The sequence below is a fragment of the Triticum urartu genome, chromosome 7, assembly GCF_003073215.2.
Source record: "Triticum urartu cultivar G1812 chromosome 7, Tu2.1, whole genome shotgun sequence".
Taxonomy (NCBI): domain Eukaryota; kingdom Viridiplantae; phylum Streptophyta; class Magnoliopsida; order Poales; family Poaceae; genus Triticum; species Triticum urartu.
In genome coordinates, this window is record NC_053028.1 from 345,703,473 (window position 1) to 345,991,830 (window position 288,358).

A 288,358-nucleotide genomic window follows, 5' to 3' on the forward strand; every position below is an offset into this window, starting at 1 on the left:
AAAGTGCCTTCTCCCTCTATCATCGACCACTGGCATGTCAAATAGCCTGGGTCATGGCATTAGTATCTGTAAAATGGCAACTGACGCGTCAATCAGGTTCCAGTGAACATAATCCGTATTCGGTATTCACTTTTTTCTAAAAGAACTGCATTTTGCTTCTTCGGTTGTTTCACACATGCACCTCGACACAAATCGCCAGGGTCTCAATACGGGAACAAATAAATTTCCGGCAAGTCCGAACAGCTTTATATCACACTATGGCGTCACGAGTTCAGCCTTATATGCATCAGCTCCGAATCATGTCTTTGGTCAATAGTTGGGTTGCCCGGCTCCTGTGCTTGCTACCTTATGTTCCGCTCTATTGGCTAGGGTAGTAAAGGGAGAACTACTATGATCGTGTCCTGGTTTACCCAGATGAGCACCTCAGTAGAGAAAGCCGAAAGGTGAATGTCATGATGCGGCGAGAGCTGGTCAACCACTCGACGACTTATCAAAATCTTTTGTGATTCCTTCCGTATTACACGAAGGACCGTTCTTCCGGTCACCTATGTAACGCACCGTATTCGGATAGCCGTGTACATCCCAGGGGCTATATCATAGACCCATCGTCAAACTCCTATGGCTAAGTGAAAGTGTTAAAGCCCTATAGTCCGATTGCCTAGTTCACCGCATTGACACCTCCTTCACTGACCAAGACATTGGGTCAAGAGTGATCAAGTGCTTTTTCGAACACCCTCGTATTTTATGCGAGGGGGCTGAAGCCGACGACTTGAAAACATTCAGATTATACAAAAATGGCTGCACAGGAGGAGCCAAAACTTTTAAGCATAGCCTTTAAGTATCATAATATTGTTTTTACAAATTTGGTACATTCACTCAAACACTATATCCTTTGAGCATTGAACCTCTATCAAGCAGGCACCCTCTAGCACGTCCTCAAAATAATGCTCCGGCGGGTGTTTGTCCTTACCCTCTGGCGGACTCTTCACTGCAACATCGGCGGCATTCATCTTCGGCCAATATGTTTTGACACGGGCAAAGGCCATCCATGCACCTTCAATGCACGCTAATCGCTTCACGGCATTGACACGCGGCACCACATCCATAAGTCGTTGCACCAAACCGAAATAACCCTTCGGAATTGGCTCAGTCGGCCACCACCGGACCACGACGTCCTTCATGGCAGAGCCGGATATCTTCTGGAGTTTGGCCCACTGGGACATCTGTTCGTTCAGCAACACCGGGAGCTTTGGCATGCCGAATTGCGCCTAGAAAAGCCTCTCCGTCGCATACCCTTCTTGCGCTTGGTAAAATTGCACTGCATCGGAGGCACTCTTCGGCAAGTCCAAGAATGCGTCTAGAGAACTCGACATTCGATTAAGCGGGGCATACTTCGGATCGCCGAATTTAGTTTGTAATAAGAAAGGCTTACCAGCTGCTATCTCCCCAGCTTGCAGGATCTCCTCTCGAGCCGCCGTAGACTCGAATCGTGGTTCCCTCACCTCTTGTACGGCATTATTTAGAACGGCCATTTTGGCTTGGTTATCCCTCTCAAGGAATTCGCACCGGACATTGGCTTCCTTTAGCTCGCGCGCCATGATAGACATTCTCTCCTCGCACTGGCGCCGAGCATCTTGTTCGGCTTTTAACTCATCAGCTGCCTTTTTGGCAGCCACATTACTCATCCGGGCATGCTCCTTGGCTCGGACAATACACTTCTCCATATATAATAATTCGCATCGTGCTCATATAATTATACATACGTACACTTACAGCCTCAAAACATACCTTGTGCCTAATCGAGCCACCTGTTAATAAGCATGATGTCGTCATCCGCAACACTAACCTTCTACTCCAGATCTGCAACCTCTGCAGCGCGGGCAGTCGTCGCGGATGTAACAACCTGTGTGCCAATTAATTCGATTATTTCCGGAGCATATCTTTTTCGATCCTCTGATTGCCTTCCTTTGAACGACAACCAGACCCTCAGGGGCTACTATCCACACACAGGTGCATTTTGCGTATAGAGCACAATAAAAAAACATTACATCACGTACCTTGAAGCCTCTTAGCAGGCCCGTGAAAGCTTCATTCAATCCGCTTTTCGCGGACACAATCCTCTCAACCATCGTACCCATCAAGGTATGGTGTTCCTCCGAGACGGACGAATATCGCAACATGTCCATCAGTGTATCCGGTGCCTCCAGATCCCAGGAAGCAGTTGTGGGAGTCTAGACTCCCTTTGAAGGGATGTGTTTGTCCGACCTTAGAGTCGTCTCGGGCTGTAAGCCGGATAGTCCGGGGCCCTTATTGTTCGTCTCCACACACCCCAGACCCTGGGCGACCGATGTTTCACCTGGGGCGTTGTCTTCATTATCCTTTGCACCGTTTGTTGATCGGGAGAGATCCTCTGGGACGACACCTCGAAGTCGTCTGCCCTATCGGGCGAGGAATCCCGTGGAGGCATTTTGCTTTCCATCATCTCCGGAAGAAGACCCTCGAAGAGGATTGTTGAGGAAGACTGTGTACCGGACTGCAAAACATATTCAAATATTACCCTTGTGACAGGAAAAGGAACGGGATATGTTTAAGACACCCTTGTACACTTACGATTGGGCTAAGGGCTCGTCCTTATGGAGGAACTGCGCGGCAACGTCGTCTTCCAAACACGAACCGCCTGATAGGAGCGTCTTGCCCCGTTTAGGAGTCTTTACCTCCCGACCTTCGGGGGGGGGGGGCTTTTCTCACCATGGGGAGGAAGGATGTCAGCTTCTCCTTCTCTTCTATCTTCGGAAGAGGGAACCTTAACCTCTCCGGACATAGTGCTTGGTGTACCTTCGGGATGGAGGCCACCTTCGGCCTTCCTGCTCTCCTCATTGTCCTCTTTCATCGGCACCTGGAATGGTGCCAGGACTAGCATCCTTGTTAGCACAGGACTAGCTAAGTCTTCGGGAAGAGGGGCCGAACACCTAATTCGCTCCGCCTTCTTCGTCCAGCCTTGGAAAAAGATGGCTTTCTTAGTACCTTATCATTGGATATTTAATTAAGCTGTGTTCGGAAGTTGAGTGCTTACCGAGGTATCCGGATGGTTGCAGTCAAGGTCGATGTCCTCAGTAGAGTCCGGCCACTGTTTTCGTGTCCTGAAAAATAACTTCCACATTCCTTTATGCGTCATGCCAAAGAAGTGTTGAAGGGTTCATGGTCCTTCTGGATTGATATCCCGCATGCGAAGGGGCCGTCGCTGGCACGGGAGGACCCGGCGGACTAACATTACTTGAATCACGTCGATGTGAGATCAGGGTCCTTCTCAAGGAAACTTCAGATGCGGCTCTATAGAGTCTGCACTTCGTCGATTGATCCCCAGTCCAACCCCTTGTTGACCCATGATACGAGCTAAATTGGAGGGCCGATCAGAATGCAGGTATAGCTACCCACTTGGTACCATGGGGTTCAGTGATATAAAGCCACTCCCGCCGCCATAAGTTGGAAGATTCTGTGAAGGATCCTTTTAACCAAAGAGCATTGGTGAGCTTGCTCACCATGGCGCCACCACACTCCGCTTGTTTCCCTTCGATCACCTTTGGCTTCACATTAAAGGTCTTAAGCCACAAGCCGAACTATGGGTGTCGGATCATGGGTTCCGGCAAAACCCTTAAGGTTCGAACACTGGGGTGCGCGCAAAGACCTCCCCCCTATCGATCCGTGTCCTAACTTAGCCTAGATCTCACGAACTAACTTGACGAACTCCCAACACAAAGGACACAAGATTTATACTGGTTCGGGCCACCGTTGTGGTGTAATACCCTACTCTAGTGTGGTGGTGGTGGATTGCCTCTTGGGCTGAGGATGAACAGTACAAGGGGAAGAACAGCCTCCTCAGGGTTAGGTGTTCTTTGTGCTTGGTGCACTTGTGTGGCTGGGGATGATCTTCGATTCTCTCTTGCCTATGGTGGTGGCTAGTCCTATTTATAAAGGCCCTGGTCCTCTCCCCAAATATTGAGCGGGAAGGGAGCCAACAACGGCCAATTTGAAAAGGGACAACTAGTACAAGCTATCCTGACAAAATATGGTCTTTGCCTGCCAAAGGTTCTGGCGTTGATGCCGTCCTGGGCTCCACGATGACCTCCGTCTTGCCGTCCTTCTGGTCTTGGTCTCGTTGCACCAATATAGAAACATTTGCTTGATGCCTCGGTACTCCGTGCCTGCGCTTGCCCCCTTAGCACTAAAGAGGAAACAAGGACGTTGCACGCACTAGAGCCCGCCTGGCCTCGATCATCATGGCTCACGTCATGAGAATCTCACGAGGTTTGCTCGACCTTGAATTCTCCGCCCCACACGAGCCGGCCTGATGAGGCTGCTCCTGAGGAGGTCTTGTGTCGTCCGCCTCGTGAGGCTTGGACCCTCGTGAGGGTCTTGATTCCTTGTTGATGAAGATGGGCCGTACAGGCCTGCCAGCAAAGCCACGCCATGGGCCGCAGGCAGGCAAGTCTGGGGACCCCCGTTCCCAGAACGCTGACAGTAGCCCGCGGGCCCAAGGCGCGCTCGGGCTTGGCTTCAAGGCGAAGCCAAGGGTCAAGTGCGGAGCACCGTGGGCCCTAATAGCCTGCGGCCTCGATCGACACGTGGCGGTTGATTGGATGTGGGCGTCTGCGCTTCCCCACGCTGCCTCGACAACTGCCCGATGTGACAAGTCCCTGCGACATGCAAGGAAAACCATCATTACCCATGATCGTGGGGGTGCTGGTTGGACTCCTCCTGGTATAAATGGGAGGGGGGCGGAGGCCCCGTCGCCCATCTTTCCTCTGCCTCTCCTGCTTCTTCTTCTTCCTTGTTCCACTTCTTGCTTGTGTAGACATGGCGCCGATCCGGAGGTTTTCGGCCACAGAGAAAGGCATGGCTCCCCTCAACCTGCCCGAGCTGCTCCCGCCGAAGAAAAGGAGGTCTCATCGTTGCGAGGTGGTCGTGAGGCTGGTGGTGTTGAGGCCTTGGTATGAGAGGCCGCCTCCTGGGTACCCACTGCCGTTGTACGCTCGAGCTGACGATTTCGGAGGGAGGAGCAGTGAGCGGCACCGCCCGCGCCAGGGCCATGGTCGCCGTGGCGTGGAGGCGCACGCCGTCGCCCTAGGGGTCCATGCTGCGGAGTCTTCACGCGAGTTCGTGCTATGGGCGGCGATGCCCCCGAGCACCTGGATATGCCTCCCGCTGTTCTTCGTCGCCGAGATGCCGCTGTGGGGCCTTCATGAACTTTGGCTGCAGCATGCCGACTGCAACGCCCCAGCGACTAGGGCGGAGATTGGAACTGCTGCCTCCGGGAAGATCTTCATGACCCAAGGCTGGGGTGAGATTGCCCGAGTCTGCCATGCGGAGGGCGCCGTCGCGATCCACTTCGACTACGACGCCGCCTCCGTGCTGTTCTTCAAGGTCTTCGACGAGGAAGGCCGCCGCCTGGAGTGCCGCCCTAAAGGAGGTCGCCAGGACGATGTTGCGGCGGGCGCGGGGCCCGCCACTGCTCTTGGTTGCAGCTCCTCCAGCGACAATGGTGACTCCTGGTGGTCCGGCGACTCTCCTGAGCTCTTGGAGTCTCCGGAGAGGAGCGACGACAGTTACGTGCCCCCGAGCTCCCGCCGAGCCCGGAGCAGGGCCGTGACATTCAGCCGCCGTCGCCGCTGATCTAGATGGGGTTGGCGCCATCCTCACGTGGCCCACTGTTGATGATGACGTCGGCGACACATGGTGCGTGTAGATAGAACCCCTAGGAATTCCTTCCCTTTCTTCCCTACGAGGAATCAAGAAACGGGCCCCGTGGGGGTATGTAAAGCGTCTGTAATGCGTTTTGTCAATATAGCCGCCGTTATGAAGATTTGTGTGCGCATATCCTGCCGAGGCTCGCCCCCCCGCTTTCCAATCCTGCGGCAGGTTGGTGCTCTACGCTAACAGGTCCCGGTCCCCAGGCAGGCTGCAGCCGTCGCTGGTATGCTAGGTTGCGTGCCGTGGTCAAGTCCAGGACGTGAGTGGCCCGAGGTCCAGTAAGAGCTCCTGAGGCGCGATGCTCTAGAGGTCCCCCTTAGCGCGCAAGCAGCTGTCTTAGAATGGGAAAGGAAGAAAACGTTGCCGCAGCAGGGCAGTGAAGGGAGTGAGCGAGGGTCTCGTGCCACCAGCGGCTGGTGGATCCAGAGCGAGAACTTATCTTTGGCTGTCTGGGATCTCCTTCTTGGGTCGTGCCGGACTCGCTCGCTGGTCGCTGTAGTGTGGCTAGGTATGGCCTGTGCAGGCCTCCCCCTCCCCTCCATGTCCTTCTCGGTGCTCTGCGTCCTCAGGTCCCGGCCCTCGAGCGAGCTCAGCCGCCACTGGTATGCCAGGTCGCGTGCCGTGGTCAAGGCCAGGGGGTGAGGGCTGGAGAGCCAGTAAGAGCTCCTGAGGCACGATGCTCAGGAGCCCCCCTTTTAACGCGCAAGCGAATCGCATGAGGAGAGAGAGAGTCTGTGGTACCGCCTGCTGTGGCCCTCATGAAGTTCCTGCAAGCTAGCACAAGGAAGGGCACCGGTCGCCGTGGTGATTACTGGTTTGCTTCTGGTGCGTGAGTGGGGCCTCCCTACTGCGGAGAGCCCTCGGGGCGTGTACAGCCCCGCCCTAACACATGGCTTGCATGGTAGGGCTAGACGAGGTGTATCTGGGCGCTCTTGAGCCAGCACGGGACTCACGAGGCCCTACCTCAAGGCGGGTTGCACCCGGTCTTGGTTCTTATTTGCTGACCTGGTCCTACGTAATGGTTAGACAACGCGAAGGGTACTGAAGAAAGTCGGCTGGCGTGCGGCTCCCACGGTGGGTGACAATCAAGCAGGCGATAGTCATAGATAGATTAAGCATGGAAAGCAACCTAGCTCAGGTAAGTGCAGGGACGATGCATGCCACCGGGTCCGGCCCGAGCGGCTTGGGGATGATGCAGCCTAAGGGGCGCCCCCAACAGGGTAAGCTAAAGACATAAAAGGAAAGATACATGCCACAGGGACGGACCCACGCGGCCCAGGAATGATGCAGCCCTGGGGGCGCTCCCAGCTCACTGAACCTTGGAAAATGTCACGTGGCCCCATCGATGAAGGAGAGTTGGGGTTACTGAAGGTGTGCGGCGAAGGGCTGCCCCTCATGAGCCACTAGGGCCCTGAGGCTCGGGAGGCCCTGGGGGCCCAGGGGGTTCCTCGAGGACCGTCTTCATCTCCGTCAGCACCGCGTGGTGCCTGGCCTCCTGAGCCACCAGGATGCCCCGCAGGTTGTGATGATAGGCGGCCGCCACGCTTGGCAGACCGAAGGGCACGCGAACGTAACTGTGAGGTGGGCACTCGCAGCGTCCCACGCGCGAAGGCCTGAGAATCTCCTGAGAGGCGGCCCGATTGAGCCCTGGAATGTTGATGTAGACGCGCAGCCTGACATCGTCTCCTGGATGGGGAGCTGCACCTAGTGAGCGGTGGCTGCCGCGCATGGCCCTCACGTCTTGCAGTTACTAAGTGGTCTTGGTGATGAACTCCTGAGCGGTGGGCACTCCTTGCCCTGTGTCCTCCTGGCGAAGACCTCCCCCCTATCGATCCGCGTCCTAACTTAGCCTAGATCTCACGAACTAACTCGACGAACTCGCAACACAAAGGACACAAGATTTATACTAGTTCGGGCGACCATTGTGGTGTAATACCCTACTCTAGTGTGGTGGTGGTGGATTACCTCTTGGGCTGAGGATGAACAGTACAAGGGGAAGAACAGCCTCCTTAGGTTGAGGTGTTCTTGTGCTTGGTGCACTTGTGTGGCTGGGGATGATATTTGATTCTCTCTTGCCTATGGTGGTGGCTAGTCCTATTTATAGAGGCCCTAGTCCTCTCCCCAAATATAGAGCGGGAAGGGAGCCAACAATGGCCAATTTGAAAGGGTACAGCTAGTACAAGCTATCCTGACAAAAGGGGGTCTTCACCTGCCAAAGGTTCTGGCGGTGATGCCATCCTGGGCTCCACGGTGACCTCCGTCTTGTCGTCCTTCTAGTATAGGTCTCGTTGCACCAACATGGAAACCTTTGCTTGATGCCTCGGTACTCCGTGCCTGCGCTTGCCCCCTTAGGACTAAAGTGGAAACAAGGACGCTGCACGCACTAGCGCCCGCCTGGCCTCGATCATCATGGCTCACGTCATGTGAATCTCACGAGGTTTGCTCGACCTTGAATTCTCCGCCCCACACGAGCCGGCCTGATGAGGCTGCTCCTGAGGAGGTCTTGTGTCGTCCGCCTCACGAGGCTTGGCCCCTCGCGAGGGTCTTGATTCCTTGTTGATGAAGATGGGCCGTACAGGCCTTCCAGCAAAGCCACGCCATGGGCCGCAGGCAGGCAAGTCTGGGGACCCCCGTTCCTAGAACGCCGACAGTGGGGGAATACGGAGAAAAGCCTCACACATGACGATGAACTCTGAGATGAGAAGAAAAGAGTCCGGGGCTAGGTCGTGAAAATCTAGCACGTAATAGAACATGAGCCCTTGAACAAAGGGGCAAAGAGCGAACCCTAGCCCTTGGAGGAAGTGGGAGATGAATACAACCCTCTCGCCGGATCTGGGAGTAGGAACAACCTGCCCTTGAGCAGGAAGCCTATGGGGGATTTCCGTGGTCAGGTATCTTGCCGCCCGGAGCTTCGCAATATCCTCCTCTGTGACGGAGGATGCCACCCATCGGCCTTGAGGGCTAGGGCCGGACATGACTAAGGAAGCTCAAGGAAATTGGGTAGAAGCTTGGGTGCTGGAACTCGAGGTCAAAGAGGTTGAGGAAAGGGCCGACGTAAATAATAAAGCCGGGTCGTACCCATTTATAAAGATGATGAATATCGAACGTCTCCTCCTAGGCGTTAAAACCTACCTATTCCTAAGGAATCATACCGGCAGAATAGTTGGGATACCCACACCCGTATTGATGAGAACCCCGTGATAAGGGGACATGATCTCTGCTTCAACAAGACGTGCCAATAAAACCGCGTCTCGAAATGTGAAGCGACAGGTGAAAAGAACAAGAAAACGGTTCGAAATAATAACGGAACAGGGACATGATGGCACGTTGCAAAAAGTTGATAGCAGATTGGACTCGCAAAATATTATACTCTCTGCGGTGTTGTGTGGTACTTATTTTGCAGATCTAGACATGTTCGTTGTGTTTGAAGACATTGTTGGAGTATTTGGTGGAGGAACCCGCCTTGCAATGCCGAAGACAATCTGTGCGCCGGATACCTCTTCATTGAAGCCTGGTTCAGGGGCTACTGAGGGAGTCCTGTACTAAGGGGTCCTCGGGCGTCTGGCCTGCTGGACATGGGCCGGACTGATGGGCTATGAAGATACAAGATACAAGACCGAAGACTCTCACTCTTGTCCGGATGGGACTCTCCTTGGCGTGGATGGCAAGCTTGGCGTTCGTATATGAAGATTCCTTTCTATGTAACCGACTTTGTACAACCCTAGTTCCCTCCTGTGTCTATATAAACCGGAGGGTTTAGTCTGTGGAGGCAATCATAATTACATAGGCTAGACTTCTAGGGTTTTAGCCATTATGATCTCATGGTAGATCAACTCTTGTAACCCCCAATACTCATCAATATTAATCAAGCAGGATGTAGGGTTTTACCTCCATCAAGAGGGCCCGAACCTGGGTAAACATTGTGTCCCCTGTCTCCTGTTACCATCAACCTTAGATGCATAGTTCAGGACCCCCTACCCGAGATCCGCCGGTTTTGACACCGACACCTTTATCGCGTTGGTTGCAAGGTTCTTGATTGTTTGTGCAGGTACTAGGCGACTTGTGCGTTGTCTCCTACTGGAATGATACCTTGGTTCTCAAAAAATGAGGGAAATACTTACGCTACTTTGTTGCATCACCCTTTCCTCTTCAAGGGAAAACCAATGCATGCTCAAGAGGTAGCATGGGCCATTGAGCTCTTACCATTTGAAATAACATACAAGCCGCGCCGAGCAATTAAATCTCAGGTGCTGGCCGATTTCGTTGCTGAGTGGACGGAAGCCGAGCTCCCTAAAGAGTACTGTTCATACTCCAACTGGATCATGTACTTCGAAGGCTCTAAAATGCTAGCAGGACTAGGGACTGGTGTCATCTTGACATCCCCTACGGGGGACATAGTCCGCTACGTGTTGCAAATCATGTATGCGGACTCCAATAACACAGCCGAGTATGAGGCACTTCTGCATGGTCTCCGAATGGCTGTCTCAATGGGCATACAATGCCTAGAGGTGCGCGGTGATTTAAACCTCGCAATATCCCAGATAAATGGAGAGTTCGATGCAAAAGATCCAAAAATGGTGGCATATCGAAACATTGTATTAAAAATATTGGCTCGATTCAAGGGGCTTGAGTTTCATCATATTGCTCGGGACAGTAACCAAGCAGCAGACATCCTTGCTCGAATGGGCACCAAGAGCGACCCCATCCCGCCCAATACCTCTATGGAAAGGCTCTTCAAGCCATTCGTGGTGTGTCAGGACGAGATGACACTACAAAAAAAAGACACATCCGTGAGATTTTGGGCCGAACGAATTTTTTTCCTGTCATACTTATGACACTTCTATGATGATAATTGTGACAAAACCCGGCATCATCATAGATGTGGTGGGCCCCTACTTCTATGAAAAAAAATCATGATAGAAAATGGGCTTTACGTCCTGGGCGGGCCGGAGACGCAGCTGCATGACATTCTTTGTGCCGTCCATAACGGAAAAACCCGTGGTAGAAGCGAGGGCGAGGAACATATCGGGGTGTTCCCGATTACGGTGGGTGGCCGGGGCCAAGCGATGCGCATTTCTCTCGTACACGCACGCGTGTGGGTGTGAGGCGTTGAGCTCTAACTAAACCCGAGCGAGGTGTTCGCCTACTGAACCCGAGCGATTGCACTGCAGGCTACGCATTACTGAACCCGAGCGATCGATGGCTGTTAACTGAACCCGATCGAGCGATTCCTTCGCTACTACTGCTAACTGAAGCTGATAGATGTGCCTCTAGATGAACAGTGAGCGTTCCTGGGGGGGGGGCTGGATGAACAGTTCCCGATGGGGGTGGATGAACAGGACCCCGTGGTGTTGCCTCTGGATGAACGGGACCCCGATCGATCGAGCCGGCTGGGGCTGGATGAACAGGATCCCGTGGATGGCTGGATGAACAGGACCACCCCGTGGAGGGCTGGCTGAACAGTAGACAGTGGAGGGTTGGATGAACAGTAGCCCATGGAGGGGTGGATGAACAGGAGCCCATGGAGAGGGCTGGTTGAACAGTAGCCGGTGGAGTAGTGCGCGGTGGAGGCTGGATGAACAGGAGACCGTGGATGAACAGTCTCAGGTGGAGGCTGGACGAGGTCGACGGTGGATGAACAGTAGCATGTGGAGGCTGGAGGGGGTCGACTGTCGAGATGAACGGTATCCCGTGGAGTCTCGTTTTGCGGTACGCCACACCCCTCCCGATGAACAAGACCCCCGTTTCGACCGTAGCGCTCCAACACAAGTCTGTTTCCTCCGTTTTGCGGTACGCCACACTCCTCCCCATGAACAGGACCCCCGTTTCGACCGTAGGAGGTCTGTTTCCTCCATTTTGCAGTACACCAGACCCCTTCCGAGGAACAGGACCCCGTTTCGTCCATGGCCGGTCGAACACAAGGCCATTTCCTCCATTCTGCGGTACCCCAGGCTTCGTTTCCATCGGCTGTTCCGTCCAAGCCCTCTAGATGAAAACGACGATGCATTCCATTCCGACCCAGCCGGTTGTCTCCCCATGAACACGACGACGTCGCAGTTTCTCCGTTCCGACCCAGCCATTTACACGAGCGCTGGCCGTACGTATGCGCGAGTAGGCGTTCGAGACCCCGCCCGTATGTACGTACGTGGCCCTATTTTCTTTCTTGCACACTGGCTGTTGTACGTGCGTGTACATGCTACATGCGCACCTCTACTACGACATGTGCGCGCTCTACATCAACCAGTATGTACGTACACGTTCGCGACCAGAATGACAACGCTACTTATGCTTCCGCCAGGTGAGTCCCAACTGTCAGGCACTTCCTTGCGTCCGAAGATATATCTGGTGGGTCCCAGCATTCAAGGGGGCGAATCGTTTTTTTTCCCGGACGAACTTCCTTGTATTCGAAGATGTAGCTGGTGGGTCCCAGCAGTCGAGGGGGAAACATTTTTTTCGCAAAATACGGTGGCCCGTCCGGTGGGTCCCCCTGTCAGGTGCAGGAATAATTATTTTGCGCGTAATAAGGAGGCACTTCCTTGCGGCTGCCGTGGACCCAGCTGTCAGCCTCTCCACGTACAATACTGTTTCGATGGAAGTCGGTCGTTGACCACATTGACAACGCCGTGCTGAGAGCACCAAGGCGGTGGACGACGGCGAGGCCTAGGAAGGGGGCGATGCGGAGCCTAGGAAGATGCGCCAGTGGATGCCCACGTGGAGAGGAGTACGAGGGTTCATTGGTTCGGCTGCAGTGTGAGGCTGCCGTCGCCGAAGAATAACTGGGGGTGTGGGTTAGTAGAGGGATGGCCTGGCCAGCGTTGGGAGTAGTAGGGGGCGGTGAGGCCTCCGCTGCATCATAGCCAGCCATGAGAGGCAGGAGCACGCGGCACGACCAGCGCTGGTTTGGGAGGCTGGAGCAAGAAGACCAGAGGTTGAAGAAGCACTACGGCCGTTGGATGGACATCGTACGGTCACTAGAGCTAGAATCGTTCATATATTGACTAAGTTCACAAAGCCCTCTGTCCCCATCAACTTAGTGGGCCACAAGTCAGCATCCCACTGTGGTGGGTCCAAGCTGGCAGGGGGTATTCATTTTTTTGTGCGCAATAAGGAGGCACTTCCTTGCGTGCGAAGATATAGTTGGTGGGTCCGACCTGTCAGCGGAGGGAATGTTTTTTTCACGAAATACAGAGGCCCTTCCGGCGGGTCCCAGATGTCAGGTGGAGGAATCATTATTTTGCGCGTAATAAGGAGGCATTTCCTTATGTGCGGCCATGGACCCAGCTGTCAGCCTCTCCAGGTACAGTTCACTTCCGATGGTTGTCGTTCGTTGACCACGTTGACCACGCCGCGCTGAGAGCACCAAGGCCGTGGACGGCGGTGAGGCCTACGAAGGGAACGATACGGAGCTGGGGAAGACACGACAGTGGCTGCCCACGCAGTGGAGTGTACGAGGGTTGACTGGTTCGGCTGCTGTCACCAGAAAATAACAGGAGGTGTGGGTGAGTAGAGGGATAGACAGGCCAGGGATGCGAGTATATGATGGGGCCGTGAGGCCTGCTCAGCAGCACAGCCAGCCACGGGAGGCGGGAGCAGGCGGTCCCACCGGCGCTAGATTTGGTGGCTGGAGCAAGAAGACCAGAGATTGAAGAAACACGATGGCTGTTGGATTGACATCCAACGGTTACATCTTCTAGAATCGTTTGTTGACGTATATAATAAGTAAAAAAATCTTGCATACGCATCAACTTAATAGGCCCACAAGTCAGACTATTCCCTCTTTTTTTAATAATTTATATATAGCTCATTGCGACTTCTTGTGAAATTTGTTGCAGTCCGTTTTTTTGGTTGGCCAGGGCCAATTTCGCATATTTGTGTGGGTTCCAAACTATTTTTAATACCAAAATGTGGAGCCAGATTTAAAGTACTTTGAAGATATATTTAAATTAGGTTAATGCCCAGTGAAATAGGAATCTGAAAATGTGAAAAAATTCAGAAATTATAAAGTAATTGCCAATTTGTCATCTGTTTTTATATTTACAACCCATTTCATATTACTTTCAAGATTTGCAGGCGTCTTGAAAGAGTTGCAGCCCATCAGGGCGTAGAAAAATAAGTAGGCCTGGATTGGGTATTCTTCAGAAAAAATAAACTGGGCTCATTTTCACAAAGAAAAAATAGCCGGGCTGGTCACATGGTGAACATAAAATATAAGCTTGGGCTAGACGGGCCACAACCCAGTTCAAACCCTATTCCGTCTCAACAATAACCAAAAAATACTGCTCGAGCAGCTACGTCCCAGGTGTCAGCCGTTCTTGTGCTGTTCTATTGTCTATTGAATATATACGCTCACGATGTCATGGGTCCTAGATATTATTAAAACACTAGGAGGAAGCATTTTATTTTTCCATAAACTGACATGGTGGTCCCCTACTGTCATCCTCTCCACGTACTTCTGCCGAGTCCTGTTGTTTGTTGACCATGTTGACAACACGAGAGGGTGGCGCCGCGGCGAGTGCACCAAAGCACGCATAGGACGACGGCGAGGCCTCGGACATTGGCATTAACGATTGAGGAGACGGTGGGGCGGCGATTCGTGCACTGAGGCGCAGCCAGCTGTGGGAGGTGGAAGCAAGCGGCCCCGCTGGCGCTGGTTTGGTTTTGGTGGCTGGAGGAAGACATGACTGAACAAACACGACAGACTGTAAAAGCAACAGGAGTACTTAACAACCTTAACTGAAACCAGCAGGGGCACTTAACAACCATAGCTGAAAGCAGTATGAGTACTTATACAGGTTCAACCGTACAAAGCACGCCTCGAACAGTGCTACTTTGCCTACAGTTAACCAAGGGTGAGGCCGCCAAGCCCCAGGACAAGGCCCAAGCGCCACCCCACGCATCCACAACCTTCTGAAAGCGGCTTCATCTCGCAATGTGGTCAATAAACAGGATATTCTCTTTAGAGCCATGGAAAAGCAGGAACATAATCTTCTGTCCTATTCTCCAAGATGGACGGGCCTTCATTATTTGAGACCACCCATGAATAAGTATCTTTTCACCTCCAAGGGGAATGGTGTAGGTCAACATAAACATCATGTTGTGACCAAGCACAAGTCTGACCCGACCATGGTCATGCATCTGTATAGGAACAAAAGAACTGGCCAGTTTCTATTTCAAGAAGATCACAGCTGTAAAACTATGTATAAGCAATAGTTTATGAACAACATATATAACAGAAAACAACTCGTACCATAAATTTCTCGACACAGTTGGACCTGTTCAACGAGTGCAGCAGTGGCACACATATCCCACGTGGCCTTCCACCATTGAAACGCCCCACAAGGACCTCAAGACGATCAATAAAGTGTAGGAACTTGTGGATGTCATCCCAGTCAACTTCAGTGCCATGAGTAACAGCCGAGTTGTTACAGAATAACAAATGAGCAGCCTACTTAACTCTGAAAAAACCTACACATGCCACCAATTATAAGAAAATATTAGTTAGAAGTAACATCTTCGTGAGAGATTCGTTGCTACTTCTAAAGTTAAATTGTGATTAGTTAGACAGAATAGGTGGATTAATAAGTAATTGAGGCAACAAGCAAGAACCAGATACAAAACTAACATGGATGAACAATTGGAACGATGTCGGGGTGGAAGATCGCAGTGAAGATGAGACTAGGTTCTTCTATTTCCATCAACATTCGTGCGCCAACTTTCAGTCCGTAACACTTGAGAAAGTTTATCCAAGTTCTTCCATAAAAAAGCAGCAATCTTCTTAGTTCATGAACCCAACTTGGAACTTATATCCATGCTTGTCTTCACTGTGACCATTAAACTGGTGTATTCAGTTATGGCAAGGCCGAGCATCTTGAGTACATGTGTTCTGGCAGAGCAAATAATGCACTGCATGAAAAATAATATGAGAAGACAATGTATTCCCTATCCAAATCTAAAAATAACTTCCTCCTTCATGTCAGTGTTGACCATCGTACTTGTAGTACCTTTTATCCAAATATAGCCAAATTTCCAAATTAGTCGACAACATGTTCAAAAAAACCCCACCCTCCCGGATAGAAAAGAGGATTCTAGGAACATATTGTGCGCGTTTTAAAATGAAGTGTTAGGATGAGAAGGAAAAAGTGTGGCGTCTTGCCGAGGGCGCAGAACCTGTAGGGTCCTCGCACTTTGGGCACTACAAATGAAACACACTAGATTCAGTAGGAAGAAAAATGCATCAACGGCAGTGGCTGCCGTCCTAGGATTACCCACGACCAAGGGACTTGGATTTGTCGGGGATGGATGAAGAATTCGTACCTGGTTCTCCATGAGAAAACCCCATGCAATAGCCGAGAGAAGGTTTTCTCTGAACAAGCAGACGAGGGAGAAGGGGATTCAGGCCCAGTGAAATATTGCCACTTCGTCCGTCCAGCTTACTGCTAAAGCTGGAAAGGGGGCTTGTGATTTGACAACTCATTGGGCATTACTGCGGCGCTACGACCGGGGTGTGTCTACCATGCAGTTGTGCAATCTAATTTGTGCATATAGCACGTCGACCCCGTTTCCAGATGCCCCACATATCAGCGAAAGGAAGTAGAAAGACAAGAGTAACTAGTTACACATAAATATATTTTTGACAGAGAGATACTCCCTGAGGGAGCCCTGGATTAGGGGGTGTCCGTATGGCCGGACTATACCTTCAGCCGGACTCCTGGACTATGAAGATACAAGATTGAAGAATTCGTCCCGTGTCCGGGAGGGACTTTCCTTGGCGTGGAAGGCAAGCTTGGCGATACGGATATGTGGATCTCCTACCATTGTAACCGACTTTGTGTAACCCTAACCCTCTCTGGTTTCTATATAAACCGGAGGGTTTTAGTCCGTAGGACAACATATAGAACAACAATCACACCATAGGCTAGCTTCTAGGGTTTAGCCTCTCCGATCTCGTGGTAGATCTACTCTTGTACTACCCATATCATCAATATTAATCAAGCAAGACGTAGGGTTTTACCTCCATCAAGAGGGCCCGAACCTGGGTAAAACTTCGTGTCCCTTGCCTCCTGTTACCATCCGGCCTAGACGCACAGTTCGGGACCCCCTACCCGAGATCCGCCGGTTTTGACACCGACATTGGTGCTTTCATTGAGAGTTCCTCTGTGTCGTCGCCGTCAGGCTTGATGACTCCTACTATCATCGATAGTGATGCGGTCCAGGGTGAAACTTGTCTCCCCGGACAGATCTCTGTCTTTGGCGGCTTTGCACTGCGGGCTAATTTGCTTGGCCATCTGGAGCAGATCGAAAGCTATGCCCCTGGCCATCAGGTCAGGTTTGGAAGTTTAAACTACACGGCTGACATCCGCGGGGACTTGATCTTCGACGGAGTCGAGCCACTGCCGAGCGCGCCGCACTGTCACGACGGGCATGATCTAGCTCTGCCACCGAACAGTGCCCTGGAGGCCGCACCCGCATCGGCTTAGACCCTTAATTCGGAGCCAACTGCGCCGATCGAGGATGGGTGGTTGGACGCCGCCTCGGGGGCTGCGATCCCAATGACGATCGAGCCGAACACCAGCCCCGCACCCCGCGAGACTCGTGACTCCAAGGAGCCGGACTCCTCCCCGGACTCCGAACCTTCCGTGCCCCTGCCGATCGAATCCGATTGGGTGCCGATCATGGAGTTTACCGCTGCGGATATCTTTCAGCACTCGCCCTTCAGCGATATTATGAAATCATTAAAGCCTCTCTCTTTGTCAAGAGAGCCCTGCCCGGATCATGGCCAGAAGGATTGGGATGCGGAAGACGAAGAAACTCGACGCCCACCCACCACCCACTTTGTAGACACTATCGACGATTTAACCGACATGCTCGACTTCGACTCTCAAAACATCGACGGTATGGACGATGATGTAGGACGCGAAGAAGAACCAACGCCCACCTCATCATATGACGTATACATGGTGGACGCACCAAAAGATGACGACGAGGAGTGGAAGGACGCACCGAAGGCTTGTTCCCTCGAGAAGCAGTCAAAGCGGCGACGCAAGCGCCACCCCAAATCCCGCCTCAACAGAAATAACGATCACACAGACCCAGCGCTGGAGCAGGGCGAACCACTACCGAACAATGGCAATCTGGATAATCAAACCGAACAAACAAATTCTATCAAGGATAATGATGAAGCTATGTACCTGGGGTAGGAGCATGGACCCGTCCCAAAGAGTCCTACCCAAGGACATCTCTAGAAGAAATCACCCATCAATCGACTTGAAGGTACTCCACTCGACGGGTTCAAGACACTCGACCAAGAAGCTACCACTCGACCATGAAGCTATTCACTCGACTGCCAGGAGATCTACAGTCACTCCGTAGGCAAACGGTCAGCTGTTAAGTAGTCTTCATGGTCATTACAGCACTCTATTAGAGGCGTTACCAGTAACGCCCCATCTTAAATGTACTTTAAAACCCTGCATTACTTAGGGCAGGAGGGGGTCGGCGAACTCTATATAAGCCACCCCCCTCCTCAGTAGGAAGGGTTCGCACCCCTGTAATCTATACACGCATAATCCAGTCGACCGCCTTCGGGCTCCGAGACGTAGGGCTATTACTTCCTCCGAGAAGGGCTTGAACTCGTAAACCTCGCGTGTAACAACTTCCCAATAGCTAGGATCTAGCCTCTCCATACTCACCCCCCTACATCACTGTCAGAGTTAGAACCACGACAGTTGGCGCCCACCGTGGGGCAGGAATCTTAGCGCTTAGTTGGAGAAGTTCTGATTTTTCTCGATCCCTTTGATCATGTTTTCTTGCGGAGTTTTGGTGGAGTACCGCGAGATCCGTCTCGGCGCGCTCACCTTCATCGTCGACGACTCCGCCTGGCTTCAGGAGGCACCGCTCGACATCGACGCGCTCCCCGCCCGCGGTGCGACACATTTCCGTGCATGCGTTCGTGGCGTCCTCCTGCGGCAACCGTCGACCCAATATGGGTCGGCCCCCGTATCGTCTCCCCGCCCTGTCTCCCACCAGCGCAAGCACTCCGGTCAGTCAAGACTTCAGCGGTGGGTGAGGCACGCCGTGGCCCGCCAATCGGCAGCCCCGCAAGTCGCGGCCATCGAGCCCGTCGAATCCCTCTACGGCCTGTTCGACCTGTCGACTGGCTCCGTGGAGACCGCATCCGAGTGCGACAGCAGCGATCCAGCGGCTGAGGTTCTGGCGGTCGATGGAACACACAGTCCCCCTGGTTTCCCTCGCACTGATGGAGGCGCGGGTGGGGGCGATCCGTCGCATCCCCACGACGAGTATCTCCCCGAACCTCTCACGTCATTGCAGCGAGAGGAGCTTCGCCGCCAGAACATGGACACGCTCTGCACTCCTATCATCGGAGAGACCCCCGAGGCCCGGGCCTTGGAGGACGCGCGTTTGGCCAACTTGGCCGAGCGCGCTCGACTGGAGAATCTCCAGCGAGCACTCGACGAGCAAGCGCGTCAACGGGCTCCTTAGTCTAGTCGACGCCAGCTCTTCCCTCCGACGCAGGTATATCGAACCCCAGTTCAGAATCTGGCCACCGCGGCCCGTATAGCAGAATCAATTCAGCCCTCCCAGTCGGAGGCTGGCAGGGGCTTGTTACAGATCAGAGCATTGCTCCAGGCGGCGGGAGACCAGAATTCCACTGTCTCATAGTCGCGGAATAGGATCCACAGTCGGTCTGTCGCAACAGATAGAGTCAAGTCAGCTCACAGCCCGAGATCGCCCCCGAGGCGTGAGGGACGTGGTGGCCAGCATGATCAGTACAGGAGGAATGAGCAGTATGATCACCGATTCGACCGTGATGATCGACGTCGAGTGCCAACCCCTCCCCCGAGGAGCGGGTCGTATGCGCCTCGACGGCAAGATGACAGACGCCCTCATAGTGTTGGGCAGAGGATTCCAGTCGACCCCAGAGACCCAGGCTTTGATGCGAGATCCATCCTCGTTCAAGGTTTGGTTGACAGGAACAGAGCTCATCGAGAAGGCCACAACATAGATGCGCCTGCCAGCAGCAGAGTACGTGCTTCAGGGCCAGAGTGTTTCAGTCGAGCCATCAGAGCCGCAGTGATACCTCCCAATTTCAGGTTGGCGACTGGAATCGGCAAGTTCACCGGTGAATCTAAGCCTGACACCTGGCTCGAAGATTACCGAGTGGCTGTACAGATTGGCGGTGGCAATGACTAGGTGGCCATGAAGCATTTGCCTCTCATGTTAGAGGGCTCGGCCAGAGCATGGCTAAATCAGTTGGCACCCAGCAGCATTTACACTTGGGAGGACCTCTCCCGAGTGTTTATCACAACCTTTAAAGGAACATGCAAGCGACCTGCAGGCCAAACCGAGCTGCGGTCTTGCGTGCAGAAGCCGAATGAAACTTTGAGGGAATACATCCAGAGGTGGATCACGCTGCATCACTCGGTTGAGAACGTGCCAGACCATCAAGCAGTTTGTGCCTTCAAGGAAGGTGTTAAATACAGAGAGTTGAATCTGAAGTTCGGTCGAACTGGAGAGATGTCTCTGAATCGGATGATGAAGATTGCCACCAAGTATGCTAACGGAGAAGACGAAGATCGACTCCGGAGTGGCAAGAAGAAAGCAATCGCCCAGGAAACTGGAGGCAATTCCAGTCGGAAGCAGAAGCGGAAGGCCGAGCCAGCCGCTCCTGGAGAGGCCCTTTCCGTAGCCCAGGGAAACTTCAAGGGAAAACCCAAGGGCACCTGGAAGCCCAAAAAAGTCAAGGATCAAGACAGAAATGATGTTTTAGATCTGCCATGTCACATCCACACCAAGAAGGATGAAGAGGGTAATTTTATTTACCCAAAGCATACCACTCGATAGTGCCGGCTCCTGATCCAGCAGTTCCAAGGAAAACAGTCCAAGGATAAGGAAAAAGAGTCAGACAGAGTCGAGGACAAGGAAGACAGTGACGATGGATACCCCCAAGTCAATTCCACCCTGATGATTTTTGCCTATGTCGAAAGCAAAAGTCGACTGAAAGTGATTAACCGAGAGGTGAACATGGTTGCCCCGGCAACACCCAGTTACCTGAAGTGGTCTCAGACTGCCATCACATTCGACCAGTCTGATCACCCGACGCACATTGCCACCCCTGGGAGGCAAGCTTTGGTGGTCGACCCAATTGTTGAAGGCACTCGACTGACTAAAGTCCTGATGGATGGAGGCAGTGGCCTGAACATACTGTATGCTGAAACATTGAAAGGAATGGGCATTCCGATGTCCAGACTCAGCACCAGTAACATGAGTTTCCATGGAGTCATTCCTGGGAAGAAAGCCCAATCACTCGGCCAGATCGCTCTTGATGTGGTTTTCGGTGATTCAAAGAATTACCGCAAGGAAAAGTTGACATTCGAGGTCGTGGACTTCCAAAGTGCTTATCACGCCATTTTGGGCAGGCCAGCTTACGCACGCTTCATGGCCCGGCCATGTTACGTGTACCTCAAACTGAAGATGCCTGGCCCCAAAGGTGTGATCACTGTCACAGGCAATCGGCAGAAGGCGGAAGAGTGCTTTCAGAAGGGCTAAAAGATTGCAGATGCTCAGATGGCAGTGGTCGAGCTGCAAGAGTACCAAAAGACTGCCGACCCAAGCGAGTTGCTACGAGCCAAGAAGCCTGCTTCAGAATCAGCTTTTCAGTCGTCCGGTGAAACAAAAACAGTCAACATTCACCCGACCGACCCCGACGCTGCCCCGACTCACATCTCAACGACGCTTGACTCCAAATAGGAAGAAGCGCTCATCCAGCTCCTCTGTGAGAACTGGGACATCTTCGCATGGAAACCCTCCAACATGCCTGGAGTTCCCAGGGGGCTGGCTGAGCACCGTCAACGGGTCGACCCAAAATTCAAGCCTGTGAAGGAACATCTTCGACGGTCCGCCGTCCAGAAGAAGCAAGCCATTGGCGAGGAGGTGGCTCGGCTCTTAGCAGCAGGGTTCATCTGAGAAATTTACCACTCCAAGTGGCTTGCCAATGTCGTCATGGTCCCCAAGAAGGACAAGTCACTTCGCATGTGCATTGATTTCAAACATATCAATCGGGCCTGCCCGAAAGATCATTTTCCTCTCCCTCGCATCGACCAAATAGTCGACTCGACTGCGGGGTGCGAGAGATTGTCTTTTCTAGATGCTTATTCCGGGTACCATCAGATCCGTCTGTATGGACCCGACGAAATCAAAACAGCTTTCATCACCCCATTCGGATGCTTCTGTTATGTCACTATGCCGTTCGGCCTCAAGAACGCCGGAGCCATGTTCATGAGAATGATTCAGAAGTGTTTACTCACTCAAATCAGTCGGAATGTGGAGGCATACATGGATGATATTGTGGTCAAGTCACGCAAAGGTTCCGACCTGCGAGCTGACCTTGCCGAAACTTTTGCCAACCTCAGGAGGTATGATATCAAGCTCAATCCATCAAAATGCACATTCGGAGTTCCAGGCGGAAAGTTACTCGGTTTTCTCGTTTCCGAACGAGGGATCGACGCCAATCCTGAGAAAATTGGCACCATACTCCGGATGAAGCGTCCTGTACGCGTGCACGATGTCCAAAAGCTTACAGGCTGCTTGGCCGCTTTGAGTCGATTCATTTCTCGCCTCGGTGAGAAGGCGTTGCCTCTCTACCGACTGATGAAGAAGTCTGACAAGTTCGAGTGGACTCCAGAAGCTGACGGAGCGTTTGCAGAACTCAAAGCTCTGCTCTCCACCCAGCCGGTGCTTGCTGCCCCAATCAGCAAAGAGCCTCTGCTGCTGTACATTGCGGCCATGGGACAAGTTGTCAGTACAGTACTCATGGTCGAGCGGGAAGAAGAAGGAAAGGCCTTCAGAGTTCAGCGCCCAGTCTATTATCTGTCTGAAGTTTTGACCCCTTCAAAACAAAGATACCCTCACTACCAGAAGCTTGTATATGGGATTTACATGAACACGAAGAAGGTTGCACATTACTTCTTGACCACTCCATTACAGTCGTCAGCGACGCCCCACTGTCAGAGATACTGCATAACAGAGATGCAACTGGTCGAGTGGCCAAGTGGGCGATTGAACTCCTTCCCTTAGATATCAGGTTTGAAGCAAAGAAGGCTATTAAGTCCCAAGCAATCGCAGATTTCGTCGCCGAGTGGATTGAACAGCAGCTTCCGACTCAAGTTCACTCGGAGCACTGGACCATGTTCTTCGATGGATCTAAGATGCTGAATGGTTCCGGTGCTGGGGTAGTTCTAGTCTCCCCCCGAGGAGAAAAGCTCAGATACGTCCTCCGGATTCACTTCGATTCCTCCAACAATGAAGCAGAGTATGAAGCACTTCTGTATGGGTTGCGCATGGCCATTTCACTCGGCGTCCGTCGCCTCATGGTCTACGGCGACTCAGATTTGGTGGTTAATCAGGTGATGAAGGAGTGGGACGTCAGAAGTCCGGCTATGACCGGTTATTGCAACGGAGTGAGAAAGCTAGAAAAGAAATTCGAGGGGTTAGAGCTTCATCACATCCCCCGACTCAAAAATCAAGCAGCCGATGATCTGGCAAAGATAGGCTCCAAGAGAGAAGCCATTCCCAGCAATGTGTTTTTGGAACACATCCGCTCGCCGTCAGTCCAGGAGGATCCTTTCACAGAAGAAGCCCCACAACCGAAAAGTGCCACAAATCCGACTGAAGTCGAAGTTCCTGCTGTGGTCAACCTGATCATGGAAGTCTTGGCCATCACTCCCGACTGGACGATACCATACATCGCGTATATCCTAAGGAAAGAACTCCCAGAGGACGAGGAAGAGGCTCGACAGATCGTCCGCCGATCCAAGGCCTTCACAGTCATAAAGGGGCAGTTGTACAGAGAAAGCGCGACTGGAATCGGTCAGAAGTGCATAACTCCGGAAGAAGGTCAGATGATCCTTGATGAGATCCATTCGGGAACCTGCGGTCACCATGCGTCCTCCCGGACCATTGTGGCCAAAGCATACCGAGCGGGATTCTACTGGCCAAAAGCAAATGAGATGGCAAAGGAGATAGTTGACAAGTGTGAGGGGTGTCAGTTCTACTCCAACATGTCCCACAAACCCGCATCAGCCCTAAAGACCATTCCACTCGTCTGGCCCTTCGCTGTCTGGGGATTGGACATGGTCGGTCCTCTGAGAACAGGCAGGAGCGGTTTCACCCATGTGCTTGTGGCAGTCGACAAGTTTACCAAGTGGATTGAAGCTAAACCCATCAAGAACCTCGATGCTGGCACTGATATTAGTTTCGTCAGAGGACTAACATTCAGATATGGAGTCCCTCACAGCATCATCACTGACAATGGGTCAAACTTCGATTCAGACCAGTTCAGAGCCTTTTGCGCCTTTCAAGGCACTCGTGTCGACTATGCGTCAGTCGCCCATCCCCAGTCGAATGGACAAGCTGAAAGAGCAAATGGTCTGATCCTCAAAGGACTAAAGCCTCGGCTAATGCGTGATCTCAAGCACGCAGCAGGTGCCTGGGTCGACGAGCTTCCGTCAGTTTTGTGGGGATTAAGGACCACCCCTAACCGGTCGACTGGAAGAACCCTGTTCTTTCTTATTTATGGAGCCGAAGCCGTTCTGCCAAGTGATCTCCTTCACAACGCTCCCCGAGTCGAGCTTTACACCGAAGATGAAGCAGAACAGGCTCGGCAAGATGCAGTAGACCTCCTGGAAGAAGAAAGAGAGATGGCCATGATCAGATCGACCATTTATCAGCAAGACTTGCGTCGATTCCATGCCCGACATGTGAAGAGTCGAGCCTTCCAAGAAGGATATTTGGTCCTCCGAGTGGATCAACAGAAACCACACAAGCTTGCTCCTACTTGGGAAGGCCCCTTCATCATCACCAGAGTCCTCCACAACGGAGCGTATCACCTCTACAATGTTGATCGCCAGATTGATGAGCCGCGAGCTTGGAATGCGGAACTACTCCGCCCCTTTTACACTTAAGTTCCTTCCCATAAAAGATGTAATAAGAGAAACTTCCGCAGTTCATTTTTATCAAAGTCAAGAGTGTTCCAATGATTGCTATCACTTCTGTTTACATACGAGAACCCCCAGTGGGTGACTTAGCCGCGAACCCGTTTCGCCTAAGTTCAAAAAAAAAATCCTACCGAGTGGAGAGCAAACCTCCCACTCGGAGGCTTAGCTGCAGTCCAGCACTCGCCTAAGTTCTCCTATGCAGAGACTTAGCTGCAGTCAGCACTCGCCTAAGTTTGAAAAATCCTACCGAGTGGAGAGCAAACCTCCCACTCGGAGGCTTAGCTGCAGTCCAGCACTCGCCTAAGTTCTCCTACGCAGAGACTTAGCTGCAGTCAGCACTCGCCTAAGTTTGAAAAATACTACCGAGTGGAGAGAAAACCTCCCACACCGAGGCTTAGCTGCAGTCCGGCACTCGCCTAAGTTCTCCTACGCAGAGACTTAGCTGCGGTCAGCACTCGCCTAAGTTTGAAAAATCCTACCGAGTGCAGAGCAAAACTCCCACTCGGGGGCTTAGCTGCAGTCCAGCGCTCGCCTAAGTTCTCCTACGAAGAGACTTAGCTGCGGTCAGCACTCGCCTAAGTTTGAAAAATCCTACCGAGTGGAGAGCAAACCTCACACTCGGGGGCTTAGCTGCAGTCCAGCGCTCGCCTAAGTTCTCCTACGAAGAGACTTAGCTGCGGTCGGCACTCGCCTAAGTTTGAAAAATCCTACCGAGTGGAGAGCAAACCTCCCACTCGGGGGCTTAGCTGCAGTCCAGCACTCGCCTAAGTCCTCTTACGAAGAGACTTAGCTACAGTCAGCTCTCGCCTAAGTTTGAAAAATCCTACCGAGTGGAGAGCAAACCTCACACTCGGGGGCTTAGCTGCAGTCCAGCGCTCGCCTAAGTTCTCCTACGAAGAGACTTAGCTGCGGTCGGCACTCGCCTAAGTTTGAAAAATCCTACCGAGTGGAGAGCAAACCTCCCACTCGGGGGCTTAGCTGCAGTCCAGCACTCGCCTAAGTTCTCTTACGAAGAGACTTAGCTGCAGTCAGCTCTCGCCTAAGTTTGAAAAATCCTACCGAGTGGAGAGCAATCCTCCCACTCGGAGGCTTAGCTGCAGTCCCGCACTCGCCTAAGTATGAAACGCTTCTCATTTCCCAAGAATGACGAGAGGCAGGTCGACCGCCACCTTCTCCTTCGGAGCTGCACCACAGACACAAAGTTGTTTCGAGTGAAGATCAAATCCCACTCGACGGGTCATCCACAAAGAGATTCAACGACAAGTCAAGTTCAAATAAAGCCTAAAAAATCCGAGAGACCTCAGATCGAAGTACTCGAGCCCACAGCTCGGCAGAGTTTAGCTGTTACACTTCCACTCGGCATTCCGAGGCAAATTTAAGGCAGAGTTTAATGGATTACAAAATACACTCGGCATCCCGAGGCAAGTTTTTTCATTCCTCAGGAGGAGGAGGACTGGCAGGGGCGACAAACTCATCCAAGTCGATCCCATCTGCGATGCGGGTAGCAGCAGCAATAAATGTCTCCATGAAGTCCTGGAAGTTGTGCTTCCTCGTGTTGGCAACTTGGATGGCGGCCAGCTTCTCCCGCACCTCCTTGCAATGGACGCGGACCAGAGATAGAGCCACGTCGGCACCACACCGAGCTGAAGACTTCTTCCACTCTTGCACTCGGTCAGGGATTCTGTTGAGTCGAGTCATCAGAGACTCGAGATCGTTCTGGAGCGTGGACTCTGGCCAAAGCGTTGGGTCGATCCGCGTCATGGCGACCTTCAGTCGAGCCAAGTAATCCACGACGCCGTCAACGCGGGATTCCAGTCGGAGCAGGTTCATGGCAGCTTCATCTTGCACCGGAGAGTTGATTGGATCCAAACCTGTTTTGATCCGCCCGGTCTCCTCTTCGAAGTTCTGGCAAAGTTCTGCATGCACGACCCAAAGATAAGTCAAATTTCATAAAACTGAGTCGACACAAAAAGAACCAGTCGGAACTGATTGTGCACCTTCGAGCTTGATTTACAGCTTCTTGGCAAAGCTCCTCAAGTAGCTCTCCAGGTCGTCTCTCCTGCGAGCGATGCTTTCCATCTTCTCGCTCAGGGAGAGGTGTTCCTTCTTCCAACGCGAACACTCCCTGTTGGCTTCCTTCAGAGCGGTCTTCAACTTGGTGTTCTCCCCTTCTAATTGGTCGACCGAAGCCAGCTTCTGTGCGGCCAGAGCGGTCTTGTCATCAGCCTCCTTACGGGCAGCAGCCAAGTCCTGATCCTTCGTCGCCAGAGCTTCTTTCAGTTTTTCTGCAAAAATGATGATTGAGTCGGAGAAAGCGAAGAGATACTCAAGCCTGAAAACTAACCAGTCGACAAAGGTGTCTTACCTGCGGCGCCGTCTCTGATCTTCTGCAGCTCCGTCCTGGCCAGCTCCAGATCAAGGTTCATTTGAATTTGCTGCTTCTCTAGGTCAGCCAAGCGGGTTCCAAGATCACAAGACTTCTGAAGTCGAAGGGGAGGAGTTGCAATCTCAGTAAAAAAAAGAAGAAGAGCAACAAAGACAATAAATACTAAGACTACAGTCGACTGCCAGCAGTCCACCATAATCTCGGGGACTACACCCAGTGGGTGCACTTAGCGTGCCCCCACCGGTTCCTATCCCACCTGACCGACCCCTGAAGTCGAGTCAAAGACCACCCGACCGACCACTGAAGTCGAGTCAAAGACAAGTTGCTTCCGAGCAGCTGAGAGACAATAAGCCTACACCCAGTAAAAAAAAGAGAGAAAGACGTCGACTGCCCGCAGTCGACTTCCATTCGACATGGCCCGATCAGACAGAGCGAAGAAACTCAACTACGACTCAATTTAAAGACTACAGCCGACCGCCAGCAGTCGACCATAGTCTCGGGGACTACACCCAGTGGGTGCACTTAGCGTGCCCCCACTCGTCAAAAAAAAACACCCAGTGGGTGTACAAACTTAAAGATCTTCGGAAAAGAGATTCTTCAAAGAACATACCAAAACAGACCAAGGGTTGAAGTCGACTGACTTGGACATTGCTCTGAAGAGCCGAGCTTGCGTCGTAAGCCGCCTGGCAAGCCTCCCGAGCCACTTTTACCTGCTCCATCATGACTCCAGCCTGGCGTACAGCCTCCTTCGCAGCAGCCGCTTGGTCCTCAGGGACGGGATACGCAGCAAAAAGCGAAGACGGATCTGCAGTCGACGCTGAAGGCTGCACACTCGTCAAAGGAACAGCGAAAGTCACGGAAGCCCGAGTGGGTTCGCCATCATCCCGAACTGCAGCCTCAGGCGCGGGAGTGGATTGCGGAGCCTTGCCAGCCAACACCTTCTTCTTCCTCTTCACCCTCAGTGGTGTGTTGTCGTCGTCGTCCGGGAGGTCGATAACATGAGGAGGAGCTGCAAGGAAAACATTCAATCGACCAACGCTTCAGTCGACTCGTAAGCAGGACGGCAGTGATCGTACCAGGGTTGGAGGTGACAGCGTCCTCCATCTCTTGGTCGTCGTTCCTGGCGGAGACCTCAGAAGTTGCACCACTACAAATCTCGAAAGTTAGTCAGTTGGCCCAGTGAATCGACCAAGGATCCGTCCACAGTCGACAAAAAGCAAGTGTTGTTGTTACCCCGAAATGGTGGGAACAGCTATCTTCATTTTGGGCAAGGCCTTGGGCGGCTTAGATGGCGCCGTTCGTGGGTGCTTGGGAGCCTTCCCGGTCGGCGGAGGAGAAGAAGTCCGAGGGCGTTTCAACGACTGCCCAACAGGAGCGGCCGCCTTGCCACGTTCCTGCGCTGGATCGTGGGCGAGCTTGGACCGTCCCTCCGGGCGGGAGGGTTCAGCCTCCTCCTCCTCCTCCTCACTGGAGAAGATGTCGTCGCCCTCCTCTCCCTCACCGTCGGACTCCCACTCGACCTGGTCGTCCCCGCTCTCGCCTCCGCTCCCCTCACCTTCCTCGGTCGGCCCTTGTGCCCCATTGGGCGTCGAGCACATCTCAGTGGTAGCCTGGAGGACAACGGACAGGACAAAAGTCAGTCGACTTACACAAAGAAGACTAATACAGAAGGCCAGATATCCGACACAAAGACATACCTGATCCACTTCATATGAGTTGTCGAGTGGAATCACCCTTATGGCTCCTCGGGGGTTGTCTTTGTTCCCCGTGATGCTTGACAGCCACCCCTCCAGCATCTCATCGGTGACCTCCTCCGGGTGGATCCGAGTGGTGTCGTCAAGGCCAGAATACAGCCACATCGGATGGTCTCGCGCCTGGAGCGGTTGGATGCGCCTCTGGAGAAAGACCTCTAACAGGTCCATCCCAGTCACCCCCTCACGGACAAGTTCAACCACTCGACCCGCCAATACCTTGACTTGGGCACTTTCCTCTGGCGTGACCTTCAGAGAGATAGGCTTCTCGGCTCGGTCGAGTGAAAAAGGAGGAAGACCGGTCGACTGCCCGGGGGTCGCCTGGTCCTGGCAGTAGAACCAGGTCGACTGCCAGCCGCGGACCGACTCCGGGAAGGTGATAGAGGGGAAACAGCTCTTCCCCCTCGTCTGGATCGCCAGACCCCCGCACAACTGGATGACTTGCGTCTTCTCGTCACTCGACTTGGCCTTCTTCACCGACTGGGAGCGGCAAGTAAAGATATGCTTGAAAAGCCCCCAATGCGGACGGCAACCCAGGAAGACCTCGCACATGGAAATGAACGCGGCAAGGTAGACTATGGAATTGGGGTAAAGTGATGGAGCTGCTCTCCGAAGAAATTCAAGAAGCTCCGGAAGAATGGATGGGGAGGAAGAGAAAACCCTCGGTCGATGTGGGTGGCGAGGAGCACGCACTCACCGTCGCGGGGTTGCGGCTCAATCTCCCTCCCCGGGAGACGCGCGGCCTCGTGGGGAATGGCTCCTCCCTCGACCATGTCGTCGAGATCTTCCTGCCGGAGCACCGACGGCATCCAATCGCCCTGAATCCAACCCTTGGGCAGGGTGGTCCGGGAGGAAGATCCACCTCGCGAAGACTTCTTTCCTTTCCCCGCCGCCGCCGCCTTCTTCGCGCGCTCCAAAGCAGTGGTCTTGCCCTTCACCATCATCGCCGACGAGGTCTCGCACGGGCTAACGGCGCTAGGGTACGGCCGAGGGTCGCAGGAGAGCTGGAGAAGGGAGAGAGGAAGAAAGAAAGAAGGAAGCAGAAGAGAAGCGCGCGGCTTGGAAACCCCGAGCCGGCAACTTATAAGGGGCTGCTCCCGAGTGACTGACCGGTAGGCCCAGGCAGCCCAGTCAAATCCCGCAACAGACGCGCGCGCAGTACGTGGCGAAAAAGGCGACACGAGGATCGAGGAGTTTCCGCTTTTTCACTTCCGATTACTGTGGCTACTCCCGTCCCGCGCGCTTCCCAAAATCCAAATCCCGTGAGATCCGCGGGCCGCAGAACCGCTTGCCAAAAACAGAGTATCCCGCTCGTACCAGCACTCGGCATGTCGCAAGCAAGGATATTCACTCGACGAAGGGCCTGGAATGGATCAAGGCGACTGAAAGAAGTTGGTGACATCGTCCGCGACAACTGACCCTAAGCGAGGCACTCTTACAACCTCGAAGAACCGGTCGGAAAGGATCCCCAACTCTTCCCCCACTCTAACCTCGATCCATTCGAGGGCTAATGATGAAGCTATGTACCTGGGGTAGGAGCACGGACCCGTCCCAAAGAGTCCTACCCAAGGACATCCCTAGAAGAAATCACCCATCAATCGACTTGAAGGTACTCCACTCGACGGGTTCAAGACACTCGACCAAGAAGCTACCACTCGACCATGAAGCTATTCACTCGACTGCCAGGAGATCTACAGTCACTCCGTAGGCAAACGGTCAGCTGTTAAGTAGTCTTCATGGTCATTACAGCACTTTATTAGAGGCGTTACCAGTAACGCCCCATCTTAAATGTACTTTAAAACCCTGCATTACTGAGGGTAGGAGGGGGTCGGCGAACTCTATATAAGCCACCCCCCTCCTCAGTAGGAAGGGTTCGCACCCCTGTAATCTATACACACATAATCTAGTCGACCGCCTCCGGGCTCCGAGACATAGGGCTATTATTTCCTCCGAGAAGGGCCTGAACTCGTAAACCTCGCGTGTAACAACTTCCCAATAGCTAGGATCTAGCCTCTCCATACTCACCCCCCTACATCACTATCAGAGTTAGAACCACGACAGATAATAGTCTGGACGACATAATGCTGGCCAAGCACCCGGAGCAGCAGAATGCCCGTAAAAGGCTTGTTGCCACCGGGAGAAGTCTTAAAAAGCAGAAGCAAAGGCTCAAGGCTGCGCAAGACACACTCCAAATCAGATGGAGTAAAATACTCAACATAGCAGCGAGGTACAGCGACAATCGCCCCTCCAAGAGCTACCCAAAGCGGAAGCTGCTACCTGAATTCGATGAGGAGGCCTCAGACCCCCCACAACCAAATATCAAAGCAGCCACCTGGCCGGATAGACGACCCCTCTACCAACACAGAGCGGCATACAACGCCACTCACAATACAACACGCGACCCATGCGAGGGCTCGCACCCAAAGGACGGCGCAACAAGATCCATCTATGGACCACGCAAGCGCGCCCCAGCATACAATGCAACACAACAAACATCCGAACAACGCGGTACACCCAGCTACAGGGGTGCCGCACACCCCCTATGTTTCACCGATGAGGTGCTGGACCATGAATTTCCAGAGGGATTCAAACCCATAAACATAGAGACATACGACGGAACAACAGACCCTGGGGTCTGGATTGAGGACTATATCCTTCATATCCATATGGCGCGAGGAAATGATCTCCACACCATCAAGTACTTACCCGTCAAGCTCAAAGGGCCAGCTCGTCACTGGCTTAAAGGCCTCCCCGAAAGCTCCACTGGATGTTGGGAAGAGCTCGAAGACGCCTTTCGGGCAAATTTTCAAGGGACTTATGTCCGATCTCCGGATGCGGACGATTTGAGTCATATAACTCAACAGCCCGGAAGCTTTGGAACATGTTTCTTACTAAAAAGAACCAGATTGTCGACTGTCCAGACGCCGAAGCCTTGGCAGCTTTTAAGCATAGTTTCCGTGACGAATGGCTCGCCAGACACCTTGGCCAAAATAAGCCGAGAACGATGGCCGCATTAACAAGCCTCATGACCCGCTTTTGCGCGGGTGAGGACAGCTGGCTAGCCAGATGCAACACCAGTGACCCTAGTACATCTGAAGTTAGAGATGGAAACGGGAAATCACGGCACAACAACAATAACAAACGTCGGAATAAAGAAGACAACACGAAGGGCACGGCAGTAAATGCCGGATTCAAAAGCTCTCGGCTAGGTCAGCAAAAGCCGCCCTCTAAAGGCACCAGGGATGAACTGTCTAGCCTCAACAAAATTCTGGACCAAGTATGTTAGATCCATAGTACCCCTAGTAAACCTGCTAATCATACCCACAGAGAATGTTGGGTCTTCAAGCAGTCCGGCAAGCTCAACGCCGTACACAAGGGGGAGGATACACCAAGTGAAGACGAGGACGAGCCTCCCAAGCAAGACACTGGGGAACAAAAGAAATTTCCACCAGAAGTCAAAACAGTAAACGTGTTACACGTGATCAAGGGAAAAAACAATGCGGCATTCCCAGGAAAATATACTCAAGTTCCTGTCACCGCGAAGTCCTGCCACTGGTCGTCTCAACCGACCACTTTCGACCATCGCGATTACTCAGCAAGTATACGACGCGCAGGACGGGCTGCCCTGGTATTAGACCCAGTAATTGGCGGATATCACTTCACACGAGTCTTGATGGACGGTGGCAGCAATCTAAACCTAATATATCAGGATACAATCCGCGGGATAGGGTTAGACCCAACAAAAATTTGCCATAGCAATACTAACTTTAAAGGAGTAACGCCAGGCCCAGGGGCTTGTTGTACGGGCTCCCTCCTACTACAAGTTATATTCGGCTCCCCCGATAACTTCCGTCGCGAGCATTTAACCTTCCACATCGCTCTGTTCCAAAGTGGCTATCAAGCACTGCTCGGACGTGAAGCTTTCGCTCGCTTTAATGCAATACCACACTATGCCTCCCTCACACTCAAGATGCCCGGTCCACGTGGCATCATTTCAATGAACGGAAATATCAAGGAATCTTTGCGCGCCGAAGAGAGTGCGGCTGCCTTGGCAGCCGCACACTAAAGGCGCCCGGACCAGCGAAAGCATCCAATAGGTCGTCAAGACCTCTGACACAACTAATCAAGCCCGGCGCCGCTATTTATACCGAATAAATGGTCACACCCGTATTTTTCAATACAAGGGGCTCAACGCGCGTAGACAAGTGGCAATTTTTTCTCATCTTGAATTATACATGGTTTCTTTAAAAACTATCTTTTTGCACGACAACTTTTTCACCTAAATTCCTCTCTTTTATAGACGATCGTCGTGCTACACCTGTCCAGGATACGGCACAATGGAGACACAGGCGCAGATGTGCAGCAGGGACCCGCTCCAAGGATACTTTTTAGATTAAGACCCTGCGTAAACCTTTTTTACTTTCTCTTGTTGATACATATCCACCGTTGAGAAGGATGCTGACATCTTGGCATGTGGCCACGCCAGAACAATGCATGTACCTGGACACAAGGGGCTTCTTACAAAGGCCATTATTTAGGCCTGGTTTTTACCACAAAGACCGAATACCTTAGGGAGTGTTCGGCATCGCGAGTTTGGCCCTATATGCATCAGCTCCGAATCATTGTCTTTGGTCAAATGTTGGGTTTGCCCGGCTCCTGTGTTTTGGTGCCTTACGTTCCGCTTTACCGGCTAAGGTAGCACCAGGAGAACTACTGCGATTGTGCTCTGGTTCATCCGGACGAGCTCCTCAGTAGAGAAAGCCAAAAACTGACTGTCATGATATAGCGTGAGACTCGTCAACCACTCGATGACCTGTTGGAATGTTAGAATTCCTCCGCCTTAACGAAGGGACGTTTTCCAGCCAGGCATGTACGCACCCCAGGATCCGGAGAGTGCGGAGCCACCAGGGGCTATCTAGTAGCCCCACTGTCAAACTCCTATGGCTAAGTGAAAGTGCTAAAGCATTATAGTCCGGTTGCCTCGCTCGCTCCGCTATCACCTCCTTAATAGGACCAAGACATTGGGTTAAGTGTGAACGCGTGTTTTTTGTGAGCACCTCCGCATTATATGCGTGGGGGTTGAAGCCGACGGCTGCAATCTTTCAGGTTATACACATGTATACATAAACGGCCGTCCAGGAGGCATCATATTACTTTCAGGCAAAAGTATAAAATAGCCTTATAAAAATTTATAAAAGCATTTTGCTTACAATGAGATTACATATCACTCAAACATAATATTTTTTGAGCACTGGGTCTCTATCAAACGAGCACCCTCAAGAACTTCTTCAATGTAGTGCTCAGCAGCCATTCGGCCTATGGCCGAATCCCGCGCTGCAACAGTGGTAGCATCCATCTCCGCCCAGTATGCTTTAACACGGGCAAAGGCCACCTGTGAGCCCTCTATTCACGCCGACCTCTTCATCGCATTAATGCACGTCACCACGTCAAGGAACTGCTGCACCAAGCTGAAATAGCTGTTCGGTTTTGGCCTTTCCGGCCATAGCTGATCCACAATAGACCTCATGGCGAGTCCGAACAACCTATTCAGTTCAGCCCATTCGGCTAATTGGTCAGTCAATGAAAGCGGACACTCGGGAGAATGGAATTGTGTCCAGAACAGCTGGTCCACTTCACGGTCCGTCTGACCCTGGAAGTACTTGGCCGCATCGGCAGCGCTCGCCGCCAAATCCATATACACATCCTCCGAACTCCACAGCCGATCCAGAGGGGCACACCATGGATCTCCGAACTTCCTCCGCAACATAAAGGATTTCCCAGCTACAATATCCCCGGCTTCCCGCAGCTCCTCCTTCTTCGCCCTCATAGCAAAGCGGATGTCTTTTCTCGTCGCAGCAGCCTTCTCAAGGTCCGATGCCTTCGCTAGGTTTTCCTTTTCAAGAACCCGGCAACGGTCGGCGGCAGCTTTTAATTCTATGTTCATCTTGGCCATCTTATCCCGGCTCTCGCCATGCGCAGCCTTCTCGGCTTTCAACTCTTCGGCAGCCTTCAAAGCAGCCGCATTACCAAACCTCGCTTGTTCCTTGGCTCGGGCAAGTTTTGCCCGCAAGGCTTCAATAGTGGCAGCTCCATCTGCAGTCACAACATATTAAAGATATTGGCATCATGCTGCTCTTACTATGTGGCGTTTACCAGATAATGACACTTACCCTATGCCTCGTCAAGCCTTTTGTTAACAAGCTCGATGTCGGCGTCTGCCGCATCCAACTGCCATTTTAAATGGGCAAACTCGCTAGTCCGGCTAGCCACTAGAGCTTCCATCACCCGCACATAGAGGCAGTATGGTTATTACCTGGGAATATGATCCTCTGTTCGTCGTCGTTTCCGACGACAACAGAGTCTCAGGGGTTACTATCTACACAGGGCACACCTAGCATGTGCAGGACTATCATACATTATTTTACGTACCTCAAAGCCTGTCAGTAGACTCATAAAAGCTTCATGCAATCCGCTTTCGACGGACGAGATTCTCTCCATCACCGTATTCATCAGCATCTGGTGTTCATCTGAGATGGCCGCTCGCCCCACCAACTCCCTCAGAACATCCGATCGCACACCAGACGGTGCCGGACTCTTTTGTCTGCTCTCTTTGGGAGCCGGACACTGGGAGCTTCGGGGGTTAATGGGATTATCTTCTGGCCTCACCGGACTCAGAGAGGCCCCCCGCGACGACACTTTGGGGTCGCCCGCTTCCGGAGCTGAGGAGTCCGAAGGAGGCGTTTCGCTCTTCATCATCTCCGGAAGAAGATCCCCCGAAGACGAGCTCATTTGAGAGGGGCTAAGGCCCGAACTGCAAAGATATATGCGGTGGTTATTTTCTCAGAAGAAAAAGATGGCATACCTGTACTATTAAAGTATTTAGGGTCACTTATGACTTGCTAGAGAATTGATCCCCCCGCGGACTTTGTGCGGCAAAAGCACCCCCCAAGGTAGGATCCTCTGTGGGAGACTTCTTCTCCCGTTTGGAAGCTTCAGCTTCCGAATCCCCGGGCGCAGTCCTTTTCCTCCTCCGGTCGTCTTCCTTCATGGAGACGCTCGCTCCCTCGGTTAGAATGGGCAGCGTTGGGGGCCCGCGTCCGCCCGTATTATCCTCCCCAGTATCTTCCTTCAAGGGCTCCGGGCAAGGTGTGACCTGGAGCATCTTTTCCAATACCGGGTTGTCCAAACCCTCAAGGAGGGGGGCCGAACACCGAATCAACTTCGCCTTTGTTAGCCAGTCCTGGTCAAAAAGCAAACTCAGAAATAACTTCGTAACAAACGAGAGATAGTATGTTCGGCCGGAAGATTCCTTACCTGTTCGGCGGCGCGGTTACTGCTCAGGCCCACGTTCTCGGTGATTTCTGGACAGTCTACCTGAGGTCCGAAGAATGACTTGTACATCTCCTCGTGCGTCAGGCCGAGGAAATTTTGAATGACACGCAGTCCCTCGGGATTGAACTCCCACAAGCGAAGGGGCCGGTGTTTGCAAGGCTGGACTTGACGAACCAACATAACTTGTATTACCGCAACCAAACTAAAATCTCCATTGAAGAGATCTCGAATGCGGCTTTGCAGTATAGGCACATCCTTGGCTGGACCCCAGCTCAGGCCTCTGCTGATCCATGACATCAGTTGTGGTGGAGGGCCCAAGTGGAAAACAGGGGCGGCCGCCCACTTGGCACTTCTAGGAGCCGTGATGTAGAACCACTCCTGTTGCCACAATTCAGACACGTCTGGAATGGAACCTTTGGGCCATGGAGCTCTCGTCATCTTGCATATTGAGGCACCTCCGCACGCTGCATGTTGCCCCTCGATCATCTTCGGCTTTACTTCAAAGGTCTTGAGCCACAGGCCAAAGTGAGGGGTAACCCGGAGGAAGGCCTCACACAAGACAATAAATGTCGTGATATGAAGAAAGGAGTCCAGAGCTAGATCATGGAAATCTAGACCGTAATAAAACATCAAACCCCTGACGAAAGGATCCAGAGCAAGGCCTAGGCCTCGGAGGAAGTGGGAGACGAACACGATGTTCTCATTGGGTTTGGGGGAGGGGACAGCCTGCCCTTGGGCAGGCAGCCGATGCGAAACCTCGGCGGTCAGATATCTGGCCTCCCTCAACTTTTTGATGTCTTCTTCCGTGACGGAGGAAGGCATCCATCGGCCTTGAAGGCTAGATCCGGACATGATTGAAGGTTTGGAGCACCTGACCTGAACTTTGGGTGTTTGAGCTTGAGGTGGGGGAAGGATTCGATTGAGCACGGGAGGGAAAAAATAAAAGCCTTGTCCCTTTATAAAGAGGGTGAATATCAATCGTCCTCTCCATGGCCGTTTGGACTTGCCTATAGTCTAGGAGTCCTAGAAGCGGTTGGGTTACCCACGCCCGTATCGATGAGAATCCCAGAATAAGGGGACACGATCTCTGCTTTAACAAGACGTGCCAAGGAAACCGCCTCGCATGACACGCTGAGGTGGGATAATAAAACGATTCGAATAAAGGCTTGGCCGTGGTGGTGTCATGCTACGGAATATGTCAGCAGATTAGATTTGTGTAAATATTATTCTCTCTATGGCAATATGTGGAAACTTATTTTGCAGAGCCGGACACTATCTTTGTGTTTAAAATCTTCTATGAAGTACTTGTTGGAGGAACCCGCCAAGACAATCTGCGCGCCGGACTCGTCGTCATTGAAGCCTGGTTCAGGGGCTACTGAGGGAGTCCTGGATTAGGGGGTGTCCGGATGGCTAGACTATACCTTCAGCCGGACTCCTGGACTATGAAGATACAAGATTGAAGACTTTGTCTCGTGTCCGGGAGGGACTTTCCTTGGCGTGGAAGGCAAGCTTGGTGATACGGATATGTGGATCTCCTACCATTGTAACCGACTTTGTGTAACCCTAACCCTCTCTGGTGTCTATATAAATCAGAGGGTTTTAGTCCGTAGGACAACATATAGAACAACAATCATACCATAGGCTAGCTTCTAGGGTTTAGCCTCCCTGATCTCGTGGTAGATCTACTCTTGTACTACCCATATCATCAATATTAATCAAGCAGGACGTAGGGTTTTACCTCCATCAAGAGGGCCCGAACCTAGGTAAAACTTCGTGTCCCTTGCCTCCTGTTACCATCCGGCCTAGACGCATAGTTCGGGACCCCCTACCCAAGATCCGCCGGTTTTGACACCGACACTCCCTCTCTAAAGAAATATACAAATCTTTTATATCAAAACTTTTCACATAAGAAAAATCAAGGGGAATATAAATAACATATATAATTATAAAAAACAGACTTGTTTTTAGCATAGTACAGATGAGTTGGTGATGATGGTGTGCCTGCCATGCTGCAATATAGGTCGTCTGATTTATATCTAACGGATAGGAAGGAAACTATGGCAATTTTGCATAAAGGTACCCACACACCTCTCCACATTTACAAGTAAGGCCTTCCCTCGTTCATCCTTTTCTCTCAAAACATAAAATACTCATACAAATGCATCTTGATGTTACGTGCAACGCACGGGCATTATGGGGGTTCAGCAGAGAATATAATACTCAGACAGGCTCACGGTTCTGGACTTTGGGCCGCAGGCCCACCCTGCATGTTTGGGGGGCCATGTGTTCTACCTCAGCGCTTTTCATATTGCAAGCGATCGGTAAGGCGCTGGTTTTAGATGTTGTCGCAAGGCGAATACACAAAATTGAATAAAGCACGGCCGTTGTTGGAATGAAATCGAATGACATTTCCTAACCGACAATGAGAGTTGCAATTCTATCAACAATATACCATGTGATAAATAATATTGTCATATAACTTATACACATAGGATACCTGTTTCACCATGCCAGATTATTACATCAAAATCTCTCGGAGGATAGATCAGTTCGGAAGTTGCGTGTTGCTACTGAAGAATTTCAAAGTTGATTTGGACCAGCTCTCCTTGCTGAGAAAGTTCGATTTTGAGATCATCCCTATCGGCGTTCTGGGAACGGGGGTCCCCAGACTTGCCTGCCTGCGGCCTGCGGCGTGGCTCAAAGGGGGGCCTAGCACGGCCCATCTTCATCAACACAGACCCAAGACCCTCGCGAGGGGCCAAGCCTCGCGGGGCGGACAACACAAAGCTTCCTCAGGCACGGCCTCACCAGGCTGGCTCGCGAGGAGGCGGAGAGATCAAGGCGGGGTACCTCACGAGGTGCTCGTGACGCAAGCCATGACGACCAAGGGCTCTAGGCGGGCGCCAGCCCGCGCAGTGTCCTCCTTTCCCCTTTGGTGCAAAGGGGGAAAGCCCAGCCGCGAAGTACCGAGGCATCAGGCAAAGGTTGCCATTTCGGTGCAACAAGACCAAGACCAGGAGGACTGCAAGATGGAGGTCATCGTGGAGCCCAAGACGGCATCACCACCAGAGCTTTGTGCAGGCGAGGACCAACTTTAGTCAGGATAAGTGTACCAGATGTTCCCCTTCAAAATGGCCAATTGTTGGCGCCCTTCCCGCTCAATATTTGGGAAGAGGCCCAGGGCCATTGCCTATAAATAGGACCAGCCACCCACAGAGAGGTTAGAGGTTAGAGGTTCGAGGTTCGAGGTTCGAGATCGAGCATCGAGGATCAAGGATCGGATCGAAATTAGAGAGAGAGAAGGGTGACTGAACTCCTCCTAGCAGTTCGTCCCCCCCCCAGCCAAGAACAGACCCTCGCGAGGCTGTTCATCCTTGTATTGTTCATCATCATCAGCCCAAGAGGCAATCCACCACACCACACACTGGAGTAGGGTATTACACCACAACGGTGGCCCGAACCAGTATAAATCCTGTGTTTCTTGTGCTGTTCTTTCCTTAGCTTAGATCTTAGCGAGGCGGAGGGGTGCAGGTAGGTAGGAGGCGAAATCTCCGCGCGCACCCCAGTGTTCGAACCTCAAGGGTCTGCCGGAACCCGAAATCCGACATTTGGCGCGCCAGGTAGGGGTGCGCCGGAATTCGTCTTCCACCACCCCGTTCTCCTCCGACCATCGCGCCCATGTCTGACGCTCGTCGGGCCCGCGCCGAGCGCCGGGCCGCTCTCGCTTCCCGTGTCGCCCAGACGGCTCCTGTCGGCGGGCATCCTCGCTGTTCCCCGTCACCTGCCATCAACGCCGCCACTGGCCCGGCGGGGGACGAGCAGCAAGCATCGTCTCAGCATCTGTCCGTGCGGCAAGACGGCCGCAGCGCTACTCCATCGCTCACCCCAGCTGGTTCTTCGTCCCACGCGCTCCGCGCACCCATGGAGGCTCGAGCTGCGCTCATCGCGGCAAACGAGCTCTTGCGCTACCGTCCCGTCGACGACGTCTACGAAGAATGGCTCGACCACGTCGCCGAGCTCGTCCGCGCCGCAGGGGGCTCTCCTGCGCCGTCCGTTCCGCTACACCGCACCCCGCCCCGTGTGGGCGACGAGGCTCCGGCGGCGCCCCGGCCGCCTCCTCCTCAAGAAGACGCCATGGCTCCATGGCGCGTGGCCCCTAGGCGGAACCCGCTCCGTCAGGTGCCAGCGCGGCAAGAGCAGAGCTGCCAAGAAGTCCCTCGCCCGCAAGAAGCTGCCCGGGCGCTCCCTGCTCCAGCACGTCGCGACCATGCTCCTGCTCCCGCACGTCAAGACCCCGCGCTGCTCCCAGCTGCAGCGCGTGGGGACATGCAAGACCAAGCTCTCCGTCACCCAAGGCCTCCCGTGGCCACAGCAGGCTACCGTGCCTTCACCACCGAGCTACGCAACGTCGCGTGGCCCGGCAAGTTCAAGCCAGACCTGCCTCCTCATTACGACGGCACGGCCGACCCTGCGGAGTTCCTCCAGCTCTATGAGCTGGGCATCGAAGCTGCCAATGGAGACGAGAAGGTCACGGCGAACTGGTTTCCCATGGCGCTCAAGGACGGGGCCCGCACCTGGCTCCTGAACCTGGCTCCAGGCACGATCTCCTCCTGGGACGAGATACGCACCCGCTTCATCGCCAACTTCCAAGGTACTCGTGATCGGCCACCCGCCGTGAGCGACATGCGCCGCATCAAGCAACAACCCGAGGAGACCCTGCAGAAGTACATCCAGCGCTTCAACAACGCACACCTCAAGATTCCCAAGGTGACTGAGGAGGCCATCATCTCAGCCTTCTCCGACGGCGTGCGCGATGTCAAGATGAAGGAGGAGCTGGCAATGCATGAAGACCTGTGCACTTCCTTGGAGCTGTTCAACTTGGCAACCAAGTGCGCCAGGGCTGAGGAAGGGCGTCTCTCCCTCCTCGAGCTGCCTGCTGCAGACCCAGAAGAGAAGAAGCCCAAGGCCAAGGATGTGAAGCACAAGGGGGCTGCCGTGCTCGCGGCAGAACCAGACACCAAGCGGGGCAGAGATCAGCCTGAACCTTCCAAGGGCAGTCGATACTGTGTGTACCACGACCTCCACACCCACAACACCAACGAATGTCAAGAGCTCCGAGCCGTGCGAGAAGGAAGGGTCGGCTATCGCCCCGACCGCGGTGACCGGGGCTACGGTCGAGGAGGAGGAAGGAACGCAGGACGCTGGGAAGACCGTGACCCGTGCCAAGGGTGGCGCGATCAACCTCGCGAGGATCGCTGGCAAGATCCGCCTCGCGAGGGAGACTGGAGGGATCAGCCTCGCGAGGATCGCCTGCAAGGCAATGCAGGCCTCCCTCCGCTGCCGCCGCAGCCAAGGAGAAACGAGGACCGCCACCAGGACGAGGGGGCTGGGGGCTTCCAGGAGCCGCGCGCGATCGCCTGCATCCTGGGCGGGGCTCAAGCCCCAGCCTCTCAGCGCATCTTCAAGCAGTTCGCCCGCGAAGTGAATGCAGTCCTCCCCAAGCTCGAAGCCACGCGCCCTCTCAGGTGGTCGGCATTCACCATCACGTTCAGCTCAGCAGATCAGCTCAAGTGTGCGGCTACAGCCGGAGTCCTCTCGATGCTTTGTTCCCCAATCATCAGCAACGTGGTGGTCACCAGGACCCTCATTGATGGCGGTGCAGGGCTCAACGTCCTGTCCGTGGAAACATTCAACAATCTCCAAGTGCCCTACAGCCAGCTTCAGCCAACCAAGCCTTTCTCCGGAGTCATCGACGGCTCCACGATCCCGATTGGGCAAGTCCGCCTCCCTGTCACCTTCGGGGCACGCGACAACTACCGCATCGAGCTCATCAACTTCGACGTCGCTCACATTCTCCTGCCGTACAACGCCATCCTTGGGTACCCAGCGCTAGCCAAGTTCATGGCCGTAACTCACCACGGCTACAACGTCCTCAAGATGCCAGGAAGTGGCGGAGTCATCACGGTGCCCTTCGAAGAGAAGGACGCGGTGTGTTCCCTGGAACGAGCCTTTCAGGCCGCGTCACTGGAAGACCCGGATCACGGAAGCAGGAGGCTTCCCGAGACCGCCCCCAAGAAGAAGAAGACATCGTCCAGCCCGGCCCCTCAGGAGGCAGGCCCCTCAGGGCCCGCGCCTGCCCAGGGGGAACCTCCTTCCATCACATAGGAAAGCGCGCCCGGCGCCCTCCTCAGGCAGGGCTCGGGGGCTCTCCCCTGGAGGGCCACCGACCTGGCTAAGGTCACGAGGGAGGCGCTTGGGCACCACATGGAGGCGTGTTTCGAAGCACGTTTCCTTCAAGAAGGAGTAAGGCAAGGAGAGCCAGACCCTCAGGAGTTCGTCAGCAAGGCCATTCAGGAGCTACAGGAGTCAAGAGTCATGAAAGGCGGCGGCCGCCTACCAGCAGTGGCTCCCCATCCAGGCGAGGATGGTGGGCTGCGCGTCTGCATCGACATACCAGGGCTCAATCGAGTCGCCTCTCTGGAGCGCCTCTGGCCCTCACGAGTGGGGCGCTGCGGAGGTCCACCCCACAGCTACGTTCGCATGCCTTACGGCTTGCCGAACGCGGCTGCCACGTACCAGCGCCTCATGAGGGGCATCATGGAGGCACAAGAGGCCAGGCATTCCGCAGCGCTGGCGGAGATGGAGATGGTCTGCGAGGAGCCACCAGCGCCTTCGGAGCCTCCCGAGGCCCCTAGGCCTGGGGGCTCGTGAGGATCGGCTTCCGCAGCCCACCGAGTCTGCTACACCAACACTCCTTCATCCTCAACATCATCAGGTGACATCTTTCAAGTTTCACTTCCAGCTGGGAGCGCCCCCCAGGGCTGCATTATTACCAGGCCGCATGGGTCCGTCCCTGCGGCATGTATCCCTTTTATTTCATGTTGTTAGCTTACTTTGTTGGGGGCGCCCCTCGGGCTGCATCATCCCCAAGTCGCTCGGGCCTGACCCAGTGACGTCCACCTTCCCAGCATCTATTTGAATGATTCCACTCCTCCGCGGCTAATGAGTTTGACCTAGTTGCCCGCTCAACTGACGCCAACTGACGGAGCTGCTCCCAAACGGCACGACGCTTGCGCATGGGGCCGTCCCTACAACACCGACAAACCTGAATGGCTGAGCTCTGGCCGCGGCAGCCCCGCATGGCGCCACCTCGTCAAGCCTTCAGTGCCTCATCGCCCCTCGGAAGCAACCAACGGCTGACTGTCAATTGTCATGGCAACCCCTCGTTCTTTCTATGATAGGTCTACAGGATCTCCTAAAGGAGCTGCATCAGGCGAGGCCCTTGCGGTGTCTCCTTCACTCTCATCCATGCGAACCGCTTGCACGTTAAAGGGGGGTGCCTGAGCATCGCGACTCAGGGCTCCTACTGGCTCTCCAGCCCTCACCCTCTGGCCTTGTCCACGGCATCGCGACCTGGCATACCAGCGACGGCTGAGACTCGCTCGAGGGCCGGGACCCGAGGACGTAGAGCAGAAAGGGGAGCAAAGGCGAGAGGGGAGGGACACGTGAGGACCTCGTCGAGCAACCTCACGCCTGCCGATGCACAGACCCGGCGACACACCAGAGAGCGACCCCTGATTCTCGAGATAAGTCACCTCCCGGAAGCACCAGCTACCGTGGCACCATCCCCGCACCTAATGCAATCCCGTGTTAGCAACGCCGCTCTCCTTTCTCACCAAACGACGGCTGCTTGAGCGCCAAAGGGGACCTCCTGAGCATCGCGACTCAGGGGCTCTTACTGGACTCCGGGTCGCTCACCTCCTGGCCTTGACCACGGCATCGCGACCTGGCATACCAGCGACGACTGAAGCCGCCTTGGGACTAGGACCTGTCGGCGCAGAGCACCAAGCCCTCGTGAGGTTCGAAAGGGAGAACTGAGCTAAGATGGAATGAGCAGCTCGCACAATTCTACAAGGGTTATATTAACAAAATAGGATCACAGGCACCTTACAAGCCCCCACGAGACGCGTCTTTGATTCCTCGCAGGGAACAGATCCTAAAAGGACGCTAACTACGCGCGCCCCTGCAAAATACACCATCATAAACAGTGGGCCATCAAGCACCGGCACCAACCCCATCCAGATCAGAGGCGGCGACGGCCTGACGAGCCCGCCCTGCTCCAGGAGCGGCGCCGGCTCGGGGGCTCGTAGCTGTCGTCGCTCGTCTCCAGAGTCGCGAAGAGCTCGCCGGAGTCGCTGGAACCTCCGCCGCCTCCGCTGCCTGAGGAGCCGCCAAGGGAGCTGTCGGCGGGCCCAGTCCTCGCCGCAGCAGGGTCCCGGCCATCTCTCCCGGGGCAGCACTCCAGCCAATGCCCGTTCGCATCGAAGACCTTGAAGAACATCACCGAAGCACCGTCGTACTCCAAGTGGATCGCGAAGGCGCCTCTTGTCCTACAAACCCGGGCGACTTCGCTCTAGCCTCGAGTCATGAAGACCTCGCCCGGGGCAACGACCGCGACCTCTGCCTCGGTCGCGAGGGTGCTGCAACCGGCGTGCTGCAGCCAAAGCTCCAGGAGTTCTCCCTGCGGGACGATGGAGCCGAAGAAGGGAGGAAGGCGAATCCAAGACTGAGGAGGCATGGCGGCGTGGAGCACGAACTCTCCGGAGGAGCCCTCGGTGTGGACCCTAGGGGGGACGACCCACACCTTCGTGACCCGTCGGCGCCGACGGCGGCGCCGCCCATGGCGATCAGCATCAGCTCCTTCATGGCCCTCGTTGTGGGCGTACAAGGGAAGCGGGAACCCCGGTGGTGCCCGCTGGCACCAGGGCCTCGCCACCACCTAATGGGCCCCCTCATCCGGGCCGTGGAGGACGAGCCGTTTCTTCGGCGGGAGCGGGTCTGGTTCCTCTCGGGGAGCCTTTCCCTTCTCTGCCAACGAGAACCGGCGAATCGGAGCCATCGCAGCAAGACGGAGCAAGGACCGGGAAGAAGGAGAAGCAAGAAGGGATGGACTAGAAGGGCGCGCGCCATTCCGTACTTATGGCCGGCGAAGGCCAACCCCCGACCTCCACGATCGCAGGTAATCATGACCCGCTTTGCATGCAGGGACTTGTCCGATCGGTGAAGTTGCCGAGGCGCCATGGGGAAGTGGAGACGCCCACGTCCAATTAACCGCCACGCGGCGCCCAAGACCGCAGGCTGTTAGGGCCCGCAGCGCTTCGCTCTTGCCCTTCCGCCTCCCTACACGGCCAAGTCCGGGCGCGCCTTGGGCCCGGGGGCTACTGTCGGCGTTCTGGGGATGGGGGTCCCCAGACTTGCCTGCCTGCGGCCTGCGGTGTGGCTCAAAGGGGGGCCCAGCACGGCCCATCTTCATCAACACAGACCCAAGACCCTCGCGAGGGGCCAAGCCTCACGGGGCGGACGACACGGAGCTTCCTCAGGCACGGCCTCACCAGGCTGGCTCGTGAGGAGGCGGAGAGATCAAGGCGGGGTACCTCACGAGGTGCCCGTGACGCACGCCATGATGACCAAGGGCGCCAGCCCGCGCAGTGTCCTCCTTTCCCCTTTGGTGCAAAGGGGGCAAGCGCAGCCACAGAGTACCGAGGCATCAGGCAAAGGTTGCCATTTCGGTGCAACAAGACCAAGACCAGGAGGACTACAAGACGGAGGTCATCGTGGAGCCCAAGACGGCGTCACCACCAGAGCTTTGTGCAGGCAAGGACCAACTTTAGTCAGGATAAGTGTACCAGATGTTCCCCTTCAAAATGGCCAATTGTTGGCGCCCTTCCCGCTCAATATTTGGGAAGAGGCCCAGGGCCATTGCCTATAAATAGGACCAGCCACCCACAGAGAGGTTAGAGGTTCGAGATCGAGCATCGAGGATCTCCTCCTAGCAGTTCGTCCCCCCCCCCCCAGCCAAGAACAGACCCTCGCGAGGCTGTTCTTCCTTGTATTGTTCATCATCATCAGCCCAAGAGGCAATCCACCACACCACACACTGGAGTAGGGTATTTCACCACAACGGTGGCCCGAACCAGTATAAATCCTGTGTTTCTTGTGTTGTTCTTTCCTTAGCTTAGATCTTAGCGAGGCGGAGGGGTGCAGGTAGGTAGGAGGCGAAATCTCCGCGCGCACCCCAGTGTTCGAACCTCAACGGTCTGCCGGAACCCGAAATCCGACAATCCCTGACCGCAAGATATGATTTAGATTGGAACATTGACCATCCTTTAGCATCAATCCTCATGCGACCATCCTTTGTACTTACGGTATATTGAGCAGGTTCATTCACACCAAGGCTATGCATGGTTAGAGAAACTTGGCCGCTGTCGCCCGGATTGTTGACTGACTCCCTCGTTGCTCTAGGAATTCAATGTTTGCAAATAATAAGACATACCCAAACAGTTAGATCAACACAGTGAATCATGCGAAACAACATGGAAAGAAAAAAGAACGAAGCACTTGGGCGGCCAATGCTTACCAAGAAGGTGGACATGTTGGTTTTTGTAAGGACTTTGGTATATTAAGTGCAAACTGCAACCCAGTCTGTTGCCGGTGCAACTGCTCGTTCGATTGCCGCTGCACGTGCCGGAGCAAATGCAAGTGCAAGTGTTGGTGCAGGTGCCGAAGCCGCCGCTGCTGCTTCTGCTGCCGGAGATAATGCTCCTTGTAGAGCTGGTGCCGGTGTCGGAGAAGGTGCCAGTGTCGATGCCCGATCCTCCAGTGTATCAGCCTAATCCGCTGACACGGTCGGTGCCCAATCCTCAGCTGGATCAAACTGAGCTGCTGCCATTGTCAGTGCTAGAGCAACTGTCGGTGCTCGATCCATTGCTGATGGTGGTACCGATGTGCGAGACAGCGGCGATCGTGTCTGGTCTGCTGTGATCAGCTTTCTAACTTGGCTAGGCTCCGTGACCATGATCTAGTTTCTTTCTTCATTTCTTTTAAACGCGAGAAGGACTAATTGTGGAGTTTTTGTTAAACCAAACTTCAGTTCATCATAGGGATTCATATTGTACTCAGACAACAGACTGATCCAGTTTTTTCCAGTAATATAAGTGATGGACAGTGCCTTCGTTACTGACACGACATAAGAAGTGAAACCTGCAAAAATAGCCATTGTAGAGCAAACCAAATGGTTTATTCTGTGATGAATGTCATATGGCAAAACCTGCATCGTACAATTGCAGGAAAAGAAAGAAAACATGACATTAAATCAATAAGATTTAGACAGTAAATCAATAAGATTTACTTGATGTGACACGAGTGAATCCTTGCTAGGAAATCTCTATGTTGAAGTACTAAACAGAAGATTGATTGTCCAACTAGGGGTGGCATGCAGGGGCCCCGCCTACTCCCACAAGCAGGACAGTCCAAAGGTCGTGACAAATCATATGGACCGAACATCCATGGGACTGGAAATCCTGGTGGGTGCGATAAACCCTGCAATGCATACATATATTGGAGTGTAACCATAACTGATAAACTGTCCTCACAAAAAAGATGATCTGGACACTTCAAAATATACAGACTGAATTGATTGGATAGACATTAACATAGACCGTTCTCAGGACTGACCAGACACCAAAAGCGGCAGTACTAATAAACAATACAGGGTTCACAAACACAAATCAAGTACTGAACAATAGTACTTACTACAGACAAGCAAAGTTGCACTAATTAAACTCCGCAGACTATTTCTTGCCACCGACCTATGGGATGAACCCCGCATAACTGACTAGGCCATGGACTTCGTGAGAGATATCTACATGCACAATCACCATCTCATGAACCTTGGAGAACCTAACAGAGTGGTCTTTCCACTCATAAACATGATGATGAAGACATGCCACATCAGATTTGTTGGGAAGCTTTACAAGAACCACACCCTTCGTAATCGAAGGCACAACCAGGAAATTGTAGTGGTCAAGTACAGCCTCGAGAACACGCCTGACAACAATGCTACAGGAAAACACTAGTTCAGGACATGTGGTGACAAGGACACCACAGCTGGATAGTTTAGCAGTAGAACTCATCCTCAGGTCTTCCAATTCATGCGGCATGACTTTGAGAACTTCAACTCCACCGTGGACCTGGATCTAATTCAAACAGAATCCATATTTTATTACTACCTCCATTCCGAAATATAAGACAATTTTCGATATTATACTCCATATATGACTACATATACGCACAGAAATGAGTGAACAAAGACACTAGAACATGTCTTCAAAGGCATGAGAGCAGAGGGATTACTTGCAATATCCATAACACAAGTTACTAAGGCAAATATACCCTCTTCAAAGGTAGCATTGATGTTCATAAAGTACTCCCTCCGTCCCAAAATTCTTGTCTTAGATTTGTCTAGATACAGATGTATCAAGTCACATTTTAGTATTACATACATCCGTATCTAGACAGATCTAAGACAAGAAATTTGGGACAAAGGGAGTAGTTGAAAGTAATCTATAAGAAATCGGTGTCAACCTCTCGCATATTCTGGTCAAAAGAGGAATTTAGAACTGTCATTTGGCACACAAAAATCACATGCAAGATCACCCAGAAAGTTGTACTACTAGTACTGTGTGTTAGATGAAAAAATACGATTAAGATCGAGAAAAAGATCATCAAGAAGAGATATTACCTAGACTTGCTTAATGAGGGATCCCGGAGAGGGGGGCTTGGACAGGGCGATGGCTTTGAGCTTGTCTACGGTAGTCTCGGCGGGGTGCTTGCACTTCTTCGTACCATGAGCCTGGACGGTTTTGGCCAGAGCCATAGACATCATTTCGGCCGATGCTCAAGCGTCCATCCAGAAACTGTCAAATAGAAATAAAAGAAAAGAAACCATAATCACAAACCCAAAATAAGAACAAAGAGGGAGTTATAGGATCAGTCTCGGTGTTGCAAGACCGGGCCTGGGCCAGAATCAACACCATTGATGCGCTCACCTTTCCTTCTTTGGGAGAGAAAAACAATGGCTGAAGCAGGTCAGGGTTTTTTTGAAGAAATGAGGAACAAGATGAGGGATATGCGAGTTGGGTAGAGAGGAAGCTGAGAGAGAAGAGTGAAATGATGGTTGTTTCGTCCATCCAACTTACTGCTGGAAAGGAGGGGGTTTTCTGATTTGATGGCTCATTGGGCAGTACTGCGGCACCTCGATCGGGGTAGTCTACCGTCACTCTACTATGGAGTAATTTAGTGCATGGCTGGTGGACCCCGATGCTGGCTGTCCCACACGTCGGCAAAAGTGAGTAATTTAGTGCATGGCTGGAGGAGGATCCACACGGTAGAGCGTGTCCACTATTTTTCTGAAGAAAAAATGATTACAGCAAGCTTTCCACTCTTACGACGGAGGAGTGCGAAACACGGAAGCCACTTGAACATACACAGTGCTCCTACTACTAGGCATGTGAAGTGGTTCATATGTTTGTACTACATAATCTTGTTGCTAGTGTAGTAAGATATGATGACAACAAATGATGTTATGCGCATGTCAACTATATGAAAAGTTATGTAGTAACATAGTACCGCTTTTTCGACTATCCGGTCGAGAACGAACGGTGAGAGCAATGTTAACAGGACTAGGTCTACAGCGCACGGAGAGTACGGTGCTGCAGTACTCCATGAAACATGAACCATATGAAGCACGAATAGTGTTAGGCAGGGCGTATGAAGGGTGCACCGGGTGGGAGCAAAAGTTCCCTTCTCGACCCACTTTTGGGTGTTTGGCAGAGTGCATGAAGGGTGCATGAGTCCACACTAGTAGGTTAACACAAATACATGAAGAGGAAACAACTATATTGAGATGAGAATGCAACCAAACATACCCACACGCTTTGTGCTACAGTGACTGATCTGCACCGTCTGAGTTTGATCCAACGGTCATGTTGCGCCAAGACATGTACATGCCCATGCAGAGGGAGCCTAAACACCACCAATGTCCCTCTACTTCTCGAGGAGCACGACATTGGTAATGTAGGGGGTGAAACGGCTGAAAGGCAATGCAATCTATGGGAAGGCGGACCGAGCCAGCCGAGGAGCGGGGAATCTTTTGGTTTCCACCATGGTAAAACACCAGCCGATGATTTCTCACATCAGGGAGCAGTGGGTTTTACAGGCGGAGTCATCATGACTAATTGCTGTGGCGCCTGCTCCCATCAATCAAAAAATTAAAAATCTTGCCGCGCTTGCTCCTGTTAGTAAAAAAATTAAAAATCCCGCCGCACCCAAACACCAGAGCAACGCCGCGGTGGATATTTAAATTTACCTGCCGGCAAGTAGATAAAAAAGGAGTGCAAAAACAAATGTGGCGGCGGCCTAGCTAATCGGTTGAACTAGCCCAACTAGCTAGCCACCGTGCTTCACTGATGTACTCAGCGGGAAAGATAGTCTTTCGTGATTTGAAGACTCATTTACTTTCTTCGGTGAAAAAACGCACCAATGTCCCTCTACTTCTCGAGGCACACGACATTGGTAATGTAGGGGGTGAAACAGCTGAAAGGCAATGCAATCTACGGGAAGGCGGAGCGAGCCAGCCGAGGAGCGGGGAATCTTTTGGTTTTCACCATGGTAAAACACCAGCCGGCGATTTCTCACATCAGGGAGCAGTGGGTTTTATAGGCGGAGTCATCATGACTAATTGCTGCGGCGCCTGCTCCCATCAATCAAAAAATTAAAAATCTTGCCGCGCCTGCTCCCGTCAATAAAAAAATTAAAAATCCCACCGCACCCAAACACCAGAGCAACGCCGCGGTGGATATTTAAATTTACCTGCCGGCAAGTAGATAAAAAAGGGGTGCAAAAACAAATGTGGCGGTGGCCTAGCTAATCGGTCGAACTAGCCCAACTAGCTAGCCACCGTGCTTCACTGATGTACTCAGTGGGAAAGATAGTCTTTCGTGATTTGAAGACTCATTTACTTTCTTCGGTGAAAACACGCAGTAGGGCGTCCCATGTCAAGAAGAATATATGCGTGCACCACCCAGGAGGACCCCAAAACCGTGCAGTAGGGTGTGCCATGTCTCGGCACAGAGGAAAAATGTGCGTGTAAAAATATACTGTATCAGACGTAGTACCTATGGTTCGACCTCAGGACCCAACCAGTCAGTCGAAAGCACCCCACTAGCCACACAACTTCATCATGCTAACGTGGCATGGAGGATAGTGTGGTTACCTCCGTCTCGACCAGCCACAACGTCTCTTGTTCTAGGCGATTCTTCTATTTTCCAAGCTTTTTTTAGTTGTAATAACACCACGGCAAGCTAGCACCGTTCTTCGTGTGTGCCCGTGCAAAGGTTAGACGATGGAGAGAAGAGAGATATCGCAGACCTGGGACCCACCAGTAAGTGAGCCAACGGTCATGCATGTGTTGATGAGGCACTCCCTCTACTCTACTCAACGTAATACTGCATAAAATCAAGTTATGGGACAAAGCAAACAACCATTGTTGTTTCAGGCTATCGACTTACGCTTTGCAGTCCAGATTGCCCGTTCGAATATCGTCTTTCAGATTTGTTAGTTTTAGGTACAAATTTGATTAATGACAAGTGGGACCCCCATGTGTTGTTCCGATATTTCAGCGTAGGATGGTTTTTTTGAACAAACACTTTGCGCGGTTAGACAAGTAACGACACGAGTTACACGTATTTTGCAAGTTTATGAACAAAAATGACAGCGGCATAGAATATCACATCCACCCCGCAGCTTAGATGCTATGGTGAGACGAGTTTTTACACCGTTGGAAGTGAGATCCAATGGCTTGGGACTAGTCTTTGTAATTATGCGCAATTTCCAAACTCTCCAAAGGTTTTTTCGCAAATAAAACATTCAGGCCTCGTGTGGGACGCTGCATCTTGGATCCAACGGCTCCCCGTTGCTCATATTAGGTGCTCCCCGTAGCTTAATTACCCGCTACGGTGATATGAGCATCTAGGTCGTATGATTAGTGATCAGATGGCGCATGCGTAGTACTTGTTCATACGTCTCCAATGTATCTATAATTTTTTATTGTTCCATGCTATATTATTTTTCGGACCGTGATTTTCAGAACGAACATGATCCAGAGGACTTGGACCCTACGTCAAGACATCAACCAGGAGCCCACGAGGTAGGGGGGCGCGCCTACCCCCCTGGGCGCGCCCTCCACCCTGGTGGGCCCCCTGTTGCTCCACCGACGTACTCCTTCCTCCTATATATACCTACGTACCCCCAAACTACCAGATACGGAGCCAAAACCCTAATTCCACCGTCGTGACTTTCTGTATCCACAAGATCCAATCTTGGGGCCTGTTCTGGAGCTCTGCCGGAGGGGGCAACGATCACGAAGGGCTTGTACATCAATAGCATAGCCCTTCCGATGAAGTGTGAGTAGTTTACCTCAGACCTACGGGTCCATAGTTATTATCTAGATGGCTTCTTCTCTCTTTTTCGATCTCAATACAAAGTTCTCCCCCTCCCTTGTGGAGATCTATTCGATGTAATCTTCTTTTGCGTTGTGTTTGTTGTGACCGATGAATTGTGGGTTTATGATCAAGTTTATCTATGAACAATATTTGAATCTTCTCTGAATTCTTTTATGTATGATTGGTTATCTTTGCAAGTCTCTTTGAATTATCAGTTTGGTTTGGCCTACTAGATTGATCTTTCTTGCAATGGGAGAAGTTCTTAGCTTTGGGTTCAATCTTGCGGTGTCCTTTCCCAGTGATAGTAGGGGCAGCAAGGCACGTATTGTATTGTTGCCATCGAGGATAACAAGATGGGGTTTATTTCATATTGCATGAGTTTATCCCTCTACATCATGTCATCTTACTTAAAGCGTTACTCTGTCCTCTTGAACTTAATACTCTAGATGCATGCTGGATAGCGGTCGATGTGTGGAGTAATAGTAGTAGATGCAGGTAGGAGTTTGTCTACTTGTTTCGGACGTGATGCCTATATACATGATCATACCTAGATATTCTCATAACTATGCTCAATTCTGTTAATTGCTCAACAGTAATTTGTTTACCCGCCGTGAATACTTATGCTGTCGAGAGAAGCCACTTGTGAAACCTATGGCCCCCGGGTCTATCTTCCATCATATTAATCTTCCAGTAGTTAGTTATTTCCTTTGCCTTTTATTTAATTTGCATCTTTATCATAAAAATACCAAAAATATTATCTTATCATATCTATCAGATCTCACTCTCAAAAGTGACCGTGTAGGGATTGGCAACCCCTTATCGCGTTGGTTGCAAGGATTTATTTGTTTGTGTAGGTACGAGGGACTCGTGCGTGGACTCCTACTGGATTGATACCTTGGTTCTCACAAACTGAGGGAAATACTTACGCTACTCTGCTGCATCACCCTTTCCTCTTCAAGGGAAAACCAACGCAAGTGCTCAAGAGGTAGCAACAAGGATTTCTGGTTTCGTTGTCGGGGAGGTCTATGCAAAAGTCAACATACCAAGTTGTGACGCCCCCGATTTGACCGTACACTAATCATACACGCAAATGTGTATGACCAAGATCAGGGACTCACGGGAAGATATCACAACACAACTCTAGACACAAATAAAATAATACAAGCTTTATATTACAAGCCAGGGGCCCCGAAGGCTCGAATACATATGCTCAAAGACACAAGAGTCAGCGGAAGCAATAATATCTGAGTATAGACATAAGTTTTCCTTAAGAAGGCTAGCACAAAAGTAGCAACGATCGAAAAGGCAAGGCCTCCTGCCTGGGACCTCCTAACTACTCCTCGAAACCGAACTCCATGTAGAATCATCCATGGGATCCTCTGGCTCCTAGACTCCATCATCTGGTTGCAACAACCGGGTATAAAAAGGGGAAAAGGGGGGGGGCAAAGCAACCGTGAGTACGCATCCAAAGTACTCGCAAGCAAGGAGCTACACTACATATGCATTGGTATCAATGAAAGGGGTAGTATATGTGGACTGAACTGCAGAATGCCAGAATAAGAGGGGGATAGCTAGTCCTATCGAAGACTACGCTTCTGGAAGCCTCCATCTTGAAGAAGTAGAAGAGAGTAGATGGTAAGTTAACCAAGTATCATCGCATAGCACAATCCTACCTGGCAATTCGCCCCTCGTCGTCCTGTGAGAGAGCGATCACCGGGTTGTATCTGGCACTTGGAAGGGTGTATTTTATTAAGTAGCCGGTTCTAGTTGTCATAAGGTCAAGGTACAACTCCGCTTCGTTCATTTACCGAGGGACACGGCTATTCGAATAGATCAACTTCCCTGCAGGGGTACACCACATTTCCCAACACGCTCGATCCCCTTTGGCCGGACACACTTTTCTGGGTCATGTCCGGCCTCGGAAGATCAACACGTCGCAGCCCCACCTAGGCACAACAGAGAGGTCAGCACGCCGGTCTAAAACCTATGGCGCAGGAGTCTGGGCCCATCGCCCTTTGCACACCTGCACGTTGCGTATGCGACTGGTGAGCAGACCTAGCAACCTCCATCACAAAGGAAGTTGCGTTACGCGGTCCAACCCGGCGGGTGCCGCTCAGTCGCTGACGTCACGAAAGCTTTTGTTGATACCACGACGTCGAGTGCCCATAATTGTTCCTGCGTAGTTGGTTAGTGCCTATAGGCCAGTGGCCAGACTTAGATCAAATACCAAGATCTCGTTAAGCGTGTTATTTTGAAGTAACCACGAACGCCGACCAGGACCAGGCCCACCTCTCACCTGGTCTCAACCTGCCCTGTTGCTCCGCCACAAAGATCCACCCAGAGGGCCGTCGAGACAAAGGTCCTTTCAACCCCCAATCCATGAATCACTCGCGGGTACTCTACGAGTCGACCCGTCTTTAGTCATCACATGTATCATGTATAAGATATATAACATATACCCATGATCACCTCCCAAGTGATCACGACCCGATAGTATAGCATGGCAGACGGACAAGAATGTAGGGTCGCTGATGATAAACTAGCATCCTATACTAAGCATTTAGGATTGCAAGTAAGGTATCAACAACTGTAGCAACATTGACCGGCTATGCAACAGAATAGGATTAACCGAAAGCAGTAACATGCTACACTACTCTAATGCAAACAGTAGAGAGAAGAATAGGCTATATCTAGTGATCAAGGGAGGGCTTGCCTGGTTGCTCTGACAAGTAGGGGACGTCAACAACGTAGTCGATCGGGGCACCAGCAGCGGTGTCAGTCTCGTAGTCTACCGAAGAGAAGAGGTGGAAAAAACAATGAATACAATGCAAACATATGCATTTCGATGCATGACATGACGAGTAATGGTGCTAGGTGTGCCCTAACGCAGTAGGAGGTTATACCGACGAAGGGGGGAAACAACCGGAAAAGTATCCCCGGTGTTTCGCCTTTTCGGACAGATGAACCGGAGAAGGAAAGTTGCGTGTTTCCAATGCTAGGGATGTGTGGCGGACAAACGGCCTGCGCATTCGGATTCGTCTCGTCGTTCCGAGCAACTTCATGTACAAAGTTTTTCCATCCAAACTACAGATTATTTTATATTAATTTTTAAAGTTTTATCTATTTTCTAGAATTAATTTAATTCGAAATTAAATAGTAAATGCTAAATGCATCCAGCCATGTGTACATAGCAGTGTACATAGAGGCTGACATGTGGGTTAGGGGGACCTAGTTAACCAGTCAATGTTTGACTGGTCAACCCGGTGAATAGTGCACATGGACCCTGTGTGTCATAGACTAAATTGTATTATGGATTTATTTAGACTGCTAGTTAAGTGGGGGCCGTATGTAATTGCGCCATTATAGGATAACCTAACCACCAATTAACCTGTGTAATCTAGACTAAGACGCCGGCCTCCTACAGAGAGCCAGCCAGCCATGCCCAAGGTTACATGGCCAGGGCCACGCACGACACAACAAGTGCCAGCTGCCTTAAACACGAGCAACAACACATCTAGCGGATGTAGTAGCTGGAAGGAGCAGCGGCAGGGCTAGCAACAAGCAGCAGTACAACAACGGTAGCAGCAGCGATAGCTAGCAACAGCAGAGCAGCGTGGGCATCAAGCAGCAGCAGCGAACGCATGCGTGGGAAACGGCTCGCGAACAGCAGTAGTTCGACAACGATCCGCATAGGCGCGAGGAGCGGTTGGCGAGGGCGCGTGAGGGAGGCGACAGGGGAGTGGCTGGGCGAGGCAGGCGTGCGCGCAAGCACGCGCGGGCTACAGGGGCGCGGCCAGGAGACGCTATGTCTGCAGAGACACGGAGGTCCGGCCATGGCGGCCACGGGCGGGCGCAGGTCAACGACGCCAAATCGAAGGGGGAGAGGGGGTAATCGGGAGAGATGCCCACCGTGAGCTAAATGGAGAGGTCGGGGCGGCTGGAGGTGGATCGGGGTGGCGGCAATCGACGATGGATGCCGGTGATGTACGCGGCGCAGACGAGGTCAATGGAGAGCGTTCAGGATGGTTCGACTTGATTTGGTGCTCAGAAAGGATGAAGTCGACCGCGACGGTTCTCCTGGACGTCTTGGCGCGATGAAGGGAGGCTGGTAGCCGCGACTACCGCGACGATGAGCACGATCATCGTGCCGAGCTTCGATCTTGAATTGTAGCAGATGAGGAGGAGGTGATCGAGGGGATTAGGCGGGGGCTAGGGTTGACCAGACAACGGGGGAGCTTTATAGGGTGCCGAGGTCACCTGGATGCGCGCCGTGTGGCCATCCACGCCATGGACGCGCCGTCTGCGTCCACGGGGTGGGGGGAACAGGGGAAGGGGAACGAGGGGGTTTCGGTGGGCCGACCTGGCAGCTTCGGCCATTTGGGCCAAGTGGCCCGGGGTGTGGTCTAGCCTCCCCCCTTTGATTCCTTTTGCCTTTTCTTTCTTTTTGATTTCTTTTAATGTTTTATTTTTATTTCATTTTATTTTAGTTTTATAAAATATAAATACAACTCATAAATTAATGTTATAACTTATTCCACTGCCACAAAAAGTTTGATACCTAAATAAAATGGCTTGCATTATTATAATTTTTAAAAGGCATTTAATTAATTGTTATAGTTGTTTTTTTAATTATTTAAGAGCCTTTCATTACTTTGTAGAGATGTGGATTATCCATCGTAATTACCTATGATTTATTTGACACATTTTGAACATTTTAGTTTTAATGTTTGAATACTTTTGTTGTTTGCCTAAAATTCAAATTTGATTATGAAAAGTTTTAATCTAACGCGAGGTTAGCAACTCTAACACAGGTGACGTGGCATCATTAGCGTAGGTTTACTGTAGCATAATTATCCGGGCGTCACAATTCTCCTCCACTACAAGAAATCTCGTCCCGAGATTTAAGAGGCTTAAGGTGGGGAGGTTCTGGTTACGAAATTCTAGCGAGTGTTCTCGGTCTTAGTTGCTCTTCTCGAAGAGGTCGATCCATCATGTTGATGTCTTCATTCCTCTGCTCAGGTCATCATGATGAAGTTATCATCCTTCCTTCAGGATCTTCATCGTACGTACGAAAAGGATAAGGGGTAGCTTCAAAAGAACAGACCTCTACAAGTTTCCTTATTTGGTAGATACTATTAGGGAAGGTGGCGGAAAGTAACTCTCGAGTTGAAACTTAAGAAATTATTGAGAGCAAAGTAAGAAGGTACATCATAGAAGTTTCAAGCGCATAGGCAATCATTCGATGCCTGATACGAAATGTGAAAGGGGTTCAGAGCAATGGGAATAAGTATTGCGTCTGTTACCAGAATAGGTTACTAGGCAGGTGGTCCGTGATTTACATACGAAGTCAAGCTCAAGGAATATCTTTGGCAATAGGGTATACAGGAGAGTCAGGTTTCGGTCTTGTGGAACTGTGGGTTATGGGCCCACCATGTGGGTTAAAAGTAGAAAGGCCGTTGACATCTTACACGGTCATGATAGCAAGACATGTCAGAGGGTAGCCTGCCGATTATGTTGGCAACAACGTTGGTACCAAGGGCGAGGGACGAAGAGAACCATTTTCCTGCTCGTTGAACGAGGCAGACCAATAGGCAAGGTTCTTGTCCATCGGTGGCTACCGGAATGTCATTAACAATAGTAACAGGTCCTTACTGAAAGAGTTGTACACCGAGGTTCTTACAAAAGTAGTGACTGATTACTGCTTAGATCATGTAAACCTCAAGAAGGTTAAACAAAACAATGGAAAGGAAAATGTGATTATAAGATTGAACAGAACAATGGAAAGAAAAAATGTGTTTATACACATAATTCAGGGGTATATCCTTCCCAAGGACAAGCAGAGCATGATATCCATGACAGGATAGAAAGTAGAAAACAATTTAGGTAAGGGGGGAGGAATCTCATGATATTACCCATACAACGGTGTTAGGATAAATGATAAAGAAAATTTAGCATTGTGCTTCAAATGTTCTTATTGAAAATCGGAGTACGACATACATGCCTCAAGAGAGCATTGACATGGCCATTGGGTAAAGATCGGACTTTGGATTCACAAAGGATCCATCCGGAACAACTTATAGAATAAGTCTTACAATTTACTCATGGAAGAATGGCTAACCTTGCTAAAAAGGAAACTATAACAATAGGCCCTCCGGGCAGGTGTGTTAGGATGACATCACCTTATTGGGTTAAAGACCAATGTTATAACTCTTGGGAATATGTTCCAAGCACCGTATCTGACCGAGATCAGGTCCGATTGGTGTCAGGATACCTCAGACTCATGATGCCAAATAAGGAAGGGGTGCAACACAATTTGACGATATGGCGTTGCAAGATTCTCGGGAGATGAACTATGGAAGCAAGTTCTGAATCATGAGTTCATCATTAAACCAAGGAGAGGATGAGGAGGTGGATGATGAACTCAACGACAATTCATTGAGATTTCCAAAAGATGGATCTCCACAATTAGGTGAACACGGAGATAACATTTGTCAGATCAAATGATATAATGAGGTACGCTCGAGGAAAACATACACAATTAAACATTGGTTGAAAGGTGCACCAAAAATAAGGGCTTAGGTAGCATGATCAATGTTAGAATGGTTGACGATGTCCTGGACTAGGGGGTACTCACCATGTTATCTCCCGGTCAGTTAGATTGGGCAGAGGACCCCCATGGCCGTATACTCATAGGCCAGTTTGGACAGCTGCCGCATACAAGGAAGATTCTACAAGACTTGGTGGTCAAGACAAGGACTCCTCCCCCACCGGCATATTCGGCTAGGACTCTTGTTATCCTAGGCCTCTGGTGCATTATATAAACCAGGGCCAGTCTAGTCAATAGATATACAAACAATCATAATCATAGGCTATCTTCTAGGGTTTAGCGTGTATGATCTCGTGGTAGATCAACTCTTGTAATACTCATATCATCAAGATCAATCAAGCAGGAAGTAGGGTATTACCTCCATCGAGAGGGCCCGATCCTGGGTAAACATCGTGTCCCCTATCTCCTGTTACCATTGATCTTAGACACACAGTTCGGGACCCCCTACCCGAGATCCGCCGGTTTTGGCACCGACATTGGTGCTTTCATTGAGAGTTCCGTTGTGTGATCGGTAAAAGGATCGGTGGCTCGTCTGAAGGTCAACTGCGATGCCGGCATCTTCGTCGCCAGCTCGACTGGTCACCTTGGCTCGACCGAGGACCGCGCTCCATCTCCGATTGTCATGTTCGAACAAGGGCCTTCATCAACATCAACTCCGATCTCTATCATGATCATAGAGGAATCATCCATGGAGCTCGAGGGCTCAACGTCAACATTGCCCTCGGGCGGCCGTGCTGTTTTTCTGGACAGTGAACTTGTACCCGCTGTCACCGCCTCCTCGGGCGTTGGTTTGACGATTGCTTCAGTGGAATAGTACGGAATTACATCTACAATAGCCATGCAAAATTTCGTCGAGTTCCGATGGAGGAATCTCCGACAATCAACAATATACCGGAGCCCTGTCAAATCTGGATGGGAATCTGGACGAGTTTAGGGCGTGGTGTCCAGCTTCTATTTCGGATGTCCTTTGGAATATCCAACCGTTGATCGGCTGCGGAATTCCTATACCTACCACCCCTTAAAATTTCATCTTGATCTGACCGTCCAAACTCCGGGAACCTTCCGACTAGTGCATCACTTTTCGGATCTATTTTCTGCGCGAGATCGAATCCGACCCGAAATCATCTTTTTTATGAATGGGATTTCGGACATCCTATTTGAAGTAAGTTTTGTATGGGGTATTGTGTTTTGTTCCCAAACACATCCCGCTAATTTTGAAGTTTTTCCAATATGATCTTCACCATCGCGCTGGTGTCAAACCAGCCCGATAACGTTGCTCTACGGCTGCCGACCTGCGCTAGACACGTTGTCACTTTATTGAGCCGAGCTCAATTTCTTCGAATCATCATCTCGGCAAGCCAAATAAGAGTTTGGCATCGCAAAGGATAAATCATCACAAACATCGCCGCCCCACGGATTACACGGAGCGGGCACACCGGCATCGCCGCATGGTCACTTCATCAAGCCGGCATTGACCGCATCACGACCGGCATCGGCAGGGCCGCACTGTAGCTTTTTCAAGCCGATGTCCATTACGGCAACCTACGTCGACATCTCGGCTGGACCGGGGGCTTTGCCATCTCTTCATCAACCTACTCCGGAGACTTCGGCGTCACTAGCCGACCAGCTCCGTCACGCTAGCTGGACCGAGGGCTTTGCCTCGGCGAGCCAACCTTTGCCAGCATCGCCATACCGTCGCTTTATCACCCATCAGACAATGGGTGTGCAGATTGAGTCCCAATTTTGGGAATCACCTTTCTTTGGATTGCTACAACAAATAAACCAGGTGCTATTAATCCTAGTATTTTTTGCTTGTTTGGGTTCATTTTTCCCAAGGAATTATTACTCCGGTTTGTCCATCATATATACATATGTCTATCAAATGGTGGCCGCATTAATGACGGTCGCATGGTGGTTCGGTCAGTTTCCGTACATAGTCCGGCGAACGCAGCATCCGTAACTCGGACCGACCTATGAAATCAGGACTTGCCACGCCTTTACCGCATCACGCCGACGCCCTGCATCGACATTGACTTCGGCGCCAGGCCATATTTTTTTATTACTCACTTTGCATAAATTATTTATTATGCAACGATTTTTTAATAATTATTATTAGTATTATCTCCGGTTTGCACTATTTTTTGTGCACAGGAAAATGATCTGGGTTGGGCAGTATCGTCAACTCGACGTACTGACATACCACGTCACCTCGGTTGGACGGGGGCTTCGTCAACACTTCATTACCCCATGCCTGGGACTTCGGCATCACTCTACCGGCCTGCATTGACCGTGCTATGTCACCACTTCGGAGTGCCGAGCTCTTTGCTCTGCCACCTCGGGACCGGCTTGGGGGATGCAACCTTGTCCCGCATTAAGCTCGGACCGCGTGATCAATACCAAACACATTAACCAGCTAAGTTGCCTTCATGCTCAAAGTTTTAAATTTTTAACTTGTGTTCGGTTCGACCAAGCATTATACTTTTTTGGAAAAAAGTTGCTTGTAAAAAATTTCCTTGTCAAAACTTTGTTTGTGACACACAAATTCAAATACCCCGTTTACTTGGGGGCTCCCTTGATGGAGCTTTTACTCTTGCATATGATTATACTTGTATGACTTCGTTCCTTGTTCGTGTATTACGCCACAATATGCACCATATTGACCTAAGAGATTTGCAAGCTGGGTTGCATGGCTCCTGTGCTTACCCCTACGTTCCCGATTGTTCAGCTAGGGAGTAAAGGGAGCACCTCTGCGATTGTCATGACCGGGTCATCCGAGCTCTGACCTCAGACTTGGTGAAGCCGAAAGCTAGTGCTCGTATTGTTTTGAATCATGGTCAGCACACAACGGAACTCATGAGTACAAAAAATCTATTGCACAAGTCTCATAGTAATAATGAGCACCGAAGAAAGGTATCGGCGGGGGTACTATTTTCTTCGAAGATGCTTCTTACACTTCGTCGGTAATATAGCATAAGTTCCTTGAGCGCGCTTTGTCTGTAACAGCCTTATGACCTGATTGCCTGGTCATCGGAAACACCGTCGATACTCTCGACAGGTGGAGTACATGACACTTTTCAGCCCTTGGCCGAAGAGGGAGAAGCCAACGGTCGGTTAAGACGTGTTTAAAGTTCCGGTGAACACAGATATGATATAAGTACTTCGGTACATACACTCATTATACATAAAATTCTTTCACCCAAGTCACTTGGGGGCTCTTAAAATTTATATGATCCGTTTTAGAGTAAATATGTTTTCTTCTTGGTCGTTGCAAAGTCTTTTTCTACCGCTCCTTTTTTGACTCGAGTTTATGGTTAATAGCCGGATAGCCTGTCTTCTCTCTGAAAGCCGCTTGAGTTTAGTTTGCTAAACTGACCTTAGAGAAGTACTCCGCCTTTGGGATAAGGAGCTTGAAGCCGTAGGCTGACCCGCGTGAAGTCTTGAGATCAGATGTGTCATGTTAAAGCACGACAGAAGCACACATTTTTTTTTCCAATTTTCGGATTGGCACTGGACACTTGATCTTGTTCGGACGTCAAGTTTTTACTGACGTTTTTTCGTTTTCCAAGCTTATGGAACTTTCTAACTATTTGTGTGTTTTCAGGACAAGTCTCATAGTGCAACGCCGGACACCTTTAGAGATTCGGCAAAAACATTCTCGGATATTTCTATATATGCATCGGTTTCGAATTGTGGCTTCGGTCAATAATTGGGTTGCCCGGCTCCTGCCCTTGCCTCCTATGTTCCGCTTTGTTCGGCTAGGTGTGCAAAGGGAGAACCACTGCGATTGTGCTTCCAGCTCACATGGTTAAGCACCTCAGTGGAGAAAGCCAAAAACTGACTGTCACAATAAGCGTAAACTAGTCAGCGATCCGATGACTGTGTTAAATGACGGGCCATTCATAACATTGGCCGAAGTGTTTACGGCTTGACCTCGACTATCGCCGAACACTACCGGGTGGTAGTAACTGGCCTCCCAAACTAAATGCTCAATATTTTGCTCTTACATTAGAGCAGGGGTTTCATGATCATGCTTAGCACAACAACCCAAAGAAAGGAACCGATAGCTGTACTATTTTCTTTGGAAGACATTTCTTATGTTAAACAATAATATACATATCTCTCTACGTACCTTTGTTTATAAAACCGTATGGCCAGATTGCCTTGTTTGTCATAAATCTTTTCCCTCATAAAGGCTTTATCAAGTAGGACAAACACTCCTCGGCTACTGGCCGAGGAGGTGGAAGTCGATGGTCGGTCAACAAAATTTTGTACAATGCGGATCCAAGCATTAATGACGTAAAGTACTTGGATACATAGAGTCATTACACATAATTTGTGATTTTACTATGGATATTGATCCTTAATTCGGCCACCCATGCCCGCATTAAGGCTCGGGGCTACTGGGCTTTGGGCTTATTATTTACAAATATTAAAGGGGTACATCGAACTCCTGATCTGGTGTTGCCACCCGACCAGTGTCTCGGGGGCTACTGCATTGCCTGTTTAATGCAGAAAATTTTAAGTGCAATACAGTTTCCGAGGAGATTTTGATCCTCAGGTTGGTCGGCCTGACCCAACCCGAGTCTCGAGGACTCTGCACACCGCTTTTTTTGTCCCGAAGTATTCTGCCGAACTAGGAGTTGATCCTCAGACCGATTTTGCAAATCAACCTGAGTCTCAGCGGCTACTGGGATCAGCGGTCTTATGTCATCCTTCAGGTGCATCTCAGGTTTTAGACCGATACACACCTTGAGGGCTACTGGCTATATATCTCGGGAGAGAATAAATTGCACCAATCAAAAATATTGACAAAAAATCGGCCCCCATTCAGGGTGGTCCACCACCTCGGAAGCAGTCCGGCATAAAGCATGTGCGCTAGTGGCTGGCTCCATAGAGGGCATTTGCGGCATTAAGCTCGGCTAAGCTCCTTCAACTTCTTTGAACCAAGGTGATTTATGACACCTCGGATACATGCCGGCATTGGAGCTTGGATACAGTCCGGCGTTGTAGCTCGGATACATAGTCCGGCGTTGGAGCTCGGATACATTCCGGCGTTAGAGCTCGGAAGCGGTCCGGCGTTGGTGCTTGGCTGCAAAAGATACCTCGAATGCAGTCCGGCGTTGGAGCTCAGAAGCAAGAGGAAGCTTCTGCCCGGGAACAAATTCAAACCCGAGGTGTGGCATAAAAATAACAAGGCATTGATAAAGGCCGAATACTTAAAGGGCTCCTCGGTGTCGGTGTCAAAACCAGCGGATCTCGGGTAGGGGGTCCCGAACTGTGCGTCTAGGATGGATGGTAACAGGAGGCAAGGGACACGAATTTTTACCCAGGTTTGGGCCCTCTTGATGGAGGTAAAACCCTACGTCCTGCTTGATTAATATTGATGATATGGGTAGTACAGGAGTAGATCTACCACGAGATCGGAGAGGCTAAACCCTAGAAGCTAGCCTATGGTATGATTGTTGTTCTATATGTTGTCCTACGGACTAAAATCCTCCGGTTTATATAGACACCGGAGAGGGTTAAGGTTACACAAAGTCGGTTACAATGGTAGGAGATCTACATATCCGTATCGCCAAGCTTGCCTTCCACGCCAAGGAAACTCCCTTCCGGACATGAGATGGAGTCTTCAATCTTGTATCTTCATAGTCCAGGAGTCCGGCTGAAGGTATAGTCTGGCTATCCGAACACCCCCTAATCTAGGACTCCCTCAGTGGCCCCCGAACCAGGCTTCAATCACGATGAGTCCGGCGCGCAGATTGTCTTCGGCATTGCAAGGCGGGTTCTCCTCCAAATTCCATGTACCTATTGAACAAAGTCCAGTTTCTTGTAAATGTTGCGCTCCTTGGCTTCTACGCCCAATAATGGCTGTCTCCCACGTGTCAAACGAATATGAAAAGTCTGAGTGTTTTTACATCCACACCCCTAGCCGCATAAATGAGCCGCCCATTTAAGGGGACGAGGATTTAGATCCAAACCACACCTTCTCCCCTTCGCGAGTGTTCATCAAAGTGCATCCGACAAAGGTCCATTCCACCATGGCCAGCCATCGCAACTCCTCCTTTCGCCCTTCCAGCCCTCAGCCTGGATATTGGGAGAGATGCTCCATCCCTCATAGCGAGCTAGTGACGCTCCAGACCAAGGGATTTCTCCCCCCGGCCTATATGGTCCCGGTTCGAGCCGGTCTTGCCATCTATAACGGCGGAGAGCAAGCGGAGAGTGTCCCTAATTCCTCCAAAGGAGAGCGGGTATGCCTTGTCCCTTATTTAATAAGAGGGCTCGGATTTCCAATCCATTCGTTTCTCCGGGGGCTCCTGGAGTTCTATGGCCTCCAGCTACACAATTTTACGCCTGCCTCCGTATTGCATATCGCGGGCTTCGTAGCCCTCTGCGAGCTGTTTTTGGGTGTTGAGGCTCATTTCGGGCTGTGGAAAGAGCTATTTTGCCTTGTGCCCCGTTCTCAGAAGGGGTCAATATATCAAGTGGGCGGAGCCGAAGTGTGGCGCATCGCCGGGACCGGATATCTATCCGGAACCCCAAAGAAGGCGTCCGAGGACTGGCCTTCGGAATGGCTTTACATAGAGGACGTCCCGCTGCTGGATCCTGTCCGGATCGGCCTCCCTGAGTTCGACAGTGCCCCACTAAAGAAGCGCCTAAGTTGGCGTCCACGGAGCCCTCAGAGGGAAAGTGACAAGGACGTTCTTTACCTGATGGGCCGGATAAGATTGTTAGCTCATTTCGGACTGACCATGATCGGGGTCATGGCCGCATGCATCATGAGAGGGGTGCAGCCGCTACAGTATAGAGGCCACCCCATGTGGGACTTCAACGAGGAGGACGATGCCACATGCTACGGCCGTAAGGGGCCGGATTCGGCTGCGGCTCTAACAAAGACCTTATTCGCTTTGTACAAGGGAGAAGAGGAGGAATTTCTCCGTGTCGACCCACAGGGTGGATTTTCTATGTACAATCCCCCAAGCTGTGTAAGTGGTCACATTTACTTGCCCATCCGTTTTATATTCCCATTGTTAAATATTCAATCTAACGACTTCAACACAGGAACTACGCCAGGCTGTTAAAGAAATGAACAACCCTCCTCCACAACCCGAGGACCCAGGACGGTCCCTCGACCCGGCCTCTCAAGAGGATCCGGACTTATCTGTGGAGCTGATTGATGGAGTGTTCCACCAATTGAGCAAGGACAACGCCTTGGTGGCCATTACGGCCGATTACCCAGGGCTAATCCCGGCCTCCCAGGTAACTGAGATCGAAGTCCCAGTACCGCGAATAGGGGTCCGCCCTCTCGTGTTTTCAGTTTCCTGATTACAACTGAGCTTTGCAAGGGAGGTTTTTGAGACAGGAGGCCGAACCTGCGGTGACAAGCCAACGAGGGGCCGTAGGGCCCCGAGGGCAGAAAAGAGGTGCAGTCCGGACCGAGGCGTCAGCACAAAGGTATGGCGCGCCCCTTACCCCAGGTGTTATACCTTCAAGGCATATTAACACTCGTGCTCTCTTCAGGACAAAGAGACCTCGCCGGACTATATCCGGAGAGGCTGCCAATCGCGCCTCCACCAGCCAGGCTCCAAAGCCTGGTTCGGAGGCGGAGGCGAACACAAGGCGTGCACCGGACGCTCCTCCGACGGAGGATGTGGACTGGTTGTCTGCCACCAACTCTGAGGTGGAGAGTGCCATGAACCACAGGCGTCGCCGGACAATTCTTCGCGACGCTTGTTTCTCCCAAGAGGCATTACATGCCTTCAATTCAGGAGATGCGTACCTCCGTGCCGCTCAAAATGGTCTAGCCAGAGCCACGAAGCAATATGTAAAAGACATACTGCTAAGAAAATTTTGGTAATTATATATATATACCAGTAGCCCCCGAGACTAGAAATAGTTAGAATAACTGATTTAAGGATCATTTGTTATGCAGGATCTTACAGAAAAGAATTCCCTACTGTCCCAGGAGCTGGAAGAGTGCAAAGCCCAACTTGAGGCCGCACTAGCCGCGGTAGGGGAGCCCAAGGAGACCCCCTCTGGTAATATACACTTCAGAAGATACGTATTTTGCGAAGCACGGCATGGGTGCGAATCTGACAAATGAAATTGCAGATGGCGCCGGATTGAGTCCGGAAAGGCAACAACTCCTACGCCAGCTGAAGGCTGGTGAGAAGGTGCTGACAAAGGTGAGGCGGGAGAAGAACGATCTCCAAGATGCCAACACCAAGCTGGGCATCGACCTGAAAGATGTTTGTGCCCAGCTGTCAGACTCCGTTAAGGAGAATCAACGGCTTCGGCGCGGCATATTTAGTAAGTGCTTGAACGAACCTTTGAAAATAGTTCGGCGGGGAAGTCGACTAACAGAGTAATGTCTGTAGGTGTGCTAACAGGTCGTCCTGCAGAGGAGATGCCCGGTTCTACGGGTGACCTTCTTCCCGAGCTCTCGCAACTGCTCGAGCGAGTTCGGCAAGCGATGCAAGGCGTCGCCCAGGCCTTGTGGCCATCCATCTCCATGCCCGAAGGTCTTGGAGAGCTTGGGGAGAAGCTAAAGGGAGCATGGCGGCGCTTCCGATTGTGGAAGATATCGGCCTGCCCTCAAGGCGCTAGGGAGGCCTGGGCCATGGTGAAGACACGGTACACAAAGGCTGACCCCAACCACATGGCCGAGGTCGGTCCTGTGGGGCCCGATGGGAAGGAGATCCATGTAAGCTTAGTATACGGCCAAGTAGAATTGTCCGCAAAGTATTCCCAGCAGGACTGTAAATTAGACAGCCTGTTAGATGGTATTGAAGAGGAATACAATCAGTCAGAATGACTATGTAATTTAATTGACATTTATAATGCCTTCTATCCGGATTGTAGATCGTTTGTCATGGCCGACCTTTTCGCTTCAGCCTTGGGACCTGACGGTCCGGAATGTGTCCGAATTCCCATGCGGTAATATAAGAACCGGGGAATGCATGGAGACCAGGCGTAGGGGTCATTAGTGCGTGAACAGACAAGTGCCCGACTAGTTATGTTATATTACATGGTTAGTAAGAAATATCTTCCAGGGAGAATAGTTCCGTTAGGGGTTCCTTTCCCTGGGAGGCATGCCCTGAAGTGCATGCCCATTCTGCGAAAAAGACGCGGGAAAAAGCATCTGGGGGCTACATAAATAAATAAGTGAAAAGATCATCTTTTAGGTCACCGACCGAATATTCCCTTAAGAACGCTAGCTTTCGGCTTCACCCAGTCTGAGGTACACATCCGGCTGATCCGGCAGTAACAATCGCAGAGGTGCTCCCTTTACTGCCTAGCCGAATAATCGGGAACGTAGGGCTAAGCACAGGAGCCAGGCAACCCAGCTTGGCCAAAACTTAAGTCATATCGATGCATATAATGGTGAAATAAAAGGTACATGCGGAAGTGTAACACATGTGTTGGGCATGAAGCCCGTATAAATAAGCTTCTGTTAAAAGAAGCCCCCAGGTTTAATGAGTGCGAATAGCACGTCATTTGATGAGCCTTTAAAGGCTATAAGGGAAAGGGAGAAGGAGAGACATGTAAGACAGACAGTATATAAAAAATGGACAGAGGAAGGAGACAAACACAGAGTCCAGCGCTAGGCATAGAATCTTTGGAGACGGGCTGCGTTCCATGGGTTCGGCTCGAGTCGGTTATCCGATGCATCTCGCAGGCGGTACGCTCCACCAGTCAGGACTTGGTCAACTATGAAGGGACCTTCCCACTTGGGCTTGAGTTTTTCCTTTTTCTTGTCCAACAGGCGTAGAACTAATTCGCCAACGTTGTAATTTTTGGCCCGTACTTCTCTGCTTTGGTATCTTCGAGCCTGCTGTTGATAGAATGCGGAACGGGCTTTTTCCACGTCACGCTTCTCCTCCAATGCGTCCAAACTGTCCTGGTGATCGAGCTCGGCTTCTCTTTCTTCATACATGCGCACTCGAGGTGAGTCATGAATTATGTCGCAAGGCAAAACTGCCTCTGCGACGTACACCATAAAGAATGGTGTGTATCCGGTGGTGCGATTTGGTGTGGTCCGCAGCCCCCAGAGTACGGAGTCGAGCTCCTCTACCCAGTGCGTGTTAGATTCCTTGAGGGACCGCACTAATCTGGGTTTGATGCCGCTCATGATAAGACCATTTGCAGGTTCGACCTGGCCGTTAGTTTGTAGGTGATAGACGGAAGCATAATCGAGCTTGATGCCCATGTTTTTGCATCAGAGTTTTACCTCGTCGGCCGTAAAGTTCGTTCCGTTATCAGTGATGAGCTGTGGGGGACACCGTAACAGTGTACAACCCCGGATATAAAGTCTATCACCGGTCCGGATTCGGCCGTCTTAACAGGCATGGCTTCTATCCATTTGGTGAACTTATCCACCATGACCAGTAAGTATTTTTGCTTGTGGGTTCCGCCTTTAAGGGGTCCAACCATGTCAAGCCCCCAGACCGCGTAGGGCCAAGTGATGGGGATAGTTTGGAGGGCGGTGGGTGGCATATGGCTTTGGTTTGCAAAGAGCTGGCAACCGACGCATCGTTGGACTAAGTCCTGGGCGTCTGCCCGGGCCGTCGGCCAATAAAAGCCTGTACGGAAGGCCTTGCTTACAAGGGACCGAGCTGCAGCGTGATGACCGGTGAGTCCGGCATGAATTTCAGCCAGGAGGTTCCGCTCTTCCTCTTCGGAGATGCACCTTTGAAGGACTCCGATAGTGCTTTTCTTATAAAGCTCTCCCTCGTGGACTTTGTAGGCTTTGGAGCGCCGCACTATGCAGCGTGCCTCATTTTGGTCCTCGGGGAGTTCCTGCCTAGTAAGGTAGGCGAGGAATGGTTCTGTCCACGGGGCGATGACGGCCATTATTACGTGGGCTGAAGGTGTTATTTCATTGGCAGAGCCTCCGATTGTGTCAGAATGTTCGGTGTCGGGCAGTGCAGTTGGGTCCGGGATGTTATTGTTCGGCTCCCCTTCCCATACTATGGATGGCTTGAACAGCCTTTCGAAGAAGATGTTGGGGGGGACTACATCACGTTTTGCGCCGATGCGTGCCAGGACATCTGCCGCCTGATTATTTTCCCGGGCTATATGGTGAAATTCAAGCCCTTCGAACCGAGCTGACATTTTTAGGGCGGCATTGCGGTAAGCTGCCATTTTTGGATCCTTGGCATCAAAGTCTCCATTTATTTGGGATATTGCGAGGTTCAAGTCCCCGCGCACCTCTAGGCATTGAATGCCCATGGATACTGCCATTCGGAGACCATGTAAAAGGGCCTCATATTCGGCTGCATTGTTGGAGTCTGTGTACATAATCTGGAGTATGTATTGAACTGTGTCTCCTGTGGGGGACGTCAAAACGACACCAGCCCCTAGTCCGGCCAACATCTTGGAGCCGTCGAAATGCATTATCCAATTTCAATATGTGCCGTACTCTTTAGGGAGTTCGGCCTCCGTCCATTCTGCGACGAAGTCGGCCAAAACTTGCGACTTGATGGCTCGCCGTGGCTTATAAGTTATGTCGAACGGGAGGAGCTCAATGGCCCATTTTGCAATCCGGCCTGTTGCGTCACGGTTGTTTATAATATCGTTAAGTGGTACTTCCGAGGCTACTGTTATTGAACACTCTTGAAAGTAGTGTCGTAGCTTCCGGGATGCCATGAATACCGCGTAAGCAATCTTTTGATAATGCGGGTACCGTGATTTGCACGGAGTGAGGACAGTGGACACATAATAGACCGGCTTTTGAAGGGGGAATTTGTGTCAGTTCGTTTCTCGTTCGACGATGAGCACTGCGCTTACAACCTGATGTGTTGCTGCAATGTATAATAGCATTGGTTCGCCAATGTTTGGCGCGGCCAGGACTGGGTTTGTTCCCAATATGGCTTTTATTTTGTCGAGTCCGGCCGTGGCTGCATCCATCCATTCAAAGTGTTCGGTGCGCCAAAGGAGGCGGTAAAGGGGTAGGGCCTTTTCTCCCAAGCGGGAGATAAAGCGGCTTAGAGCCCGCCACGCATCCGGTTAACTTTTGTATTTGTTTGAGATCCTTTGGGATATCCAATTGCGACAGAGCTCCGATCTTGGCTGGATTTGCTTCAATTCCTCTACCGGATACAATGAAGCCCAAGAGCTTTCTGGCTGGAACGCCGAAAACGCATTTTTCCGGGTTGAGCTTGATGTCGTATGTTTGGAGGTTATCAAATGTGAGCCTCAAGTCGTCTACTAGAGATTCGACATGTCTTGTTTTGACGACCACATCATCTACATATGCCTCCACTGTTTTGCCGATCTGGTTTGCCAGACATGTCTGAATCATGCGCTGATATGTTGCACCGGCGTTTTTGAGCCCGAAGGGCATTGTGTTAAAGCAGAATGGGCCGTATGGTGTGATAAATGCCGTTGCGGCTTGGTCTGATTCTGCCATCTTGATTTGATGGTAGCCGGAATATGTGTCGAGGAAACACAACGAATCGTGTCCTGCGGTAGCGTCGATAATTTGATCGATGCGGGGGAGGGGGAAGGGATCCTTTGGGCAAGCCTTGTTAAGGTCTTTAAAATCAACACACAGGCGCCAGGATTTGTCCTTCTTTGGTACCATCACCAGGTTCGCTAGCCAGTCCAGATGTTTTATATCTCTGATGAATCCGGCCTCCAATAGCTTTGCTAGCTCCTCTCCCATGGCCTGTCTCTTAGGTTCGGAAAAATGCCGAAGAGCTTGTTTGACAGGTTTGAATCCTTTTAGGATATTTAAGCTATGCTCGGCCAGCCTGCGTGGGATTCCTGGCATGTCCGAAGGGTGCCAGGCGAAAATGTCCCAGTTCTCTCATAGGAACTCTCGCAGTGTGGCGTCTACATCAGGGTTTAACTGTGCCTCGATGGAATCTGTTTTATTGGGGTCCGCTGGATGGACCTGGAATTTGACTATTTCGTCCGCCGGTTTAAAGGAGGTGGACTTGGATCTTTTGTCGAGTACCACATCGTCCCTATTCACCGTGGAGCGCAGCGCAATCAGTTCCTCAACCACTAGGGCTTCGGATAGTGCCACGAGGGCCAGTGCGGCTGTCTTGTTTTCGGCGCGGAGTGCTATGTCTGGATCACTAGCGAGAGTGATGATCCCGTTAGGCCCGGGCATCTTGAGCTTCATGTACCCGTAATGGGGTATTGCTTGGAAGAATGTAAACTCTTCCCGCCCTAGCAGAGCATGATAACCGCTGCTGAACGGAGCCACATGGAACGTGACCTCTTCGGACCTGTAATTATCCGGCGTGCCGAACACTGCATCTAGTGTGATTTTTCCTATACAGCGCGCTTCCCGACTGGGGATTGTTCCTCTAAAGGTTCTGCTGCTTCGCTCAATGCGGTTCCAGTCTATTTGCATTTTTGAAGGGTTTCCTCATAAAAGAGGTTCAATCCTCTGCCACCGTCCATGAGTACCTTGGTAAGACGAAAGCCATCCACTATTGGACTGAGGACCAATGCGGCTGGGGCTCGGGCTGTTCGGAATTTAGGTTCATCACTGGCGTTAAAGGTAATAGCCGTGTCACTCCATGGGTTTATTGTTGCTACTTGGTAGACTTCGGCAAGGCTGCGGAGTGTCCTTTTTCGCATATTATTTGATGCGAAAGTCTCGAAGACTGTTAATACCGTATTGGTGTCTCTGGGGTGGCTTTCTGTGGCCTCCGGAATTAGGAGATCTTTGCCAATTTTGGCCACCTGCCGGAGTATCCAACATGCTCTAAGGCTGTGAGTTGGTGTGGCGTCCTCTGTATTGTGAATTTTACAGGGTCCATTAAGCCATCCTTCCAGTACGGTTCCATGCCCTGTAGAGGGTTTTTGCTTTTTGGTGTTTGACCCGGGTGTCTGGCGATGATGCACCCTTTTATTTCGGACTGGGTTTGTATTCAGGGCCGGATCATCCCAAAATTTTATTTCGGTTTTCCAGGCGCTTTCCATTGCACAGTACTTTCGTACAATGGACACCAAGTCAGTGAAGCGTGTAATATCACGGTGACTTATGGCGTTGAGGATTCCCTCGTCTGTGCAATTATTGCAGAAGATTGAGATTGCGTCTTCCTCGTGGCAGTCCATTATCCTGTTCCTAACCAGGAGGAATCTGGCCCAGTAATGATGTACTGTTTCTTCGGGCTCTTGCCTGATTTGGGATAGATCGCTTATGTTCGGGTGGGTTGGTGGAATTAAATCCGAAGCCTCACCCAATCTGAGGCTCAGAGGCCGAGGAATTTCCGAACTCAAAAATTTGGATTCCTGGATGTTGTCCAATGAATCCATCCCGTCGCCTGACTCTAAGTTCAGGTCTTGAGTGATATCCTCCCCTCCGTGGGTATCCGGTTTGGAGGGATCGGGAATCCGGACGTAGCTAGTCCTTAAGATAGATGAAGGGTCACTGCACTGTCCTCTACCACGGCAACGTGATGGGTGACTTGGGGAGAGTTAATCTCTCTCAGATCAGGTTTAGGCCCAATGTGGTCGTAATCCGTAGCGACTCCTAGGGCGGCGATGCGATCCAAGAGCTCGTTTATGGAGGAGAGCTCCATTGGATCTAACTGCTCGGCGAGTTCCAAGCTGACATGAAGATTGTTTTCGATGGCTCAAGAGGTCATCGTCGGTGCAGAAGCCGAACAGGCGGTCATAAGAAAACCACCTAGCCGGAGGGTTTGGCCGACAACCAAAGCTCCCTTAGCAATGGTGTCGTCTTTAAAGACGGGGCGAAGCATCCTTCCTGATGGCGACGACACAGAGGAACTCTCAATGAAAGCACCAATGTCGGTGTCAAAACCGGCGGATCTCGGGTATGGGGTCCTGAACTGTGCGTCTAGGCTGGATGGTAACAGGAGGCAAGGGACACGAAGTTTTACCCAGGTTCGGGCCCTCTTGATGGAGGTAAAACTCTACGTCCTGCTTGATTAATATTGATGATATGGGTAGTACAAGAGTAGATCTACCACGAGATCGGAGAGGCTAAACCCTAGAAGCTAGCCTATGGTATGATTGTTGTTCTATATGTTGTCCTACGGACTAAAACCCTTCGGTTTATATAGACATCGGAGAGGGTTAGGGTTACACAAAGTCGGTTACAATGGTAGGAGATCTACATATCCGTATCGCCAAGCTTGCCTTCCACGCCAAGGAAAGTCCCTTCCGGACACGGGACGAAGTCTTCAATCTTGTATCTTCATAGTCCAGGAGTCCGGCTAAAGGTATAGTCCGGCTATCCGAACACCCCCTAATCCAGGACTCCCTCACTCGGATACCCGACGTGTGAGATATTCAGATTTAGCTCGGCAATCCTCAAGATAGAAGATGGGAAGATTTGTTGAACCAGTGTTCAAGACCGACGACCGAAGACAAATAATAGTTCGGAGGAATCAAGGAGCGTCCCCAACTTGAAGACCGGTTCAGGGGGCTACTGACGGTGTCCTGGACTAGGGGGTACTCACCACATTGTATCCCGGTTAGTTAGATTGGGCCGAGGACCCACATGGCCATATACTCATGGGCCAGTTCGGACAACTGCCGCATACAAGGAAGATTGTACAAGAGTTGGTGGTCAAGACAAGGACTCCTCCCCCACCGGCGTATTCGGCTAGGACTCTTGTTATCCTAGGCCTCTGGTGCATTATATAAACCAGGGCCAGGCTAGTCAATAGATATACAAACAATCATAATCATAGGCTATCTTCTAGGGTTTAGCCTCTACGATCTCGTGGTAGATCAACTCTTGTAATACTCATATCATCAAGATCAATCAAGCAGGAAGTAGGGTATTACCTCCATCGAGAGGGCCCGAACCTGGGTAAACATTGTGTCCCCTATCTCCTGTTACCATCGATCTTAAACGCACAGTTCGGGACCCCCTACCCGAGATCCGCCGGTTTTGACACCGACAATAGTGATTCGATAACCAATGGTCTAAGAATGAAATGTCTACCATTAACTTCAAAGCAATAGGGTTTCTAGAAGTTTTCAATTCACACCTCATAGTTCAATTGCCGGTATTCCGGTTGGAACATGGGGACCAAGAAAAGAATGGTGATGGCGAGAAGCATCCCTTCATCAAGAATCCTTAAGAGATGGTGAAACTCTCACAACACCCTTGTCATAACTGACAGTATTACTTCAAGGTAGACTATGGTACAAGCTGGATAGAAAGTTGCATCCGTATCATGAATAAGGATGTTGTCGGTGGTAACTCAAATTACTAAGGGACGAAGATGACACTTATCATCATGAACTCAATTAATATCCTGGAAGGAGTCAAAATATTGACGATGATCACGAAAAATTTGTCGAGAGGCTCCACGAAGAAGCAATCAAACAGTAACTGCATCCAGTAAAAGGACTAATGCAGTGAAAGGTTATTGGATCCACGGATACGACGCCAACTCAGAATAAAGCTTGCTGTTCGAGGTGGAACGATAAGACAGAGAAGATCGACGTAAGCTTAGCTCATCGTCAAAAGTTGTGCTCCGGGATTAAGAACCAGGTAGCACCGATAAAACCAGCACGATAATGATATATCCGATCAGGCTAGGAATGACTTGAAGGGTTATTAAACTCGTAAGCAATGAAAATTACTTAAGAGTTATTGAATCGGAGTGCGGACTTGGTTTAGTTATCAATGTCTTTGGGTGTTTAATAACTCAGATCCCATGAAAAATTGGAATCAATGAGAATGTAGTACTTGATGAAGAAATCATAAGAAGTTATGCAGTTCCATGATAATCTTGAGATACCTGGGGGTAATACTCGACGACAGATCAAAGTAGAGGTTGGACTAGGGTATTCCTCTACAGAAGACAAGTGCTTAAACTTGCATGAGAAATGGTATTTAAAGGAGACCTGGTCGAAACCACGATTGCACAAGGCCAGATCCCAGATATAAGATTAACTTATACCAAGGGAATAATTAATTTTAAAAGAAGCTTCGATGAGAAGATCTACATCGTGTCCATGGGCACGAACACAAGGTTCAAGGTCGACTCGCACTTCTCCAATGCATAGCCTTTCATTCACTTCTCGCGTTCAATGAAGTTGTAGTGTTGAAATTTTATCTGGCAAAATACTAGAAGAGTATGTCTTGTGAAAACTTTCGAGTTCACACATATTAAGGAAGGCATAGGTTCAATCCATCGGGGCAGCGTGGAAACATATACCACAAGCTTCAATAGTAAATATCACCATCTCGAAAGCAGAGTATGGTTGGCCGAATCAGAGAAGAGGATTTAGCAATGGCATTATGTATCAGGGAAAGAACTTCCAAAGTACTTGAATATGAACGACGTTGTCAGATAAAATCCAACAAAGGATCCGATGGTCCTCAAGGGATCTGATGTAAGCATCGGTACTCAACTAGAGGAAGAAGGAATACAAGGAGATCAGATTATAGAAACAACTGACTAACTTAAAGCTCCATTGCAAAGGAATTATGAATTCCAAGACAAGGGATCAGAAGCAATTCTCTGATTAGGGATGGATAAGTTGAATAGCCTTAGGGGTACAATCGATGGCAATTTGGTTGGTCGAGATCCAGCTCATGTTTAAAATGGCGTCTGAGTCGGAAGGATGAATTCTAGGATCTGATTGAGGGTGGAAAGCATTCACAAAATATTGAACCAAGGGACTTGAAATGATAGTGACAAAGGATGTCAACGGAGATTGCTAGAAATATGGAATTAACCATAGTGCCGAAAGGCAAGGAATTCAGGAGCAATAGGCTACTGAGTATTTCCAGAAAATCGAATAGTATTTTGAAGACTTTTATGAAATGCATGAAATCAACTAGGGATGAGCGGATACTCGACAGGTGCGAGAAATTTTCCGTAGGGGTATTCAGGTGGTAAAGAAACGCAAGGCGGTAGGCACAAAGGATTCTCAGACTATCGGACAATTTTTTTTCAGGGTATCAAGTAATATCAAGGGCAACTGGGAATGAAGATATGAACGAAAAGTGTAAGTAGTTATCCACAAGGATTTATCGATGAAAGGGAATTGCAAAAGCGATGGCACAAGTCTCGAGAGAACAGTATCTTCAGAATCTTCTGGTGTAACAGGTGATCATTTATGATAAGGGGCTCTCCAGATGAAAGTGATCATGAGATCCTAATGTTAGATTTGGCAAAATTCATTTAACCCGGGTAGAAGAGAGATGAGAGCCCCATAGTATAGACGACGAATAAAAGATCCTAATACCACCCAATGGCGACGTGGGCCCGTAAGCCACACAGCCATGTTAGTAAAACAATTTTTTCAAAGACTAGACTCAACTTTGGCCAAGGAGTTTGGAAGGGGGATTCCTACAGGCAGTCGACTCTGATGCCAACTTGTGACGCCCCCGATTTGACCATACACTAATCATACATGCAAATGTGTACGGCCAAGATCAGGGACTCACGGGAAGATATCACAACACAACTCTAGACACAAATAAAATAATACAGGCTTTATATTACAAGCCAGGGGCCTCGAAGGATCGAATACATATGCTCGAAGACACAAGAGTTAGCGGAAGCAATAATATCTAAGTACAAACATAAGTTAAACAAGTTTGCCTTAAGAAGGCTAGCATAAAAGTAGCAACGATCGAAAAGGAAAGGCCTCCTACCTGGGACCTCCTAACTACTCCTTGAAACCAAACTCCTTGTAGAATCATCCTCGGGATCCTCTGGCTCCTGGACTCCATCATCTGGTTGCAACAACCGGGTATAGAAAGGGGAAAAAGGGGGCAAAGCAACCGTGAGTACTCATCCAAAGTACTCGCAAGAAAGGAGCTACACTACATATGCATTGGTATCAATGAAAGGGGTAGTATATGTGGACTGAATTGCAGAATGCTAGAATAAGAGGGGGATAGCTAGTCCTATCGAAGACTACTCTTCTGGCAGCCTCCATCTTGAAGCAGTAGAATAGAGCAGATGGTAAGTTAACCAAGTATAATCACATAGCATAATCCTACCCGGCGATCCTCCCCTCGTCGCCCTATGAGAGAGCGATCACCGGGTTCTATCTGGCACTTGGAAGGGTCTATTTTATTAAGTATCCGGTTCTAGTTGTCATAAGGTGAAGGTACAACTCCGTGTCGTCCTTTTACCGAGGGACGCGACTATTCGAATAGATCAACTTCCCTGCAGGGGTGCACTACATTTCCCAACACGCTCGATCCCCTTTGGCCGGACACACTTTTCTGGGTCACGTCCGGCCTCGGAAGATCAACACGTCGCAGCCCCACCTAGGCACAACAGAGAGGTCAGCACGCCGGTCTAAAACCTATGGTGCAGGGGTCTGGGCCCATCACCCATTGGACACCTGCACGTTGCGTACGCGGACGGTGAGCAGACCTGGCAACCTCCATTACAAAGGAAGTTCAGTTACGCGGTCCAACCCAGCGCGCGCCGCTCAGTCGCTGACGTCACGAAGGCTTCAGCTGATACCACGACGTCGAGTGCCCATAGCTATTCCCGTGTAGTTGGTTAGTGCTTATAGGCCAGTGGCCAGACTCAGATCAAATACCAAGATCTCGTTAAGCGTGTTATTTTGAAGTAACCACGAACGCCGACCAGGACCAGGCCCACCTCTCACCTGAGTGGTCTCAACCTGCCCTGTCGCTCCGCTACAAAGATCCACCCAGAGGGCCGTCGAGACAAAGGTCCTTTCAGCCCCCAATCCATGAATCACTCGCGGGTACTCTACGAGCCGACCCATCTTTAGTCATCACATGTATCATGTATAAGATATATAACATATACCCATGATCACCTCCCTAGTGATCACGACCCGATAGTATAGCATGGGAGACGGACAAGAATGTAGGGTCGCTGATGATAAACTAGCATCCTATACTAAGCATTTAGGATTGCAGGTAAGGTATCAACAACTGTAGCAACAATGACAGGCTATGCACCAAAATAGGATTAACCGAAAGCAGTAACATGCTACACTACTCTAATGCAAACAGTAGAGAGAAGAATAGGCGATATCTGGTGATCAAGGGAGGGCTTGCCTGGTTGCTTTGGCAAGTAGGGGTCATCAACAATGTAGTCGATCGGGGCACCAGCAGCGGCGCCAGTCTCGTAGTCTACCGGAGAGAAGAGCGGGAAGAAACAATGAATACAATGCAAACATATGCATATCGATGCATGACATGACGAGTAACGGTGCTAGGTGTGCTCTAACGCAGTAGGAGGTGATACCAGCGAAGGGGGAAAACAACCGGAAAAGTATCCCCAGTGTTTCGCTTTTTCGGATAGATGAACCGGAGAGGGAAAGTTGCATGTTTCCTATGCTAGGTATGTGTCGCGGATGGACGACCTGCACATTCGGATTCGTCTCGTCATTGTGAGCAACTTCATGTACAAATTTTTCCATCCGAGCTACGGATTATTTTATATTAACTTTTAAAATTTCATCTATTTTCTATAATTAATTTAATTCGAAATTAAATAGTAAATGCTAAATGCATCGAGCCCTGTGTACACAGCAGTGTACATAGAGGTTGACATGTGGGCCAAGGGGACCCAGTTGACCAGTCAATGTTTGACTGGTCAACCTTGTGAATAGTGCACACGGACCCCGTGTGTCATAGACTGAAATTGTATTATGGATTTATTTAGACTGCTAGTTAAGTGGGGGTTGTATGTAATTGCGCCAATATAGGATAACCTAACCACTAATTAACATATCTAATCTAAACTAAGAGGCCAACCTCCTACAGAGAGCCAGCCAGCCATGCCCAAGGGCACATGGCCAGGGCCACGCATGGCACAACAAGTGCCAGCGGCCTTAAACACCAGCAGCAACACGGCTAGCGGATGTAGTAGCTGGAAGGAGCAGCGGCAGGGCTAGCAACAAGCAGCAGTACAACAATGGTAGCAGCAGCGATAGCTAGCAACAGCAGAGCAGCGTGGTATTCAAGCAGCATCAGCGAACGCATGCGGGGGAAACGGCTCGCGAACAGCAGCAGTTCGGCAGCGATCCGCGCGGGCGCGACGAGCGGTTGGCGAGGGCACGCGAGGGAGGCGACAGGGGAGTGGCCAGGCGAGGCTGGCGCGCGCGGGCTGCAGGGGCGTGGCCAGGAGAGGCTATGTGTGCAGGGACACGGAGGTCCGGCCATGGCGGCCACGGGCGGGCGTAGGTCAATGACGCTAAATCGGAGGGGGAGAGGGGGTAATCGGGAGAGATGCTCACTGCGAGCTCGATGGAGAGGTCGCGGCGGCTGGAGGTGGACCAGGGTGGCGACAATCGACGATGGATGCCGATGATGTACACGGTGCAGACAAGGTCAATGGAGAGCGTTCAGGATGGTTCCACTTGATTTGGTGCTTAGAATGGATGAAGTCGACCGCGACGGTTCTCCTGGACGTCTTGGCGCAATGAAGGGAGGCTGGTGGCCGCGATGATGAGCATGATCATCGCGTCGAGCTCCAATCTTGAATTGTAGCTGATGAGGAGGAGGTGAGCGAGGGGATTAGGGGGAGGCTAGGGTTGACCAAGCGACGGGGGAGCTTTATAGGGCGCCGAGGTCACCTGGATGCGCGCCGTGTGGCCATTTGCGTCCACGGGGTGGGGGGAACAGGGGAAGGGGAACGAGGGGGTTAGGTGGGCCGGCCTGGCAGCTTCGGCCATTTGGGCCAACTGACCCGGGGGGTGGTCTAGCCTCCCCCCTTTGATTCCTTTTGCCTTTTCTTTCTTTTTGTATTCTTTTAATGTTTTATTTTTATTTCATTTTATTTAACTTCTATAAAATATAAATACAACTCATAAATTAATGTTATAACTTATTCCACCGGCACAAAAAGTTTGATACCTAAAAAATGGCTTGCATTATTATATTTTTTAAAAGGTATTTAATTAATTGTTATAGTGGTTGTTTTAATTATTTAACATCCTTTAATTACTTTATAGTGATGTGGATTATCCACCGTAATTACCTATGATTTATTTGACACATTTTGAACATTTTAGTTTTAATGTTTGAATACTTTTGTTGTTTGCCTAAAATTCAGATTTGATTTCGAAACGTTTTGATCTAACGCGAGGTTAGCAACTCTAACACACGTGACGTGGCATCATTAGCGTAGGTTTACTATAGCATAATTATCCGGGCGTCACACAAGTACCCATCACAACCCTTATCTCTCGCATTACATTATTTATCATTTTCCTCTCGTTTTCCTCTCCCCCACTTCACCCTTGCCGTTTTATTCGCCCTCTCTCTCTCTCTATCCACCCTCTCTATCTCTATTTGCCTCTTTTTGCCCGTTCCTCGTTTGCTTGTGTGTTGGATTGCTTGCTTGTCACGATGGCTCAAGATAACACTAAATTGTGTGACTTTACCAATAGCAACAACAATGATTTTATTAGCACTCCGATTGCTCCTCTTACCGATGCTGAATCTTGTGAAATTAATGCTGCATTGGTGAATCTTGTCATGAAAGATCCGTTTTCCGGCCTTCCTAGTGAAGATGCCGCTACCCATCTAAATAGCTTTGTTGATTTGTGTAATATGCAAAAGAAGAAAGATGTGGATAATGATATTGTTAAATTGAAGCTATTTCCTTTTTCGCTTAGAGATCGTGCTAAAGCTTGGTTTTCGTCTTTGCCTAAAAATAGTATTGATTCGTGGAATAAGTGCAAAGATGCTTTTATCTCTAAGTATTTTCCTCCCGCTAAGATCATCTCTCTTAGAAATGATATTATGAATTTTAAGCAACTTGATCATGAACTTGTTGCACAAGCTTGGGAGAGGATGAAATTAATGATACGTAATTGCCCTACGCATGGTTTGAATTTGTGGATGATTATACAAAAAATTTATGCCGGATTGAATTTTTCTTCTAGAAATCTTTTAGATTCAGCCACAGGAGGCACTTTTATGGAAATCACTTTAGGAGAAGCTACTAAACTCCTAGATAATATTATGGTTAATTATTCTCAATGGCACACTGAAAGATCTACAAATAAGAAAGTGCATGCAATAGAATAAATTAATATTTTGAGTGGAAAGATGGATGAACTTATGAAATTATTTGCTAATAAAAGTGTTTCTTCTGATCCTAATGATATGCCTTTGTCTACTTTGATTGAGAATAATAACGAATCTATGGATGTGAATTTTGTTGGTAGGAACAATTTTGGTAACAACGCATATAGAGGAAACTTTAACCCTAGGCCGTATCCTAGTAATTCCTCTAATAATTATGGTAATTCCTACAACAATTCTTATGGAAATTATAATAAGATGCCCTCTGATTTTGAATCTAATATTAAAGAATTTATTACTTCGGAAAAGAATTTCAATGCTTTGATTGAAGAAAAATTGCTTAAGACTAATGAGTTGGCAAGGAACATTGATAGAATTTCTCTTGATGTTGATTCTTTGAAACTTATATCTATTCCACCCTAAGCATGATATCAATGAGTCTCTCAAAGCCATGAGAATTTCCATTGAGGAGTGCAAAGAAAGAACCGCTAGGATGAGTGCTAAGAAAGATTGCTTTATAAAAGCGTGTTCTTCTAGTTTCCATGGTAATAAAGATGAAGATCTAAAAGTTATTGATGTGTCCCCTATTAAATCTTTGTTTTGCAATATGAATATTGATAATAATGGGACTGAATATGATCCACCTTTCCCTAGATTGCGTTCCAAAAATTCGGAGTCTTTAGATCTTGATGCTAAAATTGTTAAAAGTGGGATTGAAGAACTCAAAACTTTAAATATTGATGAACCCACTATTTTGTATTTCAAGGAATTTAATTATGACAATTTCTCTTTGATAGATTGTATTTCCTTGTTGCAATCCGTGCTAAATTCTCCTTATGCTTATAGTCAAAATAAAGCTTTCACTAAACATATCGTTGATGCTTTGATTTAATCTTATGAAGAAAAACTTGAGTTGGAAGTTTCTATCCATAGAAAACTTTATGATGAGTGGGAACCTACTATTAAAATTAAAATTAAACATCGTGAATGCTATGCTTTGTGTGATTTGGGTGCTAGTGTTTCCATGATTCCAAAGACTTTGTGTGATTTGTTAGGTTTCCGTGATTTTGATGATTGCTCTTTAAACTTGCACCTTGCGGATTCCACAATTAAGAAACCTATGCGAAGAATTAATGATGTTCTTATTGATGCAAATAGGAATTATGTGCCCGTAGATTTTATAGTTCTTGACATAGATTGCAATCCTTCATGTCCTATTATTCTTGGTAGACCTTTCCTTAGAACGATTGGTGCAATTATTGATATGAAGGAAGGGAATATTAGATTCCAATTTCCATTACGTAAAGGAATGGAACACTTTCCTAAAAATAAAATTAAATTACCTTATGAATCTATTATGAGAGCCACTTATGGATTGCCTACCAAAGATGGCAACACCTAGATCTATCCTTGCTTTTTATGCCTAGCTAGGGGCGTTAAACGATAGCGCTTGTTGGGAGGCAACCCAATTTCATTTTTATTCCTTTCTTTTTGCTCCTGTTTAGTAATAAATAATTTATCTAGCCTCTTTTTTGGTTGTGCTTTTTGTGATTAATTAGTGTTTGTTCCAAGTAGAACCGTTGGGAAGACTTGGGGAAAGTCTTGTTAATCTTGCTGTAAAAAACAGAAACTTTAGCGCTCACAAGAACTGCTGCCATTTTTATTTGGAAAGTGCTATTTAGTTAATTATTTTTGAATATGATTAATAGATAAATTCCTCACGTCCAGCAATTTATTTTAGAATTTTTGGGGTTCCATATTTTGCGTTATCTACAGATTACTACAGACTGTTCTGTTTTTGACAGATTCTGTTTTTCGTGTGTTGTTTGCCTATTTTGATGAATCTATGGCTAGTAAAATAGTTTATAAACCATACAGAAGTTGGAATACAGTAGGTTTAACACCAATATAAATAAATAATGAGTTCATTACAGTACCTTGAAGTGGTGTTTTGTTTTCTTTCGCTAACGGAGCTCACGAGATTTTCTACTTCAAGTTTTGTGTTGTGAAGTTTTCAAGTTTTGGGTAAAGATTTGATGGATTATGGAACAAGGAGTGGCAAGAGCCTAATCTTGGGGATGCCCATGGCACCCCAAGATAATCTAAGGACACCTAAAAGCCAAAGCTTGGGGATGCCCCGGAAGGCATCCCCTCTTTCATCTACTTCTATCGGTAACTTTACTTGGAGCTATATTTTTATTTACCACATGATATGTGTTTTGCTTGGAGCGCATTGTATTATTTGAGTCCTTATTTGTTAGTTTTCCACAATCATCCTTGCTGCACACACCTTTTTGATAGAGACACACATGATTCAGAAATTATTAGAATACTCTATGTACTTCACTTATATCTTTTGAGTTATATAGTTTTTGCTCTAGTGCTTCACTTATATCTTTTAGAGCACGTCGGTGGATTTGTTTTCTAGAAACCATTGTTCTCTCATGCTTCACTTATATTATTTTGAGAGTCCTACAAAACAGCATGGTAATTTGCTTTAATTATTTGAGGCATTCAAGATTAAATAAATAAAATTTTCTTTTGAGTGTGTTGAATACAATGAGAAGTTTGGAACTTGATAATTGTTTTGAGATATGGAGATGGTGATATTAGAGTTGTGCTAGTTGAGTAATTGTGAATTTGAGAAATTCTTGTGTTGAAGTTGGTGATTCCCGTAGCATGCATGTATGGTGAACCGTTATGTTAAGAAGTCAGAGCATGATGTATTTATTGATTGTCCTCCTTATGAGTGGCGGTCGGGGACGAGCGATGGTCTTTTCCCACCAATCTATCCCCCTAGGAGCATGCGCGTAGTACTTTGCTTTGATAACTAATAGATTTTTGCAATAAGTATGTGAGTTCTTTATGAATAATGTTGATTCCATGGATTATACGCACTCTCACCCTTCCAGCATTGCTAGCCTCTCTAATACGGCGCACCTTTCGCCGGTATCATACACCCACCATATACCTTCCTCAAAACAGCCACCATACTTACCTATCATGGCATTTCCATAGACATTCCGAGATATATTGCCATGCAACTTTCCACCATTCCGTTTATCATGACACGCTCCATCATTGTCATCGTGCTTTGCATGATCATGTAGTTGACATTTTAGTTGTGGCAAAGCCACCGTTCATAATTCTTTCATATAAGTCACTCATGCATCATTGCTATCCCGGTACACCACCGGAGGCATTCATATAGAGTCATACTTTGTTCTAGTATCGAGTTGTAATCATTGAGTTGTAAATAAATAGAAGTGTGATGTCATCATTCATAGAGTATTGTCCCAAATAAAAAAAGAAAGAGAAAGGCCAAAGAAAAAAAAGAAGGCCCAGAAAAAGGAAAAAAATAAAAAATAAAAAGGGGCAATACTACTATCCTTTTTCTACACTTGTGCTTCAAAGTAGCACCATGATCTTCATGATAGAGAGTCTCCTATGTTATCACTTTCATATAATAGTGGGAATTTTTCATTATAGAACTTGGCTTGTATATTCCAACGATGGGCTTCCTCAAAATGCCCTAGGTCTTCGTGAGCAAGCAAGTTGGATGCACACCCACTTAGTTTCTTTTTGTTGAGCTTTCATATATTTATAGCTCTAGTGCATCCGTTGCATGGCAATCCCTACTCACTCACATTGATATCTATTGATGGGCATCTCCATAGCCCGTTGATACGCCTAGTTGATGTGAGACTATCTGCTCCCTTTTTGTCTCCTCCATAACCACCATTCTATTCCACCTATAGTGCTATGTCCATGGCTCACGCTCATGTATTGCGTGAAGATTGAAAAAGTTTGAGAACATTATAATTATGAAACAATTGCTTGGCTTGTCATCGGGGTTGTGCATGATTTGAATACTTTGTGTGGTGAAGATGGAGCATAGCCAGACTATATGATTTTGTAGGGATAACCTTCTTTGGCCATGTTATTTTGAAGAGACATAATTGCTTAGTTAGTATGCTTGAATTATTATTATTTCTATGTCAATATTAAACTTTTGTCTTGAATCTTTCGGATCTGAATATTCATACCACAATTAAGAGAATTACATTGAAATTATGCCAAGTAGCATTCCACATCAAAAATTCTGTTTTTATCATTTACCTACTCGAGGACGAATAGGAATTAAGCTTGGGGATGCTTGATACGTCTCCAACGTATCTATAATTTTTGATTGTTCCATGCTATATTATATTCTGTTTTGGACATTATTGGGCTTTATTATACACTTTTATATTATTTTTGGGACTAACCTATTAACCGGAGGCCCAGCACAGAATTGCTATTTTTTCCCTATTTTAGGGTTTCGCAGAAAAAGAATATCAAACGGAGTCCAAACGGAATGAAACCTTCGGGAACATGATTTTTGGAACGAACATGATCCAGAGGACTTGGACCCTACGTCAAGACATCAACCAGGAGGCCACGAGGTAGGGGGCGTGCCTACCCCCTGGGCGCGCCCTCCACCCTCGTGGGCCCCCTGTTGCTCCACCGACGTACTCCTTCCTCCTATATATACCGACATACCCCCAAACTACCAGATACGGAGCCAAAACCCTAATTCCACCGCCGTAACTTTCTGTATCCATGAGATCCCATCTTGGGGCCTATTCCGGAGCTCCGCCGGAGGGGGCATCGATCACAGAGGGCTTCTACATCAACACCATAGCCCTTCCGATGAAGTGTGAGTAGTTTACCTCAGACCTACGAGTCCATAGTTATTAGCTACATGACTTATTCTCTCTTTTTGTATCTCAATACAAAGTTCTCCCCCTCTCTTGTGGAGATCTATTCGATGTAATCTTCTTTTGCGGTGTGTTTGTTGAGACCGATGAATTGTGGGTTTATGATCAAGTTTATCTATGAACAATATTTGAATATTCTCTGAATTCTTTTATGTATGATTGGTTATCTTTGCAAGTCTCTTCGAATTATCAGTTTGGTTTGGCCTACTAGATTGATCTTTGCAATGGGAGAAGTGCTGAGCTTTGGGTTCAATCTTGCGGTGTCCTTTCCCAGTGACAGTAGGGGTAGCAAGGCACGTATTGTATTGTTGCCATCGAGGATAACAAGATGGGGTTTATTTCATATTGCATGAGTTTATCCCTCTACATCATGTCATCTTGCTTAAAGTGTTACTCTGTTCTCTTGAACTTAATACTCTAGATGCATGCTGTATAGCGGTCGATGTGTGGAGTAATAGTAGTAGATGCAGGAAGGAGTCGGTCTACTTGTTTCGGACGTGATGCCTATATACATGATCATACCTAGATATTCTCATAACTATGCTCAATTCTGTCAATTGCTCAACAATAATTTGTTTACCCGCCGTGAATACTTATGCTCTCGAGAGAAGCCACTAGTGAAACCTATGGCCCCCGGGTCTATCTTCCATCATATTAATCTTCCAATACTTAGTTATTTCCTTTGCCTTTTATTTTAGTTTCCATCTTTATCATAAAAATACCAAAAAATATTATCTTATCATATCTATCAGATCTCACTCTCGTAAGTGACCGTGTAGGGATTGACAACCCCTTATCGTGTTGGTTGCGAGGATTTATTTGTTTGTGTAGGTACGAGGGACTCGTGTGTGGCCTCCTACTGGATTGATACCTTGGTTCTCAAAAAAACTGAGGGAAATACTTACGCTACTCTGCTGCATCACCCTTTCCTCTTCAAGGGAAAACCAATGCAAGTGCTCAAGAGGTAACTTGTACTTTCTGCGCAATTCCCAAACTCTCTCAGTCGTATATTGCAAAAACATTCAAACCTCCTATTGTGGGCTGTTAGATCTCCATGAACTCGTATCACCATAGAATCTATGGTGCGGGAGCACCTCATATTCTCCCGTGCGAGAAGACATAAGGTGGTCTCGTAGCTTGGATGCTACGGTGATACGAGCTTCGAGGTCGTTTGATCTGAGATCCAATGGCATCTGAGCAGTCTTTGTGCTTGTAAGCAGTGCCCGAACTCTTTGGGGGCTTTTCTGCAAAAAACCATTCGAAACACCGAGGAGGTGTTGGGTCCAAATTCCAATGGATCCGAAGAGCTTGTATCACCAAAGCATCTAAGGTTTTATAGCACATGACATTCTTACATACAGGAGAATATGATGTCCTCCTTCATCTTAGATGCTACGGTGATACGAGCTTCGAGGTCGTTGGATATGGGATCCAAGGGCATCTGAGTAGTTTTTATACAAATTGTGTGCAATTCTCAAACTCATCAAGGTTTCCTATAAAAATATTAAAACATCATGTGATCTGCTATATCTCAGATCTACAAGCTCCAAGCAACTCGTATCGGCATATAGCATCTAAGGTATGGGCACATGATATTCTCCCGGGGAGGAGAGGTGGGGGTGCACAACCTATCGGTGGTTGGGAGGGTGGGGACAAATATAATCTAAAAAACCCTAAATAGAGGTTCACAATTTTATCTAAGGTCGAGGGGTTGGCCCCCGATAATCATAGCTCCGCCTAATTAAACACAACATTTGCATGTACTGTAGTACTAGACTTAATATTCATGTTTCAGTTTCATGTTCATTTTTTAATATTGAATTGAGGACCATGCATGTCTTATATTTTACTCCCTTCGTTCCTAAATATTAGTCTTTTTAGAGATTTCAAATAGACTAGCACATACGGATGTATATAGACATATTTTAGAGTGTAGATTCACTCATTTTGCTCCGGATGTAGTCACTTGTCGAAATCTCTAAAAGGCTAATATTTAGGAATAGAAGGAGTATTTTTGAATTCGTGTCATACATGCATGGTTTGGAAAAATAGATGCACTATAGTTATTGGATTGTTGTTGTGTTCGTGTGTGTGTGTGTGTGTGTGGTTATATGCTTGATACATACAAAGTTTTCTCACCTCCATATTGTTCATCTTTTAAATTTGAATTTGCATTGAAAAACTTACTAGGGATACCATTAAATGTGAAATCAACGTTGAGATCACTATATCACAAACTCACTCTAATTCGACAACTCGTCATAAATCAAGTACCACGTTGAGATTAGTATTTGCAAGGAAAATACGGGCATTGTAATACACATAGATTCGTTTGGCAATTTAAAATGTTCCTTTCATATTCACGAATTGTAGGACCCAACGGCGTACCAGCCAGACCTTGGCTCGTGTTGATCCTAAAAAAAACCGGGCTTGCGTCCTTCTGGTGGCGTGCGTGGTACGCACATTAGGCAACCCCAACCAGTCGAGCCTCCGCGTTTCGAGTCGAAATATCTGGCGGCCAGAATTATAGCCCTAGGAAATTCCCCTCATGTCCCTGGTCCATAATGACTATCGATGAACAACGGAGGGATGCTTTAGTAACTAGACGATGTTACCTACCGTGCCGAGTGTCGGTGTACAAAAGTAGGGGCTCTCCTTTTGCACCCCTTAACTTGTGCACGAGCAGTCAGAGCCGCGCCCATGGCCACAATAAGCAGGGCAGGGGAGGGATGCCGGATCAATGCCAAGACCAGAGACGCAAAGAGAGCAAGAGGGCGAGGTGGACTCCCCCGGCAAGACTCTTGCCAGGGTGGCTTCCGCATCCTCGGCAAGATCCTTGCTGAGGCAACTTGCCTAACGCCAGCAGAGCACGCCAGCCTTGAGCCTAAGGGGTTCCTATGCCATATTCAAACCAAGGCTCGGGAGGCGCCTCTATGGTGGCATGCAGATCTTTGTAGAGATTATAGACACACAAGATCAGAAGGAAACCAGACGACGACGCTCCTTGGAGAGATCCTTGCCATGAAAATCCACGAGACCACTGGCAAGATCCTTGCCGAGGAAGACCATGGTGCCACAGCGAGACCCTTGTCGGGCCCTCGGCAAGACCATTGCCGAGGACGTCTACGGGGCCACAGCCAAGCCCGCGTCTGCAAAAGACTCCACCGCCGCTCCCATACAGCTGCCAGCTCGACCAACTGAACAGGCATCTGCGTGGCAGCACGCGGCCTCTACACCAACTCTGCAAGCACCTGCTTGGTGACATGCAGATCTTCGTGAAGGCTCCACCACCGCGCCATCCTAGCGACCGGCCAACGTGGCGCTACAACGCCTCACCAGCTTGGACGCGCATCGAAGCCAGGCGAGGCGATGACAGCTGGGACGAGCTTCCTTGCCGTCCCTAATAAAGCGAGAGGGGTACATTGGCAGCGCATTAAATGTGTTTGTCCGACGGTGCCAGGGGATAGGCTAAGCCCCTATACACCTTTCCACCACCTGTGTGCCACTGTGGCAACCCCTTTTTGTCTATAAAAGGAGGCCCGAGGCATGCTGGAGGGGGATTCGGATCTTTTCGACTAGAAAGCCACCGCAGCTAGTTCAAGAACACAAGAACACCTCAATACACATACAAGCAGGACTAGGGTTTTATGCGTCTCCGCGGCCCGAACCTGGGTAAACGATTTGTGTGCTGACCGCCAGACCTGCTCTTTCACACAACCCCGTGCCTGCCAACTGTAGAAGGGATCCCAGTGAAGCCATAGGTGTCGATTCCCACCGACATCCCTAGCACGCCAGGTAGGGGGTGCACAGTTGCTCCTCGATTTTCCTCCTGCTGTGGAGAAACTCAATGAGTGGAGAGCCACCATCCGAAGCTTTGTCAGCGTTGCCAATAGAGATGAGCCACGACCGGGGCCTTCTGGCCGGTGCTCCGTCGAGCCACAGCATGCCAGTGGTGGAAGGATCGGGGGCGCTGTAGCCACGATGCACTCTCCTCCTCCACGCCAGCCACTGTGGGTGTCGGTCCGTCGTGAGGGTGCTTGTGATATCGTTTTCATAGCGTCGTCCGACCCACGGACCCACCGCGACCAGCGCCAAGTTTTTCGGGAGCGAGCCCATGAAGACGCTCGAACCACCATCGAACGCCGGCGCGACGCACACCACCAGTCAGATAGGCAGGCGGGGCCCACTATGGACCACCCAGCACCGGGGGCCTCTAGCGACCTACCCTACGAGGTGGGTTGCCCAACCTTTACCCGTGAGCTGTGGCACTTCCAGTGGCCCTCCCACTGCACGTTCAAGCTAGACATTGGCGAGAAGTTCAACGGCAAGACCCACCCATCAGAGTTCCTCAGCATCTACACCATCGCGATGCAAGCTGCTGGAGCCCGCGACGACAAGGTTCTTACCAATTACTTCCTGCTAGAGCTCAAACCCAATGTCATGTCATGGCTGATGCACTTGCCGGTGGATTCCATTTCTTCTTGGTTGGACTTGTGCCATGAGTTCGTTGGCGCCTTTACTGGAGGCCACCAAGCTTATGGCCAGGCAAGCGATTTGCATATCATCCCCCAGAAGGAAGGTGAAACCCTGCGCAAGTACATACAGAGGTTCAGTCGGGTGCAATACAACATCCCGGATGTTCATCCCACCGCTGGGATCAGCACATTCCATCAGAATGTGCGCAATCGCAAGATGTGTGAAGAGCTGGCGATGAACAAGGTCAAGGATATGGCCGAACTCTATGTTCTGGCCGATAGGTGCGCTCGAGCGAAAGAGGGGAGGAAGTACCCCAACAAGGACGCCAGCATGGAAACCGACTCCATAGATGAAGACGCGGCCACCCCGACGAGAAAGGGTCGGCGCCACAGCAGGAAGCGCAAGGGCAAGACCGTGCTTGCCGTCAAGGGATCCGAGGACGCCGGCGCTGCCAAGAATGCCAACGCAAACGACCCCGACAAGGAAATTGCCGGGTGCGCCGTTTGCCGGGCCTTGGCGGCGCCGACAAGCTAGGAGGCTCCGACAAGCAATATTGCAAGATCCACCGCACCAAGGGCCACGACCTCCAGAACTGCCGGCAAGTCGAGCTGCTTGCTGAGAAGCAAAAAGCCGAGTATGAGAGGTGGGACAAGGAGAAGGGCCAAGGTGGTGCCAAGGGGTCTGGCAAGAAGCATGGCGGCCAAGGAGGCCACCGCAGGAAGGATAATCAGCAAGGAGGCCCGCTCAGGGCCGCGACAAGAAGCAAGAAGATGATCATGACAAGTCTGGCAAGCACAAATTACAGAAGGCTACGGAGGCCATGTGCATCGACGGTGGTGCCTCGTTGCACACTTCTCACCGCCAACTGAAGCAGTGCGCGCGTGAGATTACAGCAACGGATCCATCCCTCGATGCTCAGAGGCCACTGAAATGGTCCAGCACGCCTATCATTTTCGATGCCGAGGACCACCCCGACCGCACGACTGCAGTCGGGTGTTTGCTGTTGTTGGTCTCACCAACAATGTGCAACCTCAAGGTGACGAAGATGGTTGTTGACGGTGGGGCCGGTATGAACTTGATCTCGCCCGTTGTGATCAAAAGGCTACAGATTCCTGATGGAGACCTTGAAGAGACAGGCACGTTTCTAGGGGTCAACCCGGGGAGGATCCAGCCGAAGGGTAAGGTCACGTTGCACGTAACGTTTGGAGGCGAGTTAAACTACAGGACGGACAGGATTGTTTTCGATGTAGCCGAGATACCCTTGCCCTACAATGGGATTCTCAGCCGCCTAGCACTGTCCAAGTTTATGGCGGCGTCGCATTATGCCTACAACACGTTGAAGATGCTAGGGCTGATGACCATCATCACCATCCCCTCCGACAAGAAGGATGCACTAATCTACGCCGACCAACTCTATCGGGAAGCAATTGCAGTGACTGCCGCCAAGGCATTCGCTACTGCCGCTGGAACCCCGGCAGGGAAGAAGACCTGCAAGACCTCTCGCACCCACATCGGCAAGCGCACCTCTTCAGAGTGTTGTGCTCCCGTCGAAGACGTGCCAGAGAGCTCCACCGGCAAGAGCAAGAAATCCAGAGCTGCGCCACCAGAGACTAAGAGGGTGTGCGTCGAGGAGGATGGCACGGGAGGGGCTTTCACCTTAAGCTCCACCCTGGACAGCAAATAGGAAAGCGCGCTCGTCATCTTCCTGCGGGCGAATGTCGCCGTGTTTGCGTGGCAAGCATCCGACATCCCTGGCGTTCCTAGGGAGGTGATTGAGCACCATCTTGCTGTCTGTCCTCATGTGCGACCTGTCAAGAAGAAGGTCAGGAAGCAAGCTTTGGAACGGCAGGAGTTCATCATGGAAGAGATCAGGAAGTTGGAAGCGGCAGGTTTGGTGACAGGAGTACTCCATCCGACGTGGTTGGCCAATCCGGTAGTAGTGCGCAAGGCGAATGGGAAGTGGAGGCTGTGCATTGACTACACAGATATCAATAAGGCTTGTCCCAAGGACCCTTTCCCGTTTCCATACATTGACCAGATTGTTGACTCCACGGCCGGGTGTGACCTGCTATCGTTCCTTGACGCTTACTCGGGGCACCACCAAATCTTCATGGCGAAAGAAGAAGAAGAAGAGAAGACAGCGTTCATCACCCCATGTGGCACGTATTGCTTTTTACGGATACCTTTCGGGTTGAAGAGTGTTGGCTCGATGTTTGCAAGGGCTCTCCAGATTGGTTTTGAGCCCCAGCTACATAGAAATATGGAAGCTTATATGGATGACATAGTGGTAAAAACCAAAGACAGGGCAACACTTGTACAAGATCTAGAAGAGATATTTGCGAATCTGCGCAAGATCAACCTCAAATTGTACCTTGAGAAGTGTGTCTTCGGTGTTCCATCTGGCAAACTTCTTGGGTTCTTTGTGTAACAGCGTGGGATCGAGGGAAACCCAGACAAGATCAAGGCTATTGAGTAGATTAGGGCACCCAAACGGATCAAGGATGTGCGTCCGCTCACTGGGTGCGTTGCCGCCATGAGCAGATTCATCTCCAGGTCTACTGAGCGTGCCCTTCCCTTTTTCAAAATCTTGAAAAAGGCAGGCCCAATGGAATGGACCCAAGAGGCCGAAGTAGTGCTGTAGGATTTGAAGAAATACCTCTCTTCTACACCGATACTGGTTGTGCCCAAACCCCAAGAACTGTTGCCGCTGTACTTGGCGGCAATGAACCAAGTGGTCAGTGCCGCACTAGTGGCGCAGAGGGAGGTCGACGAAGAGGCAAGGCCTCGGCAGGGCCCAACACTGGCGGAGCAGGGCCTACGCAACCAAACGAAGTGCTGCTGAAGAAGAAAATGATGCAGCACCCAGTTTACTTTGTCAGCTCCCTCTTGCAGGGGGCTAGGTCAAGGTACTCCGGTGTGCAGAAATTGCTCTTCAGCCTCCTCATGGCCTCGAGGAAGCTGCGTCATTACTTTGAGGCACATGAGATCACCGTGGTCACCCGCCTCCCGTTGCAATGGATATTACATAACCCGGATGCAACCGGGAGGATTGTGGAGTGGGCTGTGGAGCTGTCAAGCTTTGGTTTCAAGTCTGAAAGTACTTCAACAATCCAGAGCAGAGTCTTGGTAGAGTTCATTGCCGAATGGACCTTGACGCCATATGAAGAGATCCAGGAGACCACCCTCCCCGGCAAGGAGGCAAGTCGCCACTAGATTATGTACTTTGACGGGCCTTTCTCGCTTCATGGCACCGGCGCTGGTGTGCTGCTCGTCGCACCCACCGGAGAGCACCTCAAGTATGTAATCCAGATGCACTTTCCCATGGAGATGTCCACAAACAACACTGCTGAATACGAGGGGTTGATTGCCGGTCTCAGGATCGCGGCAGACCTCGGGATCAAGAAGCTCATCGTCAGGGGTGATTCGCAGCTTGTTTTCAGACAAGTGAACAAACATTATCAAAGCCCGTTGATGGAGGCCTATGTGGATGAGGTAGGGAAGCTGGAGGAGTGCTTTGACGGTATATAGGAGGAGCATGTTCTCTGAGTGGAGAACGACATCGCCGACTACCTGTCGAAGTGCGCTGCCTTCAAACTACCTGTGGAACCAGGTACTTTTGTGCTTCGGCTAACTCAACCATCCATTGAACCATCAACAGAGCAGAACAAGCAAAGGAAATCAGGCCCCGACAAGTACTTTCCTGCTGAGCTCCCAGGAGCCGCCGGCAAGGATGTTGCCGTGGGCACTGAGCCAGCCATGGGGCAACCAGCTCTGGCGAGGAGTCAAGTCCTGGCTGTAGAGACAGTTGCTCCCATGGTCGAGGAAGTGCCTCTGGTCCTTGCCGCCGAGCCTTAGGCTTCGGCATGGGCACAACATACCATCATATTCCTCCAAATAGGGGAACTCCCTGAGGAGCAGGATGAAGTAGAGAAAGTAGCCCGTCAGTCTGCCATGTATCAGTTCGTCGACGACGTCTTGTATAGGAAAAGACCGAACGGTGTGAAACTGAAGTGCATTCCCCGGGAGGAAGGACTGGAGTTATTGGCAGAGATACATGGAGGCATATGTGGCTCCCACATAGCGTCAAGGGCCCTTGCCGGCAAGGCATTCCGGCAAGGTTTCTTCTGGTCCACCGCCCTCCAGGATGCAATGGCACTAGTAACCAAGTGTGAAGTGTGTCAGTTCCATTCGAAGAAGCTTCATCAACCAGCTCAAGCGCTCCAAACAATCCCACTCTCCTGGCCATTCTCGGTCTGGGGGCTCAACATACCGGGCCCCTTTCCCCGTGCTGTCAGGGGCTTTGAGTACTTGTACGTTGCAATCGACAAGTTCACAAAGTGGCCAGAGGTGGAGACAGTGAGAAAGGTGACAGCACAATCGGCCGTCAAATTCTTCAAGGGACTAGTTTGCCGTTTCGGTGTGCCAAACAGGATCACCACCGACAACGGCACCCAGTTCACGAGCCACACCTTCATGCAGTACATCCAGGAGCTCGGCAGCAAGGTATGTTTAGCTTCTGTTGCACATCCACGAAGCAACGGCCAGGCTGAGAGGGCGAATGCTGAAGTGTTTCGAGGCCTCCGGACAAGGACTTTTGACAGGCTACGCAGCTGCGGACGATGTTGGATTGATGAATTGCCGACGGTTCTTTGGTCGATCAGGACAGCACCAAATCGAGCCACTGGTCAGACACCCTTCTCCCTCATTTACGGGGCAGAAGCAGTTCTCCCCATGAAACTCACATACGGGTCACCTCGAGTGATCACTTATGATGAGCTTGAGCAAGAGCAGTTGCGACAAGATGACGTGATGCTCCTTGAGGAAGATCATCTTCGGGCGGCTGTGCGAGCAGGGCGCTACCAGCAAGCTTTGCGCCGCTACCATAGCCGCAAGGTTCGTGCCTGAAGCTTTGAGGAAGGTGACCTTGTTCTTCGGCACGTTTAGTCGGCCAAGAATGCCAACAAGTTGATGCCGAAGTGGGAGGGCCCTTATCAGGTAATACGAGTCACCAGGCCTGGCGCAGTCCACCTGGAGACCGAAGATGGTGTTCTAGTGAGCAACTCCTGGAACATCAAACATGTTCGCAAGTTCTACCCAGAAGGCGCGGTTGGCGGGCCCCCTGGCAAACCACCTTTTGTATGAGCTCTACCGGCAAGGCATGTAACCCTTTGTACAAAGCCAAGCGCAAACCCTGAGCATAAATAACGAAGCGCTTGTGCCCTAAGTTATAGCATGCATTCTAGGTTGAGTCTCTCCCTCGGTTAGGGTTGATAGTTCTTAGCGGCGGCTAACCCCTAGCTTAGAGGTCGAGTGCGCATCATTCTGTTCCTTTCCGTCCTTTTTGGTTCGCAGGGTACATGGACATTTATGCTGAGCTATTGGGAGGAGAAAGCATGGGCTGGCGCTCCGGCCCCGGCAAACCAAGGTTGCCGAGGGCTGCGGACACGAGGATCCAACCGCGGTAGGTCACGATTGCCGGGGGCTGCAACGTCAGGTAAGTTTTTCTCCCCCCACTCCGTGCGCCCGTGTGAACCTTGAACGTATAAGTCTTCGCTCGCTCTCATACCATCTTGACCCCTCCGTTCCGTGCCCAAAAACTTTACTTTGGGCCGGAACTTGGTTGTAGTGCGGTGGGAAAAGTGTGAGCGAAAGTCCTAATCCTACTCGGCCGCTACCTCTGCCGAGAGCGTGAGCGTAGTCGGGCCATCAAGCAGGAGGACGGCAAGGACCTGTTGCCGGGAGACCATGTTTATCTTAAGATAATGAGGACGCGTTCCTCGGTGTGGCCCTTGCGCACGCGCAAACAAAACCCGGCAACACCCTTCCTTTCATTCGTACGTTGCGAACAAGTGAAATTCATATAGAACGGGTACACGGGAAAGGGGATTACAAATCTTGAAATGTAACAAGTCCCCACAAGCTTACAAACTAGAAAAGATAAGTTCCCCATGATCCTCGTTCTTGCCCCTTTCCTCCCAGGTGCGGCAGGTAAAGGCAAGAAGGAAGGGACGGGGAACGCGCTGATGGAGAGCTTGACGAGGAAGGCCCCTGACAGAGCACACAGTGAAGGGAGGGGCGACACAGTCAGCCAGAGACGAGGTCGACGTGCCCCCGCTCAACACTCTCGTCGTCGCTGTCGCTGTCCTCCTCATCACTCCCGCTTAAGGAGGAGTCTTCATCATCGGAGGAGCTCTCCACGCAGCACTTTAGGCGATTCCTAGAGTCTCCAAAGACCTTGACAAAGAGCAGGCCGTTCTCCATTAATTTGAAATAGAGAACGAGTCCCGCCGTCAGGCTATGGATGCGAGCGAAGATCTTCCACCCGCGGCAAAGATACATGACCTGAGGGGCGGGGAAGTCAACGTCGACCCGTGTGCCACCGTTCCTGCAACCGCTCATGTGCAGCCTCAGGGTTTGGGGCGGATCAAGCTCCATCTCCCGAGCAAATGGCACGGGAAGGCGAAGGTGACGACGCGGTGCCCGACGCAGCTTGATGAAGAACTCGTGAGGCTGGTCCCCGACGTGGCCCTCCATCGAAGGAGGCATTGCTAGCGGATGCACGGCTGGTGCGCCGCCCCGTCCCACTCTTCCCCGAGCGCCACACCGACCTCGGCCTCGCCCCTCCCCATTCCTCTCGTGGTCGTCTCCGCCACCACGAGCTCTTGGGAAGGAGGGACGCACTATCGAGCGGAGACCCTCGCCGCCACCGTCGAAGGACCGGCGCCCACTCTCACCATGACAGATGAAAGAGTGGAGCCGAGGTGGAAGGACAGGGATGAAGAAAGATTGTGGGAGGCCATCCCCTCCCCCCTTCTTATAAAGGGGCGGGGTCGGGACTCGGCCGCTCCACTCAGCCATTCCAACCACCAGGGGCGCAGGGAATCGAGGCCGACCAACTGCCCCAATCAGCAGCCACTACCAGGAAAACCCTTACCAGTAGCGCTTGTTTTTCTTCCTATTAGTAGCGCGGGCAGGCAGGCTACTGCTACGGCGCTACAACTATTTTTTAGGAGTAGCGCTTGTTTGGCCCAGCGCTACTGGTACATAAAGATAGCTGTAGCACGCTTCCAACCAGCGCTACTGGTAATTATCTACAGCGCGTGGCACTAGCCAGCGCTACTGTTACTTGAGTGCTACTGGTAATGTTTACCCCATGCCACTGCTAACTTTTGTATTTTTTTGCATTTTAGCTTTGTACACAATTAAACAGATCCACCGTTTATACAATAACATGCATATTCATTGAAAAGCAAGTGAGTCATCGATGAGCCAAAGTTATTAGAAGTCTCGACATGTCTCAAGTATCTCATATCATGGTCGAACACATGTCTCAAAATAGTGTTACAAGTCATTACAAGTTCTGAATACATGTAACTACATGGTCACATACTCATGTTTCATCATCTATGTAGACTATGATATGACCACATAGAAGATAAGAGCGATCACGATGATCAAAAGCGGTATTATGTAGTAGTTTTTGCAGCAGTGCTGGTTCTGAATGCCCTGTTGTGCTATGAATCTCAATTAACTAGCTTCGGCTTCCGCTCTGCTATCAAACCCTTTCTGGCTTCCGCCGGAGAAGCCAGAGACTTGGGCCTGACACTGTGGCCACTCATCGTACACACTCGAAACATGCCCTACATACACGGCATACCACTTCCTCGCCATCGTTGATCTATATACCTGTCAGAGATGCACACACACACACACATATATATATATATATCATGAAGCGAATTGAATGAAACAGTTATGAAATAGAAGCAACATATATAGTAAACATAGTCAACAAATTTCATCGTACCGAAAGTAATTAACTAGAGCGCGGCACCATACATCTAATAGTTTCATCATACACTAAGATGTTCGAAGTTTCATCATATAGAAAGCAACAAGTAACTAAACAGACACATTGTTTTTAAGCAGTGCACTCTTCCCATCTGTCCATATCCGGAAGGGTTTCACCAAGCTTAGTGAAAGGCGTCATGTCCTGACGCTGTAGGGCAATGCGGGTTCGGACGTCAGCTCGCGATATTGGGCCGCCGTAGAACATCCCATTCTCTTCGAGGACATCTTTCATGATGATGGACGCAATTTCCTGCTGGATCCGATAGAAATCATTTCGAAGTTGATTATCCGGCACGGCTCCAAAGGCTTCGGCCCATCTCTGGATATGGGTATCGGATGAAGATTTCATGCAAAGTGATTGCACATCCCTTCTGTACTCCATCATTAGATGGATGACGTAGAATCCATCATTCACACTTCTTGCCGGTTGCTGGATGCAACAGAAGTCAGTCTTGTGGCCGAAACAAAGACCGGCCTTATTTGTTTTTTTGCATTGGATGTAGCCACCCCGCATGCTGAAGCCCAGCATAGCTCTGTCCAGAACATGCTTTATGTGTGTGTAATCTTTCTTCTCTATGTTCTTCGATGGGTCCAAATATAGAGCGCGGGAGTAACGCGGGTAAAGAGCGATGAGAACGGCACGACACACCCCGCTGCGCAAAATACATGGTCAAGTTAGCCTCCATGCGTGCAAAGTAACTATTGAAATGCTTGTATGTGTTATAGCGCTATCCGCGGATGACTTACCCGGGATGATAAGGTAGGAGAATCATTTCTTTGTCCTTATTGCTGACCAAGAAGTCTTCGATGTACTGACTCGCATATTGACGGTTGGCGTCATTGATTAGCAAGAAGCCCTCATGCATGTAGTATGGGTCCATGACCGCAAGACCGGTGACTTGCTCTCTCCTAACGATGTAGTTCATGTGCAGCGCATACAGGCGGACGAAGGTAAAATCGAGTGTCCTCATTTGAAACATCTGGAAGATGTAATCAAACCTCATGAAGAAGAGGTCCGCGGGGCATGTGTGGACATACATCTTGCAACTGCACGGCACATGAACCGTATAAAGTGGGTATCCTGGATCATCCGAGGCGAGGAGGCTTCTCTCTGTCGAAAGCACATGGTCATGGAGTCTCCTGAGATCCCCTGTTATGGCAGCTAGTGCATTCGCTGGTACCATTGGCTCTCCCGCAACATGGATTAATGGCACATGTTTCATCGGTACACTGTCAACCTTGGTCGAAGGCAGCTGGCTGCTAGAACCAACATTGCCAGCTTTATTGGATTTTCTCGCCATCGATCTCTTCCTCTGCTTCTTCTTGGTGGGCTGAGGTGCTGGTTGGTCTGTCAGACCCTCCCTGAGCACCACCCCTAGTGTTGTCGGGCACAGCATTGGACGACTCTGGCTAAGTAGTTGAACTTGGGTGGAACCGACATCTGGAGGCGTGTCCTGTGAGGATTGCATGAACAAAGACTTCTTGCACTCCCGAGGACGTTCCGGCTCTGGTACATGCATCTCATATTCATATGGTTGACTCATTTTTACTTCGTTGTCAATGGCAGTATTGAAATAATTGTCAGGGTCATCGGCCTCCTCCGTGTCATGATCCCTATCCTCTTCCATGGGGCAGATGGCATCATTTGCCAGAACGGTTGGCCCTCCTTCCTCGTGTCTCTTGATATTTTTCTTTTTCTTTTTCTTAGCTATAGCGCTGCCCGGGATAAAACGCGCTACTGCTAACTTTTTGTCTTTATTTTTTCTTTTTATTTTTCTTAGCTATAGCGCGGCCCAGGCTAAAACGCGCTACTGCTATTTTTTTCTTTTTTATTTTTCTTTCTTTTTTTATTTTTCTTGCATTTCATTTTCCACAACTTATTAGTTCCTTTTCCTTTTTCTTTTCATTTCATTTTGCAAAACTTCCTTTCTTTTTCTTTTACTTTTTCTTTCATTTGCACTTTTCTTTTTCTTATATTTCTTTTGCACTTTTCTTTTTCTTCCTTTTGCACTTTGGGGATTAGTTTGTCAGCTTGGGTGATGACGACGCTTCAGACTGATCTTCTTCCCTATTTTGTTCGTTGTCGAATAATTGAGCCCATGGTCGTGACTTTTCCTTCTCTAGGGATTATGATCTTTCGTAGGTAATGTAGTCTTCATTCTTCTTTTGACATATGTTTCGTCATCATCAACATCATCTTCCCTCATCGGATCACCGTACTGGTCATAGTCTTCCTCGTTGGCGACTCCATGCATTCCGGTGATGCTCCTTTTGCTTCTCCTCACGACAATACGGCTGGGATTGATCGGATCAGTTATGAAGAAACATTGTGTCACGTGTTTAGCGTGTACCCATGGCTGATTTTTGGCGATGGCGTTGACGGTACCGCTATTGTAGTCGGGTATACACATGGTAGTGAAATGTCGGTTTTCTTTGTGTACATTCTTAGCCCATCTGACACGGAACATCGTCGCGCTATGCAATCCAGAGTAGTTAAGCTCCCATATCTCTTCGACCCTTCCCTAGCTAATATCTTTCAATTACATTCCCGGTCATGGCTTCCATCGTCACCCCCGAGTTTTCGTCATCACTGTTTATATCTTTCTCCTCCGTGTAGAACATGTATCCGTTGATATCGTATGCTTGATAAGTCGCGAGGTTGGTCGAGGGGCCATGTGCTAAGGCGTATATGTGTGTTCCATTCGGACAATACTCTTCCGGGGGATTAGTCAGAACTCGCTCTTTGAACCAACACACGAAAGTGGAGTTGTGCCCTCTAATAACTTCAGCGTCCGTCATGTGCACCCCACGGTCACGGTACTGCTTTGCAATGGTCTCTTTGTGCAGTGTCACGAAATCTTCTAGAACATCTAGGTGTTGTAGCACTACTAAGTTTGCCCGGTCAAGGTCGTTTTGTCAGCCTGAGCGTAACACATTCACATCCCTATGACCATTGGTGTGACCTTCGCCTTCGAGCCTTCCACAGTGCTTATTGACGGGTAAACCAACAACAGGGTCTTTGGTCAGATAACTCTCACAGAAAGAGATGCACTCTTTGGTCAGATATCCCTGGGCTATGCTTCAATCTGGACGGGACATGTTACGAACGAATCCTTTGATGACCCCATTCATCCTCTCGAACGGCATCATGCTATGCAGGAATGTCGGCCCTAGGTCGATGATGTCGCCCACGATGTGGACACATAGATGCACCATGACATCAAAGAACGCAGGCGAGAAGTACATCTCTAGCTAATTTAGTATGACAACAATCTCTTCCTGTAGCCTATGGAGTTGCTTCACACTGATCGAGTTTCGAGAGATAGCATCAAAAAAGTGGCATAGGTCAGTAAGCATCTCACGCACATGTGTGTCCATAATCCCTCTAAGTGCAACCGGGAGTAACTGCGTCATCATCACATGACAGTCGTGAGACTTCATCCCACTGAACCTTTTTTTCTTAGTGTCCAGATATCTGCTTATCTTCCCACAGTATCCGGAACTAACTTTGATTCTAGCAAGGCACTTGAACAGTTGATCGACCTCCTTCGGATCTAAGGTGAAGCAAGAGGGGGGGGGGCAATATTGTTCTTCCTTCTTGTTTACTTTTTCCCCCTATCTTCCGTCTCCGTCTCCGTCTCCTATGACGACCTTTTACCGGGCATTTGGAGATCTTTCCTGATTTTCAAAAATTCCAAGTCTTTTCTTGCCTTCGGCCCATCCTTGGTCCTCTCCGGCATGTTCATCAATGTTCCAAGCAAACTCTCAAGGATATATTTTGTGATATGCATTTGATCAAGGCTATGAGGCGTGTCGAGTATGGGCCAGTATTCCAAGTCCCAAAAAACAGATCTTGTGTTCCATATCTTCAGTAGGGGATCCGACGCCTTTTTCTTCGTCTTTCCCGGCGAGGGGCACTCTTCCCATTTCTTCAATAACTCATATATTTCTGCACCGCTATGCTTACATGGAGGACCTTGATGCTCAACCTTACCATTGAATAGATCTCCACGCTTTCTCCATGGGTCATCCTTCTCGAGCCATCTTCGATGCCCCATGTACACGATTTTCGAAGACCCGCCATCTTTCGATAGCTGCAGAGAAGTTGTATCATCCATGCACCTCGTGCATCTGCAATATCCGTGGCACACCTGGCCGGAGATATAGCTGTAACCGAGATAGTCTGGCACCATCGTGATCAGCGCGGCTCTCATGTAGAAATACTCTCCTTTGCTTGCATCCCATATCTTGTCCGGCGTTGTCCATAAGGTTTGTAACTCCTCTTTCAGTAACCCGAGATACATATTTCTATCATTTCCCGATTGTTTCGGCCCTTGAATAAGCATAGCCATGTGTATGTATTTTTCCTTCATGCACAACCAGGGGGAGGTTGTACATCCATACAAACATGGGCCATGTGCTATGATTGGTGTTCTGGTTGCCAAATGTATTCATGCCATCACTACTAGCGCCAAGCACGATGTTCCTTGGATCATTTGCGAAAAATTCAAATTCAGCATTTAATGCTCTCTAGTGGCTAGCATCTGCGAGGTGTCTCAGCTTCGGGTCATCTCCGTCATCTGGCTTCACCCTCTCCACATGCCAGCGCATAAGCTTTTCTTCCTTAGGATCTACGAAATAACACTGTAGACGCGGAGTGATTGGAAAGTACCATACAACTTTCTGTGGAGCTTTCTTTCCGGCCTTTTTATATCGTGAAGCATTGCACTTTGGACAGATGGTTTTTTCCGTGTGCTCGTTCCGATATATGATGCAATCATTGATGCATGTGTGACATCTAATATGTGGCAGATCAAGAGGGCACATGATTTTCTTTGCCTCCTCGACACTAGTAGGACAGAGGCTTCCCGCGGGAAGAACCTTCTTAAGGTACTTCAGAAGCTCATCCAGGCTTGTATCTGTCCATTTGTTTTTTGCCTTCATCTCTAGGTTCTAGTGTGAATCTCAAGCGGGTCACCTCGGGATTGCAACCATCATACAAAGGAGTCATCGAGTCTACCTCCAGTTGCGCCAGTTTGGCCTCCTCTCTAGAAGCAGCTTTGTCGCTAGTCGTCTTCTTGCGAAGCAGGTCTCGAACATGCGGGTCCCGCATGGCTGAACTTAGTAGCGAAGAAGACGGTGGCGTGTCCGCATCTTCTCCACCTTGAACTGCCTCTTCGCCATCGACATTTCCGAGGCCGTCTTCCTCTTCGGGCACATAATCGGTCATCTCTTTGTCTGGTGGCCCCATGTCATTATTTCCTGCCCCGTCGACGTCCTCCTCCTCATCATCATCATCTTCACTTATCCACCGAGTATAGCCATGCATGAGCAGGTGCGCCTTGAATTTACCACCCTGAAAGGGGTCGAGCCTGACTCTTCCTTTTCATTTTCGACAGGTACATAAAACATCCCTCAGTCTTTTTTCATACATGTCATCCACAACGGATTGCCAGTATCTTTCCACCATCCTTCCATTGACCTTCATGATCACCTGCATGCGGAGCAAATATTATAACCACGTATATATGCATGCATGGATCAAATTCATACAAAAATTCGGCATGACCTTCCCAAAACATAGGACATATTGAGTTTGCCCGAAATTCACCGAAACGGAAATGAATCAACATTTCGGCAAAACATAGGCAACTCATGTCACTCACATGGCACACACAATTCATTATATTCATATCGCTCATAGTTTCGGTCCAAATCGCAAACACACATATTTCCATTCTTGCACAACTCTTTTTTTTGCTCACCTATTTGTCGAGAGGAATATCGAGCACCTTCTTATAACTAGCTAGTAGCTCTAGATAGAGCTATGAGAGGGAGGAGGGAGGGCATTGATGGAGGGTGTGGTGGAGGGGCAAATAAGAGAAGGGGAGAAGGGGCAAAAGAAAGGAAGAGGAAGGAGGGAGGGCATTAATGGAGGGGGTGGTGGAGGGGCAAAGAAGAGAAGGGGAGGAGGGGAAAAACAAGGAAGAGAAAGGAGGGAGGGCATTAATGGAGGGGGGAGGAGGGGCAAAGAAGAGGGGAAGCATTGAAGGACAAGCAAGTGCAAGAGGGAGGGGGGAGAAATAAAGGAGGAGGAAGAAGAAGGGGGGGAGGTGGCAGATATTTTGGCTGGCGACCATAGCAGTAGCGCTGGGCACCAAAGCGCGCTACTGCTATGTGTGCCAGCCAAAATATCTACTGGTACATAAAACTAGCTATAGCGCTTGCCCAGAAAACACGCTACTGGTAAAAGATTACACATAGAAGAAGTAGCAGTAGCGCTTCTTAGTGGCCCCGCGCTATTGATATTTTCTTAACAGTAGCGCTTGTTAGGGTACCAACGCTGCTACTATTTTTAGCCGGGGGGTGTGGTGTGCCTAACTTACCCGTAGCGTGCCCTCTAGAAACCAACGCTGCTACTAAGTTGTACCAGTAGTGCAGTTTGTAACACACGCTACTGCTAATTATCAGTAGCGTGGGAAACAAAACACACGCTACTAGTAAACTTCTATGTATAAGCCTTTTCCTAGTAGTGAGCGGCCCGTTTCCCCGCCTCGCCATTCAAGGCCTGCACCCACCGCCTACCACCTTCAAAGCACGGGTGACACGTGGCGGGCGAGCAGAAACCGAAGGGACATATGAGGCGGCTATTCTCCACCCCGTGGTCATGGGGCGCGGGTGCCTTGAAGACCATGACCCGAGCCCACTCAGTAAATGAGCCGCGCCTTTGCGTTTTCCTCTTTTTACGGGGAAGGCGCGAGCTGCATCTTTACCACGATGTGACGCATGCGTGCGAAAACCGCCCCACACACGACCCCCACGTCATGCATGACCCTCCACGTCATGCGTTCAACGCGAGTCGTGGGGAAGCGCAGCGGACGGGAAATTACTGCGGTAAAATTCCGCCCCACCTGCCCCCGCACCGTTCTAGGCCAAGCCCAACAACGCGTCGCGCTTATGTGTGGCCCAGGCCTGGGGGCTCCTGTTGGTATACAAAAGTAGGGGCTCTCCATTTGCACCCCTTAACTTGTGCACGGGCAGTTAGAGCCGCGCCTACGGCCACACTAAGCAGGGCAGGGGAGGGATGTTGGAGCAACGCCCAGACCAGAGATGCAAATAGAGAAAGAGGGCGAGGTGGACTCCCTCGGCAAGACTCTTGCCGGGGTGGCTTCCCCAGCCTCGGCAAGATCCCTTGCCGAGGCAACTTGCCTGACGCCAGCAGAGCATGCCACCCTTGAGCCTAAGGGGTTCCTATGCCATATTTTAACCAAGGCTCGGCAAGCGCCTCTGTGGTGGCATGGAGATCTTTGTAGAGATCATAGATACACAAGATCAGATGGAAACCAGAAGACGACGATCCTTGGTGACATCCTTGCCATGGAAATCCACGAGACCCCCGGCAAGGTCCTTGCCAGGGACGACCGCGGTGCTGCAGCGAGACCCTTGCCGGGCCCTCGGCAAGACCCTTGCCGAGGACTCCTGCAGGGCCGCAGCGAGGCTCACGTCTGCCAAAGACTCCACCGCCGCTCCCATACAGCTGCCAGCTCGACCAACCGAACAGGCATCTGTGTGGCAGTGCGCGGCCTCTACACCAACTTAGCAAGCACCTGCGTGGTGGCATGCAGATCTTCGTGAAGGCTCCACCTTCGCGCCAGCCCAATGACCGACCAACGTGGCACTACAACGCCTCGTCAGCTTGGACGCGCGTCGGAGCCAGGCGAGGCGACGACAGTTGGGACGATCTTCCTTGTCGTCCCCAATAAAGAGAGAGGGGCACGTCGGCAGCGCATTAAATGTGTTTATCCGACAGTGCCAGGGGATAGACTCAGCCCCTGTACACCTTTCCACCTCCTGTGTGCCACTGTGGCAACCCCTTTTTGTCTATAAAAGGAGGCCCAAGGCGTACTGGAGGGGGATTCAGATCTTTTGGACTAGAAAGCCATTGCAGTTAGTTCAAGAACACAAGAACACCTCAATACACATACAAGCAGGACTAGGGTTTTACGCGTCTCCGCGGCCCGAATCTGGGTAAAAGATTTGTGTGCTGACTGCCAGACCCGCTCTTCGCACAACCCCGCGCCCGCCAATCGTAGAAGGGATCACAGTGACCCCATAGGTGTCGTTTCTCACCGACACCGGGCACGGTTCAATTCCCTTGGTCGCTCGCCAAGGTCACCCGTCAAACTGCATTGCCTAGTACTACTACTACTACACCAGGATGAGCACAGAATTGAGCCTGTTTGTTTGTGCCTAGTACTTGAGTTAATATATCAAGCAATGCACTGGTACAGAGGGATTATCCTTTTACTCTACATATATAACTTGTCTGAAGTCTAACTAAGAAAAATGTTTGACAAAATCCTTTCTTAAGAAATACAACAGGACAGATGTATGGCTTGAAAATTTATTGCATGACGCGGGTTATGATATTGTTTCGAATCCTAGATCTTAAATTTCAGAAAATCCAAAAGTGACCATAAATTCTTAAAACTGAGCATGGTCACGTGATGTGGCTCAAATATTACTTCATAATTTTTTTGTTCAATTTGAGACAAGCTGCTTACGACAAGTTGCACAAATGAAGAGCCAAGGTATTTTGGAACAAAGACGTGTCACGTTAAGACGGATGCTTTCACTCTTGAAACTGTGGGCGTTTACACTACAAAAAAAAATACACTTCCATGATGATACGTGTTTGTCACAGTAGGTCGCGTTTTTTGTCGTGCCTGTACATCCATGACGATTTTATGACAGAATCAAGATAGACATACCTGTGCTGTTGTAGAAGTGTTCCATGACATTACCAAAATTACCATCACGGAAGTGTCCACTTCCATGATGGTAAATTGCGTGTCACAGAAGTGCTTTCATCAAGGCTGACCGACACATGGCATCCACCGTAACGGAACGCCGTTAAGCTATCGGGTCCTGTTTTGGATTCGATAACCCGTTAACAGCTGGGACCAATGGGAAATTTCCACGTGTAAAATTCTGATTGACCGGAGGGAACACCTGTCAGCTCGTTAGTGGGCCAGATGTCGCCCGTCCATTGGAGGAGACATGCCTATGATACGTCGACACATGGCTGGGCCCAATAGAGCCAATATAGGTTAAAAAGGACGGCCCGGTAAAAGGCATGTAGTACTTACTCAGGTACTAGTGGGCTAGCCCAATAACGGCCTGCTTAATAAAGGCCCATTCGCGGCCCGAAGCCAGATCTGGCCCGTTAATTATTCACCGAATATTTGGGCCCAATTACAGCCCAGTGAGTTTGGCCTGTTAGAGGCCCGATGTAGACATGGGCCCATTTCAGCCCGGTGTGACTTTCGGCCTGGGAATTGTCCGTGCTGCCCATGGGCCATATATGGTCCGATGGGACATCGGGCCCACTAATGGCCCGTGATAAAGGTGGCAACAAGTAAGCCGAACGTGACTTTGGGCCTGTTAAAGGCCTGTCGCATAATTCGCCCACTTGATGTTTGTACTAAGCTTTCGGCCTCTTAAAGGCGCATGATATCAGTGGGCCAACTAAGGCCCGAGATATGTTTCGGCCTGGTAACTACCCGTGATATAACTGGGCCCAAAAAGGCCCGGTCTACATTTCAGACTCCTAAAGGCCCGTCGACGACTAGTGAAAATTGAGGCCCAACATGCATTTCGGCCTGCTAAAGGTCCATGGTTTCATCTGGGCCATAACAGGCCAGTACAATATTCAACCTGTTAATGGCCCAACGCTACCTGGGCCAAACTAAGCGCTGGGTCCACGAAAGGCCCAACTAAAATATAGGCATGTGTAAGTTGTGGGCCTTGCGCAAAGTGTGAAGGCCCCAATCATTCAGGCCCAAGAAAGATGCAGGTCGGCCCCATTATGGCCCGCTAAAATAAAGAAATTACGGCATAGTAACTAAGAATAAACCTACACTACACAATAAAGGATTTATGGTATATTACATCCACTGGGCATCGAAGTTCGCCACCAGTGATGATAAAGCGCCACGAAGAAGCAGATTACAAAAATTGGGCACCATTGCAGCGTAAAAAAATAATACTGAAGTAAGACCACTTCTAAGACAATTCAAGAAAGGTTATCCTTGCACGGGAGCTGCTGAGCAAGGCTGTGAGACCGGCCTAGCATGTCGGTCATAGTTTCCAGGTGTAGCTGTTTAGAGATGAGGTTCTCATTGGTGTTCTCCGCAATCTTTGTTAGAGATAGGACTTCAACTCGAAGTTGAGTTGCGGAATGTCTTCCTACTAGAACTTGGGACTAAAGAAGTCGAACTGATTCAGACAACGAATTCTGTGAGCTTGTCTGACTGCTAGTCTCAAGTAACTTGAACACTGCATCAAGACAATACTTTGGGGTTGTCTCGGTATCTTCAAGATGTTTTGCCTTCTTTGCTGCAATATATGTTGGGTTTGTATCACAGCCTTCAGCATACTTGTGCATGCCATAAGGAATATCACCCTGAAACAAAGCAGAGAGATGATAGGTTTTGCACGTGTATAAACAAAGATGAAAACTGTGTTGTCAATTCCATCCAATTTCAAATTAGAAAATAAAGAGTAAGTTCAAAATATCAATAGCATAATTCGGCATTTTTCATAATGCGGGGAGCTTCACCACACTACTAGATTACTATGTGAACATAACAAGCATAGATGAAGGGCAAAGAAAATCATTGTATCTATTTTGGTTAATGTGCATGGCATGTTGTTCATATCATCAGCCACATCAGTAAGATAAAACAGGAGATGACAAGGTGTAACCCTGGGCTGCTTCACCACACCTTAGATTATAGATCCACAAAAACAAGCATACATATAGGGAGTATTGAGTAATGTGCATGGTATGAATAAGGAATTTGGTTTTACAAGTAAAACTTAGAACTTACGGTTCTTGCGAACATGCATTTTGGTAGAAACAGCAAACTAAACAGCAGTAAACCATAAAGAGTATGACCAAATTAAACAGCAATTGAGGATAAAGGCTTTAGAAGGTCTGACTTACATTAATAGTTAACACCGGCTTTATAATGCCCTTCTCTATGTCAAGGGAAGGATAACTCAAGAATTTCAGCACAAAATCTTCTTCATAAGCATTGCCCGTACTCTACATTTTGTAGAGAGTAATTATAGATATGATAATACTGGAAGGGATAGAGGATAATGAAGATAAGATGAAGATTGATGCTACATAATCAACTACTAATCCCTGGAAGTACAAGCGTTATAGGACAAAATCTACTGACAAGATCAATGGGCTACACTTTTGCAATGGCATTGTCTGTGTATTATACTTTTTGGTAAGATTAAATATAGATATGATCTTTTTTACTAAATGGTGAGCGAGGGAGATAAGATGCAGAATGATACACAATGAACCAATCCCTCTTCCCATAATACAAGAGTGTTTTGACCACTGGTGTACTGTACAAAACGTTCTTATATTATGGGACGGAGGGAGTAGCTGTTAATGTAAGTACAATGATAGATGACGTTCAGTCCTTACAAGAGGACTACAGAGATAAACCTCTTCAAAAGCATTGGGTTGATTCTAAATTTATGTAAGAGTCCATACGGATCTTATAATGTCCACCAAATGGACGATAACGAGGCTAATATGTGTAGTGATGCTACATAATCAAACATCTATGAAAGTAAGTATGGTCATACAGGGCTAGAGGTACTCACAAGAGCAATGCAGTGTGCAGTCTACGGTCCCTTCAGAATGAATATTCTTCTGCTAACAGTTTTCATACAAGTGAGACATTAAGGCAAATGTAGAAATGTAGTTCAAATTGTGATGTGATATCATATACAGTACCTTACAGTGCAGCTGAGACCAATGTGTAACAAGATTATTCCAGTCACCATCAGATAAATGTAGCACCGGAGACTTTACAGAAATTTCGTTTAGAGGCTTGCCATCAAAGTGCGCGTGCCTCAGGTAGGAACGATACTTCATCAACAAGTGCTTGAAAAGCACAACCAACCCTTGCTCGTCTTCACAATCCAGTTTGGTCCTCTCCTATTTAAAAGAATGAAATCTTGTGTCTTCTATCAGCAGAAACATATGCAATAATGACCATGAATAATATTAGTACATTACTTATGCATAAGTTGCGGAGGAAGACTGGAAATTGTTCTGTGTCTGCGGTATAATCTTTCCATGAAGGAAAGATGCACACAAAGTTCCTGACAACAATATAAGCTTCGTCTTCTAAACTGGGAAGAAATGGAACAGGGGTCCTATTTGCTGCAATTGGGGCTCTCTCTGGTTCGAAAAGGGATTTGGTAACTGGAATTGGTGTACTCTTTGCTGGAATGGGGGTTTTGCATCGTAGAGCTGGTTCTATGTCAACTGGCATAATCATAATGTTTGCTGCAGCTGGGGCCCGCTGAGTTGGGGCATCAGACATGACCAGTGTAGTAGGGCTAGAGTCTGCTAGAGTTGGGGTGTTTTGTGGGTCAGGTGATATTGCAACTACACCTAATGGGCTATTTGATTTATCAGGTGCCACTACCTTTTCCAAATACTTTGCTTGTGCTCCTCCACGATCAGCAATCGCCTTCTTCCTTTTGAATGTATGATACACAAGAACTACATTTGAATGGATAAATATGGTATGATGAGAGATGGAATATGTACTGAAAATGGATAGGCGGGGCGTATTAACATACACGATGTGTAAACTAAGCTAATGGCAGTTCAACAAAGTAGAAGCAATGCAAAGCATCAGTTGCAAGATATGTGCGACCAATATAACCTTGGAAAGTTAGAGCAAGCACCTTGATTGGTGAATAAGATAGGGCATCTTCCTCTGACTCCTCCACTAGGGAGCCACATTGACTTAGGTCTCCCTCTAGCTAAGAAACACTGTTAGGATTATATTCTGAGCATGAATCTGTAGGTGGAGAGCGTTTGCATTGCATTGCATCCAGACTTGATTTCAGTCCCTTAATGCCAAGTTTGACAGCCATGGCATTGTTATGCTTTATTCTTTTCATGCGCGCAAGCTCATAATCATTATGATGCTGTTCAGAATCTAAGATTCATGAAAACATAAAAAGTATTCAGATTATCTATGGAATGCATTGTAGATTCAACTCGAAGAGTGTCTCCCTATAAACCCCTACATATGCAAAGTTCCCCCCCCCCCCCAACCGTGATGACCAGACCACACACAGAAATACAAACCCCTTATGTCTCTATAACAGGCAAACGCACATTTCAAAACTGAAGTAGGAACATTAGAATCATATGAAATTCGTATTTTAACAAATAAACTAAGGAATTATGAGTGGCATAATGTTTAGCTTCAAGGGTGGAGCGTTGGTAGTGTGACACAAAGCAAGTACGCAGATTGTATTCCATGTAAAAGATCGAAGCCTATGTAAAAGCTGGAAATGACACTTTCTTTCTATACAATGCAGTGTTCGTTGCCCACACATGATGGAAGAGATCACATAGAAAAATACTGTTCACTCATGTCTACGGTTCCAGTATTTAGAAACAGGGTGGTCCACCCTAAAAGAATATTGACAACAAATATGACAAGGCAAGCATAGATGTAGTGAATCAATCATTTGCTTGTGAGCTTACTAGGACAAGTATGAAGAATTGTAACTGCAGTAAGAGACCGTCCAAAATCCTCCTAGAGTCATGCCGTCCGGGGACGGCAAGTCACCGGTGAGGCAGGCGGCTGGGGGCGAGTAGAGATCGGAAGCGCGCATCAGAGCAGAGGGGAATTGGGGCCTGGGATGACCCAAAATCCCAGGGTGGGCTGGACCACCGTGGGCACCCTATAGAGATACACACCCGAGCGGCGAACATGCATTTTCAAAACTTAACTAGAAACATTTACCTGACCAATTAAACGACTCTGTTTTAATAATATCATATTCGTATTTGAACAACTAAGCTTGTTTAGCTTGATGGGTGGAGCAGTGCTATTATGACACGAAGCACGTATTCTGATCTTATAGTGATCATAAAAGGGGGAAACTCTAAGCATAATTTTTTTTAGCAAATGAGGGTTTCCCTCCGATTTCTATTAAAGAAACCACCACAGAACCAACATGATCAATTAAACCGTATTATGACTGTGCCATGGCAGATTTGAAGCTGGAAACCGGAGAAATGATATTTAGCAGCCATTGTTTGCTTCGAACTAAGAACTAAATTCTAAGAGCTAAAAAGAAAGTAGAGTAACCAAGTTAAGATCTATTTTCTGGTTGAGATAAAAAGGTTGAGGAGATATGAAGTACCACCTCTCTTGCGGCGACGTGTAGGCATCGGGGGTGCGATGGCTGTAGGTGGCATTGAAGCAGATCTGCGACGATAGACAGGTGCATCAGTGGATAAGTCCTATTGTGGTGGAAGAGAAGGTCGTGTGAGCGGCCCCGGCAAAGAGGACGACGACGTTGATGAAGAGAGAGGACATGATGCAAGGCTCTTGGTCCATCGCCTTGGATTAGAAACGTCCATCTCTAGTTGTGGACGGTGCGGTCTTGGTAGGCGCTCCGACATGGTGGAGGACGGTGGCGATGGATGTGGTGGAGGACGGAGGCGATGGATGGGGTGGAGGACGGCGGCGATGGATGGGGTGGCGGAAGGAGGCTGTTGTGGGGATGGTGTTCTAGGGCAGATGGTGTATGAATGGGAAAATGGAGGGAGAGGTACGGGGAACCATGTTTTTGGGACGCGCCTGTCTGAAATATGGGAAAGTTACGAACTTAGCCCCCGTTTAAAATTTGGACGTCTCGTCGGTTGGGGGTACGATGGTAATCTCGCATCTTGTCAATATTTGCCCAGAGCGATTTCGGGCGAGGAGAGGGTGGTTGGCGCCCATGGTTGGCACGCACGGTGTCTGAACGGGGCTGACAGGTAGGGTGGTTGTGTCACGTCTGAGTGAAGTTACAAACCTGCCCCTATTGAAAATATTTGCCTACATCAATTTCGGCCAAGTCGAGTTTGTTTTGCCGCCCACTGTGTATGAATGGGGAAATGGAGGGAGAAACACAGGTCTTTCGGACGAGCTTGAATCAAATGTGTTTCACCGCCCATGTTTGGCGCCCATCGTGTCGGAATGGGCTCAGAGGCGGTCGTGTCACGTCTAATTAAAGTTACAAACCTACCCCTATTTAGAGCAGTGGAAATCGGGCCGATGGATTGTCCGTGTAATCGGTAGACACTAATTTCCATCTCCCAAACACTTGGCTTCGGGCAGCCGACGTGGGAGTGGACATTTTGCCACTTCTTTCGTATTTTGGGACAATAAACATCCATGTTTACCCTGACAACTAAATTCGAATCCATTTTGTATTCCTATACAAATCTTTATAAATCATTCTATGTGTTTTTATATATCTTCAAAAGGACGACAAAGATGTATTCCACTATCATATATGAATATGGTTTACAAATGCCGATACTCAAATTCAGAAGCTAGAATCCAGTTTAAGGTGAATTTGAATATTTGGAACACTTCATGTCCAACTCAAATGTCACATGCAGCATAATGTGTACTCCCATTCAGATATGTACACAAGGGATGTATCAAGATTCAAATACTGAGTCAATCAACCAAGAATGTATAGAACTAACAGACATATAAACACTTATAGAGTATATGGATCAACAATATCAACTAACATACATAAGCCAAGCCGATGTACTTTTTTTGCTACAACAACATCCTTTTCTTAGCCAAGCTACTACAACATCTTGGCCATTTCCGATGCGTGCCACTTATGGTCCATCTATACTACTATTATTGCTGAATGCACATTTAGCCTGATTGGCATATTTGTAGGTCTGGCACAGTAATCAAAATGAAATGTCTCCGAGTCTTATCAATTAATACAGACTTGTGCTCAAATAAAATTTCAAACCAAAAAACAAAAAAGAAAAAACAATTATTACATGATCTCTAAAACAAATGGTTTGATTGATTAAATGAACGAACAATACAAAGGTTATTCAATGATGGAAAGAACATTTCACCTATGATTTACCAAGTGGGAATTTAATTTCCTTTTTTCCTTCAGGACATTAACAATGTGAGCAGTCTCAGCTTGCTTCGTTTTGAAATCCACCAAATATTTAATGGTTGTCTTGAGTACTGCTTGTGATTGTGTTGTTTGCTTCCTGAACATGTCAACTTCATCTCTAAGTGCAGAAGCAGAATCTCTTTCTACCACTAGTTTAGCCTCTAGAGCATCAACAGTTGGCAATTCATAATGCACGATTGGGCCGGTGCCACTACTGTGGGACGATAACCTGTTTTCCATGGGGACCTCGCTCTTTGATCTTGGGATAACCTGTTTTGCCATTAAAGTTCCGATTGGATTCATAAAAGTTGAAGTTAGCAAAACATCTCAACTTGGAGTTATAACAGCAAACTAGTTAAACAAACAAGGTATTAAAGAGTTTCAGTTGGATGCTGAAAAGTAGTTATTAACATCATTGTAACCCGTTGTTGCAGCAGCAAAGCAGTTAAACAAACAAGTAGCTATTTAAGTTCAGGCAAATAGGTAATTCTTAACAGTAAGTATCAAACACATAGATAGGCGCAGTCTCTAATAGGAATAACAAGCTGTGGCATTATGTAATCAGTAGCAAACTAAATTAAGCCAAGCAACGTAATTTAACAATTTTGCAATAAGTGGCTAACTAAAATTCCGAGAAGCAGGTACCTAAACTTACGCTACTTCTTTGTACAGGCACACTTCAACTTCTTTTTCGTTTACAAGGTTGTACGGAGGAATCCAGGGCATCAATTGCTTGGATACGCAGTCCCAATACTTCTTTCTTCCCACACTACATTGGTAAGTCGAATGGTTAATCTGCTAATATGGTGCATCCTTGATATATTATATGAGGACCTGTAGTCAGACTAGTTGTAGCCACACACATCACACTGGCTTTTACTATATATTTCATGCAGTTACTTTTGGCATATCAAGATCTAAGCAATCTACAATAGGATGAAAAGACTGACATCCTTCACATTATTAGCGAACTCAGTTCATAGAAACAAGCAATTCAACCATTCCGTGGGTAAATCAAAAGCGCCACTGGAAATTTTTTCACTACCCCAATCATACATGCAAAAATTGGCGACGCCACCATAGGCGCTGGTATGGGCGGCCGCCTCGGGTGGCTGGAAAGTGTGCACCTAGTTTGAGTCATCCAGGTTGGCCCAGGCTAGTTTTGTTCGTCCCAACGGACAAGCAGGAAATGTAAAAATGAAGAAAAAATGTTTCAATTTGGATGGGCCAATAACGTAAGTGCAAGGCAGGCCCTATAGCAGGCTCGCGGCCCAAATGAGCGCCTCCCATATCGATCGACAACAGGAAAAATCCCAATTCATTCGCTCCAGCCTCGAGTCTGATTCGCTCCTAACCTAGCCGCCACTGGACGGACCGACACAGCACTTCCTCGTGCCAACGTTGGAGGGTGGTCGTCGGGCTTGAAGCGAACGGAAGGACAAGAAGATGAAGATCCAACCCTGGGTGTAGCCTGCGTGGGAGGCAGCGGTGGCAACATGGGCATGGCATCGAGCTTGCGCAAACGGACAATCGTAGCTTGCAAGAGTAGCATGTGCAACGAGCAGGTATATCACATCCCTGATTATATCTAATTCAACTCTTCAATTTCTGGCCAATAGTTAAACTTGACGGTGTTGAAAAACTGTTTGTATGTAGGGAATCTATGAGAAAATGAAACCAATTTCTACTTATTTTATAACTCCCCAATCAATACTGAACTGACTGAATCTGATGTATCTAATCAAGTTTCTGGTGCAAACATCCAACCTCATGTTGTTCTTGAGCCTGAAGTGTCTAATGAACAGACTGCTAATGAAGGATTTGATGCAAACATTTTACATGCTTCTAGTGATGAACATATAGTGTCTAATGAGGGATCTAATGCAAGCATTTTGCAAGCTCCCATTGAAGGATTTAGTGTCTAATGATGATCTGCTATGTTGAGAGAGACATAGAGATTTGCAGTTATTGCTGACAAGCAAATTGTAGTGCATTTTCATGGCATGAGGAATTGTCGAGGCCATCTACCAGAAAGTCCCCATATCATGACAACGTAGCATAAATACTTTTCTAATCTATTTTTTGAAACTATTGGCATACTTGTGCAGGATAGATATATTGATATGTAGTTTGCGCACTGGTTATAGGTGCAATTACACTTCGATATTTTCAGCCAGAGAACGAATAATTCAAGCAGGTACATACCATGTTTGTAGTCCTTGTACACCATGTTGCATTTTGTGTTTTTTGGTTCATGCATCATTTAGTGTTTATAATATGAACTACTTTGGATCATTAGCTAGTTTTCAAAGTGCATGTAGCTTCACATTTCTCAAGTTATGTTGATTTCCGGATTGCAAGTACCTTCATATTTTTTAAGTTAAATGTTCGCCCCTGGTAACTTGAATTCATGGATCCGCCACTTCACAAAAGTCATACACGAATGCCAGTATGAATTAAATGAAATGCAGGGACTTACGCTAGCTCGTTGTATAGGCTCACTACAGCTTTGCTTGTGCTAGGGATGTTCCATCTACAAGTCCATGTTACCACTTGCTTGGATGTGCAGGCCTTGTGATCCTTGCACCCCCCTCTGCAGTTTCGACATGGTGAATGGTTGATTAAATAAGAGGAATCGGCCTTGCTGTTGTACCGGAGGACAGATACTTACAAGGTTATACGGGTGTGCAGGATGTGTACCAGATCCCGTAGCGCCGTCATGCTTCGCTAAAAAATGGATTTGCTTGTTTCAGATGATATCTCCAGAATAACAAGAGTTAAAGTCAGAGTTACATAGGCATGTAAGCTAAGAGAGCAGTGAAAGGATATCCAAACATCGTCAGAACAGTGCACAAGGGAGTGATGTGTGGAAACCAAGTTTGGGCCAGCGTTTGGGCATGCTCGCCTAGCTAGAGTGCGGGTCACTTCAGAGACGTTGAGGGTGATGGGCTGGCGTTGGCTGGCCGCACACGGATGCAGATCTTGAGTGGCAGCGGAGCGCTAAGATGCGGTGGACAAGATCGTTGGTGAAGCCCCGGCGGCCTAGGGGCGGAGGTGCGACGATGTGCTCGGTGAAGTAGCCCCGGTGAGCTGGGAGACAACGTCGGTGAAGCGCACCTGATGCGGTGGAAGTTGGTGCCTTTGACGCACATTGGTTGCGGCGGCCGACGTTGTCAGTGGACCACCGGGTGTGGTGGACGAGGGCGTAGATGAGGTAGTTCCGGTGCGGTGGTGAAGCGCGACCGTCATCTTCATCGTCGTGGTCCGGCACAGTGGTGGGGAAAGAGATGAGACGAGGGGCGATTTGAACTTTGCTTGGGTTGGCAGCGAATTAGGGATTTGAGCAATCTGGGCACGGAAGGGGACGGTGGAGAAGGGAGATTTTGCAGGGCTGGAACTGGGGCCGCCAGATATTTCAATCCGAAACATGGAAGCGTGAACTTATTTTGCCGTCGTCCTTTTTTTGGGGGGAGGGGGGAGGGAGGGAGGGGAGTGGGTGGGACGCAGTTTCGGTGCCTTAAAGGCACCTTCCTTTGGGTCACTAACATGTGGGCCATCCACCTGTTGGGCCCACATGTCATGGACACAAAGGTAGGTGCCTTAAGGCACCGAAGCATCCGTCCGGGTGGGTGGCTGGGTGCTAAGCCACCGTAAGAGACATGCGACCACCACGACACGACCCTGGTCTGCTGGTGCACCTACATTTGAGAGGAGATTTGAGAATGCAAATGAATCTTGTTTTATTTGCAAATGAATTTGTTTGTATTACCATGCCCGTGTTTTCCTTGCAAATAATTAGTCATTCCAAACGAGATACTATAAATTAATTAATGAGTTATTTGAAAAAAATGAAATGGTATCCACGGTATCCATGCTAACATGGATTAGAGTGTGTGTCACATAATTAGTTATTTGAATTAGAGAGTGTGTCACATAGCGATCTCCAATTCTAACGTGGATTTCACATTTCACTGTATCCACACTACTTTTTAATACAAATTCATATGTATATGATGAACACCATGGTAGTGAGAAAACTTTTGGATGGACTCAAACATATGACCTACAAAATAGCACAACAAATCGAGTCAATGTCAACTTTTCGAAACCTAGTATGGCAAGAATTCAAAATAATTACCCATATGCATGGTCCTCAGTTCAAATCTTATAATGTACACCGAATTGAAACATCGATATTAAGTCTCATACTATCTACATTCAAATGTTGTTTTTAGTGCCCCCCCCCCTGCGCACACACGCTACATACTTCCTGTATCGGTCAATCTTCCTCTCCTAATCACCTTAGGAAGCTATCGGTTTCCAACACACATTCATTCTTTATCTCCATGTTTCGATCTCTAACTTTCTCAACTACACAACCCCCTTTTTCCACTCTGTTACCACATGTATTTACCTCACACACCCGCCATTGCACCCCATGCCGAGCTCTCTCTCTCCCGCCGTCTCACCCTCTCGCGCTAAATACATGCACTGCCTATCTAGCCCCCCAACCTCTCTTGCGCAGGCATGCACGTTGTCTATCTAGGTCACTCCCTCGAGACTGTCTCACTCTTTCTTCCGCATGGCGGGCCACACTCACTCAATATCGCTCTCTTTATCTGAGTCTCATTTAACCTTGTTTTCCTTCACACACAAATGATTTATCTCCCTGTTCGGGCCTCGATTAACACACTCTATACTCTCTCACGCAGATTGTCTATCTAGGTCAGTCCATCCAAGCCGCCCCCACTCTTTCGACCTCATGGCGGGCCACGCTTGCTCAATATCTCTCTCTCTCTCTTTGTATGTCTCGATTGACCTTGCTCTTTCTCGGACAAAAACGATATATCACCATGTTTGAGCCCAATTCGACCTATTCACATTATATACTCTCTCACGCACATTGTCTATCTAGGTCACTCTCTCCAACCCGTCTCACTCTTTCGATCGCATGACAACCCTATGTGATCGATTGACCTTGCTTCCTCCCACGCACAAAATATATCTACACATCTATGACTGGATCATCTCTCAAGCTCTATCTTACATGCCTCACCCTTGCCAAAATCTCAATCGGACAATATCTCTCCAGAGCATATATATCTGTTCAATGAATGTTGGACCACACTCACTTTGTCTCTCTATCTATATGTCTCTCGATTGACCTTGCGTTCTCACGCCATATCTTCCACACATTGAAGCTACCTCTCCATCCCTTGCAAAGCCGGAGCTATTTACATTGCGAGGGGCACTCCAACCTTGGATTAATTTGTGTAGGAATCTATTCTGGTCGGTTTAGATTATATTTTCGTAGCATTCGGCCCACAACTACTCCAAACACCGTTGCAACCCCCGCAAGTCCCCTACTTGATTTCCCTCTGGCTCAGTCAACCCTCTCTTGGACGTCCTTTCTCGCCTTCAACGTCGCACCATGGTATTATTGAAAAAAACTCGGTTGTTCTCTTTAATTATTATAAATGAGCTACAAAACTACACACCGATTGTCCACTTGGAATGGAACAAATTTTGACCCACAAATTAAAGTGCTACAAACTACACACTGAGGGGCCCACATGTAATGAAACAAATTTGGACCCATGTACAAACTAAAAAATAAAGGAAGAGGATTGAACATGCGAGCAGGGCCTTCAAGCCGCACGTCAATAGGCAACATAAGTAGAACTACAATGTTTGTTATACCTCCCTTTTTTCACATAATGCTTTTATATTACCACAACCTATTTAATGGATAACATGTAATATTTATTTTTAGTACTATTCACCTTCACTTACTGGTGGGTTCCATGTGTGCTCTCTCTCTCCTCCCCTTTTGCGTTTAGACGCACGGGCAAACACGAAGAACTCGCGGGCGATGTTGCCGTTGACCATATCTGGACGCGTTCACAAGTTACGACACCAATTTCACGTACTAGCAGCACTAGTCAGTGTGTACGTGCAATGCATGTTAATTTGGAAGTATATTAAGTGCATGCAGATATTAAGTAGGATATTATTTGTGTGTTATTATGTGATTAGCACTATTTTTGGCATGAAATTAACTGCACGCTAAACGTGTTGAGCGCTCGACGTTGAAGCAGTCTAGGTCGTTGGATGACAAGGAATACATGTGGCTTGATGATGTTTTATATTTAATTTGATACGGCTCTAGCAGAACATTCAATCGATCAAACCATAGATTTCGCTCAGTCTGACTCCGACTTTAAATTATACGACGATTGATCTAAAATAAACGGAAATGATAAACATTCCGATTTTAAGCATAGCAATCCGAACGTTTTTCATGGCTAATTTAGATTACGCGGCGGCGCCGGGGGCGTCTTGCGGTGAGAAGCGGCTCCTCTGCCATGCTCTGTGTGTCATCGGGCCACTGACCGACGGTGACGGCGAGGGTGACTCCTTGCGCCGTTGTTGGCGTACTGCTAGAGGATGGCCTAGCTTCAAGGAAGGCCAAAATGTTCTGGACTTCGAAGCGAGTCAACTGGCGGGTGGAGACGACTGGCATTGGTGCAAGGAAGAGGTCGATGGCGGCGATCCATGCTGCTGAGGGGGGCACTGGCACCCGCGCGGGAACAGGCGCTGTCAACGGTGCGGCAGAGACATTCATGTGCATGGGCACCAGCACGGGCGCGTACGTCAGTGCACACGTAGGCGCATGTGCTGGCAGGTGCACGGGCACCGGCACAGGCGTGCGTGTCAGGGCATGCGTAGGCGCATGCGCTGGCAGGTGCACGGGGCGTGAAAGTCAGCGGGGACCTCGTGGAACCCCGTGGAATCAAGCTCAATGACAATGTGCGGCTCCCAGCCCATCAATGCCACAGGGATGGGCGCTGGCGCAGTCGGGGCGACGGGAGCCGGAATGGGAGCGGGGACAGGTGCAGCGGCTTCCCGCAAGGCCAGTTTAAGCTCATCCCAAAGCGCCTTATGTTCTTGAGACTCCGGCTGGGTGCCTTCCTCAGGAAACTGGAAGACTAAGGGTAGACCATCGTGTTGTGGCATGGCATATGTTTAGGTCAGGCTGGTTGGAGGTAGACGACAGGATAATCAGAGAGGAAGAGAGAAGATTGTAGCGATACCGGGTAGTGCGGGTTTGATTTTAAACTGTGGCGCCGACGACATTAAAAGTGGGAGCAGTTGGGAAGAAGGTGGGCGGCGGAGCCTGGTCAAAGGGCTCGCCTCCCGGTGAGCATGCACACCAGTCTGCTCGCACACCTCCCTGTCAGCCGGCACAGCGGTCTACTCGCACGCCTCCCGTCGACTCACACGCTTTCTCGGGCGGCACCTACCGATGAGAAGCGGGACTCTTGGCGGCATGTAAACGCCCACGGTTTCAATAGTGAAAGGGTTCGCCTTAACGTGACACATCTTTGTTCCAAAATACCTTGGCTCTTCATTTGTGCAACTTGTCATAAGCAGCTTGTCTCAAATTGAAGAAAAAAAATTACGAAGTAATATTTGTGCCATATCACGTGACCATGCTCAGTTTCAAGAATTTATGGTCACTTTTGGATTTTCTGAAATTTAAGATCCAGGATTCGAAACAATATCATAACCTGCGTCATGCAATAAATTTTCAAGCCATACATCTATCCTGTTGTATTCCTTAAGAAAGGATTTGGTCAAACATTTTTCTTAGTTAGACTTCAGACAAGTTATATATGCAGAGTAAAAGGATAATCACTCCATACCAGTGCATTACCTGATATATTAACTCAAGTACTAGGCACGAACAAACGGGATCAATTCTGTGCTCATCCTGCTGTAGTAGTAGTAGTACTAGGCAATGAAGTTGACGAGTGACCTTGGCGAGCGGCGACCGAGGGAATTGAACCGTGCTCGGCACGGTAGGTAACGTTGTCTAGTTACTAAAGCATCCCTCCGTTGTTCATCGGTAGTCATTATGGACCGGTGACATGAGGGGAATTTCCTAGGGCTGGAATTCTGGCCGCCAGATATTTCGACTCGAAACGCGGAGGCTCGACTGGTTGGGGTTACCTAATGTGCGTACCACGCACGCCACCAGAAGGACACGAGCCCGGTTTTTATTTTATTTTTTAAGGATCAACACGAGCCAATGTCTGGCTGGTACACCATTGGGTCCTACCATTCGAGAATATGAAAGGAACCTTGTAAATTGCCGAATGAATCTATGTGTATTACAATGCCCGTATTTTCCTTGCAAATACTAATCTCAACGTGGTAATTAATTTATGACGAGTTGTTGAATTAGAGTGAGTTTGTGATATAGTGATCTCAATGTGGATTTCACATTTCATGGTATCCCTAGTAAGTTTTTCAATGCAAATTCAAATTTAAAAGATGAACAATATGGAGGTGAGAAAACTTTGTATGTATCAAGCATATGACCACACACACACACACACGAACACAACAACAATCCAATAAGTATAGTTCATCTATTTTTCCAAACCGTGAATGTATGACATGTATTCAAAATTACTCCTTCTGTTCCTAAATATTAGTCTTTTAGAGATTTCAACAAGTGACTACATATGGAGCAAAATGAGTGAATCTACACTCTAAAATATGTCTATATACATCTGTATGTGCCAGTCCATTTGAAATCTCTAAAAAGACTAATTTTTAGGAATGAAGGGAGTAAAATATAAGACATGCATGGTCCTCAATTCAATATTTAAAATGAACATGAAACTGAAACATGAATATTAAGTCTAGTACTACAGTACATGCAAATGTTGTGTTTAATTAGGCGGAGCTATGATTGTCGGGGGTCAACCCCTTGACCTTAGATAAAATTGTGAAGCTCTGTTTGGGGTTGTTTAGATTATATTTGTCCCCACCCTCCCAACCACCGATTGGTTGTGCACTCCCCACCCCTCATCCCCGGGAGAATATCATGTGCCCCCATACCTTAGATGCTATATGCCGATACGAGTTGCTTGGAGCTTGTAGATCTGAGAGATAGCAGCTCACATGATGTCTTAATATTTTTACAGGAAACCTTGATGAGTTTGAGAATTGCACACAATTTGTACAAAAAGTACTCAGATGCCCTTGGATCCCATATCCAACGACCTCGAAGCTCGTATGACCATAGCATCTGAGATGAAGGAGGACATCATATTCTCCTGTATGTAAGAATATCATGTGCTACCACACCTTAGATGCTTTGGTAATACAAGCTCTTCGTAGCCGTTGGATTTGTGACCCAACACCTCCTCGGTGGTTTGAATGGTTTTTTTGCAAAAAAGCTCCCAAAGAGTTCGGCCACTCCTTACAAGCACAAAGACTGCTCAGATGCCATTGGATGTCAGATCAAACGACCTCGAAGCTCATATCACCGTAGCATCCAAGCTGCGAGAGCACCTTATGTTTTCTCACACGGGAGAATATGAGGTGCTCCCGCACCGTCGATTCTATGGTGATACGAGTTCACGGAGATCTAACGGCCCACAGTAAGAGGTTTGAATGTTTTTGCAATATATGGCTGAGAGAGTTTGGGAATTGCGGAGAAAGTACAAGTACTACGCATGTGCCATCTGATCACTGATCATACGACCTAGATGCTCATATCACCGTAGCGGGTAATTAAGCTACGGGGAGCACCTAATATGAGCAACGGGAGCCGTTGGATCCAAGATACGGCGGCACACATGAGGCCTGAATGTTTTTTTTTGCAAAAAAACCTTTGGAGAGTTTGGAAATTGCGCATAATTACAAAGACTACTCCCAAGCCATTGGATCTCACTTCCAACGGTGTAAAAACTCGTATCACCATATCATCTAAGCTGCGGGGTGGATGTGATATTCTATGCCGCTGTCATTTTTGTTCGTAAAGATGCAAAATACGTGTAAGTCGTGCCGTTACTTGTCTAACCGCGCAAAGTGTTTGTTCAGAAAAACCATCCTACACTGAAATATCGAAACAACACACGAGGGTCCCACTTGTCATTAATCAAATTTGGACCTAAAACTAACAAATCTGAAAGACGAGATTCGAATTGGCAACCTATACTACAAAGCGTAAGTTGATAGCCTGAAACAACAATGGTTGTTGGCTTTGTCCCATAACTTGATTTTATACAGTATTACATTGAGTAGAGTAGAGGGAGTGCCTTGTCAACACGTGCATGACCATTCACTCACTTACGGGTGGGTCCCAGGTCTGTGATCTCTCTCTTCTCTCCATCGTCTAACCTTTGCATGGGCACACACGAAGAGCAGCGCTAGCTTGCCGTGGTGTTATTACAACTAAAAAAAGCTTGGAAAATAGAAGAATCGCCTAGAACAAGAGACGTTGTGGCTGGTCGAGACGGAGCTAACCACACCTATCCTCTGTGCCATGTTAGCATGATGAAGCTGTGTGGCTAGTGGGGTGTTTTCGACTGACTAGCTAGGTCCCGAGGTTGAACCATAGGTACTACGTCTGATACATTATATTTTTACACGCACATTTTTCCACCGTGCCGAGACATGGAACACCCTACCGCACGGTTTTGGGGTCCTCCCAGGTGGTGCACGCATATATTATTCCTGACGTGGGACGCCCTACCCTGCATTTTCGCTGAAGCAAGTAAATGAGTCATCAAATCACGAAAGACCACCTTTCCCGCCGAGTACATCAGTGAAGCACAGTGGCTAGCTAGTTGGGCTAGTTCGACCGATTAGCTAGGCCGCTGCCACATTTGTTTTTTCACCCCTTTTTTAATCTACTTGCCGGTAGGTAAATTTAAATATCCACCGCAGCGTTGCTTTGGTGTTTGGGTGCGGCAGGATTTTTAATTTTTTGATTGACGGGAGCAGGCGCGGCAGGATTTTTAATTTTTTGATTGGTGGGAGCAGGCGCAGCAACAATTAGTCACGATGACTCCACCTATAAAACCCACTGCTCCCTGATGTGAGAAGTCGTCGACTGGTGTTTTACCATGGTGAAAACCAAAAATTCCCTGCTCCTCGGCTGGCTCCCTCTGTCTTCCCGTAGATTGCATTGCCTTTCAGTTGTTTCGCCCCCTGCATCACCAACATCGTGCGCCTCGAGAAGCAGAGGGACTTCGGTGGTGTTTAGGCGCCCTCTGCATGGGCATGTCCATGTCTCGGTGCAACATGAACGTTGGATCAAACTCGGACAGTGCAGATCAGTCACTGTAGCACAAAGTGTGTGGGTGTGTTTGGTTGCATTCTCATCTCAATATAGTTGTTTCCTCTTCGTGTATTTGTGTTAACCTACTAGTGTGGACTCATGCACTCTGCCAAACACCCAAAAGTGGGTCGAGAAGGGAACTTTTTCTCCCATCCCGTGCACCCTTCATACACCCTACCTAACACTATTCGTGCTTCATATAGTTCATGTTTCATGGAGTACTGTAGCACCGTATTCTCCGTGCGCTGTAGACCTAGTTCTGTTAACATTGATCTCACTGTCCATTCTCAACCGGACAGTCGAAAAAGCGGTACTATGTTACTACATTACTGTTCATTTAGTTGACATGCGCACAACATCATTTGTGGTCGTCATATCTTACTACACTAGCAACAAGATTATGTCATACTGACGTATGAACCACTGCACATGCCTAGTAGTAGGAGCACTGTGTATGTTCAAGTGGCTGTCGTGTTTCGCACTCCTCCGTCGTAAGAGTGGAAACGCTTGCTGTAGTCATTTTTTTCTTCAGAAAAACAGTGGACATGCTCTACCATGCGGATCCTCCTCCAGCCATGCACTAAATTACTCACTTTTGCCGACGTGTGGGACCCCCAGCATCGGGTCCACCATCCATGCACTATATTACTCCGTAGTAGAGTGACGGTAGACTAGCCCGATCGAAGCGCCGCAGTAATGCCCTCCTTTCCAGCAGTAAGTTGGACGGACGAAGCAACCATCATTTCACTCTTCTCTCTCATCTTCCTCTCTACCCAACTCGCTTCTCCCTCATCTTGTTCCTCATTTCTTCAAGGAAACCCAGACCTGCTTCTGCCATTGTTTTTCTCTCCCAAAGAAGGAAAGGTGAGTGCATCAATGGTGTTGATTCTGGCCAAGGCCCGTTCTTGCAACCCCGAGACTGATCCTATAACTCCCTCTCTGTTCTTCTTTTGGGTTTGTGATTATGGTTTCTTTTCTTTTATTTCTATTTGACTGTTTCTTGATGGACGCTGGAGCACCGACCGAAGTGATGCCTATGGCTCTGGCCAAAACCGTCGACGCTCATGGTGTGAAGAAGCACAAGCTCCCCACCGAGACTACCACAGACAAGCTCAAAGCCATCGCCCTGTCCAAGCCCCTCTCTTCGGGACCCCTCATTAAGCAAGTCCAGGTAATATCTCTTCTTGATGATCTTTTTCTCGATCTTGATCGTGTTTTTTCTTCTAACACGCAGGACTAGTACTAGTAGTATAACTTTTTGAGTGATCTTGCATGTGATTTTTGTGTGCCAAATGACGGTTCTAAATTCCTCTTTTTTCCAAAACATGCGAGAGATTGACATGGATTTCTTATAGGTTACTTTCAACTGGAGTACTTTATGAACATCAATGCTACCTTTGAAGATGGTATATTTGCCTTAGTAACTTGTGTTATGGATATTGCAAGTAATCCCTCTGCTCTCATGCCTTTGAAGACATGTTCTAGTGTTTTTGTTCACTCATTTCTGTGCATATATGTTGTCATATATGGATTATAATAATGAAAATCATCTTATATTTCTGAATGGAGGTAGTAATAAAATATGGTTTCTGTTTTTATTAGAACCAGGTCCGCCGTGGAGATGAAGTTCTCAAAGTCATGTCGTGTGAATTGGAAGATCTGAGGATGAGTTCTGCTGCTAAACTATCCAGCTGTTGTGTCCTTGTCGCCATGTGTCCTGAACTAGTGTTTTCCTGTAGCATTGTTGTTAGGCGTGTTCTCGAGGCTGTACTTGACCACAACAATTTCCTGGCTATGCCTTCGATTACGAAGGGTGTGGTTCTTGTAAAGCTTCCCAACAAATCTGATGCGGCCTGTCTTCATCATCATGTTTATGAGTGGAAATACCACTCTGTTAGGTTCTCCAAGGTTGACGAGATGGTGATGGTGTATGTAGACATCTCTCATGAAGTCCATGGCCTAGTCAGTTATGCAGGGTTCATCCCGTATGTCGGTGGCAAGAAATAGTCTATAGAGTTTAATTAGTGCAACTTTGCTTTTCTGTAGTAAGTACTATTGTTTAGTACTTGATTTGTGTTTGTGAACCCTGTATTATTTATTAGTACTGCCGCTTTTGGTGTGTGGTCAGTCCTGAGAACGGTCTATGTTAATGTTTGTCCACTCAATTCATTCTGTATATTTTGAAGTATCCAGATCATCTTTTTTGTGAGGACGGTTTATAAATTATGGTTACATTCCAATATTTGTATGCATTGCAGGGTTTATCGCACCCACCAGGATTTCCAGTCCCATGGATGTTCGGTCGATACGATTTGTCACGGCCTTTGGACTGTCCTGCTTGTGGGAGTAGGCGGGGCCCCTGCATGCCACCCGTAGTTGGACGATCAATCTTCTGTTTAGTACTTCAACATAGTGATTTCCTGGTAAGGATTCAGTCGTGTCACATCAAGTAAATCTTATTGATTTACTGTGTAAATCTTATTGATTTAATGTCATGTTTTCTTTCTTTTCCTGCAATTTTACGATGCAGGTTTTGACATGTGACATTCATCACAGAATAAACCGTTTGGTTTGCTCTACGATGGTTATTTTTGCAGGTTTCACTTCTTATGTCGTGTCTGTAATGAAGGCACTGTCCATCACTTATATTACTGGAAAAAATTGGATCAGTCTGTTGTCTGAGTACAAGCTGAATCCCTATGATGAACTGCAGTTTGGTTTAACAATAATGACACAATTAGTCCGTCTCGCGTTTAAAAGAAATGAAGAAAAAAACTGGATCACGGTCACGGAGCCTAGTCAAGTTAGAAAGCTAATCATAGCAGACCAACACGATCTCCGCTGTCTCGCATATCGGTACCACCTTCAGCAATGGATCGAGCACCGACAGTTGCTCTAGCACTGACGGCGGCAGCAACTCAGTCTGATCCAGCTGAGGATTGGGCACCGACCGCGTCAGCGGATCAGGCTGATCTACCGGAGGATCGGGCATCGGCACCGGCACATGCTCCGACACCGGCACCAGCTCTACAAGGAGCACCATCTCCGGCAGCAGCGGCGGCTTCGGCACCTGCACCAACACTTGCACTTGCATCTGCTCCGGCCCATGCAGCGACAACCGAACGAGCAGTTGCACCGGCAACATACTAGGCTACAGTTCGCACTTCATATACCAAAGTCCTTACAAAAACCGACATGTCCACCTTCTTGGTAAGCATTGGCCGCCCAAGTGCTTCGTTCTTCTTTCTTTCCATGTTTTTTCGCATGATTCGCTGTGTTGATCTAACTGTTTGGGTATGTCTTCTTGTTTGCGAACAGAGAATTCCTAGAGCAACGAGTGAGTCGTTCAACAATCCGGGTGACAGCGGCCAAGTTTCTCTTACCATGTGCAGCCTTGGTGTGAATGAACCTGCTCAATATACCGTAAGTACAAAGGATGGTCGCATGAGGACTGATGCTAAAGGATGGTCAAGGTTCAAATGTAAATCATAGATTGCGGTAGGGGATGATCTCAAAATCGAACTTTCTCGGCAAGTAGAGCTGGTCCAAATCAACTTTGAAATTCTTCAGTAGCAGCACGCAACTGCCGAACTTATCTATCCTCCGAGAGATTTTGATGTAATAATCTGGCATGGTGAAACAGGTGTCCTGTGTGTATAAGTAATACGACAGTATTATTTATCACATGGTATATCATTGATAGAATTGCAACTCTCATTGCTGGTTAGGAACCATCGTTCGATTTCATTCCAACAGCTGCCGTGCTTTATTCAATTTTGTGTATTCGTCTTGCGACAACATCTAAAACCAGAGCTGTTGGGGATATGGTTACTAGAGGTAAACCGGCTAGGAGTAGCCGGGTTAGCTCCATGAAGATAGAAGCCCATGAAGATGTGAGGATGGTGGCGCTTTACGAAGGCCCAAGGCCCAAAGGCGGGTTAAAGCCTATACATGTGAACCGACTTTATCATATAAACTTGTATTGTAAGTTAGAGGAATAGAGACCGAGCCGGACACCTCTATGATCCGGCCTCGGGACTCTGTAAACCGGCGGGCGTCAACCTATGTATATAAAGGGACGACCCAACTGCGGTTTGAGGACAACACACAACAAATCGAGAGCCAGGCAAAGCGGATTCTCTCCTTGGTCATCGAAACCCTAGCAATACCAATCACAAGTAGACGTAGGCTTTTACCTTCATCGAAGGGGCCGAACTAGTATAAAACCCCTCGTGTCCCCTTGTCCGGTTTAACCCCTTTAAGTTAACCCATAGCGATGGCTCCACGACAAAGTCCTTTCACGAGGACATCTGCTGTGACAAATCCATGACAGTTGGCGCCCACCGTGGGGCTATCGCATGATGGTTTCGAGTTCTTGAAGGGCAGCTTTGATGGACTCAAGGGATATGCTGTGGGCCGGATGACGAAGTGTCTTCGCGGCAAGCTCTACATCGACGACGCAGGATGGGGCCCCGAGGCGGTACAATCGAATATGGGTACCGGGTCCCCTTTGGTGGGATTCACGTCTTCATCGGCAAGATCGGCGAACCGGGCCCTGAGCCAGACACCTGCGCCGACATCATCGAAACGGCTCAGCGTGCAAGCCCTTCCCCGGTTCAGCCCACAACAAGGCATGTTTTTGTATGTGTCATCCATGGAGCAGAATATGATGAAGGACCGGCATCTGATGGAGAAACCGTTGTCTGCTCCGACGACGAGTCTTCAACTGGAGAAACCTAATCGCTATATCAGTTGCAGGACGGCCGGATTAGCGGAGGTTCCAATGGCAACAGTGTTCCGGACCCCCTTGATCTGCCAAACCGGGTCGCTATCTTTATGGCCGGTACGCAATCAGCACCCCACTCATCAACCGCCACGGCAATACTCTCTGGTTCAGTGACAACAACGCCGGCGGGGGCAGGGGGCTCTGCGCTACCTCCGGCTCAAGTTTTGTCTGACTTGTTCGACACTTTGGCAACATTGATGGCCGCAGAGGTGGACGCAACAGCCCGGGATCAGCACAATGCGGAGATCGCAAAGGTGAAAGATCAGATAACTCAGGCTAAAGCAGACCTAGCAGTAGAGAACTCTAGGATGGCTACAGAATGGGCCGAGTTGGAAGCTCAGGCCTACCGGCTTAGGCTGGATCAGAATGCCTCAAAGGAAGTTATGAGAAGAAGATTTCGATCGCATCCCCGGCCGAGTTATGAGCAAAGAAATCTCTTTAACACGCGAGGAGGAGGAACTAGTAACCAGCCAGTATTAAACCGGACCGAGGCGCCAGGAACAGGAGCACTGGTTCAGCCGCGCACGATGGACCCGCCTCGTCAGAACAACATTGTGCCACAGTATGTTGCGACGCCCTCGGGGCATTACTCCAACCCGTTGGACAACATTGTGGCCGCCGCTTCACGGTTGGCAGCCCTCCCGACCGACGGCAAGTCACCAGTTGCGACTGAGGCACGACGGGCCAGAGAGCTCCTTCAAACAGATTTAAACCAGCAGCAGGCTTATTCGCATAGTCGTGAGAGGATTCATTCCACCCCCCTCCCCAGCCGGAGTTACATCAGGCACATTGAGGATGAACCGGCCGTGTCCAGCAGTGCACGTCACCGTAATTCGCCACGAGGACACAACCCGGCAGGTGGAGGTGCTAACGCGCAGGATGTGGTGGATCATGGTCGAGCACGTCGAGAGGCCGAGTTAGCAGTTCTGCATGGAGCCCGTCAGCCAACTCCGGTTCACCCTACCGCCTAAGGAGAGCCAGGTGTGGTATTCAGTTCCTTAGGGGTGCCGTGTCTCACCCCCGCTTTGCGTAATGTGCGACTACCCAAGGATTTTAAGGGCCCTCGTAAGGTACCCAATTACACCACCGATTTGCAACCAGAGGCATGGGTTGAAAGCTACGATATGGCAATGGAGATGTTAGATGTGGAAGAAGCGGTGTGTGCTAAATACTTCACCATGATGTTGGAAGGGATAGCTCGTACTTGGTTGAAGAGCTTACCAGCTAACTCTGTCGGATCATGGGCTGAGTTGAAGCACCGGTTTATACAGAATTTTAAGGATGCCTGTAAGCAGCCGAAGTCAATTGTAGACCTGGCTACTTGCGTCCAAGAGGATGGGGAGTCTACAACCCATTGGGTGAAGCGGGTCTCAGCTATTCTGCATTCATCGGATCGCATCAATGCAGATACCGCAGTGTTAACTAATACGTCTCCAACGTATCTATAATTTTTGATTGCTCCATGCTATATTATCTACTGTTTTGGACTATATTGGGCTTTATTTTCCACTTTTATATTATTTTTGGGACTAACCTATTAGCCGGAGGCCCAACCCAGAATTGCTGCTTTTTGCCTATTTCAGTGTTTCGGAGAAACAGAATATCAAACGGAGTCCAAACGGAATAAAATCTTCGGAACGTGATTTTCTCACCGAATGTGATCCAGGAGACTTGGACCCAAAGAGGAGGTCACGAGGGTGGGGGGCGCCCCCCCTAGGGTGCGCCCCCTGCCTCGTGGGCCCCTCGGTGCTCCACCGACGTACTCCTTCCTCCTATATATACACACGTACCCCCAAACGATCAGAAGAGGAGCCAAAATCCTAATTCCACCGCCGCAACTTTCTGTATCCACGAGATCCCATCTTGGGGCCTGTTCCGGAGCTCCGCCGGAAGAAGGCCGTCATCACAGAGAGCTTCTACATCATCCTAGCCCCTCCGATGAAGTGTGAGTAGTTTACCTCAGACCTTCGGGTCCATAGTTAGTAGCTAGATGTCTTATTCTCTCTCTTTGAATCTCAATACAAAGTTCTCCCCCTGTCTTGTGGAGATCTATTCGATGTAATCTTATTTTTGCGGTGTGTTTGTTGAGACCGATGAATTATGGGTTTATGATCAAGTCTATCTATGAATAATATTTGAATCTTCTCTGAATTATTTTGTGTATGATTGGTTATCTTTGCAAGTCTCTTCGAATTATCCGTTTGGTTTGGCCAACTAGATTGGTAGTTCTTGCCATGGGAGAAGTGCTTAGCTTTGGGTTTGATCTTGCGGTGTCCTTTCCTAGTGACAGAAGGGACAGCAAGGCATGTATTGCATCGTTGCCATCGAGGATAACAAGATGGGGTTTATTTCATATTGCATGAATTTATCTCTCTACATCATGTCATCTTGCTTAAGGCGTTACTCTGTTTTTAACTTAATACTCTAGATGCATGCTGGATAGCGGTCGATGAGTGGAGTAATAGTAGTAGATGCATAATCGTTTCGATCTACTTGTCACGGACGTGATGCCTATATACATGATCATGCCTAGATATTCTCATAATTATGCTCAATTCTGTCAATTTCTCAACAGTAATTTGTTCACCCACCATAGAATACTTATGCTCTTGAGAGAAGCCACTAGTGAAACCTATGGCCCCCGGGTCTATTCTCATCATATCAATCTCCATCACTTTAATCTTGCTTTGCTTTTTTACTTTGCCTTTACTTTTCACTTTTGCATCTTTATACCAAAAATACCAAAAATATTATATCTATCAGATCTCACTCTCATAAGTGACCGTGAAGGGATTGACAACCCCTAATCGCGTTGGTTGCGAGTAGCTATCGTTTTGTGCAGGTACGAGGGACTTGAGCGTGGCCTCCTACTGGATTGATACCTTGGTTCTCAAAAACTGAGGGAAATACTTACACTACTCTGCTGCATCATCCCTTCCTCTTCGGGGAAAACCAACGCAAGCTCAAGACGTAGCAAGAAGGATTTCTACGCCGTTGCCGGGGAGTCTACGCAAAAAGTCAACACACCAAGTACCCATCACAATCCCTATCTCTTGCATTACATTATTTGCCATTTGCCTCTCGTTTTCCTCTCCCCCACTTCACCCTTGCCGTTTTATTCGCCCTCTCCCTCTCTATTTGCCTCTTTTGCCCGTTTGCTCTTGTTTGCTCGTGTGTTAGATTGCTTGTTTGTCACGATGGCTCAACCGAGATTTGGTGATCTCCACCTCAAAAGGTTAGAGGAGATCTAAACCAACGTTAGGAAGTTTATGGTTTTGCAATTTGAGCATAATAATTTCTTTAAAAACGAGCTTAAGGAACAAAAAAGTTTTATGAGTTATATGAATAAAGAGCTAGATGATATGTCTAAAGAATTTGATGGTATAAGATCCCAAATTGCTCGTCTAGAAAAGATGACTGCTGAAATTTCGGATATGCAAGCCACCTTAGTCAATAAGATGGCCGCTAAACCGAATGCCTATGAAAATCAAGATGAAGATCTAAAAGTTATTGATGTGTCCCCTATTAAATCTTTATTTTGCAATATGAATCTTGATGAAACTGAATATGATCTTCCTTTACCCAGAAGGCGTTCTAAAAATTCAGAGTATTTAGATCTTAATGATGAAATTGATGAAAGTGGGATTGAAAGAAATAAAAATCTAGATGTTGCTAAACCCACTATATTGGATTTCAAGGAATTTAATTATGAAAGTTTCTCTTTAATTGATTGTATTTCCTTGTTGCAATCCGTGCTGAATTCTCCACATGCTTATAGTCAAAATAAAGCCTTCACCAAACATATTGTTGATGCCTTGATGCAATCTTATGAAGAAAAACTTGAGTTGAAAGTTTCTATCCCTAGAAAACTCTATGATGAGTGGTAACCAACTATTAAAATTAAAATTAAACATCATGAGTTTTATGCTTTGTGTGATTTGGGTGCTAGTGTCTCTACTATTCCCAAGACTTTGTTTGATCTACTAGATTTCCGTGATTTTGATGATTTCTCTCTAAACTTGCATCTTGCGGATTCCACTATTAAGAAACCCATGGGAAGGATTAATGATATTTTTATTGTTGCAAATAGGAATTATGTGCCCGTAGATTTCATTGTTCTTGATATAGATTGCAATCCTTCTTGCCCTATTATTCTTGGTAGACCTTTCCTTAGAACGATTGGTGCGATTATTGATATAAAGGAACGGAATATTAGATTTTAATTTCCATTAAAAAAGGGCATGGAACACTTTCCGACAAAGAAAATAAAATTTCCATATGAAACTATCATGAGATGGAATATTAGATTTCAATCCTTCTTGCCTACCAAAGATGGCAATACTTAGATCTATCCTCGCTTTTATGCCTAGCTAGGGGCGTTAAACGATAGCGCTCGTTGGGGGCAACCCAATTTTATTTTTATTCCTTGCTTTTTGCTCCTGTTTATTAATAAATAAATTATTTAGCCTCTGTTTTGGTTGTGTTTTTTGTGTTTAATTAGTATTTGTGCCAAGTAGAACCGTTGGGAAGACTTGGGGAAAGTCTTGTTGAACTTGCTGTAAAAAACAGGAACTTTAGTGCTCACGAGAACTGCTGTCATTTTTATTTGAAGAGTGATATTTAGTTAATTATTTTTGAATATGATTAATAGATAAATTCCTCACGTCCATCAATTTATTTTGGAATTTTCGGGGTTCCAGATCTTGCGCTATCTACAGATTACTACAGACTGTTCTCTTTTTGACAGATTCTGTTTTTCATGTGTTGTTTGCTTATTTTGATGAATCTATGGCTAGTAAAATAGTTTATAATCCATAGAGAAGTTGGAATACAGTAGGTTTAACACCAATATAAATAAAGAATGAGTTTATTACAGTACCTTGAAGTGGTCTATTGTTTTCTTTCGCTAACAGAGCTCACGAGTTTTCTATTCTGAGTTTTGTGTTGTGAAGTTTTCAAGTTTTGGGTGAATTCTTTTGATGGATTATGGAACAAGCAGTGGCAAGAGCCTAAGCTTGGGGATGCCCATGGCACCCCCAAGATAATCCAAGGACACCAAGAAGTCAAAGCTTGGGGATGCCCCGGGAGGCATCCCCTCTTTCGTCCACTTTCATTGGTGATTTACTTGGAGCTATATTTTTATTCACCAACATGATATGTGTTTTGCTTGGAGCGTCTTGTATTATTTGTGTCTTTGTGTCTTAGTATGCCACAATCAGCTTTTCTGTACACACCTTTTGAGAGAGCCATACATGAACTAAAATTTGATAGAATACTCTATGTGCTTCACTTATATCTTTTGAGCTAAGTAGTTTTGCTCTATGTGCTTCACTTATATCTTTTGAGCGTTATAATTTTGCTCTATGTGCTTCAATTAGATCTTTTAGAGCACAGTGGTGGATTTGTTTTAAAGAAACTATTGATCTCTCATGCTTCACTTAAATTATTTTGAGAGTCGCTTAATAGCATGGTAATTTGCTTAATAATAATATGCTTGGTATTCAAGATTTGTGAAACTTTCTTTTGAGTGTGTTGAATACTAAGAAAAGATTGAAGCTTGATAATTGTTTTGAGATATGGAGGTGATAATATTAAAGTCATGATAGTTGAGTATTTGTGAATTTAAAGAATACTTGTGTTAAAGTTTGTGATTCCTGTAGGATGCACGTATGGTGAACCGTTATGTGATGAAGTCGGAGCATGATTTATTTATTGATTGTCTTCCTTATGAGTGGCGGTCGGGGACGAGCGATGGTCCTTTCCTACCAATCTATCCCCCTAGGAGCATGCACATAATACTTTGCTTTGATAACTTCTAGATTTTTGCAATAAGTATATGAGTTCTTTATGACTAATGTTGAGTCCATGGATTATACGCACTCTCACCCTTCCACCTTTGCTAGCCTCTCTAATACCGCGCACCTTTCGCCGCTATCATACACCTACCATATACCTTCCTCAAAACAGCCACCATACCTACCTATTATGGCATTTCCATAGCCATTCCGAGATATATTGCCATGCAACTTTCCAACATCTAGTTCATCATGACACATTCATCATTGTCATATTGCTTAGCATGATCATGTAGTTGACATAGTATTTGTGGCAAAGCCACCGTTCAATTTTTTTTCATAGTTGTCACTTTTGATTCATTGCATATCCCGGTACACCGCCAGAGGCATCCATATAGAGTCATACTTTGTTTTAGAATCGAGTTGTAATCATTGAGTTGTAAATAAATAAAAGTGTGATGATCATCATTTAATAGAGCATTGTCCCAATAAAAAAAATAGAAAGGCCAAAGAAAAAAAAGAAGGCCCAAAAAAGTGAAAATAAATAAAAAGGGGCAATGCTACTATCCTTTTACCACACTTGTGCTTCAAAGTAGCACCATGATCTTCATAGTAGAGAGTCTCTCATGTTATCACTTTCATATACTGGTGGGAATTTTACATTATAGAACTTGGCTTGTATATTCCAATGATGGGCTTCCTCAAATTGCCATAGGTCTTCATGAGCAAGCAAATTGAATGCACACCCACTTAGTTTCTTTTTGAGATTTCATATACTTATAGCTCTAGTGCATCCGTTGCATGGCAATCCCTACTCACTCACATTGATATCTATTGATGGGCATCTCCATAGCCCGTTGATACGCCTAGTTGATGTGAGACTATCTTCTCCTTTTTGTCTTCTCCACAAACCACCATTCTATTCTACCTATAGTGTTATATCCATGGCTCACGCTCATGTATTGCGTGAAGATTGAAAAAGTTTTGAAAAAGTTAGAGTATGAAACAATTGCTTGGCTTGTCATCGGGGTTGTGCATGATTTAAATATTTTGTGTGGTGAAGATAGAGCATAGCCAGACTATATGATTTTGTAGGGATAACTTTCTTTGGCCATGTTATTTTGAGAAGACATAATTGCTTTGTTAGTATGCTTGAAGTATTATTATTTTTATGTCAATATAATCTTTTGTCTTGAATCTTTATAATATGAATATTCATATCACAATTAAGAAGATTTGCATTGAAATTATGCCAAGTAGCACTCCGCATCAAAAATTCTGCTTTTATCATTTACCTACTCGAGGACCAGCAGGAATTAAGCTTGGGGATGCCTGATACGTCTCCAACGTATCTATAGTTTTTGATTGCTCCATGCTATATTATCTATTGTTTTGGACTATATTGGGCTTTATTTTCCACTTTTATATTATTTTTGGGACTAACCTATTAACTGGAGGCCCAGCCCAGAATTGCTGTTTTTTGCCTATTTCAGTGTTTCAGAGAAACAGAATATCAAACGGAGTCCAAACGGAATAAAATCTTCAGGAACGTGATTTTCTCACCGAACATGATCCAGGAGACTTGGACCCTACTCCAAGGAGTCAAAGAGGATGTCACGAGGGTGGGCCCCCCCCTAAGGCACGCCCCACTGCCTCGTGGGCCTCTCGGTGCTCCACCGACGTACTCCTTCCTCCTATATATACACACGTACCCCCAAACGATCAGAAGAGGAGCCAAAAACCTAATTCCACTGCCGCAACTTTCTGTATCGACGAGATCCCATCTTGGGGCCTGTTCCGGAGCTCCGCTGGAAGAGGGCCGTCATCATGGAGGGCTTCTACATCATCCTAGCCCCTCCGATGAAGTGTGAGTAGTTTACCTCAGACCTTCGGGTCCATAGTTAGTAGCTAGATGGCTTCTTCTCTCTCTTTGAATCTCAATACAAAGTTCTCCCCCTCTCTTGTGGAGATTTATTCGATGTAATCTTCTTTTTGCGGTGTGTTTGTTGAGACCAATGAATTGTGGGTTTATGATCAAGTCTATCTATGAATAATATTTGAATCTTCTCTGAATTCTTTTGTGTATGATTGGTTATCTTTGCAAGTCTCTTTGAATTATCCGTTTGGTTTGGCCAACTACAATGGTAGTTCTTGCCATGGGAGAAGTGCTTAGCTTTGGGTTCGATCTTGCGGTGTCCTTTCCCAGTGACAGAAGGGGCAGCAAGGCATGTATTGCATCGTTGCCATCGAGGATAACAAGATGGGGTTTATTTCATATTGCATGAATTTATCTCTCTACATCATGTCATCTTGCTTAAGGCGTTACTCTGTTTTTAACTTAATACTCTAGATGCATGCTGGATAGCGGTCGATGAGTGGAGTAATAGTAGTAGATGCATAATCGTTTCGATCTACTTGTCATGGACGTGATGCGTATATACATGATCATGGCTAGATATTCTCATAATTATGCTCAATTTTTTCAATTGCTCAACAGTAATTTGTTCACCCACCGTAGAATACTTATGCTCTTGAGAGAAGCCACTAGTGAAACCTATGGCCCCCGGGTCTATTCTCATCATATCAATCTCCATCGCTTTAATCTTGCTTTGCTTTTTACTTTGCCTTTACTTTTTACTTTGCATCTTTATACCAAAAATACCAAAAACATTATATCTATCAGATCTCACTCTCCTAAGTGACCGTGAAGGGATTGACAACCCCTAATCGCGTTGGTTGCGTGTAGCTATCGTTTTGTGCAGGTACGAGGGACTTGAGCGTGGCCTCCTACTGGATTGATACCTTGGTTCTCAAAAACTAAGGGAAGTACTTGCACTACTCTGCTGCATCATCCCTTCCTCTTCGGGGAAAACCAACACAAGCTCAAGACGTAGCATTAACGTTGGAGGGCAATTGCCGGTTTCTGCCGCTCAAGCAGAAGTTAGGAAGGCTCAAACGTCACTACAATGATATGTCAACGCTTATGGCCTCTTTGGCTAAGTATGCCGATTTAGATAATACCAAGGACACTGACTCAGAGGAGGACAAACCAGGGAAAGAAAAGAAAAATGGCAACACCAAGGGGCAGCAGCATAACCCAGCAGGTCATGGGAATAATGGTAAATGCAAGGCCGACAATAGTTTGGACTTTGTGGCTAACACCAATGCTCAGGATAACGGTCAGCGCCGTAAGGGCAAGCAGCCCCAGAGGGGCGGATGTTCAGGCCCCAATCTGGAGCGCCTGTTAAATCAACCTTGTCCAAAGCACGGATCAAAGGAGAAGCCAGCGTCACATCTTTGGAAGGATTGTTATATCATGCGAGAATTCAAGAATTCCAATATGTTTCAGTATGACAATGGCCCGCCCGGCGGTTCAGGAGGTGGTTTTCATGGGCCGGGTTATGGAGGTGGTAGCTCCGGTTCAGGATTTCAGGGCAATCAAACCGAACACAGCAACCAAGGGTACCAGGGCAACCAGGGAGGTTACAACCATCAGGGGAACCAGCAGCAGCAGCAGTCGGGTTACCAAAGCAATCCAAAGCAGTTAAATAGTGGGCAGTATCATGTCTTCACCACTAGCTTGTGTAAGCGTGATTAGAAGCTTCATAAGAGGCTGTGAACTCTATTGAACCGGCGGTGCCTGAGTATTTGCGCTGGTCTGAGCAACCCATTTTATGGAGTAGAGATGATCACCGGCCCCGGGATGACAATCCGGGTCATCTAGCCTTAGTGGTGGCACCTCAGGTTGGGGGGTATAAGTTCACCAAGGTGCTCATGGATGGGGGAAGTAGTATCAACATTCTATATTATGATACCTTCCGTCGTATGGCATTGACAGATAAGAATCTTAAGCCGCCAAACACTGTTTTTCATGGTGTAGTGCCTGTTAAGTCTGCATATCCAGTGGGCAAGATAGCCCTAGAGGTGGCTTTCGGAGATGATCATGATTCAAGGTCAGAAACGTTGACTTTTGAGGTGGTGAAAATCAAAAGTCCATATCACGCTCTATTTGGGCGACCGGCTTACGCTAAGTTCATGGCGAGGCCGTGTTATGTTTATCTGCAGCTTAAGATGCCGGGTCATAAGGGGACCATCATAGTACATGGGAGTAGGAAGATCGCTTTGGAATGTGAGGAAGGTGATGCGGCTTATGCTGAGTCGGTTTGTGCCGCGGAAGAGCTGAAGTTTTACAAAGACAAGGTTGATCCGGCAGATATGACTTCTTTGAAAAAGCCAACTACAGAACACGATCCGACATTGAAGTTTAAATCGGCCACATATACTAAGATGGCAGATACACGATCCGGCAGTATGTTTGATACACGCCGGTGTCAAACAGGGGTATTGAGGCTAACCCGGAAAAAATTTCAGCAATCACATCTTTGACTAAACCGGCGTGTATCAATGACGTGCAGCATTTGGCCGGCCGAATTGCGGCTTTGAGCCGGTTTATCAGTCGTCTCGGGGAAGAAGCTATCCCTTTATATCAGATGCTAAAGAAAACGGATGACTTTTTCTGGAGCGATGCGGCTGATAAAGCATTTGAGGATCTGAAGAGGCAGTTAGCTGAACCGCCTGTGCTTGCAGCTCCGACCGATAAAGAGCATTTATTGCTATATGTGGCTGCTAATGCCAGAGCTGTTAGAGTGGCTATTGTTGTGGAGCGCAAGGAGGCTGGAAAGAAATATCCGGTTCAACGGCCGGTTTATTATATCAGTGAGGTGCTTATTGAATCAAAGCAGAGGTATCCACATTGGCAGAAGCTGGTGTATGGAGTGTTTATGGCAAGCCGCAAGCTCAAACATTATTTTCAGGGTCATCCTATCACAGTGGTCAGTTCAGCCCCTCTGGGAGATATCATTCAAAACAGAGAAGCAACTGGCCGAATTGCCAAGTGGGCTATCGAGCTTGGACCTCATGGGCTCAAATACAGACCTCGCACAACGATTAAATCCCAAGCACTCATGGACTTCATCAATGATTGGATGGAGTTGCAGGCACTAGAGGAAAATCCAGATGACACATATTGGACTATTCATTTTGACGGATCCAAACAGTTGGAGGTCTCGGGGGCTGGAGTCATATTAACTTCCGCACGAGGTGACAAGTTTTGTTATGTCCTTCGTTTAATGTTCCCCTGTACTAACAATGCAGCCGAGTACGAGGAATTACTCCACGGTCTTTGGATGGCTAAGGATATGAACTTAAGCCGGGTTAAGTGCCTCGGTGACTCGGATCTGGTGGCCCAACAGGTATCTGGTACTTGGAATTCTAAAGACCCACTCATGGCTGCATATTGACGAGAGGTGGACATAGTGGCTGTTCATTTCAAGGGTTATCAAGGTGACCATATATACCGGTGAAAGAATGAAGCAGCGGACGCTTTAAGCCGCCTTGACTCTCAGCGTAAACCGGTCCCACCAAATGTCTTCCTTGACGTACTACATAATCTGTCGGTCAAGATACCAACAGAGGAGGAGTTGGCTATTCCTGACCCGGAGGCCCAATTGGTAGCAGCTTTGCATGTTGTACCGGATTGGACAATCCCGTACCTAGCTTACATGAACCGGGGCGAGTTACCAGAGGATGAATTCTCGGCCCGTTAGATATTCTGGCGTTCCAAGTCAATGACCATAATCAATGGGGAGTTACACCGGTACAGTGTCCCAGGAGCAATTCAGCGTTGTGTATCTCCTCAAGAGGGTTGTGAGATTTTGCGCAAAATCCATGAAGGAGATTGCGGTCACCACACTGGTTCAAAATCATTGGTGGCTAAGGCTTTTCGTCACGGTTTCTATTGGTTAACAGCTCATGCTGATGCTGAGGATTTAGTCAAAAGATGTGACGGTTGTCAAAAATTTGCACGCCACGCTCATATTCCGGCTCAGGAGTTGAGGATGATTCCAATAACTTGGCCGTTCGCAACTTGGGGGCTCGATATGGTTGGACCCTTTAAGAGATCCAAGGACAAAAAGACCCACTTGTTAGTGGCAGTTGACAAGTTCACCAAATGGGTGGAAGCAGAGCCAGTCAATAAGTGTGATGCGGCCACGGCGGTTCAGTTCATCAAAAAGGTGATATTCCGGTTTGGCTTTCCACACAGTATTATAACTGATAATGGTACTAATCTGTCAAAGGGAGAGATGCAGGAATTTTGCCAACGTGAGCACATTCGGCTTGATATAGCATCGGTGGCTCACCCCCAATCTAATGATGAAGCGGAGAGGGCAATTCAAGAAATTTTGAGAGGTATTAAACCCCGGCTCATGGTTCCTTTGAAGCGGACACCGGGTTGTTGCGTGGAGGAATTGCCTTCTGTGTTATGGAGCATCAACACCACACCTAACAGATCTATGGGTTACACGCCTTTCTTCATGGTTTATGGAGCAGAGGCAGTTCTTCCTAGTGACATCCGTCATGACTCGCCCCGTGTGGCAGCTTATATTGAAGCTGATAATGAGACGGCACGCCAGGACTCACTAGACCTGTTGGATGAGGAGCGTGATCTCTCAGCAGCACATTCGGCGACTTATCAACAAGACCTCCGACGTTATCACAGCCCCCGGGTTAATACCAGAACCTTTCAAGAGGGCGATCTGGTGCTCCGGCTCATCCAGGATCAGACTGATATGCACAAGTTGTCCCCACCTTGGGAAGGACCTTTTGTGGTCAGCAAGAATCTGCACAACGGGTCATACTACCTCATTGATGTTCGAGAGCACAAAGACTCACGTAAATCGGAGGAGGAGACCAAGCGGCCCTGGAATATAGCTCTTCTTCGGCCTTACTATACTTGAGCCACAGGCTCTTCTTATGTACATACTTATGACAATGTATATATTATATAATAAACTGGATCCTCGAATAAAGCGGGGTCTCTGTTCTTTTTTACATCATGTGTGAGCATACAAAGAGCTTCTACTGACAAAGCGGAGTTTTGTTAAACCATCCTTTACGGCCGCACAGATATAAAGAACATCACTAGGGGGCTTGGTCATATCTGAACCATAGCTACACCTCTTGATCGATTTAAAACCAAAAAGGGATATCACTAGGGGGCTTGGTTGTTTTCACACCATAGCTACACCTCTTGATAGGCTTTAAGCCAAAAGGAAATTATGTGGAGCCAAAGAGAATCGGTTGCATTCAGCACAGTTCAAACATATGTAACCACCGAGCATTGCTCACATATTACCTGGGGGCTCCTTGGTTCTCAAAGAACAGTGAGCTTGAACCCTTGTAATAGGCTATCAAGCCAGGCTTGGAAGCTAGGTGTATTCACCTAAAAATCCGGGTCATCCTGCCTCTTTAAGTAAGCCACTCCGTCCAGGTAAACCTGGTATGACCCATCGAATGTTTGACAAGTTAATCCCATGGACCCTGAACTTGTCAAAGTTAAAACGGTGATTGGTTAAAGATTGAGGTCCATCTTAACAGGCTTTTCAAAACGGTTTAAATCAGCGGCCTGACAGCCCATGAAAAGCCTCGATTTAGGGCCTGGTAACCCATGAAAAGCCTTGTATATTTTTTGTCTTTACGATTTTTTATGATAAGGGATTTATAAATATTTTTTCTGATAAACCGGTGTTCTTTCCAACCCGGCATGCCTTTCAGCGCTTAGTTGTCAGTACATGATCAGTTTTATATCGGCAGTATATTCTTCCGGTCTGGTTTTTGATTACATGTCACCAGTATTATGCAGCTATTATAGCTCCAAATGGTTTCTATATGAACCGGCAGAAGGGCAATGAATTGACAAAGCTATGGACTGGTGTTCTTCACCTTTATCATACAAGCAGTTGGTCACCTAAACGAGGTATGTCACAGATAGTATTTATCTCATCTAGTTTAAATAAATCTTGGATATCCATCCAAGTTATGTATGGCTTTTGGGCATCATGACCCGTCTAGTGGTAAACCACTAGGACGCTTTCTAGTTCTTATATGCAGGAACAGGGAGTATAATGGATTATGCATAAATAGATTCCAAAAGTGGAGCAAGTTTTCACAATATCAAGCAACACAAAGCATGCTCGATGGCATGGCAGATAAAGGTGTTTCTGCTATCCTATTACAAGAAGCTTCAAAACGGCTCCAATTGAATAATTGTTTCAAGAAGTAGCACACTGTAGTTGATAAACCAGCTGCAGGTTTAGGATGCTTCATCGGGACGGCTTGACGATTGAGGGTCATCTTGTGCAATCACCTCCTCTTCATCCCTCCCCAGATGCTGGAAATCAACCATTGACCAATCGATTCCGGTTAAAGCTTGAAACACGGCCTCTTCATGGATAAGGCTGGAGGGGTCAATGCCAGGAGCGTAAGTATGCTTACGGATTGGAGGCACAAGTTCTTCAACTTCATGGATTAAGGCAGGCTGTCTCTTTCCTTCAGCGTTGTAAACCGGCCGGAAATGAGATAAGTCTGTGTCCTCCGCCAGTTTGCTGTCTATTGGCCGCATCTCCTTTGTCAGCCTTCGGAGATCATCATTGTTGAAGTTTGAACCATCCTCCTTGACACCTGGATATCCTTTAATGATGTCATCCGCTTCAAGGTCCGGAATCCATGCCTTGGCCCAGGTTAGTGCGATCAGCACTCCTGATCTTGCGGCTACCCTCTTCAGTTCGGTAATCCGGGCCGGTAGCATGGCCAGTTTCTCAAGGGTTTCTTTTATCAATGATGGTGCCGGCTTGTTCTAGGCTGCAGTGCAAATAGCACGCTGGGATCCAGAGTATAGCTGTTCTATTAAGGTTTAAGCCGCTTTAAGCTTCATCCGCATGTCAGCCCCCAAATGAGCAATACGAGTGCCTGTCATGGTTTCATATTAGTAAACCGGTAAATGATAAGATCTCATGAATTAGACAAACATCATAAGGAGGTACTTACCAAACACAGCGGATGTCATGGCGTCGATCTGCCACTTCAAGCCGGTCAGTTCACCTACCACTGGATTCAGGGCTGCTTCTGCGTCCTCGGCTTTCTTCGTTAAACCGGCCTTTTCGGATTCCCAGTCGGCACGCTCCTTGTTAAAGGTCTCTTTCAACCTCTCCATAGCTGCCAGGGCATTCGTCAGCTCCTCTTAAGCTTTCGAAGCCTCAGCTTGTTGGGACTTCACGTTCTCTTGAAGATCAGCGGTTTGAGCATCCCGATTACTTAGCTCGGCCTGCAAAGGCGAAGACATGTCAACAACAGGATATGTATTTTCTATGTACTAAGCGTATATCAAGTTATGCACTTCGTACTTGGGGGCTAATGCCTATTTGCTCTATTATCCATAAATCTTTCCAAGTCTCAAGTACAATGCAAGCATTATCCTTAACACTTGGGGGCTAATGTACATCTGTTCAAAACTGACGAATGGATTCAAGACCAGGTTTGCCTCGCAAAGCTAAACCGGCCCTTGGGGGCTACACCGATCAAAGCTACATAACTACACTGATAAAGTATAGTTTTTGTTTTTACCGAGGATTTGACATATTAAGGATTAGCATGTAAGGATTAAGGTATTACAAAGTCCCGGTTTAAGATTAACATCATAAAACGGCCACTGGGGGCTACTTGGGCTGATGTTTAGACTTTGGAATCAAGAAATGAAAGGAGATGAAAATACCTCATAGCGTTCCTTCATCAGGTTCACCAAACCGGCTTCATAATCACGGTTTGAGTGTAGACGGTTTAAAAAACTGGAGTGGAGTTCTTCAGCACTGAGATGAGCATAACTTGACAAATCAGTGCTCCATTTACCCTTCTCCATGGCAGCACGCTCTTCTTTGGCAGTATGTTTGGCCAAGATTACAGGATGGGCATGAGAGCTGTGGCCCATGCCAGTAATGACAACAACATCTCCTTGGCCTCCAGTAGTTTTTACGGATGATGGTGGAGTGCTAGTAACTCTCACCGGACTAGCCCTGATTGGAGCTGCCGGTTCAGTATCAGGTACAACAGTATCAGCTTCTGTTTGTTCGTCGATATTCTGATCTTGAGGGGGTGGCTCATCAAAGGTAGCTTCAGGATGGGGACCCTCCGGTTCACCAGTTTGGTCCGGTTCACCTGTTTGCTCCTGTTCAAGAACCATCTGATCTTCAGACGGATTGTTCACCCGAGCTTTTTTGCTGGGTCTGGCTTTGGCTCTACAAACAAAAATAAAAGAGATGAAAATTAAACATAGTATTCACAGATATGCAAACATTTGAAGAAAGGGATTGAGTACTTACCTAGCTACAGTTTTGAGAGGAGGGAGTTGTGTCGCTGTTGATTCGCCAGAGGATGAGGGAGGTGTCACCTGATAATTTGAATCGGACGGATTAAGAGGTTGTCGGAAATAACCTGCCTTGGGATAAGAATTATTAGAAGTGGGGGAGACCTCAGATCGGCGCTTCCGAACCGAGGTGTCAGGTAAACCGGCCGAAGCAACCTGTTGGCTGCTATGCCGGCTTGTCTGGAGAGCCTCGTGCTATTGCGTCTTCAAAATAAATCTTGGATCCAAGTAAGCAAAAGGATGAGAAAAGCTTACTTTCCGGACTACTTGACGGGTTTTTTTTGTGTTGGCATAGAGTCTGAACCGGAGGAAAGGGTAATTACCTCTACGTCATCAGCCTGGCTGCCTTCCACGTCCTCCTGATAAAGATCATTGTTAATGAGGTGCATGAAAAGGGAGCCAAGTGAGTCAAGTTCTACCTCAACTTCCGGTTCATCTGCATCTTCATCAAGTTCCATGTTGATATGTTCAGCTGTTTTCCGCTTTGAGGTTCTCTTGGCGGCTTTTGTTTTGGGACGGGATGGCTTTGCCGCTTTATCTGCGGGTTTCTTCTTCCAGAATAGATCGTCACCCTGTTTATAAACAAACAGAAGAATGTTTATGGGTTGAACAATTTAAAAAGATGTCGAAGATAAAAAGGAAGGATAGTACTTACAGTAGGCGGTTTATTTTGTGTGTAGAAGGGGTTCAAGCCGGTTCGGTGAAAGATAGATTCCGATTCATTCAAATTTTTTTAACACCTTCAGTGACCTCTTTGTCGGTTAACTGAATGTTGATGTGGCGTTGGGGGTCTTCTAATTCACTGGTTTACTCACACATTAAACCGGAGCGGCGGCTTAATGGCAAGATGCTCCAAGATATCCAACAACGCACAAAGTCGACGCCCGATAAACCGTTGGCCATAAAGGCTCGAAGCTTGGCGAGTTGAGGGGCATATGTGGCCCGTTCCGCAGCACTTAAGCGTTGCGGCAATGGATGAGTGTTGGAAAGCCGGTGGGCACGATAGCCTGGCAGAGGGTTCTCATCTTGAGGAGAGGTATCCTTACAGTAGAACCAAGTCTGGTGGCAGTCCTTAGGGTGATCGTGCAGCTTGGCATGAGGGAACTCAACTTCTTTCCGCTTTTGAATAGAGACGCCACCAAGTTCAGTGTTTGGACCGTCTACAAATTCTGTGCACCGGTTCAGATGAAAAAAATCCCGGAACAGCTTAGCAGTTGGTTATTTTTGTAAGTACACTAAGACTTGGAAGTTGCATATATTGGACACCGAGCTGGGTCTAATATCTTGATGATGGAGCTGGAAATTGGCAAGAACATCTCGGAAAAACTTCGACCCGGGCGGTTTGAAACCACGGCCTATGTGGTCAACAAAGACCACTACCTCACCTGGCCTCGGGGTAGGAGGATTCTCTGTTCCTGGAACTCGCCACCGAATCTCAGTCTTTTTGGGCAAGGTGCCAATATTGACCATTCCGTTCAACTATTCTTCGGTAAGCCGGGAAGGAGCCCAGTTGCAAGCATAAAACTGTTTGGCCATTGCAAACAAAAAGCTAAAAAGAAATACTGGTTTACAAATCATTCATGGTGGTATGTAAGGTGCGACGGAATAAGGATATACAGCTATGTAAAATTGCGTAAACCGGAGGTTGATACAATAATGAATAACAAGGTCATATCAGAGCAAAGGTATACACATGTTGTTAAACTGGATTATAACAACGGAGGTAAAAAGGTTTTGCCAGTTCACCAGGGGACTAATGGTATGTGATAGGTTGCTTTTACAAAGGTAAACCTCCTATGTGGTAAAGAGGATACAAAGTTAAGGTAAAAGTGACTAAGTAAGGTGAAACAGGTTCCACAAGGGGACATGGAAATTTTGGATCTACCGAAAGACAGGAAAAGCAAAACTATTTTGTCCTAAAAGGGTTGGACCCAAAGCAGCTCGTAATGGTTCAGATCAGTTTTTCGCGCACAAAAGGTTTGTTGTGATAGCGGAATGTAAACCATTATAAGGGATATATCAAGCTTGAGGTTTTCTATCCATAGATTAAGGAGGAACAGGGAAGAGCTGCACCGGAGCCCTGAGGAACTTCGATGAGCTGCAAAGAACGAGGAAACCTAGGCAGATCTACAAAGGGGAAAGGGAAAGGACTTACAGAGACTGGTTGAGGCAACGAAGGAACGCCATAGCTTTCTGGCGCAACCAGGTTGATGTAGTGCCCGGAGGAGAGACGGAGGCAAAGCTCGATGACAGCGGCGGCGCTCAGGGACAGAGATGTCGCTAGGATGAAGAAGAGGTGAAGGAGGCGAAGGGGAAAAAGAAAAGGGCCCGTGGTCCTATTTATAAGGTGAACCGATAAGCGACAAGTGCGTAAATCGAGGAGCTGGAAATGGATAGTTAATAAAGATGTTGCCTCGAGGGTTGGACAATCTTTAATGCAGGGTATCTTCGGCTTCAACGGGTAGATGATGTCATAACGATTTACTGCAAATTAAAAGGATGACGTCACGGTGATTTACCAAATTTATACGAAGGTGCCAGGGCAAGAATTTTTATAAGTATTGAAGATTGACATAAACAAGTGCAAATCAATCTGGGGCCTAATGTTGGGGATATGGTTACTGGAGGTAAACCGGCTAGGAGTATCTGGGTTAGCTCCATGAAGATAGAAGCCCATGAAGATGTGAAGATGGTGGCGCTTTACAAAGGCCCAAGGCCCAAAGGCGGGTTAAAGCCTATAGATGTGAACCGACTTTATCATATAAACTTGTATTGTAAGTTAGAGGAATAGAGACCGAGCCGGACACCTCTATGATCCGACCTCGGGAATCTGTAAACCGGCGGGCGTCAACTTATGTATATAAAGGGACAACCCGGCCGTGGTTTGAGGACAACACACAACAACTCAAGAGCCAGGCAAATCGGATTCCCTCCTTGGTCATCGAAACCCTAGCAATACCAATCACAACTAGACGTAGGCTTTTACCTTCATCGAAGGGGCCGAACTAGTATAAAACCCCTCGTGTCCCCTTGTCCGGTTTAACCCCTTTAAGCTAACCCGTAGCGATGGCTCCATGACTAAGTCCTTTCACGAGGACATCTGCCATGACAAACCCACGACAAGTGCCGTACTGATCATTTGCAATACGAAAAGCGCTGAGGTAGAACACCTGGGCCCCCAAACATGCACGGTGGGCATGCGGCCCAAAGTCCAGAACCGTGAGCCGGTCTCAGTATTATATTCTCAGCTGAACCCCCATAATGCCCGTGCATTGCACGTAACATCCGGATGCATTTGTATGAGTATTTTATCTTGTGAGAGAAAAGGATGACCGAGGGAAGGCCTTATTTGCAAATGTGTAGAGGTGTGTGGCTACCTTTTTGCAAAATTACCATAGTTTCCTTCCTATCCGTTAGATATAAATCGGACGGCCTATATTGCAGGATGGCAGGCACACCATCATCACCAACTCGTCTATACTGTGTTAAAAGCAACTCTGTTTTTTATAATTATATATGTTATATATATTCCCCTTGATTTTTTATGTATAAAGTTGTGATATAAAAGATTTGTATACTTCTTTACAGAGGGAGTATCTCTCTGTCAAAAATATATTTATATGTAACTAGTTACTCCTGTCTTTCTACTTCCTTTCGTTGTATGTGGGGCATCCGACAACGGAGTCCACGTGCCATATGCACAAATTAGGGTGCACAACTGCATGGTAGACACACCCCAGTCATAGCGCCGCAGTAATGCCCAATGAGCCGTCAAATCACATACCCCCCTTTCCAGCTTTAGCAGTAAGCTGGACGGACGAAGCGGCAATATTTCACTGGGCCTGAGTCCCCTTCTCCCTCGTCTGCTTGTTCGGAGAAAACCCCCTCTCGACGATTGCATAGGATTTTCTCATGGAGAACCAGGTACAAATTCTTCATCCATCCCCGATAAATCCAAGTCCCTTGGTCGCAGGTAATCCTAGGATGGCAGCCGCCGCCGTTCATGCATTTTTATTCCTACTGAATCTAGTGTGTTTCATTTGCAGTGCCCAAAGTGCGAGGACCCTACAGGTTTCTGCGCCCTCGGCGAGATGCCACACTTGTTCCTTCTCATCCTACCACAGGATTTTAAAACGCGCATAGTATGTTCCTAGATTCCTCTTTTCTATCCAGGAGTGTGGGTTTTTTTAACATCCTGTCGACTAATTTGGAAATTTGGATTGCTATATTTGGATAAAAGGTACTACCAGTACGATGGTCAACACTGACATGAAGGAGGAAGTTATTTCTAGATTTGGATAGGGAACACATTGTGCTCTCATATTATTTTTCCTACAATGCATTATTTGCTCTGCCAAAACACATGTACTCAAGATGCTCGGCCTTGCCATAACTAAATACACTAGTTTAATGGTCACAGTGAAGACAAGCCATGGATATAAGTTTCGAGTTGGGTTCATGAACCAAGAAGATTGCTGCTTTTTTATGGCTGAACTTGGATAAACTTTCTGAAGTGTTACGGACTGAAAGTTGGCGCACGAATGTTGATGGAAATAGAAGAACCTGGTCTCATCTTCACTGCGATCTTCCACCCCGACGTCGTTCCAATTGTTCATCCATGTTAGTTTTGTGTCTGGTTCTTGCTTATTGCCTCGATTACTTCTTAATCCACCTATTCTGTCTAACTAATCATAGTTTAACTTTAGAAGTAGCAACGAATCTCTCATGAAGATGCTACTTCTAGCTAATATTTGGCACATGTAGGTTTTTTCAGAGTTAAGCAGGCTGCTCGTTTGTTATTCTATAACAACTCGGCTGTTAGTGATGGCACTGAAGTTGACTGGGACGACATCCACAAGTTCCTACACTTTATTGATCGTCTTCAGGTCCTGGTGGGGCATTTCAATGGTGGAAGGCCACATGGGATATGTGTGCCACTGCTGCACTCGTTGAACAGGTCCAACTGTGTCGAGAAACTTATGGTAGGAGCTGTTTTCTATTATATATGTTGTTCATAAACTATTGCTTATACATAGTTTTACAGCTGTGATCTTCTTGAAACAAAAACTGCCCAGTTCTATTGTTCCTATACAGATGCCTGACCATCGTCGGGTCAGACTTGTGCTTGGTCACAACATGATGTTTATGTAGACCTATTCCATTCCCCTTGGAGGTGAAAAGATACTTATTCATGGGTGGTCTCAAATAATGAAGGCTTGTCCATCTTGGAGAATAGGATAGAAGATTATGTTCCTACTTTTCCATGGCTCTAAAGAGAATATCCTGTTTATTGACCACATTGCGAGATGAAGCCGCTTTCAGAAGGTTGTGGATGCGCAGGGTGGCGCCTGGGCCTTGTCCTGGGGCTTGGTGGCCTCACCCTTGGTTAAGTGTAGGCAAAGTAGCACTGTTCGAGGCGTGCTTTGTATTGTTGAACCTGTATAAGTACTCATACTGCTTTCAGCTATGGTTGTTAAGTGCCCCTGCTGGTTTCAGTTAAGGTTGTTAAGTACTCCTACTGCTTTTACAGTCTGTCATGTTTCTTCAGTCATGTCTTCCTCCAGCCGCCAAAACCAAACAAGTGTCGGCGGGCCGCCTGCTTCCGCTTCCCATGGCTGGCTGCGCCTCAGCGCACGCATCGCCGCCCACCGTCTCCTAAATTGTTAACGCCGACATCCGAGGCCACGCCACCATCCTCTGCGCGCTTTGGTGCGCTCGCCGCGGCGCCGCCCTCTCGCGTTGTCAACATGGTCAACAAACAACAGGAATAGGCAGTAGTACATGGAGAGGATGATAGTAGGGGCCCACCATGTCAGCGTATGGAAAAATAAAATTCCTCCTCCTAGTGTTTTCCTGACATCTGGGACCCACGACATTGTGAGCGTATATAGTCAATAGACAAGAGAACAACACAAGATCGGTTGACACCTGGGACGTAGCTGCTCGAGCAATATTTTTTTTGTTATTGTTGAGACGGAGCAGGGTTTGAACTGGGCTGTGGTCCGTCTAGCCTAGGCTTATATTTTATGTTCACCGTGTGACCAGCCCAGCTATTTTTTCTTTGTGAAAATGAGCCCAGTTTATTTTTTTTTGAAGAATACCCAATCCAGGCCTACTAATTTTTCTATGCCCTGATGGGCTGCAACTCTTTCAAGACGCCTACAAATCTTGAAAGTAATATGAAATGGGTTGTAAATATAAAAACAGATGACAAATTGGCAATTAATTTATAATTTCTTAATTTTTTTACATGTTCAGATTCCTATTTCACTGGGCATTAACCTAATTTAAATATATCTTCAAAGTACTTTGAATCTGGCTCGACATTTCGGTATTAAAAATAGTTTCGAACCCACAGAAATATGCGAAATGGGCCCTGGCCAACAGAAAAATGGACTGCAATAAATTGCATAAGAAGTCGCAGTGAGCTATATATAAATTATTAAAAAAGAGGGAATGGTATGACTTGTGGGCCTATTAAGTTGACGCGTATGCAAGATTTTTTAGCTATTATATATGTCAACAAACGATTCTAGCAGACGTATCCGTTGGATGTTAATCCAACGGCCGTCGTGTTTCTTCAATCTCTGATCTTCTTGCTACAGCTTCCAAATCCAGCGCCGGCGTTACCGTCTGCTCCCGTCTCCTGTGGCCGACTGTGCTACCACGCAGGCCTCACCGCCCCACCATACTCCCATTGCTGGCCTAGCCATCCCTCTACTCACCCACACCTTATGTTATTCTCCGGTGACGGCAGACGAACCCGTAAACCCTCGTACAGTCGTACTCCCCTCCGCGTGGGAAACAACTGCTGAGTCTTCCCTGGCTCCGTGTTGTTCCCTTCCTAGGCCTCGCTGTCGCCCACCGCCCTGGTGCTCTCGGCGCGGCCTAGTCAACGTGGTCGATGACCGACATGCATCTGAAGTGGACTATACCTGGAGAGGCTGCTAGCTGGGTCCATGGTCGCACGCAAGGAAATGCCTCCTTATTACACGCAAAATAATGATTCCTCCACCTGACATCTAGGACCCACCGAAAGGGCCTCTGTATTTCGCGAAAAAACGTTAACGCCGCTGATAGCTCGGACCAACCAGCTATATCTTTGCACGCAAGGAAGTGCCTCCTTACTACGCACAAAAAAATGAATACTCCCCCTGCTAGCTGGGACCCAGTATAGTGGGAGGCTGACTTGTGGGCCTACTAAGTTGACGGGGACGGAGAGCTTTGTCAACTTAGTCAATATGCATGATTCTAGCTCCAGTGACCGTACGATGTCCATCAAACGGCCGTAGTGCTTCTTCAACCTCTGGTCTTCTTTCTAAAGCCGCCCAAACCAGCGTCGGTCATGCCTCGTGCTCCTGCCTCCCGTGGCCGGCTGCGATGCCGCGGAGGCCTCACCGCCCCTACTACTCCCACCGCTGGCCAGGCCATCCCTCTACTCACCCACACCCCCTGTTATTCTTCGGCGACGTCAGCCTCACACCGCAGTGAACTAGTGAACCCTCATACTCCTCTTTGCGTGGGCATATACTGCCGTGTCTTCCCCGGCTCCGCGTCGTCCCCTTCCTAGGCCTCGCTGTCATCCACCGCCCTGGTGCTCTCGATGCGGCGTGGTCAAAGTGGTCAAGGAACGGCTTCCATCGGACGTGGACCGTACGTGGTGAGGCTGACAGCTGGGTCCACGGCCGCAGCAAGGAAGTGCCTCCTTATTACACGGAAAATAATGATTCCTCCACCTGACAGCAGGGACCCACCAAAAGGGAAACAGTATTTCATGAAAAAAACGTTTCCCCTGACTGCTGGGACCTACCATCGACATCTTCGCACGGAAGGAAGTGCGTCCGGGCAAAAAAAAACGATTCGCCCCCCTGACTGATGGGACGCACCAGCTATATCTTCGCACGCAAGGAAGTGCCTAATAGTCCGGACCCACCTGGTCGAAGCGTACGTAGCATTGTCATTCTGGTCGTGAATGTGTATGTACATACTGGTCCATGTAGAGGCGCGCACGTGTCGTAGTAGAGGCACGCACGTAGCATGTACACGTACGTATAGCGGTCAGTGTGCAAGAAATAAAATACAACCACATACGTACATACGAGCAGGGTCTCGAACGCCTACTCGCGCATACGTAGGGCCAGGGCTCGTGTACATGGCTGGGTCGAAATGGAGAAATGGCGACGTCGTCGTGTTCATGGGGAGCCAACCAGCTGGGTCGGAACAAAATGTGTCGTCGTGTTCATAGGGAGGGCTTGGACGGAATAGCCGATGGAAACGAGGCCTGGCGTACCACACAACGGAGGAAACGGCCTTGTGTTCGACCGGCCATGGTCGAAACAGGATCCTGTTCATCGGGAGGGGTCTGGCATAGCGCAAAATGGAGGAAACTGACCTCCTTCGGTCGAAACAGGGGTCCTGTTCATTGGGAGGGGTGTGGCATACCGCAAAATGGAGGAAACGGACTTGTGTTAGAGCGCTACGGTCGAAACGAGGGTCTGTTCATCGGGAGGGGTGTGGCGTACCGCAAAATGGGACTCCATGGGATACTGTTCATCTCCACCGTCGACCCCCTCCAGCCTCCACGGGCTACTGTTCATCCACTGTCGACCTCCTCCAGCCTCCACCTGCGACTGTTCATCCACGGGCTCCTGTTCATCCAGCCTCCACCGCGCGCTACTCCACTGGCTACTGTTCAACCATCCCTCTCCACGGGCTCCTGTTCAACCACCCCTCCACGGGGTATTGTTCATCCAGCCCTCCACTGTCTACTGTTCATCCACCCCTCGATGGGGTGGTCCTGTTCATCGAGCCCTCCACGGGGTCCTCTTCATCCAGCCCCAACCGGCTCGATTGATCGGAGTCCTGTTCATCCAGAGGCAGCACCACGGGGTCCTGTTCATCCACCCCCACCAGGAACTGTTCATCCAAACACCCCCAGCAACGCTCACTGTTCATCCAGAGACAGCATCGATCGGCATCAGTTAGCAGTAGTAGCGAAGGAATCACTCGGATTCAGTAACATAGCTAGTGCAATCGCTTGGGTTCAGTTAGAGCCCAATGCCTCGCTCGGGTTCAGTTAGAGCCCAACGCCTCGCACACACGCGCGTACGTGTATAAGAGAAACACGCATCGCTCGGCCCCCGACCACCCACCGTAACCGGGAACTCCCCGAAATTTTCCTCGCCCTCGCTTTTACCATGGTTTTTTCCGTCATGGACGGCCCAAAGAATGTCATGATTTGTTGTCATAGATGTAGAAGCCCACCACATCTATGATGATACCGGGTTTTGTCACAATTATCGTCATAGAAGTGTCATTAGTATGACATAAATTTTTTCCGTTCGGCCCAAAATGTCACGGATGTGTCTGTTTTTGTAGTGTTAGGTGCCGCCACGAGTCCCGCTTCTCATCGACAGGTGCTGTCCGAGCAAGCGTGTGAGTCGACAGGAGGCGTGCGAGCAGACCCCTACGGTGGCTGACAGGGAGGCGTGCGAGCAGACCGGTGTGAAGTCTCATCGGGAGGCGAGCCGTTTGACCAGGCTCCGCCGCCCACCTTCGTCCCAACTGCTCCCACTTTTAATGACGCCGGCGCCGTAGTTTAAAATCAACCCTGCACTACCTGGTATCGCTACAATCTTCTCTTTTCCTCTCCGATTCTCTTGTCGTCTACCTCCAACTAGCCTGACCTAAACGTACGCCATGCCGCATCACGATGATCTGCCCTTAGTCTTCCATTTTCCTGAGGAAGACACCTAGCCGGAGTCTCAAGAACATAAGGCGCTTTGGGACGAGCTTGAACTAGCCTTGCGGGAAGACGCCGCGCCTGTCCCCGCTCCCGTTCCGGCTCCCGTTGCCCCAACTGCGCCAGTACCCATCCCCGTGGCATTGATGGGCTGGGAGCCGCACATTGTCACCGAGCTTGATGCCATGGGGTTCCACGAGGTCCCCGCCAACTTTCACGAGCCCGTGCACCTGCCAGCACATGCGCCTGTGCATGCACTGACGCGCACGCCCGTGCCGGTGCCCGTGCACCTACCAGCGCATGTGCCTACGTGTGCACTGACATGCGTGCCCATGCCGGTGCCCGTGCAGATGAATGTCTCCGCCGTGTCATTGACAGCGCTTGTTCTCGCGCGGGTGCCAGTGCTCCCTCAGCGGCATGGATGGACGCCGTCGACCGCTTCCTTGCACCAACGCAGTCGCCTCCTCCCGCTAGTTGACTCGCTCCGAAGTACATAACATTTTTGCCTTCCTTGAATCTAGGCCAACGTCCAGGAGTACGCCAACAACAGCGCAAGGCGCTGCCGTCGCCGTTGGTTAGTGGCCCGACGACACACAGAGCACGGCAAAGGAGCCGCTTCCCACCGCAAGACGCCCCCGCCGCCGCCGCGTAATCTAAATTTGCCATGAAAAACGTTCGGATTGCCATGCTTAAAATCGGAACGTTTATCATTTCCGTTTATTTTAGATCGATCGTCGTATAATTTAAAGTCGGAGTCAGACTGAACGAAATCTATGGTTTGATCGATTGAATGTTCTGCTAGAGCCATATCAAATTAAATATAAAACGTCATTAAGCCACATGTATTCCTTGTCGTCCAACGACCTAGACTGCTTCAATGTCGAGCACTCAACACGTTAAGCGTGTAGTTAATTTCATGCCAAAAATAGTGCTAATCACATAATAACACACAAATAATATCCTACTTAATATCCACATGCACTTAATATACTTCCAAATTAACGTGCATTGCACGTACACACTGACTAGTGCTGCTAGTACGTGAAACTGGTGCCATAACTTGTGAACACATCCAGATATGGTCAACGGCAACATCGCCAGCGAGTTCTTCATGTTTGCCCGTGCGTCTAAACGCATAAGGGGAGGAGAGAGAGTGCACACATGGAACCCACCAGTAAGTGAAGGCGAACAGTACTAAAAATAATATTACATGTTATCCATTAAATAGGTTGTGGTAATATAAAAACATTATGTGAACAAAGGGAGGTACAACAAACATTGTTGTACTACATATGTTGCCTATTGACGTGCGGCTTGAAGGCCCTGGTCGCATGTTCGATCCTCGTCCTTTATTTTTTAATTTGTATATGGGTCCAAATTTGTTTCAAGATGTGTGCCCCTTGGTGTGTAGTTTGTAGCACTTTAATTTGTGGGTCGAAATTTGTTCCATTCCAAGTGGACTATCGGTGTGTAGTTTTGTAGCTTATTTATAATAATTAAAGAGAACAACAGAGTTTTTTGGAATAATACCACGGTGCGACGTTGAAGGCGAGAAAGGACGTGTGATAGAGCGATGACCGAGCCAGAGGGAAATCAACTAGGGGAGTTGCGGGGGTTGCAATGGTGTTTGGAGTAGTTGTGGGCCGAATGCTATGAAAATACAATCTAAACCGACCAGAATAAATGCCTACACAAATTAATCCATGGTTGGATTGCCCCTCGCAATGTAAATAGCTCCGGCTTTGCGAGGGATGGAGAGGTAGCTTCAATGTGTGGAAGATACGACGTGAGAAAGCGAGGTCAATCGAGAGACATATAGATAGAGAGACAAAGTGAGTGTGGTCCGACATTCATTGAACAGATATATATGCTCTAGAGATATATTGTCCGATTGAGCTTTTGGCAAGGGTGAGGGATGTAAAATAGAGCTTGAGAGATGATCCGGTCACAGACGTGTAGATATATTTTGTGCGTGGGAGGAAGCAAGGTCAATCGATCATGTACATAGGGTCGTCGTGCGATCAAAAGAGTGAGACGGGTTGGAGAGAGTGACCTAGATAGACAATGTGCGTGAGAGAGTATACAATGTGAATACGTCGAATTGGGCTCAAACATGGTGATATATCGTTTTTTTCAAGAAAGAGCGAGGTCAATAAAGACATACAAAGAGAGAGAGAGAGAGGGAGAGAGGGAGAGAGAGAGATATTGAGTGAGCGTGGCCCGCCATGAGGTCTAAAGAGTGGGGGCAGCTTGGATGGACTGACCTAGATAGACAATCTGCGTGAGAGATTATAGAGTGTGTCGATCGAGGCCTGAACATGGAGATATATCATTTGTGTGTGAAAGAAAACGAGGTTAAACGAGACTCGGATAAAGAGAGCAAGATTGAGCGAGTGTGGCCCGCTGTGCGGAAGAAAGAGTGAGACAGTCTCGAGGGAGTGACCTAGATAGACAACGTGCGTGTGTGCGCATGTGAGGTTGGGGGCTAGATAGGCAATGCATGTATTTAGCGCGAGAGGGTGAGAGGGAGAGGGAGAGAGAGAGAGAGCTCGGCATGGGGTCCAATGGCGGGTGTGTGAGGTAAATTCATTTGCTAACAGAGTGGAAAAAGGGGGTTGTGTAGTTGAGAGAGTTAGAGATCGAAACGTGGAGAGAAAGAATGAATGTGTGTTGGAAACCGATAGCTTCCTTTGGTTGTTAGGAGAGGAAGATTGACCGGTAAAGGAAGTATGTAGCATGTGTGCGGGGGGGGGGGAGGGGGCTAAAAACAACATTTGAATGTATCTGTCCTCCGGTACAGCAGCAAGGTCGATTCCTCTTATTTGATCAACCATTCGCCGTGTCAAAAATGCAAAGGGGGATGCAAGGAGCACAAGGCCTGCACATCCAAGCAAGTGGTAACATGGACTTGTACATGGAACATCCCAAGCGCAAGCAGAGCTGAAGTGAGCCTATACAACGAGCTAGCGTAAGTCCCTTCATTTCATTTAATTCGTACTGGCATTTGTGTATGATTTGTGTGCAGTGGCGGATCCACAAATTCAAGTTACCAGGGGCGAACATTTAACTTAAAAAATACGAAGGCACTTGCACTCCGGAAATCAGCATAACTTCGGAAATGTGAAGCTACATGCATTTTGAAAACCAGCTAATGATCCAAAGTAGTTTAGATTATAAACACTAAATGATGCATGCACCAAAAACACAAAATGCAACATGATGTACAAGGACTACAAACATGGTCTGTACCTGCTTGAATTATTCGTTCTCTGGCTGAAAATATCGAAGTGTAATTGCACCTATAACCAGTGCGCAAACTGCATATCAATATATCTATCCCGCACAAGTATGCCAATAGTTTCAAACAACAGATTATAAAAGTATTTATGCTACATTGTGATGATATGGAGCAAATGGATTGGGATTTTTCCTGCTGTCGATCTGTCCAGCGGCGGCTAGGTTAGGAGCGAACCAGACTCGAGGCTAGAGCAAATGGATTGGGATTTTTCCTGCTGTCGATCTATATGGGAGGCGCTCGTTTGAGCCGCGAGCCTGCTATAGGGCCTGCCTTGCACTTATGTTATTGGCCCATCCAAATTGAAACATTTTTCTTCATTTTTTACATTGCCTGCTCATGCGCCGGGACGAACAAAACTAGCCTGGGCCAACCTGGATGACTCAAACTAGGTGCACACTTTCCGGCCACCTGAGGCGACCGCCCATACCAGCCCCTATGGTGGCGTCGCCCCTTTTTGCGTGTATGATTGGGGTAGTGAAAAATATTCCAGTGGCGCTTTTGATTTACCCACAGAATGGTTGAATTGCTTGTTTCTATGAACTGAGTTCGCCAATAATGTGAAGGATGCCAGTCTTTTCATCCTATTGTAGATTGCTTAGATCTCGATATGCCAAAAGTAATCGCATGAAATATACAGTAAAAGCCAGTTTGATGTGTGTGGCTACAACTAGTCTAACTACACGTCTTCATATAACATATCAAGGACGCACCATCTTACTAGATTAACCATTCGACTTACCAATGCAGTGTGGGAAGAAAGAAGTATTGGGACTGCGTATCCAAGCAATTGATGCCACGGACTCCTTCGTACAACCTTGTAATCGAAAAAGAAGTTGCAGTGCGCCAATACAAAGAACTAGCATAAGTTCAGTTACCTGCTTCTCGGAAGTTTAGTTAGCCACTTATTGCAAAATTGTTCAATTACGTTGCTTGGCTTAATTTAGTTTGCTACTGATTACATAATGCCACAGCCTTTAATCCTATTATAGACTGCGCCTATCTATGTGTTTGATACTTACTGTTAACAATTACCTGTTTGCCTGAACTTAAATAGCTACTTGTTTGTTTAACTGCTTTGGTGCTGCAACAACGGGTTACAATGATGTTAATAACTACTTTACAGCATCCAATTGAAACTCTTTAATTCCTTGTTTGTTTAACTAGTTTGCTGTTATAACTCTCAGTTGAGATGTTTTGCTAACTTCAACTTTTCTGAATCCAATCGTAACTTTAATGGCAAAACATGTTATCCCAAGATCAAAGAGCGACGTCCCCATGGACATTGTATCATCCCACAGTAGTGGCACCGGCCCAATTTGCATTATGAATTGCCAACTGCTGATGCTCTAGAGGCTAAACTAGTGGTAGAAAGATATTCTGCTTCTGCACTTAGAGATGAATTAACATGTTGAGGAAGCAAACAACACAATCACAAGAAGTACTCAGCACAATTAAATATTTGGTGGATTTCAAAACGAAGCAAGCTGAGACTGACCACATTGTTAAGGTCTTGAAGGAAAAAAGGAAATTAAATTCCCACTTGGTAAATCATAGGTGAAATGTTCTTTCCATCGTTGAATAACCTTTGTGTTGTTTGTTCATGTAATCAAACAAACCATTTGTTTTAGAGATCATGTAATAATTGTTTTTTGTTTTTTGGTTTGTAATTTTATTTGAGCACAAGTCTGTATTAATTTATAAGACTCGGAGACATTTCATTTTGATTGTTGTGCCAGACCTACAAATATGCCAATCGGGCTGAATGTGCATTCAACAATAATAGTAGTATAGATGGACCATAAGTGGCATGCATCGGAAAGGGCCAAGATGTTGTAGTAGCTTGGCTAAAGAAAGGATGCTGTTATAGCCAAAAAAGTACAGCGGCCTGGCTTATGTATGTTAGTTTATATTATTGATCCATATACACTATAAGTGTTTATATGTCTATTAGTTATGTACATTCTTGGTTGATTGACTTGGTATTTGAATCTTGATACATCGCTTGTGTACATATCTAAATGGGAGTACACATTATGCTGCGTGTGACATTTGAGTTCGACATGAAGTGTTCCAAATATTCGAATTCAGCTTAAACTGGATTCTAGCTTCTGAATTTGAGTATCGAGATTTGTAAACCATATTCATATATGACAGTGGAATACATCTTTGTCGTCCTTTTGAAGATATATAAAAACACATAGAATGATTTATAAAGTTTTGTATAGGAATACAAAATGGATTTGAATTTAGTTGCCAGGGTAAACGTGGATGCTTATTGTCCCAAAATTTGAAAGAGGCGACAAAATGTCCACTCCCACGTCGGCTGCCCGAAGCCAAGTGTTTGGGAGATGGAAATTACTGTCCACCAATTACACGGACATTCCATCGGCCCGATTTCCATTGCTCTAAATAGGGGTAGGTTAGCAACTTCAATTAGACGTGACACGACTGCCTTTGAGCCCATTCCGACACGGTGGGCACGAAACATGGGCGGCAAAACACATTTGATTAGAGGTCATCCGAAAGACCTTTGCTTCTCCCTCCATTTCCCCATTCATACACGATGGGCGGCAAGACAAACTCGATTCGACCAAAATTGATGTAGGAAAATATTTACAATAGGGGCAGGTTTGTAACTCCACTCAGACGTGACACAACCACCCTACCTGTCAGCCCCGTCATACACTGTGGGCGCTCACCATGGGCACCAACCACCCTCTCCTCATCCGAAATCGCTCTGGGCAAATATTGGCGAGATGCGAGATTACCGTCGTATCCCCAACCGACGAGACTTCCAAATTTTAAACGGGGGATAAGGTCGTAACTTCCCCATATTTCAGACAGGCGCGTCCCAAAAACATGGTTCCCCGTACCTCTCCCTCCATTTTCCCATCCATACACCATCCACGCTAGAACACCATCCCCACACCAGCCTCCGTCCGCCACCCCATCCATCGCTGCCGTCCTCCACCCCATCCATCGCCGCTGTCCTCCACCACATCCATCGCCACCGTCCTCCACCATGCTGGAGCGCCTACCAAGACAGCGTCGTCCACTGCTAGAGATGGACGTTTCTCATCCACGGCGACGGACCAAGATCGTTGCGTCATGTCCTCTCGCTTCATCGGCGTCATCGTCCTCTTTGCTAGGGCCGCTCACATGACCTTCTCTTCCACCACAACGGGACTTGTCCCCCGATGCACCCGTCTACCGTCGTAGATCTGCTTCAACGCCATCGACAGCCATCGCACCCCTGATGCCAACACGGCACCGCAAGAGAGATGGTACATCATATCTCCTCAACCTTTTGATCTCAACCAGAAAATAGATCTTAACTTGGTTACTCTACTTTCTTTTCAGCTCTTAGAATTTAGTTCTTAGTTCGAAGCAAACAATGGCTGCTAAATATCATTTCTCTGGTTTGCAGCTTCAAATCTTCCATGGCACAGTCATAATACGGTTTAATTGATCATGTTGGTTCTGTGCTGGTTTCTTTAATAGAAATCGGAGGGTAAACCCTCTTTTGCTAAAAAAAATATGCTTAGAGTTCCCCCCTTTTATGATCACTATAAGATCAGAATACGTGCTTCGTGTCATAATGGCACTGCTCCACCCATCAAGCTAAACAAGCTTAGTTGTTCAAGTACGAATCTGATATTATCAAAATAGAGTCGTTTAATTGGTTAGCTAAATGTTCCTAAATTAGTTTTGAAAATGCATGTTCGCCACTCGTGTGTGTATCTCTACAGGGTGCCCATGGTGGGCCGGCCCACCCTGGGATTTTGGGTCGTCCCAGGCCCCGATTCCCCTCTGTTCTGCTGCGCGCTTCCGATCTCTACTCGCCCCCAGCCGCCTGCCTCACCGGCGACTTGCCGTCCCCGGACGGCATGACTCTAGGAGGATTTTGGACGGTCTCTTACTGTAGTTACAATTCTGCATACTTGTCATAGTAAGCTCACAAGTAAATGATTGATTCACTACATACATGCTTGCCTTGTCATATTTGTTGTCAATATTCTTTTAGGGTGGGCCACCTTGTTTCTAAATACTGGAACCATAGACATGAGTGAATAGTATTTCTCTATGTGATCTCTTCCATCATGTGTGGGCAACGAACACTGCATTGTATAGAAAGAAAGTGTCATTTCCAGCTTTTACATAGGCTTCGATCTTTTACATGGCATACAATCTGCCTACTTGCTTTGTGTCGCACTACCAACACTCCAGCCTTGAAGCTAAACATTATGCCACTCATAATTCCTTAGTTTATTTGTTCAAATACGAATTTAATATGATTCTAATGTTCCTACTTTAGTTTTGAAATGTGTGTCTGCCTGTTATAGAGACATAAGGGGTTTGTATTTCTGTGTGTAGTCTGGTCAGCACGGTTGGGGGTGAACTTTGCATATGCAGGGGTTTATAGGGAGACACTCTTCGAGTTGAATCCGCAATGCATTCCATAGATAATCTGACTACTTTTTATGTTTTCATGAATCTCAGATTCTGAACAGCATCATAATGATTATGAGCTTGCGCGCATGAAAAGAATAAAGAAGAACAATGCCATGGCTGTCAAACTTGGCATTAAGGGACTGAAATCAACTCTGGATGCAATGCAATACAAACGCTCTCCACCTACAAATTCATGCTCAGAATACGATCCTAACAGTGATTCTGAGCTAGAGGGAGACCTAAGTCAATGTAGCTCCCTAGAGGAGGAGTTAGAGGAAGATGCCCTATCTTATTCACCCATCAAGGTGCTTGCTCTAACTTTCCAAGGTTATATTGGTCGCACATATCTTGCAACTGATGCTTTGCATTACTTCTACTTTGTTGAACTGCATTTTGCTTAGTTTACACATCGTGTATGTGAATATGCCCTGCCTATCCATTTTTAAAACATATTCCATCTGTCATCATACCATATTTATCCATTCAAATATTGTTCTTGTGTATTAGACGTTCAAAAGGAAGAGGGTGATTGCTAATCATGGAGGAGCACAAGCAAAGTATTTGGAAAAGGTAGTGGCACCTAATAAATCAAATAGCCCATTAGGTGTAGTTGCAATATCACCTGACCCAAAAAACACCCCAACTCTAGCAGACTCTAGCCCTACTACACTAGTCATTTCTAATGACCCAACTCAGCAGACCCCAGCTGCAGCAAACAGTATGATTATGCCAATTGACATAGCACCAGCTCTACGACGCAAAACCCCCATTCCAGCAAAGAGTACACCAAATCCAATTGCCAAATCCCTTTTCGAACCAGAGAGAGCCCCAATTGCACCAAATAGGACCCCTGTTCCATTTCTTCCCAGTTTAGAAGATGAAGCTTATATTGTTGTCAGGAACTTTGTGCGCATCTTCCCTTCATGGAAACATTATACTGCAGACACAGAACAATTTCTAGTCTTCCTCCGCAACTTACGCGTAAGTAATGTACTAATGTTATTCATGGTCATTACTGCACATGTTTCTGCTGACAAAAGACACAAGATTTCATTCTTTTAAATAGGCGAGGACCAAACTGGATTGTGAAGACGAGAAAGGGTTGGTTGCGCTTTTCAAGCACTCGTTGACGAAGTATCATTCCTACCTGAGGCAAGCGCACTTCGATGGAAAGCCTCTAAACGAAATTTATGTAAAGTCTCCGGTGCTACATTTATCAGGTGGTGACTGGAATAATCTTGTTACACGTTGGTCTCGGCTGTAGTGTAAGGTATGGTCTATCATATCACATCACAATTCGAACTCCATTTCTGTATTTGCCTTAACGTCTCACTTGTACGAAAACTGTTAGCAGAAGAACATTCATTCTCAAGGGACCACAGAATCTCGCAACTATATTGCACACTGCATTGCTCTTGTGAGGACCTCTTGCCCTGTATGACCATACTTACTTTCATAGTTGTTTGATTATGTAGCATCACTGCACATGTTAGCCTCATTATCGTCCATTTGGTGGACATTATAAGATATGTTTGGACTCTTACATAAATTTAGAATCAAGCCAATGCTTTTGAAGAGGTTTAGCTCTGCAGTCCTCTTGTAAGGAGTGAACATCGTCTATCACTATACTAACATTAACAGCTACTCCCTCCGTCCCATAATATAAGAATGTTTTGTACAGTACACCAGTGTTGAAAACACTCTTGTATTATGGGAAGAGGGATTGGTTCATTGTGTAGCATTCTGCATGTTATCTCCCTTGCCCACCATTTACTAAAAAAGATCAGATCTATATTTAATCTGACCAAAAAGTAGAATACACAGTCAATGCCGGTGCAGAAGTGTAGCCCATTTCTCTTGTCAGTACATTTTGTCCTGTAATGCTTGTACTTCCAGGGATTAGTAGTTGATTATCTAGCATCAATCTGCATCTTATCTTCATTATCCTCTATCCCTTCCAGTATTATCATATCTATAATTACTCTCTACAAAATGTAGAGTACAAGCAATGCATATGAAGAAGATTATGTGCTGAAATTCTTGAGTTATCCTTCCCTTGACATGGACAAGGGCATTATAAAGCTGGTGTTAACTGTTAATGTAAGTCAGTCCTTCTAAAGCCTTTATCCTCAACTGCTGTTTAATTTGCTCATACTCCCTATCGTTTACTGCTATTTAGTTTGTTGTTTCTACCAAAATGCATGTTCGCAAGAACCGTAAGTTCTAAGTTTTACTTGTTAAACCAAATTCCTTATTCATACCATGCACATTACTCAATAATCCCTATATGTATGCTTGTTTTTGTGGATCTATAATCCAGTGCATGGTGAAGCAGCCCACATTTGCACATTGCCATCTCCTATTTTATCTTACTGATGTGGCTAATGATATGAACAACATGCCATGCACATTAACCAAAATAGATACAATGATTTTCTTTGCCCTTCATATATTCTTGTTATGTTGACATGGTAATCCAGTAGTGTGGTGAAGCTCCCCGCATTATGAAAAATGCCAAATTATGCTATTGATATTTTGAACTTACTCTTTATTTTCTAATTTGAAATTGGATGGAATTGACAGCACAGTTATCATCTTTGTTTATACACGTGCAAAACATGTCATCTCTCTACTTTGTTTCAGGGTGATATGCCTGATGGCATGCACAAGTCTGCTGAAGGCTGTGAGACAAACCCCAAAGTCTTGTCTGGATGTAGTGTTCAAGTTACTTGAGACTAGCAGTCAGACAAGCTCACAGAATTCATTATCTAAATCAGTTCGACTTCTTTAGTCCCAAGTTCTACCAGAAAGGCATTCTGCAACTCAACTTTGACTTGAAGTCATATCTCTAAGAAAGATTGCGGAGAACACCAATGAGAACCTCATCGCTAAACAACTACACCTGGAAGCTATGACCGACATGCTAGGCCGGTCACACAGCCTTGCTCAGCAGCTTGTGTAGTAGTTCTCGCACAAAGCTAACCTTTCTTGAACTTTCTTGGAAGTGATGTCGGTTCAGTATTATTTTTTTATGCTGCAATGGTGCCTAGTTTTTGTAATCTTCTTCTTCGTTGCACTTTATGATCACTGGTGGCGAACTTCGATGCCCAGTGGATGTAATATACCATAAATCCTATATTGTATAGTGTAGGTTTGTTCTTAGTTACTATGCCTTAATTTCTTTATTGTATAGAGTAGGTTTGTTCTTAATTCCTACTAGTTAATGCCATCATTCCCTATCTGAAAAAAATCAGATGTAGTCGACCGGGCCAAAACATTCGCCTCTAACAGGCCTGGTTTTTAGCGGGCTACAATTGGGCCGGCCTGCATCTTTCTTGGGCCCGAATGATTGGGGCCTTCACACTTCACGCGAGGCCCACAACTTACACCGGCCTGTATTTTAGTTACGCCTTTTGTGGACCCAGCGCTGGGCCATTAACAAGCTGAATATTGTACTGGCCTATTACGACCCAGATGAAACCATGGGCCTTTAGTAGGCCGAAATGCATGTTGGGCCTCAATTTTCACTAGTCGTCGACGGGCCTTCAGCAGGCTCAAATGTAGACCGTGCCTTTTTGGGCCCAGTTATATCGCGGGCAGTTACCAGGCCGAAACATATCTCGGGCCTTAGTTCGCCCACTGATATCATGGGCCTTTAAGAGGCCGAAAGCTTAGTACAGGCATCAATGGGCCGAATTATGCGACAAGCCTTTAATAGGCCCAAAGTCACATTGGGCTTAACTGTTGCCAACTTTATCACGGGCCATTAGTGGGCCGGATGTCCCATCGGACCCTATATGGTCCATGGGCAGCACGGGACATTCCCAGGATGAAAGTTACACCGGGCTGAAATGGGCCCATGTCTACATCGGGCCTCTAACAGCCCGAAAGTCACTGGGCTGTAATTGGGCCCAAATATTCGGCGAACAATTAGCGGGCCAGATCTGGCTTCGGGTCGTAAATGGGCCCAAATATTCGGCGAACAATTAATGGGCCAGATCTGGCTTCGGGCCGTAAATGGGCCTCTATTAAGCAGGCCGTTATTGGGCTGGACCACTAGTACCTGAGTAAGTACTACTGGCCTTTGACTGGGCCAACCTTTTTAACATATATGGGCCTCTGTTGGGCCCAGCCATGTGTCGACGTATCATAGGCATGTCTCCTCCAATGGACGGGCGACATCTGGCCCACTGACGAGCTGACAGGTGTTCCCTCCGGCCAATCAGAATTTTACACATGGAAATTTCCCATTGGTCCAGGCTGTTAACGGGTTATTGGATCCAAAACCGGACCCGATAGCTTAACGGTGTTCCATTACAGTGGATCCCACGTGTCGGTCACCCTTGATGAAAGCACTTCTGTGACGCGCGATTTATCGTCATGGAAGTGGACAGTTCCGTGATGATAATTTTGGTAATGTCATGGAACACTTCTACGAGAGCACATGTATGACTATCTTGATTTTGTCATAAAATCGTCATGGATGTACATGCATGACAAAAAATGTGCCCTACTGTGACAAACACGTATCATCACGGAAGTGTATTTTTTTGTAGTGGAGGAAACACCAATCCGGACCTGATCATGCCCCCATCAGCCGAACACAACATGGATATCATCAGGGGTTCGGTTACCGAAATAACACCCTCTGCTCATGAAATCATGGACGTTGTTGCTCCATGGACCGAGCCCTTCCTTGCCTACCTTAATAGGTAGGAGCTTCCTGATGATCAAAATGAGGCCCGTTAGATAGTTCGATGTTCTAAAGCATATAAAGTTCACAAAGGTGAACTGTACAAGAAAAGCACTACTAGAGTCCTCCAAAGGTGCATCTCTGAACAGGAGGGACGACAACTATTGGCTAAAATACATGCTGGTCTAGGCGGCCATCACGCCGCAGCTCGGGCCCTCATTAGCAAGGCCTTCCGGACAGGTTTCTTTTGGCCAACAGCCCGAGCAGGCGCACAAGCCCTTATGCAACGTTGCGTAGGATGTTAGCTTTTCGCCAATCAAAGTCATATGACTCCCACTGCCTTAAGAACAATCCGCATTACTTGGCCTTTCATGGTCTGGGGGCTAGACATGGTTGGACCCCTTAAATTGGGAAGCCACAAAAAGAAATACTTACTGGTTATGGTGGATAAATTCACTAAATGGACAGAGGCCAAACTAGTAAAAACGGCTGAAGCAGGGCCAGTGATCGATTTTATATCCAGTGTAGTACACCGTTATGGTGTCCCGCATAGCATCATCACTGATAATGGCTCTAATTTTATAGCTAATGAGGTGAAAATCTAGTGTGCTAACTTGGGCATTAAACTGGACTACGCATCCGTCTGCCACCCTCAACCAAACGGTGAGGTTGAACGGGCCAATGGCTTGATAATGAGCGACATTAAACCCAAACTGGTGCACTCCCTATGGGAGTCAGATAAGCACTGGGTTGAGGAACTCGATTCCGTACTCTCGGGGCTGTGGACTACGCCTAATCGAACAACCGGATATACACCTTTTTTCATGGTGTACGGCGCAGAAGTTGTATTGCCCTACGACATTATTCATGACTCACCTTGAGTGCGCATGTACGAAGAGAGAGGAGCCTAGATCGATCGGCAGGACGACCTAGATGGCCTTGAAGAGGAGCATGATATTGCACGAGCCCGTGTCATATTTTATCAATAACAGGCTAGGCGTACCAAAGCAGAGAAGTGCGGGCCAAGACTTATAACATCGGCGAACTCGGTTTGCGCCTCGCAGAGAAGAAGAAGGATAAGCTCGAACCAAAATGGGAGGGCCCCTTCATCATAGATGAAGTTCTCACAGGAGGAGCCTATCACCTTCGTAATGCATCAGATAATCGCCTTGAGCCGAATCCCTGGAACGCTGCTCGGCTCTGACGATTCTACGGATAGTTCGGCCGCATCCTTTCTGTTTTTCTAAGTTTCCTTTTTCTTTTTCTCTCCTCTTCTTTTTAGTTTTTTCATTTTTGTATAGATCCCAAGGTATGTTTGGATCTGCCGAACTATTAGGGGTACACATCTTCAAATGTATACACCCCACTATGATTGGGGGCTTCTTTGACGAAGCTTATTACTAAAAGCTTGTGGCTTACATTGTCTATGTTGTTTGTTATATAAACTTTTCTGCCATTATATGCACCTCTATAACTTATGTTTTTGCCAAGCTAGGTTGCCTCGCTCTTGTGTTTATACCATACGTTCCCGATTGTTCGGCTAGGGTGTAAAGGGAGCACCTCTATGATTGTTACAACTGGGTAATCTAGGCCTGTACCTCAGACGGGTGAAGCCGAAAGCTAGCATTCTTAAGAGAATAATTGGTCGGCAAGCAACAACAAATTGTTTACGCTTCTGTAATTCTTCTAACAAAAAATACAGGATAGGCTCCCTGTAATTCAGATCAAAGCCTAGGGACGCATTATTAAGCATGCCAACCCAAGGAAAGGAACCCTTAATAGAACTATTTTCCTTGGAAGATGTTTCTTACATTAAATAAGTAATATAACATAACTCCCCGAACAAATAAGCAACATGGATGGGTTGCCTGATTTCCGGACATAATGAATGTTTCCTACATTCCGATATGGTATCCGGACACACTCCACCTTTCTGGTTTTGAGGTTGAAGCCGAAGGCCCGTGATGAATTTTTTTGACATGTTCGGTTGGAGATAAGTTCGATGATAAAAGTACATTGATACATAGAATCGAACACCTACTGTTTCTCTATGCCATTTATAACACTGTCCAAACTACAGTCTTCTTGCGAATATTTTGCAGCTATCATCACTTGGTCATAAACCAAGTTCACAGGAATCTCTTTTCCGCTTGGTCCCTGAGGTCCAACTCGGGCCATATGATTCGGATCGAGTCCGGTGTAGCACATCTTCACTATCGCCCACGCCTCTAGTGCACCTTTTCGACATGCTGACGCCTTCCACAGCTCGAAACGGCACCGAGCACCTTTGAACAGGTTTGCCAACCCCTCCATACTCTCTAGACGGGCATCGGATGGCCATAAAGCCTTAGCCATACTTCTCATAGCTTTCCAGGCCCGCTCATGCACCACAGACAGCTCCTTAAGCACATCACCTTGAAATCCGGACACTTCCTCTTCAGGCCGACCGGTCAACAGACCTACAACAACAAAATTGTGACAATCCGATCTATGGGATGCTATAAATCCTTTGGATGGTTCAAAAGGTCATACCGAATATTCCGCCTTTCGACTTCTTATTTTCTTTCCACGCGGCCGATAACTGGGCCTTTAAGCTCTTTATCTCTTTGCTTGTTTATCTTTTTCCTCCTCGAGCTTGTTGTTTTGATCGGTGGTCATTGTGGATTTCTTCATCTCCGCTAGCTCCATGGTGACGGCATTCAGCTTCGTCCGGTTTGTCATAACGATCCTTAAATCGGTTGGCCTAACCGCTTCAACTCTCGGGGGCTACTGAAATATATTTATTAAATTTGCACAAACTATTACCTGCATATCCTTTGAAAATAGTTGAGTAACTCTAGCAAGTCCGTCCCGAGCGGCTCGGATATATGCATCCACAGAGCTGAGTGTGGTAAATTCCTGTAGTGCAAACTGGAGCGCGCATGACCTCTTTTAGTCAATGATGATTCATCATGCTCTCCACCTCGGAATTCATGACGATACGTCATCTGAATCCTCATGAGGGGGTGGATCTGGCGCTGTATCAGCTCTCGTCTGGGTTGATGAGTCTGGTGCTGGATTAGCTGATATTCGTCTAGTAGGGCATTTTCCCATGGTTTGCCGCGTTTTCCTCCTGAAATAAAGGTAGAGGAGAAAATCAACAATCTGATCTCACGCTTAGGCACATATCAAAGGACATACCTCTTTGAAGAAGGAGGGGGCTCGACAGCGCTCCTGGTTTCCTTTCGTTTTGAACGATTTCCCTGCGTAGAGGCCGCTCTCGAGGCAGTGCGGCTTGCCGAGCGCCAATCCTATGAAATAGAGTTTAGTGTATTGGATAAGGTGCAAGTTGGGGCTTCTTTTTGAGAAAGATTTTTGAGTACTTACAATAGAGAAAGGGTAAAAGAGGGATAGTCGGCCGTAATAGCCACTTCCGAGCCGTCAATGCTCGCCTGATAAAATACTCCATCATCGAACTCTCTCTCTCTCTCTATATATATATATATATGTGTGTCTGTATATATATATATATATCTGGATCCTCGCAGAGGCCAGGGTCCTCGTTGCGAGCTTGATCCTCTGGGTGTGGGGAGGGACAATGAATGTTCTCGACCACCTTCCTCCATGACTGTTTTAAGACAACAAGAGCAACTTGATTAGCATGCCTCGATAACAAGGTACAACAGTTCTGATAATCAAAAATCTTACCCATTCATTGGGGTTGTACATGGAAAAACCTTCTGGGCAGTTTAAGCGGAGGAAGTCTTCTTTCTCCCCTTTATGCAGATGGGCCAGGAATATGGCCAGTTCGGTTGGGGTATCCAAGCCCTTGCGTCTGTAATGAGATGCGTCGTCCTCTCCGTTGTAACACCATAATGGAGTTACTCTGGACTGAAGTGGCTGAATACATCGTTTTATTGCGATGTTCATGACTTCGACTATCGAGAGCTCGGAATGAGCAAGTAATCTGACAGTGCTGACCAACCTCTCTACTTACACATTATCTTCCTCCTTGGGACTCCGGGGCGCCAATTGAGGCGTTTTTTCAAAGGAGCGCTAGAGAATTCGGGGAGGCCGCGCCGAACTAGGTCTGGAAGGGGGACATCCTCAATGTAAAACCATTCTGAAGACCATTCTTGGGATACCTCCTTGGGATTTCCAACAGGGTAGCCTGATCCGGCTATGTGCCATACTTCGGCGCTGCCCACTTCAAATATGGAACCCCCTCGATGATGAGGGACGAGGCAAAAGAACTTTATCCATAGTTTGAAATGGGCCACGCAGCCCAGAAACAGTTCGTAGAGAGCGACAAAGCCTGAGATGTGTAGAATCAAACCTAGGGTGAGGTTGTGCAGTTGGATCCCATAGAACTCCAATAGACCCCTGAGAAAGGGGTGGATCAGAAATCCTAAGCCCCGCAGAAGAAACGAAACAAAGCGCATCCTCTCCTCCTTGTTGGGGTTGGGGGATTTTTTTGCTATCACATCATTGCCGATCGAGGCCAATCCCGCCCGCAGAGAGACCAGATCTGCGAGAGGGAGATATCCCTGCATTTGAAGTTGACTCAACTAAAGATGACACACTGAGCAGCTCCACTGGTCACCCTCTTGAGGGCCATGGGGGTGCGAAGAAGAGCTAGGAGCGCTGGCCATGTTTTTTGTTTTCGTGGATGGTCCTAATGTTCTCTGCACGATGTGGATGGCATTGGGGGATCTGACCTCTTTTTATAGGCGCCATCCCTATGTGGTCAGGGGCATATTTGTAAAAAGTTACTATGGACCGTTCGCATTTGCTCAGCGCATGGAAATCGAGGCGACGACAGGGAATGAGTCACAAAGGCAGAACGTGAAGGTCAGGGCCGGACTGTTATCCGTCCAAAGTGTGATGAAGAACGTGCCTTGCAAACGGCGAAGACATAAGCCGGATACTACATCGCCATTGAAGGCAAGTTCGGGGGCTACTGAGGGAGTCCTGGATTATGGGGTCCTCAGGTGGTTAGCCTATTCAACATGGGTCGCATTGATGGACCATGAAGATAAAAACTAAAGATCATCCCCGTGTCCGGGTAGGACTGTTGTATGCGTGAACGACACATTTTGGTGCCCGGATGTATTATTTCCTTCTTCTGCAAACCGACTTTGTAATACCCTAGGCCCCTCAAGTGTGTGTATAAACAGGAGGGGTTAGTCTGTAGAGATCATGAGAATTTGCATAGTTTAGAAAGCTAGGGTTTAGCCATTACGATCCCGAGGTAGATCAACTCTTGTAACCCCTATACTCATTGAATACAATCAAGCAGGACGTAGGGTTTTACCTCCTTTAAGAGGGCCCGAACCTGGGTAAAACATCGGGTTCTCATCGTCCTTTGCTTCTATCGATCCTCAGACACATAGTTCGGGACCCCCTACCCGAGATCTGCCGGTGTTGACACCGACAGGAACAAGAATCAACTAGCATAGGAAGGCAAAACATGCATAACTTCAAAACTTTCAACACATAGAGAGGAAACTTGATATTATTGAGATATGTAGAAGCATATATTCCTCTCTCATAATAATATTTAGTAGCATCATGAATGAATTCAACAATATAGCTATCACATAAAGCATTCTTTTCATGATCCACAAGCATAATTTTTTTACTAGACTCCACATAAGCAAATTTATTCTCAAGAATAGTAGTGGGAGCAAACTCAATGAAATAACTATCATATGACACTTTATTGGGATAATCAATTTGAGCAATAAAATCATGAGGACAAGTTTCATGGATATCATTACTCTTTATAGCATACATATCTTCATAATAATCATCATAGATTGCAACTTTTTTATCATATTCAATTGAAACCTCATCCAAAGTAGTGGATTCATCATTAAATAAAGTCATGACCACTCCAAATCTACTTTCATCAATATAATCATCATACATAGGAGGCATGCTAGCATCATAATAAATTTTCTCATCAAAACTTGGGGGAGTAAAAATATAATATTCACCAAATATAGCATCCCCAAGCTTATGGCTTTTCATATCATTAGCATCATGGATTTTCAAAGAATTCATATTAACAACATTGCAATCATGCCAAACATTTTATTGAATTCTTCTTCTATCAATTGAGCACAATTTTCCGCTCCATCATTTTCAAGAAAGACATGATAAAGATAAATAATATGTGGCCACCTCAATTCCATTTTTACTTTTATTTTATAAACCAAACTAGTGATAAAACAAGAAACTAAAAGATTCAATTGCAAGAGCTAAAGATATACCTTCAGGCACTCATCTCCCCGGCAATGGCGCCAGAAAAGAGCTTGATGTCTACTACACAACTTGTTCTTGTAGACACGTGTGGGCCTCCAAGTGCAGTGTTTTGTAGGACATTAGAAAATTTCCCTCAAGTGGATGACCTAAGGTTTATTAATGTATGGGAGGCGTAGAATTAAGATCGTCTCTCTCAAACAACCATGCAACCAAATAACAAAGAGTTTCTTGTGTCTCCAACACACCAAATACAATGGTAAATTGTACAGGTGCACTAGTTTGGCGAAGAGATGGTGATACAAGTGTAGTAATGATAGTAGATATTGATTTTTGTAATAGGAACAATAAAAAAGCAAGGTAACAAGTAACAAAAGTGAGCACAAATGGTATTGCAATGCTTGAAAACGAAGCCTAGGGTTCATACTTTCACTAGTGCAATCTCTCAACAATGCTAATGTAATTGTACCATATAACCATCCCTCAACGTGCGATGAAGAATCACTCCAAAGTTCCTATCTAGCGGAGAACATAAGAAGAAATTGTTTGTATGGTACGAAACCACCTCAAAGTTATCCGTTCCAATGGATTTATCGAGCTATCCCTATAAGTGTCACAAACAGCCCAAGAGTTCGTACTAAAATAACACCATACGATATATATAAACCAACTCTAATGTTACCTAGATACTCCAACGTCACCACGAGTATCTGTGAGTTGATTATACGATATGCATCAAACAATTTCAGATTCATAATACCGAATCCAACACAAAGAACTTCAAAGAGTGCCCCAAGGTGGAGAAACAAAGACAAAAACATGCATCAACCCGTATGCATAGATTAACCAAATGTCACCTCAGGAATCTGCGAGTTGAGTGCCAAAACATATATCAAGTTAATCAATATGAAACCCCATTGTCACCAAGGGTATTCATAGCAAGAGATACATCAAGTGCTCTCAAATCCATAAAATATTCAATCCGATAATAACGAAATCTCAAAGGGAAAACTCAATTCATCACAACAAGATAGAGAGGGGAAAACACTATATGATCCAACTATATCAAAAAAGCTCGCGATACATCAAGATTGTGCCAAATCAAGAACATGAGAGAGAGAGATCAACCATATAGCTACTAGTACAAAACCTCAGCCCCGAGGGTGGACTACTCCCTCCTCATCATGGTGGCCACCGGGATGATGAAGATGGCCTCCGGTGATGATTTCCCCCTCCAACACTGTGTCAAAACAGGATCCAGATTGGTTTTTCGTGACAGGCTTGCAGTGCTGGAACTTCTAATCCAGGGTTATTTATGAGGGTTGATACGTCCATTTTGCATCATGTTTACCTACTGTTATTTATAATGTTTTTATGCATAATAATGCTCTTTGGAGTAATTCTAATGCCTTTTCTCTCATAATATGCAAGGTTCACACAAAGAGGGAGAATTTCTGTAGATGGAAATCTGGACCTGGAAAAGCTACATCAGGCCACGTATTCTGCACAACTCCAAACAAGCTAAAACTTCACAAGAATTTTTTATTGAATAAATAAGAAATACTGGAGCAAATAACCACCGGAGGGGGCCACCTGATGAGCGCAAGACACCAGGGCGCGCCTGGACCTCTGGGCGCCCCTAGTGGGTTGTGCATAGCCCGGCCCACCTCCGGTGCCCATCTTCTGGTATATAAGTCATTTTGACATAGAAAAAATAAGGAGAGGACTTTCGGGTGGAGCGCCGCCGTCTCGAGGCGAAACTTGGGCAGGAGCACTTTTGCCCTCTGGCAGAGCGATTCCGCCGGGGGAACTTCCCTCCCGGAGGGGGAAATCATCGTCATCATCATCACCAACAACTCTCCCATCTTGGGGAGGGAAATCTCCATCAACATCTTCAACAACACCATCTCCTCACAAACCCTAGTTCATCTCTTGTGTTCAATCTTTGTACCGGAACTATAGATTGGTGCTTGTAGGTGACTAGTAGTGTTGATTACATCTTGTAGTTGATTACTATATGGTTTATTTGGTGGAAGATTATATGTTCAGATCCATTATGTTATTTAATACCCTCTGATCTTGAGCATGTTTCTCACTTGTGAGTAGTTACTTTTGCTCTTGAGGTCACGGGAGAAATCATGTTGCAAGTAATCATGTGAACTTGATATGCGTTTGATATTTTGATAGTATGTATGTTGTGATTCCCTTAGTGGTGTCATGTGAACGTCAACTACATGACACTTCATCATATTTGGGCTTAAAGGAATGCATTGTGGGTAGTTATTATATGATGGGTTGCAAGAGTGACAGAAGCTTAAACCCTAGTTTATGCGCTATTCCGTAAGGGACCGATTGGATCCAAAAGTTTAATGCTATGGTTAGAATTTGTTCTTAATACTTTCCTCGTAGTTACGGATGCTTGTGAGTGGGTTAATCATAAGTAGGAGGTTTTCTCAAGTAAGAACAACAACTAAGCACCGGTCCACCCACATATCAAAGTATCAAAGTAGCGAACACAAATCGACTCAACATGATGAAAGTGACTAGATGAAATTCCCGTGTACCCTCAAGAATGCTTTGCTTGTTATAAGAGACCATTTTGGCATGTCCTTTGCCTCAAAAGGATTAGTCTACCTTGCTGCACTTTTTCTACTACTATCATTACTTGCTCAATACAAATTATCTTGCTATCAAACTACTCTGTTACTTACAATTTCAGCATTTGCAGACATTACCTTGCTGAAAACCACTTGTCATTTCCTTCTGCTCCTCGTTGGCTTCGACACTCTTACTTATCGAAAAGGCTACAATTGATCCCATATACTTGTGGGTCATCAAGGGTTTCTCTATTTATAGGATTTTTTGGCGTCAGTCTCATGCTGAGATGGGGCACGAGGGGCCCACTACCCACCAGGGCGTGTCGGAGGGGGGTGGCGCGCCCTGGTGCCTAGTGTTTATTTTCTCCATTATTCTTCATTTGTTCCATAAAAAATCTCCAAAAAGTTTCGTCCAATTCCGAGATCTTTTATTTCTGCACAAAAAAACAACACCATGCACTGGTACGCGTCGGTCCTAAACAAATGGTTTTTAACCCCTTTCCGTGATGGCATTCAAAAGTGTCGCCAAGTGAGTGTGGGCAATAGGGGGGTCCTTCCCACATGACCCAGAAACCGTCGGGGATATGCCCACCTGGCACACACGCTCGGAAAAATGAGGTCGTGTGCGACCGGCGAGCGCTCAAATACGGAAATACGTACAGTAGTGCTAAAAAAATACAATTATACGGCGAAATTGTTTCCAGTCGCAAGTAAATCCCTCATAGTCAGTCCCCGCTAAACGTTTCTATTCGTATATACATCCCACACAGTCGCTACAAGGAAAACGTTTGCGCATGGTGGCGTAACGCAAATAGTTTTAAAAAGAATGTCGTGTGTGATTGTTCATTGATACAACACGGTTTATTCCTAGAAACTATGTGCGTTACCTGAGGTCATCGCCCACATTGTTTTCTCATTAACCGTTTGCAATAGGAAACCCAATTAGCAAGCTAATTGGCCAATTAGCAGGCTAATTTCCCTATTATTAATAATCCATTTACTAATCTAATTGACATTCATATTAAGCACATAATATATTCCACTTCCATATTAAGGAAGGAGGATTTCATAATTGAAATACATCGGAGTACAACATGATATAGCTTCAGCACTCAGCTACCCCATTACACAACTTCACTAGCAGCAAGTTTCACATGCAACATCTAGAACCTTTCAAAATTAGCATCATAGACGGTACATAGAGAGATGCATCTCATTTGGAAAACTACTGAAGCGGAAGGTGAATATTGAGCCTTCATTCATGTTTAAGGTCTTTGCAACTTTAGGCCAGCGCCTGTGGATGATTGACCGTCCATCCTTCGACCTCTTCAGGAACAATTCAATATTGAACCATGGGTGTTATATGAAAACTTTCCTTGCCTCCTGACCAGAGAGGTGGTTTGAGAGGTAATCATCAGTGAACACTAAAAACAAGGATGTGCGTAAATATCTTCTCTATATTGGAAACGGGGCAAAGGAATAAAAAAGGCAAGGTATAATAGTTAGTACCATCTTGTAAACCTCAGTGCTTCCCATTTTTTCCCTGAAACACATATAAGGTAGTTAATCATCACGTTAAGTAAAGGTTCGTATGCTATCAGTAAAATATATTCATGAAAAATAAGCACATTGCAGATTCATAAGATTAATTCAAGCCACATGGAAAACCCATTTATCCAAACCAAGCATGATTAAGGACTAGGAAATATAGAACTTTTATATGTTTCTCATGTATTAAGTGCAGCAAAATTCGATTTATTCCTCACATGGTACACAATAACAGAATGCAGCCACAACAATTGAACATCGCATTGCAGAATTGAACCAAGCAGTTAACTAAACACCAGAACAAATGAACAAAACGTTAACTGAGCACCAGATTGCACAATATAACATACTCCTAATAGAAGATCAGATAATTAACCAAACCAAGCATGCTTAACAACTTGGAAATATAGCAATTGTATTTGTTTCTCATGTATTTAGTGCAGCCAAATTCGATTTATTCCTCACATGGTATACAATAACAGAATGCAGCCATAGCAATTGAACATCGCATTAAAGAATTGAACCAAGAAGTTAACTAAACACCACAACAAATGAACCAAACGTTAACTGAGCAACACATTGCATAATGTAACGATACTCCTAATAGAATATCAGACAGTTAACCAAACCAAGCATGCTTAACAACTTGGAAATATATCAATTGTATTTGTTTCTCATGTATTTAGTACAGCCAAATTCGATTTATTCCTCACATGGTATACAATAACAGAATGCAGCCACAACAATTGAACATCGCATTGCAGAATTGAACCAAGCAGTTAACTAAACACCACAACAAGTGAACCAAGACACAAAAAATGAACCAAGTAGTCAACTAAACACCAATTGAACAATATAACATACTCCTAATAGAAGATCAAACAGTTAACCAAACCAAGCATGTTTAACAACTTGGAAATATTGCACCCTGAAGAATTGAACATCACAATTGCAGAATTGAATGAAGCAGTTAATTGAAGACCACATTACATGATATACAGAACATATACACTATAGAAGAAGATTGCATGGTAAAAGTAGATAGCACAATTCACTAGAATTTGTTAAGGAAAGGCAGTAGCTAGCAAACTGAACATGGGTCCTTATAGTGAGCTAATAAGACAAGCTACTCCTCATTGTCGGAGATATCGATGACGATTGGCTCCTTGGACATGGAAGAGGGAGAGGCCTCCACATCGTGGGTGCCCTCGCTGTAGTGGTGAGTTGCCTGAGCCGCTCCGGGCACTAACCTATTGGCGCTCGAGATGAGGTAAGCACATGCATGCTGAGAAAACACCTCGTAGTCTTCGTCGAAGGCACCGACGGTGGCCTTGAGAAAATACCACGAACTGTCATTTAAAGCAGTCAACCGCGTCGCAGCGTCGACGTGCGAGGCGTCAAAGGTGGCCTCGACGGCGAGGTCCTCCTCCAAGCTCTGGGGGTCGGCACGAATGTCAGCCATCGCAACCTCATCTGCGTGTGCGGCTGCGATTTTCTTCTCCTCTTCCAAATGCTCATTGAGGTCATGGCTATACTGCGTGCACCTTGTCTTAGGCCGGTGCTTATTTGGTGCAAGGGTCGGGGGTTTGGGTGGAAGGTGTCGCGCTCGCGCCGGCGGTCGAGGCATGTGGGATGTGGAAGGAGGAGGGGGATGGGGGTCGGGTGTGGATTACCTGCCTGGATTGGCGAGGCCGAGCAGCGTGAAGGAGGGTCACCGACGAGGAGGCGGCGGTGCTGCAAGCAAGGAGTGAAGGTTTCAACTTGGAAAAGAAGGAGGAAACAGGGGAAATGTGGCTTTTGGTAAGGGGAGGGGTGGGGAGGTAGATATTGCTACCTCTTGAGCATGCGTTGGTTTTCCCTTGAAGAGGAAAGGGTGATGCAGCACAATAGCGTAAGTATTACTCTCAGTTTTTGAGAACCAAGGTATCAATCCAGTAGCACACAAGTCACCTAGTACCTGCACAAACAAACAAGAACCTCGCAACCAATGCGATAAAGGGGTTGTCAATCCCTTCACGATCACTTACGAAAGTGAGATCTGATAAAGATAATAAGATAAATATTTTTGGTATTTTTATGATATAGATTGGAAAATAAAGATTTCAAAATAAACGGTAATAGAAATAGCAAATTGATATGGAAATAATATGATGGAAGATAGACCCGAGGGCCATAGGTTTCACTAGTGGCTTCTCTCAAGATAGCAAATTCTACGGTGGGTGAACAAATTAACGTCAAGCAATTGATAGAAAAGCGAATACTTATGAGAATATCTAGGTATGATCATGTATATAGGCATCACATCCGCGACAAGTAGACCAAAATGATTCCGCATCTACTACTATTACTCCACACATCGACCGTGATCCAGCATGCATCTAGAGTATTAAGTTCATAAGAACAGAGTAATGCATTAGGCAATATGACAAGATGTAGAGGGATAAACTCAAACAATATGCTATAAAACCCATCTTTTTATCCTCAATGGCAACAATACAATACGTGCCTTGCTGCCCATGCTGTCACTAGGACAGGACACCGCAAGATTGAACCCGAAGCTAAGCACTTCTCCCATTGCAAGAACGATCAATCTAGTAGGCAAAACCAAACTGATAATTCGAAGAGACTTACAAAGATATTTAAATCATGCATAAAAGATTTCAGAGAAGAATAAAATATTGTTCATAGATAATCTTGATCATAAACCCACAATTCATCGGATCTCAACAAACACACGGCAAAAAGAATTACATCGAATAGATCTCCAAGAGAATCGAGGAGACCTTTGTATTGAGATCCAAAAAGAGAGAAGAAGCCATCTAGCTAATAACTATGGACCCGAAGGTCTGTGGCAAACTACTCACACATCATCGGAGAGGCTATGGTGTTGATGTAGAAGCCCTCCGTGATCGATTCCCCCTCCGACAGAGCGCCGGAAAATGCCCCAAGACGGGATCTCACGGGTACAGAAGGTTGCGGCGGTGGAAATAGGGTTTCGTGGTGCTCCTGGATGTCTTCGGGGTATATGGGTATATCTAGGAGGAATAAGTATGTCGGTGGAGCTGCGAGGGGCCCACGAGGGTGGGGGCGCGCCTACCCCCTGGGCGCGCCTCCCTGCCTCGTGGCCCCCTCGCTTCTTTCTTGACGTCCACTCCAAGTCTCCTGGATCACCTTTGTTCCAAAAATAACTGAAATAGGCAAAAAAAATAGCGATTTGCACTGGGCCTTTGGTTAGTAGGTTAGTCCCGAAAATAATATAAAAAGGTAAAATAAAGCCCATTAAACATCCAAAACAGATAATATAATAGCATGGAACAATCAAAAATTATAGATACGTTGGAGAAGTATCAGATATTTCCGCGAAAGCCAAAAATTTAGAATCGCTTCAGCTAAAAGACTGGCACACAAAGTGTCATCACACAAGGTCCCTTATTCAGACATGGTCTGAAGATGTTTTGTGTTGCATCTCACATGGTTGGTTATAATAAACTGTGTGGGATCTACTTGATTTTTCGTCTTGATTTGATACATAATGGCATCACAGCGTCCATGGATGGTGTTTGAATGGCTAGACCTTTTATCTGCAGTGATCATGCAACTATATGTCAGTCATAAAAGAATTGGAATTATTCAAGGTTCGTTTGGACATTTTTATGCATTAAGTGAGTTTTCAATGCATTTATGTGCATAATTCAAATTTGAACTACATGCACAAGCTCTAGTGCATATAAATTGGTTGAAAAATCAAATCTTTGTCCTTGAGTGCATGCTTAGGTCCCATGCTTAGATTGGAATGAATTTCAAACACCAAGGCATGGTTGATTGCCGGCAAAACATTGAGATGCCTGGTTTTTAAATTCTAGGAAATCCAAAACTCGTCTGAAATTCATAAAACTTGGCATGCTATCATGGAGTGGCATCAACATGCCGTAGTCAATTTTTTATCCCATTTGGGGCAAGTTTGGGTATATGCTTCTCACAAACCAGAGCTTCTCACAACAAGCATGATGGTTTCGGTAGGGAACGCCCCACCTTTGGGGACGAAACGATATCCATTGCCTCTTATTGCTTTCAGTAATTTTCTCGTGTCAACATAGAACAACAGGAGTGTTGTGTTATTTTTTGTGATTTTTCGGGGTTCGTTTGGACATTTTTATGCGTTAACTGAGTTTTCAATGCATTTATGTGCATAATTCAAATTTGAACTACATGCACATGCTCCTGTGCATATAAATTGGTTCAAAAATCAAATCTTTGTCCTTGGGTGCATGCTTAGGTTCCATGCAAGAAATGGGAATGAATGTCAAACACCCTGCCACTGTCACTCGGCCACAAACATTGGGATGCCTGGTTTTTAAATTCTATTAAATCCAAAACTCATCTGAAATTCATGAAACTTGGCATGCTATCATGGAGCGGCATCAACATGTCGTGGTAATTTTTTGTCCCATTTGGGGCAGGTTTGGGTATATGCTTCTCACAATCCAAAGCTTCTCACAACAAGCATGATGGTTTCAGATAGAACACCTGTATGTAAAGTGAGAGCAGGATTTGTGCATCTCTTGAACACTAATGGTTCTTTTGGATGACCCGTGTGAACCACTTACAAACAATTTTGTGTGATTTGCATCTGTCATATTGCGTATGTTGCCATTTGTCAAACTAGAAAGATTGACATTTGTTGATATAGTAACATCGTCATTTGCCAACCTTGTAACACTGCGATTTGTCGAAATATGAAGCTAAAAATCACTAGCAGTATCTAATTTTTGCAACTAAAATTTAGTAAGTAAGCATAGATGGAGGCGAGGAGGCGGGTTCAGCCAGGCGTGCAGCGGGCGACGCAGTACTATTCGATTTGACAGCGGGTGATGTAGTTCCCGATAGAGCTTTAATGCAGACGAGGGAGAGGGTAGCTGTTCCCGAAATGTTGAACAGACAATGATGCATCCTCCTTCAATTAGCATCGTGTGAATGCATGAGGGAATTAATGGGAGGACTGGGAAAAGAGAGGCAGCACGATGTGAATGCAACGCAGTTTGCACTCATATAAAGGTGCCCCACCATTCCAATGCATCTACCACATCGTACGCACCTAAGCATTTTCCTAAGCACCTACACTAATAAGTACAAAAGTGCCCACTCCAGACCCATGGCGGTGATACGCGTGAGCAGCCAGCGGCTGTGCCAGATAGTCCACGATGCCAGGTTGTGGCATGGCACCGTGGATTGTCTCCATATGGTGCTGGCGACTGGCTGGTGGATGGCTGCCGTCGACGCCAGCTACGACTCTCAGTTGGACCAGATGATTGTTCGCACCACCAACAGGTTCGTTTTCGTCAAGAAGCTCACGGACGACATCACCATACTCCTCCAGCCCGCGCGCCCGGGCTCCTCATTGCCTTCCACCCTAATCGGACTCCATGGTTGGAACCTCTTTCAAGCACTGGTGGCCCTGCGACTACCCGTGGACGCCACGAAGAATGTCCACCTGGAGGTCGCACTCGCCGTAAGGCGCCTCGCCCTGCAAGAAACCGTCGACCTACACATCCATGTGTATGAGCGAATCGTGTACATAGGTATCTACAAGGCCGGTGAGGACGCTGCGACATTGGCCTTCTTCAGCCGGCTGTAAGCCTTGGAAGCCTTTGTTGAGAAGAATCTTGACCTCGCCACAAAAGCCGCTGCTCCTTAGCCCGCCGGTTGGTAGCCCGGCCGGTGCACTGAGTTGAGGAGGAGGAGGTCATACGTTGATGGATGCATCTTTCTTGTCGCCTCCTGTAACCACCACTACGATCGCATCATCGTGGCCTTAATATTATTTTGCTATTGCATTCTCGTTCCAGTCAATACAGACATGTGCGATCGCTTTTCTCAATACATACATGTCCGTTCCAGTCTTATTTTCATTGGCTTGAATGAAGGTCTATCCCGCCGTTAGGCACCGTAGCGTGTTGTGCTCATTGTTAGGCACCACAGCGCGCTCTGCTCGCCTCCGTTGGCACGCTCTACTCGCGTCAATCGGCGCGCTCGGCTTGCGGACAACTTGTCCTTGTGTGTTCAACTGCTATATGCGGAGCGCTCTACTCGCGTCCCTCCACGTGTGCTCTGCCAATGTTTGAGCGTGTGCATGATCGCGACGGGGGGCCCGTATGCATGCGATTGCGCCACGCGCGTTGCCACGTGATGTAGTTACGTGCACCATCGGGGCCTGCCAATATTCCTGGCCATCCAGCTTCCCCTTTAATACCTGCTACCATTATAACCTTAGTCTGTTCAACCTTTTGATTGCGCCCCACAACACAACAAGCACACCCCCAATGACACATAGAGAGGGGATGTCTAGCGGCGCTCCAATGGAGTTCGGCGAGCATAGAGTGGAGACCCACGCGAGGGAGACGGATCTCTCAGTGGTGTACACCATCGACCCAGCCGTGGTGGACAACTACATCAACAACGTTGAGCAGTTGCTTGATGGAGACAAGTACAAGGTGGTCGGCATCGACCTCCAGTACACCGCCGTTTGTCCCGGCATAGATCAGAAGGTTGCCGTTGCCTAGTTGTGCTTGCGCCATCATGTCCTCATATACCACTACTACATGGCCAAAGAGCCTTGCGACTGTTTCAACAGGTTTGTCAACAGCACTGACTACAACTTCGCCAAGGTGGAAACCACCAACAATGTAAAAGCGCTCGGTGTTACGGGCTTGGCCTGGAAGAACCTTGTCAAAATTCATGACCACTACATGGTCTGGGGCAGCACGAAGAAGGACTCCTTGGTCGAACTTGCCTCAGCCATAATCGACCCCTACTACGAAAAGATGAAGCAGGATGCCCAGAGAACAAGTCCCGTATCCTAGCACGGGGCCTGGATGCGGCAACTGGATGAACCTCACCTCAGGATTGTGGCCAAGAGCGTGTACACATGCTGCAAGATGCGCAGGCAGATCGTTGACATGAGGAAGTGCCTCGTTACCAAAATTGACGAGCCCGGATTGAGCCACAACCAGAGCAAGCGTCATAAGAAGTAGATGATGATCAGATGATCGTTTATGCTAGTTAATCATGCATGTAATATATAGTTTACTTTATTGGTGTGTGGAAATGTCTTGTGTGTAGTAGCCACCTATGTAATTATGCATGTAATAGTTTACTTCGGTGTGTGAAAATGCCATGGTTGTAGTAGCCACATATATAAGTGGATGTTTAATTTGGTTATGCAAGCATGTCCTTATAAGTGTGTGTGTGTGTGTGTCTATATATATATATATGTTGTTGTTCTGTATGCAATCTCATCGCATAACACGCACGTCTTATTAGCAGTAATCGTCTATGTTATCATCGGTATTCACACACATTTCTGATTACAGACATGTTTGCCGCGTATGACACACATCTTGTTCATTTGAACCATTTCTGTTCTCATGTCTCAACGCAAACAGTTCATTCAAGTGAACCGCATGTTGTATATCGCACACACCTTTGATCTGGCTGACCGTTTCCATTGTGTTGCCTAATCACAAACAGTTCATCCGAGTGAATCGTATGCTGTACACCGCACACACCTTCATCTGGCTGCCCGTTTCTTTTGTTCCTACTCATCGCAAACAGTTAATTGAGATGAACCGTATGCCCTACATCGCACACGCAACTAAAATCTGAACCGTGTTTGATGCATCCTCCATCGCAAACATTTTGCACCTTTTCTTACAGTTTTTTTACACCACCATTTGCGATTATGGCATCGCACACAGTTTCGTCGAAGGATCTCTGATCGTAGTGTCGCATTAGCAGCATCCTGCAGTAGTGATGGTAGTTCTGCTGAAAACAACATTAGTCCGGGTTAGTTCATTCAAATCATACCAAAACCATATAAAATTGTTGTAAAGATGGCATGAATTCTTCATAAATTATAGATACGTTGGAGACGTATCACCGGTGGCCTCCTCCTCCTTCTTGGCGAACTCCTTGAGGAGCTTTGCATTGTCACCCATGAGTAGCACGACGAGGCCAGTCGCCTTCTCAACCGAGGCATCACTAATCTTGAGAAGCTTCACCAAGTCGTCGACCAGCTCCTGCTGCTTAATTGGGCCAGCGAGACTGTCATCGTCATTGGCCAAGGACTTCAACACCACCAGCTCGTCGCGTTCGCTGACGTGGTGAGTGCGCTTGTGAGAGCCCTCTCCTGCCGGTGAGAGCTCGTTCGAGGGCTGCGCGGCGTGCCAGGATATCTCTACTACGGATGCTGCGTAGCTGCGGGACCTCTCTAGTGCTTCCATGGCCTTATTCTTTGCTCCCTAGCTATATGTCAACACAGAACTCCTCCTATAGGTCATGGCAGAACGACTTGACATGAAAGACCTGCTTTTTGGTGATGAGGAGAGGAATGTGGAGATCCAAGGAATGTGCAGTAATTTTTGAGTGGGTAGTTTTTATAGTCCAGTGCTAAATGTGAACACCTATAGGTTTGATCGGTGTGAACAGATTTGCAATTACTTATTGTGTGGTAATATGGAATGTAATCGGAAAGAAGCTCAAAATTTATTAATGGTCTTGGGCTCGAATCCTGAAATAGTTCTCGGATGGCGTATGTGCGCCTGCGTTCTCACATGTGTACATGTCTGCCCACTATCACACATGGTCTAGACATGACCATCGTGTCCGATGGATGGGCCGCCGCGGCTCACATGGGATGCTAGAAGGTTGACCAGAATTGCAATACGCAGGTGTGGTTGCTCACCATTAAGGTGGCCGCGACTCAGCCCCCCCCCCCCCACGCTCTTCTCGCGTCCGTCCACACACTTTTCTCGCCATTGAGGCGGCCGCGGCACGCTCCGGCGTCCCTGCGCGTGCCCTGCTCGCCGTTGAGGCAAATTTACAATGGCAATGGTTAATAATTGTCTTACATATTTAGGATAATTTAAAATACCACACGCAACAATGCCCAAAACACAGTAGACCTACATATTATTAGTGACCTAAAATGTCGATTTGCGACATTTGCATACATCTATAACAAAATATAGGCTAAAAGGGTGAGCTGGCAGCCTTCCGAAGACAGTCTTCTCGGACTACATGATCAGCATAGCACCCTTGGCCGTTCATTCCGAGTGTGCAGACCCGTGACCATAATATCCCACTATTAGGGAAAAGCCTAGCATTAGCGCGGGTCTGAGGGCTATCAGTAGCGCGGGGACCCGCGCTACTGATACGACGCTACAGCTAACACTTAGCATAGCGCGTTCCTACCAGCACTACTGTTATAGCTACTTAGAAGTAGCGCCATCCATACAGGCACTACTTCTAATCGAACTAGTAGTAGCGTTTTCTGCTCGCCCGCGCTACCACTATTATGTTTTTCATTTTTTTTCATTTTTAGTGTATTTATACGTCGTTATATATATTTTGATACAGTACCAATTGAGAGGTTGTTATATCATTATGTCCATGATGAATTAATATATCATTGTGAGCAAGAAACATGAATTAGATTCATTTGGATGAATTAAAAGTTGAATTAGGACGACGATCCTACTAATTCAACTTTTGGTCACTTTTGATCCATCCACATGAATCTAATCCGCGTTCCTTCCACCTATTATATAATAACTAATCATGATCATAATAACAAATCATCATGATAATCATTATCAACATCATCATCATATTATTATAAAAACTCTTGCATCATATCATCACCAACAACACTAGTAAATAATCATCATAGTCATTACACCAACACTATTTAATCATCATAGTCATAGTGTAGCTATCTAATCACCACCAACACTAGCTAATAATAATCATCATAATAGTCATTACCACCAACACTAGCTATTTAATCATCATAGTCATAGTGTAGCACATCATCATCTTCAAACTCATTCTAGCTAGCTAATCAGTCCTGCTACTCTCTCTCTGGTAAAATAGCATAGAACATGTGTAGCACTCCTGCTTCATTATATTGGAGAATGCAGATGAACCTGTCTCCTAATTGTGGGCCGCACTTTTGATTGCTGCCGCTAGTACTTCTCTGTTGCGATCCTTCACAATTTTTCTCCAGTCTTTGACTATTAAGATTTGCTCACTTCGAGAAATCCTAAATTCACTCATGTGCAATGTAGGATGTGTTGGCCATAAGCTAACCATTGTCGTGCGGCCTTTTAGCCTCCATCCAATCAGGCACAACTATCATCGGGAGTCCCTGTTGAAGAACATCATAGTAACATACTTAGTAATGAAGTTTAACTTAAAAATAATGTATGCAAAAGATGCACTAAGGATAAATAGTAAAAATCTTACCATCTTTCGTAAATAGATGTGACCGTAGTTCAGTATGCACACTAGTGGTTGCACGTTTTATACTTAATGGAAACAATACAAATACGTGTCATGTCCCTTTCTCTCACTGGGATATAGAGCACCGAAAGATTGAACCCATTACAAAGCACATCTGCCATTGCATAATAAATCAATCTAGTTGGCCAAACGAAGCAGATAGATCAGAGAGAAATACAAAGCTATAACAATCATGCATAAATGAGTTTAGAGAAGACTCAATTAATATTCATAAATATTCAGATCATAAACCCACAATTTATCAGATCCCAACAAACACACTGCAGAAGAAGATTACATCAGATAGAACTCCAAGAACATCGAGGAGAACATTGTATTGAAGATCGAATAGAGAGAGTAAGACATCTAGCTAATATCTATGGACCCTTAGGTCTGTGGTGAACTACTCACACATCATTAGAAGGCAGCAAGGATGATGTAGAAGCCCTCTGTGATCGATTCCCCTTCTGGCAGAGTATCGGAAAAGGCCTCCAAATGGGATTGTGGAGTTCTATCCTTAAAATGAATCGTGTCCTTGAGATTCGAAGAGGATAGAAGGAAGGTTAGTGTTGGAGGGTCGTCTTGAAATTCCATTCATTGTTACCCTTAGAAGTGTGGTCTTGATTCCGGCAAAACTCATGTACTCCATCCTTTGGGTTGGCAATATCGGTCTTTTCAGATCTCTGGGATAACTCCTACTCTCTTCCGGTAGAGGCATAACCTTTACCACAATATCCTATGTTCTTTCCTCATGGTAAGGTTCTTCCTAGACCGGGTGTTGTCAATTGATGGGTCTGTCGCCAATACTAAACAATTATCAAAAATATCATGGTGATCAATAATTAATTGGTTTCTCCTGTAGGAAAAGGGTCGGGGTTGAATCTTAACGTATACTTACGATTGGCAAAGGTTGCCTATACATGGATCCATCATCCTACCATTCTAAGGTTTAAACAAGGTTTTGACATTGTCGTCTCTATTCTATGGGTAAGTCACTCTAGATTTACCATCCCAAATAGCAAGAGTGAATGACAAGAGTAAGTCGGTATGGTGTTCAATCCATTCCACACCCAAATCATTATCATGTATAAGGTTTAGAAAATATCGCAATACTAACACTTGGGCATTATCGCAAACACTGCAGGATTTCTCTTGTCCTCGAACTGGGTACTGGTAAATCCATTGGTTTTGCAAGTTGAACTAAACATCTATTGTTCCTTCACGACTCTTAGGTTTTCGTATCCTTCTATGAAACGGCTATTGATCATATCACAACTTCTTCAAAATAATTCTTCCTTCAACGAAGTAGGGCTTGATCCTTTTCAACTCCTGGGCCTGGGGTTACAGTCACTCTTCAACATTTGCACAACTTTAGCTCATCCTTTTGAGTTATATTGTTTCATATTCCAATATTATACCTACTATAATTCCATCAGTACTTCATTTCTTCATACCATCATATCAAAGATAAAACTCCAACTCATTTTTGTCCATGTCGGTGTCAAAACCGGTAGATCTCGGGTAGGGGGTCCCGAACTGTGCGTCTAAGGATCGAAGGTAATAGGAGGCAGGAGACACAATGTTTACCCAGGTTTGGGCCTCTTAATGGAGGTAATACCCTACTTCCTGCCCGATTGACTTTGATGAATATAGAGGTTACAAGAGTTAATCTACCTCGAGATCCTAATGACTAAACCCTAGAGGTCTAGCATGTATGATTATGATTGCCTCTACAGACTAACCCTTCCAGTTTATATGGACACCGGAGGGGGCTAGGGTTGTACAAAGTCGGTTTATAGGAGAAGGAAACTATACATACAAATATCAAACTTGCCATCCACACAAAGGAGAGTTCCATCCGGACACGGGGGAAGGTCCTCGATCTTGTATCTTCACGGCCCATCAATCCGTCCCACATCACACAGCTCGGATCCTCGAGGACCCCCCAATCTAGGACTCCCTTAGTAGCCCCCGAACCAAGCTTCAATGACGACGTGTCCAGCGCATAGATCCTCTTCGGCATTGCAAGGCGGCTTCCTCCTCCTAATACTCCAAAGAAATTTGAACAAAAGAACCGCATTCGACCTTTCGATGATGACGCAACATCCGACTTTTATTCCTTTGGTCTTGTTAGTTGGGCCCTCCATGATACTTCAGATGGCTTCGGCTTCACATTAAACATCATATCCTTCTGCTTTTGCGCCTCTGCCGCCTCAGCTTCCACATGTCAGTTGAATATGAAGGGTCCAAGTGTTTTTACAGATAACACCCTATCGGCGTAGGGAAGGCGTCTATTTAAGCAGATTGGATCTCAGATGCCATTCGCAACCAGGCGAAAAAATCCTGGGAGCTGGCCACAGAGAACCACACAAACATGGCTGGCACTCCCAGTTCTTCCTCACGCCCTCACGGCCCTCAAAAAGGCGATTGGGAGAGCTGCTCGGTCTCCCACGCCCAGCCAACCAAGCTCTAGGTGCAGGGATATCTTCATCCCGCGGACCTGGTTCCCGTCAGGGCGGGATTAACTTCGATAAATGGCGAAGCCCTGGCTGAGAATTTCCCAAATCCTTCAAAAGGGGAGCGAGTGTGCTTCGTTTCCTTCCTTTTAAGAGGCGTTGGATTTCCAATCCACCCATACCTCCAAGGTCGCCTAGAGTACTATGGCCTCTAGCTACACAATCTCACACCGGGCTCCATTCTGCACATCGCGGGCTTTGTTTCTCTTTGTGAGATGTTCCTAGGCAACGAGGACCATTTCAAATTATGGAGGAAGCTTTTTTGCCTCGTCCACTGCTCCCAGAAGGGATCTATATTCGAGGTGGGCGATGCCGAAGTATGGCGTATAGCCTGAACAGGATACCATTCGGCACTCCAAACAGGGCATCCGAAGAGTGGCCCTCAGAGTGGTTTTATATTGAAGACGTTGTTCTCCCAGACCCAATCCGGCGGGGCCTACCCAAATTTTGCAATGCTCCATTAAGGAAACGCCATAGCTAGCGTCCCTGGAGCCCCGAAGAGGAGGACAGTGCAGAGATTAAGAAGTTAATGACCAAGATAAAGATACTCGCCCAATCTGGACTATCCATAATTGAGGTAATGGCAATTTCAATAACACGAGGCATTCACCCACTCCAATCCAGAGGACTCCCCATGTAGCACTACAATGGTGAGGATGATGCATCACGCTGCGGGCGCAAGGGTCCGGACAACTTTGCTGCCTTGATCGCCATGTTGGTTGATCTTTATAGAGGGGAGAAAGAAGATTTCACTCGAATTAAGTGCCAAAAGGGCATTACCATGAACAACCCTCCTAGCTGGGTGAGATTTCGCTTCATAACCTTACTCAATCTTCTTCCTGAGTCACACCTAGTTGAACTTAATCCGACTATGTTTAACAGGAATGGAGGAAGGTTGTCGCGGGGATCTAGAGCCCCGCCCCGTAGCTAGAGGACCATATTCGAGACCTGGATCACGCATATGAAGAGGATCCAGATATATTCATAGAACTCAAGGAGGGAGTCTTTTATCAGGCGAGGTACGACGGCACAGAAGTGGCCATCATACCGATTATCCCGGCCGTCTCCCATCCACCCACGTAAGTACCCAGGAGATGTCTCCTCCAAAAGGGTTTTCTCATCGCGCCTCACCCACCATACTATCTCGTGCTCCGAAGGGGCAGCGCTCGTCTCGCTACACCGCATCGGAAATGTCCCTTAAGAAGGCGACGTCTGCGTAGGGTGGATCTTTGAAAAGAAAGGCGGTCGGCGATACTGCCGAGCCCCCACCTTCATCAAAAAGGTATGTTCTTTAATATGCCCTTGGCAGATATACTGAACTGTGATGTTTCCCACTGTGCCACATTTTTTAGGAAAAGCATACGCTATACTATGTTCGGATGCCTCACCGGTCATGCATCACCCAATCCAACCTCGGACCCCGTCCCAAGGTCTAGGGTAGATACGTACAGGTGCAATGTCGGATTGTCCTCTCCCCGAGGATTCAGCTAATGTATCCATTACCAACTCTGAAGTGGAGAGTGCGATGAACCATCCGCACTGGAGGGCGGCTATGCGCGACCCAACTTTAACTGAAGAGGCGTTCAATGCCTTCAGCTCAGCGGATGCATATATCCGAGCTGCTCGAGACGGGCTTGTTGGAGCCACTCACCAGCTTTCAAAGGATATACGGGCAAGACCTGTTGTATGGGTTTAATAACCATGTGTCAGTAGCCCCCGAGACTTGAAGCAGTTCACGCAACTGATTTAAGGATTGTTGCATAATAAGGTACTCACAGAGAAGAACAACATGTTATATCAGGTTCTGGAAAAATTTCGGACCCAACTAACTGCTGTCATCGCTAAATTGGCGAAGTCCAAGGAGGCACCGACTGGTAATGTCCACTACTGTCCGAAAATATAATCATGTGTCAGCAATGTATTTTGAAATAAACATTGATGTATTTACGACAGCAGGATCGCCGGATCAGGTGGAAGAGATAAAGATAGTCGCCCAATCCAGACTATCCATAATTGAGGTAATGGCGATTTCAATAACGCTAGGCGTTCAGCCACTCCAATCCATAGGACTCCCCATGTGTCACTACAACAGGGAGGATGATGCATCACGCTGTGGGCGCAAGGGTCCGGACAACTTTGCCTCCTTGGCCGCCATGTTGGTTGATCTTTATAAAGGGGAGAAAGAAGATTTCACTCGTCTTAAGTCCCGAGAGGGCCTTAACATGTACAACACTCCTAGCTAGGCGAGCTTTCGCTTCATAACCTTACTCAATCCTCTTCTTGAGTCGCACCTAGTTGAACTTAATTCGACTATGTTTAACAGGAATGGAGGAAGGTTGTCGCGGGGATCTATAGCTCCTGTCGGCGTTCTGGGAACGGGGGTCCCCAGACATGCCTGCCTGCGGCCTGCGGCGTGGCTCAAAGGGGGGCCCAGCACGGCCCATCTTCACCAACACAAACCCAAGACCCTCGCGGGGCGGACAACACGGAGCTTCCTCAGGCACGGCCTCGTCAGGCTGGCTCACGAGGAGGCGGAGAGATCAAGGCGGGGTACCTCACGAGGAGCCCATGACGCAAGCCGTGACAACTCAGGGCGCCAGGCGGGTGCCAGCCCAGGCAGCGTCCTCCTTTCCTCTTTGGTGCAAAGGGGGCAAGCGCAGCCGCGGAGTACCGAGGCATCAGGCAAAGGTTGCCATTTCGGTGCAACGAGACCAAGACCAGGAGGACTACGAGACTGAGGTCACCGTGGAGCCCAAGACGGCGTCATCACTAGAGCTTTGCGCAGGCGAAGACTACTTTTGTCAGGATAGCTGATACTTGCTGTCCCCCTTCAAATTAGCCCGCCGTTGTTGGCTCCCTTCCCGCTCAATATTTGGGGAGAGGACCAGGGCCTCTATAAATTGGACCGGCCACCCACATAGAGGAGGACGAAGAGGACGACCAAGAGGACGAAAAAGAGGTAGGAAGGAAGAGGCTCGTTAGAAGGGTCGGTCAAGGGAGAGCAGAGAGAGAGAGAGAGAGAAAGGTGGTTGAACTCCTCCAAGCAGTTCATCGCCTCAGCCAAGAACAGACCCTCGCGAGGCCTCTCTTCCTTGTATTGTTCATCATCATCAGCCCAAGAGGCAATCCACACACCACACACTGGAGTAGGGTATTACACCACAATGGTGGCCCGAACCAGTATAAACCCTGTGTCTCTTGTGTTGTTCTTTCCTTAGTTTAGATCCAAGCATGGCGGAGGGGTGCAGGTAGGTAGGAGGCGAAATCTCCGCGCGCACCCCAGTGTTCGAACCTCAAGGGTCTGCCGGAACCCGAAATCCGACAGCCCCACCCCGCAGCTAGAGGACCATATTCGAGACCTGGATCCCAGGTTTGAAGAGGATCCGGATATATCCACAGAACTCAAGGTGGGAGTCTTTTATCAGGCGAGCTACGATGGCACAGAAGTGACCATCATAGCCGATTATCCTGGCCTTCTCTCGTCCTCCCACGTAAGTACCCAGGAGATGTCTCCTCCAAAAGAGTTTTCCCATCGCGCCTAACCCACCGTACAGTCTCGTGCTCCAAAGGGGCGGCGCTCGTCTCGCTACACCGTATCAGAAACGTCCCTCAAGAAGGCGACGTTTGCGCAGTGCAGATCTTGGAAAAGAAAGGCGGACGGCAATACTGCTGAGCCCCCACCTTCATAAAAAATGTATGGTCTTTAATATGCCCTTGGCAGATATGCCGAACTGTGACATTTCCCGTTGTGCCACATTTTTTAGCAAAAGCATACGCCGGACTGTGTGCAGAGGCCTCGCCGGTCATGCATCACCCAATCCAACCTCGGACCCCGTCCCTAGGTCTAGGGTAGATACGTACATGTGCAATGTCGGATTGTCCTCTCCCCGAGGATTCAGATAATGTATTCGTTACCAACTCTGAAGTGGAGAGTGCGATGAACCATCAGCGCCGTAGGGCGGCTATGCGCGACCCAACTTTCACCAAAGAGGCATTCAATGCTTTCATCTCAGCAGATGCATATATCCGAGCTGCTCAGGATTGGCTTGCTGGAGGCACTCACCAGCTTTCAAAGGATATGCGGGCAAGACCTGTTGTATGGGTTTAACAACCATGTGTCAGTAGCCCCCGAGACTTGAAGCAATTGACGCAACTAATTTAAGGATTGTTGCATAATCAGGTACTCACGGAGAAGAAGAACATGCTGTCTCAGGAGCTGGAAAAATTTCGGACCCAGCTAACTGCTGTCACCGACAAACTGGCGTAGTCCAAGGAGGCACCGACTGGTAATGTCCACTACTATTCGGAAAATATAATCATGTGGCAGCAATGTTTTTTTGAAATAAACACTGATGTATTTACGACGGCATGATCGCCGATCAGCTGGAAGAGATAAAGATACTCGCCCAATCCGGACTATCATTGGCGATTTCAATAACGCGAGGCGTTCAGCCACTCCAATCCAGAGGACTCCCCATGTGGCACTACAATGGGGAGGATGATGCATCACGCTGCGGGCGCAAGGGTCCGGACAACTTTGCCGCCTTGGCCACCATGTTGGTAGATCTTTATAAAGGGGAGAAAGAAGATTTCACTCGCCTTAAGTGCTGAGAGGGCCTTACCATGTACAAACTTCCTAGCTAGGTGAGGTTTCGCTTCATAACCTTACTCAATCCTCTTCCTGCGTCGCACCTAGTTGAACTTAATCCGACTATGTTTAGCAGGAATGGAGGAAGGTTTTCACGGGGATCTATAGCCCCGCCCTGTAGCTAGAGGACCATATTCGAGACCTGGATCCCGGATTTGAAGAGGATCCAGATGTATTCATAGAACTCAAGGAGGGAGTCTTTTATCAGGCGAGCTACGGCGGCACAGAAGTGGCCATCATAGCCGATTATCCCGGCTAGCTCCCATCCACCCACGAAATTACCAAGGAGATGTCTCCTCCAAAAGAGTTTTCTCATCGCGCCTGACCCACCATACTGTCTCGTGCTCCAAAGGGGCGGCGCTCGGCTTGCTACACCGCATCAGAAACGTCCCTTAAGAAGGCGACGTCTGCGCAGGGTGTATCTTTGAAAAGAAAGGCGGACGATGATACTGCCGAGCCCCCACCTTCATAAAAAAGGTATGGTCTTTAATATGCCCTTGGCAGATATACCAAACTGTGACGTTTCCTGCTGTGCCACATTTTTTAGGAAAAGCATATGCCAGACTGTGTCCGGAGGCCTCACCGGTCTTGCATCACCCAATCCAACCTCGGACCCCGTCCCAAGGTCTAGGGTAGATACATACAGGTGCAATGTCGGATTGTCCTCTCCCCGAGGATTCAGATAATGTATCCGTTACCAGCTCTGAAGAGGAGAGTGCGATGAACCATCTATGCCGGAGGGCGGCTATGCATGACCCAACTTTCACCGAAGAGGCATTCAATGCCTTCAGCTTAGCAGATGCATATATCCGAGCTGCTCAGGATGGGCTTGCTGGAGCCACTGACTAGCTTTCGAAGGATATGCAGGCAAGACTTGTTGTATGGGTTTAATAACCTTGTGTCAGTAGCCCCCGAGACTTGAAGCAGTTGACGCAACTTATTTAAGGATTGTTGCATAATCAGATACTCACGGAGAAGAACAACATGTTGTCTCAGGAGATGGAAAAATTTCGGACCCAGCTAACTGCTGTCACCGCGAAACTGGCGAAGTCCAAGGAGGCACCGACTGGTAATGTCCACTACTATCCGGAAATTATAATCATGTGTCAGCAATGTTTTTTGAAATAAACACTGATGTATTTACGACGACAGGATCGCCAGATCAGCTAGAAGAGATACTGAAGGCCGCGCAGGCGGATAAACAACATGCCGAAAGGTAAGAGGCCGATGGTCAGCATATACTAACATAGACCAGGGATGAGAAGAACAAGCTACAAGATGCCAACATCAAGCAGGCCGAGGAGCTGAAGGAGATACAATCGTTACTGGCGGATGCCTTGAAAGAGAATAGAAAACTGAAAGACGGCATATTCAGTATGCTTTTTAACCTTGTTTCCATATAGTCCCCTAATGGGAAGTTTATCAAGTTTGTTTCCATAGGTGTGCTAACTGCGCGGCCCAAAGGAGATGTGTCTGGATTTCAAGGCGATCTACTACAATAGCTGTCCAAAGTGCATGAGTGAGTCCGGAAGGCAATGAGGAACATTACTAAGGCTTTATGGCCGGCCGATTCTCCTCTAGGAAGTATGGAGGAACTCGTGAATTTATTCAAGGGAGCTCGTCGCCGGTTTGGACTATGGAAGATATGAGCATGCCGAGAAGGCGCACGAGAGGCCTGGGCCCTGGTGAAAACATGGTACACCGGACTTGATCCGAATCATATGGCTCGGGTCAGGCCTCGGGGACCAGATGGACAGGAAATTCCTGTTAGCTTAGTATATGACCAAGTAAAGATAGCCGCCATGTTTTTGCAACAGGATTGTAATCTACACAACTTATTAGATGGTCTAGAGGAGGAGGAAGCTTTCGAGTCAAAGTAGTAATGTACTTTTATCGACAAACGTATCTCCAGCTGAATTATAACACAATTATCATGGCAGACCTTCCGCTTTAACCTCTGAAATCCAAAGTTTGGAGTGTTTCTGAATATTGTACCAGTGGTAAACACCGAAGTATGTTCGGAAACCAGGTAGTCCGATCATAGTTGCTTGAACAGACAAGTTGTATTTGGGGAGTTATGTTATATTACATTTCATCGTAAGAAACATCTTCCAGAGAGAATAGTTATGTTAAGGGTTCCTCTCCCTGGTCCAGCATGCGTTGTTGTGCATGCCTGAGCTGTGATGCTAAAAAATCATAGTACACGTTTATATTTTGGGGGCTTGTAACGAGGACACATCATGTTTTGTCCGCCGACCTATTATTCCCTTAAGAACGCTAGCTTTCGGCTTCACCTGTCTAAGGTACACGTCCGGATAACTCGGCTGTAACAATCGCAGAGGTGGTCCCTTTATGCCCTAGAAGAGTTGTATTTGGGGAGTTATGTTATATTACATTTGATCGTAAGAAACATCTTCCAGAGAGAATAGTTATGTTAAGGGTTCCTCTCCCTGGTCCAGCATGCGTTGTTGTGCATGCCTGAGCTGTGATGCTAAAAAATCACAGTACACGTTTATATTTTGGGGGCTTGTAACGAGGACAGATCATGTTTTATCCGCCGACCTATTATTCCCTTAAGAACGCTAGCTTTCGGCTTCACCCGTCTAAGGTACACGTCCGGATAACCCGGCTGTAACAATCGCAGAGGTGCTCCCTTTATGCCCTAGAAAAACAAGCGGGAACGTAGGGCATAAGCATAGGATCCAAGCAAACCAGCTTGACAAAAACTTAAGTCATAAAGGTGCATATAATGGCGAAGAAAAGACATATATGAGAAGACGACACATATATAGGGTGAGCTTGATGCTCGAAAAATAATAGTAAGCTTCTGTGACAAGATGCCCCCAGGTATTGGGGGGTATGTACCTTTAAGGATGTATACCCCTTAGTGTGCGGTTTACCGGAACACGGGCTAGAAGTCGCATAAAAATGAAAAAAGAGAAAAAAGAGGAAAAAGGGTAACGAACAATGAGTCTGGACTTAGGTGTAGAATCTTCGGAGTCTGGCAGCGTTCCATGGGTTCGGCTCTAATTGATTGTCTGACGCATTATGAAGGCAATAGGCTCCTCCAGTGAGAACTTCATCTATAATGAAGGGACCCTCCCATTTGGGCTTGAGCTTGTCCTTTTTCTTCTCTGGTAGGCGTAGAACGAGTTCACCGACATTATAAGTCTTGGCCCGCACTTCTTTGTTGTTGGTAGAATGCCGAGCGAGCTTTGGCGACATCGCGCTCCTCCTCCAGGCCATCTAAGTCATCGAGTTCGGCCTCTCTCTTTTCGTACATGAGTACTCGAGATGAGTCGTGAATAATATCGTAGGCCAAGACGGCCTCTACGCCGTACACCATGAAGAACGGTGTATATCCGATCGTGCGATTGGGCATGGTCCGCAGCCCCCAGAGTACGAAGTCAAGCTCCTCAACCCAGTGTTTGTCTGACTCCTTTAAGGATCACACTAGTCTGGGTTTAATGCCGCTCATTATCAAGCCATTAGCCCATTCGACTTGACCGTTTGTTTGAGGGTGATAGATAGAGGTATAATTGAGCTTGATGCCCAAATTAGCACACCAAGTTTTTACTTCATCGGCTGCGAAGTTAGAGCCGTTATTGGTGATGATGCTTTGTGGGATACCATAATGGTGTACGACACCGGATATGAAATCTATCACTGGTCCGGCATCGACCGTTTTAACTGGTTTAGCCTCTATTCATTTAGTGAATTTATCTACCATGACCAGCAGGTATTTTTTCTTATGGCTTCCACCTTTAAGGGGTCCGACCATGTCAAGCCCCAGATAGTAAAAGGCCAAGTAATGGGGATTGTTTGTAGGATGGTAGGTATCATATGGCCTTAATTGGTGAAAAGCTGGCATCCTACACAACGTTGGACGAGGTCATGTGCATCTGCTCGGGCCGTAGGCCAGAAAAAACCTGTACGGAAGGCATTACATACAAGGGCCCGAGCTGTGGCATGATGGGCGCCAAGACCAGCATGGATTTCAGCCAAGAGTTGTTGCCCCTATTCTTCGAAGATACAACTTTGAAGGACTCAAGTAGTACTTTTCTTGTAGAGCTCTCCTTCATGAACCTTGTAGGATTTCGAGCGTCGAACAATGCATCGAGCCTCATTCTGGTCCTCAGGAAGCTCTCTCCTATTAAGGTAGGCCAGGAGGGGTTCGATCCATGGGGAAATTACTGCCATGATTACATGGGCCTATGGTGTTATTTCGGTGGCCGAGCCCCCGATGATATCGAAATTGTGTTCGGAATCTGGGGTTATGATCGGCTCTCAACTGGTGTTGCTGCTTTCGTCCTGCCATACCACGGATGGCTTGAAGAGCCTCTCCACAAAGGTATTAGGTGGTACGGGGTCGCTCTTAGCACCCATGCGAGCAAGGATGTCCGCTGCTTGATTACTCTCTCGGGCCACGTGATGAAACTCGAGCCCCTCAAACCGAGCTGATATTTTAAGTACGACGTTGTGGTAAGCCCCCATCTTCGGATCTTTGGCATCAAATTCTCCGTTTATTTTGGATATTGCATGGTTTGAATCCCCGTGCACCTCAAGGTGTTGTATGCCCATAGAGATGGCCATCCGAAGACCATGCGATAGGGCCTCATATTCGGCTGCGTTATTAGAGTCTGTATGTAGTATTTGGAGCACATAACCGACTGTGTCTCCTATGGGGGATGTTAGGATGACACCAGCCCCAAGTCCGGCTAGCATTTTAGAGCCGTCGAAGTGCATCACCCAGTTGGAATATGTGTCGTACTCTTTAGGAAGTTCGGCCTCTGTCCATTCAGCGACGAAGTTAGCAGACACCTGAGATTTAATGGCTCGGCGAGGCTTATATGATATTTCAAATGGTAAGAGCTCAATGGCCCATTTGGCAATTTTTCCGGTGGCATCCTGATTGTTTATGATATCATTAAGTGGTACTTCGGAAGCCACCATGATCGAACACTCTTGAAAGTAGTGCTGCAACTTCTGGGATGCAATGAACACCGCATACGCTATCTTTTTGTAATGTGGGTATTAGGATTTGTAGTGGGAATTTAAGTCCCTCTTCCTCTCGTTCGACGACGAGCACTACACTCACCACTTGGTGTGTTGCAGATATGTATAGTAACATGGGCTCGCCGACGTTTGGCACGGCCAGGATTGGGTTGCTTGCTAACAAAGCTTTTATTTCTTCTAGTCCGGCTATTGCAGCATCCGTCCACGCAAAGTGGTCGGTGCGTTGGAGCATGCGATACAATGGCAGTGCCTTTTCTCCTAATCTGGAGATAAAGCGGCTCAAAGCTGCCATGCACCCGGCTAGTTTTTGGACCTGCTTGAGGTATGTTTGTGTAGCCAACTATGACACGGCTCGAATTTTGGCTGGGTTCGCTTCGATTCCCCTATTGGAAACAATGAACCCAAGCAGTTTTCCGACGGGAACACCGAAAATGCACTTTTCCGGATTGAGCCGTATGTCATATCTTCGGAGGTTGTCGAATGTAAGGCGTAAGTCATCCACCAATTATTCGACATGCTTAGTTTTTATGACTACATCATTACATATGCCTGAAATGTCTTGCCTATTTGCTTTTCCAGGCACGTTTGAATCATGCGTTGGTATGTGGCACCAGCATTTTTGAGCCCGAAGGGCATGGTGTTGACGCAGAAGGGCCCATATGGGGTGATGAATACCATTATTGCTTGGTCGGATTCCTTCATCTTGATTTGATGGTATCCGGAGTATGTGTCGAGGAAGCACAGTGAGTCGTGTCCTATGGTTGCATCAATAATCTGGTCAATGCGAGGTAGTGGGAAGGGATCCTTAGGGCAGGCTTTATTAAGGTCCTTGAAGTCGACACACAAGCGCCAGGATTTATCCTTCTTCAGCACCATGACTAGGTTTGCTAGCCAATCCGGATGTTTGATCTCTCTGATAAACCCGACTTCGAGTAGTTTGGCTAGCTCCTCACCCATAGCCTATCGTTTGGGTTCGGAAAATCGCCGTAGGGTTTGCTTTGACTAGTTTGTATCCCTTCAGTATATTGAGACTATGTTCGGCCAGCGCCTGTGGGATTCCTGGCATATCCGAGGGGTGCCAGGCAAAGATTTCCCAATTCTCATGCAAGAACGTGCGCAATGCGGCGTCGACCGCCGGATCCAGCTGTGCCCCAATGGAAGCTGTCTTGTTGGGGTTCATCGGGTGAACTTGGAATTTGACTATCTCGTCTGCTGGCTTGAAAGAAGTGGATTTAGGCCTTTTATCAAGAATTATGTTGTCTCTATCCACTGTGGAACGGAGAGTAGTGAGCTCCTCGGCTGCCAGGGCTTCGGACAGTGCCTTGAGGGCCAGGGATGCGGTTTTGTTTTCAGCGCGGAGTGCTATGTACGGATCACGGGCGATAGTGATAACACCGTTGGGCCCGGGCATTTTGAGCTTGATGTACCCATAATGAGGTATGGCTTGAAAGCGTGTGAATGTGTCTCACCCTAACAGGGTATGATATCCGCTGTTGAAAGGGTCCACCTGGAAGATTATCTCTTTGGACCTATAGTTCTCTGGTGTGCCGAATACCATGTCGAGTTTAATTTTCCCCGAGAATCTTGCTTCCCGACTAGGGATAATTGCTCGAAAGGTTGTATTACTTTGCTCAACGCGAATCCTTTCCATTTGCATTTTATCGAGCGTGTCTTTGTAGATGAGGTTCAGTCCGCTGCCGCCATCCATGAGCACTTTAGTGAGGCGAAAGCCATCTGCAATTGGTTTTAGAACCAAAGCGGCTAGTGCTCGGACTGATCGAGCCCTTGGCTCGTCATTGGAGTTGAAGGTTATCGCCATATCGTTCCAAGGATTTATTGTGGCTACGTGATTGACTTGGGCGAGGTCGCGGAGCTCCCTTTTACGTAGGTTGTTTGTAGAAAAGGTCTCAAAGACCGTAAACACATTGAGGTCATTATCCTTGGGGGAATGCCTTGCCAGAGTAGTGTTTGTGAGAATATCCTCCCCACAGTTAGCCACCTGCCGGAGTATCCAACATGCCCAAAGGCTATGAGTTGGTTCGGAATTTGACATCGCGTGTATCTGACAGGTCTTGTCAAGCCATTCATGAAGGACAATTTTGTGTCTCGGTAAGGGCTTAATTTTTCTTTCCATGAAGTACTGATCAGGTGGCCCATAAGGGTGCATCCTTTTTGTCCAGCCGGTGGTTGGCTTAAAGGCCGATGGTTCCCACCGAGCTGTCTAGGCTTTCCAAGTGCTTTCCATTGCGCAATACTTCTGTACTAGGTGTGCCAAATCTGCAAAGTGCATTATGTGGCGCCGATTGAGGGCATTGATGTCAGGACCCCGATTCCAAGTCACATCGATCTAGCCGGTAACACCTCATATCACTTTGCGGCCTCACGCATGGTATTCCCACGGGTGTCGCCTTACCATGGCCACTACTAGGAAAAGGCCTACTAATGGCGCACCTGTTTTGGCTACTAATGGCGCACTACAGGTGCGCCATTAGTACCACGCCACTAGTATATTTTAGTAATGGCGCACCACAGGTGCGCCATTAGTATCTGGTATACTAATGGCGCACCACAGGTTCGCCATTAGTGTCCCACAGGTGCGCCATTAGTATCTGCTATACTAATGGCGCACCACATGGAAGTGCGCCATTAGTAACAATTTTTAAAAAAAAAAATTCGTTTTTTTCTTAATCTCAGGTCACTATTTCACATATGAGATATCCAACACATATATATACAACAAGCATCCATATAACAATCATATCCAACACACAAGTTTCATCATATATACATACATAGCCAACACATAGTTCCATCGTTACATAATACAAAAGTTTCACATTGTTCATCCAACACCGTTATCCATCAATTCACAAAAGTTTCACATTGATACAAAATAAAAACACAAATGGAAAAGAAGCACTCCATCCATGCAAGCTTCCGTGAATTAAAACGAATCTGCAAAATAATAAACAAGAAGTTAGAAGAAGAAGAAGAAGAAGAAGAAGAAGAAGACTAGAAGAATACTAGAAGAACACTAGAAGAATAGTAGAAGAAGAATAAGAAGAATAAGAAGAAGACTATAAGCTTATTATGTAAACTTGATCATTTTGTGCTAACATAAGTAATTTTGGAGCTAACCTATAGGAAACTAAGCATATAAGCTCTAAGTTAGCATATTAGAGCCAACTTAGATAAAATGAAGCTAACCTATGTCATTTTGGAAAAGAAGAAGAATAAGAAGAAGACTATAAGCTTATTATGCAAACTTGATCATTTTGTGCTAACATAACTAATTTTGGAGCTAACCTATAGGAAACTAAGCATATAAGCTCTAAGTTAGCATATTAGAGCCAACTTAGGTAAAATGAAGCTAAGCTATGTCATTTTGGAAGAATAAGAAGAAGACTATAAGCTTATTATGTAAACTTGATCATTTTGTGCTAACATAAGTAATTTTGGAGCTAACTTATAGGAAACTAAGCATATACGCTCTAAGTTAGCATATTAGATCCAACTTAGGTAAAATGAAGCTAACCTATGTCATTTTGGAAGAATAAGAAGAATAATAAGAAGACTATAAGCTTATTATGTAAACTTGATCATTTTGTGCTAACATAAGTAATTTTGGAGCTAACCTATAGGAAACTAAACATATACGCTCTAAGTTAGCATATTAGATCCAACTTAGGGAAAATAGAAAAAGGTCAAGTTTGAAAGATTAAATTCAAATTCCTTTGAATTTAATTCAAAAGGTTTGAACTAGGATAGGTTTTTCGAAGTGCCCAAAAATGTTGAGAAATTAGGTGGAGCTCCGGAAAATGATGAAAGGACATGTGGAAAAGTTAGAGGCCAAGAGTTGAAATAATAAAAGGCATTGGGATTTTTGCAAGTGTGTTGAGGTAATTCCACATAATTGGAATAATTACTATAGCTCTCTAAATATCGAGAGGATAAGTTGTAAAGAGAATCACCATGTGAATTCCCTCGGTTTAAATGGATCAATGATCCATACGGTTTATTTAGTTGAGTTAAGAAAAGAAATGACATGATGGCATGATGACATGATGCAATGCACATGATGCAAAGATGAAATGCAGCGGACCAAACAAAACACACGACGAAACCCGGAAACCCTGGAAGGCAACTGAAGCTCCGGTCTTGGGGCGTTACAACACTCCACCACTACGAGAGGATCTCGTCCCGAGATCTTGGATGGCACCGGAGGGAAAAACGGAAGAGAAATAGAAGAGGTAAAACTAAGTTGCTTCTTTGACAAATGAGTGAAACCATGAGCCTTGAGAGGTTGAACAAATTGAAAGAAAGAATGCAACGAGAAAGAGCGAAGTTGAAAGCACTCCGTTAGGAAAAAAATAACAAGGAAGAACAAATTCGAACAACATTCTGGTTGGAAAGATATGCAAGGCTTGATAAAATGAAAGAACTTGAGCAGAGGACACAACACTCCGGTTAAATGGATAAGCACGAAAAAAACATGCTCTTTGACAAACGAGATGATGGGTTGAAAAGAGCAACATCACAAAGCCTCCGGAACGAAAGAATAGAATATAGATAATTGAAATAAAAGAATAGAGAAGAAAATGCCAACTTATGCCACAAAAGAGCTTGATAAGGCATCCTCAGGAGAAAAGTCGAACGGAGTTGTTGGAACACCAACAACGAAAACAACAGGCTGCTTGTGGGCTTATGAAAACATCTCAAAACTTAAGGTGAAATTTTGCCACTAATGAAAAGGATAGATTGGATTGATATCAAAAGGAGACGAGAAACTTATATCACCGGGAGGATAAATGAAGAACTTGGGTCATTTATAAGCACCATAAATAGCAACCATCCTTAGGGAAGGCTTTAGGTGAAATATAACCTAGGATAACTCCAATGACGAGATTGATTGATTTAAAATATCTCATTCTTGACAACATGTGAATCATGAAAACATGAACTAAAATTATCAAGAATGACATAATACCACCTCCAATGATACGGTAGAAAGAATTGCACTCCGGATTGCAAAATGAAGAATGATTGAGCTCCTTAGAAAAGAATGTTGATGAACGCTTCGAGAAGGAATTAAATCCTTGATGAACCATCATGTAGGACATCCATGAGGAACTCCGGTAAACAAAATGATGATAAAAGCAAGAGAAATTGAAAACACAAGGTGAAACCTTGTAATGATTTAGAAGGAGCTTCGTGATGAGATAATGCAGAAAAGGTAGGAACTCCGGAAAAGAAAGAGCAAATGAACCCGAGAATTTGATGAGCCTCCGGAACACGGAATTAATCACTTGGATGGAACAAGAATAAGAATTACATTATGCGTATCCTTCACCAATTAAATTGATGACAAGCAACGGATTTGGCATACTACTTATTCTCGTAGAAAGGATTAAGATAGATATAGCGTAAACTTGAGAAGGTCTTCTTTGAACCACCGGTAGGATTGACAACGAATAAATTGATAAGGAAAAGAAACCTGGAAGAACCACCGTAAGAAATGAAAATGAACGAAGATACTTGAGAGAATTTAGATACAACTGAAATGAAGAGATCACGCGCTGATTAAAGAATATTGAATGATGCACCGGTGAGATTTGGGGAACGAGAGCTGAAAGCTAAGAATGAACAAGTCTTTTGAAATGATGGGCTCCGGATAATCAAACTGAAAATACCCTTGAATATATCCTGATGGGTGAAAAAGATTTTCACAATCAAAAATAATTATGAGAGGATGGCAACAAGCTAGCACCAGGAATCTTGAAGAGAATGGAGCAAGATTAAAGAGAAACTCTTCTTCGGTCTTCAATATCTGAGAATGACGATGAGAAACACCACCAAATTGTTGAGATACTCCGAGAAGAAAAATGGAAAGGTTGAACCAACGATGAAAGAATTTGAAAGATCAAGGAGAAAGGCATTTGACCGATGATAACTCATTCTTACGTCAAACTTCAAAAAGAAATTTGAGGATAGCTCCGGGAAAATAAGTAGAGTCAGGTAAGATCCTGGAAAAATGACCTGTGGGTTAGGGCCCACTCAAAAGAAACACCGTTGAAAAGATTGCTTGAAAAGGAGAATGCACCGGTTGAATTAAATGACTTGAATGAGATAGCAGACTCGAGATATCTTGAACACACCGGAACAAATGAATAGTGAAGAGTGGATGATTATGGGGTGCACCGGTATGATAAAAGCATTTGAAATACAGAAAAGAATATGATCAACACCGAAAGCTTGAATTAGATCCACCGGAGAAGAAAAAGAATGAATAATGGTGAACTAGAAACTTCGTTAAAATCTTCATGAGCATCACCGGATAAGTACATTGAAGGAAAAGAATGGAGAGGCTTCACATCAATAAGATGGATACTCGATTAAGAAATCTGAGTCCTTGAAGAAAACAAGGGAGGGAGGGCGGGAAAACAAAGACAACTTGGGATGGATGAACGAACACCGTTGAGAAAGCTGAGATTGGATCTTGCGGATGTTGAAATGTTCGGATTCACTTGAAGAGAAACACACCGGTGAAAAGGATTGACATGACAATATCGATTATCATGAAGGATTGGTATTCACATCGGAGTATGAAAACACCATTTGGGGAAGGTATGGAATCAACATTTGACTTCGAAGCAACTCGAATACCACAACTGAAAAACAAAACAAAGGATTGGCTTGCAGAATAAGCCGGAACAAACATATGATAGAGATTTCATCCGAAGTTTTCGTGGTGGGGCCTACAAGGGATCGATCGTACAGCACCATCATGTACATGGCAGTGCACATGACATACGAAGCGTCCCCGAGTCGGCATAGCCAAGGACTCTTTAAGACACAACGAGACCACTGTAAAACCAACCGTGAATAGGCGGACCACTAGACGTCAAACCCCAATTTCAAATCATACATCTGTCGGAAAGATATCCTAAGAGCTACTTGAATTCCCACCTATGAAACTCCCGAACCTTTCCAGTTATGCAATCAGGTGTTGGGGATACAGGGGAAGCATAATATCTCACCCAAATCTAGCAAATCCTACATCCAGCTGTATCCATCCTTCAACACATAACCAAGAAACCTTCGGAAATCGTCTACCTCAACCTTCGAAAAGCATCCGTTATACAAGTTATGGCAATACTCCCGAACTCCCACCATAGTACTAGGTGTCGTCGAGGTTATCTCACCAATGAACTGCATAAAAGAGATTTTTGATGTCGGCGTACTAAACTCAGGTATTCCAGAACTGCAACAATAAAATTATGACGACAACACCTCGGAGCTCAACTCCCCAGGACACTGCCACAAAACCCCTGACAGGAGGCACCAAGACAATGTTCTCGTCACAAAACCATCGAAACGATTCCAAGATACCTGCGTGATCCTAAATTTTTTTAGTGAAATTTGAGAAGAGAAGAGTCAAAACTCTACGTCAGGATGCCTTACCAGAGCGATGAGGAGACTGGGAAGTAAAAGAATTCCTAATCTCTCCGATATATAATTCCTAAAAGACTCAAAACATTTTTCTAGACACAACTCGGCCGCTAAAAACGATCAAGCAATGGGGCTCCTAAGGTCGGGGAAGGCTCTGATTACCAACTTGTAACGCCCTCGATGCGGCAATATCTCCCACGTGTCGAAGCACGACTTAGAGGCATAACCGCATTGAAAGCAATGTCGCAAGTGAGGTAATCTTCACACAACCCATGTAATACAATAGGGGAAAAGAGATACATAGTTGGCTTACAATCGCCACTTCACACAATTACATGAATAAAGCATTACATCATCAAGATACAATCAAGGTCCGACTACGGAACCAAAATAAAAGAAGAACCCCAAATGCGACACGGTCCCCGATCGACCCCAACTGGGCTCCACTACTGATCAACTAGAACGAAACAACACAAAGGACAAGATCTTCATCAAGCTCCTCCTTGAGCTTGGTTGCATTGTCTGCACGAACTCATCGGCACCTACAAGCTGGTTTTGGAAGTATCTGTGAGCCACGGGGACTCAGCAATCTCACACCCTCGCGATCAAGACTATTTAAGCTTATGGGTAAGGTAAAGGTATGAGGTGGAGCTGCAGCAAGCGACTAGCATATATGGTGGCTAAATATACGCAAATGAGAGCGAGAAGAGAAGGCAAGGCAAGGTCGTTAAAAACTATGATCAAGAAGTGATCCTAGAACAACCTACGTCAAGCATAACTCCAACAACCGTGTTCACTTCCCGGACTCCGCCGGAAAGAGACCATCACGGTTACACACGCTTGATGCATTTTAATTAAGGTTAACTTCAGGTTTTCTACAACCAGACATTAACAAATTCCCATCTGCCCATAACCGCGGGCACGGCTTTCGAAAGTTCATAACCCTACAGGGGTGTCCCAACTTAGCCCATGACAAGCTCTCACGGTCAATGAAGGAATAGACCTCCTCCCGAGACATTCCGATCAGACTCGGTATCCCGGTTCTTCAAGACATCCTCGGCAATGGTAAAACAAGTCCAGCAAGACCACCCGCTGTGCCGACAATCCCGATAGGAGCTGCACATATCTCGTTCTCAGGGCACACTGGATAAGCTAAGCGTACAGGAGCCGTTGTAACCCAAGTTGCTAAGGGATAGCCCTGCACGGTGCTCTGGGTTGGACCAACACTTAGAGAAGCACTGGCCCGGGGGGGGTTAAAATAAGATGACCCTTGGGCTGGCCTAACCCAAGGGAAAAAAGGCTAGGTGGCAAATGGTAAAACCAATGTTGGGCCATGCTGGAGGAGTTTTATTCAAGGCGAACTATCAAGGGGTTCCCATTATAACCCAACCGGGTAAGGAACATAAAATCGGGGAACATAACACCGATATGACGGAAACTAGGGCGGCAAGAGTGGAACAAAACACCCGGCATAAGGCCGAGTCTTCCACCCTTTACCAAGTATATAGATGCATTAATTAAATAAGATATATTGTGATATCCCAACAAGTAAACATGTTCCAACAAGGAACAACATCTCCATGTTCCAACAAGGAACAATCTTCAATCTTCACCTGCAAGTAACAACGCTATAAGAGGGGCTGAGCAAAGCGGTAACATAGCCAAACAACAGTTTGCTAGGACAAGGTGGGTTAGAGGCTTGGTTCAACAATATGGGAGGCATGATAAGCAAGTGGTAGGTATCGCAGCATAGGCATAGCAAAACAGCGAGCAACTAGCAAAGCAAAGATAGTAGTGATTTCGAGGGTATGATCATCTTGCCTGAAATCCCGCAAGGAAGAAGAACGAGTCCATGAAGAAGACAAATGGATGTTGTCGAACGAATCCTCACAACACGATGTTACCGGATCCAACGCGAAGAAGCAACACCGGAAAGAGGCAAACAATCATAGTAAACAAACAACACATCAACATGGCATGATGCACAACCAAGTATGATGCATGTCCGGTTTAATGAGGCATGGCATGGCAAAGTGCACAAACAGCCCTACAAATTAAGTGGAGCTCAATATGCAACTCCGTTGTACATTGGCAAAACACCACATTCAAGTTATTTAGTTCGATCTCGTTTATGTACCCAACAATATTAAATGTTGTTAAGCATGTCAAGAGGTGAAACATAAAGGGATTATCTATCTAAACAATTTAAATGGGGCCGGATATAGCAAACAACAAATCCGGTAAATCCCCATATGCATTAGGAAATTAATGCAAACAACAAATTAAACATTTTAATTGTTGTTATCATGATGCGGATGACATGAACAAGTTTATGCAATTTTTATTAAAAGTTGACAAGAGCATTATGAAGCATTTGTCACCGTGGTGGAAAGGGAAGGGGTGCCACGACAACGGTAACGGAAACGGTGCCACGGCAACGTTCTGGTTCCGGTAACTCGATTGAGATACCGATGCAAAGGAGAAGTGTGCGGTTGCGTGCAGAAGATGGTGGGGCGCTCCCGGATACCGGGTGTCCCACGAGTTGGCGACAAGGAAACGAGTGAAAAATTGGACACAGTGCAAACATGAGCATCTCAAACATCGCAAGCATTCGTTCACGGACGTCGTCTCGGGGTTATACCTTCGAAGCGTGCATTATCGGAGCGGTTCGAGTTCGATGCGGTGTAGGGGATGATGTTTTTGGGATGTTAGTAGTCGAAGTAGTCGTTCTCACATGCTCTAGGGTCGACGGTAGAGGTTCTCGCGATCTCGGTGACGGTAGTGGTACATGTTTATCATTGCGCGAGTTTCCGTAGATGTTTGGGGTCACGGCGAGGAACTTGATGCATTGTGGAACTTGGCGTCCAAGGAATCCCGCGTAGTCGTACACGAGTCGTAGTCGAACTTGACGGTTCCGCTACACGGTTCTTCGGAGACGGTAGTTGTTCTCGGTTCATAGACGAACTTGACGGATCCGAGGGCTCCGGCCATCGGGGTACTTGACGCAACGCCGAGTAGTCGTACGTTCTGAAGAGGAACTTGGCGTCCGAAGGTGTACTTGGCGAACAACAGTCATCGTGGAAGTAGTGGTACTTAGGCGTTTCGGTCAGCACTCGTTCGGGCATCCTTGGTCTTGCCGGCGGTGTGGGTCTCCTTGGGTCAAACAAGATGTGCAAGGCCAGATTGGCGACGGGGACTTGAAGCACGGTTCCTACAGCGCTGGTAACGGCGAAGACGAGCGGATCCTGGTCGGCCGGCATCGGATCCGGGCAAACGGTGGCGCGAACGGAACCCAGGGGCGGAGGAGCTTGGGCGCGGGACCGCAGCCTGGTGGCGTTGGCGCTCCTGCGGCAGTACACATGAAGGAAGAGCGACGGGGAGGCATGGGTGAGGAGATGGACGCCGGCAGCGGCAGCTTCGTGGCAGGTGGCCAGGGCCATGGACGGCGAAGCAGCATGGCGGCACGCTCGCGGCAGGCTTCTGCAGCCACAGAAGAGGACGAGGCAGGACGTCGAGCTCCCAGATGTGGGCGCTGGACGTGGTCGCTGGCGATGGAGGCGGAGCAGAGGAGGCGGTCGAGGCCGGCGCTGGAGGCGCTGCGGCGGCATCCTGCTGGTGGCTGGCGACGTGGACATGGGGCGACGGAGCCGCAGGTGAAGAAGCAGCGGCACAAGGAGGACCATGGCGACACGGGTGACGAAGCAGCAGTGGCGCTGGCGCCGAGCCATGCGGCGGGGAGGCGAGGAGGTGAAGAGGGATCGAGAGGGAGAGGTTGCGGGAGGAAGATGGGATCGAGGAAGATGGTGGTTCGGGCGCTGCGGGAGAGAGAGGGTGAGATCGAGAGGAGGGAGTGGCGGCGCAAGGGAGGAGAGCAGGGTGCGGGCTAGGTTAGAGGGTTAGGTCGGCCGGGGAGTGGGCCTTGGAGCCGGCTAGGTTAGATGCAGCTGGGCCCAAATGGCCTGCTGGGCTCCCTTCTCTCCCTCTCTTGATACTACTCTTAACAAAAACAGAGACAATAAAATAGGAGAAAGGAAAAGAGAGAAGAGAAGGTTAGAGGAAGAATTTGGGCACGGGGATAATTTTCACGGACTCAGAAAAATGAGCACGGTCCGGGAAAATAGAAAAAGGTCAAGTTTGAAAGATTAAATTCAAATTCCTTTGAATTTAATTCAAAAGGTTTGAACTAGGATAGGTTTTTCGAAGTGCCCAAAAATGTTGAGAAATTAGGTGGAGCTCCGGAAAATGATGAAAGGACATGTGGCAAAGTTAGAGGCCAAGAGTTGAAATAATAAAAGGCATTGGGATTTTTGCAAGTGTGTTAAGGTAATTCCACATAATTGGAATAATTACTATAGCTCTCTAAATATCGAGAGGATAAGTTGTAAAGAGAATCACCATGTGAATTCCCTCGGTTTAAATGGATCGACGATCCATACGGTTTATTTAGTTGAGTTAAGAAAAGAAATGACATGATGGCATGATGACATGATGCAATGCACATGATGCAAAGATGAAAAGCAGCGGACCAAACAAAACACACGACGAAACCCGGAAATCCTGGAACGCAACTGAAGCTCCGGTCTTGGGGCGTTACAATGCGCCATTAGTATGTTTGGAAAAATGAAAAAAAATTGTTACTAGTGGCGCACCGTGTGTCTGGTGCGCCATTAGTGTCTTCCACACTAATGGCGCACCAGCACATGGTGCGGCATTAGTATATAGTAGTGGCGCACCACTTGCCTGGTGCGCCATTAGTGTCAATTTCATCCATAGCCCTTTTCCTAGTAGTGGGCTCGGGACCGTTTGCCCCTTTTGGCTCACGTATATGATAGTATCGCTAGCATCCATATGACAGAGAACCCGGGCCGACGTGGCTAGTCGTGAAACCAAAGCGACACTAACCTATGGGGACAGGCATACATGAATCACATCGAGCATGTCGGTCAACAGCGTGTGAATCCGGGCTGTAGCACTGGGCTAACAGGACTCCGGTGAACCCGGGCTGTAGCAGCCTAGGCAGGACTCCGGATGTCACCGTGTGACATTTCCCCGAAGGGACAGACACAGGAACGAAGTGAAACACATGCCGGCCAGTCAAGTGTCCTGAGCAGTAGTGCTGGGCTAGCGGGAATCCGGTGAACCGGGCTGTAGCGGACTACTATGGCTCATGGAAGTACTAGACTACATTTCCCCATAAGAGAGGCTGCCAAGGAGAAAAAACTAGATTGTCGGATCCCACACATACCAAGCATTTCAATCATACACACAATATGCTCGATATGTGTAAATACAACATGGCATCACAACATAACTCTACGACTCAAGTATTTATTCATTAGGCTCCGAGGAGCGAGATATTACAAACATGGGTCTCATGACCCAACAATCATAGCATACAAATCAAAGCACATGAGGAAGCTTAACTTGTCTGAGTACAGACAACTACAAATGAAAAAGGCTGAGAAGCCTGACTATCTACCAAATCCTGCCGAGGGCACAAGATCGTAGCTGAGGTATCAAGCTAAACGTCGAAGTCCACACGGAACCACTAGCGAGACTGGCGTCTCTCTGCAAAACATAACATAGGAAAACGTGAGTACAAATATACCCAGCAAGACTTACATCAGAACTATCTACATATGCATCGGTATCAGTAAAGGGGGTGGTGGAGTTTAACTACAGCAAGCCAACTTTGACTCAGTGGCTAACTTGAACTACGATTGCAAGCAACTCTTTTGAGGTGGCACACACGAGTCCACATATTCACCAATCAATACACCACTATAGATCCGCTCCCGTCCTCCTACGAGAAAGCCATCCATAGCACTCACGCTTATCTTGCGCATTTTAGAGTATCCACTTTCACTAGTCTATGAACTGTTATAGGCAACCTAGAAGTCCTTTACCGCGGACACGGCTATTCGAATAGATGATGTTAACCCTCCAGGGGTGTACTTCTTCACACACGCTCTCGCCACTTACCACCATGTACACGTCGTGTATCTCGGCAACCTTCAAGCGGAAGCCTGGCGAGGGAGTCGGCCATGACCTGACTAACCACACAAGTCTCTAGTCCAGGTTTATCGCCTATGCGGGTTCCATCTGCGAGGAGATCCGGCCGGAGTTTCGCTCACAGCTCCAAACGATCTGTGCAGGGTTCCCGAGACACCAAACGGGCGCCCGGTACACCGTGCCATGGTGTATCTACCGCATCATAGCCCACCCCTAGGGTCAGGGCTATGCACGGCCGCCAACACATATCCTACAAACACCAGAAACTAGTTGCAACTCCTGGACAGATGACAAGGGCAGTTAATAAGTTGAGAGGGTCCATTGGTTTCGGGCCCGATGCGTGGTAGTAGCTGTTCATGGATCACAAACACAGAACTCAGTTCCTAAGAACGGTTTCAATGAGACAACCCAGCATGTACTCCTACATAGCCTCTCACTGCTACCTTTACCAAATCGTGTTCACACACTTAGCTCACACACAGTAGGACATGTTCATCACTATTCCAATTCATCCCCGATGAATCAGACCTGACTCAACTCTAAGCAGTAGCAGGCATGACAAACAAGCATGAATGAGTAGGCACATCAGGGCTCAAACAACTCCTACTCATGCTAGTGGGTTTCATCTATTTACTGTGGCAATGACAGGTCATGCAGAGGATAAGGGGTTCAACTACCACAGCAAGTAACAGATGAATCGTTGTTCTCCTAATGCAGTAAAAGAGAGCAGGAGCGAGAGAGTGGGATTGTATCGGAATGAACAAGGGGGTTTTGCTTGCCTGGCACTTCTGAAGATAATATAGTTCTTCATCGGTGTCATCGAACTCATCGTCGGAACCACGTCTATCGAGAGGGGACAACACCGGCAAACGAGAGGGAACACAATCAATGCGATGCAACAAACATGATGTATGATCATGGCATGTTAAGTTACTGAATTCACCTAATGCAATAGTTGGTCATATTAATTGAAGTGGAATTCAAACATATAGCAAATTCCAACTCCAAAACTACATACCATATATTCCATAAACATGAATTTTCCTAGTTGGTGATGTTAACTTGCTCAAACATGCATGAACATGGCATAAACAGATTCTTCATATTTTTCTGATAATTTTTCATATATAAATTATTTCATTTGGAGTTACAGTTTAATTTCTATGATTTTCAGAAGTTTTGGCTATTTTCTCGAATTTCCTGTAAAATAATAAATCCAGTAATTGCTTTATTGCATCAGCAGTGCGTCAGCGTGACGTCAGCAGTCAACTGGGACGGTCCAGGTCAAACCTGACTAGTGGGTCCCGCGTGTCAGTGTCATAGTCTAACTAATTTTTAGTTAGTCCTAATCCTAACTTAATTAGCAGGCGGGTCCCATCTGTCATAGACCAGGGGGTCAAACTGGGCCCACCCAGGTCATCTCAGTCAGCAGGGTCAATCCCGCCGGTGTTGAGTCGCCGGTGAGGCCGAGACGGCGGAGAGTGTCAGAAACGCTGCTCCAGCCACGGTTCGATGCGCGGGTGGGTGCTACAGGTAGCTGGCGGTGTGGCGCATCCAACGATGGCGTTGGTTGGTGCAAGGGTGGCCGGGAATGACGACGGCGTCGAGCCGGGCGGCGGCCGGAGCTCGGCCGTTGGTTGTTTTTTTGCTGCAGCGAGCTAGCGGGGAAACGGACACACTAGTGAGGCGCTACGAGGTGCGGTGAGTGCGTTAGGCACCCGCGCCTGACCAAATGGTCACCGGAGTGACGTCGGTGTTGAGCTCGCACGGTGGCGTGCTACGGTGAGCAAGGGGGCAGCGTCTACGGCGAGCAAAATAAGCAAAGAAGAGGGGGGTTCAGTAGAGGAGCTCACGGCGGTTGCAGAACGCGTCTAAGCGTGCTCGGGGGAGGTCGGACGACGTCCGGGCGTTGCCGGCGATCTCGGAGGTCGGGGGTTGAAGATGACGGTGGTGACGGCGTTGCAGGCCTCTTGCGGTCACGTGCTTTGTCGTGCGGCTCCAAGGCATCGAGGCGGAGCTAGGGGACCAGATGGCGAGGCGAGGCGTGCCAGGTGGCTGCGGTGGTGCTCGGCAGCATGCTGTGCTGCGCTCGGGTGCAAGGTGGGGAGGGACCAGAGGAGGGGGGGCAGGGGGAGAGTGAGAGAGGTGCGGGGGGTGTCGTGGCGTCTCCAGGCGCTCGAACGAGGGAGGGGAGGAGGAAGCAGGCGGTGGAGGCCTCGGGCACGCGCGCGTCAACACGCCTCTGCCTACTGGCAGAGGTTGAAGACGAACGCTTCAGCCAGTGGGCTGGGCCACCAGCTGGAGTTGGGCCAGGTGGGCTGCCAGTGAGCGCTAGGTAAGTCTCTCTCCTCTGTCTTTTATAATTTGTTTTGTTTTTCTATTTTTGTTATTTTGTTTTGATTTAGTTTATAACCCAAATCATTTTAATTAATCCTAAAAATAATTGTGGGCATTAAATTAATTATTACAGAGGCCCTTAACTATTTTCAGAATTGTTGGAGCATTTAAAAATATTAATATTATTTAAATGCCCCAAGTCAAATACAATATGGGTTATTCAAAAATCCAGAATGGCCTAAAAAATATTGGCATCATTTTTGGCAGAGGTTTTCACCTTTATCAAAAATCATGAACTTTTCTAAAGGTCATTCTAGGTTCACTGAAAAGATTTAAACTTGAACCTAGTTGAATTGACTTAGTGCCAGGGCTTGGTCATCCCCAATTCAAATTTCCTTTGAATATAAACATGATGCATGCTCACTGATGCAACTATTTACAGATATGAATCTAGGGCTGTGACAATTGAGGATGCCCTCGTCCATATAGTTGCGGCAAAAGACTGATACCGCATCGTCGTCATGGCAATCTTTGATCTTGTTTTTAACAAGTGGGAATCTAGCGCAAAAGTGATGGACTGTTTCCTGAGGTTGCTGTCGTATATACATTAAATAGCATATGTCCGGGGGACCAAAATTGTTTGGAGAGTATTGATTGTGGTGGGTGGGTGGGCTTAAATCCGAACCCTGGCTCACTATGGAATCCGGATTTTGAAAAATTGCTTAGGTCATTGGCTCGGGATCCAGAGTGTCCTGGGGGGTTTTTAGACACAACACCTGATTCTATGTTCGGAGGACAGATGATTTCTTCTCGAAGATGAGTGTCTGGCTCGTAGGGCTCAGATCCGAACATAGTTCGTTTTCAGCATAGGAGGAGCGTATCCTCAACTTGTTCTTCGACGACAGTCACCGGGTGGGTGACAGGTGGAGACTTGATTTCCCTCTGATCTGGTTTAAGCCAATTCAGATCGTAATCTGTTGCAACCCCCAAGGCGGCGATATGATCTAGCAATTCGTGTAAAGACGAGACATGCACCGGATCCATCTTACTGACGCTTACGGGGTTAATGCGGAGATGATTTTTGGCAATCCGGGGGACGCCTTGGGCTTAATGGCCAGGTGGGCGCCTATGGTGAAACTGCCGATCTGGAGGATCTTCCCAGGAACTAGTGCTCATCCAGAGGTGATTTTGTTGTTGACAACGAGGCGAGCCATCGATCCTTCTATCAAAAACATGGAGGAACTTTCAATGAAAGCACCAATGTAAGTGTCAAAACTAGTAGATCCCAGGTAGGGCGTCCCAAACTGTGCGTCTAAGGATCAAAGGTAACAGGAGGTAGGGGACACAATGTTTACCCAGGTTCCCGCCCTCTTAATGGAGATAATACCCTACCTCCTGCTTGATTGACTTTGATGAGTATAGGGGTTAGAAGAGTTGATCTACCTTGAGATCATAATGACTAAACCCTAGAGGTCTACCCTATATGATTATGATTGCCTCTACGGACTAACCCTTCCAGTTTATATAGACACTGGAGGGGGCTAGGGTTGTACAAAGTCGGTTTACAGGAGAAGGAAACTATTCATCCAAATGTCAACTTGCCATCCACGCAAAGGAGAGTCCCATCCGGACATGGAGGAAGGTCCTCGATCTTGTATCTTCATGGCCCATCAATCCGGCCCACATCAGACAACCCAGATCACCGAGGACCCCCCAATCTAGGACTCCCTCAGTCCATACTCCAATCCTTGGGACACATTTTCCTTTCCATTGGTCGGGTGTTCTTACAGGGTACTACCACCCTTAAAATGAAACGCACAATTTCATCCATAGACCATATTTCTCATATCCTTGAAAATGGTCAACATATGTGTTCGTAAAATAATAACTCATACAATTCAACATGTGAAATCATGACACATTAATTTTATTGATTCATGAATTCATTGCAATCTCTAAGACATCCATTACATAACTCAACTCATTGGGTGTTCGTACTACACTTACTACCAATATCAAAATTCCAACTACTTAGCTCCAGATTTCATCTTGTCGGGACATTTAGTAGCATAATGTCCTGCTTCCCTGCAATGAAAACAAATAACTTTCGACATGTCCCAAGGCTTCATGGGGATTGTTGGGGATATTACTATTGGGTGTAAACCGGCTAGGAAAGGCCGGGTTAACTTCATCCGTAATGTATTATGCTTCAAGCCCATGTAGACAGAAGAGGAAAGGCCCAGGGCCCAAAAACCGGTTTAAAGCCTGTAGCCGTGAACCGGAATTAGTATGTAACTTGCATTGTAAGATAGAAAGAGTGGAGACCAAACCAGACACGTTTATGAGCCGGTTGCGAGACTGAAGAGGTAGCTTGGTTGTTGGCCGCAGGGTTTATCGTGGAGGTCTTTCATCCAGAGTGGTTGGCTAATCCGGTGCTGGTTCTTAAGAAAAACGGCACTTGGCGTATGTGTGTGGATTACACAGATTTAAACAAGTCTTGCCCTGCAGACCCCTTTGCCCTCCCCTATATTGATCAGATAATTGATGCTATGGCAGGTTGTGACCGTTTGTGTTTTCTGGATGCTTATTCTGGTTATCATCAGATCAAAATGGCGGTTAAGGACCAGGAGAAGACAGCTTTCATAACTCCCTTTGCAGCCTTCTGCTATGTCTCCATGCCCTTTGGACTCAAGAGTGCCCAGGCAACTTATCAGCGATGTGTTCAGAATTGCCTTCATAAGCAGATTGGGTGCCATGTTCATGCATATGTGGATGATATTGTGATAAAGTCTAGAAAGGAGGAAACATTGATAGATGAATTGAGAGAAACCTTTGACAACCTCCAGGTTTACAAGATGATGCTCAATCCGGAGAAGTGTTTCTTTGGTGTCCCGGCAGGCAAGCTCTTGGGTTTCCTGGTGTCAAACAGAGGCATTGAGGCTAATCCGGAAAAAAATTCAGCAATCACATCTTTGTCTAAGCCGGCGTGTATCAATGACGTTCAACGTCTGGCCTGCCGGATTATAGCTTTGAGCCGTTTTATCAGTCATCTCAGGCAGAAGGCCATCCCTTTATATCAGATGCTAAAGAAAACAGATAATTTTGTCTCGAGCGAGGCAGGTGATAAAGAGTTTGAGGATCTGAAGAGGCAGTTAGCTAAACTACCTGTGCTTGCAGCACCGATCGATAAGGAGCCATTATTGCTATATGTGGCTGCTAATGCCCGAGCTGTTAGGATGACTATCATGGTGGAGCACAAGGAAGTTGGCAAGGAATATCCGGTTCAACGGCCGGTTTATTATATCAGTGAGGTGCTCATTGAGTCAAAGAAGGGGTATCCACATTGGCAGAAGCTGGTGTATGGAGTGTTTATGGCAAGCCGGAAGCTTAAACACTATTTCTAGGGCCATCCCATCACAGTGGTCAGTTCAGCCCCTCTGGGAGATATCATTCAAAACAGAGAAGCAACTGGCCGGATTGCCAAGTGGGCTATTGAGCTTGGACCTCATGGGCTCAAATATATACCCCGCACAGCGATCAAATCCCAGGCACTCGTGGACTTCATCAATGATTGGACGGAGTTACAGGAACCAAAATAGAAACCAGATAATATGTATTGGACTATTCATTTTGATGGATCCAGGCAGTTGGAGGGCTCGGGGGCTGGAGTCATACTAACTTCCCCACGAGGTGACAAGTTTTGTTATGTCCTCCGTTTAATGTTCCCTTGTACTAACAATGCAGCTGAATATTAGGCTTTGCTCCACGGTCTTCGGATGGCTAAGGAGATGAACTTAAGCCGGGTTAAGTGCTTCAGCGATTCAGATCTGGTGGCTCAACAGGTGTCTGGCACTTGGGATTCTAAAGACCCACTCATGGCTGCATATCAGCGAGAGGTGGATACAGCGGCTGGTCACTTCAAGGGTTATCAGGTGGACCATATAGACCGGCGAAAGAATGAAGCGGCAGACGCTTTAAGTCGTCTTGGTTCTCAGCGTAAATCGGTTCCACCAAATGTCTTTCTTGATGTATTGCATAATCCATCAGTCAAGGTACCAACAGAAGAAGAGTTGGCTATTCCTGACCCGGAGGCTCAATTGGTGGCAGCTTTGCATGTCATAGCGGATTGGATAATCCCATATTTGGCTTACATGAACCGGGGCGAGTTACCAGACGATGAAATGTTGGCCCGACAGATAATCCGGCGTTCCAAGTCCATGACCATACTCAACGGGGGAGTTACATCGTTATAGCGTTTCAGGAGCAATTCAGCGTTGTGTTTCTCCTCAAGAGGGTTGTGAGATTTTGCGAGAAATCCATGAAGGGGATTGCGGTCACCATGCCGGTTCAAAGTCTTTGGTTGCTAAAGCTTTTCGTCACGGTTTTAGTGGTTAACAGCACATGCCGATGCGGAGGATTTAGTCAAGAGATGTGATGGTTGTCAAAAATCCGCACGCCGTGCTCATGTTCCGGCTCAGGAGTTGAGGATGATTCCAATAACTTGGCCATTTGTGACTTGGGGGCTTGATATGGTTGGACCCTTCAAGCGATCGAAGGACAAAAAGACCCACTTATTAGTGGTAGTTGATAAATTCACCAAATGAGTGGAAGCAGAGCCAGTCAGTAAGTGTGATGCGGCCACGGCGGTTCAATTCATCATAAAGGTGATATTCCGGTTTGGTTTTCCACATAGCATTATAAACGATAATGGTACTAATCTATCAAAGGGAGAGATGAAGGAATTTTGTCAACGTGAGCACATCCGGCTTGATATAGCATCAGTGGCTCACCCCGGCTTAAGAAAAAAGGGAAAATCAAGAAATTTTGAGAGGTATTAAACCCCGGCTTATGGTTCCTTTAAAGCGGACACTGGGTTGTTGGGTAGAGGAATTACCTTCTGTGTTATGGAGCATCAACACCACACCTAACAGATCGACAGGTTACACACCTTTCTTCATGGTTTATGGAGTGGAGGCGGTTCTCCCTAGTGACATCCGTCATGATTCGCCTCGGGTAGCAGATTATGTTGAAGCGGATAATGAGACAGCACGTCAGGGTGCTCTGGACTTGTTAGATGAAGAACGTGATCTTGCAGCAGCACGTTTGGCGATTTATCAACAGGATCTCGGACGATATCATAGCCGTCGGGTTAAGACCAGAACCATTCAAGAGGGCGATTTGGTGCTCCGGCTCATTCAGGATCAAACTAATATGCACAAATTATCCCCACCTTGGGAAGGACCTTTTGTGGTCAACAAGAATCTGCACAACGGGTCATACTACCTCATTGATGTTCGAGAGCACCAAGACTCACGTAAATCGGAGGAGGAGACCAAGCGGCCATGGAACATAGCTCTTCTTCGGCCTTACTATACTTGAGCCATAGGCTCTTCATATGTACATATTTATGACGATGTATATATTATATAATAAATCGGAGCCTCCATTAAAGTGGGGTCTCTGTTCCTTTTACATCATGTGTGTGCTTACAAGAGCTTTCTACTGCTAAAGTGGAGTTTTTTGTTAAATCCGGTCTATGCAGCCGCACAAATATAAAAAAATCACTAGGGGGCTTGGTCATATCTGAACCATAGCTACACCTCTTGATCGGTTTGAAACCACATAGGGATATCACTAGGGGCTTGGTTGTTATCGCACCATAGCTACACCTCTTGATAGGCGTTTAAGCCACAAAGGAAATTATGTGGGGCCAAAGAGAGTGTTGCACAAAGCACAAACTCAAACATGGGTACCCACCGAGCACAGCTCGCAAAGTTACTTTAGCGCTCTTTTGCAAAGCAACAAAGAGTTTGAAAGGACCCTTGTAATTGGCTATCAAGCCAAGACTTGGAAGCCTGGTGTATTCACCTAAAACCCCGGGTTGACCTGCCTTCATCAAGTAAGCCACTCCTGTCCAGGTAATCCTGGTATGACCCGCCGAACGTTTGACAAGTCAATCTTTTCCAGACCCTGAACTTGTCAAAGTTAAAATGACGATTGGTTAATTGGAGGCCCATCTTAAAAGGCTTTGTTAAATGGTTTAACTCAGAGGCCTGGCAGCCCATGAAAATCCTCAATTTGGAGCCTGGCAGCTCGTAAAAAGCCTTGCATATAAAAGTTCATAAATGTCTTCTGAAAAACCGGCGTCCTTGACCCGGCTTGTCTTTCTACTACAAGTTGTCAGTACATGATCAGTTATAAACCGGTGTTCGTTGCCCCGGTCTGGTTTGACTAAATCGCCAGTGCTGTAAAGAAAACCCGGTGATTATTATATCCCGGTACGGTTTATTATCATAATCCGGCAGTATAAGGATGGAGTTATTAATATTCTGAATTGGTGTTCACACCTTTACTAAACAGTTGGTCAACCAACGAGGTATGTTGCACATATTACTTTTTATACAACAAATTTGGTTCATTCATCTAAGTATTGTATATATGTTGAGCATCATAACCCGTCCAGTGGTAAACCACTAGGACACTTTGCAAGTTTTTGTATTCCGGAACGAAACTATTCCTGGGTTAAGGATAAATCGATCCCAAAAGGTAGAGCAAGTTTTCACATCAGCAAAGTGTCACAAAACATGCTCGATGGCATGAAAGATAAAGGAGTTTTCTGCTATCCTATTACATGAAGGTTTCAAACGGTTCCAATTGAATAGTTGTTTTTAAGCATTGGCACACAATAGATGGTAAACCGGCGGCCGGTTTAAGATGCTTCGTCCGGACGGTTTGATGGTTGAGGGTCAGTTGGTGTGACCATTTCTTCTTCATCCCACCCCAGACGCTGGAAATCAACAATCGACCAATCAATTCCAGTTAATGCTTGAAACACAGCCTCTTCATGGATAAGGCTGGAAGGGTTAATATTAGGAGCGTAGGTATGCTTACGAATTGGAGGTACAAGTTCTTCAACTTCATGGATTTTAGCAGGCTGTCTCTTCCCTTCAACGTCATAAGCTGGTTGGAAATGAGACAAGTATGTGTCCTCTGCCAGTTTGCTGGCTACTGGCCGCATTTCTTTGGTCAGCCTTCGAAGGTCATCATTGTCGAAGTTTGAACCGTCCTCCTTTACACCCGGGTATCCTTTGATAATGTCCTCTGCTTCAAGATCAGGGATCCATGCCTTCACCGTGATTAGTGTAGTTAATGCACCTGCTCTTGCGGCTGCTTTCTTCAATTCAGCAATCCGGGTTGGTAACATGGCCAGCTTCTCAAGAGTTTCCTTTATCAATGTTGGCGCCGGTTTATTATATGACGCTGTGCAAATAGCACGCTGCGACCCAGAATACAGCGGTTCAATCAAAGTATATGCCACTTTAAGCTTCATTCGCACATCGGTGCCGAGATGAGCGATGCGAGTGCCTGTCATGGTTTTACGTCAGCAATCTGGTCAATGATAAGGTTCCATGAATTGCACAAAACACATAAGGAGATACTTACCAAAGATAGCAGAATTCATAGTGTTGATTTGCCGTTTCAAGCCAGCTAGTTCATCTACAACTGGTTTCAGGGCTGCCTCGGCATCTTCAGCTCTTTTTGTTAAACCGTATTTTTCAGTTTCCCAGTCATCACGATCTTTGTTGAAAGATTCTTTCAGCTTTTCCATTGCGGCCAGGGCTTTGGTCAGCTGCTCTTTGGCTTTTGCAGCTTCTGCCTGTTCTGACTTCACATTCTCTTGCAAGTCAGTGTTTCGAGCATCTCTATTACTCAGTTCAGCCTGCAACATTGAAGATATGTCAAACAATAGGATATATATATATATATGTTCTAAAGTACAAAGTGTATAACAAGTTATGCACTTCGTACTTGGGGGCTAATGCCTATTTGCTCTAAATCACTACATTTTATACAAGTCTCCAAAACAATGCAAGCATTATCCTTGACACTTGGGGGCTAATGTACGTCTGTTCAAAACGGACGCATGGATTAAAACCCGGATTAACTTGCCAAGTTAAACCGGCCTTTGGGGGCTATGCTGCATAAATTTCTATAATTGCTAAAGGATGGATCTTGGTTTCTATTAGAGGCCTGACATTTTGAGGCTCAATGAAGAGAGACTTAAAGTGCTACAAAGACCCGGTTTATGATTAACATCATAAAACGGCCCATGGGGGCCACTTGGGTTAGTATTTCAACTTTGAATCAACAAGCAAAGGGAGATGAAAATACCTCATATCGTTCCTTCATCAAATTCACCAAACCGGCTTCATAGTCACGGTTTGAGTGCAAACGGTTTAAAAAACCAGAGTGAAGCTCTTCAGCATTGAGATGGGCATAACTTGATAGATCATTACTCCATTTGCCTTTTTCCCTAGCAGCCCGTTCTTCTTTGGCAGTATGTTGAGCCAAGACTACGGGATGGCCAGGAGAGCTATGGCCCATTCCAGTAATGATAACGTCGTCTCCTTGGCCTTCAGTATTTTTGACTGGTGATAACGGAGTCTCAGCATCTCTCACCGGACTAGCCCGGTTTAGCGCTGCCGGTTCGGTATCAGGCGTGGCAGGCTCAGCGTCCGTTGGTTCATCAGTGTTTGGACCTTGAAGGGGCGGGTCGTCCGAGGCGGCTTCAGGATGAGGGCCCTCCGGTTCACAAGTTTGGTCCGGTTCACCTCTTGGTTCTTCTTCAAAGGTGGCCGGGTCTTCGGGCAGATTGTCGACCCGAGCTTTCTTGCTGGGTCTGGCTTTGGCTCTGCAAACAAAATTAAAAGAGGGTTAACATTTTATTCCAGATTTACAACACATTGAAAGGAAAGGTTTTAAAGCTTACCCAGCAACAGCTTTCAGAGGAGGGAGTTGAGTTGCTGTCGATTCGCCAGAGGATGAGGGGGGTGTCACCTGATAAGTTGAATCGAACGAATTAAGAGGTTGTCTGAAATAACCTGCCTTGGGGTAAGAATTGTCAGAAGTGGGAGAGACCTCAGACCGGCGCTTCTGAACAGGGGTATCAGGTAAACCGGCCGAAGTGACCTGTTGGCTACTATGCCGGGTTATCCGGCGAGCTTCATGCTACTGAGTTTTCAAAATAAATGTTGGGTCCAAGTAAGCAAGAGGATGAGAAAAGCTTACTTTCCGGACTGCTTGACGGGTTTTTTGTGTTGGCATAGAGTCTGAACCGGAGGAAAGGGTAATTACCTCTACATCATCAGCTTGGCTGCCTTCTACATGCTCCGGATAAAGATCATTGTTAATGAGGTGCATGAAAAGGGAGCCAAGTGAGTCAAGTTCTACCTCAACTTCCGGGTCATCAGCATCGTCATCATGTTCCATGTTGATCCGGTCAGCTGATTTCCGTTTTGACGTCTGTTTGACAGCTATGGTTTTGTGGCGAGATGGTTTGACCGCTTTATCCCCGGTTGGCTTTACTGCTTTCTCTACAGATTTCTGTTTCTAGAAGGGATCATCACCCTATACATACATACACAGAAGAAGGATTACAAGTTGAACAAATTAAAGATATCAAAGATGAAAAGGAAGTATAGTGCTTACAGCAGGTGGTTTATTCTTGGTATAGAAGGGGTTCAAGCCGGTTTGACTACAGACTAATTCTGATTCATTCAAAATTTTCTTTACACCTTCAGTGACTTCTTCATCGGTCACCTGAATGTTGCAATGGCTTTGAGGGTCTTCAACATCACCGGTGTACTCACACATTAAACCGGGGCGTCGGCTTAGCGGCAAGATGCTCCAAGATATCCAACAGCGCACGAAATCAACGTCTGTTAAGCCATTGGCCATAAAAGCCCGGAGTTTGGCGAGTTGAGGGGCATATTTGGCCCTCTCTGTGGAACTTAAGCGTTCTGGCATTGGATGGGTGTTGGAAAGCCGGTGATCACGAAATCCTGGGAGGGGATTCTCATCTTCAGGAGAAGTGTCTCTGCAGTAAAACCAAGTGTGGTTTCATTCCTTAGGGTGGCTGTGCAGTTTGGCATGAGGAAATTCAACTTCCTTCCGCTTCTGAATTGAGACACCACCAAGTTCAGTGTTGGGGCCATTTACAAATTCTGTGCGCCGGTTCAAATGAAAGAAGTCCCGGAACAGCTCCGCAGTTGGTTCTTCCTATAAGTACACTTCATAGAAGACCTGGAAGTTGCATAGATTGGATACTGAGTTGGGCCCGATATCTTGAGGATGGAGTTGGAAACTGGAAAGCACATCTCGGTAAAACTTTGACCCTGGTGGTTTGAAGCCATGACCTATGTGGTCAACAAAGACCACCACCTCACCCTGCCTCGAGGTCGGAGGATTTTCTGCTCCTGGAACTCGCCATTTAATTTCAGTCTTCTTAGGCAAAGTACCAATGCTAACCATATCATTCAATTGTTCCTCGGTGACCCGGGAACAAGCCTAGTTGCAGGCGATAAATTGCTTAACCATTGTAGAGAAAAAAGGCTGGAAAAGAGAGGCCGGTTTACAAATCACTCAGGATGACATGCAAGATGTAATGAAATCAACATATACTGGTACATAAAATTGCGTAAACCGGAGACTGATATAATAGTCAAGGACAAGGTCATATCAAGGATATAAGCATATTGCTAAACCAGAGTTGGCAATTCTATACCAGAATTTACTAAATAAAGGCTATAAGTGGAAATACATTGGCGGTTCAACAAGGGGACTAATGGTGTATACCGAATCATCATTCTTGCAAAGTTAAACCGCTTATATTGGTGTAAGGAGTACAGATCTAAAAATACCTAAGTAAGGGGAAACAGATTTGACAGAGTTATATGAAAAATTTCGGATCTAAGGTATGACAGAAACTGGAATATATTCAGGTTCAAGCTTCAGGTATTTAAACAGTTCAGCAGATTCAGATAAGTTGTTCTTGATATAAAGGGGGGTCTAATGAGGAGAATACGATTATGGCTATGGTCGTGCAAGAATAACAGGTCCAACCTAGCCTTTGATGCTACAGAGAAGAAAAGAGAAGAATAGCACTGAGGTTTTCGATGAACTCCGACGAATAGTGAACCCTAAAAACAAGATCTAGGGTGGAAGTAAAAAAAGGGTTACCAGTGTCACAGGAACGGCGGAGAGATGCCACAATATTGTGGTGCGTTCAGGGTGATGTAGCGGCCAGGATCGGAGCAGAGGCGACGGTCGACAGTGGTGGCGGAGCTCTGGAGGCTGAGCAGCACAAGGAAAATGACGCGAAGAGGCACGAGGGGGGAAAGGTGAAAATGACCCCTCGGTCTTATTTATAAAGGCAAGGGATAAGTGTCAGGCGCGAAAATCGAGGAGCCAAATATTTGGAAGTGAGGCGGAGCTGTTGCCTCGATTGTCGGAGACCCATTAATGAAGTGGTGTCATACGCAGTTTTACAGGTGACGTTATGACGGTTTACCACGATCGGAGAAGATGACGTCACGGCAGTTTAACAAATTATGAGAACATGTTGAAGACGAAGTTTTTACTAAAGATTGACATGAAACCTGTTCAAATCAATCTGCGGCCTAATGTTGGGGATATTACTATTGGGTGTAAACCGGCCAGGAAAGGCCGGGTTAACTTCATACGTAATGGATTATGCTTGAAGCCCATGTAGACAGAAGAGGAAAGGCCAAGGGCCCAGAAACCGGTTTAAAGCCTGTAGCCGTGAACCAGAATTAGTATGAACTTGCATTGTAAGATAGAAATAGTGGATACCGAACCAGACACGTTTATGAGCCGGTTGTGGGACTCTGTAAACCGACGGGCGTGACCCATGTATATAAGGGGACGACCCGGCAGTGGTTCAAGGGAAAGATAACAACTCGAGAGCCAGACAAAGCGGATTCGCTCCCTAGCCTTCGAAACCCAAGCAATAGCAATCACAACTAGACGTAGGCTTTTACCTTCATTGAAGGGGCCGAACTAGTATAAACTCTCTGTGTCCCCTTGTCTGGTTTAACCCCTTTAAGCTAACCATTTGCGATGGCTCCAAGACTAAGTCCTTTCACAAGGACATCTGCCGTGACAAACCCACGACAGGGATGGTGTCTGCTCTTCGGGTTCTTGGCTTCTTCGCTGGACATTTATCAGCGTAATGACCTAAATTCTTGCATATGAAGCATGTGATATGACTCAGGTCCTTATCTGCAGAAATTGGGTTGTTCTGGGGTTGTCTTCGGTTTCTTTTCCAAGACTTCTTCGTCATGATTAGAGCTTCTATCTCCTGAGGGTCAAACTTCACTTTTGTTGTTGGGAAGTATCCCAGATACTCTTCTCTTTCCTTTGTGCAATATCGTGAAAAATGTTCTTCTTCTCCACATGAATAGCAGGCATGAGTGTAAAATCTGTTTAGGCCTTCTCCATCAGGGTCTTCAATAACTTCCACCATCACAGATTCTTCCAAACTTTTCCCGAGGTCTTCTTTCTGCTGCTTGGTAATTTCTTGTACCTTGGGGTAAATATGTCACTGAGCAGGGCAGTGCGTAGTTCCTTCACACAGGAAACAAGTCACCTGCCTAGTTGGGCATTCTCCCGTTGGGCGATTTTCCTGACACTGAGGACATCCATCCTTGTGTTCTTCATGGGTGTGTCCTATTTCTCCATGGATTTTGCATGCACATGGCTTATTTACTTTAGGCTCACTGGGCTTCTAGAAAACATGAAACCTCAGTAGAATCATCTTGAATTCATCCCATGCATTTTCTCCATTCCATCCTTGTATAGATTGATGTATCTCTCGCTATGTAGCAGCACCTTGTGTGGTTTACCATAAGGTGTATGGAGCCATATACTCTCCTTCAATATGACGCTCCTTCATGCGATCTTCCATCTTCCGTATCCACCTTCCTACCTCCGACTGTGTCATCGATCTTAGAAGTCCATATTCATTCATCATCTATTAGTTTCATGGGCTTTGGGATAAGATACGAGAGCAGAATAGAGGGAACTACACAATACAAACAATATAGTTTTGAAAATAGATTTTTATTTGTTGTTGTCGGAAAACATCACACAAATGACTGCTCACAAATCATCGTATCTAACGTAAGTATATAACTAGGGCTTGGTCTTGTAAAGGTCAAATAAATCTTCAGAGAATTCAACTTCTTCAAGGTGTCGAAACCAATGAGGACCAGAAGGAAATGACAAGCGGTTTTCACCAAGGTATTTTCTGCAGGCACTGAAATTATCGGTAACAGATAATTTTGTGATAAGATGATTCATAATGGGTAACAAGTGTAAAAAAGGTGCAGCAAGGTGGCGCAATCCTTTTTATAACAAAGGACAAGCCTGGACGAAATCTTATATAAAGCAAAGCGCTTCCGAGGACACATGGGAATTATTTTCAAGTTAGTTTTCATCATGCTCATGTCATTCGTGTTCGTTACTTTGATAATTTGATATGTGGGTGGACCGGTGCTTTGGTGTTGTCCTTACTTGGACAAGCCTCACATTTATGATTAACCCCTCTCGCAAGCATCCGTAACTACGAAAGAAGCACTAAGATAAATCTAACCATAGCATGAAACATGTGGATCCAAATCAGCCCCTTACGAAGCAACACACACTACTGCAGGATGCTGCTAACGCGACACTATGATCAGAGACCCTTCGAGGAAACTGTGTGCGATGCAATAATTGCAAACGGTGGTGTAAAAGAACTGTCAAAAAAGGTGCAAAACGTTTGTGATGGCGGAGCCATCAAATACGGTTTAGATTTTAGTTGCGTGTGTGATGCACGGCATACAGTTCAGTTCCATGAGTTGTTAGTGATGAGGCGGAACAAAAGAAACGGGCAGCCAGATGAAGGCGTGTGCGATATACTGCATGCGGTTCACTCAGATGAACTGTTTGTGATACGGAGGAACAATAGAAATGGGCAGCTAGAGAAAGGTGTGTGCGATTTAGCACATACGCTTCAGAAGGATTAACTGTTTGCGATTAGGCAATAGAACAGAAACGGGTCATCCAAATCAAAGTGTCTGTGATTGATGCCATACACTTCGCACGGATGAACTGTTTGCAATTAGCCACAACAAACTGAAATAGTTAGATAGATCAACGTGTATGCGCTAGATGGGCACATACATTCTAATTAAAAGAAGCGAGCACAATGGTAATAACGAGAGCGCATGGTTGTTGGAACAAGACATGTGCTAACATTGCCTATTATGGTGCACCGTATGGTGCAAACGCCACATATGTGGCCAAGAAGGCGTACGTGCCCATGTTACGCCTTCCAGGAATAGTGCCGCACTTATAACCGTCAGTAAATTTTGAGCATACGTCCTGTCACATGCCAAATTGCAAACCTGTTCACACCAATCATAACCTAAACGGTTTCCCACTTAGGAGCGTATTAGTACTCGGTTATAAATACTACTACTACAAGATGACTGCACATTCCTCCTCAACTCCTCATCCACAAAAACAAACAAGTCATTCATCATCGTTCCCTTGCTTCAGCCATGGCCAGCGTGAGTTCTGGGTCGAGACATTGCCACCAGGGATATGCGAGCATGGAAGCAGAAGCACGAGAGATGTCCCGCCTCGCCACGAACGCAGCCGGCATGTCCCGCCACGTGGACGTACGAGCACAGAGGTCCCGCCATGCCGCTGAAGTGGCACGGAGGTCCCGCGTGCCGTCGATGCGGCAGACTAGTCTGGTCGCGCCACAGAAGCAGAAGAGATGTCCCGCCGCACCGCGAATGCAGCAGAGATGTCCTCCCGGGTTGAGGTGGCCTGGGAAAATGTCTCGCGGCAGACAAGGACTCTTAGAGGCACATGCATGTGATCATCCATAGCCAGATGGATCAGATCTACGGCTGGGCGAGGTTGCAGGACGACATGAAAGCCTCTTTTGAACGGGCTACCGGCATCATCCAACAACTAAATCAAAGCAATGCGAAGCTCCGGGCCGAGCGCGACCTGCTGAGGACGAAGATCGTCGGAAGTGCGGAGCAGGTGGAGGAGACCACCTCCTTGTTGAAGAGGACAGGCGTCATCGTCGAGAAACTTATGGACGAGAATGCCATGTTGCACATCGAGCGCAGAAGGCTGGTGGAGGAATCTGTGGATGCTCTCAAGCAGCATCTTGAGGACAATAAAGAGCTCCTTGTCGGTGTCAAAAAGAGGCAGATCTCGGGTAGGGGGTCCCGAACTGTGCGTCTAAGGATCAAAGGTAAAAAGAGGCATGGGACACGATGTTTACCTAGGTTCGGGCCCTCTTAATGGAGGTAATACCCTACTTCCTGCTTGATTGACTTTGATGAGTATAGGGGTTACAAGAGTTGATCTACCCCGAGATCGTAATGGCTAAACCCTAGATGTCTAGCCTGTATGATTATGATCTCCCCGACGGACTAAACCCTCTAGTTTATATAGACACGGAGGGGGCTAGGATTGTACAGACTCGGTTTAAATAGAAAGGAATCTTCATATCCGAATGCCAAGCTTGCCTTCCATGCCATGGAGAGTCCCATCCGGACATGGGGGGCAGCCTTCTATCTTGTACCTTCACGACCCACCAGTCCGGCCCACATCACATAAGCCGGATGCCCAGGGACCCCCTAATCCAGGACTCCCTTAGTAGCCCCTGAACCAGGCTTCAATGATGATGTGTCTAGCACGCAGATTATCTTCGGTATTGCAAGGCGGGTTCCTCCTATGAATACTCCAAATTAGTTCGACCAAGAGAACTATATCCGGCTCTGTACAATAGTCACAACCCTGAACCACAAGGTCAAAATACATAACCAAAAAATAGGTCATGTTTTCTGACAACTTTTTCGGCAAGGCATTGAATCCCTGCTTTATTATCATTTCGAACCGTTTTTTTAGCCCCCCGTTTCGCGTTTCGAGATGCAACTCCCAGTGACACGACTTGTCAAAGCAGAGATCGTGTCCCCTTATTGCGGGATTTTCATCAATGAGGGCTTGGGTAATCCAACCATGCCATCTGCTCGACCCCTTGGGAATAGACAAATTTTAAGGCTTGTGCGAGGTCGTTTGGTACTTTATAAAGGGATAAGGACCCCTATTTTACCCCACGCCTTCTCCTTCCTTAGCCCTCCCATCTTTGAGCTCCAGCGCCCAAGTCTCAATATTTCTCCATTGCCACCACGTTCTCCGCCCATGTCCGGATCCAGCTCTCAAGGCAAGTGGTTGGCCTCTTCCGTGACGAAGAAGTATATCCAAGGACTCTAGGAGGCGAGGTACTTAACCACGAAAATCACACACAGGCTTCCGACAAATGCGCAAGTCATCCCTACTCCAGAGCCTGGCGAGAGGGTCTTGTTCACCCCCCACTTCCTCCATGGGTTAGGGTTTTCCCTTCACCCCTTTGTTTGCGGCCTCATGTTCTACTACGGGCTAGATTTTCACGATCTAGCCACGAACTCCTTACTCCACATATCGGCGTTCATCATCATGTGCGAGACATTTCTCCGCACCCCCCACACTTCGTCCTATGGCTCAAGATTTTCAACGTGAAGCCAAAGGTAGTTGAAGAGGAGCACACAGATTGCGGCAGGGCCATCGTGGGCAAGCTTCCTCATGCTATTTGGCCTAAATGGGCCTTTGTGGATACCGTCAAGACATGGAAGCAGGAGTGGTTCTATATCACCAAACCCCGCGGTACCAAGTGGGCGGCCGCTCCAGCATTTATATCCGGACCCCCTCTACGACTCGCGTCATGGACCAATTGGGGTCCAGACTGGGGGATCGAGCGATGAGGTGCTGATGCTACAAAAGCGCATCAAAAGTATCATAGAGAAGAACACCCACATCACTGATGTGATTCAGGTGATGCTCATCCGCCAAACCCTTCCCTGCCAACGATGGTCTCTCCGTTTGTGGGAGTTTAATCCGGAAGAGCCGCGAACTCTGCAACAATTCTTCGGCACGACGCACAAAGAGATCTGGAAATTGCTCTTTAAATCTCAAAAATGTGGCCGGAGACGCCTAAAGATGTTGGTCTTGACTGTTGTCGGATTTCGGGTTCCTGCAAAAGCCTTGAGGTTCAAACACTGGGGTGTGCATGAAGATCTTTCCCCCCAGATCACACTCTTGCAACGATCTCAAAACCTAACTCGCCGAACCCGAAGAACAAAGGACACAGGGTTTATACTGGTTTCGGCCACCGATGTGGTGTAATACCCTACTCCAGTGTGCTGTGGTGGATTGCCTCTTGGGCTGAGGATGAACAAGTACAAGGGAAGAACAGCCTCCTGAGGAGAGGTGTTCTTGGGCTCGATGAGCTTGTGTGGTTGAGGATGGAATGGATCTGATCGAAGATGAGTTGCCTCCTACTGTGGTGGCTAGTCCTACTTATAGAGGCATTGGTCCTCTTCCCAAATGTAGGCGGGAAGGGATCCAACAGCGGCCAAATTTGAAGGGAGACAACTAGTACAAGTTATCCTGACAAAAGGTGGTCTTCGCCTGCGAAAGCCTCTAGTGGTGACGTCGTCCTGGGCTCCACGGTGACCTCCGTCCTGCAGTCCTACTGGTCTTGTTCTTGTTGCACCGATATGGAAACCTTCTCCTGATGCCTTGGGACTCCTCGCATGCGCCTGCCCCTTTAGCACGAAAGAGGAAACAAGGACACTGCATGCTTGCGCCCACCTGGTGCCCGCCTGGCCTTGGTAGTCATGGCTTGTGTCACAGGAACCTCGCGAGGAGCCCCTCGCCTTGATCTCTCCGCCCCTCTCGAGCCAGCCTAGTGAGGCCGCCCCCAAGGAGGTCTTGTGTCAACTGCCTCGCGATTCTTGGGCCCTCGCGAGGGTCTTGAGTGTTTTGCTGGTGAAGATGGGCCGTACAGGGCCGTTGGTGGTTCCACGCTGTGGGCCACAGGCAGGCAAATCTGGGGATCCCCGTTCCCAGAATGCCAACAGTAGCCTCCAGGCCCAAGGCACGCGCGAACTTGGCTTCGAGGCGAAGCCAAAGGGACAAGTGCAGAGCGCCGCGGACCCCAACTGCTTGTGGCCTTGGTTGTCACGTGGCGACTAACGGAACGTGGGCGTCTCCGCTTTGCCATGCTGCATCGGCAACTGCTTGTTTGACAAAAGGCTGGCACGCGCCGCAGTGTCGTCGTCGGGATCATCCCCATGGTGGAGGGGAAGCCCGCGCACTTTCTTCTTCGGCTCTAACGCGTGTCTTCAGCCACCTGCATCTTCGTGACCTGACGCCGATCTCAGCGAGCTGCTCGATCCCGTGGAGGAGGGGCGTCGCGTAGCTGTGGAGGGCCAGGTGGAGGCCCTATTGAAGAAGTTCCTCACCATCGAGCTTGTGCCTGCAACCGATGGCCCCGCCGACCCCGCGACTGAGGCCAACGACGGCCGACGGTGACGCTGCTGGCGGGGAGGCGCTCCCTAACGATGGTGCCCAAGGCTGAAGAGAAGGCCTGCAGGTGAAGAGCGGCGCTCCTTGTTTTACTTTCCTCTGAGATTTCCTGTGACATGAGATGTGCCTCGTAGAGGAGTTAAAACTCTGACATTTTGGGGATAATATGTTGTGTAATAATTTATTTAGGTTCCGCAGTTCCTTCCTGTTTGCTTGATGTTCTACGTCGGCAGGGCCCGACCCCGCGCATACCTCAGCCACCATTGGGCCATCCGGATCACCATGACGGACGAAGGAGTGAGGGGCTACGTGGCCATTTAGGCTCTTGAGTCGCGATGCTTAGGAGTCCCCCTTGACGCACAAACATCCTGCGGGAAGGAGTCACTGAGGTAGGCCTTGGTGTTCTACATCGGCAAGGCCCGACCCCGCGCATACCTCAGCCGCCACTGGGCCGTCCGGATCACCATGACAGACCAAGAAGTGAGGGGCTACGTGGCCAGTTAGGCTCCTGAGTCGCGATGCTCAGGAGTCCCCCTTGACGCGCAAACATCATGCGGGAAGGAGTCGCTCACGTAGGTCTTGGTGTTCTACGTCTGCAGGGCCCGACCCCGCGCATACCTCAGCCGCCATTGGGCCGTCCGGATCACCAGGACGGACCAAGGAGTGAGGGGCTACATGGCCAGTTAGGCTCTTGAGTCGCGATGCTCAGGAGTCCCACTTGACGCTCAAACAGCCTCCATACCTGTCCTCGCCGAGGTCCCGCTCAAGAGTGGTGCGCAAAGACTAGGTCCGAGGACCTGGAAGGGCACGTACGCTAAGCGGGGTCTGAGCGTAGCCCCTGTGCCCAGCCACCTCGCGCGACTCTCCCGAGGGGAAACCGTTGCGGTGAGGCTGGACACTTAGTCGGGTGGCTCCCTGAGGTTGGTACGGTCATGGGGCCACCCTCAGTTTTTATCACCAGTGCGGAGCATAGCGCTTCCACACTTGCGCGGGCATAGCCGCTCCTCAACCATGTTGACTGCCAGCACGGAGCATGGTGCTTCCACTGGTGCGTGGGCGAGGGATCCCTCTGAGTGGAGCCCCGGGGGCATGTACAGCCCCGCCCTGACACGTGGATTGCACGGCAGGGCTAGACGAGGTGTCTGGGAACCCGTGAGCAGCGCGGGACTCATGAGGCCTCTACCTCAAGGCGGGTTGCGCCTGGTCTTGATTCTTGATGGCTTCAACGATCCTGCAAGATGGTTAGGCAACCTGCGCTAGACAAATTTCTTGAGGTGATCACATGAGGACAGACACCAATGACCCCAGGAGGTGACGTGAACGGGGCCGGCCCGCCAGACATAGCTCAGTCGTTGGGTTTATCGACGCTGCAGGGACGAACCCGAGCACAGATGCCGTTCCTAGCCTACTCATGTGAGGGATCCTAAAGAAAGACAACCGGTGCACGGCTCCCATGATAACGAGGGCGGTCACGGCCGGGGTATCAGATAAGAAGGTGATAGTCATAGAACGACTTAAGCAAAGCGGCGGGATACCTCAGATAGATGCAAGAACGACACATGCCATTGGGACGGACCCGAGTGGCCTGGGGATGATGCAAGCCGAGGGGCGCCCCCAGTATAGTAAGCTAAAGATGCCTAAAGATACATGCCACAGGGGAAAGCCCATGCGACCTAGGAATGATGCAGCCCGAGGGGCGCTCCCAGCTGAGTAAATTGGAAAATGTCACCTGGTTCCATTGTCGAAGGAGTGTTGGAGTAGCTGATGATGTGCGCTGGAGGGTCGCTCCTCACGAGCCGGCAGAACCCTGAGCCTCAGGAGGCTTTGGGGGCTCGGGTTGTTCCTTGAGGACGGTCGCCATCTCCGCTCGGACTGCATGATGCTCCGGAGATGACGCTGGTAGGCGACAGCCGCGTTCGGCAAGCCAAACGGCATGCGAACATAGCTATGAGGTGGACCCTATTGAGCCATGGAATGTCGACGCAGACGCACAGCCCGCCGTCCTCCCCAGGATGGGGAGCTACGCCGGTGGTGGGTGGCGGTCGCTGCGGATGGTCCTTGTTTCTTGAAGCTCCTGGGTAGCCTTGATGATGAACTCCTGAGCATCGGGCACTTCTCGCCCAGCGCTCTCTTGAGGAAAGCGTGCAGCAAGGCACGCCTCCATGTGGTGCCCGAGTGCCTCCCTCGTGACGTTGGCTAGTTCTGAGGCCCTCTAGAAGAGAGCCCTCGAGCCTCGTCTGAGGAGGGCGTCGGGCGGGCCTTCCTATGTGAGGGAGGGAGGCGCCCCAGCTGTGGGCGCCGATCCTGAGGCGGCGCCGCTCTCTTGAGGCCCTGTGCAGAGTAGTTGCTTGTTCTTCTTGGGGGCGGCCTCAGGAGGGTACTGGACACCCTTGCTGTCGGGTCTTCGATTGCTATGGCTTGGAAGGCATGCTCCAGGGAGCACACCACATCTCTTTCTTCGCAGGGGACTATGATGATTCTGCCGCTTCCTGGCATCTTGGGGACGTTGTAGCCATGGTGGGCACTACCATGAACTTGGGTAATGTTGGGTACCCAAGGATGGTGTTGTATGGCAGACGGATGTGGGCGACGTTGAAGTCGATGAGCTCGGTGCGTTAGTAGTCGCATTGGCTGAAGGAGATAGGGAGGCAGACCTGCCCTATTGGGGTGGTGGAGCCGCCGGTCACTCCTGAGAAAGGCTTAGTAGGCTGTAGCTGATCGTAGGGCACTTGAGGGCTGTCGAACGACTCGACGGACAGGACATTGAGCCCCGCGCCTCCGTTGATGAGGGTCTTGGTGACTTGGACATTGCTGATGACGGGTGAACAGAGCATCAGGAGGACGCCGGCGGTTGTCGCACATTTGAGCTGGTCCACCGAGCTGAAGGTGATGGCGTACTTGGACCACCTAAGCGGGCGCGTGGCCTCGAGCCTGGGGAGGGCCGCGTTCACCTCACGAGCAAACTGCTTGAAGATGTGCTGCGACGCTGGGGCCTGAGCACCGCCCAAGATGCAGGCCACAGCGTGCGGCTCCTAGAAGCCCCCAGCCACCTCATCCTGATGATGGTTGTCGTTCCTTCTTGATTGTGGCGGCAGCTAAGGGAGGCCAGGATTACCCTGATGATGGTCCTCGCGAGGCTGGTCGCGCCAGGCGCCCTCACGAGGCTGCTCCTGGTAGTGGTCCTGTCACATCCCTAGCTTCTGGTAATGCACTAGGGTAGCCTCATGTGTGCATCATGTTTAATCTTGAAATAAACTTGAAATGGGGATTGCCTAAACCGCTAGCATCAAAGGAATTCACTAGGTTCACCAAAAATATTTTCAGTAAATCCAAATGGCTTTCAAAAATGTTCATCATTTATGGAAAATGTTGTAAACAGTAACGAGAGGTGATGCACATTTTTCCATGACATATTTGGGCTCTGAATTAAGTCAAACTCTATTTGCATTTGGGCATTTAAATGCTATAAAATATTTTAAATTCTCAAATAATCATAAACATAAATGTTTACTGTTGGATATATTCTAAACAGTAGCCATGATTAGTTTCATGATTTTTGGAAATGCCCTGGCAGTTTTAATAAAGCCCTAAGTCCACAGAATAATAGAAAACAAGAAATAAGAGAGAGAGAGAAGAATTACCTGGCCCACCTACCTGTAGCCGGCCCAGCTCACTGGCCCAGCGCACCTGGCGCCTCTTGTCGCCTTCCTCCTGCCAGCAGGAGCAGTTGCGTGCTCGCACACGCGCGGCCGAGGAGGCCAGCTCCTCCCTGCCTGCCTTCCCCCTCCCCGACGCGTCTGGACGTCGCCATGCAACCCCCCTGGCCCCTCTCACTCTTCCCCGTGTCCATCCCCTCTTCTATCCCTCTCTGCCGAACTCCACTGAGCGAGTTCATCGCCGCCATTCGCTATAGCCGCGGCCACCGCCTCCCCCTCGACCCCTCGCCGTGCCTGCAAGCTCCGTCTCGATGTCCCCGACCTCCTCGACGACCCACGAGGCCCCAGACGCGCCGCAACACCGCCACTGCCGTCGTTTCCCTCGTCGGCCACCGAAGATCGTCGTTGTCGATTGGCCGCCTCCCGAGCGTCCCCGAGCCCTCTAACCATCCCTACGGATCCGCTGTGAGCTCCTGCTACTTCTCCTTTCCTCGCCCCTCCGTTCCCGTCCCCTAGCTCCGTCTTCCACCACGGCCGAAGCTCGCCGCCGCCATGCCTTGTCACCGTCGTGGCTACAGCCACAGTGGCTCGAAGCCGAGCACACTGCCGTGCTCAGGACAGCTCCAAGAGCCCGTAGCCACCAGTAGCTCCCCCTCTCGTGCTTCCTAGCGCTAACCCGCACCAACCCCGAGCTCCAGCAGCCGCCGCGGGCTCCACTCCGACGAGCTCCGTCCACCTCGCGACCTGCCACTGCCTCCGCTGGATGCACGGGCGCAAGGGCTATGCCCTGGTACCCTCAACGAGCCAAACCGCCACCCATAGCACGTTTCCGAGCCACGCCACCGTTGTTTTGGTCACCGCCGGCGAGGTTCCGGTGACGCTGACATGGCAGATTAGATTAGTACTAATTATGTTATTAGCATAACCCTATGACAATGACAGCTGGGCCCCACGCCCTAACTAACCCAGGTTTTATTTGCGTTTAGATTAAACTAACCCCCACGGGCCCCACATGTCAGTTTGACCTGGCCACGTCACACGTTGACCGACCCCACCCATCAGTATTGACTTGCTGATGTGTCCGTTGACCCGGCCCCACCCGTCATTGACACTGAACAACACTGTGGCACTGACCAGTGGACCCCACTGGTCAGGTTTGACCTAGACCGTTGTTGTTGACCTACTGAGGTCAGCATGATGTAGTGTTGACGCTGTAATTGTTTTCTGGGATTTTAAATAAATGAGAAATGATTTATTTAATTCGGAAAATATCCAAAACTTCTAAAAATCATATAAAATTAACCGTAACTCCAAATGAGACAAGTTATATATGAAAAATGATCAGAAAAATCCAATATAACGATCTGTACTGGTTTCATGCATGTTTGAGCAATTTAAACTTGCTGTTTAGCTCAAAACATGTTAATGCACTTTATAAACCCATAACTTGAGTTTGTATTTGAATCTTTGATTCAAATGAGCTCAAACCACCCTAGTTGTAGATGCATTAGCCCAACACACTCATTTTGCCATGTCATATTCATGCATCATATTGTGCATTGCATTGATTGTGTTCTCTCTATGTTTGCCGGTGGTTGTTCCCCCTCGGTAGACGTATGTTCTAATGATGAGTTCGATGACACCGATGAAGAGCTATACATCTTCAGAAGTGCCAGGTAAGCAAAACCCCCTTGTTCATTCCGATACCAGCCCACTTGCTCGCTCCTGCTCTGTTTTACTGCATTAGGACAACAACGATTCAACTGTTACATGCTGCGGTAGTTGAACCCCTTTCCTCTGCATGACCTGTCACTGCCACAGTAAATAGATGAAACCCACTAGCATGAGTAGGAGTTATTTGAGCCCAGATGTGCCTACATGCTTGTTTGTCATCGGGGATGAATTGGAAAGTTGTGAACATGTCCTACTGTGTGTGAGCTAAGTGTGTTGAACACGATTTGGTAAAGGTATCGATGAGAGGCCATGTAGGAGTACATGGTGGGTTGTTTCATTGGAACCGTCCTTAAGCACCGAGATCTGTATGTGTGATTTAAGAACCAGCTACTACCATGCATTGGGCTCGAAACCAATGGACCCTCTCGGCTTCTTAACCACCCTAGTTCTCTGTCCAGGAGTTGTAACTAGTTTCTGGTGTTTATAGGATATGTGTTGGCGGCCGTGCGTAGCACTGACCCTAGGGGTGGGCTATGATGCGGTAGATACATCGTGGCACGGTGTACCGAGTCGCACGTTTGGTGTCTCGGGAAACCTGTACACATCGTTCGGGGCCGTATGTGGAAACCTCGGCCGGACTCCCTCCGGATGGAACCTGGATAGGCGATAAACCTAGACTAGAGACTTGAGTGTTTAGTTAGGCCATGGCCGACACCCTCGTTGGGCTTCCGCTTGAAGGTTGCCGAGTACATGTCGTGTAAACTACGGTAAGTGGTGAGAGCGTGTATGAAGAAGTACACCCCTGTAAAACTTGCAAGATAAGCGTGGGTGCTATGGATGGCCTTCTCGTAGGGAGACGGGAGTGGATCCATAGTGGTGTATTGATATGACACTACTAGAATCGGCTACTTTGCCATCTACGAGCTCTTTGCCGTCAGCTAGCAGACGGCAAAGAAGCTCTTTGCCATCAGCTACCAAAAAGCAGACGGCAAAGAACTGGCTGATGGCAAAGACCTAATTTGCCATCAGCCAGTTCTTGGCTAGCGGACGGCAAAGAGAGAGGGGCCCCACTGATGAGCTGCTAAAAAAAACCTAACGCCCCCCCTCTTTGCCGTCCGCTAGCGGACGGCAAAGAGCAAAAAGGCGGACGGCAAAGGGGGGCGGACGGCAAAGAGGGAGGGCCCCACTAACGTTAACGGCCGCCCCACCCCGCCCCTCTCTCTCTTTCTCTCCCCAGTTACTCGCCGCCGCCCCGCCCCCCCCCCCCCCCCCCCCCCCCCCCCCCCCCCCCCCCCCCCCCCCCCCCCCCCCCCCCCCCCCCCCCCCCCCCCCCCCCCCCCGCCCCCCCGCCCCCCCCCCCCCCCCCCCGCCCCCCCCCCCCCCCCCCCCCCCCCCCCCCCCCCCCCCCCCCCCCCCCCCGCCCCCCCCCGCCCCCCGCCCCGCCCCCCTCCTCCCCCCAGGCCGCCCCCGCCCCCCTCCTCCACCCAGGTGAGTTCTCTGCCTCCATTTTTTCCTTTTGTTTTTTAGTTTTAGGTTTATGTTTAGTTTAGATTTAGTTTTAGTTTTAGTTTTAGGATTAGTTTTAGGTTTATAGGTTTAGTTTTAGTTTAGTTTTAGGTTTAGATTTAGTTTTTTCCTTTTTCTGTTTTTTTTTAGTTTCAGGTTTAGGTTTAGTTTAGTTTTAGGAAAGAAGAAGAAGAGAAAAAGAGGAGAGGAGAAGAAGAAGAAGAAGAAGAGGAGGAGGAGAAGAAAAAAGAAGAAGAGGAAGAAGAAGAAAAAAGAGGAGAGGAGGAGAAGAAGAAGAGGAAAAGGAAAGGAGGAAGAAGAAGAAGAAGAAGAAGAAGAAGAAGAAGGAAAAAAGGAAGAAAAGGAAGAAGAGGAAGAAGAAGAAAAGGAAAAAAACCCGACCCGACACGGTACCCAGACCCCGACCCGGCACCCCGACATGACACCCCGACCCCGAGACCCTGACCCCGACACCCCGACCCCGAGACCCCGACCCCGACCCCGAGCCTGACCCGACACCCCGACCCCGACACCCCGACCCCCCGAGCCTGACCCGACACCCCGACCCCGAGCCTGACCTGACACCTTGACCCCGACACCACACCCCGACCCCGAAACAACACCCCGACACCGACACGGCACTACCACCCCGACATCGACACGACACCCCGACCCCCCGACCCCGAAACAGCACCCCGACCCCGACACGGCACCCCGACACCGACAGGACACCCCGACCCCTGACACCTCCCGAAAAGGTGTTCTTTGGCCTTCCAGAGGCCGACGGGGTCATATATTTGTGAATTATTAGTTAGGTCATATAATTTTCGATTTTGTTATGAAAAAAATCATATATAATTGTGTTGATCGTGTAGTTTTAAATGTGCAGTTGTTTCATCGCTGCGAGGTTTGGTGTTCGACGACCTCACCGTGCGTTTGACGAGCTCTGCCCCTTCGTTCGTGGGTGAGCACAAATGACAAGTCCTCCTCCCCCATTAATTATTTGATCTATTCCGATGAAACTTGATAGCTAGCTATATATGTGTCTTCAATCATCAGTATGCGTAACCAATATGTGTCTCCCATTCGAAAGCGTCATAGTTATAAATATGCATGCATTTGCATATTTATAACCTTGATTCTTTCGAATTGTCCAACGCTATCCATGGACAGCCCGAGTATGTGTAGATTGGGTTCGTTTTCCCATATGCTTTACTCCGGATCCGACGCATAAATTTCGTCAGTGCCTCCCCTGTTGTTCTCCGGGTACACATCCTCTCTATTTATTGCAGAGACGTGTATCAGGAGAACAGCGGGGAGGTGCTGCCGAAATTTTGCGTCGGATCCGGAGCATAGCATGGGAAAATGAACCCAATCTACACATACACGGGTGGGATTAGGACCTATCATTACCTATTAGAGTGTAGGTTGCATGGACATAATAAAATTGACAAAGTAGATCAACTGATGAATATATACATGGTGAATTACATATATAATTGTTGTGTGTCCAGTAGCTCTAAAAGTCAAGATGAGTGACCGTGCGTGGATGTATACCGGTCACACTGGTTAGAACAAATGGAGCGCTGAATGGTTCACAAAAACCAAGGGGTTTGTGCAAGCCGCATTTGCAAATGGCCAAAAGAAAACCTGGTGCCCCTGTTTCCAGTGCGGCAATTGGGAAAAGAAGACAGAGGCTGAAATGGGAAAACACCTGCAGAAGAGTGGTTTTACGCCCGATTATACGGTGTGGACATTTCATGGTGAGTCTGCCCAACGTGACCGAGCTGAGGTGGATCGTCGTCGCACCGACGAGCATGGTACCGGGATGGAAAACATGGTGCAAGACTATGATGATGGTCGGGATTCGGACAAGGAGATGGAGGAATCTGCAAAGGCCTTCAATAAAATGTTGGAGTCTTCAATACGTCCGCTCCACGAGCACACTGAGCTTTGTCAGTTGGATGCCATCTCACAAGTAATGGCTCTGAAGGCTCAGTTCAACTTGGGTAGAGAATGCTATGACGCAATTATGACAGTATTTGGATGCTTTCTACCCAAAGGCCATGTAATGCCTGCAAACCTGTACCAGTCGGACAAAATCCGCCGTGCACTGAAGATGCCCTACGAGAAGATACATGCCTGTGAGGAAGGATGTGCCTTATTTAGGCTTGACTATGCGGACTTGAACTATTGTCCCATTTGCAAGTCTTCCAGGTATATTGTGGTAGACAACGGTATGGGTGAGAAGACACAGACCAAAATCCACGTTAGTGTTCTTCGGTATATGCCAATCGTACCAAGACTTCAACGTCTTTTCATGGTCGAAGAGACGGCCAGACAGATGACATGGCACAAAACAGGCAAAAGAACCGAACTAGATGCAGATGGGAATCTGATGATGGTACACACATCGGGTGGTGTTGCGTGGAAAAAGTTTGATGAATTACATGCTGACAAAGCGGCAGATCCGAGGCATCCTCGAGTCGGCATCAGCACGGATGGGTTCAGTGTGTTTAGTATGACGGCAGCCCAATACAATTGTTGGCCCGTATTTGTCTTTCCACTCAATCTCCCCCCGGACAGATTATGCAAAGAAAGAACATTTTCCTAACGTTGATAATTCCAGGACCCAACTATCCGGGGAAAAATATGAATGTGTACATGCAGCCGCTTAAGGACGAATTGCAAGAAGCCTGGGATAATGGGTTCAAGACATACAACGCCTTTAGCAAATGGAACTTCATAATGCGTGTCTGGTACATGTACTCGACGCATGACTTGTCGGCGTATGCGCTATTCGTTGGCTGGTGTGTGCATGGAAGGTTCCCGTGCCCCACATGCAAGGGAGCTCTTGAGTTTCGTTGGCTTCAGGCCGGTCGCAAGTTTTCTTGCTTCGACATGCATAGACAGTTCCTGGATCCTCGCCATAAGTTCAGGAAAGACAAGAAGAACTTCATCAGGGGTAGAGTTGTCAAAAACTCTGCACCACCTGCATTGATAGGCCAACAGACCCTGGATCAGTTAAACACTCTCGAGCCAGATCCACAACATCCAGGGTACTTTAAGGGGTATAATACTAAGCACGCGTGGACTCACAAAACATGCTTATGGGATCTGCCTTACTTCAAAGACCTCCTTTGCCCACACAACATCGACGTGATGCACACTGAGAAGAATATCACCGAGGCACTTTTTGGTACATTGTTCGGCATAGATGGGAAGTCAAAGGATAATACTAAGGCTAGAGTCGATCTAGAGGCGCTATGTGATAGGCCGTTACAAAACATGAAAGAACCGAAAGGAAAGCAGAACTGGACGAAGCCAAAGGCATGGTTCAATCTTGGAAGGCCAGCTATGAGGGAAATTCTCTTGTGGGTGCAACAGCAGTTGATGTTCCCCGATGGGTATGCAGCGAATCTAAAGAGGGGAGCGAATCTTGATAAACTGAAGATATTTGGTCTCAAGAGTCATGATTGGCACATATGGATTGAGCGGGTAATGCCGGTGATGTTGCGTGGCTTCATCCCTGAGGATGAATGGCTAGTACTGGCAGAACTCAGCTATTTCTTCCGTGTTCTTTGTGCGAAAGAACTATCGCCTGGCGTGCTAGAAGAAATGGAAGAGTTGGCGCCGGAGTTGATCTGCAAGTTAGAGAAGATCTTTCCACTGGGCTTCTTTAATCCAATGCAGCATTTGATTTTGCATCTCCCGACCGAGGCAAGATTGGGGGGGGGGGGCGTGCAAAATCGTTGGTGCTACCCAACTGAGAGGATGCAGAAGACGCTTCAAGAAAAATGTAAAAATAAACGTAGAATTGAAGCATCGATGGCTGAGGCATTCATCACAGAGGAGGCGGCAAACTTCATAACAGTGCACTACGAAGCCAAAAATCGTCATTTGCATAATCCGAAGCCTCGGTACAATGCTGACGAGCCTAAAAAGGGTGGATCCAACCCCAGCCTATTCAAAGGGAATCTCGCACCAGCTAGTGTTTCACATCCAGTATCTTTGGATAACGAAGAATGGCGGACCATTTCGTTGTATATCTTCAACAACCTGATAGAAGTGCGGCTGTACATCGAGTAAGTTCTCGGTACATTGTTTCGCAACTTCTATTTCCTTTGAACTTCTCTTATTCCTGGATATGTCATACAGTCGATACGTCGCCATATTCTCGTATGGAGCGGAGATCCAAAAGGATTCCGTCGAAGAGTATGAGCTTCTCGCAAAGCAAGGAGGCGGCTATCCCGGTTTCATCTCTTGGTTCAAACAAACGGTAATTTCTATTAGACAATTTCATTTCATTCGCTAATTTGTGCATAATGCAACAATCCTTTCATATTAAACTTGTAGGCTAATTCAGAGTCTATGGACGCCGAATTGAGACAAGTCGCTAATGGTTTTGACTATAAGGTTCGTTCATTTGACAAGTACGACATCAACGGGTATCGCTTTCGTACCTATGGCAAAGAGCTATCTATGGCCGACCGAAAGTCTACAAATTGTTGTGTATCTGCTATCGGCAAAGGAGGTACCGAGTATTATGGGAGAGTTGAAGCAATTTATGAACTTCTGTTCTATGGTGAAAACCCACCGAATGTCATAGTCTTCAAATGTTATTGGTTTCAGCCGAAGGAGACTAGAAGGACTCATGAACATATAGGGCTAGTTGAAATCAAACAAAGCACCCATTTAGATGTTCCTGATGTCTATATTATGGCTCAACAGGCGACCCAAGTATTCTATCTACCGTGGGCCTGCCAAACTAATCCAAATCTGAAAGGTTGGGATGTCGTTTATGAAGTGCCGCCACGTGCTAGACTTTCTCCCCCAAAGGAAGAGGATTATGAACCTCACATTAACCCAGACACATATGAAGGAGAATTCTTCCAAGAGACACGTATTTCCAAAAAGCGTTTCAAGAACCGCTATACTTCACCCCAAAACATTGAAGTAGACAGCGACAGTGAATCCGACATCACCCGAGAGGAGGAACAAGAAGAGCCGGAACAAGAAGAGGTTACTGCTGCGAATGACCTGTCAATGCTTGACCGATTACGTCACGGTGGCCTTGCACATGTTGATGCCAATGAACCCTATGAGCCCATCATTGATTATAGTGATGATGATGATTATGCATTTATTGATGATACTGATCGAGATTATTAGTAGTGTCAGGTATTCAATTTTTTTATGTTGTACTTGATGATGATACACTTAAGTGATATACATATTATTATTCATGTCGGTACTTTTTTATGTTGTACTAATTTCGTTTATTCTTTGTCATGGCAGGTGTTGAAAGATGGTGGGCGCTGGTCGGGAGCGCGCCGAGGCCCCTTCTTCGTCGGCGCGTGGTGCGAGATCTTCCATTCCACACGCACCTCTCCACCGAGTGTTGCTGGACCATATGGCGACACCGCCGGGCCCTTCTTCGTCGACCGCGGTGCCCAGCAGGGGACGAGGTAAGAAGAAGAGAGGAGGTGGAGCACGTGGTCGCGGGAGAGGAGGTAGGGTGACTCTTACGGCGCCTTCCTCGCCGCCGCCCCCAGCTGTTTCACCCGAGCACGTGACTGCTAGGGTGGACTCGTCTGAGGAGGAGGCTGCACGGACTCCGGTCCACGGGTCTTCGGCCCACGAGCCTCGGGTCGACGGGCCATCGACCCACGAGACTTGGGCCCACGAGAGCCCGGAGGAGCACACGTTTGGATGGGGTACCTGGTCGGGTCAGCCTGAGGAGCCGAGTGGCCATGCTGATGATGGCGGGGAGCCGACTGATGAGGAGGGGGAGGAGGGGGGCAACGTCTACCAGCGTGGTGCTACACGGCTCCCGTCCGTGTCGGCGACCCGCGAGCAGAGGTGGTTGATTTTCCCTGATGGGGAGAGGTAAGTGCATTTAATCTTTTTGTACCATCTGCATTCACGTTTCTTCAAATAACTGATGTGTTGGCCTTGTCATGCTGCAGGGGTTGGGACCACCATGAAAGTGTCCGCCGGCCCAACTCCGTCCTTGGAGTTCTGATTTGGCAAAACTTCCCGGGGTTTCTCACGTTGCCGGGTGAGGGTCGGCTTCCAGAGGTTGGATTGACTTGGGAGCACTACATGGCTGCCCCGGCCCCGCCGGGTGAGATTATCAACGGTGTCTTGTGCAAGACGAGGGCAGACGTCATGATCAGAAAGTTCTGGGTAATTGCTCCTTTACACAATTAAAAATCTTCTACTAGCTAGTTATTAATTGTACTAATCAATATTGTCTCATTTGATTGCAGACATTCTACAGGTGTGAGGAGGGATACGAGGAGGAGGCGGATCATGTTATCCACAAGGAGTGCAAGCGCCTACTTCAGAACTTACGGCATGAGGTTCGGTTGCAGGCTGTTCGAGACTACTACGACGGGCGAGGTATCAAGAAGCCCAAGCAGGAGTGCCGCGATAAGTTCTTGAGTAAGGAGAAGTACATGAAGGTAATTCTTAAGGCCTTGTACTTACTTCCTTCATTTAGTAATTCATAGCCGTAGCACTCAAGTTTCTATTTGCTAACTTAGGCCCCTCCGAGATGGTGTGCAGATCGGATGGATTGTTGGGAGGTGTTGGTCAATGCGTGGTGCTCAAAAGAATGGCTGGCCAGCCACAAAGAGGCCAAGGACGAACGTGCCCAAATGGAAGGTATGCCACACCACCAAGGCAGCTCCAACTTATTTCAGTACGGGCGGAACTTGGTATGTGGTTTGCTTCATGATTCATGCAATTCATTCATCATGCTAGCTTTAGCCCTTTAATTACTAATTTACTTTGTTTCTCTCTTTTAGGCACGCTACAATAAGGCGGATAAGGTGCCAGAGGTGTACGACCTGTATGCCATGGCCCACACTGGTCCTTACAAGAAAGTCAAGGAATTCTCTGCGTCTGACCTCGATGATCCAAAGAACTTCACTAACATCTCTGCCCACGACAAGCTCGTGCAATATAGAGATCAGGGGAAGGCGAGGAAAGGGGAGGACTTTAACCCGAGCCAGGGTCCCATTGATACAGAGCTGCTGATGATATCTGGTGGCGGGAGGTCCCATGGCTCCATAGCCATGGGAGATGGACTTATCCGTTGTCCTAGCACTCTCCCGGAGATCAAGGCGCGCCAATCGAGCTCCGCTCCTAAGATAAGGCCTCGTGAACAGCCAGTCCAACTATCCTTCTAGGTTAGTTATACGTACTCAGCTATCTTTCTCCATTACATTGTGTGCACTTCCATCAATGATTACAAATGGTCATGTGAGTGGTGTTGCAGGCTGCTATATAGAGTGAGAGAGATAGAATGGAGAAACTTCTGGCGGAGGCGGCGGAGAGGCAGCGGGAGTTGGAGGAGAGGACGACAAAGATGTTGGAGGAGGAGAGGGCACGGAATGACATGCAGGCAAGGGCCATGTACGAGCTCCTTGTGGTAAGTTTCTTCTGTAGATTACTTGCTAGTCTTAACATTTGAGTCTCATTACTAACTAGTATGACTCTGTTGTGAAAACCAAATGTGCAGTCTGTGTGTGAGAAGTCCGGTCAGACCGCTCCGCCGATGCCAGTGATTGCTCCTGGGAGCACGGTGAGTTTAATTTGAATGGACATTACTTGCTAGTCTTAACATTTGAGTGTCATAATGCTAACGAGACATTGGAAATGATCTTTGGTGCAGCTTAACTCCAGAAATGCATCGCACGATCCTTCTCCAGCTACCGGCGCGAGCCAGCCCGCTCCTTCTCCAGCTACCGGCGCGAGCCAGCCCGCTCCTACACCTCCGTGATCACGGTAAGTTTCTCTAGTGTTTTGCTTAACAAATGCATAAAGACCTAGACTTAGCTTTATTTCCTCCAATATGCTTACCATAATGACCTAGAGTTAGCTTCTTTTCCTCCAAAATGACTTAATAAGCTTACTGACCTCATAAACCATCCATTCTACCTAAGTTAGCTCTAAAATGACTCATTTTACCTTAGTTAGCTTACAAGTGATCCAATTTATCCAAGTTAGCTCTAAAATGACCCATTTTATGTATATTAGCTCCTAAATGATCCATTTTAACTACGTTAGCTTTAAAATGACCCACTTCACCTAGGTTAGCTCCAAAATGACCCATTTCACGTAGGTTAGCTCCAAAATGACCCATTTCACCTAAGTTAGCTCAAAAATGATCCATTTTACCTTAGTTAGCTCAAAAACATGGCATTTCACCTTAGTTAGCTCATAAAAGACCCATTTCAACTAAGTTAGCTCCAAAATGATCAATTTCACCTAGGTTAGCTCATAAACGACCCATTTCACCTAGGTTACTTCATAAACGACCCATTTGACCTAGGTTAGCTCTTAAATGACCCATTTCACCTAGGTTAGCTCATAAACAACCTAGTTCACCTAGGTTAGCTCATAAACGACCCATTTCACCTAGGTTTGCTCATAAACGACTCATTTCACCTAACTTAGCTCATAAACGACCCATTTTCACCTAGGTTTGCTCATAAACGACTCATTTCACCTAGGTTTGCTCATAAACGACCCATTTCACCTAACTTAGCTCCAAAATGATCCATTTCACCTAGGATAGCTCATAAACTACCCATTTCACCCAGGTTAGCTCATAAACGATACATTTCACCTAAGTTAGCTAATATATGGCATATACTTCTTCTTCTAGTCTTCTTCTTCTATTCTTTTTCTTCTAGTCTAATTATTCTTCTAGTCTTCTTTTTCTAACTTTCTTATTTGTCATTTTGCAGGTTTCATTCACTTCACGGAAGCCAGCTTCCTATGATGGATTGCTTGCTTTTTCCTATTTTTTTCCTTTGATGCACTTCTTGTATTCTGCTCGCTTGCTATGATGAAACTTTGCATATTGTAATATGTATGGATCGATGGAACTATGTGCAACCTACTATGTATGTATGGATGGATATATATGTGCTGGATATTTATTATGTTGGATATATATGTGCTGGATATTTATGTGATGGATATATATGTGCTGTGAAATATTTGTTGTGATAATTGTTGGATATAAGAAAAACAGAACAAAAAAGAGGCAGTGCAGGCTCTTTGCCGTCCGCGGTAGACGGCAAAGACCCCTTTGCCGTTGGTGGCAGACGGCAAAGGGGGCACGTGGCGCCCACCTATGCTTCCTGGGGATGGACCAGTTGGCCAATTTGCCTACCATGGCGGACGGCAAAGCCAAACTGATGGCAAAGACTTTGCCTTTGCCGTCCGCCGGGAGGATGGCAAAAAAGAGCCGGCGCTGACGTATAGCTAACGTTTTCTGGCAGATGGCAAAGAGGCGCTCAAATTTGCCGTCCGCTGGTCGACGGCAAAGGCAGCCGTTAGCCGCCTAACGGAGTGACGCTGGCGGACATGCAACATTTTGCCGTCCACCCTCTTTGCCGTCAGCCGCTGTAGGAAAAGGGCTCTTTGCCGTCCGCCATAAAAAGCCGACGGCAAAGGACCTGTTTGCCGACCCTATCTTTGCTGTCACTGTTTGCCGTTCGCCGCGGACGGCAAAGTGCTTTGCCGTCAGCCATCCCTGCCTTTGCCTTCCGCCATGGCAGACGGCAAAGTACTGGATTCCTGTAGTGTGATGAATATGTGGACTCGTGTGCGCCACCTCAAAAGAGTTAATTGCAGTCATAGTTTAGGATAGCCACTGAGTCAAAGCCGGCTTGCTGCAGTCAAACTCCACCACCCCTTTGTTGATACTGATGCATATGTCGCTAGTTTTGATGTAAGTCTTGCTGGGAACATTTGTACTCATGTTTGCCTATTTTATATTTTGTAGAGAGACGTCACTCTCGCTAGTAGTTCCGTGTGGACTTCGACGTTTAGCTTGATACGTCAGCTACGATCTTGTGCCCTCGGCAAGGTCTTGTAGATAGTCACGCTTTTCAGCCTTTTTCATTTGTAGATATCTGTACTCAGACATGTTAATCTTCCGCATGTGCTTTGATTTGTATGCTATGATTGTTGGGTCATGAGACCCATGTTTGTAATATCTCGCTCCTCGAAGCCTAATGAATAAATACTTTGATTCGTAGAGTTTTGTTGTGATGCCATGTTGTATTTGCACATATCAAGCATATTGTGTGTATGTTATTGAAATGCTTGGTATGTGTGGGATCTGACAACCTAGTTGTTTATCCTTGGTAGCCTCTCTTAAGGGGAAATGTAGTCTTGTGCTTCCATGAGCCATAGTAGTCCGCTACAGCCCGGTTCACCGGAGTCCTGCTAGCCCCGCACTACTGCTCCAGAACACTTGACTGGCCGGCATGTGATTCACCTCGTTCCTATGTGTGTCCCTTCGAGGAAATGTCACGCGGTGACATCCGGAGTCCTGCCTAGCCTACTACATCCCTGTTCACCGGAGTCCTGTTAGCCCAGTGCTACAGCCCGGATTCGCACGCTGCTGACCGACATGCTCGATGTTGATTCATGTATGCCTGTCCCCATAAGTTAGTGCCACTTTGGGTTCACGAATAGTCATGTCGGCCCGTGTTCTCTGTCATATGGATGCTAGCGACACTATCATATACGTGAGCCAAAAGGCGCAAATGGTCCTGGGCCATGGTAAGGCGACACCCGTGGGAATACCGTGTGTGAGGCCGCAAAGCGATATGAGGTGTTACCGGCTAGATCGATGTGACTTGGAATCGGGGTCCTGACAGCTTTGGTATCAGAGCCTGACTGCCTGTAGGATTACCAAACCAAACTGGTCGAAGTCGTGTCTAGAAATGCATTAGTTATGTAGGGGAATTGATTGTGGGAAGGAACATAAGGCTCTTTTTACTCCTTATACCTCATGGCCTTCTGATCTGAGTCAATCTCTTATTTTCTACGGGGATTAAGAACTAGGCTTCTTGTCTTTCTATTAGGATCACGTGTTACTAATCCATAGACTCGTAGGATTGATGGATCCATGCCCCAGTTCAGTTCCTACTACTCCCATGTGTTCTTAGTTGATCTCAGAACATTGATATTGTGATGTTGGGTGGTTATGCCACCATTTTGCAGGATGCCTCAAATATTTTTGAGCATTTATAGCCGTTATGTTGTCCGAGTCATCCCAGGTTTCTAAACCATCTCATGCATTTGCTAAATCCTTTCCCTCTAGTTTTGTTGTTCTTTTAGGCCAGGTTAATCACACTAATTGCTGAGTTGAGGTATTCTATTGCATCGACATATATGTTGGAGTTATTATTACGACCTTAGGTGTCTTAGAAGATTACCTAGTAATCTAGCAATGCTTTGTATTCCCAGTGTGATGATTCTGGCCATTATTCTCGAAAGCATCCCGTGTTGCCATTTAGTTAATAGGTATCCTTTTCCTGGATTCTGAACCCAAGATTCACCCTACTTACTTCATGTTGATAGTGTTTGCTAGTTCCTTTAGGATATTAGTAACCTTGTTATAGTCCTCGAGGTCTGTGGTATTTCCTTCTTCCAAATAGCATGAACTGCTTATGGTAGAAGTTCCTTGAACCAAAAGATCACAACAAGAGTGCTCTTGAGGAGTTCTCCATTCTCCATTGTGAATCTGCCAGTCCTACCTTTCTGCATGGATTATCTGGAAGAAATATGTCGAGCTTTGTTCAACATACTAATCTATGCATCCACAACTCAGAAAGTGCTATGTTCCTTTGAGTTGTCCCTCTTCGGTTGTATTCCGAACCTCGTGTATAAGTTGATGGTCAAGAGTATGTCGTGCATTTGTGCTCATTGATGCCTATTATTCTTGTGGTCCGTCAAGCCATTCTATTCCGGAATGACTAGGAGAAACAAACTCCAGTACCTCATCCATTTCTAGGATTGGGTCAAAGCAGTTGTATTCCACGGATTAAATGCAATCAAGCTTTTGGTTTGTTCTACGCTGAAGTATTACCCACTTTATGTCAGGAATGTCATGAGAATTGCACCTCCTCTTATGAACTCTTGACGCAGTGATACTTCTCTCCAGCATTATTCATTCCTCGGTCCCGTGTTGTTGTAACCGGAATGCCGACAAGTGAACGATGATGTGTGAAATCAATACTCCTAGCAACCGTGTTGCTTGGTAGTTTATGGACATTAATATCATTCTTAGCGTGTTGGTTATCGAATCACTATTCTAGGATTGATCGTGCTACCTTGTCCTTATTTCTGGTGCACTCTTCGATCTTGGAGTTAGGATTGAATTCCTTGCTTATTTCATCATATGGTCTTGCCCTGAAAAGCAAGTTTGTTCTCGAGCTTAGTGACATATCAGTGGTTCATGATTTTCCGAAGATCTTCTCAGAAGTATTACCTGGTTGTCCCCTGACCGCCATGTTGAGTTCGTGATCAAATTGGTTTTCTTATAAATCACCCCATCTCCAAGAATCTGTGTTGGATGTCCCTGAGCTAGTTGGTTGAGCTAGACAACAACTTGGAGAGTTGGAAGGTAGAAGCTTTGCTTAACTTAGTTCATCTCTATGGGATATCTTCTGTATGTATGTGTTGAAGAAAGATGATATCTCCGTCGATTGGTCCTCGTGATCAGTTGTTGGATCTATTGCCTTGTCAAAACTTTGACTTGAGTATGGGCTATTGTGAAGTCAAATCAGAACCAACGATGTTTGTAATGCTTTCTTACTCGTGGTTGATCCCTCGAGCATACACAATTACATCTTTTGGTCTGACCAATGCTATCACCGTGTTCACATGATGGTGGAAGTCCAGTGATATGGAAATTCTGATGAGTTGCTGTTGAGCCCATCAGCAGCATTTTGTCTCCCCCATGATTCATGTTGAACATTATACTAGTGTGGGAACTTTATAAGCATTGCCCTCATGTCCCGTTCATGAAGCATATGTCCGGTTGAAAGATGTGACTTCCTCTAATTCATGTGCATCTGATGCAAGTTGCCACCGTGGATTCGAGAAAGCTTGTTTTGTTTCCTTTGGAATCATCCCAAGTTAGTCATGCATGTGCGAAGTATTCTACGGTTTGATAGGCTCGCTACCTCCAGTCCATATGTGTCCCTAGCACACCAAGCCACTCATTGATTTGTTCAAGGAGAAGAAGTTTCTTCTTAAGAGCTAGACTTACGCAAGAACTTCGATATCCTTATTGATGGTTCCCCCCTGAACTCGGTAGTGTTTCGTTGTGAGACCACCAGGTGACCATGCTTGTCTAGGACAGCGCGTTCACATGCTTGTAGCAGAACCGGCTCATGTTTTGGAGCTTACTATCCTAGTTCATTTCCCCGAGAATCTCGCAACGTCATCTCGTCGAATTGTGTTGCAAACTTTCATTTTTTTTCTAGACTTGATGAGTCTGGAATATCCTCAGACCAACCAGATCTGAATCTCAGGCAGATATGATGGTTGGAACACACTCCAAGAACTATAATATTGGTCTCTCTGTAACCGGTAAAGTGGATGTTGTGGCCAACACACCCAGCCGGAAGACCTATTATTGTTGTATCTTGATTGAGGAAGTTGGGCACCTTCCCATAAGGATTTCGTAGGATTTACTCTAGAAGTTGTTCCTTATGGATCCTTTGTATTCCGATGTCCGACCACTACTTGTTGACTATGTTGATGCTTTAAAGCATGACCATGGTAACCAGTACATCAAGGAGAACATTAGAAGCAGAGTGCTAAATGTCTCTCAGTTGATCATCCAGATTTCGTTCCCTGGCCTCGCTAAGGTGAAATCTGAGAAAGGGTTGTCTTTCTATGCATCTGCATTGTCCATCACTATTCGTCAAGGTAGTAAGATGTGTTGCCAGGATCCTCGACTCGAATGTTGGTAGAACCTTGATGAATATGGAAATGCCCAAGTTCTTGAGAGCACGCGCAAGCAAAATCATACCTTGCATTGTCTTCAACAAGGTAGTTCACATCATCCATTCTAGCTCGAGTGTGTCGCTCTCCCGAACTCCGTCAAATGATCGCTCGTAAATTTCCTTAGGCTGGTATAGAGAGTTCCAATGATCTCTATATCAAAAGTAATTCCTTTTGCCACTTAAGGGATAATTCCACGAGTCACCCCCTCTAGGATGTCTCGTTATGGTATCATGGCAAATCAACTCCTCGCTACGTTGACAACCGATCACTACCTCCTTAAGTGTGAAATTTTTGTCTACCTAGTGAACCTTCGTCATCCGCTTCACTCCATCCCTTTGGATGTATGTTACGTGTCTCAGCTCGAGAGATGTTTCTACGTCTCATTCCGTGAGTTGATCTTGTGATCATTAGGATGATCCATCCATGTAGACATGTCTCGCTCTTTTGTCCTCGTGTTGGATGAAGATCTTGAAACCAAAGACGTCAAGATCGACTTGAGTTATCAAATCAACATCCTCGAGAAAGACATCTGGATCGTGAAGAATGTGTTAGCCTGTGTCCCTCTGTCTTCTTACCTCACAACTTGAATCTCGGGACGAGATTCTTGTTTAGTAGGGGTGAGTTGTCACATCCCTAGCTTCTGGTAATGCACTTGGCTAGCCTCATGTGTGCATCATGTTTAATCTTGAAAGAAAATTGAAATGGGGATTGCCTAAACCCCTAGCATCAAGGGAATTCACTAGGTTCACCTAAAATATTTTCACTAAATCCAAATGGCTTTCAAAAATGTTCATCATTTATGGAAATGTTGTAAACAGTAACCAGAGGTGATGTACATTTTTCCATGACATATTTGGGCTCTGAATTAAGTCATACTCTATTTGCATTTGGGCATTTAAATGCTATAAAATAATTTAAATTCTCAAATAGTCATAAACTAAAATGTTTACTATTGGATATATTCTAAACAGTATCCATGATTAGTTTCATGATTTTTGGAAATGCCCTGGCATTTTTAATAAAGCCCTAAGTCCACAGAATAATAGAAAACAAGAAATAAGAGAGAGAGAGATGGAGAAGAATTACCTGGCCCACCTACCTATAGCCGGCCCAACTCACTGGCCCAGCCCACCTGGCGCCTCCTGTCGCCTTCCTCCTGCCAGTATTGCGTGCTCGCATGCGCGCGGTCGAGGAGGCCAGCTCCTCCCTGCCAGCCTGCCCCCTCCCCGACGCGTCTGGACGATGCCACGCGACCCCCCTGGCCCCTCTCACTCTTCCCCGTGTCCAGTCCCTCCTCTATCCCTCTCTGCTGAGCTCCACCGAGCGAGTTCGTCACTGCAGTTCGCTATAGCCGCGGCCACCGCCTCCCCCTCGACCCCTCGCCTTGCCTGCGAGCTCCGCCTCGACGTCCCCAACCTCCTCGATGACCCACAAGGCCCCGGACGCGCCGCAACGCCGCCACCGCCGTCGTTTCCCTCGTCGGCCGCCGAAGATCGTCGTCTGATACGTCTCCGTCGTATCTACTTTTCCAAACACTTTTACCCTTGTTTTGGACTCTAACTTGTATGATTTGAATGGAACTAACCCGGACTGACGCTGTTTTCAGCAGAATTACCATGATGTTGTTTTATGTGCAGAAAACAAATATTCTTGGAATGACCTGAAACTCCATAGGAGGTCTTAGAAAAAATAATAAAAAATCCTTGCCAAATATGAAGACCAGGGGACCCACACCCTTCTCATCAGGGTGGGGGCGCCCCCCTAGGGAGCGGCCCCTACGTCGTGGGCCCCTTGGAGACCCTCCGACGCCAACTCCAACTCTATATATTGAGTTTCGATGAGAAAAAAAGTCAGGGAGAAGAAATCATTGCGTTTTACGATACGGAGCCACCGCCAAGCCCTAAAACCTCTCGGGAGGGCTGATCTGGAGTCCGTTCGGGACTCCGGAGAGGGGGATTCGTCACCGTCGTCATCATCGACCATCCTCCGTCACCAATTTCATGATGCTCACCGCCGTGCGTGAGTAATTCCATCGTAGGCTTGCTGCACGGTGATGGGTTGGATGAGATTTATCATGTAATCGAGTTAGATTTGTTAGGGTTTGATCCCTAGTATCCATTATGTTCTGAGATTGATGTTGCTATGACTTTGCTATGCTTAATGCTTGTCACTAGGGCCCGAGTGCCATGATTTCAGATCTGAACCTATTATGTTTTCATGAATATATGAGAGTTCTAGATCCTATCCTGCAAGTCTATAGTCACCTATTATGTGTTATGATCCGTTAACCCCGAAGTGACAATAATCGGGATACTTACCGGTGATGACCATAGTTTGAGGAGTTCATGTATTCACTATGTGCTAATGCTTTGTTCCGGTTCTCTATTAAAAGGAGGCCTTAATATCCCTAAGTTTCCAATAGGACCCCGCTGCCACGGGAGGGTAGGACAAAAGATGTCATGCAAGTTCTTTTCCATAAGCACGTATGACTATATACGGAATACATGCCTACATTACATTGACGAATTGGAGCTAGTTCTGTGTCACCCTATGTTATGACTGTTACATGATGAACCGCATCCGGCATAATTATTCATCACTGATCCGGTGCCTACGAGTTTTCCATATACTGGTTTACGCTTATTTACTTTTCCGTTGCTACTGTTACAATCACTACAAAATACCAAAAATATTACTTTTGCTGTCTTTACTTTTGTTGCCGCTACCACCACTATCATATTACTTTGCTACTAAACACTTTGCTGCAGATACTAAGTTTCCAGGTGTGGTTGAATTGACAACTCAACTGCTAATACTTGAGAATATTCTTTGGCTCCCCTTGTGTCGAATCAATAAATTTGGGTTGAATACTCTACCCTCGAAAGCTGTTGTGATCCCCTATACTTGTGGGTTATCAAGACCTTTTTCTGGCGCCGTTGCCGGGGAGCATAGCTCTATTCTTTGAGTCACTTGGGATTTATATCTGCTGGACACTATGAAGAACTTGAGAGATCCAAAAACCAAGATCTATCCCTCAACTACGAGGGGAGGTAAGGAACTGCCATCTAGCTCTGCACTTGATTCCCCTTTTGTTATGAGTAAGTTTGTGACACCTACACCTTCTTCTGCTATTCGCTCTAATATGTCGTATGTTATTGATGATGCTACTTCTGCTATGCATGATACTTATGATGAAACTGCTTCTATGTCTGATACTACTGTGCCCCTTCATGAATTTCTTGATGAACAAATTGCTAGGGCTAGAGAAAGAGAAATTATTGAATCTGAATACGATGATGATAGTGATGATGAAAATATGCCTGTTATTCCTGAGGGTTATTTATTTAATGAAGATGCTTCTTTAGCTATTTTAGCTTGAAGAGATAGACATGAGCTTAAGAGGTTATTAATTAAATGGAACAAAGAATCACTTAGAGATAAAATGAAACCCGATCCTGCTTTTGCTACTTCACCTATATGTGTTCTTGATAAGGATTATGAACTCTCTGTTGATCCTGATATAATTACTTTGGTTGAATCTGATCTGTTTTATGGCTATGAATCTGAAACTGTTGTGGCACATCTTACTAAATTAAATGATATAGCTGCCATGTTCACTAATGACGAGAGATCGCGTTACTTCTATATACTCAAAATATTTCCGTTCTCATTAAAGGGTGATGCTAAGATATGGTTTAATTCTCTTGATCCTGGTTGTGTGCGTAGTCCCCAGGATATGATATATTACTTCTATGCTAAATATTTCCCTGCTCATAAGAAACAAGCTGCTTTGAGGGAAATATACAACTTTGTGCAAATTAAAGAAGAGAGTCTCCCACAAGCTTGGGGGGAGGTTTCTCAAGTTACTTAATGCTTTGCCCGATCATCCTCTTAAGAAACCTGGAATACTTGATATCTTTTATAATGGACTAACCGATGCTTCCAGAGATTACCTGGATAGTTGTGCTGGTTCTCTTTTCAGGGAAAGAACACCGGATGAAGCTGAAATTATATTGAATAATATGTTGACAAATGAAAATAATTGGGCACCTCCTGAGCCAGCTCCTGCTCCAATTACTGAGCCTATCCCTAAACCAACTCCGAAGAAGAGAGGTATTCTATTTCTCAGTCCCGAAGATATGCAAGAGGCAAAGAAATCTATGAAAGAGAAAGGTATTAAAGCTGAAGGCGTTAAGAATTTACCTCCTATTGAAGAAACACATGGTCTTAATATACCGCCTATTGAAGAAACATATGATCTTAATTATTTATTTACTGAAGAACCTCCTGATCCCGATATCCCGACACAGGTAGTAAAGGTAAATTCTCTCTATAGATATGATAAAGCTGAAGTCCCTCTTACTAAAATAATAGTCAGTGCTTGGATGAGTTTGATAACTTTATGTTTAAGCAAGAAAACTTCAATGCTTATTTTGGTAGACAATTAAAAGAAAATGCTTATATGATTAGACGCTTGGGTGATTATATGGCTAATATTAAAGGTGAACTTAAACATATTAGCAAACATGCTTCTATGGTTACCACTCAAGTAGAACAAGTATTTAAAGCTCAAAAAGAAGTTCTTGATGAAATGAATAGTAAGAAAAATGATTATGCTGTTAGAGTGGCTACTAGAACTGGTAGAATGACTCGGGAACCTTTGTATCCTAAAGGCCACCCTAAGAGAATCGAGCAAGATTCTCAGAGAAATAATATTGATGTTCCTAGTTCTTCTAAAAAGAAGAAAAAGAAAAATGATAGAACTGTGCAAACTTCTAGTGAGCCTATTGCTGAACCACCTGATAATCCAAATGATATATCTATGTCTGATGCTGAAACACAATCTGGTAATGAACATGAACCTAGTAAAAATATTAATGATAATGTTCATGATGATGCTCAACCTAGTAATGACAATGATGTAGAAATTGAACCTGATGTTGATCTTGATAACCCACAATCAAAGAATCAATGTTATGATAAAAGAGACTTTGTTGCTAGGAAACATGGTAAAGAAAGAGAACCTTGGGTTCAGAAACCCATGCCTTTTCCTCTGAAACCATCCAAAAAAAAGGATGATGAGGATTTTGAGCGCTTTGCTGAAATGATTAGGCCTATCTTTTTGCGTATGAGATTAACTGATGTGCTCAAAACAAATCCTTATGCTAAATATATGAAAGATATCATTACTAATAAAAGAAAGATACCGGAAGCTGAGATTTCCACCATGCTTGCTAATTATACTTTTAAGGGTGGAATACCAAAGAAACTTGGAGACCCCGGAGTACCTACTATACCTTGCTCCATTAAAAGAAATTATATTAAAACTGCTTTATGTGATCTTGGAGACGGTGTTAGTGTTATGCCTCTCTCTTTATATCATAGACTTGACTTGAATAAGTTTACACCTACCAAAATATCTTTGCAAATGGCTGATAAATCAACTGCTATACCTGTCGGTATTTGTGAGGATGTGCCTGTTGTGGTTGCAAACGTTACTATTTTAACGGATGATAGTATGTCTATTATTCTTGATATTCCCGAGGATGATAGTATGTCTATTATTCTTGGAAGACCTTTTCTTAATACTGCAGGGGCTGTTATTGATTGCAATAAAGGCAATGTCACTTTTCATGTTAATGGTAATGAGCATATGGTACACTTTCCGAGGAAACAACCTCAAGTTCATAGTATCAACTCTATTGGAAAAATTCCATCAATTATATTTGGAGGTTTTGAATTTCCTCTTCCTACTGTCAAGAATAAATATGATATTCTTATTATTGGGGATGTGCATATCCCCGTTGAGGTAACTTAGTGTTATTCGAAATTTCTCCGGTTTCATGATTATCGGAATGAGTTTGTTAACAAGACTTGATCAACCTTGTTAGTGGATTCTTTTTGATGAGCATGAGATGGATGAAACTCGAAGCACAAACTTCTGTACCCCACTTTTACTTTCTGTTATTTATATTAAATAAAGTAAAAATAGTATTTTCTGTCTGTTTCCTAAGTTATCCGTGCAATACAAAAATATCCCAAAAATAAAAGTCCTCAGAATGCCATGCCAATTTAATATGATTTTTTCGGGAATATTTGAGAATTTACTATGCAAAAATTACTCCGGGAGGAGCTGCCACCTGGCCACGAGGGTGGTGGGCGCCCCCTCCCTATAGGGCGCGCCCCCCTGCCTCGTGGGCCCACAGTGGCCCTCCTCCACTTATCCCAGCACCCATCTTCTTCCTCTATCTCACACAAACCCGAAAACCAACTCAAGCACGAGTTCCAGCCAATTTTGCTGTGATTTTCGGTCTACTTGCTCAAAGCACCTCTCGCAAAACTACTTGGGGAGATTGTTCCTTGGTATGTGACTCCTCCGTTGGTCCAATTAGTTTTTGTTCTAGTGCTTTATTCATTGCAAATTTGTGCTGCATAGGTGACCATGTTCTTGAGCTTGCATGTCAAATTTATATCGTTCCAAGTAGTTCTAATGCTTGATATAGGCTCTAGGCACTTGTAGGAGTAGTTGCTATCAGTTTTATTGAATTTGGTTTACTTTTGTTTTGAAGTTACTAAAAATTTCAGAATTTTTCAGAGAAAAACAATATGTTTAGGAAGATGTTCCAAGGTGGTTCCTCTAAGAAGCAAGGGTTTAAGCTTGGGGGAGTTGATACGTCTCCGTCGTTTCTACTTTTCCAAACACTTTTGCCCTTGTTTTGGACTCTAACTTATATGATTTGAATGGAACTAACCCGGACTGACGCTGTTTTCAGCAAAATTACCATGATGTTGTTTTATGTGCAGAAAATAAATATTCTCGGAATGACCTGAAAATCCACGGGAGGTCTTAGAAAAAATAATAAAAAATCCTCGCCAAATATGAAGACCAGGGGGCCCACACCCTTCTCACGAGGGTGGGGGGCGCCCCCCTTAGGGCGGGCCCCCTACCTCGTGGGCCCCCTGGAGACCCTTCGACGCCAACTCCAACTCTATATATTGAGTTTCGATGAGAAAAAAATCAGAGAGAAGAAATCATCGCGTTTAATGATATGGAGCCGCCACCAAGCCCTAAAAGCTCTCGGGAGGGCTGATCTGGAGTCCGTTCGGGACTCCGGAGAGGGGGATTCGTCGCCGTCGTCATCATCAACCATCCTCCATCATTGTCGTCGATTTGCCGCCTCCCGAGCGTCCCCGAGCCCATTAACCATCCCTACGGATCCGCTGTGAGCTCCTGCTACTTCTCCTTTGCTCGCCCCCTCCGTTCTCGTCCCCAAGCTCCGTCTTCCACCACGGCCGAAGCTCGCCGCCACTGTGCCTCATCGCCGTCGTGGCTAGAGCCACAATGGCTCGAAGCCGAGCACACTGCCATGCTCAGCGCAGCTCCAGGAGCCCGTAGCCACTAGTAGCTCCCCCTCCCGTGCTTCCTAGCGCTAACCCGCACCAACCCCGAGCTGCGGCAGCCGTCGCGGGATCCACTCCGGCGAGCTCCGTCCACCCCGCGACCTTTCACTGCCTCCGCTGGACGCACGGGCGCAAGGGCTATGCCCTGGTACCCTCAACGAGCCAAACCGTCACCCGTAGCACGTTTCCGAGCCACGCCGCCGTTGTTTTGGTCACCGCCGGCAAGGTTCTGGTGACGCTGACGTGGCAGATTATATTAGTACTAATTATGTTATTATTCTAACCCTATGACAATGACAGCTGGGCCCCACACCCTAACTAACCCAGGTTTTATTTGTGTTTAGATTAAACTAACCCCCACGGGCCCCACATGTCAGTTTGACCTGGCCACGTCACACGTTGACCGACCCCACCCGTCAGTATTGACTTGCTGACGTGTGTGTTGACCCGGCCCCACCCGTCATTGACACTGAACAGCACTGTGTCACTGACCAGTGGACCCCACTGGTCAGGTTTGACCTAGACCGTTGTTGTTGACCTACTGAGGTCAGCATGATGTAGTGTTGACGCTGTAATTGTTTTCTGGGATTTTAAATAAATGAGAAATGATTTATTTAATTCGGAAAATATCCAAAACTTCTAAAAATCATATAAAATTAACCGTAACTCCAAATGAGACAAGTTATATATGAAAAATGATCAGAAAAATCCAATATAACGATCTGTACTGGTTTCATGCATGTTTGAGCAATTTAAACTTGCTGTTTAGCTCAAAACATGTTAATGCACTTTATAAACCCATAACTTGAGTTTGTATTTGAATCTTTGATTCAAATGAGCTCAAACCACCCTAGTTGTAGATGCATTAGCCCAACACACTCATTTTGCCATGTCATATTCATGCATCATATTGTGCATTGCATTGATTGTGTTCTCTCTATGTTTGCCGGTGGTTGTTCCCCCTCGGTAGACGTATGTTCTAATGATGAGTTCGATGACACCGATGAAGAGCTATATCATCTTCAGAAGTGCCAGGTAAGCAAAACCCCCTTGTTCATTCCGATACCAGCCCACTTGCTCGCTCCTGCTCTGTTTTACTGCATTAGGACAACAACGATTCAACTGTTACATGCTGCGGTAGTTGAACCCCTTTCCTCTGCATGACCTGTCACTGCCACAGTAAATAGATGAAACCCACTAGCATGAGTAGGAGTTATTTGAGCCCAGATGTGCCTACATGCTTGTTTGTCATCGGGGATGAATTGGAAAGTTGTGAACATGTCCTACTGTGTGTGAGCTAAGTGTGTTGAACACGATTTGGTAAAGGTATCGATGAGAGGCCATGTAGGAGTACATGGTGGGTTGTTTCATTGGAACCGTCCTTAAGCACCGAGATCTGTATGTGTGATTTAAGAACCAGCTACTACCATGCATTGGGCTCGAAACCAATGGACCCTCTCGGCTTCTTAACCACCCTAGTTCTCTGTCCAGGAGTTGTAACTAGTTTCTGGTGTTTATAGGATATGTGTTGGCGGCCGTGCGTAGCACTGACCCTAGGGGTGGGCTATGATGCGGTAGATACATCGTGGCACGGTGTACCGAGTCGCACGTTTGGTGTCTCGGGAACCCTGTACACATCGTTCGAGGCCGTATGTGGAATCCTCGGCCGGACTCCCTGCGGATGGAACCTGGATAGGCGATTAACCTGGACTAGAGACTTGAGTGTTTAGGTAGGCTGTGGCGGACACCCTCGTTGGGCTTCCGCTTGAAGGTTGCCGAGTACATGTCGTGTAAACGACGGTAAGTGGTGAGAGCGTGTATGAAGAAGTACACCCCTGCAGGGTTAACATCATGTATTCGAATAGCCGCGTCCGCGGTAAAGGACTACTTGGTTGCCTGTACAGTTCATTGACAAGTGAAAGTGGATACTCTAAAACTCGCAAGATAAGCGTGAGTGTTATGGATGGCCTTCTCGTAGGGAGACGGGAGTGGATCCATAGTGGTGTATTGATATGGTGAATATGTGGACTCGTGTGCGCCACCTCAAAAGAGTTACTTGCAGTCATAGTTTAGGATAGCCACTGAGTCAAAGCCGGCTTGCTACAGTCAAACTCCACCACCCCCTTTGTTGATACTGATGCATATGTAGCTAGTTCTAATGTAAGTCTTGCTGGGTACATTTGTACTCACGTTTTCCTATTTTATGTTTTGCAGAGAGACGTCAGTCTACCTACTAGTACCGTGTGGACTTCGTCGTTTAGCTTGACACCTCAGCTACGATCTTGTGCCCTCGGCAGGGTCTTGTAGATAGTCAGGCTTCTCAGCCTTTTTCATTTGTAGATGTCTGTACTCAGACATATTAAGATTCCACATGTGCTTTGATTTGTATGCTATGATTGTTGGTTCATGAGACCCATGTTTGTAATATCTCGCTCCTCGGAGCCTAATGAATAAATACTTTGAGTCGTAGAGTTTTGTTGTGATGCCATGTTGTATGTGCACATATCGAGCATATTGTGTGTATGTCATTGAAATGCTTGGTATGTGTGGGATCCGGCAACCTAGTTGTTTATCCTTGGTAGCCTCTCTTATGGGGAAATGTAGTCTTGTGCTTCCATGAGCCATAGTAGTCCGCTACAGCCCGGTTCACCGAAGTCCTGCTAGCCCAGCACTACTGCTCCGGAACACTTGACTGGACGGCATGTGATTCACCTCGTTCCTATGTCTATCCCTTCGGGGAAATGTCACGCGGTGACATCAGGAGTCCTGCCTAGCCTGCTACAGCCCGGTTCACCGGAGTCCTGTTAGCCCAGTGCTACAGCCCGGATTCGCACGCTGCTGACCGACATGCTCGATGTTGATTCATGTATGCCTGTCCCTGTAAGTTAGTGCCACTTTGGGTTCATGACTAGTCATGTCGGCCCGTGTTCTCTGTCATATGGATGCTAGCGACACTATCATATACATGAGCCAAAAGGTGCAAACGGTCCCGGGCCATGGTAAGGCGACACCCATGGTAATACCGTGCGTGAGGCCGCAAAGCGATATGAGGTGTTACCAGCTAGATCAATGTGACTTGGAATCGGGGTCCTGACAGGTCCTCACGAGGCCGGTCGCGCCACTCCTGGCGGGGGCCGCGGTCGTCCCAGCATCCTCCACTTTGTCCTCCTCCTCGGCAGTAGCCCCCGCCGTTGCGCTCGGGGCATCGACCGAAGCCTCCATCTCGGATGGCCCTGAGCTCTTGACAATCGTTGGTGTTGTGGCTGTGTACGTTGTGGAAGGCGTAGAATGGACGGCTGCTTTTGGACAACTCGGGGTGGTCTCAGCCGCGCTTCGTGTCTGGCTCCGCCGCGAGCATGGCTACTCCCTTGCGCTTCATGTCCTTGACCTTGGCTTTCTTCTCTTCTGGGTCGGTAGCAGGGAGCTCGAGTAGGGAGAGACACCCTTCCTCAGCTCTTGCACACTTGGTCGCCATGTTTAACATCTCCAGAGCTATGCACAGCTCCTCGTGGATGGCGAGTTCCTCCTTCATCTTGATGTCGCGGACGCCATCGTAAAACATTGAGATGATGGCCTCGTCCGTCACCTTGGGGATCTTGAGGCGAACGTTGTTGAAGCGCTGGATGTACTTCTGCAGGATCTCTCCCGCTGTTGCTTGATGCGGCGCAGGTCACTCGTGGCCGGAGGGCGGTCGCGAGTGCCCTGGAAGCTGGTGATGAAGCGGTCATGCATCTCACCCTAGGAGAAGATTGATCCCGCGGGCAGGTTCAGGAGCCACGAGCGAGCGCCATCCTTGAGAGCCATGGGAAACCAGTTTGCCATGACTTTTTCGTCGCCGTTTGCCACCTCGATGCTCTGATCGTAGAGCTACAGGAACTCTGCAAGGTTGGGAGTGTCGTCGTAGCGCGAAGGCAGATCCGTGGAACTTGCCTGGCCAAACGACGATGCACAGCTCGGGGGTGAAGGCTCGGTAGCCTGCTGTGGTCACCGGAGCCCGTCGTGGTGGAGGAGCCAGGTCTTGGTTCCCACGCACCGCCACTTCAGGTGGCGCACGTGAAGGAAATATGCCCTAGAGGCAATAATAAAGTTATTATTTATTTCCTTATATCATGATAAATGTTTATTATTCATGCTAGAATTGTATTAACCGGAAACATAATACATGTGTGAATACATAGACAAATAGAGTGTCACTAGTATGCCTCTATTTGACTAGCTCATTGATCAAAAATGGTTATGTTTCCTAACCATAGACATGAGTTGTCATTTGATTAATGGGATCACATCATTAGGAGAATGATGTGATTGACTTGACCCATTCCGTTAGCATAGCACTTGATCGTTTAGTTTGTTGCTATTGCTTTCTTCATGACTTATACATGTTCCTATGACTATGAGATTATGCAAATCCCGTATACCGGAGGAACACTTTGTGTGCCACCAAACGTCACAACGTAATTGGGTGATTATAAAGGTGCTCTACAGGTGTCTCCAAAGGTACTTGTTGGGTTGGCGTATTTCGAGAGTAGGATTTGTCACTCCGATTGTCAGAGAGGTATCTCTGAGCCCACTCGGTAATGCACATCACTATAAGCCTTGCAAGCATTGCAACTAATGAGTTAGTTGCGGGATGATGTATTACGGAACGAGTAAAGAGACTTGTCGGTAACGAGATTGAACTAGGTATTGAGATACCGACGGTCGAATCTCGGGCAAGTAACATATTGATGACAAAGGGAACAATGTATGTTGTTATGCGGTCTGACCGATAAAGATCTTCGTAGAATATGTAGGAGCCAATATGGGCATCCAGGTCCCGCTATTGGTTATTGACAAGAGAGGTATCTCGGTCATGTCTACATAGTTCTCGAACCCGTAGGGTCCTCACGCTTAACATTCGTTGACGATATAGTACTATGAGTTATGTATGTTGGTGACCGAATGTTGTTCGGAGTTTTGGATGAGATCACAGATATGACGAGGAACTCCGGAATGGTCCAGAAGTAAAGATTGATATGTGGATAGTAGTGTTTGATCTCCGGAAGGGTTCCGGAATTCACCGGAAGGGGTTCCGGTTATTTCCCGAAATGTTTGGGCACGAGAACACTTTATCTAGGCCAAAGGGGAAAGCCCACGAGGCTTTTGGAAAGTGCAAAAGGAAGTTTTGCGGAGACCAGAGGCTAGACGCCAGGAACCCTGGCGTCTAAGGGCTAGACGCCGGGAACCCTGGCGTCTAGCCCTGGAGTCCGAGAAGGACTCTTGCCTTTCGGGTCAAACCGACTTTGAGGAGGCTTTTACTCCAAGTTTCGACCCCAGGGCCCTATATATAAATAGAGGGGTAGGGCTAGCACCAAAGACATCAAGAAACACCAAGCCGTGTGCCGGCAACCCCGTCCCCTCTAGTTTATCCTCCGTCATAGTTTTCGTAGTGCTTAGGCGAAGCCCTGCGGAGATTGTTCTTCACCAACACCGTCACCATGCCGTCGTGCTACCGGAACTCATCTACTACTTCGCCCCTCTTGCTGGATCAAGAAGGCGAGGACGTCACCGAGCCGAACGTGTGAAGAACTCGGAGGTGTCGTGCTTTCAGTACTTGGATCGGTCGGACGTGAAGACGCACGACTACATCAACCGCGTTGATATAACGCTTCCGCGAATGGTCTACGAGGGTACGTAGACAACACTCTCCCCTCTCGTTGCTATGCATCACCATGATCTTGCGTGTGCGTAGGATTTTTTTTGAAATTACTACGTTCCCCAACAGTGGCATCCGAGCCTAGGTTTTATGCGTAGATGTCATATGCACGACTAGAACACAAGTGAGTTGTGGGCGATATAAGTCATACTGCTTACCAGCATGTCATACTTTGGTTCGGCGGTATTGTTGGATGAAGCGGCCCGGACCGACATTACACGTACGCTTACGCGAGACTGGTTCTACCGACGTGCTTTGCACACAGGTGGCTGACGGGTGTCAGTTTCTCCAACTTTAGTTGAACGGAGTGTGGCTACGCTCGGTCCTTGTGAAGGTTAAAACAACACCAACTTGACGACATATCGTTGTGGCTTTGATGCGTAGGTAAGAACGGTTCTTGCTAAGCCCAGTAGCAGCCACGTAAAGCTTGCATGCCTGCAGGTCGACTCTAGAGGATCCCCGGGTACCGAGCTCGAATTCGCCCTATAGTGAGTCGTATTACAATTCACTGGCCGTCGTTTTACAACGTCAAGTTATCGGCAACTGGCAGGAGCCATATGGTTGTCGCTTTATTGTATGCAATGCAATCGCCCTGTAATGCTTTACTTTATCACTAAGCGGTAGCGATAGTCGTGGAAGCATAAGATTGGCGAGATGACAACGATGCTATGATGGAGATCAAGGTGTCGCGCCGGTGACGATGGTGATCATGAAGGTGCTTCGGAGATGGAGATCACAAGCACAAGATGATGATGGCCATATCATATCACTTATATTGATTGCATGTGATGTTTATCTTTTATGCATCTTATCTTGCTTTGATTGACGGTAGCATTATAAGATGATCTCTCACTAAATTTCAAGATAAAAGTGTTCTCCCTGAGTATGCACCATTGCCAAAGTTCGTCGTGCCCAGACACCACGTGATGATCGGGTGTGATAAGCTCTACGTCCATCTACAACGGGTGCAAGCCAGTTTTTGCACACGCAGAATACTCAGGTTAAACTTGACGAGCCTAGCATATGCAGATATCGCCTCGGAACACTGAGACCGAAAGGTCGAGCATGAATCATATAGTAGATATGATCAACATATTGATGTTCACCATTAAAAGCTACTCCATTTCACGTGATGATCGGTTATGGTTTAGTTGATTTGGATCACGTGATCACTTAGAAGATTAGAGGGATGTCTTTCTAAGTGGGAGTTCTTAAGTAATATGATTAATTGAACTTAAATTTATCATGAACTTAGTCCTGGTAGTATTAGAATATCTATGTTGTAGATCAATAGCTCACGTTTAGCTCCCCTGTTTTATTTTTGATATGTTCCTAGAGAAAACTAAGTTGAAAGATGTTAGTAGCAATGATGCGGATTGGATCCGTGATCTGAGGTTTATCCTCATTGCTGCACAGAAGAATTATGTCCTTAATGCACCGCTAGGTGACAAACCTATTGTAGGAGCAGATGCAGACGTCATGAACGTTTGGCTAGCTCAATATGATGACTACTTGATAGTTTAGTGCACCATGCTTAACAGCTTAGAATCAGGACTTCAAAGACGTTTTGAACGTCATGGATCATATGGATGTTCCAGGAGTTGAAGTTAATATTTCAAGCAAATACCCGAGTTGAGAGATATGAAGTCTCCAACAAGTTCTATAGCTAAAAGATGGAGGAGAATAGCTCAAGCAGTGAGCATGTGTTCAGATTGTCTGGGTACTACCTCGCTTGAATCAAGTGGGAGTTAATCTTCCAGATAAAATAGTGATTGACATAATTCTCTAGTCACCATCACCAAGTTAGTAGAACTTCGTGATGAACTATAGTATGCAAGGGATGATGAAAACGATTCCCGAGCTTTTCATGATGATGAAATCGATGAAGGTAGAAATCAAGAAAGAGCATCAAGTGTTGATGATTAACAAGACCACTAGTTTCAAGAAAAGGGCAAAGGGAAAGAAAGGGAACGTCAAGAAGAACGGCAAGCAAGTTGCTGCTCAAGTGAAAAACCCAAGTCTGGACCTAAGCCTGAAACTGAGTGCTTCTACTGCAAAGGGACTGGTCATTGGAAGCGGAACTACCCCAAGTATTTGGCGGATAAGAAGGATGGCAAAGTGAACAAAGGTATATTTGATATACAGATTATTTATGTGTATTTTACTAGTGTTCGTAGAAACCCCTCGGTATTTGATACTGGTTCAGTTGCTAAGAGTAGTAACTCGAAACGGGAGTTGCAGAATGAATAGAGACTAGTTAAGGGTGAAGTGATGATGTGTGTTGGAAGTGGTTCCAAGATTGATATGATCATCATCGCACACTCCCTATACTTTCAGGTTTAGTGTTGAACCTAAATAAGTGTTATTCAGTGTTTGCATTGAGCATGAATATGATTTGATCATGTTTATTGCAATACAATTATTCATTTAAGTAAGAGAATAAATTGTTGTACGGTTTACATATATGGTTACACACCCAATGAAAATGATTCGTTGGATCTCGATCGTAGTGATACACATATTCATAATATTGAAACCAAAAGATGCAAAGTTAATAATGATAGTGCAACTTATTTGTGGCACTACCATTTAGGTCATATTGGTGTAAAGCGCATGAAGAAACTCCATGCAGACGGACTTTTGGAATCACTAGATTATGAATCAGTTGATGCTTGCGAACCATGCCTCATGGGCAAGATGACTAAGACTCCGTTCTCCGGAACAATGCAGCAAGCAACAGATTTGTTGGAAATCATGCATACTGATGTATGTGGTCCGATGAATATTGAAGCTCGCGGCAGGTATCATTATTTTCTGATCTTCACAGATGATTTGAGCAGATATGAGTATATCTACTTGATGAAACACAAGTCTGAAACATTTGAAAAGTTCAAATAATTTCAGAGTGAAGTGGAGAATCATCTTAACAAAATAAAAGTGTCTACGATATGATCGCAGAAGTAAAATATTTGAGTTACGAGTTTGGCCTTCAGTTAAAACAATGTGAAATAGTTTCACTACTCACGCCACCTGGAACACCACAGTGTAATGGTGTGTCCGAACGTCGTAACCGTGCTTTATTAGATATGGTGCGATCTATGACGTCTCTTACTGATTTACCGCTATTGTTTTGGGGTTATGCATTAGAGACAGCTACATTCACGTTAAATAGGGCACCATCTAAATCCATTGAGATGACACCGTATGAACTATGGTTTGGCAAGAAACCTAAGCTGTCGTTTCTTAAAGTTTGAGGTTGCAATGCTTATGTGAAAAAGTTTCAACCTGATAAGCTCAAACCCAAATCGGAGAAGTGTGTCTTCATAGGATACCCAAAAGAAAATATTGGGTACACCTTCTATCACAGATCCAAAGGCAAGATATTCATTGTTGAGAATGGATCCTTTCTAGAGAAGGAGTTTCTCTTGAAAGAAGTGAGTGGGAGGAAAGTAGAACTTGATGAGGTAACTGTACCTGCTCCCTTATTGGAAAGTAGTTCATCACAGAAATCTGTTTGCTGTGACTACTACACCAATTAGTGAGGAAGCTAATGATGATGATCATGTAACTTCAGATCAAGTTACTGCCGAACCTCGTAGGTAAACCAGAGTGAGATCCGCACCAGAGTGGTACGGTAATCCTGTTCTAAAGGTCATGTTACTTGACCATGACGAACCTACGAACTACGAGGAAGCAATGATGAGCCCAGATTCCGCGAAATGGCTTGAGGCCATGAAATCTGAAATGAGATCCATGTATGAGAACAAAGTATGGACTTTGATTAACTTTCCCAATGATCGGCGAGCCGTTGAGATTAAATGGATCTTCAAGAGGAAGACGGACGCTGATAGTAGTGTTACTATCTACAAAGCTAGAATTGTCGCAAAAAGGTTTTCGACAAGTTCAAGGTGTTGACTACGATGAGAGTTTCTCACTCGTATCTATGCTTAAGTCTGTCCGAATCATGTTAGCAATTGCCGCATTTTATAAAATCTGGCAAATTGATAAACAAAACCGCATTCCTTAATGGATTTATTAAAGAAGAATTGTATATGATGCAACCAGAAGGTTTTGTCAGTCCTAAAGGTACTAACAAAATATGCAAGCTCCAGCAATCCATCTATGGACTGGTGCAAGCATCTCGGAGTTGGAATATACTCTTTGATAAGTTGATCAAAGCATACAGTTTTATACAGACTTGCGGTGAAGCCTGCATTTACAAGAAAGTGAGTGGGAGCACTACAACATTTCTAATAAGTATATGTGAAAGACATATTGTTGATCGGAGATAATGTAGAATTATTCTGCAAAGCATAAAGGAATGTTTGAAAGGAGTTTTTCAAAGAAAGACCTCGGTGAAGCTGCTTACATATTGAGCATCAAGATCTATAGAGATAGATCAAGACGCTTGATAAGTTTTTCAATGAGTGCATACCTTGACAAGATTTTGAAGTAGTTCAAAATGGAACAGTCAAAGAAGGAGTTCTTGCCTGTGTTACAAAGGTGTGAAGTTGAGTAAGACTCAAACCCCGACCACGGCAGAAGATAGAGAGAGAATGAAAGTCATTCCCTATGCCTCAGCCATAGGTTCTATAAAGTATGCCATGCTGTGTACCAGACCTATTGTATACCCTGGCCTGAGTTTGGCAAGGGAGTACAATAGTGATCTAGGAGTAGATCACTGGACATTGGTCAAAATTATCCTTAGTGGAATAAGGATATGTTTCTCGATTATGGAGGTGACAAAAGGTTCGTCGTAAAGGGTTATGTCGATGCAAGTTTTGACACTGATCCAGATGACTCTAAGTCTCAATCTGGATACATATTGAAAGTGGGAGCAATTAGCTAGAGTAGCTCCATGCAGAGCATTGTTGACATAGAAATTTGCAAAATACTTACGGATCTGAATGTGGCAGACCCGTTGACTAAACTTCTCTCACAAGCAAAACATGATCACACCTCAGTACTCTTTGGGAGTTAATCACATAAGCGATGTGAACTAGATTATTGACTCTAGTAAACCCTTTGGGTGTTAATCACATCGTGATGTGAACTATTGATGTTAAATCACATGGCAATGTGAACTAGATTATTGACTCTAGTGCAAGTGGGAGACTGAAGGAAATATGCCCTAGAGGCAATAATAAAGTTATTATTTATTTCCTTATATCATGATAAATGTTTATTATTCAGGCTAGAATTGTATTAACCGGAAACATAATACATGTGTGAATACATAGACAAACAGAGTGTCACTAGTATGCCTCTATTTGACTAGCTCATTGATCAAAGATGGTTATGTTTCCTAACGATAGACATGAGTTTTCATTTGATTAACGGGATCACATCATTAGGAGAATGATGTGATTGACTTGACCCATTCCGTTAGCATAGCACTTGATCGTTTAGTTTGTTGCTATTGCTTTCTTCATGACTTATACATGTTCCTATGACTATGAGATTATGCAACTCCCGTTTACCGGAGGAACACTTTGTGTGCCACCAAACGTCACAACGTAATTGGGTGATTATAAAGGTGCTCTACAGGTGTCTCCAAAGGTACTTGTTGGGTGTATTTCGAGATTAGGATTTGTCACTCCGATTGTCGGAGAGGTATCTCTGAGCCCACTCGGTAATGCACATCACTATAAGCCTTGCAAGCATTGCAACTAATGAGTTAGTTGCGGGATGATGTATTACGGAACGAGTAAAGAGACTTGCCGTAACGAGATTGAACTAGGTATTGAGATACCGACGATCGAATCTCGGGCAAGTAACATACCGATGACAAAGGGAACAACGTATGTTGTTATGCGGTCTAACCGATAAAGATCTTCGTAGAATATGTAGGAGCCAATATGGGCATCCAGGTCCCGCTATTGGTTATTGACAAGAGAGGTGTCTTGGTCATGTCTACATAGTTCTCGAACCCGTAGGGTCCTCACGCTTAACGTTCGTTGATGATATAGTACCATGAGTTATGTATGTTGGTGACCGAATGTTGTTCGGAGTTTTGGATGAGATCACAGATATGACGAGGAACTCCGGAATGGTCCGGAAGTAAAGATTGATATGTGGATAGTAGTGTTTGATCTCCGGAAGAGTCCCGGAATTCACCGGAAGGGGTTCCGGATGTTTCCCGAAATGTTTGGGCACGAGAACACTATCTGGGCCAAAGGGGAAACCCCACGAGGCTTTTGGAAAGTGCAAAAGGAAGTTTTTCAGAGACCAGAGGCTAGACGCCAGGAACCCTGGCGTCTAGGGGGTAGACGCCGGGAACCCTGGCGTCTAGCCATGGAGTCCGAGAAGGACTCTTGCCTTTCGGGTGAAACCGACTTTGAGGAGGCTTTTACTCCAAGTTTCGACCCGAGGGATCAACATATAAATAGAGGGGTAGGGCTAGCACCAAAGACATCAAGAAACACAAAGCCGTGTGCCGGCAACCCCGTCCCCTCTAGTTTATCCTCCGTCATAGTTTTCGTAGTGCTTAGGCGAAGCCCTGCGGAGATTGTTCTTCACCAACACCGTCACCACACCGTCGTGCTGCCGGAACTCATCTACTACTTTGCCCCTCTTGCTGGATCGAGAAGGCGAGGACGTCACTGAGCCGAATGTGTGCAGAACTCAGAGGTGTCGTGCTTTCGGTACTTGGATCGGTCGGACGTGAAGACGTACGACTACATCAACCGCGTTGATATAACGCTTCCGCGAATGGTCTACGAGGGTACGTCGACAACACTCTCCCCTCTCGTTGCTATGCATCACCATGATCTTGCATGTGCGTAGGAATTTTTTTGAAATTACTACGTTCCCCAATAGCATGGTCTTGACATGGTGGTGCGGGGAGTGCAGGAGCGTTTTCCTGCGGTCGGGGAACTTCTTGGCTACTTCTTTCTTCATGCGCGGGCATGCTGCGTGGCGGATCATGCCGTGGGACTGCACGTCTCGGGGCAAGGATGCTTTCTTGGTGTGGAGGAGGCGGGGCTGCTCCATGTCTGCGCGTCTCGGTGCGAGGGCACCATCTTGATGCAGGGGCGGCGGAGTGATACGTCTCCAACGTATCTATAATTTTTGATTGTTCCATGCTATTATATATTCTTTTTTGGATGTTTCACGGGCTTATTTATACACTTTTATATTATTTTTGGGACTAACCTATTAACCGAAGGCCCAGCCCAAATTGCTGTTTTTTTGCCTATTTCAGTGTTTCGCAGAAAAAGAATATCAAAGGGAGTCCAAACGGAATGAAACCTTATGGAGCGTGATTTTTGGAACAAACGTGATCCAGAGGACTTGGAGTGGACGTCAAGCAATCAGCGAGGAGGCCACGAGGCAGGGGGTGCGCCTACCCCCTAGGCGCGCCCTCCACCCTCGTGGGCCCCTCGTGGCTCCACTGACCTACTCCTTCCTTCTATATATACCTACGTACCCTGAAAACATCAAAGGGCACCATGAAAACCTAATTCCACCACCGCAACCCTTTGTACCCGTGAGATCCCATCTTGGAGCCATTTCCAGTGCTCTGCCGGAGGGGGCATTGATCACGAAGGGCTTCTACATCAACACTATAGCCTCTCCGATGATGTGTGAGTAGTTTACCTCAGACCTTCGGGTCCATTGTCATTAGCTAGATGGCTTCTTCTCTCCCTCTTTGGATCTCAATACAAAGTTCTCCTTGATTCTCTTGGAGATCTATTTGATGTAATCTTGTTTTGCGGTGTGTTTGTCGAGATCCGATGAATTGTGGGTTTATGATAAAGATTATCTATGAACAATATTTGAATCTTCTCTGAATTCTTTTATGTATGATTGGTTATCTTTGCAAGTCTCTTCGAATTATCAGTTTGGTTTGGCCTACTAGATTGATCTTTCTTGCAATGGAAAAGTGCTTAGCTTTGGGTTCAATCTTGCGCTGCTCGATCCCAGTGACAGTAGGGGAAATGACACGTATTGTATTGTTGCCATCGAGGATAAAAAGATGAGGTTTATATCATATTACATGAGTTTATCCCTCTACATCATGTCATCTTTCTTAAAGCGTTACTCCGTTCTTATGAACTTAATACTCTAGATGCATGCTGGATAGCGGTCGATGTGTGGAGTAATAGTAGTAGATGCAGGCAAGAGTCGGTCTACATGTCACGGATGTGATGCCTCTATACATGATCATACCTAGATATTCTTATAACTATGCTAAATTCTATCAATTGTTCGACAATAATTTGTTCACCCACCGTAATACTTATGCTATCTTGAGAGAAGCCACTAGTGAAACATATGGCCCCCGGGTCTATTTTCCATCAAAAAAGTTCCCAATCTATTTTATTTTGCAATCTTTACTTTCAATCTATATCATAAAAATACCAAAAATATTTATCTTATTATTATTATCTCTATCAGATCTCACTCTTGCAAGTGGCCGTGAAGGGATTGACAACCCCTTGATCGTGTTGGTTGCGAGGTTCTTATTTGTTTGTGTAGGTATGAGGTGACTCGCGCGTGGTCTCCTACTGGATTCATACATTGGTTCTCAAAAACTGAGGGAAATACTTACGTTGCTTTGCTGCATCACCCTTTCCTCTTAAAGGGAAAACCAACGCATGCTCAAGAGGTAGCAAGCAGGATTTCTGGCGCCGTTGCCTGGGAAATCTATGCCAAGTCAACACATACCAAGTACCCATCACAACTCTTATCCTTCGCATTACATTATTTTCCATGTGCCTCTCGTTTTCCTCTCCCCCACTTCATCCTTGCCGTTTTGTTCACCCTCTTTCCCTTTCGCCCTCTCTTTCCATTTGCTTTTTCTTCGCTTGTTTTCTTGTGTGTTGGATTGCTTACTTTTCATGATGGCTCAAGATAATACTAAATTGTGTGACCTGACCCGAATGGATCACGTCTACTGTGCTACGGTGTCATCCCTGGATCAGTAATGCTGACACCACATAGTACATCGAGGTTTTATAGCAGAGTTGCAATCACACACTTATTACATCGATGGCTCAAAAGAACTTATTACAATAAATATGGCTGAAGGCCATCTAATATCGATAACAGCGGAAGACTCGGAAGATAAATGGGTCCATCAACTCCAGCAGCATCACTGAGTATAGAACCACGACCTAAAAGCACCTCAATCGTCGTCTGAAAAGTCTGCAACATTAACGTTGCAGCCCGAAAACGGGTCAGCACATGGAATATGCTGGCAAAGTAACACATAGAGAGTAATGGAATGAAACAGCTATACTATATGCATATATGGCTGGTGGAAAGCTCTATGGTTACAGTTTTGCGTAAAGCCAATTTTTCCCTACTGCAAAGGAATAAATTTATTTAACTATCATGGTGGTTGTGTAACATTGAGAATGGTTGATTCTCAATCCCAATTAAAAATAATTAAAACCCAACAACATTAATTAGAGGTAACATGTTGAGATTCACAATGATATTCAAGTACTAGATACTCAAGTTGTCCATAACCGGGGACACGGCTAATCATGATTAGTTTGTACACTCTGCAGAGGTTTGCGCACTTTTCCCCACATGACTCGATCGCCTCCGTTTGTTTTCTCGCACTACATGGTGTTTGAGAAACGGATGACCGAGACATAGTCTTTCAAAAGCACTAGCACCTTACATGTGGGGTAGACCGGTACACCTACATCCCCTACATCTGCTAGTCCACCCCGTAAGAGTTCGCACAACTTAGTCAACTATGCCAGAGCCCATAGTAGCATGTGGCTGCACACGGAAGTATTTAGCATGAAAGATCTTATGATCCCTTTGAGCCTGGGTGGCGGTCCAAAAAAAACAGGCAAGTCCTGATAGACATCAGGTGCCTCAATCCACCCAGATGTGTGTTTAAGTTGCCACCTTAGATAAACCATTAAAATTATCAACTCACATCTGTCATGGATATCACTCACCCAATCCACGTCTACTAGCATAGCATGGCATAATAAGCAAACGTAGAAGTAACTCCCAAAGGTTTCATAATAATATAGGTAATAGGTACTACCTCATCTACTTCCCATCCCACAATTTAATTAGATCCTAATCATGCAATGTGTGAGGATTGATCTAATGCAATAAAACATGGGTTTTAGAAAAGGTATGATCAAAGTGTTACTTGCCTTGCTGATGATCCGCGAGTCCTAGGGTTTCGAAGTAACAAGCGGCGCAATCCGGGTAATCTATCGCAGACAAACAACAAGCATACAATAAGTACTCATCTAATGCATAGGTAAATCTCGAACAAGAGAACGAACCAGGTAGTTCAACTTAAGAACTCCGGTTGCAAAGAAAGAACGAAAAACAAACGGCGGAAGAAAACAACTCGGTTCTAGCAAGTTGAAACTAGGTCAAATTTTACTGTAGCAAAAACTTGTTCAAGTTGATTAAACGGAACGGCGGTTTCGAGACGAAACTCCAGGCGCTTGAATCACCTGATTCCGATAAACGAGCGAGAAGAAAGACTAGAACGAAAATCGGATCTGAGATCGCGATCGCGGAAAAGAGCGGAATAAATCCAACGAGAAGAAAAGAAGAACGGTTAAACGAACGGACGTTCGTTAACCTAGAAGAATCCGGTGATCACGTTCGCTAGGACGAATGGTCCGGCGAACGGTCCAAAGGCAACTAGATCGGAGAAGAAAACAAATCCGATCTAGGGTTTCGGAGAAGAAAACCGAACGAAAAACCAATCTAGAAAACCGGAACGGTTTAGAGAAGAAAAGAATCGGAACGATTAGAAGAAAATGATCCAAGAAAAAGAGACGCGGGGCAACCTCGGCGAGGTCTCCAGCGAGGGGCTCCGGCGGCGGCGGCAAGGTGCGGCGGCGGCGACGGTGACGCAGGGCGCGGGCGGCGGCTTAGGGCGGCGCGCGGGTGAGGCTGCGTGCTGCTACTTGTTGCGGCTTTGATTTGATGTGTTTAGAGGGGGGGGTGCTTGGGTATTTATACTGGGGAGGGGAGGGGTTTACTTGGGGTAGAGGGCAAGGAATTAGACTAGGAATAGGAATCCTAGATGAAAAAGAAAAACGAAACAAGGAAAAGGCCGGCCTAAGTCCCGCTGGGACTTCGGCTAGCGAGCGAAGAGGCGGCGGCGGCCTCCTGGCGCACGCGCGCAGGGGCTGGGGCGCGGCGGTGGCTGGCCTGGGCCTTGGCCCGACTGGCCTGGTAAGTCTTTTTTTTATAAATAAACGGTTTAGCACGCAGAAAAAAAACAAAAAGAGATCTAAACGAACTCCGAAAAATCTAAAGTAAATTTTCCCCGACTCCTAAAAATGAGCCGAACAAAATGAACTTTTCTCCTAAAATGCAATTTTCGAAAACGCGCATTTTTCCCTATCCAAATAAAATGCAAATAAACTCCGGCAAACAAAATGTGATCTATTTATTAAATCTTCATTTTTCCTATATTTTGGGAAAGTCATATTATTCCCTCTCTCATATTTTGATATCGGAAAAATTATTGAAGACAAAATAAATAAATCAAATGATCCTCTTTTCAAAATACGAGAAAACTCTCAAATATGAAAATAACGAAATCTCCAACTCTCTCCGAGGGTCCTTGAGTTGCGTGAAATTTCTAGGATCAACCAAAATGCAAGAAAATATGATATGCATGATGATCTAGTGTATAACATTCCAAATTGAAAATTTGGGATGTTACACACCAACACAAACAATAACGATTTTATTAGCACTCCAATTGCTCCTCTTACCGATGTTGATTCTTGTGAAATTAATACTGCTTTGCTGAATCTTGTCATGAAAGATCCGTTTTCTGGCCTTCCTAGTGAAGACGCTGCTAGCCATCTAAACAACTTTGTTGATTTGTGTGATATGCAAAAGAAGGAAGATGTGGATAATGATATTGTTAAACTTAAGCTATTTCCGTTTTCGCTTAGAGATCGTGCTAAAGCTTGGTTTTCGTCTTTGCCTAAAAATAGTATTGATTCATGGAATAAGTGGAAAGATGCTTTTATCTCTAAGTATTTTCCTCCCGCTAAGATCATCTCTTTTAGAAACTATATTATGTATTTTAAGCAACTTTATCATGAGCATGTTGCACAATCTTGGGAGAGGATGAAATTAATGATATGTAATTGCCCTACACATGGTTTGAATTTATGGATGATTACACAAAAAATTTATGCCGGATTGAATTTTGCTTCTAGAAATCTTTTAGATTCGGCCGTGGGAGGCACTTGTATGGAAATCACTTTAGGAGAAGCTACCAAACTCCTAGATAATATTATGGTTAATTATTCTCAATGGCACACTGAAAAATCTACTAGTAAAAAGGTGCATGCAATTGAAGAGATTAATGTTTTGAGTGGAAAGATGGATGAACTTATGAAATTGTTTGCTAATAAGAGTAGTCCTACTGATCCCAATGATATGCCTTTGTCTACTTTAATTGAGAATAATAATGAATCTATGTATGTGAATTTTGTTGGTAGGAACAATTTTGGTAACAACGCGTATAGAGGTAATTTTAATTCTAGGCCGTTTCCTAGTAATTCCTCTAATAATTATGGTAATTCCTACAACAATTCTTATGGAAATTATAAAGATTCCCTCTGATTTTTAATCTAGTATTAAAGAATTTATTAGTTCACAAAAGATTTTCAGTGCTTTGATTGAAGAAAAATTTCTTAAGATTGATGAGTTGGCTAGGAACGTGGATATAATTTCTCTTGATGTTGATTCTTTGAAACTTATATATATTCCACCTAAGCATGATATCAATGAGTCTCTCAAATCCATGAGAATTTCCATTGATGAGTGCAAACAAAGAACCGCTAGGATGCGTGCTAAAAAAGATTGCTTCATAAAAGCGTGTTCTTCTAGTTTTCATGATAATAAGGATGAAGATCTAAAACTGATTGATTTGTCCCCTATTAAATCTTTGTTTTTCAATATGAATCTTGATAATGATGGGACTGGAGATGTGTCAACTTTAGTTAGAAGGCGTCCCAATGATTCAGAGTCTTTAGATCTTGATGCTAAATTTGTTAAAAGTGGGATTGAAGAGGTCAAAACTTTAAATATCAATGAACCCACTATTTTGGATCTCAAGGAATTTAATTATGATAATTGCTCTTCGATAGATTGTATTTCCTTGTTTCAATCTGTGCTAAATTCTCCTCATGCTTATAGTCAAAATAAAGCCTTTACCAAACATATCGTTAATGCTTTGATGCAATCTTATGAAGAAAAACTTGAGTTGGAAGTTTCTATGCCTAGAAAACTTAATGATGAGTGGGAACCTTTAATTAAAATAAAAATTAAAGATCATGAATGCTATGCTTTGTGTGATTTGGGTGCTAGTGTTTCCACGATCCCAAAAACTTTGTGTGATTTGCTAGGTTTCCATGAATTTGATAATTGTTCTTTAAACTTTCACCTTGCGGATTCCACTATTAAGAAACCTATGGGAAGAATTAATGATGTTATTATTGTTGCAAATAGGAATTATGTGCCCGTAGAATTCATTGTTCTTGATATAGATTGCAATCATTCATGTCCTATTATTCTTGGTAGAACTTTCCTTAGAACGATTGGTGCAATTATTGATATGAAGTAAGGGAATATTAGATTCCAATTTCTGTTAAGTAAAGGCATGGAAAACTTCCCTAGAAAGAAAATTAAATTACCATATGAATCTATTATGAGGGCCACTTATGGATTTCCTACCAAAGATGGCAATACCTAGATCTATCCTCGCTTTTATGCCTAGCTAGGGGCGTTAAACGATAGCGCTTGTTGGGAGGCAACCCAATTTTATTTTTATTCCTTGCTTTTTGTTCCTGTTTAGTAATAAATAATTTATCTAGCCTATGTTTTGGTTGTGTTTTTTGTGTTTAATTAGTGTTTGTGCCAAGTAGAACCATTGGAAGACTTGGGGAAAGTCTTTTTGATCTTGCTGTAAAAACAGAAACTTTAGCGCTCACGAGAATTGCTGCCATTTTTCATTGGAGAGTTATATTTAGTTAATTCTTTTTGCAGATGATTAATAGATAAATTCCTCATGTACTTCTATTTATTTTAGAATTTTTGGGGTTCCAGAAGTATGCCTTTAATACAGATTACTACAGACTGTACTGTTTTTGACAGATTCTGTTTTGCGTGTGTTGTTTGCTTATTTTGATGAATCTATGGCTTGTAATATGTGACGCCGGGATAATTAAGCTATAGTAATATCATGTTAATGGTGCCATGTCATCATTTTCACCATGGCTAAATCCCCCATTGATTCCACCCAGTTCAAATTCATATCTAAAACAAAGTCGAAAATAAAAGTTTTCAGATGTCAAATCTAAAATCTTCACAACAATCTACAAATTCACCTGATCATTGTCATGTTGGAACCAACCTATTTTGGATTCCCACAGTGCCCCTGAAAATTTATTCAGTAGACCAATAGCTAATTATTTGAGCTTTTCAATTTCTAAAAATAGTTGAACACTCCCAAATGCTTTGAAACTCTTTATACCAACCCAGGTTATTGCCTTGTATTTTTGTGCCAAGTTTTGTTTTAAAAAAACTCTTTTAGAGGCTCAAAGAAAATAAACAAAAGGTAAAAACTTAACAAAAATAAAAAAGGGGCAACCCTCCCCCTCGCTAGGGCTCGTCCCAGCTGGCCTCTGACCTAACTAGGCCCAGCCCATCTTCCCCCTCCCGGTCGTCTTCTCCTGTTCACGACCGCGCCCGAACAGGAGCTCGTCCCCGTCGGACCAGCCTCGCCGGCGCCGCCCCGAGGGGATAAGGTTGACGCCTCGGGCTCCCCCCGTCTCCCCTCTCCCACTTGCCTCCCTCTCCCTTCCACGGTCCCCTCCCACATCCATCTTCTCTCTCTCCCTCGCCGCCCTCTCCGCTCAACCGAACGACGTGCTCGCCACTACCCGTCACCATCATGGCGAACGACAACCTCTACGCCGGCATTGCTGTCCAGAAGAGCCGTCGTCGTCGTGTATGTCGCTTGCACCCTCGAGATCGAGCCGGGAAGCCCCTGCTACACAGATCGAGGTCGTCTTCCTCGGGTCGCCGTCGTCGCCTTCGACTCTGGCCACCCCCCCTGCTGCTACTAACCCTCCCGCCGAGCCGCTGTGTGCTCCTAGGTGAGCACCATGTCCAACCCCTTTCCGTTCCGCTCCTCGACGTATGCCGTAGCCATAGCTTGACGCCGCCCCTGCTCCGTAGCTGCCGTGTCCAGAGCTCGTCATGGCCAAACCCACGCTCACGCCCCGTGCATGCCCTGGGCTCCCCTAACCGTGCCTGGCCGCGCTCATGCGCGCGCCCACCCGATGCTGCCGTCTGCGCCCGCCTGCTCATCGCCGCTGCCGCTGGCTGCCATTGCTTCTTGCTCTCCTGCTGCTACTACCGCGCTGTCGCCTGCAGCTCGTCTCGGCCGCACCTCCACGTGTCCGCTCGAGCATGTGGTCGCCGCGCCCCCAGCCGCCCCGTTCGCGAGCTCACCGGCCGCGGCCTCACCTTGTGCGTGTGTCGCGTGCTCGCGCACGCCTTCCCGCACCGCCTGCTGCTGTACTGCTCGATGCCACCGCTGCTTGCTGTACTGCTCGATGCCACTGCTGCTTGCTGCTCTGCTTGCTACTGTCGTTTGCTGCTGCTCCTCCCGCGCGTGGCCTCGCCGCCGCTGCCTAGCGCCCGCACCGCGACGTTGCACTTTGCTGCCGCTTTGGTACAAGTAACATTCAGTTACTGTAGCTATTGCTAGCTTTTCAATTTCTACATTGAGTAACCCCTTTGACTACCCCTAAACTGTGGCTAAACAACTACTAACGGGACTAAAAAAATTAAGGAAAGGTAGTACACTTGACAAGGCTCAAATGTTTCCATTGGACCAAATCCATTTGGTGCATAGATTAAATTTGATGAAAATCACAAAGTGCTATCTTTTGTTAGCAGAAAACAGAACTGTGTGCGTGAGTGTGTTGTGTGTGTGCGTGGGAGGCGGGGATGGCTCACTGCCAAGTGGGGATGGCCCTGATTAGTTTAGGTTGATTAAATACTTAGTGGTCAGAGTAGTTAGACTAATTAAGTACTACTTAGGATAATTGCTAGCCTATGTCATGTGGCCCCCTATGTTAATTTTAACCCCTCCATTTTAGTTTAGCCATCAATTAAATTATGTGTCAATGACATGTGGGCCACATCCCCCCTTTTTGACTAGTCATTTCGACTTGGTCAAATTTGGATTAGATTAAATAAAAATATTCCAGAAAATGTTTAAATCTTTGATAATTCATAAAAAATAATCTGTAACTTGAATGAAAAAAATTTCTACATAAAAGTTGCTTAGAAAAATGTAACGAACCCAAATACGCTACCCACATACCTGTCAGATGCCTCTAATTATCTGAACATGGAACATTCCCCTTCGGTCATCTGTTTGACACAGGTCCGGAACCGGGAAAACATTCCCTGTTGAATTCCCCCTTCACCTGTATCGTGTAGCCATACGTTAGGTCACACCCGGCACAACATATTGCCATGTTATGATTTGTGATGCATTGTTTGCTCTGTATTTACTGTTTCTTCCCCCTCTTCTCTCTGGTAGACCCCGAGACTGATGTTGCCCCTGTGATCGACTACGTCAACGATGACCCCTCCTTGCCAGAGCAACCAGGCAAGCAAACCCCCTTGAGCATTCCGATATTGCCCATTTCTTTCACTCTCATGCTTGCATTAGAACTGCTACTACTTTCTATATGATCCTACTCTTATGCATAGCCTGTTTTTGTTACCTGCTTTCATACCTTACCTGCTTATCCTAAACTGCTTAGTATAGGTTGGTTAGAGTTCCATCAGTGACCCCACCTTGTCCTAGTTGCCTCGCTTTATGTTCGATGACTCGATCAACGTGATCGACGTCCAGGCCCCGGCACCGCACATCACCCCCTAGTTGTACGACTCGGCAGAGTTACCATCGAGTGCCGAGGGTGGAACCTCATACATCACTCCTACTGAGATCTCTGTAGTGTAGCTATCCGGTCGTGGTCATCGAGGGTGATTTCCTCCTTAACCACTTCCGATACGACTATGTCGTGCAACCCCTCAAGTGTGAACCTCGAGGGTGGTCCCTCTTACGTTCACCTTGATGTTTACATCGAGTGGAATTCGCCGGGGGTGATTCCTAGGGTTTTGCCCTTGATGTTTGGACACACAGTTACTATGGTTACTATGACTTTACACTGAACCATGTTACTAAAGACGGGTCGGCCCTGAGGGGTGCCCGCGCGAGCTTAATTGTGAGTGATGTGGAGTCGGGTTGACCTGGAAGGTGCCCGCGAGATACTTACGAGGCGTGGTCGGGCATTCTTAGCCGTTGCCGCAAGTACTCGAGACGGGGTGACGGGGTCACATCTTTCGTGAGTCTCTGCTTGTTACCACGCGTTCCTAATCCACTACGATTTGGATATTTGATCCGAGGGGCCTCTGGCCTGATAGCACTAACCATCATGTGGGCATTGTATGGGCGTCATGCGTCGTATACATCAGCAGAAGCTTAATAGATGTCAGCGACTGAGTGGTGCGTGCCGGGTTGGACCGCTTAAGCTCCTACCTTGTTGAAGGAGGTAGCTAGGTCTGCTCACCGGCCGCCCACGCAATGTGAAGGAGTTCTCGGGGCGACGGCCCATGACCCCTGGGGAAATAGGTTTAGTCCGGCGTGCTGGCCTCTCTATTAAGCCTAGGTCGGGTTGCGGCGTATTGTTTGGCCGAGGCCGGGCATGACCCAGGAAAGTGTGTCCGGTCGGAGTTAATCGAGCGTGGTGGGTAAGTTGGTGCACCCCTGCAGGGAATAAAACATCTATCGATAGCCTTTCCTACGGTAACGGACACTTGGAGTTGTATCCCGATTGATACAATTAGAACTGGATACTTGAGATGAGACAAGGAGATGAGACTTGGATATGAGATGATAACTGGATAGTATGGCTCTGGGATTGCTTTCTCGTAGGGAGTCGAGAAAGGATCTCTGGCCGAGGTTGATAACACTTCCACTACTTTACTTTATGCTACTCTACTCCCTCCTGTTGCTGCAAGATGGTGGTTTCCAGAAGATGCTAGTCTTCGATAGGCTAGGCTTTCCCCTTCTCTTTTGGCATTCTGCAGTTTAGTCCAAAGATAC